Source organism: Myxine glutinosa, chromosome 10, assembly GCF_964187855.1.
Source record: "Myxine glutinosa chromosome 10, kmMyxGlut1.1, whole genome shotgun sequence".
Classification (NCBI taxonomy): Eukaryota; Metazoa; Chordata; class Myxini; order Myxiniformes; family Myxinidae; genus Myxine; species Myxine glutinosa.
In genome coordinates, this window is record NC_136270.1 from 33010727 (window position 1) to 33299084 (window position 288358).

Sequence of the window (288358 nt, forward strand, 5' to 3'; positions counted from 1 at the left end):
CATTGTGAGGCAGTTGCAGGAGAAGTACATGGAGAAGAGGAAGAAGTTGTTTCTTGGGTTTGTTGATCTGGAGAAAGCATTCGATAGGGTACCACGCAAAGTATTGACATGGGCATTGAGGAAGTTAGGAGTGGAGGAATGGTTGATCAGAGTAGTGATGGCAATGTACAAAAGAGCGCGCACAGCTGTAAGGACGAAGGACGGGAACAGTGGTGAGTTTGAGGTGAAGGTGGGAGTGCATCAGGGGTCGGTACTAAGTCCATTACTATTTGTAGCTGTGATGGAGGTGCTGGCTCAGAACGTAAAGGAGGGTTTACCGTGGGAGTTGTTGTATGCAGATGATCTGGTGTTGATTGCGGAAAGTATGGATGGACTGAAGGAAAAGATGACCACGTGGAAGGAATGTATGGAGACAAAAGGTCTGAAGGTGAATATCGGAAAGACGAAGGTGATGGCAAGTGGTAAAGCATGTGGTGAGGTGGAAAGAACTGGGAAGTGGCCCTGTGCTGTGTGTAGGAAGGGTGTCGGAGTGAACTCCATTCAATGTACAATGTGCGCTGAGTGGGTTCATCAAAAATGTAGTGGTCTGAGAGGGTCATTAACCAGTGTGGCAGCTACATTCAAATGTAAGGTGTGCACAGAGGGAGCTGCAGATGAAATGTTGAGTTGGATCTTGGAGATGGCGTGAAGCTGGAAGGTGTGAAAACATTTTGCTACCTCGGAGACATGCTGAATGGAGAAGGTGGATCAGACTCGGCAACGGTTGCTTGAGTGAGATGTGCATGGAAGAAGTTTCGGGAACTGGGTGGCGTGCTGATGATGAGGGGAGTGTCGTTGAAGCTGAAGGGAAAGGTGTATGCTGCATGTGTGAGAAGTGTTATGATTTATGGGAGCGAGACATGGGTAATAAACGTAGAGCAGCAACGAAGGTTGGAAAGGGTGGAAATGCGAATGGTTCGGTGGATGTGTGGAGTATCGTTGAGAGAGAGGAAGACAAATGATGAATTGCGAAAGATGATGGGAATAGAGCCTGTGATTGATGCTGTGAAGAGGAACAGGTTGAGATGGTTTGGTCATGTGTTGAGGAAGGATGAAAGTGACTGGTTGAGAAGAGTGATGGAAATGAATGTAGAAGGAAGCAGAGGACGGGGAAGACCGAAAAAGACTTGGCTAAAGATGGTGGAAGAAGAAATGCGGGCAAGGGGGTTAACAAGGAGAGATGCAGAAAATAGGGCAAAATGGAGAAGATTGTCATGGGGACCGCAAGGCTAACCCCCGCTCTAGCAGGGAAAATGGCCTTTAAAATGCATGTTGTTGTTGTTGTATCCAAAACCTTGATCTTTTCTACCCCCGCTAATTCACCCCAGATCCACCTTGTTTGAAATTCCAACTTCTTTCCTGGAAGTCCTGGCAGTGTCCATATGTTTTATACCTCTCCCACCGCCCCCTTCCCATGCCCCCCCCCCCCCCCAAAGCCCTCGTCCTCTCTCAGATCTCTCGATGTCTCCATGTCTCTCGGTCCCTGCTCTCAAATGTTGTGTTTGTGTCCTTCCCCCTCTCTCCCCATCTTGTCTACCGCTCCCGATGTTATATGTTTTATGTGTCGGTTTGTCTTTTTGTGTGATTAATGTTCGCTCTTTCACGAGCCTCGATCTTGTATACAAAAAAAAAAGAAAAAAAAGAGTGCCACAGGGCGATAGTCATTAAGGCAGGACACTGTTGACTTCTTTGGCACTGGTATGATGGTGGTGGCCTTAAAGCATGCTGGGACAACCGCCTGGCTCAGGGAAATGTTGAAGATCTCTGTGAGGACGTCTGCTTGCTGGTCTGCACATTCACTGAGCACATGACCAGGTATACTGTCAGGTCCAGCAGCCTTGCATAGGTTGACTCTAGCTAAATGGTTATTATTTAGGTTATTATTTAGTTATTATTAGACAGAGCCTGATCATCGGGAGGAGGGGTGGTCCTCCTCGGGGGCGTCGTTCAACGCTGCAAACCGTGCATAGAAATGGTTGACCTTTGGCCTATGTTGACCTTGTGACCTATATTGATCTCAAAAATAGCTTGTGGTTGAATTCACTTCGATGATATGTTAATTATATTCAAATTTCAAGTAAATCGGATGAAAATTGAGGATTTTAGAAATTTGAAAAAAAGTGGTTGACCTTTGGCCTATGTTGACCTTTTGACCTCAAAAATATATAGGATTTTGTCGGACCACAAACTCCACCAATTGGTGAAGATGGTTTAAAATTGTGACCTGGAAGCAAGCATAAGTGAGAGGACAGACAAACACACACACAAATAAACACACAAACCGGAGTGATCAACATACTTGTCAAAAAAGTTATTTTGCCAAATAACAAACGGACAGATGGGTGAAAACATAATCTCCATCCACGTTTGGTGGCGAAGGTAATTATAAATCCATTTTATTAGCATATTTTATTGAATTGGTAAATTATAAGCCCATTTTAAGGCTTCCCACCCTAAAATGAACCAAATGTTGCAGATTTCTTAAAGGTTCTTAACTTCAAGCCCATTCATGCACTCGACAAGAATCCAACACAGGGAATACAGTACAAACTAGAACGCCACTCAGTAGAGCGCATACTCCCGCCGTGGGTTTAGTTGGAATAATACGTTTTGTTTAACATCCCCTCTCCCCAAAACAATAAATGAAAAAGAAAGTAGGCCCTAACTGTCAGAGAATTTATTTTGATATATCTCGGAATTAGAGGAGAAAAACATCATTTAAGAATCAGAATAAAAGCTTTTATGCAGCAAAACAGAAAAAAATTCTCAAAAAAATTCCCCCAAAACATTCCTGGATCCGGAATAATATCCTGAGCTTCACCAAAAACTAATCAATTCTTCCTCATCCCAAGGGCAATCATCTCACCAACTTTCATCCAAATCCGTTCAGAACTTTTCCAGATATCTTGTTCACGAACACACACACACGGACGGACACGATCGAATGCATTACTCCCTGGCGGGAGTAACTAGAACAAGCATAAGTCGCACTCAGTAGAGAGCATACCTCTGCCTGAATCATTTCTTCCTTGTCACACACACAACCGGTCCAACAAGTTTCGGCAAAATCCATCCATAATTTTTTGAGTTATCCTGCTAAGTATCGTTTTTGACCCGAACTCTCAATGGTGAAGAATCACTTAAAAAATTAAAGAATTGTCATATCCGAATCCATATTCAGATCTTCACCAAAATCGAATCTATTCTTCATTGTCACACACACAATAGGTCCAACAGGTTTCGTCCAAATCCGTCGATAATTTTTTGAGTTATCCTGCTATGTATCGTTTTTGGCCCGAACTCTCAATGGTGAAGAATCACTTAAAAAATTAAAGAATTCTCATATCCGAATCCATATTCAGATCTTCACCAAAATCGAATCGATTCTTCCTGGTCTCACACACAACCAGTCCACAATGTTTCGTCCAAATCCATCCATTACGCTTTGAGATATCCTGCTAGGTATCGTTTTTGGCACTATCTCCCAATGGTGAAGAATCACTTAAAAATTCTACTAGCCGGATTCGAAACCGGATTTTCACCAAAATCTAATCATTGCGTGCTTCTCACATACGCTACCTCCCTGCCAAATTTCGGCAGAATCCGTCTACAACTTTTTGAGATATCTTGTTCACAAACAAACAAATGGACAGACAAACGGAAAGACAGGGGTGAAAACATAACCTGCATCCACCTGTGGTGGCGGAGGTAATTCAATTATTCCCTAAAGTTATTCCCAGGTCTTTAAAACAGCTGTTCATCACCATCTCTTATCTTCCCCCATCCAAAACCTTGATCTTTTCTACCCCCGCTAATTCACCCCAGATCAACTTTTTTGAAATTCCAATTTCTTTCCTGGAAGTCCTAGCAGTGTCCATGTGTTTTATACCTCTCCCACCTCCCCCCAAGCCTTCTCCCTCCCACAGTTCTCTCGATGTCCCTGCTCTCCAATGTTGTGTTTGTGTCCTTCCCCCTCTTTCCCCATGTTGTCTACCGCTCCCCTCATTTTGTGTTTTATGTGTCGGTTTGACTTTTTGTGTGAATAATGTTAGCTCTTTCATGAGCCTCGATCTTGTATACAAAAAAAATAAAAATAAAATAAAACATAAGCAAATATTCATTGGCTCTCTATATGAGTTTAATAAAAAATATTGGAGAAAATGGAGTGGTATGAGTGTTTTCGAATCAACAAATATTCATTGATTCTCTGTATGTATAGTCAGGTGAAAAAGTAAGTACACCCCATGTAAAGTTTTAACTTTTTCAACATATTTCAGCATACAGCTATTTGATCTTCATTTCAACAATATTGATAGATAAAGGTGATATTAAAGCGCGGCGTTACGCGCGCTGCTTGTGAGCAAGGAGGAAGCGGACAAGCGGTAACATATAAACGTCTTTATTGTAAGACTACACTGTAACACTGTACTGTCCCGGGCTGGGCGCCCGGTGTATATCATGAGGCCACGCCTACCCCTGGTGCGTGGCCACCGCCCACTTGGTGCGCGGAATGATGTCACCACGCCAGTGGGCTTTTGTGTCCGCCACACGCGCCCCCCCAGAATTCCCGCGCACCTGGAGGGCCAGTTTGCGGGGCAGACGAATGACCCGGCCGAAGCGCCCCCTGGCGATCGGCGGCGTCCGGGGTGCAGGGATGCCAGGTGGGATGCCCCTGGCTGCCCCTGGGATGGGTGCAGGTCCGGGGGGCGGCGTGGCGGCGGGGCTGGGCGGTGCCGGGGGTCCGCCCGCAGGAGGGCGGCCCCGACGTGGGGGTCGGGCCACTGGCGGTGGATGGTCCACATCGAGGTGGGCCGGCTTGAGGCGGTCTACCGAAACGTGGTCAGGAGTACCGCCGATGTCCAGGGTGAAGTGCTTCGCCCCGGTCTCCAGCACGCGGAAAGGCCCGTCGTACGGGGGCCGCAGTGGTGTCCGATGGGCATCGTGGCGGACGAAGACGTACTCCGCCGTGCGAAGCTCCGGGGCGACGTGCATCGGTGGGTGCCCGTGGCATGCCGTTGGCACCGGGGCGAACCTCTGGGCGGTCTCTTGCAGAGCGGAGCGCTGCTGTGCCGCGGACCATGGTGCCGTGGAGTCGGGGAGGAACTCGCCCGGCACCCGCAGCGGTTGCCCGAAGACCAATTCCGCCGCGGATGCGCGCAGGTCCTCCTTGGACGCCGTCCGGAGGCCCAGCAGGACCCAGGGGAGCCTGTCGACCCAGCCGCCGTCGCGGAGGGTGGCCCGGAGCGCGGCCTTCAATGAGCGGTGAAATCGCTCACACAGGCCGTTAGCCTGGGGGTGGTAGGCCGTGGTTCGGTGCAGCCGGACCCCGAGCCCCTGCGCAACCGCCCCCCAGAGCTCCGAGGTGAACTGGGGGCCGCGGTCGGATGAGATGTCTGAGGGGGCGCCGAACCGGGCGACCCAGGTGGCGATGAAAGCCTGCGCGACATCGGCCGCCGTTGTCGACGCCAAGGGCACGGCCTCCGGCCACCGGGTGGTGCGGTCCACCATGGTGAGGACGTAGGTGAAACCCCGCGAGGGGGGCAGAGGTCCCACCAGGTCCACGTGGACGTGGTCAAACCGGCGTTCCGGCACCGTGAACGGGGCCAACGGGGCCTGGGTGTGCCGGTGCACCTTGGCGCGCTGGCACGCGAGGCACGTCCTGGCCCAGCCGCGGACGGCCTTCCGGAGGCCATGCCAGACGAACTTGTCGGCGATCAGCCTTTGGGAGGCCCTCGCGCCCGGGTGGGACAGGCCGTGGATGGCGTCAAACACCTGGCGCTGCCAGCCCGCGGGCACGATGGGGCGAGGACGCCCGAGGGAGACGTCGCACAAGAGGGCCGCGCCCGCGCCGTCAAACGGCACCTCGGTGACGCGGAGGCCCGTGACGGCGGTCCGCAAGGCCTGGACGTCGGGGTCAGCGGCCTGGTCCGCTGCCATCCGGGCATAGTCGATGCCGAGGTGGACTGCGTGGGCGACGGCCCGGGAAAGGCAATCCGCCACCGGGTTGTCCTTCCCCGCGACGTGCTGGATGTCCGTCGTGTACTCGGACACGGCCGAGAGGTGACGCTGCTGCCGGGCCGACCACGGCTCGGTAACTTTGCCCATCGCAAAGATCAGCGGCTTGTGGTCGACGAAGGCAGTGAACGCCCGGCCCTCGAGCAGATGGCGGAAGTGCCTGACCGCCAAGTGAAGTCCGAGCAACTCGCGGTCGAAGGTACTGTAACGGCGTTCGGGCGGGCGAAGCTGCCGGCTAAAGAACGCCAGCGGTTGCCAAGCTCCACGCACCCATTGCTCATGCACTGCGCCCACCGCGTAGTCCGAGGCATCGGTGGTGAGGGCGATCGGTGCATCGGGCGCTGGGTGCGCGAGCATGGTGGCGTTAGCCAAGGCGAGCTTCGCACCCGTGAATGCCGTGTCCATCTGCTCGGTCCAGGTAACGTCGCCTTTGCCCGGCTTACCTCGGAGAGCTTCGTGCAGGGGGCGCAGGAGCTGGGCGATACGGGGCAGGAACCGATGGTAAAAGTTCACCATGCCCAGGAACTCCTGCAGCCCTCTGATCGTGCGGGGGCGCGGAAACCACTTCACCGCCTCCACCTTGGCCGGTAGGGGGACGGCTCCGTGCCTGGTGACACGGTGCCCCAGAAAATCGATTGTGGCGGCGCCGAACCGGCACTTTGCGGGGTTCACAATCAGGCCATGCTGGCCCAGGCGTTCGAAGAGCGTGCGGAGGTGGCGTAGGTGCTCTTCGCGGGACGCGCTGGCGACGAGGATATCGTCCAGGTAGACGTAGACAAAATCCAAGTCGCGCAGGACACTGTCCATCAGTCGCTGGAACGCCTGAGCCGCATTCTTCAGACCGAAGGGCATGCGCAAGAACTCGAAGAGTCCAAATGGCGTGATGACCGCCGTCTTCGGGACGTCCTCCGGCCTGACGGGGACCTGATGGTAGCCGCGTATGAGGTCCACCTTCGAGAAGAAGGACCTGCCCGCCAAACGGGCGGAAAAGTCCTGAATGTGGGGGACGGGGTAGCGGTCGGGAGTCGTGGCGTCATTGAGACGGCGATAGTCCCCGCACGGTCGCCATCCCCCGCCGGGCTTCGGCACGATGTGCAGCGGCGACGCCCAAGCGCTCTCTGAGCGCCGAACGATGCCGAGTCGCTCCAGGGTAGCGAACTCCGCTTTTGCCACCGCCAGCTTCGTCGGCTCGAGGCGGCGTGCCCGGGCGTAGACCGGTGGCCCGACAGTGGGGATGTGATGGGCCACCCCGTGCTTGACGGCCCCCGCCGAGAAGGTGGGCCGCGTGAGGGCCGGGAAGCCGGCGAGGAGGCGGGTGAATGCGTCCGCTGCCGGAAGCGTACAGACCAACGTGGCCGGAACCGAATCGTTCGGCAAGCCGCTTGGCAAGCCGCTCGTTGAGCTGGGCAACGCACAAGCGAGCGAGCTGAACGTCTCGGCCTGGACAAGCCGTCTGCGCTTGACGTCGACCAGGAGCCCATTAGCGCACAGGAAGTCCGCGCCAAGCAGTGCCATGGGCACGTCGGCGGTGACGAACGTCCATCGGAAAACCTGCCCTCCAAACCGCAGAGAGAGGCAGCGTTTTCCGTACGTACGGATGGGCGTCCCGTTCGCGGCAAGCAGCGCGGGGCCCCCACCCGCGGCGTGCTTGTCTGACGTGCCGGCGGGAATGACACTCACCTGCGCTCCCGTGTCGCACAGGTAACGGCGCCTGGAGAAGGTGTCCGTTATGAACAGCAGGCTGTTCGAATGGCCGGCGCTCATCGCCACCATTGAGCGCCGGCCCGGGCGTTTCCCGACCCGTTGAAGGAGCACGGCGGATGACACTGCCGAGCTTCGTGGCCGAACTTGGCGTGGAACCAGCACCAGGTGGTGGAGCTGGAGGAGCGTGGCTGGCTCCGCCAGGCCGGTGGAGTTGGCGGGTTTCCCCGCGGTGGCGGTTTTCGCCGCGGCGGTGGGCGGGGCGTGGCGGCGTTCACGAGGTGCGTATCAGCATGCTGCTGAACATCAGCATGCTGTAGAAGCTGATGCTGTGGAACATGCTGCTGAACATCAGCGTCGAGGGCCGTGACGGCCACGCCGACGCTCGCCCGCATGTCCGAAGCGGCGAAGTACCTGTCCGCCTCGGCCGCCAATGCTCGGGGTTCCGTTAGCTCGGTCCCGGCCAACGCGAGGCGGACCTGCGCTGGAAGTTGGCGCCGGAAAAGCGCCCGGAATAGCGAACCGGGGGCTTCGTCGCCCAACAGTGACAGCATATGGTCCATTCGGACCGACGGGCGCGTCTCACCGAGCTCGGGGAGATCCAGGAGGCGGTCGGCCCGTGCGTCGTCCGTAAGGCCGAACGTGGCTAGGAGTAGCCGCTTGAGTGCCTCGTACTTGTGGCCGTTCGGTGGGTGGCGAAGGACGGACACAACTCGAGCGGCCGTGCCGGGCCCGAGGGAGGCGACGACGTGGCAATAGCGCGTGTAATCGCCGGTGAGGCGCCGAAGCTGAAATTGGGCTTCGGCCTGGACGAACCAGACTTCGGCCTGAGCCTCCCAAAATTCCGGAAGTTTGACGAAGTCGGCCATGGCGATGGCGTCGCGTGTGGAAGGATCGCTCCAGCAGATCCAACGTCGAGGGTCACCAGTAAAGCGCGGCGTTACGCGCGCTGCTTGTGAGCAAGGAGGAAGCGGACAAGCGGTAACATATAAACGTCTTTATTGTAAGACTACACTGTAACACTGTACTGTCCCGGGCTGGGCGCCCGGTGTATATCATGAGGCCACGCCTACCCCTGGTGCGTGGCCACCGCCCACTTGGTGCGCGGAATGATGTCACCACGCCAGTGGGCTTTTGTGTCCGCCACAATATAATATAACAAATATCATGAAACATTTACATTTTGTAGTCCATTGTATAATTTAAATAAACATAAATACAAATTTCGCATGTGTAAAAAGTAAGTACACAAAGTCTAATAGGTGGTATTGCCCCCTTTGGCAGAAACAACCTCAAGTAGGCGTTTCTTATAACTGTCTACCAGTCTCTGACATCGACTGGGAGAAATTTTTGCCCACGCCTCCATGCAGAATTATTTGAGCTGTGCGATGTTTGAGGGGTTTCTTGCATGCACAGCTCGTTTCAAATCCCCCCCACAACATCTCGATGGGATTTAGATCCGGGCTTTGACTTGGCCATTCCAGAACCCTCCATTTCTTTCTTTTCAGCCATTCCTTGGTGGATTTACTGGTACTAGGGCATGCCCGTACTATATCTATATCTAAAATTATATCCCCCCCTCTATTTACATGAAATGGTTTGGTCCATGAAATGTTTTGGTCCATTCGCAACGCCAAAGCGAACGGCGAACGCTTTACATGAAATGGTTTGGTGCATGAAATGTTTTGGTCCATTCGCAACGCCAAAGCGAACGGCGAACGGCTTGCGAGTACAGTGACAATCCCCCCGGGGTTTTTATTAGTAGTTTAACATAGTTTAACGCCAACATAGCGCCAACATAGTTTGCAAACGTGAAATAAATGAATACGCTCTCAAATGTGCCATCCGAGGCAGAGTGTGTCCGCCACGTTCGGCACACGCGATAGCTCGCTGCTCTCTGATTGGTTGAATCGTTTTTTGGACATAGCTCGGTAAGTAATTGTCCGATTAATATGAAACCTTGAAAAGGCACATCCTCGGGTCCCCAGCAATATACCTGGCAAGTTTAAAGTATATCGGACCCGTGGTTGTCGAGAAACAGCGGTCACAGACAAACAAACGTACAAACAAACAAACACACAGAGATTACTGGAATTATAGATAGATGTTTAGGGTCATTGTCATGTTGCAAGGTCCACCTTCGGTTGAGCTTCAACTTTCCGCCAGATGGCCTCACATTATCCTCAAGCACCCTCTAGTACAATGAAGAATTCATAGTGGATTCTATGATGGTGAGCTGCCCAGGCCCTGATGCAGCAAAGCTGCCCCAAACCATAATATTTCCACCACCATGCTTTACAGTTGATATCAGGTTCTTGTGGTCAAATGCTGTCTTTGGTTTTCGCCAAACATGTCTTTTGGTACTGTGGCCAAAAAGCTCTACCTTTGACATCATAAGTGCTGGTCGTTGCCGAGGTGTTCATTGGCAAACTTTAGTCTTGCCCTGATGGTCTTTCTGGACAGCAACGGTTTCCTCCTGGCACACCTCCCATGTAGATCAAATTTGTGCCGCCTCTTTCTAATGGTAGACTCGTGCACTTTGACATCAACAGTGGCAAGAGCTACCTGTAGGTCCCGTGATGACATTCTGGGGTTTTTAGAGACTTCTTTCAGCATCTCGCGGTCTGCTCTCGGGCTGAACTTGCTGGGGCAGCCTGGCCTGAACAAGTTGGCAGTTATTTGGAATCTTCTCCACTTGTAGATGCTCTTCCGGAAAGTCGAATGATTGATTTCAAATTGTTTGGAGATCTTTTTAAATCCCTTCCCAGACTCATAGGCATCTATAACCTTCTTTCTGAAGGCCTCAGAGAGCTCTTTTGATCTCGGCATGGTGACGCCGCACACTTCAACAACAAAGAGCAAACCAAACTAAATGTCTGAGGTTTAAATAAGACAGGTTCCTCCAAGATCCTCTCTAACGATGTTCTAATCATTTGCACCTGAGCTGGTGCACCTGATTCTAATTTTAGGTATTTGAAGTCGTGATAAATGTAGGGGTGTACTTACTTTTTCCACATGCGAAATTTGTATTTATGTTTATTTAAATTATACAATGGACTACAAAATGTAAATGTTTCATGATATTTGTTATATTATATCACCTTTATCTATCAATATTGTTGAAATGAAGATCAAATAGCTGTATGTTGAAATATGTTGAAAAGGTCAAAACTTTACATGGAGTGTACTTACTTTTTCACGTGACGGTATATAAAATGATATGTGGTTTATAGTCCCTATGGATTGCGTAAAAAAAAGGGTTTTGGTTTAAAAAAAAAAGGGTTTAGATAAATGATTGGATAAAAATGGGAAAGTAGGGGGGCCGGTTCATAAGTTCCAATGCATTTTCCCCATTCACTTCAATGTAAAGGAAAGGGGAAGGGGGAAAGGAAGGGGGAAAGGAAAGGGGAGGGGGTAAGGGGGGGGAGTGGGAGGAGTAATGGGATGGGAAGAGGAGGGGGGGAGAGGAAAGGGGAGGAGGTTAAAGGGGAGGGGTAGGGGGGAAGGGGAGGGGGAAGGGGTGGGGAGAGGAGGGACCCCGAGTTGTCCGGCAATGCCGGGTAATGGTGGAACATAAAAATTAACTGAATTGCCATCAAACCTAACTTCACATTTAGTCGAGACGTGCCACACATGGCTTGAAGTAGCTAACATCAGATTTGTAGTTACAAGTAACACGACAAATTGCTGGCTTATTCAGTGATTATCTCACATGTGTCGGATATTTTTGAAAAAACCCGGTTTTGGTTTAAAAGGGGAGATGGAGGAGGAGGAGAGGGGAAGGCAGGGGGAGGGGAGGGGGAGGAGGAGGAGGAGTCAGGAGGAGGAGGAGGAGGAGGAGGAGGAGATGAAACGGGAGGAGGGAAGGGAGCGGGAAGAGGATGGGGGGAGAGGAAAGGGGAGGAGGGGAGAGGAAAGGGGAGGAGGGTAGAGGAAAGGGGAGGAGGGGAGAGGAAAGGGGAGAGGGGAGAGGAAAAGGGGGAAATGGGAGGAGGAGGGGGTGGGGAAGGGGCAGGGGAGGGGAAAGGGAGGGGGAGGGGAGAGGGAGGTGGGGGAGGGGAAGGGGAGGAGGGGGAGGGGAAGAGGAGGAGTAGGGGGAGGAGGAGGAGAAGGAGGAGGGGTTGAACTGGTGCACACAACGTCGGCATATCGGGTTGTTCTTGGCAATTCCTTGTTGTGTGTCGAAAGTGTCGCAAAACATTCGAGGTGCTGTTTATAGATCGAGTACGTGAAACAAGGGAAATGTTTTTTGGACAAAATGTTCAATTATGAAATTCGTGTTTTGTTTTTCAACAGTGAAGAAAAAAAAAAACTACCGAATTTATTACGTAATGTTGTATTATTATTACTTCCCCCAAATGAACGCATCACGCACTTTCAACTGGATTTCCTGTTTCCCCATTTTAGTAAGGGCATTTTATGAGATATTTCACAAATCTGTTAACTAAATTGTTACCAAAAAATTTCTTCACCAATATGTTTGTAAAGGTGTGTAATAACATGTGTTAAAATGTTGAAGTTCAACTCCCGTGGGAAACCCAGAAAAAAAGCTGTTGAATTCGGGTACCGAAAAATTATTTTCGAGAATTTTTATTTTTTTAAATCGGCCCTTAAGTAACTTATGAGGGGTCAAATAAGGGTTTTTCATGATTCTGAGTTGATTGTTAACATTTATATTTCACCACAGACACTCCTTTGTGGAAAAATAATTTCTAAATATATCTCATTTTCTACTTTGCAGGACATGGAGTCCAGCAATATGGATGAAGACGTTACTCCACCTGTGCTCAATTGCTTCATCTGTGCACGCTCGGATACACCAGCTGAAAGGCTCATACAGGCAACTCCAAAGGGATACTCAACTTTATTGAAACAAGCAGAAACTGTCGAAAATGTTACTGTTGTGGAACGTATGAAGGAGGCTCAAAAGGAAGGAAAACTGAGGTACCACCAGAAGTGTAAAAATGATCTGTACAACAACTTTGTTGCAACCACCAAGAAGTCAGCTCAAGCATCAAAGGCAGAGAAAGAGTCATCAAAGTTGAAGAGAAGACGCACTACTTGTGAGTTCAGTTCATCAACTGGCTGCAGTTCTAGAAGATCACAGTCAGTTGACCTCCTGTATAAGGATGTATGCATTGTTTGCAACCAACCAGCCCAGCTCTACAAAAATAATCCAGCACAAGCTAGAAAGAAATACAGAGTGCCAGATAATTTGACTGCAGATACACTGAAGGCAAGCTTGCTGAAGACAGCACGGAGTCGCGGGGATGACTGGGGCACTGAAGTCACTGGACGCCTGGAAGGGATCAACGACTTGGTAGCAGAAGAAACACTGTACCATTTGCGATGCAAACTTATGTTTGCGAGAGGTGACAGTTTGTCCAAGACTGATGAGGAAGGAAAAAGGAAGAGGGGACAGAGGAGTATTGATGAGGAGCGAGAGGCAGTTTTTATTGAATTCTGCGAATGGTTAGACTCAGAATTAGAGCATGGGGTAATGAACATGGACCAAGTCCATGAAAAGCTGCAGGAGTTTGATCAGTCACCAGAGAAGAGCCTTTCTTATTCAAAGCATTGGCTAAAGATAAAACTTCTAGAGAAATACGAAGACACCTTGTATTTCACAACACAGGAAAGAAGGGCAGATGTACTCTGTCTCAAAGATGGCACCGACAATATTCTGCGAGCGCATCATGCTAATCTTGACCATGGAGATGAGAAGACTCGGATCATAAAGACGGCACTCAAGTTCATATCCAATGATATTGCCTTGATTGATTTAGGTCCAAAGTCATACCCCACCACACACAGTATGACTGACATCGATAGTCAGCTGACACTTGTTCCTGCAAGCCTTCAGATGTTCTTGAGACCGATTGTCAAGACAGACGAAAGAGTTGCCGTTTGGGGGCAGAATTTTATTAAGGCCTGTCGACCTCGGTCTGGAGTATTGCCACACCAAATGGGGCTTGCCATACAACTTGATCATAGATTTGGGTCAAAATGGATGCTCAACAAGTTCCACCGGCTGGGATACACCGAGTCTTACACGGAGACACAAAACTACAAATACTGCTTCCTTAATAGTAGGAGTGGAGATGATGTTCCAGATACTTGTGGCACTCTTGACACCATTGTGGAGGAAACCGATGAACAGATCAATGATGAGGTTGCGGTTGATGCTGCGCTTGAGGATCAATCAGTGATGACAGCCAAAGCGCCAGCCAGTGAAAGTGAATTGTCAAGTTATGATCAGGTGGTCTTTATGGAGGTTGGGGAAACAAACAATGCAGTCACTCAGTTTGTTGGAGACAATATAGATTTAAACATTGTCTCTATTCACGGAAACACTCCCTTTCACTCAATGGGTTGGATCGAAGTCACCTCTCCGGCACCACCTTTGCCAGATCCACAGACAACAGCAGCTTTCCCCCGGGTGAAGTTGAAGGCACTCGACAAAGCTAAGATCCTGAGAGGATCTGAAGTAAAGATTATTCCATTTATGAACAGGAAACAGATAGGAACGAACGCGATCATGTTTCTCCCCCTCGCTGAGCTTTCCAACTCCCTGGCTCATGATCAGCCACTCCTCACTCCAGGTGACACACTCTGGGCAGCGGGGTGGGTGATCAAAGCCAACGATCCTGAGTTCCCACACTCCAACTGGAATGGCTGGATGAAGAGAATCCATGCTAATGATGCAAAGCAGAGCACACAGATCGAGTTCCTCCCAGTTATTGAAGGAATGAGAAATAACTCTTGAGTATTATATATGTATGTGAAATAAAAGCTACTTTGTGTGTAAATGTAAAAGTGAAAATATAAATGTTAACAATCAACTCAGAATCATGAAAAACCCTTATTTGACCCCTCATAAGTTACTTAAGGGCCGATTAAAAAAAATAAAAATTCTCGAAAATAATTTTTCGGTACCCGAATTCAACAGCATTTTTTCTGGGTTTCCCACGGGAGTTGAACTTCAACATTTTAACACACTAGGGCATGCCCGTACTATATCTATATCTAAAATTATATCCCCCCCCTCTATTTACATGCAATGGTTCGGTCCAAAGCGAACGGCTTCCGGAGTTTGGTAAAGAAAAGAAATCGCCATCGCGTGCACAAACGCGCAGGAAAGCGAATGAATCGCAAATTCGGTTTTATTAGTTTTAAAACATAGTTTAACGCCAACATAGTTTGCAAACGTGAAATAAATGAATACGCTCTCAAATGTGCCATCCGAGGCAGAGTGTGTCCGCCACGTTCGGCACACGCGATCGTTCGCTGCTCTCTGATTGGTTGAATCGTTTTTTGGACATAGCTCGGTAAGTAATTGTCCGATTAATATGAAACCTTGAAAAGGCACATCCTCGGGTCCCCAGCAATATACCTGGCAAGTTAAAAGTATATCGGACCCGTGGTTGTCGAGAAACAGCGGTCACAGACAAACAGACGTACAAACGTACAGACGTACAGAGATTACTGGAATTATAGATAGATGTTATTACACACCTTTACAAACATATTGGTGAAGAAATTTTTTGGTAACAATTTAGTTAACAGATTTTCATATGTTTCCCTTATAGTATGCAAGCTCTCAAATGGTATAATTGGCATCACACGGAATGACACGGCAAGAGACAGGTTCTGCACAACTTGGTCTGAAAGGTCGCAGATATCAGAGGACACCATGCGTCTATTCGGTCTTCGCAACGACGAATCGGACGAAGATTTCTCAACTCGTAAAGATGGTCTTCCATCCAAAATGACACGGGATTTGGATGCGGTGTCCAAGCTTGAGGCTCAGTTCCGACGATTCAAGGCGTTCACAATATCCGATCAAGACGACGCAACTCCCACTATTACACAGCTGAAATCACTGACTACCAACGACATTGCAACCGAAGAGATAGCTGCAGACCTCCTCACTGCCGACGAAAGGGGGAAAGATCTCGTGTTGAAGAATGTGAAGGAGAGATTAGTGGAGAAGTCTGTACCTTTCTTCGATCGACAGAAACGCCAGAAATCGAAGACGTTCGCAACCCTCTACGAGACACCGGTGCAGGATGGGAAGCAGAAGGTCACCAAGACAATCAAAGCGGACAGGTTGGAGGTTGGCAGGCAACTGACGGACGATTAGAAGTGGTGTGGATGAGGACACCATCTGTTCCAAGTAGCTGTTTGGAACTAGTTACTTGTGGATGTAAAAGCAAGTGTCGCACACAAGCTTGCCGTTGCCACAAGATTGGACAACCATGCATGCCTGCATGTGGCTGTGATGCTGAAGGATGCATGAACACGACAGGAACTGATACTTAAGAGAAGTGATTTGGCGACACCTCAAATCGATGGAAGATGATGTCTTGTTTCTTCAAATGTAGTTGCCTAATGCATCATTTACATATTACCAACAGGAACAATTGATTCTTAAAGTAAAATTTGACTTTCGACTTTGAAATTTCACCTTTAAACTGAATGCATTTTATTATGCGTATTCAAAGAGTAAAAAGCATTTACATTCATGAATCTATTCACATTTAGCTATTGTTACAGAAGTTTAACCCCTTATAACTCATTAAATATTCAATGGTTCATACCAGACTCGATGTTGTATGAAAGGACAAGACAAAATAAATTTTTTTGAAAATTTGACCTCTTTTGACCTTTGACCCCCCAAATTTGACCTTCAAGGTCAAATCTCATTTTGGCAACCGGGTGTTTCTGAAAGCCTGGACCATACTGATACTTTCTAGCCCGGTTGCCAGCTTTGAACAAAAAATGCCATCAAAAGTTTCTTTAAGGGTCTTGGCCTGCCGACTATTACTATTTTGAAATCATCCTGTTTGCAGAGTTGCTCTGCCACCTGGCGAGCAAAGGTGAAATAACGGAAGCCGTTGGGTACATTACCGTTAAATCACAACCTCTCGCGCCTAAATAAACCTCTATTGGAAGGTAATAGGTCATTAAAATATCTTTACGTAATATATTGGATCCACAGATCATTTTCCACTGCTTCGACCAAGACAGAATTTCGTGCCGCGTACGACGTGCGCGAAACGTCGGCACGCTGGAAAGTGCGGCCACGCCCTCTAATGAATATGTTAATGAGCTCGCATGACCCCGTGCTTCCACCACGTGGATACAGTGCGGCCACGCCCTCTAATGAATATGTTAATGAGCTCGCCTGACCCCGTGCTTCCACCACGCGGATACAGTGCGGCCACGCCCTCTAATGAATATGTTAATGAGCTCGCATGACCACGCGGATACAGTGCGGCCACGCCCTCTAATATGTTAATGAGCTCACATAACCCCGTGCTTCCACCACGCGGATACAGTGCGGCTGCGGCCACGCCCTCTAATTAATATGTTAATAAGCTCGCATAACCCCGCGCTTGCACCACGCGAGCTTCCAGGAAGTTCTTCGTACTGTTTGTTGTGCAACTTGCACAACGATTTGCTAATGATTGTGGCGCAGCTTGTTTCGCTGTACAGTACAATATCCTTCTTTTTTTTCTTTTGACGTTGAGTTTTACACGTTTTAAAAGTACAGTTGTAGGAAATGAATTAAAGCGTGTGGAGCAAGCCCGGCGTACTCGCCCTCGTCCGTCTCCTTCGCTTCGGGAAAGGCTGTCCGGAAGGTCCACGTGGATCTCCCTGGATCAAGGTGAGCATCCCCAGAGAGTAAATTCGGCCTTGTTTTGGAGATAAGCCGCGTGTAATTTACAATGTAACCCCCAAATGTATAACATCAACAATGGAGTATCGATGAAAAGCTCGAATCATAAAGTGCAGGTTTAAAACGAAAGTGTTGTTGGGGTCGTGGTTGTAAAGTGTTGTTGGGGTCGTGGTTGTAAAGTGTTGTTGGGGTCGTGGTTGTAAAGTGTTGTTGGGGTCGTGGTTGTAAAGTGTTGTTGGGGTCGTGGTTGTAAAGTGTTGTTGGGGTCGTGGTTGTAAAGTGTTGTTGGGGTCGTGGTTGTAAAGTGTTGTTGGGGTCGTGGTTGTAAAGTGTTGTTGGGGTCGTGGTTGTTAAGTACAACACCTTAAGGAACGACACGGAGGTCTCAGCTGTGTTTGGCTGCGATCGGCACTCGATTGCTCTTGTCTTGCCAGGGTCTCGCCACGTGGGATTGTTGTTCACTGATGGACTTGCTGATTAACGTGGTTTTCGTTCACTCGTGATTTGCCCAAAGGAAACGAGTTTCAGAATTATGTGCAGAAGTTTGTATCTCCGAACGAATTTTGATTGGGGGAGGGGAGGTTTGGCTTTTTAAACGATTATTTTAAAACGGGAAATGTTCGTGTTTCATTTGTGAATACGTAATATATTGGACTAGCGGGGTCACCCGTGGGAATCCCACAGGCATGGATGTGTGCGACATATTGAGTTAGATGCTGCACATTCATTTTTACAAAATGGTTACTGGCAAGTCATCAGATCCAGAAATGGTGTAATGAACACAATTTATTTATTTCACATAATATGTGACCCCTCACTCCTCTCCACCTGACTCTCCTGTCTCCACCTGACACTCTCCTCTCTCCACCTAGCACTCCTCTCTCCAATCCCTCACATTCCTCTCCTTTCCAATCCCTCACCTCTCCAATCCCTCACACTCCTCTCCTCTCCAATCCCTCACACTCCTCTTCTCTCCAATCCCTCACACGCCTCTCCAATCGTGCCTCACACTCCTCTCCAATCGTGCCTCACACTCATCTCCAATCGCGCCTCACACTCCTCTCCAATCGTGCCTCACTCCTCTCCAATCGGGCCTCACACTCCTCTCCAATCGCGCCTCACACTCCTCTCCAATCGCGCCTCACTCTCCTCTCCAATCGCTCCTCACTCTCCTCTCCAATCGCTCCTCACTCTCCTCTCCAATCGCTCCTCACTCTCCTCTCCAATCGCTCCTCACTCTCCTCTTCAATCGCTCCTCACTCGCCTCTCCAATCGCTCCTCACTCGCCTCTCCAATCGCTCCTCACTCGCCTCCAATCGGCTTTCCCCATCTCGTTTCTCTCGTTTTTCTCCCGTCTCGTTCTTTTTCTTGCTCCAAATCGGCCCGTCTCGCCCGTCGGCCCGTCGCAATCGGAAATCGGCCCGTCTTGCTTTCGTGCTTGCGCGTAAATAAATTGTGTTCATTACACCATTTCTGGATCTGATGACTTGCCAGTAGCCATTTTGTAAAAATGAATGTGCAGCATCTAACTCAATATGTCGAAATGTCACACACATCCATGCCCGTGGGATTCCCACGGGTGACCCCGCAAGTTTGCATTGACGTTCGTCGGACTCGTTCGCCTGTCTCATTCGTTTTCTTGCTACATCCTGTTGAAGTCTGCGTTCTTCATCGATCGTCTCATTCATTTTGGAAATAGAAGTTTCCACGCAGCGCATAAATTGTCACGATCCTCAAGAGGAATTTGTCTCGTAATCATCAAATGATAAATGGCAAGTAAATTATATTGTGGAAAATTAAAGATTTCAATTAAACCTATTTAAAGTGAATGCTCACATAACTAATTTTAAAAAACGAAGAAATATCTCTCGGTAATTTCCTGAAATATATTTTACTTCCGGATAATAATGTTGAATGAAATAAAAATGAAGAAATATATGTCGGCATCATTGTTGACGTTTTTGTGACGACTGTCATCAAACGAAAAAGTAATATATCTTAACGGAAAAGCAAAAGCGAATTTTAAATATATATCGACACGTTGCCGTCGGTGTCATGTTGGGCGGTGTATGATACATCATGACGCGATTTAAAAAAATATATCTGCATTTTCCCACGTGTGTGGAATGTTCTCAATTATTGCTGACACCGAGTCTAAAACCATCGATAAAAATGAAATCATATGGTGAGTTAGATTGGAGATAAAGGCGTGAGAGAGACTCAATGGCCTTGAAGTTACAGGCGTTTGAGAATTCATTTCGTTCTATAAAGGGCAACTTTCATCGGATTTTCTTCCCGTTTTTTTTCAACCGAGTCTAAAACTATGTTGGCGACTGAAAAATGAAATGATATATCGAATTTGATTTGAAATAAAACTGGGAGAGAGAGCAAGACACCACGGGCCTACAAAACAGGCCTCAAAGCTATGCGAGTTAATAAAATGGTGGATATTTGTTTATAATTATATGAAGCCTCCCAGAATGGGTGGAGCTACTCTGCAAACCGAGTAAGCCACACCCCGGACAGACACCCAACAGACAGACAGACAGAATCATCTACGGCTATTATAATATAGACTAGCGGGGTCACCCGTGGGAATCCCACGGGCATGGATGTGTGTGACATTTCGACATATTGAGTTATATGCTGCACATTCATTTTTACAAAATGGTTACTGGCAAGTCATCAGATCCAGAAATGGTGTGAATTTAGTTATTTCACATAATATGTGACCCCTCACTCCTCTCCACCTGACACTCTCCTGTCTCCACCTGACACTCTCCTGTCTCCACCTGACACTCTCCTCTCTCCACCTAGCACTCCTCTCCTCTCCAAACCCTCACATCCCTCTCCTTTCCAATCCCTCACCTCTCCAATCCCTCACACTCCTCTCCTCTGCAATCCTTCACACGCCTCTCCAATCGCGCCTCACACTCCTCTCCAATCGCGTCTCACACTCCTCTCCAATCGCGCCTCACACTCCTCTCCAATCGTGCCTCACACTCCCCTCCAATCACGCCTCACACTCCTCTCCAATCGTGCCTCACACTCCTCTCCAATCGCGCCTCACACTCCTCTCCAATCGCGCCTCACTCGCCTCTCCAATCGGCTTTCCCCGTCTCGTTTCTCTCCTTTTTCTCCCGTCTCGTTCTTTTTCTTGCTCCAAATCGGCCCGTCGGAATCGGAAATCGGCCCGTCTCGCCCGTCGTCCCGTCGGAATCGTAAATCGGCCCGTCTTGCTTTTGTGCTTGTGCGTAAATAAATTGTGTTCATGACACCATTTCTGGTGTTGGGCTAGCGGCTAGGGTGCCGGCTTAGGATCCTGGGTTCGAATCTCGGTCGATCGCCGAATTAATGCCAGGGGGGTTGACTCAGCCTGTCATCCTTCCGAGGTCGGCTAATTGAGTACCAGTTCACTGGTAATTCCCTGTTTGTCGTTGAAGGCGGCAAAAAGGGTTGGCGTCAGGAAGGGCATCCGGCCGTAAAACATTGCTTCAAAAAGGGGACAAAAAAACAACTACCACGGTCCCCGAAAAGGCCAACCCCCGCTTTGCGGGGAAAAATGGCCTCTAAACGGTGGTTTTTACACCATTTCTGGATCTGATGACTTGCCAGTAACCATTTTGTAAAAATGAATGTGCAGCATCTAACTCGATATGTCGAAATGTCACACACATCCATGCCCGTGGGATTCCCACGGGTGACCCCGCAAGTTTGCATTGACGTTCGTCGATGGACTCGTTCGCCCGTCTCATTCGTTTTCTTGCTGCATCCTGTTCAAGTCTGCGTTCTTCATCGATCGTCTCATTCATTTTGGAAATAGAAGTTTCCACGCAGCGCATGAATTGTCACGATCCTCAAGAGGAATTTGTTTCGTAATCATCAAATGATAAATGGCAAGTAAATTATATTGTGGAAAATTAAAGATTTCAAATAAACCTATTTAAAGTGTATTCGCACATAACTAATTTTAAAAAACGAAGAAATATCTCTCGGTAATTTCCTGAAACATATTTTACTTCCGGCTAATAATGTTGAATTAAATAAAAACGAAGAAATATATGTCGGCATCATTGTTGACGTTTTTGTGACGACTGTCATCAAACGAAAAAGTAATATATCTTAACGGAAAAGCAAAAGCGAATTTTTAATATATATCGACACGTTGCCGTCGGTGTCATGTTGGGCGGTGTATGATACACCATGACGCGATTTTTAAAAATATATCTCTGCATTTTCCCGCGTGTGTGGAATGTTCTCAATTATTGCTGACACCGACTCTAAAACCATCGATAAAAATGAAATCATATGGTGAGTTAGATTGGAGATAAAGGCGTGAGAGAGACTCAATGGCCTTGAAGTTGAAGTTACAGGCGTTTGAGAATTCATTTCGTTCTATAAACGGCAACTTTCATTGGATTTCCTTCCCGTTTTTTTTCAACCGAGTCGAAAACTATGTTAGCGACTGTGAAAAATGAAATGATATATCGAATTTTTAATATGTATCGACACGTTGCCGTCGGTGTCATGTTAGGCGGTGTATGATACACCATGACGCGATTTTAAAAAATATATCTGCATTTTCCCGCGTGTGTGGAATGTTCTCAATTATTGCTGACACCGACTCTAAAACCATCGATAAAAATGAAATCATATGGTGAGTTAGATTGGAGATAAAGGCGTGAGAGAGACTCAATGGCCTTGAAGTTACAGGCATTTGAGAATTCATTTCGTTCTATAAACGGCAACTTTCATCGGATTTTCTTCTCGTTTTTTTTCAACCGAGTCTAAAACTATGTTAGCGACTGTGAAAAATGAAATGATATATCGAATTTAAAATAGATATCGACACATTGCCGTCGGTGTCATGTTGGGCGGTGTATGATACACCATGACGCGATTTTAAAAAATATATCTCTGCATTTTCCCGCGTGTGTGGAATGTTTGTGGAAAATTAAAGATTTCAAATAAACCTATTTAAAGTGTATGCGCACATAACTAATAAAAAAAACGAAGAAATATCTCTCGGTAATTTCCTGAAACATATTTTACTTCCGGCTAATATGTTGAATGAAATAAAAACGAAGAAATATATGTCGGCATCATTGTTGACGTTTTTGTGACGACTATCATCAAACGAAATAGTAATATATCATAACGGAAAAGCAAAAGCGAATTTTTAATATATATCGACACATTGCCGGCGGTGTCATGTTGGGCGGTGTATGATACACCATGACGCGATTTTAAAAAATATATCTCTGCATTTTCCCGCGTGTGTGGATTGTTCTCAATTATTGCTGACACCGAGTCTAAAAGTAAAACCATCGATAAAAATGAAATCATATGGTGAGTTAGATTGGAGATAAAGGCGTGAGAGAGACTCAATGGCCTTGAAGTTACAGGCCTTTGAGAATTCATTTCGTTCTATAAACGGCAACTTTCATCGGATTTTCTTCCCGTTTTTTTTCAACCGAGTCTAAAACTATGTTAGCGACTGTGAAAAATGAAATGATTTATCGAATTTGATTTGAAATAAAACTGGGGGAGAGCAAGACACCACGGGCCTACAAAACAGGACTCAAAGCTATGCGAGTTAATAAAATGGTGGATATTTGTTTATAGCCACTCCCAGAATGGGTGGAGCTATGGGTGGAGCTACTCTGCAAACCGAGTAAGCCACACCCCGGACAGACACCCAACAGATAGACAGACAGACAGACAGAATCATCTACGGCTATTATAATATAGATATAGAACGGGACTCGGTGCAGCCCTCTTCCTCAAGAGGTGTTTCCCTCGAACAAACGCGAGGTTGACGTGTATAAATAGCTTATCATGTCGTTACGTGGAGCACCGCTTCCAAATTAAAAAAATATTATGAACCACAAACACGACATTATGACGAATGGGTGGCAAACTCGGTTTATTCCCTGCCCACTCCCCCCCCCCCCTCCGTCCCACCCCCAGATCTTCTGCCCCCCTCCCCCTTCTCAGTCCTCCTAACCCAAAGCAATGTAGGATACCCTGCTAGTTCTTTCAAAAGTGGGGAAGCCACAAGATTACCTATAGAAGTGGACAGCACAGCACAGAACAGAAGATAAGGAATCGACAGCTGTGATGTTACCACCCACCACAACCCTGCGATGTTTGTGGTGAGGATGAAGAAAAGGAGGGAGGATAAGAGCAGGTGTCTGAAGGTTATTAGGTTGGGGAAGTGTCCGGGCAACATTGTCGGAGTACAAGTAGACAATGAGGGCCAGGCATGAGCAACGTAACAAAGAAGCGGAAGGTTTGGAGAAGGAGTGGAAGAAGTTCGGAGAGGCATTTAGGGGAAATGCAGAAGTGTTGTGTGGAAAGACACCAGGAAAGAGTGTATTGTCGAGGGATAGAAACCAGGTATGGTGGACGGAGGAAGTAGTGAAGGCAGTTAATGAAAATAAGGAGGTTTAGAAGAGGATAGAGAAGATCAAGGATAGAGGGGGGCAGCTGGATATGGAAAAGGATGTCTGTGGGAAGGATATTCCAAAGAGCTGTTGAACTGGGATGGAAGCAACGGCGAGCTGGAGCTACCGAGTTATGCGGAGGGGAAAGTGAAGTTGGTGGGGATAACGGAAGAGGAAGTGCAGATGTATTGAAGAGGATGAAAAATGGAAGCCTGTGTGAAGCCTGTGTATTTGTCAAGCCTCGACTCTGATTCTGCAACTGGACCAGACGGCATCAGCCCACGGATCCTAAAATCCTGCTCTGCCGCTCTATCTCACCCTCTCTGTTCTTTTCACCCTCTCTTTTGCTCAAGGTTATCTGCCATCAGCTTGGAAATCAGCCAACATTACCGCTTTACACAAAAAGGTGCAAAAACAGATCCTTGCAACTACAGACCAATCAGCCTTCCAATTATCAGCAAAGTCATGGAATCCATCATTGCTTCGGATATCAAATCCTTCCTCTTCTCCGATGGCTTGATCTCGGATCATCAATTTGGATTCAGACCAGGTCATTCTACTCTGGACATGCTGCTTCTGCTGTCTCAACAATGGATGGAGGTCCTTAATGCCAAACAGGAAATCAGAGCTGTCTCCCTTGACATATCACGTGCCTTCGATACGGTCTGGCACCCCGCTCTGCTCACCAAACTCTCCTCTTATGGTATCCATGGAAATCTCCACGCATGGCTTGTGGACTTCCTCTCTGGTCGTAGTCAACGTGTGGCCCTGAATGGGTTTCTCTCATCTCCTCTTCCTGTTCAGGTTGGAGTTCCCCAAGGCAGTGTTCTGGGCCCTGTGCATTTTCTGGTCGTCATCAATGATCTCTCCAACTCTCTGGAAAGTCCTCTCTATCTCTTTGCTGATGACTCCACTCTCTGCCGCTCCATACCCCATCCCTCAGATCGGCAGTCTGCAGCTTCCTCACTCTCTGCATACCTGGACAAAATCAGACTGGTCAAACAAGTGGAACATGTCTTTCAATCCTGACAAATCTCACGCTCACTATTGCTCTCCGAAAAGACCGACTGGAAAACCCTCCAATCTACTTTCTCAACAATCTCCTTCAAGAGGTTCTGTCACTCAAGTTTTTGGGTCTCACTATTTGCCATGATCTTTCCTGGGAAAACCACATTTCCAAAAAAAGGGAAGCACATGAGGCATTGATGTGTGTACAGATTATAATTACAGTGGGAGAAGTCAGTCAGGTGAACGAAGAGTTTGTTGAATGTGTGTGACAGATGGGTCAATTCCAGAGGAGTGGAGGACAAGGTTAATTGTGCCGATCTGGAACGGAAAGGGGAAGGTTCAAGATGAGGGGAAATATAGGGGCATTACACTGCTTAGTCATGGCATTAAGGTGCTAGAGAGGGTTCTGGATGGGAGGATAAGTAAGAATGTGGAGAAGGAGATCGGGAAAGAGCAGCAGATGGGATGTTCATGCTGAGACAGCTGGTGGAGGAGAGGTTAGAGGTGCAAGATGAAATGACGCGAGATCTCGAAAATCTCTCGCGAGATCTCGGAGACGGTGGGAGGGATTTTCGAAGCTCCACACGGTCTCCACGTTTTTCGAAGTTAAGTCTGTTCACAATTGTATTTTGTCGAAACTGTATTTATCTTTCGGTGTGTGAAGTTATTGTGTGCAACTTTGGTTGTTTCTCGGTGTTTATCTTTCATAAATTGATCGTCTGTTTGCCGTGTCGTGTCTTGAGGCCTTGTACAGTGTGCACTGTACAACCTTGAGGCTTTGTTTTTCTCTCAGCGGTCCGTCGTTTGTGATCCAATAACTTTCGTTCTCTGTATTCCCAGGCTTTTCACCCATAGCCTACTTCCTTGTGTAAATCTCAACTCAAAAAAAAAACAAAAAAAAAAAAAAAAAAACCATTTCCTTCTCTGTTCTCATTCGTTTATTCATTCTTATTCGTTCGTTCGTTCTTCGACCACGTGTTTCTCCCCCATTTCCCCAGATAGTTTTCACTCATTAACCTTCAATGTTTACACTTTCCCCTCAAGTTATGTATTCCGTCATATTTTATAACACCTTTTTCTTCTTCTTCTTTAAAAGGCTGCTTTCGACTTGCTCACCAAATCAATTCATCCCCAAAAAAATATCCATCTCCTATAGTGCCTTTTTTCTACATTCCCTAAACTCTCCTGCACTCCATCCTCCATCCAGCGTCCTTAAACGTATTTTTAACTCGAAGGTCACAAGAAACTCATTTTGCAATAAATGTTCGTTTCCCATAAATCGTACACTTTCAAAAATCCAATCTCACCCCTCCCCTCCAAATCTTCCCCATAACCCCTCCCCTCCAAATCTTCCCCATCACCCCTCCCCTCCAAATCTTCCCCATCACCCATCCCTTTCAAATCTCCCCCCTTGCCCCCTCCCTCCTAAACTACCCCCTCGCCCCTCCCCTCCTAGACTCCTGCCTCACCCCTCCCCTCCAAATCTCCCCCATATCCCATCCCTTTCAAATCCCTCCCCTTGTCCCTTCCCTCCCAAACTCCCCCCTCACCCCTCCCCTTCAAATCTCCCCACCCTCATTGCTTCTCAATTTCCCCCCTCTCACTCCCCCTCCTCAAAGCGTCCTCCCCGCTTCTTCCCCCTTCAAACTCTCACCTCCATCTCCCCCAACCTTCTGCCTCGCTCTTCCCCCTCCTCAAATAACACCTCATTGTGGGTCACCCAATCACCATCAAACCTTTTGTCCGCCCCATCCTTCCCTTTCTCCGAGCTATTCTGAAATCTCTGACACACCTTCAACAGCTCTCCCTATCTCTTCCACCTCTTCCACATCTTACCCTACCCCTCCTCCCCCCTGTTCTGTATCTGATGCTCCCCCTTCCTCTTCATTAACGGTATGGACCTCAAACATCCGGGGCCTTCGTTCAAACTTAACTGATCTCTCCATACAGGTTGCTTCTGTCAAACCAGACGTGATCTGCTTAACAGAAACTTTCCTCCTTTATGATGTCTCTGATTCCATAGTATCTCTCCCGGGCTACTCCCTCTTCCGGTATGATAGACCTGAGCCTCGTCCTGGAGGCGGGGTTGCTATCTTTATCAAAAACTCTCCCTCACTCGCCCTGCACTGCACTCTCTCCACCTCACCCCCAGGAATACCTCTGGCTACGGCTTCCCCTTCGCTCCCACCTCTTGTTCATATGTGTGTTGTACCGTCCACCAAACAGTGATGACTCCATCTACATCTCGCTGTCTGATGATATGGACCAACTTCTATCTACTCATCCCAACTCTCTCTTCCTCATATGTGGTGATTTCAATTGTCACCATGCCAGTTGGCTGGGTGTGGGTACCTCTCACCAGCCATGGCTCTTCAGCAAAGGACTTCTGCGACTCACTGGGACTGACACAATCTGTCAATTTCCCGACCCGGATCTCAGTCAACGGAACATCTTCTCTTCTGGACTTGGTTATGACTAACTTCCCTGAAAATGTCTGCTGCTCTTCTTCTGCTCCGATCGGATCATCTGATCATGTCCTTGTTAAAGTGGACATCTCTCTGACCATCCTCAGGGAGCCTGCTCAGCGTCGACGAGTCTGGCATTTCACTCAGGCCAACTGGCACGGTCTTCAAGCAGCCATCAATCATCTGGACTGGTCTCCCATCTCTACCACCTCTGACATCAACTCATCCTGGGAATTCTTCCAAAGTAAATTGCTCTCTCTCTCATGCACAGATTTATCCCATCTCGTCTTCAGTTGTCATACCCTTCCTCCCGTCCATGGTACACGGAATCTTGTGGTGAGGCTGTTGCCCAGAAACAACTTGCCTTCGTCTCCTGGAAAGCAAATCCAACGGAAGGAAATCTCATTTCCTTTCACAAAGCCCGAAACAAGTGTGTGTCCACCCTCAGGAGAGCCAGGAAACAATATCTCTCCGTTCTCAAGACCGAACTCTCTTATCTGTCTCCCTCTTCCAAATCCTGGTGGCCTCTGGTCAAATCCGTTTCTGGTGTTTGTTCCCCCTCCATCCCCTCCCTTACCTCAAACGGCTACACAGCTGACTCCGCACGTGAAAAAGCTGAATGCCTCAACTCTGTGTTTGCCTCTAAATCTTGTGTCCCAAACCCATCCCTCTCTGTACCCACCATACCCAGTCGTACCCTGCTGCTCCTGGACTCCGTGTCCTTTCCTCCTGACAAGGTGGAAAAGTTTCTGTCAACCCTCGACTCTGATTCTGCAACTGGACCCGACGGCATCAGCCCACGGGTCCTAAAATCCTGCTCTGCCGCTCTATCTCACCCTCTCTCTGTTCTCTTCACCCTCTCTTTTGCTCAAGGTCAACTGCCATCTGCTTGGAAATCAGCCAACATCACCGCTTTGCACAAAAAAGGTGCAAAAACAGATCCTAGCAACTACAGACCAATCAGCCTTCTCCCAATTATCAGCAAAGTCATGGAATCCATCATTGCTTCGGATATGAAATCTTTCCTCTTCTCCAATGGCTTGATCTCTGATCATCAATTTGGTTTCAGACCAGGTCACTCTACTCTGGACATGCTGCTTCTGCTGTCTCAACAATGGATGGAGGTCCTCAATGCCAAACAGGAAATTAGAGCTGTCTCCCTCGACATATCACGTGCCTTCGACACGGTCTGGCACCCCGCTCTGCTCACCAAACTCTCCTCCTTTGGTATCCATGGAAATCTCCACGCATGGCTGGCGGACTTCCTCTCTAGTCGTCGTCAACGTGTGGCCCTGAATGGGTTTCTCTCATCTCCTCTTCCTGTTCAGGCTGGAGTTCCCCAAGGCAGTGTTCTGGGCCCCGTGCTTTTTCTGGTCTTCATCAATGATCTCTCTGACTCTCTCGAAAATCCTCTCTATCTCTTTGCTGATGACTCCACTCTCTGCCGCTCCATTCCTCTTCCCTCAGATCGGCAGTCTGCTGCCTCCTCACTCTCTGAAGACCTGGACAAAATCACAGACTGGTCAAACAAGTGGAACATGTCTTTCAATCCTGACAAATCTCACACTCTTACTATGTCTCTCCGAAAAGATCGACTGGACAACCCTCCCATCTACTTTCTCAACAATCCTCTCCAAGAAGTTCTGTCGCTCAAGATTTTGGGTCTCACTATCTGCCATGATCTTTCTTGGGAAAACCACATTTCCAAGCTGGCCTCCAAAGCCAGTCGCCGACTGGGCATCCTCCGTCGTGCGAAGTCCTTCCTCGGCACACCTGAGCTCCTCACCACATACAAGGCTTTCATCCGCAGCTCAATGGAATACTGTTCTCCCCTATGGGCCGGTGCTCCTGCCTCACACCTAGCTCGGCTTCACGCTGTTGAAACCAAAGCTTTCAGAATTATTGGAATCTCCCGCGATGAAGCTATCTCTGAGGGCCTTTCACTCACTCACTGCAGGCAGGTAGGTGGTCTTTCTGTCTTCTACCGACTCCTCTCCGGCCTTGCACCCCCAGCTCTCTCTGTGCTCTGTCACCCAAATATTCCTACAGGTCGCACAAGATCTGCCAGCAACCCTCTGATGGTTAAACTGCCGAAATCTCGGCTCTCTGCTCATCTTCACTCTTTCATTCCTCTTTTCTCCCGCCTCTGGAACAAACTCCCACACTCACTTCAATCCCACTCCTCCCTCCAGGTCTTCAAAACAGCTGTTCATCACCATCTCTTATCTTCCCCCATCCAAAACCTTGATCTTTTCTACCCCCACTAATTCACCCCAGATCCACCTTGTTTGAAATTCCAACTTCTTTCCTGGAAGTCTTGGCAGTGTCCATATGTTTTATACCTCTCCCACCCCCCCCCCCCTTCCCATGCCTCCCCCCAAAGCCCTCTCCCTCCCACAGTTCTCTCGATGTCTCCATGTCTCTCGGTCCCTGCTCTCAAATGTTGTGTTTGTGTCCTTCCCCCTCTCTCCCCATCTTGTCTACCGCTCCCGATGTTATTTGTTTTGTGTGTCTGTTTGTCTTTCTGTGTGATTAATGTTCGCTCTTTCACGAGCCTCGATCTTGTATACAAAAAAAAAAAAAAAAAAAATGGCATTGGGAGCCTCTCACGTCCAGCTTTCCATGTTCAGGAGAATCAGCTCTTGGCCATAGCAAAGCTTTCCGGCTTGCCTAAGCAAAGCGTTGGCAAACGCCATGCATGAGGTATCGGTGTACAGTAGTTTCTGAAAGAAAAGGAGACAAAAAGTCACTTTGCAGGTGACGTCAACCAGTCCCTGCCCACTTTCAGCAGTCGACAGGCTGAGAACGCCAGGCCGGAGCCAGTGCTTTCCATCTCGGAGTAAATTGACGAAAATGCTTTGAATTATTTTGGAATACCAAAAGGCAGTTGCAGCATGATAAACCTATGCCATGTCATTAATGCAGGCAAATTGTTAAATTGTTAATCACAATGGTTCTACCATGATAAAGTTGCATGAGCAGGCCTTTCCACTGATGGTCGCTGCTCGACTCTGAAAACGAATGAATCCCAGTTTTGTGAGATATAATTTTGAGTGTGCAGAAACATTCCTAGATAGTAAATGCCATCCAACGTTCATTTATCTGAACTAAGACGGTCATCCGTTGTCTGAACAAACTGCACAAATGTCATCTGCAAATAGGCAATAGCCTTGACAGGATCGGCCATCGGATGAGGAAAGAAACCACAAAGCTAATGATCTCCAAACCAAAACACCGTAAGACAGAGAAAAGGTACCGACGATCAATGGTGCCAAATGCTTTTTTGTCCCCCATCGTACCGCGGAGCGAAAAGGGACTATGGTTTTCCCCTCCCTCCGTCCGTGTGTCCGTGTGTCCGTGTGTGCGTGCGTGCGTGCACAAGCGAAGGACCGAATTCTAATTTTTTTTTTTTATTTGCAACCCACGTCAAAATCCAAGATGGCCGCCGCCATGTATGTCTGACGCCATGTATATCTGAACCTTGTGAGCGGAATATCTTGAAAAATAAGCGAAGTACCAACGTCTAATCTGGTGTGTGGGTGTATCTCGGCATACAGAAGAAAGCTATTGAAAATTGGGTCACCACGTCAAAATCCAAGATGGCCGCCTTGCGTCTTCCACTTTGTCAACTCGCATCACTTCACCAACGGGGGACCGAGGCGTAACGCTTGTCCTGATCTAAATAGCCCAAACCGACATTTCTCTGTTCGATGTCATAAATGTCGATCATGGCACAAACGATGATAATCCGATCGTGTACCATTCTTCCCGGGTCGTAATGGGACTGATGTGGATGTATTATTTCTCTGATGAATTGGCAAGAGCCTTGGAACAAAAACCGAGAACATTAGCTCATGGCTGGTTGAGTCAAAGCACACAAAGTACAATAACACTAGTTTTCTACTTCACCGATCGTGAATGGACGTTCCTTTGTCCTCCGCTTGTACAAGTACTCCAATATGGCCGTGAGGTTGTGTCCACGCACAAATTCCTGACGTCACTAAACACCCATTGCTCAAGTTGACCTAAATCCCGAAACACCCTAAATCCTGAAATAAATATTATATTGTCCTAAATCAGGTACCTGGAATTTATTGAGATGAGTAACTGATTAAATATAATTGGTCATTCCACACACAGGGGAATTTGTACACATCCAACCGCATAGCTATTAGAGTGTAACATTGCTCTCTCGCGTCAATGCTCTTCTTGTGTGTGTTACGTGGTCCTCCCGGTGACTACCTGGTCTCGGTGACCCCCGGACCGTGAGAGGAACTCCGCCAGAAAGATCTATTATTTATGCTCTTTCGTAACGCATAAATCTGAATTCCAACCAATAAGAAACCCCACACCAAGGATCCAGAATAATCGATGATATATTCCCCGAGCAATCAACAACCATCCACAATCAGCAATCAATAGTACAAAGATGTAAACTCATCTATAATAACTCTAAGATGGCCATCTTATACATTCCTCACGTGAGCCCCACTCCCGACTCCCTCCATGGTCAATGTCTCTCTCAATGTCTCCGTACTCCGGTAGTTCGATCTCCGCACGTGGGCGGTTGAACGGACCCTTCCTGACGTGCTTTCACCGGGCACGTCCCGTACCGGGAACAACGGCTGCAGCGCGCACCTCCTGGCCAAGCAAAGCGGGTACAGCAAAGCAGGCAAAGCAACACGCGGCTTGCCCAGCGCGCGCGGCCCAAGGTGCGACCCGTACGCGGCCTTGTAGACGGTGAGGCGAACCGTGCCGGCTGCTTGGATCCGTGCACGAACCCACGGTGACCTGACGTGTCAAAGGGTAGTTACACGTCCCGGTAACTCCTCTCGCCAGATGGGCTTTTAAACGCCGATTCTGTTACGTTGCTCAATAGCGATCCCGCTCGCGTCCGAGCTCGGCAAGGAAGAAGAAGAATCGTCGCGTCTCCAGGACCTCGTGTCTTTTCTTCTTCCGTTTCCGGTCTCCTTTTCCTCAGAAGGGCTCCTGACCCTTTAATCGCAACAACCTTTAATCGACTACACATTGATAAGCAAAGCCCTGAATAGTAATTCACATACATTCGTGTGTGTGTCTGTGTCTGTGTGTGTCAGTGTCAGTGTGTGTGTCAGTGTCAGTGTGTGTGTCAGTGTCAGTGTGTGTGTCAGTGTCAGTGTGTGTGTCAGTGTCAGTGTGTGTGTCAGTCATGTTTTTTGTGGAGTTCTACTGGAGCTTTCTGATGTGGACTGTGATGCACCAAAATGATACTCACGACCTCCTGAGTTGTTTCGGCTAATTATAAATAATCCAGAAGAATTCCCATGTTTTAAACACAGCCCATGTTAAGGTGTATAGAGCAGCTTAATCGGTCCTTCTGTGGCATGGCATTCTAATTACAAAATAAATAACAAAAACAATGATAACATTGTACCAAAGCAGACATTAACTAATACTAATAATATTAAAACCAATATTAATAATAACGAACGTACAATCTCCTTCTACTCCCACCAAAACCTAATCATATCCATTCCATAAGCCAAGCTCAAGCTCGTCTGGGTTCGGTAAAAGGTAAGCTATTACTCGAGCAGTACAGCAGGCAGGTATGCCACAAGGCTGTGAAGACCAATGGGCCCACGAGTGTCCATAAGGTTGTATAGATAGATGTTACCTTTGTTTTTAGTTTTTTTATACATACATGGTCTCGGCTCATATGAAAACTGGGACACATAACAGATCAGGATACAACATAAAGGGAACAGCAGGAGAAAGGGGAAACGCCAATAGCCTGGCAGAAGAAGGTATACAGAGAAACAAGGAAGAATTGAAAACATTTTGGGCAATTGAATTTTTTAGTTGTGTGCAATGCAGAAGTACATGTGATCATTTTTGTTCTATTTTATGGAATATTTATTTGCGTGTAAGAGGATAGCATTGGGGTATGCCCACTCGCCTTTGAGTTGTCTATCCTGAGTTTGAATCCCCCAGTTTAAACTGTCTACCTGGTGTTTCACCTTCAGGACGAGGCATCATTGTGAAGCACCTTCCATCGGAAGGACATTGAGCAGGAGGACCCATTTGCCAGAATTGGTCATTGGTGGATATTCTTCTCCTTCTGTTCCCTTTATAAGGGGTGAGGTCCAATAGTACCAAGCTTCTACCCTGCCTTGAACCCGACACTCCTCCCCTTTCCCTTGCCACTGCTTGGAGACCGTAAATGTAGACTGGCATCACACAAAACACCAAAACGTTCCTTTTCAATTCCCTTGACATTCTTCTGTCTGCCATTACTCCTTCCACCCTTTTCCACGCATTCGCACGCACCTGAATCCTCTTCCTCACCTCTGCCTCCGACTTACCATCCCAAGTCATTGTCGCCCCCCTCCCCCCAGATATTCAAACCTATTTCCTTGTCTGATCTCCTTCCCCTCTAACCTGATATTCATTTATTTTCTCTACTGCCTGGCCCACATCACCTCGGTCTTCTCCATACTCATCTTCAGCCCACGTTTCCCAAATGCTTTCTTCCACTCCTCCAATACTTCCGGTATCTCCTGTCTACTCTCCACCACAACAGCCATATCATCCACATACAACATCCTCCCCAGATTACCTTTCATATTTAACCTCCTGCTTATCATATTACATCACCCTGATAAACATGAGAGCTTCCCTGCTTCAAACTGATGCTCACATTGAGCTGCCCTGACATATTAAAGATGTTTATTTTGCGAAGAGTATGTGAGTTATCACTGGGACCCTGAACAAATTACGAATTCCTTCCACGTTCATTATAACGTCAGGCCTGGCTAGCTAGTCTAACAGATTTGAACCAAAAGCATTCCTTGGCCAACCCCACGATAAGTTTGTAATAATTGGGTTCGTAGTTGTAGTAGATTTTGTAGTAGTCAAAGTTGTATTAGTCGACATTTAGGTGCAAGACTAATGTCAAATATAGTAATATTTTTGCTGTGTAAAAGTCTGAATATTCCCAAGTATTGTTGAAACCCGCATGGACATTCCATTAAGCGAGACGACTTCGGTGTAACAATGACCTGCACATACCTTTCTTCTGGGATTCTGAATTTGGGGTGTTCAAAATCTTCTCGGAAGGAGATATACCAAGACGTGCAAATATATTTTATTTTTTTATTTTTTTATGTAGGGAAATGTGTTAAAAAAAAAAAACAATGTTTATATTCCTATTAATTACATTTAGTCAGGGCCCTTAAGGGGATATTTTGAGGCCGTTTGGTTAAAATTCTTCCAAAAGCACCAAATTTGGCCCAGATGTTGCCCATTTCATACTCTTTCGATTTTTGACGGGCGCCAAGAAGGGCCCCCCCCCCCCCCCCGGGGGCCCCATATTGGCGAAATACTAAATGGCCACCACCCGGATTAGAGGAAAATCGGTTAAATAGCCAAAAGGGTTGGAATCATGTATGATGCCACTTTTCAGGGGTTTTCGAGGTCGAGGAATCCAATTATGATGTTATTTTGATGATTCGAGGTCAAGGTCAACCCTCAAGGCCATCTTAAAGGTCATTTTTGAGTCAAACATGTCGGTTTTTGAGTTTTTTGTCAAGATTTATGCGAGGTTCACCATTTTATGTTTCTGGGTTGGGTAATCGAACTCTGACCTTATTTTTGACATTTAGAGGAAATATTTACATGTCTATTTCCTAATTTTCAGGCATATGCAGTTCATCAGTCTAATTACAAAGGTACGGATTTTGATGTTTTATGAACTGTATGCCATATCCTTGTGTTTAATTTTTGTGCGATCATGATCTGGGTTCATGTATACATGATTGTATACATGTCATAAATATGACGTCATAGGTCATGTGACCTGGCGGCCATATTGGATTTTATGAAAACCTTAAAAATGGATCCCTGCCTTCATTTTTCGATCGATTCATTTTGAACTTTGACCACTTATAGTACACCATGTGATTGGATGCATATCCTAATTATGCCGTCATAGGTCAGGTGACATGGCGGGATGGACCGGTATGGTCGCCGGATCATACCGCCCTTGGCGCCCGTCAAAAATCGAAAGAGTATGGCATGGGCAACATCTGCGCCAAATTTGATGCTTTTGGAAGAATTTGAACCAAAATATCCCTAAGGGCCCTGACTAATCTGTATTCGTATTCTGGTGTTCCCCCTCGACCGAGAGGCAGGTACAGTACTGCCATGCAGTTTATTGGCAATGGTTATGCTGGCTTATTTGCTGTGCCTTCTCAGACTAATTATCCATGCTCATAAATTGAAAATGCTTACATATGTGCAAAAAATAGAATGGCATTCTTCGACTTCAGTGTCGACCAATCTGCCTCTTCCCACGTTATCGTCATCATCATACATGCATGTACCAAGTTTGATTTAAATCTCTTGTATCGCATTTGTTCAACTCAAGTATCGCATTTTTACCTGATATGACCTCTGACAGAAATCTAATCAGTTTCTCTTTGCATCATAATACAGTACGAGTCAATGGAATGTGACGGTTTTTAAAGTGTTATTGTGGAGAACAGGGTTGCATAAAAAGCAAAAGGGCAATTCCACGAGAAACGGTCCGCAGAGGTCAAATTTTAAGTTTGACTGAAAAAGTTAGTTATGTACCAAATGAAAGCTGAAAAAATGTACTTTCAGATAATGTCAAGATCACTGAGTTAGCTTGCTCTGTTGGCTTACATCAATCGTTGCAAATAATGAAGTAATTCTACTGAAAAGCGCAGTAAAATTGGCCCTCGATAATGCAAATAACTATTAATTCATTAGTCTCTCAATTCATTGGTATGAAGTCAACAAATGCTATCCATCAGAAGATACCTGTATGAAGATTATTTCAAAACCAATTGAAAAAAAATATGAGTTGGCCTTCTATGCTTAATTAACACTCAAATTAGGAGTCAGATGTCACTCCGTGACGTGTCACTCCATAACGAAAATTTGACATTTGTTTACTTTTCTCTTCAACTGGTGGATGAAAAACCAAATAAATCCAGGGTCATTAAGAACTTATACCACCCAATCACTGTACAGTATAATTATATATATTTTAAAAATCTACAAAAAATAAATTAAAAAGAAAACTTGTTACTCCGTAACGTTACGGAGTGACTCATTCTGTCAAACAATTGATAACTCAGCCTGAAAAAAGGTGGCGACAGAGTAGCTGTCCCAGAATTCATTGCGTGCCAGATTTTACTTCCGTATGACAAGTTTCAAGTTTACGCGTGGTCATCTTGAGCGGTTTTGAAATCGGTTTACATCCAGCAATCGGTGAGTACAAACTACACCTCTGTTGTCACCTGCGGATACGCATCTTAGGAGGAAAACTAGACAAATCACCGCGCCACCGCGGACCACCAACTTTGCAGTGGACAAGCTGAGTGAAGCCGCTTACAACCTCTACTGTCAGTTTTTGTGGCCTAAAACATTTCATGATCTTTTAGATGATTCGTAGAAGGGTACGGTGCAATTCAAATGGATAATTTGTCGATGCATTCATATTACAGAAAGGATGCCATTGACTGCTGCCGAGCGACAAAAGCGTTTTCGAGACTCACGGAAAAATGCAGGGAGCTGGATGCGAAACGCAAGAGAGGCGCGTGCTGCTAATGTTGCGAAGACAAGGGAAAGTGAACGTGCACGTCAGCGGAGATGTCGGGCGAAGGGCAAAAACACTGAGTCCCGATATTTCATGGATGTCGCCAGGGAAGAAAGACTTTGTGGTCATTAAGACTGGGAAACGAAAGGACAAGGTTCAAAAGAGTTTCCTAATGATGACAATACGAGAGGCATACAGTTTGTTTTGTGAGAAATATGCAAACATCAAGATTGGCTACTCCAAATTCGCAGCACTTCATCCAGCCAATGTATGCCTCAATTCAAAGTTTCCGCACAATGTCTGCCTCTGCAGATATCATGAAAACATGCGCCTCTTATTGGAGGCCTTGTCATCATGTACCTGGACTTTCGACCAACTTTCGTGAATTCCTTGGAAGCATTGTATGTGATCAGGATTCGGACAACTGCATGACAGGAAAATGTCAGGAATGCCATACCAAGTTTGCCACAGTGTATTCTGTCGACGACGAAACGGCTAACCTGCCGCTGAAGTGGTTTCAGTGGGAGACAATTGAGCAGCGGGCCACAAAAGCAAATAAAGATGGGACTGTTCAGGATGCCCTGCATGAGGTATTGCAAACAACTTCCATGCTTCAGCTTGCACTCATTCATCAAGAGGAAGCAGAGCTACTTCTTTGAAGATAGAAGGAAGGCAGTTGATGGTGATCGCATTGTCGTCCAGGTCGATTTTGCGGAGAACTATGCTGCGATAGAACAGAATGAAATCCAGAGTGCTCATTGGAGCCACGTCCAAGTCACTCTATTCACAGTGTGCGCCTGGATTGATAATGTTACCGAGTCTTTCGTTATTGTTAGCGATGACCTCCAGCATGGCAAATATGCTGTCCATACCTTCCTGTCCAATATCATCACCACACTGATATCACGTCACCCCAGGATTAGGGCGATTGACTTTTTTCAGATGGGGCAGCCAGTCAATTTAAACAGAAATTCTTGTTTTCCAATCTAACATTCCTTCAAGAATTGTTCATGATTCAATTATCCTGGAATTTCTTTGCCACATCTCACGGTAAGGGCGCTGTTGATGGGATAGGAGGTGAGGTAAAGAGGAGAGTTTGGTTGGCAAATCTGGCTGGGGATCCTGTATCTGATGCACAATCCTTCTTCCACGTAGCAGTGGCACAGTGCAAAAAGATCGAAGTTTTATTCATCGCAGCAGGAGACATTCAGAAGTGCCAGTCGCAATTGGACGAGCGCTGGCAGTTAGTGAAGTCGCTTCTGAATACACACCAAACACACACCAAACACACTGTGTGAAACCTGTGAGGAAATATGTTGTGAGCGCCTCTATGCACTCAACAGCGGAAGAATTTGAATTGGTGAGTCTTCACCCCGAGTGCCATGTATCATCCTTGGAATGTCAAAATACTGCTAGTCCAGCACCTGCTGAGCGCCCCAGGTCAGACAGTCAACCCCAAGTGCACCCTGGTGACTTTGTGACTGTGCAGTATGTCACAAAATAATCTAAGAAGTTGTTTGGTGGCCAGGTGACTCAGATAGTAGATGATGGTTGTTTGGAAGTATCATTTTTGCGAAAAGCGGGCCTATCTGACTTGGCATATACATTCCCAGAGGTGGAAGATAAATCCTGGATGGATTCCAACCAAGTCGTCAGATTCCTTCTTCAGCCATCCCTCGACCATCGCAATCATTATGTATTTGCTGAATGTGTTTTTGGGAAAGGGAACCTTTTGCAGGGCAGTCATGTGAAATTTTGTGATGTGGCCAACTGATTAATTCCAAACTTTGTTTTGTTTCTGGTCATCCACTCGTAAATTGTTCTCAATTTCTTGTCTATTTCTTGACTTTTGTTTATGTTTATTGTATATTTTCTCAGTTCAGATTTTTATTTTTATTATTTTCTAAATTGTTAGATGAAACGCCAGCACAAGTCAGCTGGGTTCAGAATGAAAGTCTGGCGTAATCTAGAAATGATTTGTTGCTTTGGGAGAAATCTCAAAATTGACTCGTCACTCCGTAACGGGATTTTTCGTCACTCCGTAACGGGACTATTGTAATTATTTCAGAGTAATTAGGTCATGTCTGGAATTTTGAAACCCCTGTACTGAAGGTACAATGATTAGTGCATCTTCCCAGTATTTCATTACAATTTTATAACTATTGTGAGAGCAGAGTTTTCAATAAATGTTGTTATTGTTTAATAAATGACAAAAGACAGTGTCACTCCGTAACACCGTTTTTGAATGTTAATTACTTGACAATGGTCCATCTTACAGGAACTCCATTAATATCTCTGTAAAGTGCAATTCTTCATTTACAATATGATATATAGAGAGTAGGTAGTAGTGGCTTTATCGCTGTGCTCGAGCAATCAAAGTTCACAAAAATGACGCAGTGTCACTCTAACGTCGTGGAATTGCCCAAAACGCATTCAGTTGAGAAACAGCAGTACAATGCAATTTATTAATCTACAAAAAAAAAAAAAAAACTTTTAAGTGGCCTCCACAAAACGGATACATTCATGTAATCTAGACCTGAAATCGTCCAGAACCCGTTGCAATAAACCTTTGTCAATTGCTCAAATTTCTTCAGTGATGCGTTGTTTCAATGCCATGATGGTGTGAGGTTTGGTGGCATTAACTTTTGACTTCAAGTATCTCCATAGGAAGTAGTCAGGAGCTGTTATATCAGGGGACCAAAGTGGCCAGTCGATATCTCCAAACCGGGAGATGATGCCTGGGAAACATGTATCGCAAAACTTCCACCGATGCCCGAGATGTGTGCGCCGTGGCGCGCGCCATCCTGCTGGAACCAGATCTCACGTCCTAGTCACCAGGAAACGCTAACATTGCCAGCTTTTGTTGACTAGCATTGCCAGATAAGTACGGTCTGATAATCCCAAAGGCAGAAACGTCACACCAAACTGTGACTTTCGCACTGTGCAATGGTCTTTGAAACATCTGCGCAGGGTGTTCGTCACTCCAATAACGGCAGTTCTGTTTGTTGATGAACCCGAAGAGGTGGACTTGTGCTCTCGTCCGATATTAATTTGGGCAACAGCTGGATTTTCATTCAAAATGTCCATGAACTGCTTACAAAATTCCAGTTGAGTGATTATCGATTTCTTTCAGACTCTGCACAGTTTGAATGTTATAGGGATGAAATTGGAGGTCATTGTGCAGAATACAGCGAACACTCGCGACCGATATGTTCAACACAGCCGATTGACGCCTGGCAGAGCGAGTTGGACTATGCAACCAACACCGCTTCTCTAACTCTCCAATGTTCTCCGGTGTGCGGACCCGTTCAGGCACTGCCAACAGAACATCACAAACACTGCCCGGTGTTATTGAATTTTTCCACCCACTTCAAATTATTTTATGAGGGAATCACACTGTCCTGTGCAACACCAAACTCGTGTCTAAATCTTCTCTGCACCTACACTACCGATTTGCATTCAAAAAATGCCCTTACCGTGAACATGCGTTGTGGCACCGACCAGTTCTCCATACTGTCTCTCGCTGCACTGACAGGAGAAAACCGCGTAACTTTCAGACCACGTGACACACAAGGTTTCCCCACCAGCAGCGTGCCTTCAGCTGCAGCTGATTTCTGAAACCGTCAGATTCCATTGACGCACCCTGTATATACTTGCACCAAGTTTGGTAAAAATCCCATCACAAGTTAGTGCTGTAACAATTTTTACCCAACGAGGCCTCTGACCTTTGACCTGTTGACCCCATATTCTAAAAAGCTTCTCTTTACATCACTATACATACCTGAATAAAGTTTCACTTGGATCCCTTCAGCCATTCTTAAGTTATCGTGTTAACGAAAACTGACCACGGACGGACAGCCGGACAACCCAAAAGCATAATGTCTCCGACGACTGTCAGCGAAAGTATTAACTTTTGACACATATTGTGATAATTGTATCTTCTTTGTACATAACTCTAAATTGTGATTCTCATCTTTTGTGTAACGTTTTTTTCAAGCTATTTCATCATCCATTGGTTAGTGGGGAAAAAAAAAATTACCTTGGATTTTAAGTCTCAGAAAAAATGAAAATGAATAACCCTTAATGTCCTGGCGTCACGAGCCCAATCTTGAATATGTTCAAACATGTGGCAAGCAATACTTCACAAATGAAAGTATCAGCGTGATCGTTGAAATTCCTTCTTCTTGATTAGGTTAGAGTTGTGAGGCCTTGCCACATCGAGATCACATCACACAGGTCATTAGTAAGATCCAATATATTTAATGCCTTGGTTTGAATGTTGACCATTGTAGAAAAGCCGACCTCACAGTGATGTGTAGTGGCAATTGGGATGAGGACTTTGAGAGCTCTGTCAGAGATAATTGGCTACTCACCACCAGCTTTTTGCCAGAAGGATGCCAGGTTAGAATCCTGAAAGTCTACCTTCAGTGTATTATCTTCCCGCAGACCAAGGCACTCTATTTTATTTGTGACATCATCATCTTTGATGAGTCTTTCCTTACCCCTCTTCCCCCACCCCAAAAACGAATGCCAACTTACCCCCCTGATGGGGTAATTGCCTCCAGGTTGAATACCTGTGCTCTATGCAGAGCATCGGATTTTTTGCCGAAGCAGTTTCTTGGCTACTATTACAATACTAGATGTATCGCAACTCCGCCACAGGAAGTCAGGGCAGGAATTTGGAATGTTTGGAGTGCCATGGATAGCTCACCTACTCCTCACTAAGGGCACCATGGGATATTTGACGTCCATCACCTAATGCTGCCCGACGGGACACCCAGATTAATGGCCATCTGAGGGATGGCACACATTGATGAATCACACAGGGATGAGTTTATAGCTGGGCTGAGATTCAAATTCAGACGAGACGGAGTTGCCTGCCTCTAATCCTGCCAACTTCCCAAAACGATGAAATAGGACACCATTATAACTAGTCCCAGATTATTGTATTAAATCTAAGGCTTGGCAAAGAAAAATTGCTTTAACAATAAAATTATCAGAATTTTTTCTAATATCATTTTAAAATTCAATGGGATGCTCAGCGGGAAATAATTCATTGAGGGCCGTACCAAAATACAGTGGATTCAGCATAATTATGCTGAATATAGTAGAACACGAGTTATTCGTGACATCTGTCCATCTAGCATCTGATCTAGCCACTCCGATAAAAATGCAGGCTCGCATGCACACCACTGGTGTTCCCACAATCCATTGCGACAAAATGGCTGTTACCAACATATCGTTTCGTCAATGTGTAGTGATTGAATTCCTTGTGAAGGTGAACACCTCAGCTGTAGATATCTGTGGCTGATTGAGTCAGTTGTACGAAGATTCCTCCATGGGCGCGAGCAGTGCCAGAAGGTGGGTGTGAAACACCAAGGACGGAAAATGGACAATGCCGATCAGCCACACTGTGGTCGGACGAGAAGCGCCACGACTGAACGCAACCAGTAGAAAGTTGATGCGCTCATCAGTGAGTACCGAAGCGTTATGGTTAGTGAGATTGCAGCGCAGCTTGGCATACGACACCATACCATACAGGAGAATATAGAGACCTTGGGATATCAGAAGGTGTTATGGATTCGTCACTTCCGTTGTGATGGTTTGCATCCACTGTAAATATTTGATTCCATGTACTATTATTGTGTTCAAAAGGTTTATTGTTCATGAACTGTTTTCAAAAGGTAAAAAAGTTAATGTTAAAAGAAACAGGAAACCAGATCGGGAACCAGACAACGAAGAGGGAGAAGAGAGAAAAAAGGGCGGAGCGAGGGAGTCGGACAAGAAAGCCGAGTTGCTCCGAGTTCGGAATCGAACGTTGGCGAGCAAGTGTCGCTAGCGAACTTTCGGGTTTCCGGGAAAGGAATTCCTGCGACAGAGTTGTCATCGCTGTGACCGATCAACCTGCATGTCAGGTTTTTGGCGGTGGATTCCGAGGAGAATTATCGCCGGGCCGTTACGTCTCAAGCGTGGGTCGTCGGCCATTTTGACTCACGGAGGACTTGTGCTTCGCTTGCGGTTTCGTCTCTTTTCGACCATTTTCACTGCATTCAGACGTCGATCTGGGGCGTGTGTGACATGGCTTTTTGAAGGTTACTTCGTCCATACCCGAGGGTGTGATCTCTCAGTCGCCTGTAGGGCGCCTTTGGATTTCCCAGTCGCCTTGAGGGCGCCTTTGTACAGGTTCGGCTGTGTGACTCTTCTTGCCATCCGCACGGGATTCTGGTCTCGATTGGACATCGTTCTGGCGATCGCTGGAGCGAATCAACTTCGTCTTGAAGCCGGGAATAAGAGACATTGGGGAATGTTCTTGTTTCACTCACTTGGAGCACAGTGAGTTATATATTACAAAACTGATGGTACCATCATAGGACATATTGATTGTACTTTTGAATACTATTGTTGTTGTACTGTTATTATTGTGTGATCTTAATACAATATTTGTTTGTCAGTAACAATTGGGGTGGCTTCTCCGTTGATCTTTGACACAGAATAACACATTTTTTCTGCCGTGACTCCTCTCGGGGCTCGGAGGTACACTGACCAGGGGTCGGGGAGGAGCACGTAACAAAGGCTTGTTCCTGTTTTCATATTTGGTTACGTATGAACACAAATGTCCAGATAGCCAGATCGCTCTCTGCTCACCTTCACTCCTTCATTCCTCTTTTCTCCTGCCTCTGGAACAAACTCCCTCACTCTCTTCAATCCCAATCCACCCTCCAGGTCTTAAACAGCTGTTCACCACCATCTTATCTTCCCCCATCCAAAACCTTGATCTTTCCTAGCCCTGCTAATTTCACCCCAAATCCACTTTTTTGAAATACCAACTTCTGTCCTGGAAGTCCTTGGTGTCCTTGTGTTTTATACTTCTCCTCCCCCCCCCCCCCCCTTCCCACACCTCCTTCCCGCAAGCCCTCTGCCTCCCACACATCTCCCTGCTCTCAATTGTTGTGTTTTTGTGCTTCCTCTTCTCTCCCCATCTTGTCTTCCGCTCCCTCTTTTTATATATTTTGTTTGTCTGGTTGATTTGTTTGTGAAATAAATGTTAGCTTTCACGAGCCTCGATTCTGTATCCAAAAAAATAATAATAATAACATGGATCTGTCATCAGTTTCTTCAAGGATATGCTGCCGCGGTCGATGACTTCCTGTCCGTATCTTGGCTGGTGATGCAAGCTGGTGCCATCATTACGACCCAGAAACCAAGCAGCAAAGCATGGAATGGCATTGCACCACATCTCCAAAAAAAGAAGGCCAAAAGAGTACCCTCGGTTGGCAAAGTTATGGGAACCTTTGGGATGCTGAGGGATGCACACTGGTTAATTTCCTGCCTAAACAGGAAACCATCAACATGGCTCGCTACGTTCAGACGATCAAGAAATTGAAACGTGTACTCTGGAAAGCACCTGATGAAAAAAGCTGTCATCTTTCAACATTACAACTGTAGACTTCACACTGCGTTTGACTTGGGAAGAAATCTCAAATAATGGCTGGGAACTACTCCCACACCCTCCGCACAACCTGACTTGGCCCCCTCGGACCACAATCTGTTCGGGCCCTTGAAAGGTCAAATCAGAGGCCAGCACTATGAAAAATGATGCGGCAGTCCAGATAGCCATACGCAGCTGGTTACAAAGTGTTGGGCCGGACTTTTACCGCAGCAGTATTTTTAAGCTCGTGAAGCGCTGGCAGAAGTGTGTGGATCATTCTGGAGATTTTGTAGAAAAGTAATGTGGTAAAGCTAGTGACTATTGACAATATCAGTTTTCTTACTTGTAACCTTTGGTTTACTGAAAAGGGCCAAATAACCAGAATTAAATTACAGAAAAAGAGGAGTGGAAAGGCAGTTATGTTCAAGTAAGAGGGATGGGTGAGGGATGGTTCGTAGGGATTTAAAATAGCATGGGTTGGGGGAAGGGGTAACATGATATGGTGATCATCACTTGCTGGAAGCCATGCAGGGAAGCATATAATTGAACTGACTCCGGAAGGCAATTCCACAAACTGGAGAAGTGCGAGTCGTAACGAGAGTGGAAGTGGACAGTAAGCTTAGATTTCATAAGTTGAACCTCAAGTTATTGTTTGGAAGGGTGAGTTGTTACCAGGTTGTTGGAGTTTGGTGTTGCTTGACACACTGGTGGGGGTTTCGTATGAAGCTTGCGGTTGCTTGGCTGTATTAATTTTTGGGGGTGTGGCTGCACCGCTGATGCAATGCCCCTTGTTTATCAGTAAGCTGGTACTCTTTTTTCCCAATCGCGATAGGATGACAGCTCGAGTCAACCCACCTGGTGTTAATTCAACAGAGCAACAAGGGCTTGAACTCAGGACCCGAAAATCTAAAGCCAGCCACCTTAACTGTTAAGCCAACACCAGGCTGTTTGACACACTGATTCCTCAGGTGCTTAACTCTGTGCAAAAACAAATGTTAATAAAAACGATTGAGTGAAATTTTTTTACTGTTGCAATGTATAATCGAGGTGGGCAGATCATAGAAAAAGTCTCCTTTTTGTGGGAATTGGGATACTGAATGTACTGAACGAGGATACCCAATAAACCCAGCTGTGATACAGAATACACCAAAGTGGGATACCCAATAAACAGCTGGGATACCGAATACACTGGACTGGGATACCCAATAATGCCAGCTGAGATACCAAATGCACCAAACGGGGATACCCAATAAACCCAGCTGGAATACTGAATACACCAAAGTGGGATACCCAATAAACCCAGCGAAACTGGAATACCCAATAAACACAGCTGTGATACAGAATACCCTTTTTTTTTTTCTTTTTTTTTTGTATACAAGATCGAGGCTCGTGAAGAAGCGAACATTTATCACACAAAGACAAACCGACAAACCGACACATAACCGACAAACCGACACATAACCGACAAACCGACACATAAAACAAAAAGCATCGGGAGCGGTAGACAAGATGGGGAAAGAGGGGGAAGGACACAAACACAACATTTGAGAGCAGGAACCGAGAGACATGGAGAACCGAGAGACCCTAAAGTGGAATACCCAATAAACACAGCTGGGATACCCAATAAACAGCTGGGATACCGAATACACCGGACTGGGATACCCAATAAACCCAGCTGGAATACTGAATACACCGAACTGGGACACCAAATACACTGAACTGGGATACCCAATAAACACAGCTGGGATACTGAACACACCTAATTGGGATACCCAATAAACCCAGCTGTGATACAGAATACACCAAAGTGGGACACCCAAGAAACCCAGCGAAACTGGAATACCCAATAAACACAGCTGGGATACCCAATAAACAGCTGGGATACCCAATAAACAGCTGGGATACCGAATACACCAGACTGGGATACCCAATAATGCCTGCTGAGATACCAAATGCACCAAACTGGGATACCCAATAAACCCAGCTGGAATACTAAATACACCGAACTGGGATACCAAATACACTGAACTGGGATACCCAATAAACACAGCTGGCATACTGAACACACCAAAATGGTATAGCCAATATGCCCAGTTGGGATACTAAATACACCAAACTGGAACACACAATAAACCCAGCTGGGACGCCCAATAAACCCAACTCGGATGCCCAATAAACCCAACTCTGATGCCCAATAAACCCAACCCGGATGCCCAATAAACCCACCTCTGGTGCCCAATAAACCCAACCCGGATGCCCAATCAACCCAACTCTGATGCCCAATAAACCCAACTCTGGTGCCCAATAAACCCAGGTGGGATGCCCAATAAACCCAACTCGGATGCCCAATAAACCCAACTCGGATGCCCAATAAACCCAACTCGGATGCCCAATAAACCCAACTCTGGTGCCCAATAAACCTAGGTGGGATGCCCAATAAACCCAACTCGGATGCCCAATAAACGCAACTCGGATGCCCAATAAACGCAACTCGGATGCCCAATAAACGCAACTCGGATGCCCAATAAACCCAACTCGGATGCCCAATAAACCCAACTCGGATGCCCGATAAACCCAACTCGGATGCCCGATAAACCCAACTCGGATGCCCGATAAACCCAACTCGGATGCCCGATAAACCCAACTCGGATGCCCGATAAACCCAACTCGGATGCCCGATAAACCCAACTCGGATGCCCGATAAACCCAACTCGGATGCCCGATAAACCCAACTCGGATGCCCGATAAACCCAACTCGGATGCCCGATAAACGCAACTCGGATGCCCGATAAACGCAACTCGGATGCCCGATAAACGCAACTCGGATGCCCGATAAACGCAACTCGGATGCCCGATAAACCCAACTCGGATGCCCGATAAACCCAACTCGGATGCCCGATAAACCCAACTCGGATGCCCGATAAACCCAACTCGGATGCCCGATAAACCCAACTCGGATGCCCGATAAACCCAACTCGGATGCCCGATAAACCCAACTCGGATGCCCGATAAACCCAACTCGGATGCCCGATAAACCCAACTCGGATGCCCGATAAACCCAACTCGGATGCCCGATAAACCCAACTCGGATGCCCGATAAACCCAACTCGGATGCCCGATAAACCCAACTCGGATGCCCGATAAACCCAACTCGGATGCCCGATAAACCCAACTCGGATGCCCGATAAACCCAACTCGGATGCCCGATAAACCCAACTCGGATGCCCGATAAACCCAACTCGGATGCCCGATAAACCCAACTCGGATGCCCGATAAACCCAACTCGGATGCCCGATAAACCCAACTCGGATGCCCGATAAACCCAACTCGGATGCCCGATAAACCCAACTCGGATGCCCGATAAACCCAACTCGGATGCCCGATAAACCCAACTCGGATGCCCGATAAACCCAACTCGGATGCCCGATAAACCCAACTCGGATGCCCGATAAACCCAACTCGGATGCCCATCAAACCCAACTCGGATGCCCATCAAACCCAACTCGGATGCCCATCAAACCCAACTCGGATGCCCATCAAACCCAACTCGGATGCCCATCAAACCCAACTCGGATGCCCATCAAACCCAACTCGGATGCCCATCAAACCCAACTCGGATGCCCATCAAACCCAACTCGGATGCCCATCAAACCCAACTCGGATGCCCATCAAACCCAACTCGGATGCCCAATAAACCCAACTCGGATGCCCAATAAACCCAACTCGGTTGCCCATCAAACCCAACTCGGATGCCCATCAAACCCAACTCGGATGCCCATCAAACCCAACTCGGATGCCCATCAAACCCAACTCGGATGCCCATCAAACCCAACTCGGATGCCCATCAAACCCAACTCGGATGCCCATCAAACCCAACTCGGATGCCCAATAAACCCAACTCGGATGCCCAATAAACCCAACTCGGATGCCCAATAAACCCAACTCGGATGCCCAATAAACCCAACTCGGATGCCAAATAAACCCAACTCGGATGCCCAATAAACCCAACAATACTAGCAGTTTGATTGAAATGGAAGAAGCCGACATTACACACCTTCTGAAATCGCACGTTGAAGAGCTAACCAATAAAGATCTGAAGCAACTAGAGATGATGAGAAAAAAGCAACTGGAGATGATGATATTCAATTGTTCGTTTAAAATTATTTAAAACTTCTTCTTGATATGAAAATAATGTCTTTTGTCTGACGACAAAAAAATTCCCTGGAACATAACCCCGACCCCCCGCCCCTCCTTCCCTCCCCCATATGTACATTAATTATTATGGGGAAATTGGATTCGCTTGAAGTCATTTCAGTTAAAGTCGCACTTTTCAAGAACGTAACGACAACCTTAAGCGAGGACTTGCTGTATGTGTAAATATTATTTCCAGGCATATCAGTTTATATAACTAGGGCATGCCCGTACTATATCTATATCTAAAATTATATCCCCCCCCTCTATTTACATGAAATGGTTTGGTCCAAAGCGAACGGCTTGCGAGTACGGTGACAATCCCCCCCCTCTATTTACATGAAATGGTTTGGTCCAAAGCGAACGGCTTGCGAGTACGGTGACAACCCCCCCCCCCCCCCCTCTATTTACATGAAATGGTTTGGTCCAAAGCGAACGGCTTGCGGAGTTTGGTAAAGAAATCGCCATAGCGTGCACGTAATTAGTTTTAAAACATAGTTTAACGCCAACATAGTTTACCAACGTGAAATAAATGAATACGCTCTCAAATGTGCCGTCCGAGGCAGAGTCTGTTCGGCACGTTCGGCACACGTGATAGCTCGCTGCTCTCTGATTGGTTGAATCGTTTTTTGGACATAGCTCGGTAACTACTTGTCCGATTAATATGAAACCTTGAAAAGGCACATCCTCGGGTCCCCAGCAATATACCTGGCAAGTTTAAAGTATATCGGACCCGTGGTTGTCGAGAAACAGCGGTCACAGACATACATACATACATACATACATACATACATACATACATACATACATACATACATACATACACACAGAGATTACTGGAATTATAGATAGATTATCTCGAGGTGTGTAAATTGAAAAACCAAAAGATTTATGAACTGTTATGGGGTTTTTGCAGGAATGTAATGATGAGTATGTATTACATCATGTAGTCTCAGAGGAGTTTTTTTTCAGCACCCGAAAGGCCAGAAAATACAGAGAAATTATTCTCTGCTTTGTCCTGGAAGTTAATGACATAGCTTTTTCGTAACCACCTGCGTCGGTGTGGCGCCCCGTCCAGGGTTGTACCTCTTAAACCCCCCTCACACCTGCCTTACGGGGTCGTCACGACGTTTACGGCGGCGTTGCGGTGAAAAAATCGTGCACAACCGGGAGCATTCCTTGTGGCACCTGGGACATCCTCAACGCTTCCTGGAGCATTCGTATGGATCCTTAAGCGTCCGGGAGGGGTCGTAATTTCTTATGAGAGTTTTGGTCCAGACCAAAACTCTCATAAGACAATTACGGCAGTGCTACGGAAATCTAGACCGCAACGCTTCCTCAACGCCTCCTCAACGCTTCCGCAACTGCCGTAACACCACCGTAAGACTCCGTAAGGCCATCTTAAGCATCCGCAAGGATTCTCCCTCTCCTTGGACTCTGGGCAGTGGGTGCTCCATCCATGGCTCTCCTGGATAGGTCTTGCCCCCTTGGAAGTCAGCAGCAGAATGAGGGGAGAGCGGGGGGGGGCCCCCGTTTTTATATTCTGGGCCGGGAACCGTAAGGAACGCAAGCAAACGTAGAGGCACCGTATCTCCGCCGTGTATATCCGCAACGAAGCCGTAGCAGTCCGTACTAAACCGTAATAAACCGCTGTGAATCGGTCACGGTCAAGCAAAATCCTCTCCCGGGTGTTCACGATTTTGCTCAAAAAATCGCAACGCTGCCGTAGAAAGAACATCCGTGGACGTCTGTAAAAACAGCTTTTTTTGGTGTGAGGTACCCTTTACTCAAGGATAAAGCACCTCAATAGCCCTATGCGTCTGAAGATGCAAAAAGGAGTGCTTCTTCTCCTTTTTCCTCCTCTTCTTCTTCTTCTTCTTCTTCTTCTTTTACCTGTTGATATTGTCAGTAACAACTCCGCCGTTCAACCTTTGGGTGCCAAGCTCACACTGTTACCATAATATTGCGATGGAATAAAAAAACAAACAAACGAACAAAAAAAGATTAATTTTGAATTCTTCTTCAGGACTGTAGACAGGACTCTATCAATTTTGGCACCTGGAAGGATTTTCTCTTGAAGGATCACAAAACGACATTTTCTGAAAATTGTTGAATTATTTTCAAGAATTTTCAGAAAATGTTTTCTGTCGAAAAAAAGTCGAAAAATTCTTTCTGAAAAATTGGACGGAGGAGACCGTAGTAAACACTCACGACAACTGGTGCACCTGGATGGTACTAATATCCATCCCACTGTGATACTATTGCAAGAACAACTCAGCGGTTAGACCCATGTGGGTATGACAACTACACACGGACATCAATGAGACCGGAGAAACACTGACGGGTAAATTGTATACTGCACGCTGCAGCGCATACTGTACAGCATGATGATACCGTGAAATGGGGGGAATAGGGACAGCAAGGTGAATAGGGACAAACTGAAAAAAAGTTCGGAAACTTTTTTCGCTGAAAATTGATAACCATACTGATTTGTTGATATTTCAGTTGAAAGTGTTCTCTTGTTTTTTTAAAAAGCAACTTATAGTCCATATTAACCCCATATATGGGTTAAATAGGAATAAATAGGATTTTTATGGCTGTCCCTATTCACCCCGTTTTACGGGTGAATAGGGACAGTCACTAATACAAAAATAATAATAATCAAGAAACAATCCTGAGTTTCCAACTTATTGCTAAACTGATAGCTCAGATGGATGCACATAATATGCACCCATAATATAAACCACGGTGCCAATGAAAAAAATATGGAATAAAAAGTTTCTCCAAACTGTCCCTATTTCTTGATTATTATTTTTTTGTATTAGTGACTGTCTCTATTCACCCGTAAAACGGGGTGAATAGGGACAGCCATAAAAATCCTATTTATTCCTATTTAACCCATATATGGGGTTAATAGGGACTATAAGTTGCTTTTTAAAAAACAAGAGAACACTTTCAACCCAAATATCAACAAATCAGTATGGTTATCAATTTTCAGCGAAAAAAGTTTCGAACTTTTTTTTAGTTTGTGTCCCTATTCACCTTACTGTCTCTATTCACCCCATTTCACGGTACTTTTATTGTTATCCACAGAGATGGGAATTATACATAGCTTGTACGTTTGCTTACGCGGAGCAGTATTTGCTTCTTTTTTTTATCCTATTCAAATATACAACATACTGTGCAAATAAAAAAAACTGCGTTTGATTATTCATGGCACATACTCTACATCTCTTATTACTAGAAACAAGGAAAGATACCCCACCTCACGGTTTTGTCGTTACGTCCCTCGAGGAAAGGTGTTCAGGCAGGGAGGGACCTGTCATGCATGACCTTGTTGTGCTGATTTTGCATTTTCCATAAGTACCCCCACCACCACCACCTCTCCCCATCATTGTTTGGGTTGGCATTTACCTACACCTCTGTTGTAGCCAGATCCTAATTAGGGTTCGGGTTGTTAGGGTTAGGGTAGGGTAGAGTCGGGTTAGGGTTAGGGTTAGGGTTCTTTCTCTGGCAGAAATAACTGCTGCACTCGTTTACAGTGAAATTCTCACACTTAATGTTTTGTACCGTCAAATGGGGGGAATATGGACAGCAAGGTGAATAGGGACACAAACTGAAAAAAAGTTCGGAAACCTTTTTCGCTGAAAATTGATAACCATACTGATTTGTTGATATTTGGGTTGAAAGTGTTCTCTTGTTTAAAAAAAAAAAAGCAACTTATAGTCCCTATTAACCCCATATATGGGTTAAATAGGAATAAATAGGATTTTTATGGCTGTCCCTATTCACCCTGTTTTATGGGTGAATAGGGACAGTCACTAATACAAAAAAATAATAATCAAGAAACAATCCTGAGTTTCCAACTTATTGCTAAATTGATAGCTCGGATGGATGCACATCATATGCACCCATAATATAAACCACGGTGCGAATGAAAAAAAAAATGGGATAAAAAGTTTCTCCAAACTGTCCCGATTTCTTGATTATTATTTTTTTTGTATTAGTGACTGTCCCTATTCACCCATAAAATGGGGTGAATAGGGACAGCCATAAAAATCCTATTTATTCCTATTTAACCCATATATGGGGTTAATAGGGACGATAAGTTGCTTTTTAAAAAACAAGAGAACACTTTCAACCCAAATATCAACAAATCAGTATGGTTATCAATTTTCAGTGAAAAAAGTTTCTGAACTTTTTTTCAGTTTGTGTCCCTATTCACCCCATTTTTACGGTATCCAAGTGTTTCTCTTTGCAGGATCCTTTGGGAAGAAAAATAACCAAATCCGTTATCCCTTCTCCCTCTGGTGTTTTACCCATAACTAGCAGAAAATACCACTTGGCCACTAAATTCTCCACTAAATGAATTTTGGTTCTCACGATCCGTCACTAACTGACAATGTCCCCACAATTCCTCACCCTAGAGGTGCAGAGGTAGCTTTTGAGCAGTCTCATCTGGGTTCGGATTCTGAGCCAACTATTATCCTTAACACCTGTGTGTGCTTGTTTATGTGTGTGACTGTGTGTGTAAATCAAGTACCGTATAGTCGTCGAAGAAAGTTGCAAAGCAAAAAGTTTTGTTTGATTTCCTTGCGTCTCATTCCGGGCGATGATGATGAGAAACGCCAGCAATGTCCAAGTTTCATCAAGGAACTTTTACATAGATTAAATTAAGGATGAGGACGACACAACACATCGTTGAAAACATTAATTTGGCCTTTGATTACCTTTGATTACATTTGGTCTTTGACCACCATTTGATTACATATGGTGGCCAATGCAGTGCAGTGCTTCGACAAAGGGTAAGGCCCGAAACGCCGGCACCTTTTCATCTTTCACAGCAGATAAATCAAAAAAAATATTTTCTTCTTGTCTATGAAAACATGGCTTCACCATCAGCCTGATGTCATGTTGCTTTGATGATTACTGTTTCATAATTATAACACTGTGTATGGAATAGATTTAAATGGAAGATGACTGCCCCGGACAGAGACGCCATCAACAGCTGGTATTCCATGATGCATTGTTGATGAGCTCACCAGCCAAGCCAAGAGCACGAATCCTTTGCTGATGGTAAGAAACTTCCATGGTCTGCAAAATCTCTTCCTTTATTACCCTTGCCAGAGGAGAGTGTATTGCATTTGAGTATGTTTATTGGTCTCCCTGTACTTCTAGTAAGGGCATTTTATGAGATATTTCACAAATCTGTTAACTAAATTGTTACCAAAAAATTTCTTCACCAATATGTTTGTAAAGGTGTGTAATAACATGTGTTAAAATGTTGAAGTTCAACTCCCGTGGGAAACCCAGAAAAAAAGCTGTTGAATTCGGGTACCGAAAAATTATTTTCGAGAATTTTTATTTTTTATAATCGGCCCTTAAGTAACTTATGAGGGGTCAAATAAGGGTTTTTCATGATTCTGAGTTGATTGTTAACATTTATATTTTCACTTTTACATTTACACACAAAGTAGCTTTTATTTCACATACATATATAATACTCAAGAGTTATTTCTCATTCCTTCAATAACTGGGAGGAACTCGATCTGTGTGCTCTGCTTTGCATCATTAGCATGGATTCTCTTCATCCAGCCATTCCAGTTGGAGTGTGGGAACTCAGGATCGTTGGCTTTGATCACCCACCCCGCTGCCCAGAGTGTGTCACCTGGAGTGAGGAGTGGCTGATCATGAGCCAGGGAGGAGGAAAGCTCAGCGAGGGGGAGAAACATGATCGCGTTCGTTCCTATCTGTTTCCTGTTCGTAAATGGAATAATCTTTACTTGAGTTCCTCTCAGGATCTTAGCTTTGTCGAGTGCCTTCAACTTCACCCGGGGGAAAGCTGCTGTTGTCTGTGGATCTGGCAAAGGTGGTGCCGGAGAGGTGACTTCGATCCAACCCATTGAGTGAAAGGGAGTGTTTCCGTGAATAGAGACAATGTTTAAATCTATATTGTCTCCAACAAACTGAGTGACTGCATTGTTTGTTTCCCCAACCTCCATAAAGACCACCTGATCATTACTTGACAATTCACTTTCACTGGCTGGCACTTTGGCTGTCATCACTGATTGATCCTCAAGCGCAGCATCAACCGCAACCTCATCATTGATCTGTTCATCGGTTTCCTCCACAATGGTGTCAAGAGTGCCAGAAGTATCTGGAACATCATCTCCACTCCTACTATTAAGGAAGCAGTATTTGTAGTTTTGTGTCTCCGTGTAAGACTCGGTGTATCCCAGCCGGTGGAACTTGTTGAGCATCCATTTTGACCCAAATCTATGATCAAGTTGTATGGCAAGCCCCATTTGGTGTGGCAATACTCCAGACCGAGGTCGACAGGCCTTAATAAAATTCTGCCCCCAAACGGCAACTCTTTCGTCTGTCTTGACAATCGGTCTCAAGAACATCTGAAGGCTTGCAGGAACAAGTGTCAGCTGACTATCGATGTCAGTCATACTGTGTGTGGTGGGGTATGACTTTGGACCTAAATCAATCAAGGCAATATCATTGGATATGAACTTGAGTGCTGTCTTTATGATCTGAATCTTCTCATCTCCATGGTCAAGATTAGCATGATGCGCTCGCAGAATATTGTCGGTGCCATCTTTGAGACAGAGTACATCTGCCCTTCTTTCCTGTGTTGTGAAATACAAACAAAGTGTCTTCGTATTTCTCTAGAAGTTTTATCTTTAGCCAATGCTTTGAATAAGAAAGGCTCTTCTCTGGTGACTGATCAAACTCCTGCAGCTTTTCATGGACTTGGTCCATGTTCATTACCCCATGCTCTAATTCTGAGTCTAACCATTCGCAGAATTCAATAAAAACTGCCTCTCGCTCCTCATCAATACTCCTCTGTCCTCTCTTCCTTTTTCCTTCCTCATCAGTCTTGGACAAACTGTCACCTCTCGCAAACACAAGTTTGCATCGCAAATGGTACAGTGTTTCTTCTGCTACCAAGTCGTTGATCCCTTCCAGGCGTCCAGTGACTTCAGTGCCCCAGTCATCCCCGCGACTCCGTGTTGTCTTCAGCAAGCTTGCCTTCAGTGTATCTGCAGTCAAATTATCTGGCACTCTGTATTTCTTTCTAGCTTGTGCTGGATTATTTTTGTAGAGCTGGGCTGGTTGGTTGCAAAGAATGCATACATCCTTATACAGGAGGTCAACTGACTGTGATCTTCTAGAACTGCAGCCAGTTGATGAACTGAACTCACAAGTAGTGTGTCTTCTCTTCAACTTTGATTACTCTTTCTCTGCCTTTGATGCTTGAGCTGACTTCTTGGTGGTTGCAACAAAGTTGTTGTACAGATCATTTTTACACTTCTGGTGGTACCTCAGTTTTCCTTCCTTTTGAGCCTCCTTCATACGTTCCACAACAGTAACATTTTCGACAGTTTCTGCTTGTTTCAATAAAGTTGAGTATCCCTTTGGAGTTGCCTGTATGAGCCTTTCAGCTGGTGTATCCGAGCGTGCACAGATGAAGCAATTGAGCACAGGTGGAGTAACGTCTTCATCCATATTGCTAGAATCCATGTCCTGCAAAGTAGAAAATGAGATATATTTAGAAATTATTTTTCCACAAAGGAGTGTCTGTGGTGAAATATAAATGTTAACAATCAACTCAGAATCATGAAAAACCCTTATTTGACCCCTCATAAGTTACTTAAGGGCCGATTTAAAAAAATATAAATTCTCGAAAATAATTTTTCGGTACCCGAATTCAACAGCATTTTTTCTGGGTTTCCCACGGGAGTTGACCTTCAACATTTTAACACATGTTATTACACACCTTTACAAACATATTGGTGAAGAAATTTTTTGGTAACAATTTAGTTAACAGATTTTCATATGTTTCCCTTACTATTCTTTCTCTTTATAGATTTATATTGGAAGCCTAACATTTGTGCATCTCCTCATTTTCCATCTTCACTCTCCGACACTTATCATGCTATTTTAGTTTGCCTCCAGGACTCCATGGGTTAAGTACAGCAGCGCTGGGCTTGAAAGCTCAATCAGTTGAGAAATGACCACCAAGGAGAATGAAGAAACAACGTCACCTTCCCCTGGTATGGCGAGCTGAGCGTTACAGAAGCATAAAACCAGGTTACTGAAGCCTTAAGGCTTATTATTTGAAATGAGTGCAGCAAAAAGAGCAATCAAATGGAAAATAAATTATGAGAAAAGGAGTAGTGTTGTTGCTCATTTGGCAATGGAACTTAATGGAACAAGGTTATTGTATTGATTTTTCAGGTCTTGAAGCCACCACAAACGGACCCATTGTAGTTTCCACAATCTGCGTTTTAGTCCACATCCAAAAGAGGCCATTGTGGTTTATTGCACAGTTTTTATGTGTAATAAACAAAAACAATTTTGTTGTGTTTTATTACTCTTGTGTAATAAAATACAATACATTTATAGAATGGGACTCTGTGGAGCACATACCTCTGCCAGGCTGAACAGTTTATGTTTTGTGGCCCACTGATAGGCCGAATCTGCATCCGGACCTTAACTGAAATCTAATCGGCTTGTTCTTGTCATCCACCCAGCTCATCCACCGAGTTTTGTCAAAACCCATCCACAACCTTTTGAAATATCGTTTTTGATCCCATTTCTCAATGGTGAAAAACCACGTGAAAAATTATAGTGTCTCGTATCCGGGTTTTTGTGAAGAACCGGAATGTGGATCCGGAATGTTCACCAACATCTAATCAATTCTTCCTTGTCACACACCCAACCTGTCCATCAAGTTTCATCTCAATCATTCCATAAATTTTGAGATATTGTGCTCAAAAGCAATCAAACGGACAAACAGGTGACTACATAACCTCTATCCACCTTCGGTGGTGGAGCAAACAAAATATTTCTTCTTCTTTGTTTTTAATGGAAACTCAAGCATCATATGGAGGAGCAAAATGTTGAATCATCATCGTTAAAGGTTTTCCATAATTATAGCAAAAAACAACTTGTGCCAAGAAAAGTAAACTTTGCTATATTGTTTGTTACCTCCACCAATGAAGGTGGACGGAGGTTATGTGTTCACTCCTGTCTGTCTGTCTCTGTCTGCTTGTTTGTGACCAGGATATCAAAAAATGTTGTGGACTAATTCGGACAAAACTTGGTGGACAGGTTGGGTGTGTGACAACGAAGAATTGATTTGATGTTGATGAAGATCCGGATCTGGATGCTAGAGTTATTTAAGTGATTCTTCACCATTGAGGGATGGGGACAAAAACGGTATTTAGCACAATATCTCAAAAGGTTGTGCACTCATTTGGATGAAACTTGGTCGACAGGTTGGGTTTGTGACAAGGATGAATTGATTCGATGATCGTGAAGATCCGAATCCAGATACGAAATTTTTAATTACTGACTGATTCTTCACCATTAAGAAATGGGGGCCAAAAACGATATATAGCATGGTATTTCAAAACGTTGTGGACGAGCTATGTCAAAACTAGGTGGGTGAGTTGATTAGGTGACAAGAACAAGCCAATCAGATTTTGGTTCAGGTCCGGATCCAAATCAAGCCCGTCAGTGGGATATAAAACGTAAACTGTTCAGCCTGGCAGAAGTATACGTTGTGCCGAGTGCCGTTCTAGTTTACTTTGTTTTCTGTGCAACCCAAGCAACGTTCCATTGCGATCGATAAGCTTTACAAAGTTCCTTTTATTCAATGACCCATTGCCTTTTTGTTTATTTCTTTCATTTATTGCCATTTTCTAATCTCGCTGACCCTCCCAACAGAGTCAAGTCCACCTGGAGATGAACTCAGCAGTCCATCACTGTCACCCACGATTGAGCAATGTGGTTTGCTGGAGTCGAGCTTCAGTGCTTTTCCGTCCTCCCAAGAGGCAGGGAAAATTTGGGGGGAGGCCCAGACTTCCAGAAAGCACCTCAACATCCCCCCACCGCCACCCGAAGACATTCAGGATGAGGACAGTTCCATGTCATACTTGAGCCCCGATAGTGGGGGTGGCTCGAGTATGCTGTGGCACGATGAGTCTTCGTCCAACTTCAGCATGATCAGCACTGATGGAGGCAGAAAAGACGAGGCACAGATGCCACTCAAGGCACGCAAGGTGTCTCGACGCCAGAATCCAAGGACAGTGAGGCACAATAGAACTGAGGTCGATGTTTTTGATGCAAATGCACCTCATTATGTGCTTTTAAAGCTGGGAAATGATGGATGCAAATCTGGGTGAGCCTGCTCAATCGAATTTTGTGTTATCAACTTGGTAAAGTAGTTAGTTATCTTGAGTTTTGTTTTGATATTTGTTACTAATTAGCCCATCCACGTGTGTGTGTGTGTGTGTGTGTGTGTGTGTGTGTGTGTGTGTGTGTGTGTGTGTGTGTGTGTGTGTGTGTGTGTGTGTGTGTGTGTGTGTGTGTGTGTGTGCGCGCGCGTGTGTCCCTGTGTCCCTGTGTCCCTGTCCCTCTGGGATGTAACGTTTTTACCATTTGAGGTATTGTCATCAAATTTTCACCAAACCTTTATTAGGATAATATGGAAAAGGTAAATTAATAATTTTGTCAAAAGGTCAAAGGTCAGCATCACATAAAATCATCAATTTTCATTCAATTGACCTGAAATTTAAATTTACCGTTTGAGTTTTGTCAAATTTTCAACAAAGCTTTATTATGATAACATGGAGAAGGCAAATCAATAATTTGGTCAAAGGTCAGCGTCAAAATCGTCAATTTTCATCCGAATGACCTGACATTTTAAGATTTTGCATACTGGGTCACTCAATTGGTTCACCAATCAAAAGCTACAAGAGAATTGTTTTTTGTTTTTTTAGATCAGAAGGTCAACGGTCAAGGTTGCGTAAAATCACCAATTTTCAACCAATTCACCTGAAATTTCAAGAATTTGCATATTGGGTCACTGAATTGGTTCACTAATCAAAAGGTAGGAGTCGATTGTTTGTTTTTTTAGGATCAAAAGGTCAAAGGTCAAGGCTGCATAAAATCATCAATTTTAATTTTGGATATATTTTTAACTCAACTGGACTATGTCCAGCTGAGTTTTTGTCGACACCCAGTGTCCGTCGTCTGTAAACAATTCGACGTCTATGCTCTAAAAGTCACAAATATTGATGAAATTTGATGAAACTTGTTATGCAGCATCTTTAAGACAAACTAGTTTGGGATTGCATTTGGGCGTTGCACGCCCAAAAATGGGCGCGGCAGGGTGGTCATATTAAAAAATCAATTTTTGTCAATCTGATACTTCCTAATGTAGCTGGAAGGCTGAAACTTGGTGTGTAGACAGTATGTAACAAACCTCAACACATATATTACAGGTTTTGACGATGTCCGAAAAATGACCTCGTCATGACCTATGACATGACTTGACCCATAAACATCAGTTTGGACGACGTCCAAGCTCTGAAAGTCACAAATACTGATCAAATTTGATCAAACCTTCAACGTTACTGTACCTCTTTAGCACATATAAACGATATAGTTTGTGGTTCTATTATGCATATTCTAACCATATTGATATAGACCAGTTGAGTTCAGGTTCCCTGGAACCTCTCGTTTTAAACTGTCTTCCTCATTTTGAGCATGCGGAAGAAGAAGAAGACGTCTGAATACAAACGAACACCGATGGGCTTTGCATTTTCAGATGATTTCTAATTAGTTTTGCTTTGGAATATGTTGTAGTTGTACATTTTCCTGGTTTAGGGACGAGGCCTTGTTCGAGACAAACTTGGGTTGACCTGTTTGCGGTTCCTATCTAAACATGTAGCTCATTATCTGGGTCGAATCCTAAATTCATATCCCATGGACTTTGTTGTTTTGTCCATTCATTGTCTACAAATATCCTTGTAAATCTGCCAAAATCCATATCCTGCATGTACCATATATTTAAACTCCTCCACAAATCTTAGCCACTGTTTATTCAAATAACAAAACAACTCCACCTGACTTGGCATGGTTGTTGTTTGTGCGGCTGGTGCACAGAGGGACTGAAGGTGGTACGAAGGCTGTGGGCCATGCACTTGTCCCAATCAGAAAACAGTTTCTAAGCAAGGCTGAGGGGAAGGAGCTCCAGATATTGGTGCAGCCAGAGCGACAGCACCGTGCCCGCTACCTCACCGAGGGCAGTCGGGGCTCTGTCAAGGATGTTAGCCAGCATGGCTTCCCAACTGTAAAGGTTTGTTATTCTCACCTGTTTTGCTGTTGTGCTATTCTGCAGCAGGTATTTGCCAGGTAGAATGATTGAATACCAGAGGCAGCAGTGCATAATAATACAATATGTTGTAGGAATAAGGTTAAATACCATCACCAAAGCACAACTATGAGAGTTGTGGATGAAAAAAATAAAATAATAAAGCATCCTTGTGGCAAAATAAATTGCTAACTTCATTTCCTTGCATATTTATTGGGTAAATTTGCACAGCCGAACCTGAAAGCCTTTATCCTTTCTGGTCATACAGCGAGCGTGTCACTCAGATGACTTGGTTATTTAATTTGAAGTGTGTTTTATGCATTTGAGGGTTCCAAATGAACCTGCTGGAATTTGATGTGGAACTGGAACTGTTGATTGAATTTGAAGTTTAATTAGCCGGCTCCCACACGCAGTGGGAGATGGGGTTTTGCAATCATGTCTGTCTATCTGTCTGTCCCATAATATCTTATTTCTTTTTTTTACCCATTTGAGCTTTTGTTATCAAATTTTCAAAAAATACCTTTATTATGAGAATATGGAGAACACAGATTTATAAAATTGTATTTTTTTTTTACCTCTGCCACCAAAGGTCGATGGAGGTTATGTTTTCACCCCTGTCTGTCTGTATGTTTGTTTGTCTGTCTGTTTGTTTGTCCGTGAACAAAATATCTCAAAAAGTTGTGCACGGATTCGGATGAAATTTGGCAGAGATGTAGCGTATGTGACAAGGACGAAATGATTAGATTTTGTTGAAGATCCGGATTCGGATCCGGCTAGTAGAATTTTTTAAGTGATTCTTCACCATTGGGAGACAGGGCCAACAACGATGTATAGCAGGATATCTCAAAGTTGTGGACGGATTTGGAGGCAACTTGGTGGACAGGTTGAGTGTCTGACAAGGACAAATAGATTCGATTTTGGTGAAGATCTGAATATGGATTCAGATAAGAGAATTATTTAATTTATAAGTGATTCTTCACCATTGAGAGATCAGGTGAAAAGCGAAATATAACATGATATTTAAAAAAGTTATGGACGAGTTATGACTAAACTTGGTGGACAGGTTTGTTCGGTGACAAGAACAAGCCGATTCGATTTTGGTTCAGGTCCGAATCCAGATCTGGCCTATCATTGGGATACAAAACATAAAATGTTCAGCCTGGCGGAGGTATGCGCTTTTCCGAGTGCCGTTCTAGTTTAAACTGTGTGCGTCAAGTTTAGAGTACAAAGCAGACGCAGACAGTCTTTGTATTTTGAGATGCTTTATAGTTCATTATGAGATCCATGCCCGTCTCCAGGGGGCTGAGGGCGAATAGGGTTGGGTGCGAATGCGCCTACTCTGCTGGTGAAAAACAAATTTCAATTCTGAAACATGCATACCCTATGCTAAAATTCCTTTTACTGAAGAATATTTTTGAAACAAAAAAAATTCGATGAAAAATTTGACTTTTTCGAAGTAATTAAACCCAAACAATCCTCCAAAGTATGGGAAATGAAGTCTAGGATTAGCTTCTCCTGAGGAGAGGGGGGGGTGCCCCTGGACCCCCTTTAGCATGGGGTGCCTTTAGCATGTGGGCCAGGGATAATAAACAGTTTACACTTTTAGATTTGCACCCCACACCCCCCACCCTCTTTGAAAATCCCAGCGACGGCACTGAGATCCAAACTGTTCCTAAAATTAATTGAAAATGTCTACCAGCTTATTCAAGCATTTCTTAACATGTATTAGTTTGCGGTATGTGTAATTTTTATTATTATTATTATTATTGTATTCAAATGATGTAATTGGGTATGCATGTGAACAAGCTTACTACAACGACACAATATATATGTGTGAAATACCTGCGGATGACGTACTACTATGTGAATTTCTCTTCTCACCTATCGCACAGCTATTGGGCTATTGCGAACGTACAGCACTGCAGATCTTTGTGAGTACAGATACTGGGCAGGTGCGCCCACACGGTTTTTACCAGGTGTGCCCCGTGCTTGGCCGCAACACGACACAGTGCCACGAGCTAAAGGTGGATGGGGTTTCCGTGATCGAGATGATGCTTGAACCTGAGCAGAACATGACTCTACCGTGAGTGCACTTCTTTCGAGGCTTATTGGTACTTGTCGATTATAAAAATCATTGGTCCAATAACCTCCAAACATAAAACATCTGCTAAATCTTCCTGCTCTGCTCTCGTTGTGAGGAATTTTTCATGCTTAATGTGGATAAAGAAAATGAGAAGAGGAAGGGGGTAGGGGGGAGGTAATCTGAACAGACATTTGAAGTTGCCACCTCTCGCATTGTTGGCATGTTCCAGACAGGTGTTGAGTGGAGATTGAGACGTCTATATTGAGTGTGGAAAACCTGAGTCAAAACCAAGCTGGTAGCTTAGCCAGGGCCTTCGAGCAGCAATAAAGGCCATACAAAGGAATGGTTTCAAAAATCTCTAATTGCCACATAGTAGATGTTCTTTTGTAATACAAGGAAAATATTTTTTGTGGCCTAGAACACAAAAAAGCTTTCTTTGGCATTTGTAATTGAGTGGCATTGTCTCCATGTCATTGCTCTGTGCAGCGTGGACTGCATTGGAATCCTTAAGCTCAGAAATGCAGATGTCGAGGCTCGGTTTGGCTCGTCTCGCTGCAAGAAGAGAAGTACTCGAGTAAGGCTGGCTTTTCGTGTTATCCTCAATCGAGCTGATGGCTCCACATTAACCCTACAAGTGGCCTCCACACCAATCCTTTGCAGTGAGTTGCTGAGTGGGATTTTTAAGGTGCTTTACATTTCAGTGTGTACGACGTCCCTGCATCCTGACACAACACTCACTCGATTTGAACCATGCTGCTTCGTAAATTAATTAATTGTGCTTTGGTGGGCCGTGCATTCTGCTGGTGACTTTTTTATATATTTATTTATTTTGAAGCGGATTTACCTTCATTAAAAAAAATGGTCTCTTGTGAAGTTGAACTTGTTTTGTGTTTGCAATTTCAGCCCAGCCCACTGGAACGCCCGAGATCCTAAAGAAAAGCTTGCACCGCGGATCAGCCGGTGGTGGAGAGGAACTTTTTCTGATTGGGAAGAATTTCCTGAAGGACATGAAGATAATATTTAAGGAATGCGAGTCAGGTGAGTACTTCAAAATTGTTTGTTTGTGTTTGTGCATTTGTGCTTGTGTTATGAGGGAGTCAACGTTAGCTTTTTAGTCCAGAAAATTAAAAGGTACAGTGAGTTTGATGAAACTTCCCCTATATCTCAGGGTATGCCCCGGCTTCACACGACATACTACACATGTAGCGCCACGATGCTATCTGTCAATATTAATTTTTACCTCACCTGGAACGAAGTTCAGGGGAGCTTATGCGATGGCGCATCGTCTGTCCGTCAGTCCGTCAGTCAGTCAGTCAGTCAGTTTGTGAACACTTGCAACTTCTTCTCTGAAACCGCTGATGGGATTGTGGCCAAATTTGGCACAAATTATATTTGTTGTGTTGTGACTAAATTTTGTTCACGGCATTAAAAAAAATCTGGGTCTGAGGGGGTTTACCGGGGGTCAAAGTGGATCCAGGTTTGAACCCCCAAAATTGGAATTTGCTTTTTCCTCTGAAACTACAAACATTATTTCACAATGAAACTTGACCACAACCTTCAGCTCCCATGATGTACCAAATTTTGTTCACGGCATTTAAAAAAAAAAAATCGCGTCCTGAGGAGTCTACTGGGGGATTGCCCCCCAAAATAGGTATTTTTTTGTTTGTTTGTTTAAAGGCTTATGATTATGTTAGTGTGATTCTACATGCTGCCCTGTCTTCAAGCAATCATTGAAATTGGTTTAGAATACCTTTTGTCTGTGTAGTATACTGTTTATTCGACCAGGTGAGTGCCAGGAGTACTGCCCCTATGTTTTGGTATAGGTATGCAGCCATTTCGAGATGTGCTTTAACATCTGCATCATTTATAAATGATGGTGAATGGAATTCACAGTGACAACTCTGGACTGTATGAGCAATGATTTACAACCTCGAAACCCAAGATGCTTGAGTGGTGGTGGTCATATTTCCGTGTGAAGGTGAGCGTTATCATCCGGGAAAGTCATGCCCAGGGGTAGCATACCTGATGTGGGTGGATCGAGTGCAGCCACCCGGCTGCTGGTTGCATCATTTTCAGTGGGCGCGTCTGCCGCTGATGCAATGCCTCTCTATAACCAGTGATCTGGTACTCATTTGCCGAACTCGGAAGGATGACAGGCTGAGTCAACCCCACCTGGCGTTAATTCAACGGGATTCGAACTCAGGACCTTATGATCCCAAGTCCGCCGCCCTAACCATTAGGCCAACACCAGGTAGCATACCTGATGCTGTCTGTGTATTGCTTGCCTCACGTCATTTAGTAACAAGTCAATATTGAGGTGTGCATTAACAGTTTTTGCACATCCTAGAAATCTATATTATAAAAGGAGCCGTGTCTGTCTGTCTGGTTGTTCGTTTGTCGTGTTATAACTTGAGAACGGATTAACGGATTTCAATAAATCCAACTGCGGTGGATTCGGGTAACTCCCGGGAATATTTGTGATCCCAATTTTTTTTTTTGTGGGTATATGGACATGCGTGTTAAAACTGCAAATGCCAACACATGACGTTGGTTATCCGTGCACGGAGAGGAGGATCTCCAAGGAATACTTCTTTGTTAACTTGAGATCAGATTTCAATGAAACCACTCTCAGTCGTGTCAACGTGTGGCCCTGAATGGGTTTCTCTCATCTCCTCTTCCTGTTCAGGCTGGAGTTCCCCAAGGTAGTGTTCTGGGCCCTGTGCTTTTTCTGGTCTTCACCAATGATCTCTCTGACTCTCTTGAAAATCCTCTCTATCTCTTTGCTGATGACTCTACTCTGTCACTCCATTCCTCATCCCTCAGATCGGCAGTCTGCAGCCTCCTCACTCTCTGCAGACCTGGACAAAATCACAGACTGGGCAAACAAATGGAACATGTCTTTCAATCCTGATAAATCTCACACTCTTACGATGTCTCTCCGAAAAGACCGACTGGAAAACCCTCCCATCCACTTTCTGAATAATCCTCTCCAAGAAGTTCTGTCACTCAAGCTTTTGGGTCTCACTATCTGCCATGATCTTTCCTGGGAAAACCACATTTCAAATCTGGCCTCCAAAGCCAGTCGCCGACTGGGCATCCTCCGTCGTGCGAAGTCCTTCCTTGGCACACCTGAGCTCCTCACCACATACAAGGCTTTCATCCGCAGCTCTATGGAATACTGCTCTCCCCTCTGGTCTGGTGCTCCTGCCTCACACCTAGCTCGTCTTCACACTGTTGAAACCAAAGCGTTCAGAATCATTGGAATCTCCCGCGATGAAGCTAACTCCAAGGGCCTTTCACTCACTCACCGCAGGCAGGTTGGTGGTCTTTCCATCTTCTACCGACTCCTCTCTGGCCTTGCCCCCCCAGCTCTCTCTGGGCTCTGTCCCCCAAATATTCCTACAGGTCGCACAAGATCTGCCTGCAACCCTCTTATGGTTAAACTGCCAAAATCAAGACTTTCTGCTCACCTTCACTCCTTCATTCCTCTTTTCTCCTGCCTCTGGAACAAACTCCCTCACTCTCTTCAATCCCACTCCACCCTCCAGGTCTTTAAAACAGCTGTTCACCACCATCTCTTATCCTCCCCCATCCAAAACCTTGATCTTTTCTACCCCCGCTAATTTCGGTCCCCTTGTGTTTTATACCTCTCCCCCCCCCCCCCCCCCCCCTCCCTCCCCTTCCCACGCCTCCTGCCCCCAAGCCCTCTCCCTCCCACACTTCTCCCTGCTCTCAAATGTTGTGGTTGTGTGCTTCCCCTTCTCTCCCCATCTTGTCTTCCGCTCCCTCTTTTTGTATATTTTGTTTGTCTGGTTGATTTGTTTGTGAAGTAAATGTTAGCTCTTTCACGAAGCTCGATTCAGTATACAAAAAAAAAAAAAAAAAAAAATCATACTCATTTACATTAAAACCAAAAAAAAAAACTCTTCCTCCTTCATCATCTTCTTCACATATAATAATGCCGAGCCTCATTCAATCCCGTTTCTCATATCGATTAGATTCAGCAAACGCTTGCTATATTCAATAGTTTTTCTTTCAACATTTCCATTTTAATATCGCCTTATCAAACACCATTTCCGAATATGCACCGCCTATTAGAGCATCACAAAGCAGGTCGCTCTACAGTCCACTTGTAACACAGGTGAGAAAAAGATAATAACAAGTACACATACATTCAAAGTACACCGCCCCATGCCAAATAATTAAATATGCTGCAGCGCGGCATTGCTGGGGCGCCTCCGGCGCCCGGCAATACCGCAGTGCAGCTCATTGAGGCTGCATTGGGAGGGAGAGGTGTACACTAATTGATTGATTAATTGTATAATTAAAATCAATAAAAGATTATCACAAAATATTTTCATAATCAATTGGCTAATCGCATAACTAAACCACTAGTGCTTCATCCGAAGATGTATCTTTTAGAAATTTAATTAAATAAGTCATTTATAAAAAAGTTAAATAATTAATTGATTACTCAATAAATAATTAATCGATCAATCAATAAATAATTAATAGATGAAATGATTAATCAATAAATCAAAAATATCCTTGATAGCCACATCACTTGGTCACTGTCATGTCCAAATATTAGCTTCCCAGCTCAAAAGGTGCCTGAGATATTGGCCAAATGAGAAAGAAAATAAATAAATGATTAATAATGAAAATAAATAAATAATAATCATAAAAAATTAAATTTTTAATCAATTTGGTCAGAGAACACATAAACTACCACTATTTCATCAGAATCTGTAACTTTAAAAAAAAAATCCTGAGTTAATGGTCAGAAGAGAAAGGAAATTTGATTAATTAAATAAGTACTTAATTAATCGCTAATAATTAAATAACTCCTCAATTTATTGATTAATCCAAAAAAAAAAATACCGTTTTTGACAAAGGACTTGCCCACTATTGTGCCGAAATTTCAGCTTCCTAGCTCAAAGGATGGCTGAGATATCGTCCGGACAAACAAACAAGAAAGAAAACAAACAAGAAACCAGAGTGAAAACTGAGTACTCTCTTTCAGCGTGCGTCACTGCCGAGCCCCCTTTGGTGCCCGGCAATGACGATTTGCAATGCCTGGAGATGGCATAGGAAAGGAGCGGTGTACAACAATAAAGCAGCTGATATCTCCACGAATGTAAATCATACAAATCGTACTCATTTACGTACTCGCTGAGAATTGGGAGGAGTGCTCGAGATACGAGGAACGAGAGAGCACACGGAGACAAGGGGACATCAGAGATGGTTTCCTGGCTTGGCACGTGCCTAATACGTACCCGAGCCAATTTAATCAAAATAAAGAAGAGAGGGGAGGGAGAGGGTGAGAATTCCTTTCATTTTGATCTTCCTCTTCGTGTGTTGTATATTATTTGCAATTCAGCATCTAAAAAGGCTTTGATGAATATTCCTTTTTCCACTCTCCTGATACACATACTAAATTTTTTTTCCCCCATTTCTTTCATTTAATGTCTTTTTTAACACCAAACAACAACCTTTTTCTTTTTTTTTCAATTACGCAAAGATTGGTGTTCCCGTCAGCGAAGCGATGGGTCTTATATGCTAGTTCCCTATGAATTGATTCATTAAGATCCCGAGACGCTGTTTCCATAACCTCTCCAGCTGAAGGCTGAACCTTGATTTTCTTGGCAACATAGACCGAGGTCCAAGAATATCTCCACTCCATGCTGCCTTGCTTTGACGTGTTAAATGATGGACCCATGTCTCATCACTTGTCAGAATCTCATTCAAGAAGTAATGTCCTCTCTGGTAATGTTCCGGAGTTGCGTCACAATGGCCACACCTTTTGGTCAAACCTGAGTTATTTTGGTGTATACACCTTTCACTAATCTTGTTGAATTTTAAATGATCACTTAATGATAGTTTTCACACTTCCAGTACTGACATACAGTTCTGCAATTTTACGTATAATAATCGAGATATTTTCCAAAATTATCTGTTCAACACATTTGGTGTTTGTGAGAATGACAGCAATCAGTTGCATGTGGAAATAGTCAAGATCAATGACCAATTGCTCACTCCGCCATTTAAACACATCTACGAGAAAGACGTCTGTCACCAAGTTGACCAGACTCTCCGCTGTGACTTATCAGCTGGTTTGATATTCTCCTTCACAAGTAACTTAATGATGCGCCATTCTTCGCTAGCACATGTGATTACGCCGCTAGCCTGCTATCTTTGTTTTACCCAAAAAGTCTTGACTAGCATTGATATTGTTACTGATCGCGGTTTAGATGTTATGATGGGCCGAGCGGATGGTCCAACCGCGACCGTTACAGGATCCCCGACTCACCCGATTCCACCCAAACGTTGGCCGGATCGCACCGCAGCTATTCAATAGGGAAAAGACAAAGGCGACACGGATGTGAAGAAGAAGAAGAAGAAGACAAAAAGGTTGGAAATACTACTAAATTTATTCCTACTATTTACATGCTCAAAGTAACCAAGGAGAAGGAAAGATAATAAAATAATATACAGAAGAATCAGAGACACAGTGCAATTATTAGCTTATACAGACTTAATTAACCCAGGGACAGAACAAACAAAACAAACTCACGTACACAAGAAGGGTGGAAAGGCAGGAGGTGGATGGCTGGAGGGAGAGGAAGGTCCAAGGGGGTCCTGCAGCACAACCGGCGCGTTTAGCAGCCGCCGTTCCTTCACGGCCCTGCTCCAAACCGCCGTTCAGGCCCCCAAGCTGCTGTTGTGGCTGCTGTGGACGTCGCGTGCGTTGCCAGGCCTTGTCCGACTCGTCTGGTCCAAACCCTCAACTCTTTCTTGGTCCGCTCACTCTTTACCACCGACTCCTCACCGCAACCAACGCAACCAACTGACCACCACCACCGACTCCTCACCGCAACCAACGCAACCAACTGACCACCGACTCCACTGACTGACTCCTCACGACCCTCTCTTTTGCTTCTTGCGTGCGCGCCTTTTATAGCGCCTCCAGCGATCAAGCCGCCGGCCTTCCTGACATGCCCATCGGTGTGCTCACCTCGGCCCTGGTTGGTCACGCGACCCTCTCGCTCCGCCCTTGATGACGACGGGCGGGCACGCCCCTCTTCCCTTCTATGACGAGGTGGAGACACGCCTTTCTTCTCCGACCCTGCCTCGTGGTCAATGGCGGTTATTGGAGGGGAGGTAATTGGCAATCGAGGGTTGGCAATCACCAGAGGGGATGTAAAAGGGAATGGAGATTTTGGGGATGGGAATGAAAGGGGATCTATTCTCTTTCACTGGTGCAATGGAGTACTTCAATTAATGGGAGACACAGCCTTACTCTAAAACACAGAATAAGAGATAACTATCAAACAGGGGTATTCTATTATTTGGCTGATGTGTATGCTTGTGGACTAATTATGGGATGCCCTTTCACCTTTACACAGCTCCGGAGGTAGGGGGGCGCAGAGTAAACAATAATAATAATAATACAGCACACAATCAAAAAATATACAGTCCTCATCTCCGCAACAATATCATTTCCTGTGTTACTGACTTGGGGTAGACAATGTCATTTTGGACAAAATGTTAGCATCGAACTATTAACTCGAGATGCTACAAGAATAAAAAGTACACATCGACGTTGAACTACCTTTGTTGAAGTTTTATGTTCATTTTTTAAAATTCATTGCAGAACATGTAGGAATCAATTTATAATTACCATCATTATCTCAATTATACAAATGTGTGAGCATTTTGTGTATATATAAAGCTGAGTTTGTGTCTGTGGGTCATAAGCTCCTCCTTTTTCAGGCAAGCCATGGGATGGAGGGTAAGGGGTGGGATAGGAGTCTGGAGGGAGGGAGTGGGATGGGCGTCTGGAGGGAAGGAGAAGGGTTGGGGTGGGAGCCCAGAGGGAGGGGTGGGTTGGGAGGAGGCAGGGGAATGGGTGGGAGGAGGGACCTGGTGCTGTCCGGCAATGCCGGGTAATGGTGCAACATAAAAATAAACTAAATTGCCATCAAACCTAACTTCACATTTTAGTCGAGACGTGCCACACATGGCTTGAAGTAGCTAACATCAGATTTGTAGTTACAAGTAACACGACAAATTGCTGGCTTATTCCGTGATTATCTCGCATGTGTCGGATATTTTTAATATCCTTATTTCCTCCCTCGTCGCCGGAGCCATTATGTTTTCAGGTTGGCCGTCCGTCCGTCCATCCGTTATAGGTTTTCGTTACCACGATAACTTGAAAACTGCTGAAGGGATCTTAGTCAAACTTGGTGCAGGTATGTATAATGAGGTAAAGATTAATTGATTAGATTTGGGGGTCACGAGATCAAAGGTCAGAGGTCATGTTAGGTGCAAATCCTGTTACCATGATAACTTGTGAACCAGTGATGGGATTCTGACCAAATTTGGTACACTTATGTAGAATGATGTAAAGATGAACTGATTAGATTTTGGGGTCAAGAGATCAAAGGTCAAAGTCTATAATATGTCTATAACTTGAGAATGGCTTTAGTCATTTTGCTGTACGGAGTTTAAGGCCGCCAGTCGGTCATCTTTGGTTGGATTATAAAACAAATTTTTCTGCATATGTATACTCATGTATTGTCTTTGTGCCAAGTTTGAACAAAATCGGTTCATACATGTCGAGAAATGGTTGGGGGACACGTTTAAGTAACAAAATTGCCGCCAGTCGGCCATCTTGGATCTGATCTCGAAAACAAATGACTTTCATATGTAAGCCATTATTCATTATCGTGTGCCAAGTTTGAACAACATCGGTAAATGCATGTCCGAGAAATGGTTGAGGACATTTTCAATATCGGGTTTTTTATTTACAATTAAAATAGCCGCTAGTCTACCAGTTGGCCATCTTTGATCAGATTGCAAAATAAAGTAAGCCGCACGTGTATGCCATCATGTACTGTGCTTGTGCGAAGTTTGAACAAAATCGAACCATGCATGTTCAAGAAATGATTGACGTGTTCAACATCAGGATTTTTACAACTAAAATGGCCACTAGTCGGCCATCTTTGATGGCATCACAAAATAAAAAGATGTGCATATGTATACCATTATGTCTTGTCTTTGTGCCAAGTATGAACAGAACCGGTCCATAAATCTCTGAGATTTGTTTGCGAATGCACGGAGAGACGAATGGAGAGACCCAATCCATAAGCCCCCGTTTCGGACTAAGTCCAATGGGGGCGAATTAACAGATGTATAACTGTTCTCATACATGGCAGTTTTGTTTACATATGTGCATGTAAATTAAATTTACCTTCTCCACTCTTCCATACACATTCCTCTCTTAACCTTTCTTTTCTCCTTTCCTTTCTTTTTAATTTTTCCCTCTCCACCCCAACTCTGTGTATTTCTTATTGTTCCTTTTTTAAATTCCTCTTCTCCCTGAAGCCCCTTCCCTCATCCAGAACTGTTTTATGAAGTTTTATCAATATCAGCAAATTTTACTTTAATGCCTTTTTTCCTGAACTGAATGTCTTCATCTTTTCATACGTTTATATCCCTTGTTCATCTCCACAGGTGGTACAGTTTCCTGGGAAGCAGCTGCTGAAATAGACATAGACTTTTTCCACCAGGTATTACGTGCAGCAATGCAAACATGCTAAACCGATAGAGAGGGTTCTGTACTAGTACCCGACTGCAAAGCCGCAATGAGCCGGTGAAGCCAAAGCCTCTTGCCACTATTTTACCCATCACTATGGCATCAGTAGGTTAGGTAGTTGGTAGTAGGTAGGTGAAGTAGGTACCGTACCTAGTTCAAAATGACACCATTTGCATTCTGGATGAGATTAAAATTTATATAATTTCCTTCTTGATTAATTTGGTGAATTCCGTCTCAACTTCGGATATTTCCGGCCGTGAAAAGCTATCCCCTACGGCCGCGACATTTCTAAAAAATAATTCGTCAATTTTAGAATATTTGACGCCGTTTTCAGCGTCCGAAATGTGGTAAAAAGCTTTTTTGAAATATTTTTTCAAATGCTGGAATCTCATTGGTTCCGGTAATTGGTGACGATTTTCGTTGAAGATAACCAGGGCCCATGTGGGCCCAGGGAACGAGGTTGGTCTTAAAGTATTTTAATTACAAATTAGAGGTGCATAAGATTGTGAATCAAACAAAGACGGGTGAAACAAACTCCCATTGAACTTTTTCGCAATTTTTTTATGCATACTTCCGCATCCGGAAGATGGCGGCCTCCATTGAGTGATTTGGTTTATGAAATATTTTTTCAAATGCTCGAATCTCATTGGTTCCGGTGTTTGGTGACGATTTTCGTTGAAGATAACCAGGGCCGGTGCGGGCCCAGGGAACGAGGTTGGTCTTAAAGTATTTTAATTACAAATTAGAGGTGCATAAGATTGTGAATCAAAAACAGACGGGTGAAACAAACTCCTATTGAACTTTTTCTCAAATTTTTATGCATTCTTCCGCATCCGCAATATGGCGGCCTCCATTGAATGATTTGGTGCGTCAGAGCTTGGAATTCTCAAAGGATCCAGCATAATCTGGTTTTTCAACATAATACGTACGCGTTCATTCACAACACCGGCTTCGCCGGCTATTATGTAAATAAGCTTGGATCCTGCTGGTAGGTCCTGTGTTGCATAAGATTAAACTTTTCCTAAAATTTCCACTATTCCTGTCTGCAACAATGACACCTTTTCGGTTGTGCAATGTGAGAACACCTTTTATCATTTTTAAAACTTCTGCACAAGTGAAGTTGAAATGGTGAATCTCTAGTTTCAAAGCAAAAAAAGGAAATTGACTGACTGAATGAACAGCAGATTGTTTTGTTTATGAAGACACCTGCATATTCTAAAAAATAAACTAAATTAAATCCAACATTGCTTCCTGTCCAGGATTAAAGTTCACCTTTGTTGTCCAAATATGACATTGCAATGATGGGAGAGGAATTAAAGGAAACTTATCATTTGCAGACACAACTAGAACGGCACACAGTACAGTGCATACCTCCACCAGGCTGGACAGTTTACATTTTATATCCCACTGATAGGCCGGATCTGGATCAGGATCTCAATCGTCCTTGTCACACACCCAACCTGTCCACCAAGTTTCGTCCGAATCTGTCCATAACTTTTTGAGAAATCCTGCTCACAGACAAGCAGATAGACAGGGATGAAAACATAACCTCCATCCACCTTCAGTGGCAGAGGTAATAAACTTTGATTTAACACATTTAATAATTTTTCCATGTGGAGGTTTTTCGATAACTATTCGTAGATACTTGCATTTATTACCTCCGCCACCAAAGGTGGATGGAGGTTATGTTTTCACCCCTGTCTGTTTGTCTGTTTGTCCGTGGGTCCATTTGTGAACAAAATATCTCAAAAGGTTGTGGACGGATTCGGAGGAAATCTGGCAGAGATGTAGCGTATGTGACAAGGACGAAATGATTAGATTTTGGTGAAGATCCGGATCCAGAGCCAGCTCGTAGAATTTGTGATTCTTCACCATTGAGTGATATGGCCAACCAGGTGGAGGTTTGCTCTCCACTGAGTGCCGTTCTACTTATTATTTTGAAGGATCTCAATGCCACTTTGTGTGTAACCATTCTTGTTCCTTCAGAATCACCTTATTGTGAAGGTGCCACCGTATTGTGACCAAGGGATAACCAGTCCAGTGTGTGTACAAATATCTGTAAGCACTTCTGCAGGGATTAGCATGGAGCCTCATTTCTACACTTACCTTCCCAATGCAGGTCGGTGGCTCCCAGCACCCCCCTGTGGGGCAAAACGTCTGTAACTGGTGTGATTATCCCACTGCTTTTTTCACGAAACATGTAGAGATTTGAAATTGTGCAATCGTTTTTCTGCATAGTTCCATCCATTACATATATTGCAAAATTGGTCATTTTGGGAGGAGGGTGGGATGATTTTTTTTGCTATTTTCAGCTGCATTAACAGTGGAACACTCCACCGCCGGGCTGTTAGACGGTACTAATGCTCCGCTGGAGGCCCTGTCGTTGAAACCTGAGAAAACAGGGCTGGACGCAGAACCCACAGCCCAGAGCCAGCAGGTGAAATGTTTGTGATTTTAATGGGAGAGTTAACAGTTGTGCGAGTTTGCCATAGGGCCAGATCTGTTTCCATCTGATGTCGTATTCCTCTTTTGTTGTATGAATATCATTGGTTTTGGTGACATTTAACATGTACGTGGGCTGTAAAGTTTCGATTTTAAGCTTTTAATACTAGTACACCTGTTCACTATGGGAGCGGCAGGGGGAGTCATGTTATTAGGGGACCATAGGTACCCTTTTGAAATCGCTCGGATTATTATTAGGGGACCGTAGTTACCCTTTTGACATCGCTCGGATTATTAGGGGACCATAGGTACCCTTTTGAAATCGCTCGGATTATTATTAGGGGACCATAGGTACCCTTTTGAAATCGCTCGGATTATTAGGGGACCATAGGTACCCTTTTGAAATCTCTCGGATTATTATTAGGGGACCGTAGGTACCCTTTTGAAATCGCTCGGATTATTATTATTCTGATTCCATGAAATTTGTTGGCGACCTACAGGTCACACCTTTCATCGTAGGAATTTGAAACTTTGACCACGTATGGGATACCATATGACTTGATGCATATCCTAAGTATGACGTCATAGGTCACATTATGTGGCGGCCATATTGGATTTAGTGAAAATCTTAAAAATCTATCTCCTCCTTCATTTTTCGACCTATTGAGTTGAAACTTGGCACACATATAGTACACCCCAAGGTGAAGAACGCTCTTTCTCCGATTTTTTATTTTTTTTGCTTAATTAGTCTACGGCGCGCCAATTAAAAAAGTGCTGACTCTGCATTTTTTTAATTTAATTAATATTGTGATACCATGAACTTTGTATCGACCTACAGGCCAAACCGTTGGTCAGATGAACTTGATACCTTGACCAATTATAGTATGTCACTTGATTGGATGCACATCCTAATAATGACGTCACAGGTCACGTGACATGACGGCCATATTGGATTTAATGCAAACCTTTAAAATGCATCCTTGCCTTCATTTTTCGATCGATTGAGTTGAAACTTTGACCACTTATAGTGTGGCACTTGATTGGATGCGTATCGTAACTATGATGTCATAGGTCATGTGACACGGCGGCCATGTTAGATTTCTTGAAAACCTTCAAAATGCATTTCTGTCTATTTTTCGATCGATTGAGATGAAACTTTGACCACTTAGTGTGGCACTTGATTGGATGTATATCATAACTATGACGTCATAGGTCATGTGACACGGTGGCCATGTTGGATTTAATGCTAACTTTTAAAATGCATCCCTGCCTTCATTTTTCGATCGATTGAGTTGAAACTTTCACCACTTATGGTATGGCACGTGATTGTATACATATCATAAATATGACGTCATAGGTCACGTGACATGGCGGCCATTTTGGATTTAATGCAAACCTTTAAAATGCATCCCTGCCTTTATTTTTCGATCGATTGGGTTGAAACTTTGAACAATCGGATCCGGGCTGCCGTTGTCAACGACTCTGGCGCGCACCCGTCCAATCAGGATGGAGCGGCATGGTCCCCGGATCATCACTGCCTGCAGTTTTAATTATTACTAGCTGAGGTACCCGGCTTCGCCCGGGTTGAATAAGAATAAGACAAATATATGATGAAAAGAACATGTATATTTTAGAGCAATATCACAGTACATTTCCTACATGACGTTTTGTCAATTGTCAATTTCTCAAAACCTCTTGGTACACAACATTTCTGGTTTTCTTACTTGGTGCCAAGACATAAAGATTGCTTGGTTTTCCAACCCTCGAGCAGCCGAGCAGCCCACGTACAGCTGGCCATGGGAAGTACCCGGCATTGCCGGGCGGGGGAAGGGAAGGGAAGGGAGGGGAGGGGAAGGGGAGGGGAGGGGAGGGAGTAGGGGTAGGGGAGGGGGTAGGGGAGGGGAGGGGGTAGGGGAGGGGAGGGGAATGGGGTGGGGAGGGGAGGAGAGGGTGGGGAGGGGAGAAGAGGGTGGGGAGGGGAGAAGAGGGTGGGGAGGGGAGAAGAGGGTGGGGAGGGGAGAAGAGGGTGGGGAGGGGAGAAGAGCGGGGAGGGGAGAAGAGGGGGGAGGGGGAGGAGGAGAGGAGAGAAGAGAGGGGTGGATGGGGATGGGGAGGGGGAGGGGAGAAGGAGAGGGGGTAGGGTGGAGGGGAGGAGGTAGGGGGGAAAGGGAGGGGCATGGGGGGAGGGAGAAGGTGGGAGGGGGAGGGGGGGAGGTGGGGAGGAGGGGAGGGGGGAGGGTCGAGGGGGGAGGGGGGATGGAGAAATGGGGAGGGGGAGGGAGAAAGGGGGAGGGGGGATGGAGAAATGACGTTTTGCGTCATTGTATATGTGATTGTATATATATCGTGATTGTATATATATCGTAAATATGACGTCATAGGTCACGTGACATGGCGGCTATATTGGATTTCTTGAAAACCTTGAAAATGCATCTCCTCCTTCATTTTTCGATCGATTGAGTTGAAACTTTGAACAATCGGATCCGGGCTGCCGTTGTCAACGACTCTGGCACGCACTCGTCCAATCAGGATGGAGCGGCATGGTCCCCGGATCATCACTGCCCGCAGTTTTAATTATCCTTATTATTACTGCCAATTATTATTACTATTACTTCTGTTAGATCAGGTAATTGAACGGATCAGAACATGCATGATATTATAACATGTTAGATCTGGTTGTTGAAAGGATGAGACCATACATGACATTATAACATGTTAGATCAGAACATGCTTGATATAACATGTTAGATCAGGTCATTGAAAGGATCAGGCCATGCAAGACATTATAACATTTTAGATTGAAAGGATCAGAATGTGTATGATATAATATGTGAGATCAGAACATGCATGATATTATAACAAGTTAGATCAGGTCATTGAAAGGACGGGGAAGACCGAGAAAGACTTGGCTAAAGATGGTGGAAGAAGAAATGCGGGCAAGGGGGTTAACAAGGGGAGATACAGAAAATAGGGCAAAATGGAGAAGATTGTCATGGGGACCGCAAGGCTAACCCCCGCTCTAGCAGGGAAAATGGCCTTAAAATGCATGTTGTTTGTTGTTCAGGTCATTGAAAGGATCAGAACATGCATGGACACACTCTTTATTGTGAAGCAGTTGCAGGAGAAGTACATGGAGAAGAGGAAGAAGTTGTTTCTTGGGTTTGTTGATCTGGAGAAAGCATTCGATAGGGTTCCACACGAAGTATTGACATGGGCATTGAGGAAGTTAGGAGTGGAGGAATGGTTGATCAGAGTAGTGATGGCAATGTACAAAAGAGCGTGCACAGCTGTAAGGACGAAGGACGGGAACAGTGGTGAGTTTGAGGTGAAGGTGGGAGTGCATCAGGGGTCGGTACTAAGTCCACTACTATTTGTAGCTGTGATGGATGTGCTGGCTCAGAAGGTAAAGGAGGGTTTACCGTGGGAGTTGTTGTATGCAGATGATCTGGTGTTGATTGCGGAAAGTATGGATGGACTGAAGGAAAAGATGAACAAGTGGAAGGAATGTATGGAGACAAAAGGTCTGAAGGTGAATATCGGAAAGACGAAGGTGATGGCAAGTGGTAAAGCATGTGGTGAGGTGGAAATAACTGGGAAGTGGCCATGTGCTGTGTGCAGGAAGGGTGTCGGAGTGAACTCCATTCAATGTACAATGTGCGCTGAGTGGGTTTATCAAAAATGTAGTGGTCTGAGAGGGTCATTAACCAGTGTGGCAGCTACATTCAAATGTAAGGTGTGCATAGAGGGCGCTGCAGATGGAGGAAATGTAGAGTTGGATCTTGGAGATGGCGTGAAGCTGGAAGGTGTGAAAACATTTTGCTACCTCGGAGACATGCTGAATGGAGAAGGTGGATCAGACTCGGCAACGGTTGCTGGAGTGAGATGTGCATGGAAGAAGTTTTGGGAACTGAGTGGCGTGCTGATGAGGAGGGGAGTGTCATTGAAGCTGAAGGGAAAGGTGTATGCTGCATGTGTGAGAAGTGTTATGATTTATGGGAGCGAGACATGGGTAATGAACGTAGAGCAGCAACGAAGGCTGGAAAGGGTGGAAATGTGAATGGTTCGGTGGATGTGCGGAGTATCGTTGAGAATGAATGAATGAATGATCGTTTTAAGGCCATTTTTCCCCACTAGAGCGGGGGTTAGCCTTGCGGGCCCCATGACAATCATGGTTCCCTGATTGAGGAAATGTTGAGAGAGGAAGACAAATGATGAATAGCGAAAGATGATGGGAATAGAGCCTATGTTTGATGCAGTGAAGAGGAACAGGTTGAGATGGTTTGGTCATGTGTTGAGGAAGGATGAAAGTGACTGGTTGAGAAGAGTGATGGAAATGAATGTAGAAGGAAGTAGAGGACGCGGAAGACCGAGAAAGACTTGGCTGAAGATGGTGGAAGAAGAAATGCGGGCAAGGGGGTTAACAAGGAGAGATGCAGACAATTGGGCAAAATGGAGAAGATTGTCATGGGGACCGCAAGGCGAACCCCCGCTCTAGCAGGGAAAATGGCCTCAAAATGCATGTTGTTGTTGTTGTTGTTGCAATAACAATATTATGCTATTATCGTCAGTTTTGTTATTAGAAGCGGCCTTGGGAAAACGCCATGAAAAAGCTATTTTAACATGGATATATACCTCAACACACAACCCCATTTACGGCAATGGTGGGGGATACCCCCTTTGCTGAGAAAACCCCCTTGGGGAGGAGGCAAATGAATGCACTACAACCTTCATTGTGTGACCCTTAGTCATCCTATTAAGTTTAGTTGAGATTGGATAAGCAACAATCAAATGTATTGTGGTGAAAAATCGTGAGACAGACACCAACTTGCATATTTTAGTATGATAATAATAGCCTCATTATACAAGTATTTTCGTTGTAGTGAAAATATTTTTGTAGCCCAATGAAAATTTCACCTAATTTGTTTGTTGTTGACGTGAGCGTATGTCCACTTGCAAGTGGGAATGTTAATCACAATTTTATTTATTAATTTCTTGCAGTTCATGGATTCTGTAATGTTCAACACTTTCCCACAATCTGACTTGACTGCAAATGTTCAAGCCAGTAACCCAGTTCTGTTGGAGCCCAGTGCACATGGACAGGCTTTGTTGCAGACATATGGAGAAAAGCCAAGCCTTTCGACCTTCAATGCAACAGAAGAACTACCCAGTGAGAAATGTGCCATGGAACCCACCCTTGCTTCCCTTTCTCCATTACTCGATCATGTCCAGTATATACCACAAGATAAAGTGGGACTTCCATTAGAAATTTTGACCAAACAAATGCCAGAGCAGCTCTCAGATCTTGTGGTCCCTTCATTCAGTTCATTTGGGAATGATAGCACATCCCAAGGAGGTCAAGCATCCCTACCTCCTCACCAAGGTTTATTGCCGGAGGTGGCCAGTGTTGGAAAACGTCAGGCAGTTTCATCGTTGAGTTCGCATGAAATGGAGGTTTTTGAAAACTACAGCATGATGGTGGAATCTCAGATTATGAAGCAAAAGCAGGAGATAAAAAAAGAGACTGACCAGGTTATGGAAACTACACAAGAACCAAAGGACATTCCAACTCCCATGATGACCAACTGCGGCATTGTGACCGAGACTCAATCTCTAGCAGCCTTAATGCAATTCTCCACCAAAGACATCCTTAAAGTTGAGTTTAATTCAGCTTCATTTCCTCAAGCAGATGGAACAACGGGTCCGGAATTGCATACCAAAGTCACAACAAATAACCAGATGAAAATGGTCTTTCTTGAGCCAACCACATGCATGGAGACTGCTTCAGATCCTCCAGTGGAATTGCAGATGACATATCTCAATCAACATGAACAGGATCAAGGGGCATTTGATATCTTGCCACTGCCTATGCAGCTGGACAGGCCCTTTGATACACTATCAGGCATTATCGGCGTTCCGGATCTGGAAACGGCTTTGCAACTGGAAAGTGGCCAGAATGTTTTTCAGCAGAGTGGAGGGAAGCTTCCCTCGATTGTACCTTTCATCAATGGTAAGGCCACTTTTTTGTTGTTTGCTTTTTCTCTTTCGAAGTTGATTCATCTTTTTTATTGGTATAAAATGCATTGACATTTCTGATAGTAAAATGCAGGTTTGTTTTTTACGGCACAAATGCAGCAAGTCGATTCCTCCGGGCCTTCGATCAGATTTTCCAACATCCCCTTAATTAAAAACATACCACCAATATTATTTTCATCAGTTGTGGTTCTGTATTGACCACCAAATATGTATTAACCAAATTAATCTGTTTTCTGCCAGATTCTACATCTAAGGATCTTTGCTCTACATCTTCCCACAAATTTGAATTGTGACAATTGGATTTCCAAAGGATTCGTTCTGGACATTTTTTATTTTTTTATTTTTTACAGTATCCAAGGCTTCTTGTGGAGCTGCTACACACACATTGACATAGACGAATACTTCAGACAAACACAGCGAATGAGCTTTGGGAAAGTGGTGTTGGTCACTTCCTGGGGTACCTGGGTACCAGCGATGCCACAACAATGGCGTCGCCTTTCTCACCACACTCAGCGGGGCATTTTCGAAGGAGGAATTTCATCCTCCAAATGGCTGCCAAACTATGGGAATTGTCTGTGCTCTTATCCTTTCAAACGCTGAACGTGAAGCAAGGAAGCAGCATGCACCATTTAAAAAGTATTTAGTATGACTCGACCAGGGTTTGAACTACCAACTTCCCAGATTCGGAGAGGATTGCCAGAGTTAAACACCACTGATTTGATGAAAAACTCTTGGCAAATTGCCAAATTTAGTGGCCTTTTATCAAGTTTTTTTTTTAGCCCTCTGTACAGAGTGTATCCACAAATTTCTCAGTATCAGATCTTTGGATAATTTATCTGAGAGATCAGGCTTTTTTAACTGTACAAGGTAAACAAAGACCTGTAAAATAAAAAAAGATAAAATGCACTTTTACCGGTGATTATGAACTCTTAATGTAAATTTTTACATTTGTCATTCTCAGTATAATGACCAACAAGCGTTGTGCCTAGGCCCCCCCGTCGTTGAAATGATGTGAGTTGACAAAGTGGAAGACGCAAGGTGGCCATCTTGGATTTTGACGTGGCGATCCAATTTTCAATAGTGTTCTTCCTTATGCATAGATACACCCACACACCAGATTAGAAGTTAGTAGTTCGTTTATTTTTCAAGATATTTCGCTCAAGGTTCAAGACATGTATATGGTGGCGGCCATCTTGGATTTTGACGTGGCGATCCAATTTTCAATAGCGTTCTTCCTTATGCCTAGATACACCCACACACCAGATTAGAAGTTGGTACTTCGTTTATTTTTCAAGATATTCTGCTCGCAAGGTTGACATACATGGCATCAGACATACATGGCGGCGGCCATCTTGGATTTTGACGTGGGTTGCACCTGCACACCAAATTCGAATGCGGTCCTTGGCTCACGCACGCACGCATGCATGCATGGACACACGGACGGAGGGGAAAACCATAGTCCCCCTTTCGCTCTGCGGTGCGACGGGGGACAATTAACAGCCTACTTGGAGCAGCAAATGTTTGTTTTTTTTCAAACCATTATCCATCAAGTCGACATACCTGGTAGGATGGCCTAGAGGTAAACACGGTCATCTCTAAGGTGTCGAACCTGGGTTTGAATCTTGGCCTAGCTATAAACCGTCATCCCATTGTTGCACAGGAAGGGCGATTTATCATTATCTGTGCGGTCTTCAGGTGGATCTAAAGTGGAGGTTCAGTCTGCCAGCATTAGTTAGTGCACCTTAATGATCACGTGGGGTCATTATTGAAGAGTAGGTGAGCTATCACCAGCATCAACAAATTCCTGTCCGAACCAGCAAGTGGAATTGCATCAGCAGCACGATCGTGCACTCAACCAATGATGCTGCACTGCAGCCTTGTGCTGTATAAGAAAGAAGAATACAAACATCAAGGGTTCTGCATCCAGCCGTTTTCTCACGTCGACACAAAAACCAAATTGTTCCGCATCATCCGAGTTCTTTGAAATAATCTTCTGCAGCCAGAGAAGCAAGACAGCTCAATGGCCCAAATTTTTCACCTCCACATGCATGCATAATGAGTGAATCAAAATATTAATTGCTACCCAAGATGCCCTTGAAGGTCTAATATTGTAATGATTGGTATATTTTTGTAGTGGTGGGAGAGGGGGGATTACATTATTCGAGGAAATTGCTGGCATATTGAAAAAGACCGATTGGGGGAATGATGTTTACATTTTCTTCCAGCAAATTCGAAACAGTTGGATGAGCAAGGCCCACCATCGCCCTTGATGAGTCTGAACACTGTTGAGCCATCACTCCAAGACCCCTGTGCAATCGTCTCCCCCACGCACAGCGATGCTTTTTTGATGGATGCGACGCCAAACCTGCAGAAGCTCGAGGAAATGCTATTCAACCTCCAGGCAGACGAGGGTAATGCAAACTCAGGTTACCCTGGCTAATCCCTGAACATTATTTGCCGTCAACCATGGCACAAGTCTCATACAATTCTTCTTCTTTTAACTGTCATTTTTGTTTATTTAAAGCAGGACCATACATTTCTATGAAAGTTGTGCTCCAAATAATTTGTTTTCTTTTAAAGAACACAGAAAAGGCATGCTTTAAAATGTTGACATTAGTTTGCTTAGGGCCATTACATTTTCTTTTCTTTTGGGAATTAGTTAAACGCTGTGCGTTGCTCTCCTACATTTGCACTTCAGATGGAGAAACCTCAGTTTACCACATAACAAAATGACAAATACCGCATTCCTTCGCGTTCTGAAGTAACTCGCACTACCTCCACAAAACTGCTATATTAGAATGTATAATAGTTTCCTTCAGTATCACTGTCTGGAGTGACATGCAGAACAATAGTAGGAAATGCCAAATGTTAATGCCTTTTGCTTCCCCTTTCTGCAGACTTGTGCCTGCATCGACAAGCTGTACGTTTGTGTGCAACTTGCCATTTCTCTTTGAGAAATAATAATACTTCTCTTATAGAGTCAGAGGAACATAACTTATATGTAAGTTACCAAGCAGTGTCGCGGGTAGGATAAAACGTGAACCAATAATCAGTGCTGAGAACTACTGCAGGGACTGATAGACAGTAAGGCACAAAAGTAGGCCAAACTGTGCAAGTCTTAAGCAGAGAGATCTTTGTGCCAAGAAGATGGAAAAAATAAAAAATAAATGAAGGACTTGTCAGGTTGAGATTTCATCTGAACTAGGGTATTTTTTAAAAGGTGCAACAACCGAACTACGGATGTATTTTTATGCCTTTTTGTAATCCAGTTATGGGTTCGTTTCATTACACAACTACAATAAAAAATAAATGCAATGTCTGTTGGAAAAGTAAAGTTTAATGTCAGATGCACCCAAAAGTGCATCGGTTACGAATGTCCAAGTCCACACTCAAGTTGTTCAAGGCAAGGTTTAAGCATGGTAAAAGGCTTGTTGTGATTTAAAAGTACACCTGATTGATACTCTTTCCATTTGCCCAATTTAAAATAACAAACCATAATTTCCGGTTCACTGAGCCAGACAACGCACATTGTGCAGTGCAACAGCCCATCCCCTGATTATGGTGGTAAAAAAAGAAGAAGAATGCCTCCGGCCTTTTGCTGTGGAGGCACGAATATGACAAAATGAAGATAAAATGGTAGAGGGGGGAGGGTGGGGCTCACTTTTTACCCCTTTTTTCAGATGCAACATTGAGTGCCTATAATCCAGACAGACAGCTACATTTGAAATAAATATGTATTGACATTTCCACATGTACATCACCCATAGATTATCCAAGAAAAATATGTACACTCAATTGGACTTCAATAAAGCCTCAAGTTATCGCTACTCAAATCTCAACAAAAAATGAGACCCAGAACTGCCTTGCTTGGTATACGTAACCATGCCCGTGCAGCTAAACGGACAAAGTAGTGTTGCAAACCGATCGATGTTTTGGGTACATCACATCGATCCTTTTGAAATGCACCCCGGAATGCACTTTTGAAATGAAATGCAAACATTCCAGGTTTATACAATTTGCACAAGTCCAAAATGAACTGCCTTTCAAACATGATCATTGTTTCAGGCTTTCACGTAAATATTTCGTCATTCGACAGGTCACTCTGAGGCAATTATGGCTTAATGACTCGTAAAAGCCAAATAAGTGTAAAATTAAGTCAGGTAGATCGGCGACAACGGTAGACCAAAACTGCTACTGCTACAAGAGCGAGTCCAGCTGGCACGATGACGTAGAGTGCAGATCTGAAAAAGAGAACGACAACAGAACTTGCATCAGCTCGGTTTTGTATATGGTTATTGTCAGTGTGATACTTTCCCTGGTTCCTTACACCTCGTGACATTAAACATTCATGGAAGATCAACATGCTGTGCTTTTCTCCATAGCAAGTGAACTACAAGGAGAACGCCAAATTAGTCACGCTGCTTTTACTTTTTTTTTAACGTTATGGTGTAAACTGTAAATGATCACAAAGTCAAATGTATATTTTCTAATTTGGACTCTATGTAGCACTTCTCCGCACTGTGTGTGGTCGCAATGAGGATCGTCATCCTTTCTGGGATGTAAAACGGATGAGCATACCAGACCGTGCGTCAGCAGGCTGTCCACTCACCACTGGCGCTGTTATGAACAAGCCTTTTCAAAATGGGCGTATCACAATTCTATAACTTGCAACAGTCAGCAATAACCAGGTTGACAGTGCATCCCTGTCACTGAATGTCTTGATGGAGGGGAGTAAGGGGGGTATTTCTTCCTCCATGACAATGTTGTACCACTTGCAAAATGCAATGTTCGTGTACTGTTTGTTAGTCATGAGAGTGGGAAGTTTTAACTCGCCTGTCATCTTCAGGGATGAGAAGAATAGCCTAGATCTACGCGCACTCGCCTCTGAGCTTCCAGCCTGGGGTTAAAATCCCAGACCCAGCTACAAACTGTCATCCTGGCATTTCGCAGGTGGGGTGAGGGTGGCATCAATGTGTGCCATCCCCGGGATTGCTGTTAAGCTGGATGCCCTCCCTATCTGCGAGCGCGAGTTGGTTGATGAACATCGCACGGTGTCCTTCATGAGTAGGCGAGCTATTGCCGGCATCCTGGCTAATTTCCAAATTCCTGCACCCTCAGTCGAATATCATGCAATAGAGTGGAGACCATCGAGGATAGATGTAGCATTAAGTTTATCATGGTTTTCTCCCAACCTATTGACGTTATTTAGATTTTACAAATTAATTTTTTAATTGAGGAAGGAAAATAGTGGTTTAGGCTCTTTATGAAGACACTAATGAAGCTGTTGCCTAAACTTATTTAAAGTCTCCTGAAAGCAAAGCTGGCCTCAAAAGCCAGGCACAGGTGTCCTGTTGATAAAAGCTTTCGTTGGGCAATTTGAGTTTGTTTATAGCTCAATGGAGTGCTACTCTCACCTTTGGGCACGCACCCCGACATCACATCTGTCTCCTGCATTGTGCAGAATCTGAAACTCAGTTATTGGAACCGCCCATGTCATACTTTTACGGCTTTATTTTAAAGGATAGATAGTTTGCTACTGTGTGATTAAATCAACTTTTCCTTTGACTTTCCTTTCATACTAAAAAATAATAATTGGCTGGAATAGATGAGCAAGAATGTATCGATTGGTTACCTGCCACACAGATTTTTGAACCAGGATCCTTCGTTTTGACCAGTTTCCTGAAAAGCAATGGTTAACTTTTTTAGTAATGTGGCCTATTCAACATCTACCTTTTCAAATGAGGTTAATGCAGTGTGGAATTTGAATTATGAAAATTGATTATTGGCAACAGTACGCTTTCAAGGTGGAAATTGCATGCAATGGCAAGTGCTGATGGAGCCAAATTTAAACGTCATTTTATTCCACACATTCTCTCGTTGTGGATTTATCAATTCCACAAAGAAAACATTTTTTGAGCACAATTGCTTCCATCCCCAAAATGATCCTCATAATGTCCAACTTTATCAATGATGGCATCTGATGGATAAGTGAATGAGGGAGGGCTCTGGAAGATAAATGATTGTTTTTGCACAAGAATCACGAAATGTATGGAAATAATACAAACTTATAACAAGACATTACCTCATCTTGTAGTCCTGCCAAGTCATCCTGGTAAAGATAAACAGAAGAGATTAATTTAATAACTCTATCTCTGCCCACACCCTCCCAATCATAAATAAATTATAGTGATGTCAGCATCATTGTGCCCAAAAAAAATAATTGGGCACAGAGACCTCTTCAGTTTTGTGTATTTGCCGAAGTGATCATACTTGGCGCATAAGCCCATTTACTGATTATGGGCCCACGGAAGGGGGGAGAGAGGATAAATTAGGAAAACTGAGGATGGGAGGAACAATACAAGTAATGGGATTAAAGGGCAATGCAAGGAACAAATGGTAAAGAGATAATGCCCAAGGGGAGGGGAAGGGATGGGATACCCGGCGCTGCCCATTTGGTGAGCTTTGCCCGGCGATGGTTTTGGGACAGGTTGGACATTGAAAAGCTATGGAGTTATTGGCCTCATGGTCGTTACCTTTTGCCTGGGGGCTGGCGGCAGCAAGGCCTCACCCCATATCCCAATATACACTTTATGGCAACCTTTGGTGGCCTTAAACAGATGTCAAGGCCAACATGTGGTACCTAGCTTAAAACCTTGCACAAGTTCTGAAATACCGACACAGAAATTGGGGCCTCCAGCTGCTGCGGTCCAGCCATGAAAGAGTAATGTACAAACGCACAAACATGTGAAAATATTTACAAGATTCCAATGCGTAAAATGTGCAGGAACCCCTACGAATTTTTTTTTTCCTATGCAGCGCTGGGTACCCCATCCAAGATGGATCAACCGATCAAGATGAGGTTATTTGGACTTTAGTAAACCATCAAGAAGAGGTTTAAAGCTGTAGCAAAAATGAACCCAAGAGTGCACCATGGCAATGATGGGCTGAATGGCCTGATTTCCTTGTTTGGGATCAGTTTCTTGATTTTTGGACATAAACACAGAAAATTAATTCCCTTGAGGCGGGAAAGGGGGTGGAGAGGGGTGTACCCATAACCTGATCATGGGTACCGCCAGCATGAATGCAAAATCTGGTGGAGATTGGTTGGCCCAGTGGGGTTTTTTTTCCTACGATTTTTGGATGTATAAACGTGGATAATTGCCCTCTGGGGAGGAGGGGGGGGAGGGATTCTTTCTTTTATTTGTACTCATGACGTTGACCCTGGGTACCATCAGCACATGTGCAAAATTTGTTATTGATTGGCCCAGCAGTATAGGTGGAAATCACAAGTGGGCTTCCCACCCTCACAGGGGGGGATTAATTTTTTTGTCCATGACCTGACACTGGGTACACCCAGCACCTTTGCAAAATCTGATGGTGATTGGCCCAGCCATTTTATGCCTCTGTCGACGAAGTTGCCAGAGGAATTATGTTTTCAGGTTGTCCGTTCGCCTGTCCGTCCATGACAGGTTCTGATTACCGCAATAACTTGAGAAAGGCTGAAGGGATCCAATTTAAACTTGGTACAGGTATGTATAATGATGTAAACATGAACTGATTAAATTTTGGGGTCAGGTCAGAGGTCAGAAGTCATGTTAAGTAAAATTGTTGCCATGCCAACTTGGGAACAAGTGAAGGGATTTTGAACAAACTTGGTACAAGTTTATATGATGCAAAGATGAACTGATTGGATTATGGCATCAATAGGTCAGAGGTCATGCCAGGTAAAATGTGATAATTAAGAGCTGAATGGATTTAAATCAAACTCAGTCTAAGTTTGTATAATTATGTAATAGTGTGGGCGGCGGCAAATCTGTCCACGTCACTGTCGTGAAGTAAGATGGTTCGATCCGAGGGATGCCCTCCGTTTCCGAAACGTTACTCATGATGCTATTCCGACGGCGACCGCGTGGGGAGGATTTATACACCAGCTATGAGTAAGGATGGGTCATTCCGCTCGTGTCTTCGAGTTGGTAAGATTGTTGGGTCATTCCATGTCAAATCATCAAAGAATCTGCCGTCATCTCTCAGATTTTTGTAAAACTTTGGGAACCAATTGGGACCCATGAAAAACAGCTAGAACTCAAATATTTTTGCTAACAGCCTCTTAATTAGTGAGATACAGGTTAACGAACTTTGGACTAATTAGCGCAATGTCGCGAATTCAAATGGCCATATCTCTAAAAGTATAACACCTAGAGAGCTGGTTTTGGTGTCATTTTAAAGGTATTTTCATGCCCTATAAATTTGTCTGGGCAACATTTTCCTACCTCCAATCACAAAAAAGTTATCACAAAATATAAACTTCAATCGTGAATCCAAAAAAAATGTATCCTTCAAATTTCCTCAAATTCATCCCAGATGTACCTTATGTCAAGAAGCTTCCACATAAGTTTTGTGATGGGCACTCCAATAGTTTCTGAGATATGAGCAATAATGTACATGTACGTATGGCATATAGGTTCGAAAATCAGCATTTGTAATGTATTATACAATCATTCTAACCTAGCCATGACAGGGAACACAGGGAACAACCATCAATTGCTTTGAAGTATCATATACAGTACTTTCATTTTCAACTGGGCCTGAGGGGAATTCTCATCTGGGGAATTCCAACTGGGATTTCCCATGTGGGTAATTCGAGGTGATGCAACTTTCACAGTCTAAGATCCCCAGGGAAAGTCCAAGTTGGCTTAGTGTAATGCTTAGGCCTGCCACCAACAGAAATTGGCAGTTCACTTCTGAAGGAGCTGCAGAAAAATGACGACTGCCAAGGAAAAGTTCATCTTGAAGCAGAAATCCTGCTGCAATCCCTTTGGAGCTCATGAAAAACCAAAGTCGTCTGGCTTGAGAGCTGTTAGCCAAAAAGCCATAGCCGCTCATCCAAACCTCAAACTGCAAAGTGCACAGAAAATCTGTACCCAGTGTCGTAAGAAACTGGCAAAAAGACAACCAGGTGTGGTAGAGACTCAGAGTGAAATACCATTACCAGTGACCAGCAGCGCTATTAGCAGTAGTGAGGACAATGATGGTGGAGGTGAATCACCAATACCAGGCAGTTCAGGGGTTTGAATTTCATTCTCCTGAAATGGAACTGAATACACTGAATGAGTCTTTGGGATTGATTGGAGAATCACCTATTCCAAAAAAGAGACTTGCTGCAGATAAATATGTGAAATCCAAAACCAAGAAAATCGGTGACACTGTGAAGAAAAAATTGGAAATCGCGACAGGATTGCCATCTAACAAACTCCAGGATGCAGGACAGGAGATGATAGAACAACTCAAGCACAAGTTTGAATCAACGACCAAGAAAAGTGAACAAGTGCAGGTGCTGACTGTTCTGCCAAAAAGCTGGACAATTGCTGAGATCACAGAGGAGTTTGATGTGTCAAGCTACATGGCTAGGAAAGCAAAGGCATTGGTCAGAGAACAAGGAATTCTCACCATTCTCAGAGTTGCATGTGTCATGGAACATACCCCAGAGAGGCATGAGGTGGATGTTAAGTTCCTCCATCCACATGGACCATCCCCATCATATACATTTCCGGAACCAGCAGACCCTCTCACTATTGACTACCAGGATGTGCTTACTACTGTTGAACCAACCACTGCAACTGGAAGGACATATTGTATTTCCAAGAAAGAAACAAGTGCTGCTGTTGCTGCATTGAAGAGGAAATTGAAAGCCTAAGTCAGGTTAGTGAACACTGTGTACTTGAACTCACTTATTGATTGTATAATACATTACAAATGCTGATTTTCGAACGTATGTGCCATACGTACATGTACATTATTGCTCATATCTCAGAAACTATTGGAGTGCCCATCACAAAATTTATGTGGAAGCTTCTTGACATCATAAGGTACCTCTGGGATGAATTTGAGGAAATTTGAAGGATACATTTTTTGGGGATTCACAATTGAAGTTTATATTTTGTGATAACTTTTTTGTGGTTGGAGGTAGGAAAATGTTGCCCAGACAAATTCATAGGGCATGAAAATACCTTTAAAATGACACCAAAACCAGCTCTCTAGGTGTTATACTTTTAGAGATATCGCCATTTGAATTCGCGACGTCGCGCTAATTAGTCCAAAGTTCGTTAGTCTGTATCTCACTAATTAAGAGGCTGTTAGCAAAAATATTTGAGTTCTTGCCGTTTTTCATGGGTCCCAATTGGTTCCCAAAGTTTTACAAAAATCAGAGATGATGGCAGATTCTTTGATGATTTGACATGGAATGACCCTGTTGCAAGATCTGTTTTACATTTGCTGACATCTCTGCAATGGCGTAATGGTAATGAAAGTGGCCAGAGATGCTTGCTTGATAGCTTTTATGTTTTCTTTGTAGATCAGTCGCATTCAAGTGAATAAAAGCTCACAGCTTGGAGTTTTGGTGAACCGCCTCGTTTCGTTTCACCACATTTTTATTCACTTGAATTCTACGGTTGGAGCCATGCAGAAGCTGCTCCGCCTGGAGGTATTCTCGGGTGACCCTCAGGCTACGAACGCCGCAGACCAATGGGAATATTGGCACAACTCTTCTGCACTACACCGCAGCGGTTCCGGATCTCACCGAGGCACAGCGGCTATCAGTTTTGACCTGTCACATCAGCCTCCCGGTCAACGGGTACATATCCCATTGTACCACCTACGATGCGGCAGTGGCGATGCTGCGTGGTATATATGTCCGCCTCGTTTCGTTTCACCACAGCTCCCTATTAGAACTGCTGAATGGAGAAGGTGGATCAGACTCCAACGGTTGCGAGAGTGAGATGTGCATGGAAGAAGTTTCGGGAACTGAGTGGCGTGCTGATGTGGAGGGGAATGTCATTGAAGCTGAAGGGAAAGGTGTATGCTGCATGTGTGAGAAGTGTTATGATTTATGGGAGCGAGACATGGGCCATGAACGTAGAGCAGCAACGAAGGCTGGAAAGGGTGGAAATGTGAATGGTTCGGTGGATGTGTGGAATATCCACACATCCACTCGTTTCGACGTCGGAGTGTCATTCTAGTTATTTCTATGATTTTCAGACAAACAAACATCGGGACAGAGAACTTCCTTGTGGAGGGAGGGGGAAGGGCAAGAATTTTGAATGTGCATGGATGGAGGGGAGGTGGCGGCAGTGTTCAAGCATCAAACCCTGCCCACATTCTGAAGGACCTACACCTGAAACCCAGGCCATCTAAGTCATTGTTTGGTCGTGAAAGAATAATGTGTACACACACACACACACACACACACACACACACACACACACACACACACACACACACACACACACACACACACACACACACACACACACACACACACACACACACACACACACACACACACACACACACACACACACACACACACACACACACACACACACACACACACACACACAATGTAGATGGTACAACATTTTAAAGAAGACTTTCTGCATTTGTATCACCACAGGAACAAAGAGCAAAAACTGTCCAATAGAAATGAAGTAGTTAATTATTTTTTTTCAGAAATAGTATGAAATTGAGGAAAATAACAATCTTGTAAATCGAGCTTTGGCCCGACTGCAAGTCATGCCATCAATACGATTAACTGACAAAAACAAAAGCTTGCAACTCACAGGATGAATGTTCGCCATGTAGAACTGGCAGAGCATCCCGCGAGCATCATTAGAGTGGCCAATATCTTCGAAAACCTCTGTGGAATCTCGCCCAGACTGCCCCTTCAAAACGTCTATACCTCCTGGATGCTGCAGATAAAACAATGCATTTGAAACCCGAGGGCACAAGTGCTAACACATAACAAAAAGCATGAGAAATGCAGAATGGTTTGGATATTTAGTTGAAAATTATTGAAGTTGCCCAGCTGGCATCACAGAGTTGAGTGCCTGGTTTTAACAGCATGCATTTTAACGCCATTTTCCCTGCTAGAGTAGGGGTGAGCCTTGCAGGCCCCATGACAATCTTCTCCATTTTGCCCTATTGTCTGCATCTCCCCTTGTTAACCCCCTTGCCCACATTTCTTCTTCCACCACCTTTGGCCAAGTGCTTCTCGGTCTTCCCCGTCCTTTACTTCCTTAAACATTCATGTCCATCACGCTTCTCAACCAGTCACTTTCATCCTTCCTCAACACGTGACCAAGCCATCTCAACCTGTTTCTCTTTACAGCATCCATCACAGGCTCTATTCCCATCAGCTTCCGCAATTCATCATTTGTCTTCCTCTCTCTCAACGATACTCCACACATCCACTGAACCATTCGCATTTCCACCCTTTCCAGCCTTCGTTGCTGCTCTACGTTCATGACCCATGTCTCGCTCCCATAAATCATAACTTCTCACACATGCAGCATACACCTTTCCCTTCAAAGACACTCCCCTCCTCGTCAGCACGCCACTCAGTTCCCGAAACTTCTTCCATGCACATCTCACTCTCGCAACCGTTGGAGTCTGATCCACCTTCTCCATTCAGCAGGTCTCATCGGTACCAAAATGTTTTCACACCTTCCAGCTTCACGCAGTCTCCAAGATCCAACTCAACATTTCCTCCATCTGCAGCTCCCTCTGTGCACACCTTACACTTGAATGTAGCTGCCACACTGGTTAATGACCCTCAGACCACTACATTTTTGATGAACCCACTCAGCGCACATTGTACATTGAATGGAGTTCACGCCGACACCCTTCCTGCACACAGCACATGCCCACTTCCCAGTTCTTTCCACCTCACCACTTGCCATCACCTTCGTTTTTCCAATATTCACCTTCAGACCTTTTGTCTCCATACATTCCATCCACTTGTTCATATTCTCCTTCAGTCCATCCATACTTTCTGCAATCAACACCAGATCATCTGCATACAACAAGTCCCATGGTAAACTCTCCTTTATGTTCCGAGCCAGCACCTCCATCACAGCTACAAATAGTAGTGGACTTAGTACCGACCCCTGATGCACTCCCACCTTCACCTCAAACTCACCACTGTTCCCATCCTTCGTCCTTATCGTTGTGCGCGCTCTCTCGTACATTGCCATCACTACTCTGATGAACCATTCCTCCGCTCCGAACTTCCTCAATGCCCATGTCATGACTTCGCGTGGAAGCCTATCGAATGCTTTCTCCAGATCAACAAACCCAAGAAACAACTTTTTCCTCTTCTCCATGTACTTCTGCAACTGCCTTACAATAAAAAGCGTGTCTGTCGTTCCTCTTCCTGGCATAAATCCAAACTGCATTTCGTCGATCTTCACTTTCTTCCTTATCCTCTTCTCCAACACCCTTTCCAATACCTTCATTCCATGCTCCAATAACTTTAACGCTCTTATGAGCCACAGTCCAGAGGGTCACCTTTCCCCTTGTATAGAGGGACGAGGGTACTCAGTTCCCAATCCACTGGAATGCGGCCTTCTTTCACCACCAGATTACAGATCTCTGTCATTCTCTTCACACCCCAAGTTTCAAGCCTGGTTTTAACAAGGAGAATAGCTTTGTAGTACATACATGTCCCCTATTGGTCCCAATGAATGCTCTTGTTCCAAGCACTCAGCAATTGAGTCATATACAGCAGGACAAATAATAGCACAGGTAGTGTGAAAAGTACCATAAAAGCTTTTGCCCATGACAGATTTATTCAGAGATTTATAGCGAGAGGGACTGTGACAAGAGTGACAAGAGCATTTAAATTATCTGTGTCCTTGGTCCAGGACATGGAATCTCAGATTCAATGCTGAGAGGTGTCGTCTTGTACATCCATACACGTGTCCATTTTGTCTACTCCATTGGTGGAGTTTCTCAAGGAGGTCAAAAGCAGAAAGACTTGGGTACAACTTTTAATGCTGAACAACTCAACATGGTCGTGTTGCAACTATTGTTTTAAAAAAAAACTATATATAGAACAGCACTTTGCATAGTGCATACCTCAGCCAGGCTCAACAGTTTACATTTTGGATCCCACTGATGGGCCAAATCTGGATCCGGACTTGAACCAAAATAGAGTCGGATTGTTCCCGTCACCTACCCAACTCGTCCATCAATTATCAGAATCCAACCATAGCATTTTTAAATATCGTGCTGTATATCGTTTTTGGCCTATTTCTAAATTGTGTAGAAAAAAAAGAACCACCTTTGGAGGCCATTTTACCTCGCAGAGCAGGGGTTGGCCTTTTTTTGGCACCGTGGTCCCCTTTTTGAAGCAATGTTTTACAGCCGGATGCTCTTCCTGCCATAAACCATGTTAGTTGCCTCTTGCAACACACGGAGTTACCAGTGAACTGGTACTCGATTTGCCAACCTCAGAAGGATGACAGGCTGAGTCAACCCCCTGGCATCAATTCAGCGATTGCCCGGGATTCGAACCCAGGATCCTAGGATCCCAGGTCGGCACCCTAACCGCTAGGCCAACACCAGGCTCTAAATTGTGTAGAATCTATTTTTAAAAACCAAAAAGGAACCGAGTAGCCAGATCTGAATCTTCACCAAAATCTCATCAACTGGTCCTTGTCACACACTCAACCTGTCCACAAAGTTTCATCCAAATCCGTGTACAACCTTTTGAGATATCCTGCTCACAGACAAACCTGTGAAAACATAACCTGCGTCCACCTTCAGTGGCTGAAGTAATAAATAAAAAGGAATGATAAAAAGATGCTTCACACTTTTACAGGATTGACCAAAGAAAGAAGCCGAAACTTTGTACAAGTCTATAGTTCATCCAGGTGTATAGTTTGCCAGTCCCACCTGAAGCCCATGGTTTAAAAAGACAATTATTATTGTTCAGAGATCATCGTGTTGGATGGAAATTGTTGAAGGAGAGCAAATACCGATCTGACCGAAATGTACAAATATCTTCATTATGGCTACAACCGATATCCGAGTGACCTTTCCTTGACGGTTCCAGTTAGATTGAGAGGGCACTCAATGAAGCAGACTCGTAACACTTGTACAACCATTGAAGAACTATTACTTCCACGGATCGTGCCATGCAACCGTGGAATAGCCTCTTGGATCACGCAGTGACTGCATCTGTGGGATCCTTCAAGAGACGGACAGCAGCTCCATGGAGGACAAGCTGCTCATTGACGAAGTATAGCAAGTACAACCCCAATTTATACAAGCACAGGTACCCAATGTTGCCGGGCAACACCAGGTCCCTTCTCCCACCCGCTTTGCCTCCTCCCACCCCACCCCCTCTGCCTCTGCCTCCTCCTACCCCACCCCCTCTGCCTCATCCTACCCCACCCCCTCTGCCTCCTCCCACCCCACCACCTCTGCCTCTGCCTCCTCCCACCCCACCCCCTTGCCCCCTCCCACCCCGCCCCCTCCTCCTCCTACCCCGCCCCCTCCTCCTCCTACCCCGCCCCTCTGCCTCCTCCCACCCCGCCCCCTCTGCCTCCTCCCACCCCGCCCCCTCTGCCTCCTCCCACCCCACCCCCTCTGTCTCTGCCTCCTCCCACCCCACCCCCTCTGCCTCCTCCCACCCCGCCCCTCTACCTCCTCCCACCCCGCCCCTCTACCTCCTCCCACCCCGCCCCTCTACCTCCTCCCACCCCGCCCCTCTACCTCTTCCCACCCCGCCCCTCTACCTCTTCCCACCCCGCCCCTCTACCTCTGCCTCCTCCCACCCCTCCCTCTGCCTCCTCCCACCCCACCCCGCCCCTCTGCCTGTGAATTAACACTATACCGTATAGTATTAGTAGTACAGGTGACTGAACGCACGAACGCACACAAAGATTTATTTTACTGCTCAGTCTGATGTGTGTGTATATATAGCCTATGTACATATATACAGTATATGTATATTCATATTCATATATATATATATATATATATATATATACGTATAGGCCTATGTATATATAGATACTTGGCTTACTCTGACGATAAGTTAATGCTCGAAACGTGTCACACTACCTTTGCCATGGTGGTGAACATACTCGATCAACTCGAAGTGAAGATCCACAGTTTATGCGAAGACCATAAACATTTGTGACAGCTTTTGTTGAACCTTAAACCCTGTTGAAATTAAATAATAAAACAACGTGTGAGGCGCTGAACCTCTAAGGATTACAGGGGAGAGACAACAAGGCGATAATCCTTCCTGCTAAGGTGCAAACACAAGTCAAATAAAGAAAATATAAGAGAACACCGAACAGAACGCTGAAGAAAAAATACTTATTCATCGGCAATCAGCTTGCGGCGAACTAGCAACGAATTAATTAAACGACTCACGGAATGAAACGTTGTCACGTCGTACACTTTCCCGTGGATGATAACACATATCCTATCTTTTCCACAAATCTTTTTCACGTCCGCTAAGCGCAAAACCCGCTCAGACCCGGAATCAAGCACGTCGCCACAGGCCGACGCCATGAAGCAAATCTTGATTCATGACAAAAAAAACAACAAATACTTCAAGGTACGGTTTGTCTTACGTGAATTTTTAATTAACCGACTTACAAAGCTGTTTTGCTATAGATAAATTATATATCATGCGCTTTAAATTATTAACTTGGCAGTGAATGCTGACAAACATGCAATGAAGCAAACTTTGTAAATACACCGCTTAAATGCTGCTTCTGATATCTGATTTGCTCAAAAAGGATTTTGTGTCAGTTGTTGTCATGGAGTTATAACCGTGGTTGTTGTATCTATGCATGCCCAATAATTACACATATGAGCGTTCACATTGGATTACACAACACGAATGGAGAGTACGCCAATGACGACATTTATTGTATATATTTCGTCTTCGTGTATGCAAATGTAATATATTGAGATACTTTTTTTTAAAGTGAGAAGAAAGTAATAAATCTGAATGGGTTCACGGTTTCAACAACAATGTAACAATAAAAAATAATAATGGAGAGGGATGGTAGGGAGGGAGTAATTTGTGGGCGCATTTGAAAGGGGTGAATGATTGAAAAGCAATAAATAAATAAGTGGTGGGCGGGGTAATTTGAAATTCGTTTATATTCTCTGTGTGGAATTTGCGTAATAATAATAATAAAAAAATTGGTCTGCTTATTAACTCATGCTTTTGGGGATCGTGTCCGGCGACGCATTAACCGTGTGTTCAACTCAAGTATAATTAGGTAGGTGTCGTGAGTAGAATTTTGCAAACATATGTTACCGTCAAGCGTGTGAATTTCGCCGTTTCGCGCCTTTTCTTCTCAGTTGGACATGTCATGTTATAATTTATATTGGCATTCGCCACAGGGTAAATTAGTACAGTATTCATTTAACATTACTTCATAAATCATTCCGTGTTATATTTTGTCATCGATATACGATTTGGAACTTTAGTCGCTTGTTTTGCTCTTGGTATAATTGCATGTAATATTCATGAATTGTTTTATGAATATTTCTTCAGGAATGTATATATATATATATATCAATATGTCTGTCTTGTCACTGAACGACTACCTCGAACTTTTCTGAAATCGTACCAAACCTCTGGTATGTATGTACCTATCTCTCCCATGTGTATGTCCAAAGGGTATTTTTGTTTTTTTGAAATTTATTTTGAAGAAATTTATTTATTTTTTTTTACTTAAATCTTCAACTTCAATTGTTTATAAAATGTAATATCACGTATATTTATACAAATACATTTGTGCAAAATAATTGATTGTATTGTTGCGAATATGGAATTTGGCCTCCATATCCACTTGTAAATATTCCCCTATTTTCTCCAATACTCCCCAACTTTCCCCAATCCCCCATTCCCTAGTCCCATTGCATGTAAATAACAATCAGTAGAGCCGACCTTCCCCTTATTCCCCCATTAAATGTCGTGCCCAGGTCCACCGCACCACACGTAGACAACTTTCGGACATCTTCCTAGCTATTCTTATTCTATGTCAGTTAAGGCCTCGTCTCCATTAATTATGACTCTTCGTTGCACCAGAATGTGATTATATGGCATCAGTAGTGAGTTTAGGACCTTTCCCATACCTCCTCCCATCTTCTTCCCCAAACAACAACTACAACAACAATTACAACTACAACTACGACTACAACAACAGAGGGGCGGGGAGTGTGCGTCCTCACACCGGCTCGGTTACCCGCCATGACCATGCGCTCCACGGCGTTACCCCGAAGGGGCTGGCTGTCAGCTCCTCGTCAGGGGCGGAGCCAGTAACCCCCCCACGCACCCAATGAGAAGCAACGTGCCGATTCCATCTGGGGCGGAGCTAACGAGCCGAGGGCGTGTCACTCCCCGCCGGATATACGCGGCCCCGCGCCGGATGTGACGTCAGATGCGCCTCAGCTTGGAGAGAGAAGCCACCGCCACCCCCAGCGCGACGATACCTCCCCGCATCTTTGGACCGGACCGGACCGTACTGTACCCTGCCCCGAGCCCAGGAGGACCTGGAGCCATCGATACCCGCTTTCCTGTCATCAACCCCCGTGTGAGTCAGCCGTTGTCCCGTTTGTCTGTCGTCTGTCCGGGGTTAATATAAGAGTGTGTCTAAGTGCCTGTCTTTCTGTGATTATACCTCTAGCCCCTGTAATCTGACCTTTCCGTACGAATATAATCTCCTCCGGAGGTCTTGAGAATTGAAACATTGGTGTCGTATTGTGTTATTGTAATCCAGCCGGGTGTCTTCTTTTTCTTATTGAGCCAGCATCGCGCGACTAGTCAACGTTCGGGCACAATCGGGTAACTTGTGCAGACGTGGTCATACCATAAAACCGCTCGGTAAATAACATCCAAGCCACGTCTGTAACAATTGGTGTCTGGGAGTGAGATTCGAGGCCCGACCAAATTTTTTAAAAAAAACGAATAGAGGAAAAAAAAAAAAAATTTGGTCAAAATTTGGAGCGGCCGAAATTTGGATTTGTTTTACGAAACTCGAATTTTGCAAGTCGCGCTATGGCGGATCAAGACGGCTGGGGTCCGGTAGGGGAGAGTGAAGCAGGGTCGGTCCAGGACCAAAGTGAGACACGTGAGGAGAGCGAAACAGCGGGGGTAGCAGACGCGCGAAATGGCGCCTCGCTGGTCACCGCGCCGGCGACCGTGACAGCGCCCCTGGTGGATTTGGACTTGTTTTTTTTGCAAATGAAGGCCCTTATGGCCCAGAATAATGAAGAAATGGCAAACAGAATGGGGAACCGGATGGATGCTCAGGGTGAGCAATTGGGAGACCAAATTAGAGGTTTGAAAAGCAGTATGGGACAAATGGGAAACGAAATGGGGGTAATGAGGGACGAAGCGAGGGGTACCAGTGAGGGATTAGACAATAATTTTAAGGGATTAGACATGAAATTTGGGAAATTAGACGATAGATTAGGGGAAATACAGGAGGGGTTAACGGGGGTAGAAAACAGAATGGCCGCTCAAGAGAATCAAATGGAAGGGATGCAAAAAGGGTTAGAGGGGTTAGAAAACACCATGGAAGGCAAATTGAGGGACATGAGGGACCAAGCGGAAAGGGAAGTTAACCAAATGGGGCAGCAGATAGAGGGGGTCAGAATGGGGGTAGAAACCAAACTGGATGCTCACAGGGAGGAAATGGAGCAGATGAGGGTGGCATCTGGGCAGGAGATGCAAGTGATGGGAGAGGAGATCAGAAGAGGAGTGAGTGAGGAGGTCGGAGGAGTGTGCGAGGAGGTGAGGCACTGTAAGGAGCGCATGGAGAAAGAGGTGAGAAAGGGGACTGTAAAATTGCAAGGTGGTATAGAGGAGTTGACGCTGGGAGTAGAACAACTGACAGTGGGACAAAAGGAGTTGGGGGACCAGGTAAAGAAGAACACAGCGGTAATAGAGGGTTTAAAATCGACACAGAAGGAGATGAAAAAGGACGTAGGGGTAATTAAAAAAGAGTGTCAGACGGTACATGAGGACCTGACGAGGAAAATGGACAAGGTGGTAGAGGTAATGGAGGTTAAAGAGCGGGAGGTGCGGGAGCACATAGAAAAAAATAAAGTGGAGTTAGAGGAAGAACTTAAAGGGGCGCACGAAGAGATGAAGGAGATGAAGCAAAAATTAGAAGAAGTGGAAGAAGGGGTGAGCGAAATTAAAAAGCGACGGAGAGAGGATAAGAAAGAGATAAAAGAGGAGGTAAAAGAATTGGTCCAGAGTCTGTGTTCGGATCGTGATGATGTGCTCATTAACCGGATGAGGGATTCGCAGGTGATGGAGGAGAAGCGAAGAGAAAGAGGACCCGGTGTAAGTGGTGACCAATATGGTCGTGCGTATGATGCGCCAGGGGATTTAAGAAGCTTGGGGGTCGAGATAGACCCGGGTGTTCGTGAGAGGCCGTTGGTGAAGTGTGCGACAGGTCTGGTGTGCGAAAAAGGAGGTGTGCGAGAAAGTCCGACTCTGGGGTGTGTGAGGAAAAAGTGCGTGCCAAGGAGTAGTGAGGGCGCTGGCGAGAGTGAGTCGGTCGTAGCGCGTGTGCGAGGGAGCACATGGAAGCGCGGTGTGGTGAGTGTTACAGAGGGTGTAACGGGAGAGTGTGCGCGAGAAAGGTGTGTGACGGACAGGTGCATGGGGAAAGAGTGCGCTGTCAAAGGCAAGGAAGAATGCACACCTGTGGTGAGTGTTACAGAGGGTGTAACGGGAGAGTGTGCGCGAGAAAGGTGTGTGACGGACAGGTGCATGGGGAAAGAGTGTGCTGTCAAGAGTAAGGGTGAGTGCGTTGTCACGAGTGGAGGTGAAAGTAGTGAGAGTGACATGGAGCGTGAGTTAGTTGTGACAGGTGAGCGAGGATGTACACCTGGGATGGAAGGATGCACACCTGGAATGGTAGAGCGTGAGTGGGAATGCACGCTGGAGTTGGTGGTGAGGCACGTGGTTGGGTGTGCGAATGAGAGCACACCTGTGATTGTCACAGAGGAGGTGACTGAGGAGGGGGCGCGAAGAGGTGTATTGGTGAGGTGTGCGAGCAACGAATGTGTGCCAAAGTGTTCGGTGGTCAGGTGTGTGACCAAGGCTGTGAGTGGAATGGGTGTACCTGGGTGTGTAAGGAAAGGTACGAGGAGCATGGGCACGGCTGGATGTGTGAGCAAGGAACGGGCTGCGGGGTGTAAGCGTCCAGGTGAAGCATCGACGTTACACGGGTTAGAGGTTAGAGCGACTTTTAGCCGAAGCAGGCCCTCGGTGCGTGCCGGGCCTCGCTTTGAACGGCCGCGTCCAGGCTCCACTAGGCGGAGCTGGCAGCCCGATAGAAAGGGTCGTCATGGCGACCACTTTTTGGTGAGACGTGCCGGCAGGTCGAGATCGGGGCATTGGATGGCTCCGTGCCGAGATGGTGCGTGGGATCTCGGCCCGGGTAAACCTCCTTCCCTGCACCGAATGCGGGACGCACCCAGCCGCTGGCACAGAACAACCAGCATTCATGGCTTGGCTTTACGAAGCCGGGCTTTGGACAGGAATTGGCGCACCGAGAGGTATTAGTGAGTCGACTGGGTGATGAGGTTAGTGTTTTGGACCCAAAATTAGAGAAAAACAAAATTTGATGATTGGCAAGGGATTGGCAGTAGTGATTGGCAGATGATGGGTAGTGATTGGCAAATTTTTGATTTGTTGAAATTTGATGTGCAAAATTGGTAGTGAGAGACCCCCGATGTGGTGGGATGGCATCCCTGCCACCCTTCCCATGGTGGGGGCAAAGGAGCAATAGCTTATGGGGTGTATGGCAGTGAAAACTAGCCCGGGTGGGTTAGGATATTGTGTGTAGGGATCTAGAAGAGATTGACATTAGGTAACGTTAAGTTTAGTTAGTGACTGATACCTGTAGTGGGGACGCAGGTAGATTAGTGTGGATGATAATGACGTGGGAGCGCAATAGTTTAAAGGGACGACTGGGAAGCGCAAGTTTCAGAGGGGAGTAGTTAGATGAGATGATGCTGTGTGAGAATTGAACAGGTGTGATTGCACAGGTGTGCAACGGGACAGGTGTGTGGAGCAGTGTGGAGCAGTTTGTGGAGTAGTGAGTGTTGTGGATCAGCGCGAATGCGCTTGGGGAGAGAAGGGTGCAGGTGGCACCAGGTGTGAGAGCACAGGTGTGCAAGTACAGGTGTGTGGAGAGAGTTGGAGTAAGTGGTACGGAGTGGTGTGCATGGTGCGAAGGTGTGGATGGGGGAAGAGTGGACCCCCTTTCACGAGTACCCGGGGCGGGTAGTGTAAGTGTTAGGTAGAGGGTGCAGGTAAATTGTGGTTGGATATTGGCATTTGTGGTGCGGTTGCAGAATGGTGTTGTGAATGGGTGCATTAGTGTTGTGGAAATGGCTGGGCGTGTAGCCTGTTAGTGTGTGTAGTTGGTTGGGCACTCCACCACTGTGAGGATGTCGGCCAGGTGAGGCCGCAGGTGGGCTCTGGGAGCCGGTAGAGTTGTGGATGGGGCCCGAGGATCCGGAGGACGGACCCGGGTAGCCCAGTGCCAGAGAGGGCACCGAGTGGGGAGAGAGCCAGAGGGCCTTCCCCAGGTAGTTAGGTTAGGGCAAGGAGCAGGTAAGCTCGGAGGCAACTGCAGTGGTGGAGGTGTGCAGGTGGGTAGACCCACTGGGAGAGGTACACGTCGCAGCCCAGAAATTGTACGAGGGCACCGGGAGATGAATCGGGGGAGTGAGACCCCAAATTGAAGAGCACCACAGTTTGGCCAATGGGAATTGGTTTTTAGAACCCATAGTGTAAGAGGGCCAATGGTTTGGCCGGAGAAAGACCCCGGGTAGTGTAAAGTTGTTAAAGCCATTTAGGAAATAGTTAGGATTAATGAACCGGTCGCACCATACGCAGCCACTTACCTGTGGTGATGATGATGACTCCACACCTGTGTTTTCTTTGTTTTGTTGCAGGAGATGAATCGCTGTGTGGATTTGTGAGACGCATCACGACGTGGATGAGACATTGGAGTGATTCCATCTCTCCCTCCCTAGGAGGGACTGATGATGAATTGGTGATGGCAAATTATGATGTTGAGTTGGAGATGGCAAATTTTGATGAGAGTTGAAAATGGCAAATTTGATTGGTTAGGAGGGAGAGAAGACGAATTTGGTTTATGGGAGGAACGGGGAAGACAGTAGGGATGTTTGTTGATGTGTAAAGTAGATGTTTATGGGTAGTGTTGTGTTTTGTGGATACAGTAAGGGGTAAGGGAGGGGCCATGTAGGTTACCTGGTGGGGGGGGGGGGGGGCGTACGATAGGAACGTACCTGTCTCACCTGGTTCCCATGTGCCCCCAGTGTGCATCACCTTACATTGCGTGCACTTTTGCGCCCTTACCACCTTACTCACTTGTCTGCTTCTTTTGTCTCCCACCTCCGAGGATCTGGCTTTGGGGTAGAGAGAGAGGAGAGAGAGGTGCTGGCTGCGCAGTTGTGGGCCTGCACTTTCGCTGTTTGCTGCCGGGATCGATACACCATATGGACCGCAATGTTTGTGGCCACCCACAATGGACCGCAGTTCGTTTGCGGCCAAGCACCACCCGGGGATGGACCTATGGGTCAACGTGGCACCTATGCCATACAGGTGAACCACTTTTAGTTGACACCAAGTGCACCACAAGAAGAGCAAGAGACACCTGCAGGGTTAGGGGTTGTCGAATTTATTTTTATTCCAATGAACAATGGTGACTGCACCGATTGGTGGTGGGGTGGTGCTTGATGCTTGGAAGGGGTGCTCTGCACGTTATTAAAGGCCGTCGGCCACAGAGCACTCGTGGGTTGGTGTGTCGATGCTGGCAAGCGCGCTCTCTCTATGCATAACATCTGCATGTGTTCCTCCAAAAAAACAGGTCCTGGATCGTAGTGTAAATAGCAGCGTAGTCGTGTAAATAATGCTCCCTACCGGCTGTATGTGTAGTTTGCGAATTCTTTCCGGATTCGGTTATCCTGTGGGTGTGTTTCTGTGAGGAGAAGGGTGCAACGTCGCAGGGGGACATATTTACTCATTTGTGAATATCTGTAAAACTGTCGCACTCAGGGTAGAGTTAATAGTAGAGGGAACTACATTGCGTGCCACACTAAAGTAGGTAAAAATTTATCGGGTCGGGACGCCCCGAGGGTAGAGAAGGGTGCAATGTTGCGAATATGGAATTTGGCCTCCATATCCACTTGTAAATATTCCCCTATTTTCTCCAATACTCCCCAACTTTCCCCAATCCCCCATTCCCTAGTCCCATTGCATGTAAATAACAATCAGTAGAGCCGACCTTCCCCTTATTCCCCCATTAAATGTCGTGCCCAGGTCCACCGCACCACACGTAGACAACTTTCGGACATCTTCCTAGCTATTCTTATTCTATGTCAGTTAAGGCCTCGTCTCCATTAATTATGACTCTTCGTTGCACCAGAATGTGATTATATGGCATCAGTAGTGAGTTTAGGACCTTTCCCATACCTCCTCCCATCTTCTTCCCCAAACAACAACTACAACAACAATTACAACTACAACTACGACTACAACAACAGAGGGGCGGGGAGTGTGCGTCCTCACACCGGCTCGGTTACCCGCCATGACCATGCGCTCCACGGCGTTACCCCGAAGGGGCTGGCTGTCAGCTCCTCGTCAGGGGCGGAGCCAGTAACCCCCCCACGCACCCAATGAGAAGCAACGTGCCGATTCCATCTGGGGCGGAGCTAACGAGCCGAGGGCGTGTCACTCCCCGCCGGATATACGCGGCCCCGCGCCGGATGTGACGTCAGATGCGCCTCAGCTTGGAGAGAGAAGCCACCGCCACCCCCAGCGCGACGATACCTCCCCGCATCTTTGGACCGGACCGTACTGTACCCTGCCCCGAGCCCAGGAGGACCTGGAGCCATCGATACCCGCTTTCCTGTCATCAACCCCCGTGTGAGTCAGCCGTTGTCCCGTTTGTCTGTCGTCTGTCCGGGGTTAATATAAGAGTGTGTCTAAGTGCCTGTCTTTCTGTGATTATACCTCTAGCCCCTGTAATCTGACCTTTCCGTACGAATATAATCTCCTCCGGAGGTCTTGAGAATTGAAACATTGGTGTCGTATTGTGTTATTGTAATCCAGCCGGGTGTCTTCTTTTTCTTATTGAGCCAGCATCGCGCGACTAGTCAACGTTCGGGCACAATCGGGTAACTTGTGCAGACGTGGTCATACCATAAAACCGCTCGGTAAATAACATCCAAGCCACGTCTGTAACAGTATTATGATTGGTGTATTGTAAACCATGACAAAACAGCAACTCAGGTACAATCATCTATCTATGTATCGACACCTGGGCAGTGTCTGTATTGTCACTGAACTACTCCCTCAAACTTTTGTTTCCGTGGGGGTGAAGTGTTTTGAATTACGTGGTGGTGAGGTGTTTTGAATTGCGTGGTGGTGAGGTGTTTTGAATTGCGTGGTGGTGAGGTGTTTTGAATTGCGTGGTGGTGAGGTGTTTTGAATTACATAGTGCTGAGGTGTTTTGAATTACGTGGTGGTGAGGTGTTTTGAATTACGTGGTGGTGAGGTGTTTTGAATTACGTGGTGGTGAGGTGTTTTGAATTACGTGGTGGTGAGGTGTTTTGAATTACATGGTAGTGAGGTGTTTTGAATTGTGTGGTGGTGAGGTGTTTTGAATTACGTGGTGGTGAGGATTTTGAATTACGTGGTGGTGAGGTGTTTTGAATTGCGTGGTGGTGAGGTGTTTTGAATTACATAGTGCTGAGGTGTTTTGAATTACGTGGTGGTGAGGTGTTTTGAATTACGTGGTGGTGAGGTGTTTTGAATTACGTGGTGGTGAGGTGTTTTGAATTACGTGGTGGTGAGGTGTTTTGAATTACATGGTAGTGAGGTGTTTTGAATTGCGTGGTGGTGAGGTGTTTTGAATTACGTGGTGGTGAGGATTTTGAATTACGTGGTGGTGAGGTGTTTTGAATTGCGTGGTGGTGAGGTGTTTTGAATTACGTGGTGGTGAGGATTTTGAATTACGTGGTGGTGAGGTGTTTTGAATATCGTGGTGGTGGGGTGTTTTGAATATCGTGGTGCTGAGGTGTTTTAAATTTTGTGGTGGTGAGGCGTTTTGAATTGCGCGGTGGTGAGATGTTTTTAATTACGTGGTGGTGAGGTGTTTTCAATTACGTGGTGGTGAGGTGTAATAGTCCCAAACTTCCAGAGTGCACCTACCCCTCCCGTATGTATATGCTGAGGGTTTTTTTCTTCTTCTTTTTTTTCCAACCAAAATTGCTCATAAAAATTTAATATCACAAACTCTACAAATAAATCTGTGCAAAGTAATTGTTTGTATTATGATTGGTGTAAATCATGACAACACAGCATCTCAGGTACGGTCATTATCCTCAGCTAAAACAAGGCCGTTCCTCCAACGACGCGTGGTGAGGCGAGCGTAGCGAGCCGAGCCAAGCTCATCTATATTATATTATCGGTCGGTGATTCTGTCTGTGAGTCTGCCCAGGGGTGTGGCCTTCCCTGTTGAGGGAGTAGCTCCACCCATTCTGGAAGAGGCTTCAAAAACAAATCGCCAACATTTTCTTTCCTCGGATAGCTTTGAGGCCTCTTTTATTAGGCCTGCAGTGGCTTGCTCTCTCTCTCTCTCTCTGTTTTTATTTAAACTCTAATTCGATATCTCATTTCATTTTTCACAGTCGCTAACATGGTTTTAGACTCGGTTGCAAAAAAACGGGAATAAAATTCGATTAAAGTTACCGTTTATATAACAAAATGCATTTTCAAAGGCCTGTAACATGAAGGCCATTCATTGTCTTCCTCACGGCTTTATTTCGACTCTAATTCACCATCAGAGTTGCTGGGATGGTTCAAGTCTCAGTTTCAGTTAAAGTTGAGAAAATCGGCGACATGTATTCCAACAGCCATATTGAATGTGTCGAATGGTTGGATGAGATGTGGGGACGGGGAAGGAGAGAGGAGAAGGAGAGGAGATAACCTTCCTAGGACTTCGTAATTTATATTAATACTTCGTAATAGTACAGTGACTGATTACTGAAGTTCGGGATCGAACCGAAGTCTAGTTATATATTTACATATTCCTGGGGTGTATATACAGAGTTTGCTTAAGGCGAGTCGACTCTTTTCCAACCATGGAATTAAACAATACAGTACTTCAAAAATGTACATAATAATGTAAACTAACTATGGAATACAATATTTATTAATAACGTTTGGTTTTAATCTATATTTACTTTGTAAAGCGAAAAGTTTGATACATTCAAGTTTTAAAATGAAGAAGAGTCATGGCTCCATCAGCCTCTGACAGGCCTCTGATGTGCATTTTAAGACTGAATCAACACGTCTTCGATCATAAATTACTTTTTGAAGAAACAAAGGTACATTTTGATTCCAACTCAAGCAAAGGAAACCAGGCAATGCCTGTTTCGTTCGGAGCAATTACACACCGCCCAAAGATGTTTCTTAGCTACAGGAAATAAAATCATGAAATCTTTAATAAAATATTTTTGCTTCTTTAGCTCAAGGTTACATAATGTGGGTGGTAATTCCTGCTTTTTTATGTCAGCGCTGTCTCAATGAGTTGCAGGAGGATCATTTGTAACTGCCATTTTCAAAATGAATAAAAGAATGAGGGAACAGAACGAGACCACCAATGAATGTCGTGATCCTCTCCCCACTCCCCCGTGGGTGATCCACACTCCCACTCCCCCATGGGTGATCCACTCCCACTCCCCCATGGGTGATCCACTCCCACTCCCCCATGGGTGATTCAATCCCACTCCCCCGTGGGTGATCCACTCTCACTCCCCCATGGGTGATCCACTCCCACTCCCCCGTGTGTGACCCACTCCCCCGTGTGTGACCCACTCCCCCGTGTGTGACCCACTCCCCCGTGTGTGACCCACTCCCCCGTGTGTGACCCACTCCCCCGTGTGTGACCCACTCCCCCGTGTGTGTGACCCACTCCCATGTGTGTGACCCACTCCCATGTGTGTGACCCACTCCCATGTGTGTGACCCACTCCCATGTGTGTGACCCACTCCCATGTGTGTGACCCACTCCCATGTGTGTGACCCACTCCCATGTGGGTGACCCAGTCCTATGTGTGTGACCCACATCTCCCATGCTGAAACCGAGTCTATGGACTTATCACTTCACCATCGCGTACAGGTCGGTGGGCTCTGTCTTCAACCGCTTCCTTTCTGATCTTGCATCCTCTACTCTTTCTGAGCTTTGTCCCCCCTCCCTCTCCGCCTTGCCCACCCCCTCTTGGTTTCTACAGGGCTCACACGGTACAACTACCTAAATGCAAGATCACTGCTTACCTCCACTCATTTGTTCCTCCTTTGCCTCACCTGTGAAATCAACTTCCATATCCTCTTCAATCTCATACTTCCCTCCAAGTCTTTAAGACAGTTGTTCTCCACCATCTAAGATCGTCCCCAATCAAAAACCATTATCTTTTCCACCCTTATTAACCTCCACTCCCACCACCCCAATCCCTCATTCCAAATTTCCAGTTTCCCTCCTGAGAGTTCTCTTCTGTATCCATCTTGTCCACCCCCATGCGTCCCCACACCAATTGTTTTTTGTTTTTTTTCCATCGAATCAGTTAATCCCCAAAATCTAATCAGTTAATCTTTACATCATTATACATACCTGTACCAAGTTTGGTCAGAATCCCATCACTGGTTCACAAGTTATCGTGGTGTTACGGTTTGGGACCTTTTTCTTCTTCCTTCCCCCACACCCCTCTGTGAGTTAGACCAAGTGGTTTGGTCCATGGGTATAAAGCCTATGATTGGCTGTGGGGCAGGGGAGGACAGATTCGGGGCTTGCGTTTGGATGGGGAGGTGTTGAGGGTGTGGCGATCGGGTTGCGTGATCCTCGTTTCGTTTTTGTTGCGGTCTCGTGGCGGTCTCGTTGCGGTCTCGTCGCTCGCACTTCCGGGCTTGATTATCGGTCCAGATTAAATTCCCGCTAGTAGGAATAAATGGAGAGTCTCTCGGGAGAGGATGGGGAGGGGTCTTTTAAATCTGTTAGCAAACCTCGGAAGAGAGAGAGGGGAGGCCAGGTGTCCTCTGATGAGGTGTCCTCAGTTGGGAAGCCCAAGCACAGGGCTTCCCTCTCCCAGGCCTCTGGCAACCCCGTTGATTCGCTCGATAAGTTTGTGGTCATTGTGGCGGCCGTTGAGAGGCCTAAACGTGTGGGCCCGTCCAACCCTATAAAGTGAGCAGAGCTCATAAAGAAAGAGTTCGGGGAAGTAGTGTCTGCGAAAGTGCTTCGGTCGGGCGACCTGCTCCTTGAGTGCAAGTCAGCTGGGCAAAAGGACAAGGTGTTGAAAGCAACCCATTTCGGTGAGGTCTGTGTTTCGTGTCAAATCCCGAAGTACATGAGAGAATGTCGTGGTGTCATCTATGGGGTGGATTCATCCATAGAAATCGAAGAGATTAAGAGTTACTTGGCCTCCAGTAGTGTGACTGAGGCTCGCCGTCTTACCACATTCAGGGATGGAGAGAAGGTGAACACCTTATCAGTCTTGTTGTCCTTCAGTGGTCCTTGCCTTCCATCAAAGGTAGTGCTCGGCTACTTGGCCTTCACGGGAAGAGATTACATCCCGGCTCCTCTTAGATGCTACAAGTGTCAGAGGTTTGGGCATACGGCCCCAGCTTGTCGGGGCAAGGTTCACTGCAGCAGATGCAATGGCGAGCATGAGCGTAGCGCTTGCCCGAGTGAGCAAATGCATTGTGGGAATTGTGGTGGGGCGCACAGCTCTGCTTTCCGAGGCTGCCCAGTTTTTCAAAAAGCAGCGCTAATTCAGCAGGTAAAGGTAAAGGAAAAATTAACTTACGCTGAAGCCGCTTCGAAAGTTTCTGGGACTAAACCTGCCTCGTATGCAGGTTTGCGTAACTCTAATCCCATTGGCTCGGTGAAGGTCACTACCAAAACAGTAGGAGTCCAGACTGAAACTGAGCGAGTCGAGTGTCGATCAGAGAGAGCCAAATCTGATTCAGATTTAAATATTTCTAAAGACGCGTTTATTGCGTTTATTTCCGAATCTATCAACTGCTCTGCAGTAGCGTCTAGTCGAACGGACAAAATCCGTGCTGTGTCGGTCGCCGCGGCTAAGCATCTGGGTTGGGAGGAATTTTCCATTGGTCAGATCCACGCTCTGTTGGGGCACAAAAGGAGCGGGTCGAAGTCCAGGCCTCAGAAAGACCCCCCCTTTCTTGAGGACTGAGGCTCCTTCAATGGAATGCGAAAAGTTTACCTGCTCACGGTTCAGAGTTTATTAAATTTTTAAGTGATCTCATAGTAAAACCAGATATAATATGTATCCAAGAAACTTGGTTAAAGAGCCACATTTCATATAGGATTCCAAATTATTTGTTAATTCGCAGGGATAGAGCTAGGGGCAGTGGGGGGGGGGGGGGGGGGGATGTGGGATTTTTGTGAGGTCAGGAGTTCCTCATAGGGTTATAGATTGTCATGTGGAGTTGGAATGTATTGCGGTTTTATTTCCTAGCCCTAGTGAGACCTTCTCAATGGTTAACTTTTATAATCCGTGTCTCTCTTTGAATGTTCTTGCGCTTAAAGAGGTTTTATGCAAGTGCGAAGGGTCAATCTTTTGGTGCGGTGACTTCAACAGCCACAACACTCTATGGGGCTCTAAGCTCACGGACAGTAATGGTTCTTGTGTGGAGAAGGTGATGGACGACCTTGACTTGGTAATACTGAATGATGGTAGTGGAACTTTCATAAATCCTGGCTCTGGTCGGTCTTCCCCTCTTGACCTCACGATAGTCTCTGCCTCGCTTGCAGCAAGGTGTGAATGGAGGGTTCTTCCAGAAAGTCTGGGTAGTGACCACCTTCCGGTGTCCTCTCACCTCAAATTGGAGAGGGATCTGGAGGGGTTGGATAGGCCTCCCTCTTGGAGTCTCTCCAGGGCTAATTGGGGTAAGTTTTCCAGCTGTTGCTCCGAGGTGGTCAAGCCTGAATTATTTAACGAGAATCCTGATATCTTCAGTAATAGTTCAGTCAAAGGAGTTTATCGCAGTGCTCTCAAGTCTATCCCCACTTGTAAAGGTCAGATCGGTCAGAGAATTAAAGTTCCCCGGTGGAATGAGGAATGCGCGAGGGCCATTAAGGCCAGAAAGTCTTCCTTCAAAAAAGTTAGGAAATCCTTGCTGCTTCAAGATGCCATCGAGTTCAAGAGAAGAAGAGCTCAAGCTCAGCGGGTAATTAAACGCGCCAAGTCAGAGTCTTGGCGAGCATTTTGTGCGTCTATTAATCCGGACACCTCCATTAGTTCTGTTTGGTGTAGGGTTAGAAGTATGTATGGCAGGAATGGTGGAGGGTGGTCGATAGCTTGGTTGGTCAGCAATAACGCCCTTGTTTATTCAAGCCAGGAGAAGGCCTCTGCTTTAGCGGCCTTCTTTTCAGATCAGTCAGGTGATGATCCTGTCGATTTGGAGTCAGGTGAGGCCAAGCGTCAGTTTGTCTCCCAGCACAAAGACATTCTCTGTGATGTGAGCCCGGACAACTCTCCGCTTAACATGGATTTCTCTCTGAATGAATTAAAGCAGGTCATTTCCAAGTCCAAGAATAGTGCTCCTGGCTCTGATTCGCTCACTCACTCCATGTTCAAGCACATGGATGATAGTGTCTTGGAAGTGTTTCAGGTGTTGATCAATAAGGTCTGGGCTTCAGGTAGGCTCCCTGGTGTGTGGAAGCACTCCATAATCATTCCTGTTCTAAAGCCTGGTAAGGATCCTACAGACCCATCCTCTTATCGCCCTATAGCTCTTATTTCTGTTGTTAGCAAACTTATGGAGAAGATGGTCAATGAACGCCTGATATTTTACTTAGAAAAGAATAATCTGCTTAATAGATGTCAGAGTGGATTCAGGAGGGGTCGGTCCTCTTCAGATCAAATAGTCTCTCTGGCGAATGACATTAGGAAGGCTTTCATCGGCCGCGAGTCGGTGATGGGGGTTTTCCTTGATATTCAGAAGGCCTATGATTCTGTCTGGAGGGACCGTCTTCTGGTTAAGATTCACCAGTTAGGCATCAGGGGCAGACTTTTCTGGTGGGTCCGTGATTTCCTGTCTGGCAGATCTTTTCAAGTGCGTGTTGGTGCTGCTCTGTCCTCCGTGTTTCTCACTAAAAAGGGTATTCCTCAGGGTAGTTGTATTAGTCCCACCCTTTTCAACATAATGATAAATGATGTTGCCTCTCTTCCAGGGGTGCGGGGCAATTTGTCTTTGTTTGCCGATGATATAGCTATCTGGGTCCGGGGCAGGAACTGTGCGTTCATCTCCAAGCGCCTTCAGGCTGATGTTGTTAGTATTGATCAGTGGGCTGCAAAATGGGGTTTTGCCATCTCTGGGCCTAAGTCTAAGCTTGGAATCTTTACTCTCAAGAGAAAGGTTGAGGACGTCAGAATAACAGTCAATGGCACAGCCCTAAAAGTCTCTCCGGTGGTCCCCGTTTTTGGGGGTGATCTTTGATAAGGGGCCAATAAAGTGTCCCTCTGGCCGCCTTGGACCCTCGTGGTTCCAAGAATTCACTTGGATTTACAGAGTATGACAGACAGGGACAATCCCGTTGCGACAAGTAACATGGCTGTGGAATTCATTCACAAGTTCTGGAGTCAATCTCTCCATGCTTATACAGATGGCTCCAAAGATCCGGGTCTTGGCCGTACTGCAGCTGCCTTCTGCATCCCTGATGTGAAGGTGACCAAGGCTTTCAGGCTTTCAGACCACCTGTCGGTATTTTCGGCAGAACTTTATGCAATTGTTTTGGCTCTTGAATGGATTATAGCTCTTGAATGCTCTTGAATGGTGTCACAAGGTGCATCCATCGATCGCGTCCTTGGGGTCGTCTCCCCGGCTCCCTCGCAGGGAGCAGTCTATCTTATCTCGCCTTAGAATTGGACATCGTTTTCTCAATTTTTATCTTCACAGGATCGGGTGCCATCCCTCGGGGTGGTGCGATCGGTGTAAGGTTCCCGAAGATCTGGACCATGTTTTTTCCTTTTGTCCGCGTTATAATAACGCTAGATCTCGTCTTCAGCTTTCTGTCCGCGGAATGGGGATCACATTGTCATCATGCCAGTTGGCTGGGTGTGGGTACCTCTCTCACCAGCCATGGCTCCTCAGCAAAGGACTTCTGCGACTCACTGGGACTGACACAATCTGTCAATTTCCCGATCCGGATCTCAGTCAACGGAACATCTTCTCTTCTGGACTTGGTTATGACTAACTTCCCTGAAAATGTCTGCTGCTCTTCTTCTGCTCCGATCGGATCATCTGATCATGTCCTTGTTAAAGTGGACATCTCTCTGACCATCCTCAGGGAGCCTGCTCAGCGTCGACGAGTCTGGCATTTCACTCAGGCCAACTGGCACGGTCTTCAAGCAGCCATCAATCATCTGGACTGGTCTCCCATCTCTACCACCTCTGACATCAACTCATCCTGGGAATTCTTCCAAAGTAAATTGCTCTCTCTCATGCACAGATTTATCCCATCTCGTCCTCAGTTGTCATACCCTTCCTCCCGTCCATGGTACACGGAATCTTGTGGTGAGGCTGTTGCCCAGAAACAACTTGCCTTCGTCTCCTGGAAAGCAAATCCAACGGAAGGAAATCTCATTTCCTTTCACAAAGCCCGAAACAAGTGTGTGTCCACCCTCAGGAGAGCCAGGAAACAATATCTCTCCGTTCTCAAGACCGAACTCTCTTATCTGTCTCCCTCTTCCAAATCCTGGTGGCGTCTGGTCAAATCCGTTTCTGGTGTTTGTTCCTCCTCCATCCCCTCCCTTACCTCAAACAGCTACACAGCTGACTCCGCACGTGAAAAAGCTGAATGCCTCAACTCTGTGTTTGCCTCTAAATCTTGTGTCCCAAACCCATCCCTCTCTGTACCCACCATACCCAGTCGTACCCTGCTGCTCCTGGACTCCGTGTCCTTTCCTCCTGACAAGGTGGAAAAGTTTCTGTCAACCCTCGACTCTGATTCTGCAACTGGACCCGACGGCATCAGCCCACGGGTCCTAAAATCCTGCTCTGCTGCTCTATCTCACCCTCTCTCTGTTCTCTTCACCCTCTCTTTTGCTCAAGGTCAACTGCCATCTGCTTGGAAATCAGCCAACATCACCGCTTTGCACAAAAAAGGTGCAAAAACAGATCCTAGCAACTACAGACCAATCAGCCTTCTCCCAATTATCAGCAAAGTCATGGAATCCATCATTGCTTCGGATATGAAATCTTTCCTCTTCTCCAATGGCTTGATCTCTGATCATCAATTTGGTTTCAGACCAGGTCACTCTACTCTGGACATGCTGCTTCTGCTGTCTCAACAATGGATGGAGGTCCTCAATGCCAAACAGGAAATTAGAGCTGTCTCCCTCGACATATCACGTGCCTTCGACACGGTCTGGCACCCCGCTCTGCTCACCAAACTCTCCTCCTTTGGTATCCATGGAAATCTCCACGCATGGCTGGCGGACTTCCTCTCTAGTCGTCGTCAACGTGTGGCCCTGAATGGGTTTCTCTCATCTCCTCTTCCTGTTCAGGCTGGAGTTCCCCAAGGCAGTGTTCTGGGCCCCGTGCTTTTTCTGGTCTTCATCAATGATCTCTCTGACTCTCTCGAAAATCCTCTCTATCTCTTTGCTGATGACTCCACTCTCTGCCGCTCCATTCCTCTTCCCTCAGATCGGCAGTCTGCTGCCTCCTCACTCTCTGAAGACCTGGACAAAATCACAGACTGGTCAAACAAGTGGAACATGTCTTTCAATCCTGACAAATCTCACACTCTTACTATGTCTCTCCGAAAAGATCGACTGGACAACCCTCCCAACTACTTTCTCAACAATCCTCTCCAAGAAGTTCTGTCGCTCAAGATTTTGGGTCTCACTATCTGCCATGATCTTTCTTGGGAAAACCACATTTCCAAGCTGGCCTCCAAAGCCAGTCGCCGACTGGGCATCCTCCGTCGTGCGAAGTCCTTCCTCGGCACACCTGAGCTCCTCACCACATACAAGGCTTTCATCCGCAGCTCAATGGAATACTGTTCTCCCCTATGGGCCGGTGCTCCTGCCTCACACCTAGCTCGGCTTCACGCTGTTGAAACCAAAGCTTTCAGAATTATTGGAATCTCCTGCGATGAAGCTATCTCTGAGGGCCTTTCACTCACTCACCGCAGGCAGGTAGGTGGTCTTTCTGTCTTCTACCGACTCCTCTCCTGCCTTGCACCCCCAGCTCTCTCTGTGCTCTGTCCCCCAAATATTCCTACAGGTCGCACAAGATCTGCCAGCAACCCTCTGATGGTTAAACTGCCGAAATCTCGGCTCTCTGCTCACCTTCACTCTTTCATTCCTCTTTTCTCCCGCCTCTGGAACAAACTCCCTCACTCCCTTCAATCCCACTCCTCCCTCCAGGTCTTTAAAACAGCTGTTCACCACCATCTCTTATCTTCCCCCATCCAAAACCTTGATCTTTTCTACCCCCGCTAATTCACCCCAGATCCACCTTGTTTGAAATTCCAACTTCTTTCCTGGAAGTCCTGGCAGTGTCCATATGTTTTATACCTCTCCCACCGCCCCCTTCCCATGCCCCCCCCCCCCAAAGCCCTCGCCCTCTCTCAGATCTCTCGATGTCTCCATGTCTCTCGGTCCCTGCTCTCAAATGTTGTGTTTGTGTCCTTCCCCCTCTCTCCCCATCTTGTCTACCGCTCCCGATGTTATATGTTTTATGTGTCGGTTTGTCTTTGTGTGTGATTAATGTTCGCTCTTTCACGAGCCTCGATCTTGTATACAAAAAAAATAAAAATAAAAAATAATAATAATAATAATAGATTTTTATCCCTTCAGCGCGGTCATATTTTCCGACTCTCTCTCGGCTCTGATAGCGCTTAGGTCGTTCCAGCCTGGCAGTAGGAACGAATTGGTTCTGGAGGTAATTCATCTCGTAAGTTTGGCCCATTGGAGGGGCACGGTCGTCGATCTATGCTGGGTCCCGGCCCATGTGGGCATTGCAGGCAACGAAGTGTGTGACCAGGCGGCCAAACGCGCCCTCAATCTGGATTTCGAAACCCCGGTTCCGCTCGGCCAGGCAGACCTCTCTAATTTAATTAAACAGAAAATTAATGTTATATGGCAAAGTCAGTGGGACTCCTCCCCTAAGGGGAGGTGGTGTCACAAGGTGCATCTATCGATCGCGTCCTTGGGGTCGTCTCCCCGGCTCCCTCGCAGGGAGCAGTCTATCTTATCTCGCCTTAGAATTGGACATCGTTTTCTCAATTTTTATCTTCACAGGATCGGGTGCCATCCCTCGGGGTGGTGCGATCGGTGTAAGGTTCCCGAAGATCTGGACCATGTTTTTTCCTTTTGTCCGCGTTATAATAACGCTAGATCTCGTCTTCAGCTTTCTGTCCGCGGAATGGGGATCACGTGGTCAGGTCTGCCGGAAGCCTTTTGCTGGCTGGATCTGAAACATCCTGGGTTTTGTAGAACAGTTTTAAAGTTTATCAAAGAGACGGGGTTAGCAGTGTGAGGCTCTAGTTTTTCTCGTGTTAACCTCCTGGTTGGTTTGTTTGGATGTTAGGGTGCGTGGCGTATATAGAGCCTCGCGGCTCTGAAAGCGCCATTAAACCTCAAAAAAGAAGAAGAAGGGGCAGGGGAGTGGCCAGGAAGGTGATTCAGAGGGGTGAGTGGCCATTTTGGGCGAGGGCTTATGGCAGAGTGCTTTTCGGGGGTTGTAGAGTGTCCAGCTGCAATCTCTCTACCAGAAGGGTGACGTTGATCAAACTCTTGTTGCCTACTCTACCCTCTCGTGCTGGGCCTACCACTAGGCCCGCCTTGGGGCCTACTCGTGGACTTGCCTAGTCCTACCCTCTCGTGCTGGGCCTGCACTGGGACCTACCCCCTAGGCCCGCCTTGGGGCCTACTCGTGGACTTGCCTACTCCTACCCTCTCGTGCTGGGCCTGCACTGGGGCCTACCACTGGGCCTGTCCTGGGGCCTACTGTTGGGCCTGCCTTGGGGCCTACTACGGGGCCTGCCCCGGGGCCTACTGTTGTGCCTACTCTTGGACCGGCCTGCTCTTGGACCGGCCTACTCTTGGACCGGCCTACTCTTGGACCTGCCTACTCTTGGACCTGCCTACTCTTGGACCTGCCTACTCTTGGACCTGCCTACTCTTGGACCTGCCTACTCTTGGACCTGCCTACTCTTGGACCTGCCTACTCTTGGACCTGCCTACTCTTGGACCTGCCTACTCTTGACTGGCCTATTCGGGTTTTTCCCACTCTTCTCCCTTCTTTGTTTTATGTGTAGGAAGAGATTTTTTCGTGTGATAATCTATAAATAAAGACAGTGTGATTGAAGGCTTGGTTTGGTGTGCTTCAGGCCGTAACAGTGGTAACAGGATTTTTACCTAACATGACCTCTGACCTTTGGCCTTTGACCCCGTGAGCCTAAAATCGAATCAGTTAATCTTTACCTCATTATACATACCTGCACCACGTTTGATGAAGATCCCTTCAGCCGTTCTCAAGTTATCGTGGTAACCTGTCACAGACGGACGGACGGACAACCTGAAAACATAATGCCTCTGTCGATGATTAAAAAATAGATCCAAGTTCATCAGTGCATTTTGGCTCAGCAATAGCCGCAAGACACCACTCCTGCATACATATTGGAATATCAGAAACAAACTAGCAATAAAAACGATGTTATCGTTCATGGCAGTCACCTAGTACCCAGAGTGAGAGCATCCTCAACCTAGCTCACGAGAGCCATCTAGTTATCATGCAAAACAAAGCAGTTGCTCCTACAGAAAGTATATTAGCCTTATATTGATAATAATGTGGAAAATATAACATGTGCCTGCCAAGCTTGTTGGTGGGTCAACCCACCTGTTCAACCAGCGAAGTTACAAATGACCAAGATGATGCCCACCAATCCATGGGCATTGTCGGCAAATGTTCCCGATGCCTAGAAGCAATTATTTTGTCATCCACCACTACCCAGTCAATTATTATGGGCCTTACAACTACTTTCCACCCATGACTTACCACATGAAATTGTATCGGACATTGAACCCTAATTCATCCGTTTTGAGTTCAGTTTTGCAGCATTCATGGAATCGTACATCATGAAATTACACCTCTATTGGCCTCAAGCCAACTCGGAGGTAGAATGGTGTTTTTTTTTTTTTTCACGCACTGGGTAAAGCTCTTCACACAGCATGCATAGACCACAAGAGCTATTCCTTTTCTGCTGAATTATTATGAATTGGTGCTCTCAGCCCACTCCTGTTTATCATAGTGATGGAACTGGGAAGCAGGAAGGTAAAGATATTTTGGAGAGGATATTGTCTGAAAAGATATTCTGGGGAGGATATTGTCTGCGGACGATCTGGCTGTTGTGGTAGAGAGTGGGTGGGAGATGCAGGAAGTACTGGGGGAGTGGAAGGAGGCATTTGAGAAACATGGGCTGAAAATGAGCATGGAGAAGACAGAGGTGATGTGGGTTGGGCAGCAAGGAAAATAAACGAATATGAAGTTAGAGGGGAGAGAGATCAGACAAGGAAATAGGTTTGAGTATCTGGGTACAACAGTGATGGTAAGGTAGAGGTGTGGAGGAGGATTCAGGTGGTGTGAATGCATGGAGAGAGTGGAAGATCACACCACATACACAGGTTTCTGATGAGATCCGATATTCGCCCAAATTTTAATAAGAATTCAACCTTGCCCCATTATTTTGGGTGTGACGCCGGAATGTTGAATGCCAATCAATTTTCAACAAGGTGCATGTTAGAAGGCTCAAGTAAGAGAGAGATATATATATATATATTGTTACAGATCGCGGTTTTAGATGTTATGATGGGCCGAGCGGATGGTCCAACCGCGACCGTTACAGGATCCCCAATTGGCCCGATTCCACCCGACGTTGACCAGATCGCACCACAGATATTCAATCGGGAAACCTCTAAAGCGACCGAAAGAGAATGAAAAGAGAAGAAGACAGAGTACGGAGGAAGAACAGATTTATTATACACACACAAGCAAAAAGAAAGAGCGACCAAAATTATTTACAGCAATGGATGGAAGAAGCAGTCACACAGTGCATCGTTAGCTTATCCTATTCAATTTACTTAACCCCAGGACAACGAGTAGGACAGACGACGTTCACACTTACACGGGGGATATTGCAGGCAGGTAGGGCTTGAGGTGGATTGCTGGAGAGGGAGGCAGGGTCGGAGGCAGCAGCTCTCAATTCCTCGCGTTTTTGGCGGGAAAACCCTCCGTCGCGTATCCGCTGCCGATGCTGTAGACGTCACGCGCTGGCTCGGTCACACCTGCTCCTCTCCTTCTGGTGGAGCCGTCTCCCTCCTTTCAGCGCGTCTCTCCAAAGCTGGTTTCCTCTCCGAGTACCTCTCCTCTTTGGCTTGGAGCGTCTCGCATCTCACCGCTCACCGCTCCTCTCGTATGTCACCTCTTCGCTCATCTCCCAGGTCATCTGGTGAAGCAGTCCCTTCCAGTCGCTTTTATCACTCGGGGCGGAATCAAGCCGCCGGCTGCGAGGGCACGCCTACTGGGTCGCTAACCGCGGTGCTGGTTGGTCATGCGACCTTCTGGCTCACTCCTCCCCTCTATGACGCGGTGGAGACACGCCTTTCTTCTCCGAGATGAGCACATGGGCAATGGCGGTTTGCGGGATTGAACACCACTCGCACCGCTTTTGAAAGGAACTTTGGAGAGCGGAGATGATTGGGGAAATTGGAAGGGCATACGCTTATTTCGTTTGATACAATGCAGAGTCAATCTAGTGGGAAACACATATTTAGCCTACATAGAATAAGGAAATACACTATTTAAAAAGATATATCGTGGCCTGCGTGTAAGTTTCATGGAATTACCTAGGAGGACGGCTGCGACCATTATTTACATTACGAGGGTGTTACACATAACAAAACCACACTTTTTACATTCGTTACACTTCCTCCAAAATTGTTACACCTCTCAAAAACCGTTACACTTCTCAAATTCGTTACACTTCTCAAATTCGTTACACTTCTCAAAACCGTTACACTGCACCCTCCTTTCTTCAGGCCCGTCTCGGGCCTACAAAACTTTAACTTAGTGTGACACGTAGGTGTAGTTCCCTCTACTTTTAACCTGACCCTGAGTGTGACAATCTTAAAACACAAATAAATGTCAGTAGTGTAATAATGTTGCTTCTGGGACACCTCCGTTTAACATGGGAAATCCCTATCTAATGTCATTTACCCCCTTGTCTTTTTCAAAAATCATAAACACCTCTATTTCTCCCACCCTCATCTTTATGAACCTTTTGTCTGTAGTACCTATCCTTAATGTTGTTCATTAGACCACTCAAACACTACAAATATTTGTTTTCTCTTATAGACCTATCATCCTTCTTCTACATATCATCTGGCAGATTAATCTTTGACCCACTCAAACATTGACCCATTCACTTCCATATTAATTCTTTCCCTCCCTCATTGCCCCTAAAGACCTCTATTTCCCTCACCCTGTTCTTTACGAACCTTCTAACCTTTTGACATGTTATCCTTATTCATTAGACCACTTAAACACCTGTGATCCTTCTGACCTTATGAACCTTTTAACCTTTTACTCTTAATATCATCTGGTGAATATAACCCACTCAAATATCGACCCGACAAATATTTGTTTATGCGTGGGAAATAATTTAATTCTCCTACAACTCTCTTCACCATCTAATATATTAACAAAAAATATGTTTGAGTTTGGTTCTTTATTAAGATATTTTAACTGAGCTAAGATAAAATGGTAAACCTCCCTCAATGTTCTTATTTGAGCGCCTCCAGTGCCACATACCATTTTTAAATTAAAGTATATATTTTCCTGACAACCATCAAAGTTTTCCGTCCACTCAAAAATATTTCCATCTTTTTTACCCAATTCACCGGTATTTAAATTAATTCTCTTATTTGTTTTGTGAACTTTTTTACCAGTTGCCTTTTCAATTATACCTATTTGATATTTTTCACATTCATTATGTTTTCCATTTATATACCAAGGTTGATTACACCTCCACTCTTTAGTCTGGTTGATACTTGGTTCTATCATTTATATAATAGTAAAAAAGGCGGCGGTAGCCCGTTAAAATCCCCAACCCCCCCCCCCCCCCCTTTTTAACTTATCACTTATATATATCTTATCACTTATATATATCTTATCACTTATGTATATCTTATCACTTATATATATCTTATCACTTATATATATATCTTATCACTTATATACTTATATAACCATAAGGGAGACTATCAATTCCATTTTCTAAAATAAACCTCTTATCATCAAAAGCCCCCAATGCTTTCTTATTTATCTCTTCTGAATATAATTGATGTTTATAACTTCTTATTCCATTAATCTTTCTAAACTCTTCTTTCTTTGTTGTTAAACAGTTATAATAATCCTTAAAGTTTATTGTTTCTTTAATAACATTTTTCTTTACACCTTTTAACTTCTTATCAGTCTTTTCAACGTTATTCACAATGTATTTATAAGCATAAGCCTTTGACCTCAATCCCACAAATTCACTCATAACATTTCCTCCTAATTCATCCTTGAACTTTCCAATCACCTTTTTATTTTTAGAAGAGAACAACTCACTCTCTGGACTGTAATTACTCGTGTCATAGATATTAATGTCTCTTTTCATGTCTGAATAAACATCGTTGGTATTAATTTTCAAAATAAAACTATCTGTATCCATATAAAGTAGATTAACATCATTTTGATATTTCTTCCTCAAGTTATTATAAAAGTAATCATACATTAATGACTTTGATAAATCAAGAATTGTTGTTCCAATATAAATAGGTTTGTTCATTTCAATACTCTCTTTAATCAAATGGATCGCACAAAAGTTCTCAGTAAAGACCTCAGCTCGAGTAAAACTCGGTCTATTAATTAATTTTGATGCTTGTTCCCAAGATGTTGATAGTCTGATATTTTGTCTTTTCCTCACATTCTCCATAGTCTTACCAAAGACCGCATTATTCATTAATTTATAAAAGTCTTTCTCAAAATCTGTTTTTGACTCTGTTCTTCTTTGTGTATTAAAATCAATGTACCCCTTTAACCAATGACTTTGATTGAACTTTAGAACCCTATGGATCTTCTCTACTCTTAGACCTTTTGATAAATATTGTCGCAAATTTCTTTGGTGTAGAACATAATTTTTCTTGTTATATAATGTAGTAAGTAATTTTTCTGTTGATTCACCTATATCAAACGATCGTTGATAATCACTCAACCATTCTTTCTTTGGACTTTCTTTCTCACAAGCAAATGGGAGATCTTTGTGTAGGTTATGGAGTTCCTCTGGATATTTTAAATCAATTTCAAAATAATAACCAACTTTTTCTTCATCCAATTCTTTTTGTGTAGAGATACATACATCTTGTAAAACGTTTTTGTAGTCTTTTTCCTTTACCCATCTAAGTTTTCCATAAGGAAGAGCCTGAGACATTGCCCAGCCATACAGGTTGTTCGCGTCATAGTACATCAAGTAAGAACTCTCTTTCGTTGGATCATAATTTGGAAGATATTTGTTATTTGCTTTTGCGTATCTACTCGAGCAGACTTGTGAAATTCCACCTCTTTTTGCCTTTTCAATCATCAAAAGCATATCAACATCGGTTATCAAATCCAAATCTTGTTTTGTCATTTTCAACATCGCACTCCAGGCCAATCCAGGTGCTGTGTAGTAGTGAGCAGGATCCAATCCATATCCAGTGCGACAAACAGATCTAAAGGCTTCAAATACATCGGCCAATAAAAGCACATCAGTTTTGAGATACAAATCGTGATACTCGCCAAGATTCTTGATGTTATATTTTTCCCAAACATTTTGTGCGTGTACATAATCTTTATCAGATATATGACTATTATTTAATTTGTTATAGAAATTTTCTTTTGAAGGAAGTTGTGTTTCATTGAATCTCTCAAATGAGTCCATATAGTCATAGGGGTAAATTCCCTTTTGTGTTAGAAAATCTTTATCTAAAAAATACTCTGAAAGACATGGAAACTCTTTTAGATTTTGAACCAAGTTAACCAATGGACTTGCCATGAATTTAAATGTATCAAGAAATCTGATATGAGTAATAGGAGATGTGTGAATTGTTTTTGTGAATGAAATGTATTTCTGATCCGTGTTTGGAATTGCTGAGATACTTCCAGAAGTCTTTGAGAGTTCCTTGATAAATAGATGTGTATCATAATGAGCGTTGTTATGAAGAAAGACAGGAATGAAAGAGGGGAGTTGATAATTAATATTACAACTTTGATGAGCCGGACCTCTATATTTACCAGTGAGATGACAATGGTCTCTAACCTTTAGACCTTTACCAATTTTCTCCTCACAAATATGACAGACATTGTTTTTTATAAATTCCCTTTTTTCTTTACTTGTTAAGGACATTGGTTTATTGGTTTCTCTCATTATCTTGGTTAATCGAACACAGTCTTTTTCTAGTCGTTTCACAAACTCCTCTGGGGTATTTGAGCCTCTATACATCTCTAACTTGTTATATTTATCACCAACGGATGATTTGATATAATAACAAAAACCACAAGGAGTATGTTTTTGATATTTATTTGTGTATGATTCTTTTGGATCTTGAGAAGCAGTATCAATTTTTTCTAAAATACTTTCAAAATCAGCATATATAACAAATGGATGTTTGATCTTTTTATTTTCATCTTTGAATGTGATCTTTGAGCCTTCTTTAGGCATATTGATTACCGTTGATTTATGTTCGCCACAATAATTTGAATGTTTATCTAATCTTTCTTGTGAATTGAAGAAGTTAAGACAACGCAAACAAATATATATTTTATTTGTTCTCTTACAGACTTGTGGTTTTATTAATTTAGCAATATCTTTGATGTATGTATAATGTGAATTTTCGTCTGAATTAAAATATAGAAGATTAATATGAGTTTGTTTACAATTGTCAGAAAGCTTTAAAACCTGAATGTTGTTTGTTTCTGTTAGACCATAAACATTAACTGATAAATTATTCATCTTTTCAAATTTAGGAATATCATTTAAAGTCATCGGAAACTTTAGATCTTTCGTATTTAATGTATTCTCATATTTTTTATAATGAGATACTCTTTCATCATGAAAATGTGGAGGATGTAAGTGTGCTAAAATAGACCAGAGAAAACATTTATTGTCTTTATTTTTGATATTGATAACTGCTTTTCTATTTTTGATAACACTGGGTAAATCAATGTAAGAAGAAGCTTTTAGAGGATCTGATTTAAGAATATGAATGTCTATGTAAATAATTTTTCCTATATTGAATCCACTTCCTACGATTGAATTATCCACATCTTGCTCTTGTTTAATAAGTTCATCATAGACTCCTGATGTTTTAAAATCTTGATATGAAGATATAAAGTGTGGCTCAGTTCTCATGTATGGTGCATCTATAACTCCTTCATCCTTTGTCATTTCTAATTTTACTCCCATATAAAATTTAAGTGGTTTCATTTCCTTTAGTGTTTTTTCAATCAACGTTTGAACAGCAGGTTTAACTATTTCTACAGCATCAACTATAGACTCTGGTTCAGGAGGTTTGAAGTTAAAGACTCTTATTTTAATATGTCCTTTGAATGCTCCATCAGAGTTTTTAGTTGTGATAAAATTTGATAAATGTAGATTTGTTTTAAGATGTATTTTGAAGCCTTTCTTGAGGATATTTTTATTACATGTAGAACAGTGTTTTGTTTCAGGTGGAAGAGGGGAAAGTTTGTTTAAAATGTTGTATGTATGTTTTGCGGTGAGAATATGTTGTTTATAATATTTTACTTCCTTCTCGCAAGTATCACAATAAACCATATTTATAGCGTGAGAAAACGTGGTGTTTTATATATATCACTGTGCTTAAAATAAAACACTTTTGAGCTTTACAGCTCCGTTTTATATATATCACTGTGCTTAAACTAAAACACTTTTTCACTCAGAATCATCTAAGTCATAACTATCACATGAATACTCAGAATCATACTCAGAGTCATCAATAAAGCTACTCTCATAACTATCATTTGAGCACAAACTATTAGTATCATAACTATCATCTGTGTTCAATGAAATACTATCATCACCATCATCCAAGTTCAATGAAATACTATCATCACTATCGTCCGAGTTCAATGAAATAGTAAAATCTTCACTGCTGTATTGACTCATATTTAATTAGCAAGAAAAATATTCCCATCAATATCTATATACTTTCTTTCATTAACAGATTCAATCTCTACAATTTTTATATCAAAAGTTATCTTTAAATAATCTCTAACTATCATAGAACGAAATGACATTTCACCAGAAATATTAACATCATTCATTTTACTTAGATCTACACCCTTTGGATTATTAAAGAAAATACAAATGTCTCCTCTAGAATTATTAATGGTCTTATCATTCTTTTTCAAAGTATCGTGGTCAATCACTTTTTCAAGCTTTGAATAAATTGCCAGGAGTAGAGGAGAAACTTTTGTTAGATTTACTTTAATGGATGTCTTTCCAGGTATAGTTAGAGCTCTTCCTTTAAATGAAATAGAGGGGCTCATGTTATTTTCCATAACTGGTTTTACCCAAAAATTTCCATATTTATCTTTGTTCAATTTAACATCTTTGACATATTTTTCTATATCTTCCACCGAAGTAGAGATTGATTGAAATTTGTCTTTTGTGCTTTGAAACATTGTATTTATTAATGAATAAACTTGCGTTTAGTTTAAGTAAAAATTTACCACATAAATATGATAAGTTCTGAAGGATATTTAGAATTTCCAGACTCTCCATATGATAAATTAGAGAATTGTCCGGCTTGTGATAGAGTGGGGCTTAATGATGAGGATTCATATAAACAATGTTTATTCTGTGATTATATTCTAATTAATGATAATAAGAAATATAAAAAAACATATAACTCTTTTAAATTAGAACCAAAAATGAATTACTTTACAAGATTAATAAGAGAGATGAATGTTAAGCATTATGGTGATAATACACCATTTCTTACAAGGAAAGAGACTCTTTGTATTGAGGAAATGTATAAGGGTTTAATGATATTTATTATTCAAAATAATTTTAATGGAAATGTTAATACAAGATACTACATAAATAAAATAATGAATTATTTTGAAATTAAACCAGAACTCAGGATAAAATATAGAGTTTCTAAAATAGCTCAAAAAAAGTTGGATGACTTGTTTTCCAAATATATAAATGAATGATTTTTTACCCGTTTGGGAAAATAAGATAAAATTTAATAACCATAAAAACATTCCAAATTCATTGAGATGTCTAATAGTTGGTTCAAGCGGATGTGGGAAAACCTGTTTACTTTTAAAGATGCTCCTTGGTCCTAATTTTTTAGATTATGATAATTTAATAATTTTTACAAAGTCAAGTTTTCAACCCGAGTATCAACTACTCTCACAGGGTTTTAATGCAGGTCTTAAAAAGGAAGACATTATCGGTTTATTTAAACTTCAAAACAAACTGAATGATTATAATATTGAAGATATAATACAATTATTTTGTGATACACAGAAATCAAAATCGAAACCCATAACTTGTATTCTCAGTGATAATACGGATGATATACCTTCACCTCAAGATTTAGATAAATCAAAAAAGAACCTCGTCATCTTTGATGATTGTGTTAATGAGAGAAACCAAACATTAATGGATAGCTACTATACAAGAGGGAGACATTCTTCTTGTAATTGTATATATCTTAGTCAATCATATTTTCAACTCCCTCGACGCTCAATAAGAAACAATGCCAATACTTTTATTTTATTTAAGTTAAATTCAATAGATGTAAATAATTTTTGGAGAGATAATTGCTCTACGTTATGTAGTAAAAAAGAATTTGAAAATTATATGAAACACACGATTGGAAAATATAAATATATTGTTGTGAAACAAGATGAGATACTAAATGATATTTTTCAATAAATAAATACAGAAAATGAATACCGAAGAAAGAGAAAGAAAGTTTAAGGAACATCAACAATTAGTTTCAAAAGTTGTTAAACAACAGGAAGAGATAAAGAAGAAACGGAGACAGAAACTAACTGGTGAAGAAGCCTTTGAAAGAAAACAAGAGAAATTCTTTAAACCACTTTTGAAAACTCAACACTCACCTACAGTTCCCACGGTAGAATTTACTCCGAAAAAACTTCAAATGCTCAAAGATTTTAGTCAGATAACAAAACAAGAACTTGGTGAATTAGAATATGATGACGAGGGATTATTTCGGAAACTTGAGGAGGTAAATCAACCCCCTAATTATGTTGTGGAAGCTCTTCAAAACAATGAATATTCGGCGGGTTCAAAAACCAGAGCAGGTCTCATTCCAACAGAAGAACCAGCAGTGTTTCATCTTGTGGAAGAAAAGGTATTGATATTTAATGATGAATTGATGTTCTTGAGTTCTACTCAACCAAATGTTAAATTAACTCCAAGATTAATGTTTCTTCTAACAAACCCCGGATTCAGCGGTTCAAAATATTTTGAGGAACCACTTGATATGGAAAGAGAGGAAGATAGGGTATATATTGAGTTGCTAAATGCACTTGATTATGGAGTTTCTGTTGCTGGTAAAAGTAAGAAGAATGAGAAGGAGAAACATATTATTGATGCTTTAAGTAAGCTTGGTTCGGGTGTTAGTTTTCTTCCAAATGACCCATCACAATTAGTTAATAGGCTATTATTGTTGTTAGGTAGTAAGAAGGCTGGAAACAACAATTGTTTTAATGAATCCTCAGCCATTTTAGATCAGTTGATGAACATGAAAATAATTAATAAATGTCAATACAAAGATATTTTATTAGATATTAAATAAGATGAGAAGCACAATTCTTAGTTTTAATTTCACAACGAGCGATTACACAGCTTCATTCCCTTACCCACTACAACTTGACCCCCTTACCTCATATGAGGCATCTTTGTTGTCAATGGAAACTTACAATACCCTTTTTAATATCACAGAGAAAAACAACAAGTTTAGTTATAATCCAGGAAGTGGATATAAAACTATAACCGTTTCACCTGGAGCTTACGAGATTTCTCAAATATCTTCAGAAGTCTCTCGCCTTATGAAAGAAAAAGGTGATGAACCAAAAAATATTGTAATAGATATTCAAAAACACACTTCAAAATCAACTATTAAACTTAAAAATAATTATAAAGTTGATTTCACGATTGAAAATTCGTTTAGAGAGCTATTGGGTTTCTCTTCAAAAAAGATTGAAAATAACGGGACGTTTTACAGTGATAATGTTATCCAAATATCCTCCGGTATAAATTCAGTATTAATTCATTGTGATTTGATTGATGGTGCTTATAACGATGGAATAAGAACAAATACAATATTTTCATTCAGTGCATACTCAACCCCGATTGGTTATAAATTTAATATGGAACCAAAAAATCTTGTCTATTTACCTGTGTCAGGAAAAACCATATACAGAGTAAGTTTTAGGATAACCGACCAAGATAATCGTATGATATCCTTTAATGATGAAATTATATCCATCAGAATTCACCTACGTGAAGTTTTTCAATAAATAAATAATGGTTATTGTGAGAAAACACGAGTTGGGAAAATATAAAATAATTACAGGGGAGGGCATGTTCCTTTCACCAGACTATACAAGGTATGTGGGTAGAGGATACTATAAACCTAAGAGACAACGAGGTGTAGGTCATCAATTTCGAAATAAAGGAGATGGGATAATTGATACTCTAATGGGTATTGGTTCAACCATCCTTAAACATAAAGACCTAATTGATTCAACTGCTTCTGCCGTGGGCTCCGTTGCGGGTGCTATAAAGAGTATAAAAGATGCTCAAAAGGAGTCTCATAAATTACAAGCAATCAAAGAAATAAAAAAAGGTAAAACTCAACTATCTTCACAAGAACGACAAAAAATCATTAAAATACTTGGGTCAGGGTTTCAACAATTTTAATGCTATATAAATACAAGTATGGAAGCGATTGATAGTATCTATGATTTGGATGATACGATTATCATTTCAAACTCCACTAAAAAGGAAGACTATTTTAAGGTAAATGCTATAACAGGAACAGACTGGAATTCAAACGGAACAAAAAGTTTTGAAATAAATAATCAACAAACTTACTTGAATATAGCTGATAGTTTCTTGCTGTGTAAATTTAAATTCACTAAGGCTGCGAATAATACTAATGCTACACTCGTAAATGATTTCTTCTGGAAAATGTTTGACAGTGTCCGCCTGTATATTGGAACACAAGAGGTTGAAGCGGTTGATTATGTCTCTGCTACATCTGAAATGATGAAATTTACACTATATTCGTTTAGTGATAGAATGGGTAAGGGAGCTGTTGAAGGTTTTATTCCTGATATGTCAACGGGTACAAACGCAGACCCTGGTTATAGTCAAAGGAAGTCAATGTATAATGATGAAACAAAAGCAGTGAATAGTTTTACCGTAGCAGTACCTCTTAAAGGTATATTTGGATTTTGCGATTATGATAAAGTTTTGTATGGTCTTAAAATTAGATTTCAACTACAAAGGAATGATAATGTAAATAGGTTGCTTTTTGGGGATGAAAATGCTTTTGGAGACAACAATAAATTTGTTATTAATGATTTGTGTTGGTATATCAGTGAATATACTCCTAATCTTAAAACGGAAGAGATGTTAAATAGAAGACTTAACTCAAAGAAACCGCTAAATGTATCATACCTTAAAAGAAGATGTCAACACGTTAAACTGGAACACACTACCTACACTTGGAATTTGGGTGTTCTTCAAGGAAAGCCACGATACCTCTGGCTCATTTTTAAAAAACCAGATGGAGAGGACGGTACTAATAAGAATAATGCGCTGAGTGATAATGCTAAGGTGAAACAACTTCGGGTTTCTCTTGATGGCACATTTTATCCGCGAGATAGATTGGAAATTGATTGGGAAAAAAATGATTATGCGGAAGCCTACAAGTCCTACCAAAAGGTGTGTGAAAGTAATGGTAATAATGATCCTATTTTGGATATGGTTGCGTTTCAAAAACTTTATACAATCTACGCAATTGACCTGAGTTCTCAAAAGGAAACTATAAAGTCTAATCGAGTGGATACTTCTCTATACATTGAAAGAGGGGAGAGTGAAGAGGTTAATGCATATTGTTTGCTTTTGGAGGAAACAGAATTACAGATTAATACAGATAATGGTGTTATGATTAATATCACATAGGTTTTTTCTCATAAATAAATGGTTGGGGTATATGTTAATCAAATCAATCTTAATAAATTAACATCTTGTATTCAAAATCAAAAGCCTTGTATTATTAATGTTAATACAATTCAAAGAAAAGGAGCTGTAAGAATTGATGTTTTACTCACACACACACAAGTAAAAACACTAAATGATGTTGGATCACTTAAAATTAAAATGACGAAACCTATGTTAAAGAAATATTCAATAGACGAGTCAAGAGGAGGATTTCTCCCGTTTCTAATTCCTTTATTTGCTGGTTTAAGTGCGGCGGGAGCATTGACTGGTGGTATTTCAGCAGCGGTAAAAACTGCTAACGAAAGGAAGGCACAACTAAAAGCTCAAAAAGAATTGGAAAGACATAACAAGGAGTTGGAGAAACAAATTAGTGGAAGTGGTGTAATTGTAGATTTTGCTCAAAAACTTGAAAGTCTACCTGATAAAGCTAGATTGTTGGTTGGAGATATGCTTTCCTCTATCGCTCAAGCGGGTGTTAAACTAACTAAACGGGGTAATGGATTGTATCTTTCTCATAAATAAATGGATAAATGGTTTAAACAATTTGGAAAGAATACAACGTCAAATATAGAACTAGCTAAGTATTGTAAAACACTAAAAATTGATAATGTGGTTATTTGTATGAGAGATGAATTAATACATATAAATAAGAATACAAAGAATATTATTATGAATTTAGACACACAGAATGGTTCTCATTGGGTTTGTATTCATAATAGTCAGGATAAATATTATTTTGATAGTTATGGTATGCCACCACCTGTTGAAGTAATACAATTCTTACAGAATGGTGTTTATCAAACATTTCAAGTTCAAGAAATTAATTCAAAATGTTGTGGTCAATTATGTTTATATGTATTATTTCAACTCAACAATAATGAAAATTTTTATGATATCATTTTTTATCTAATATAAATGACCTATGTTGGAAAAGATGGTTCTATCTTTGGAAAATCCTCTCAGGATATTGATTTATCAAATTATTATACAAAGGCACAGGCTGAACGACAAAAATATAGTGTAAGTAAAAATATTAATATGAAGAATACTTATAAATTAATCAATTATCCAAACCCTACAGATGCGAATGACTTGATTAGATTCAGTGATTTATCACAATATATATCTTTAAAGAAAACAGCACGTTTTGTGAAACAAGTAAAATTTACAACCACAACACCTGGTTATACTGACCATACACCTTTCCTCATTGAATTTAACTACCTGCTTACAATTAAATTTTATAAAGAAGGACATTTAGTTAATATGCGAATTAATAAATGGGGGTATGATATGCCTGATTTAGGGTATAATTGGTCTTTTTCAATAAACATAGAAGACCTACATGATTTAAATCAGTCTCGTAAAGAAGAATATTATCCACTTGGTGAAGATAAGGATTTATGTGGAAGTACAATTAGTAAACAACAAATACGTGATTTTAAGAAAATAAAAATATATGATAGTATAGCGATGGTTCGCATGACAAAGAAGGAAGGTAATGAGATAAGGATAGAAAGCCGAGGAATACAAACCGATTTGGTAGTGGGAAGATGGGGTGGTATTACCTGTCATAATATTAATCTCACATATATTTCTGATACATAAATGGCAGGAAGAAGACTACAAGAGAATTATAATTTTTGTATTCAAGGATACCTACAAGAAAAGGGTGCTCGGTATTACATACCTTATGATTTGGAGCATATACATGGGAATTTTGTCATTAAAAACTGGCCTTATACTGATATTGTTAAACCCACAAATAGAGACTTGTTTAAAATATTAAATAAAAATGAACTTCTCAAAGTTATGAAATATAAAACTCTTTTAGAAATCGTCAACAAATCTTATTGGTATCCTATTATGAGAAAAATAATTATAGATACAAGAATATCTCAAAATCCAGATGAGTATATGTATAATATTCTTTGGGGTTCAAACTCAAGGGTAGCAAGGGATGAGGAAGGAGTTGAAGAAGAGAAGGAGGAAAGAGAGAAAAAGGAGAAGGAGGAAAGGGAGAGGGAGGAGAAGGAGGAGAGGGAGAAAAAGGAGGAGGAGAGGGAGAAAAAGGAGAAGGAGGAAGGAGAGAAAAGGGAGAAGGAGGAAAGAGAGAAAAAGAAGAAGGAGGAGAGGGAGAAAAAGGAGAAGGAGGAGAGGGAGGAAAGGGAGCAAAGAGAGAGGGAGGAAAAATATAAAAAGATGGAAATCAGTGAGATTCGTAAAAGATTGAGTGTATTACAGCAAATAAATCAATCTCAACGCACCAAAGAGGAAATTAAAGAATTAACAACTCTTATGAAGATAATGGTTTCAAAAATAACAACGTTAATGTCTTCAATTTCAGGGAGGAGATTTAAACGAGAAAGTGGTGAAGAAGAAGAAGAAGAAGAAGGAAAAGATTATGTGATTGATGATGTTGGTGTCATTGACTTTAGTTAGTTTTTATTTGTAAATAAATGGAGGAGAGAGTGAAGGCATTCCTTAGGATTCTTTATGTTTTAAAAATAAAGATTGAAATGTATATGTTGAAAACCAAAAAGGTTTTGATACTCTGTCGGAATTTTTCTGATAAATAAATATGAGTTATTGTCTCAAATGTAAAAAGAAAACTAAATCTAAAAATATCTCTTATGTTAAAGCTAAAAATAATAGAGTTTATCAAAAAGGAATATGTCAAGTATGTGGCTCTAAAAAGTGCCAATTCATCTCTCCTAAAAGAGGAGGAGACATACAAAAGTTTCTGTCAGGAAGTAAATTTACAACAACTGGAATTCCAGGGGAATTACACCTTCCAGGGTATTCTTTCTGTGGTCCAGGAACAAACTTGGATAAAAGATTAGATGAGGCTGACAATCCTAAACCTTGGTCTAAACCTACAAATAGGGTTGACGAAGTGTGTATGAAGCATGATATTGCTTATGGAAATACCACTACGTTGACTGAAAAACATAAAGCCGACAGCGAAATGTTGTATAATTTGTCTTTGATACAAAATCCAACGTTGAGAGAGAAAGTTGATAGGTTTATTGTGAGAAATTTGATAAATGCTAAATTGAAACTTGGTCTTGGTTATTCCTCAAAAAACTATTAGGCTCTAATGATGTCATCAAGACTGAGGAGCTTTTGGCTGAAGAATTACACAAACCTATAATCACAAAGTTTAAAAGAAGGAAGGTTTATTCTAAATACACCGACCACATATGGTCCGCTGATTTAATTGAATTGAATAATGACAGGGGATACAGGTATGCTTTAACCGTTATTGATTTGAGGAGTAGATTTGCCTGGGTTGTCCCTTTAAAAAATAAAAGGGGTGATACTTTAATGTTAGCCTTTAAGCTAATATTTGATCGGGATAAAAGGAAACCAAAGAAGTTATGGACTGATGAGGGAACAGAGTTCTATAACAAAATATTCATGAAATTTCTTAAGGGGAAGGGTATTAAATTATACAGCACCTTTAATGAAGGAAAGGCAGTTGTTATTGAGCGTTTTAATCGTACTTTAAAAGAGAAATTATATAAAAAATTCACAGAACTCGGTTCTCAAAAATGGGTGTATTTAATTCAGGATATTGTAGATAATTACAATAATACAGTTCATTCATCAACAAAATCAAAACCATCAGAAACATTTACAAAATTAGAATATGCAAAGGAGATTAATTTGAGAAAGCCCAAGTTTAAAGTTGGTGATATTGTAAGAATATACAAATGGAAAAGTCATTTTGAGAAAGGTTATACACAAAAATGGACTCGTGAATTATTTAAAATCATTGATGTAATGGATACAGTCCCTTGGACCTACAAATTATATGATTTAAATGGAGAAGAAATCTTGGGTTCATTTTACTCGCAAGAATTACAAAAAACACAAGTAAGCAGATAATACCCTTGAAAATAATAAATAAATAAATAAAATGTAATGGGGATACGTTTTTAAATCTGTGAACCCCAAACACAGAATCCCACAACTTTTTAGTTGGGGCTTAACTTTTGTGTGTGTATAATGGGGATACGTTTTTAAATCTGTGAACCCCAAACACAGAATCCCACAACTTTTTAGTTGGGGCTTAACTTTTGTGTGTGTATAATGGGGATACGTTTTTAAATCTGTGAACCCCAAACACAGAATCCCACAACTTTTTAGTTGGGGCTTAACTTTTGTGTATGTGTGAGTGAGTCATAATAATATACAAACCCTAACCCAACCCCAACCCTAACCCAACCCCATCCCTAACCCAAACCCATCCCTAACCCAACCCCATCCCTAACCCAACCCCATCCCTAACCCAACCCCATCCCTAACCCAACCCCATCCCTAACCCAACCCCATCCCTAACCCAACCCCATCCCTAACCCAACCCCAACCCTAACCCTCACATTCAAAATCCCAACCCTAACCCAACCCCATCCCTAACCCAACCCCATCCCTAACCCAACCCATCCCTAACCCTCACATTCAAAATCCCAACCCTAACCCAATCCCATCCCTAACCCAACCCCAACCCTAACCCTCACATTCAAAATCCCAACCCTAACCCAACCCATCCCTAACCCAACCCCATCCCTAACCCAACCCCATCCCTAACCCAACCCCAACCCTAACCCTCACATTCAAAATCCCAACCCTAACCCAACCCCATCCCTAACCCTCACATTCAAAATCCCACCCAAACCCTAACATAATCTTTTTTTTCTTCTTTTTTAAAAATATGTATTTCTTTTTCTTCTTTTTTTCCTCTTCTCCCAATTCTGTCTTTCAAGGCTTTCAAGTTTGAAGAAGTAGAAATGGGAAGAAAGAATTTTCCAGCATTTTCTTCCTCGAACTTTCTTGATATTGCTTAAATCAAGCGTCATTAAACAAAGAACATTGTTCATTGCTTTAGAATCCAAAGAGTCTCCAAGATGGACCCCACAGGTAGAGTCTCCAAAATAAAACCAACTTTCCAAGTTCCCAAGGTATAACCACATTCCTGTTGAGCCTCCAAGATAGGTATCACATTCCGCGTCATCAAAACAAAACCCCCATTCCGAGTCTCCAAAAATATAACCATCTTTCCAAGTCCCCAAGGTAGAACCACAATTTTCAGAAATATTGGGGGTTTCCGTGATAAGTCTCACATAGTATAACTGCGGACCATCAGGGAAAACTTCCCTTTCCCAATTTTTTAGGGTTTCTATGATGTGTCTCACATAGTATAACTGCGGACCATCAGGGAGAACTCTCCTTGCCCAATTTTTTAGGGTTTCTATGATGTGTCTCACATAGTATAACTGCGGACCATCAGGGAGAATTCCCGTTTCCAAATTTTTTAGGGTTTCTATGATGTGTCTCACATAGTATAACTGCGGACCATCAGGGAGAACTCCCGTTTCCAAATTTTTTAGGGTTTCTATGATGTGTCTCACATAGTATAACTGCGGACCATCAGGGAGAACTCCCCTTTCCCAATTTTCAGAAATTTGTGGGTCTCCAATGTATGACTTGTATTCTGGCTCATCAAGGTAGAACTTGTTCAGTGGGTTTTGTTTTGATAACTCACAACAAGTATCATCATGGTAAAACTCTTTTTCAGGATTTTGTGGATCTCCAAGGTATAACTCTTTGGCTGGGTCATCAAGGTAGAACTCGTTCTGGGGGTCTTGGTTGTTCAAAATGTCTTCAAACAAAAAAATAACTTCATCCCAAGTTGTGTTAAAAGCAGAATTTTCATTTCGTATCTCAGATACAATTTCCTGTGAAAGAAAATAACAATGTATTAATTTAATACAATATTTTTATTTGTATAAATCAAGCTCTATGAATATTAAAATAAACTTTGTTAACTCTTACATGAGTCTCATCTAAAAAAAAAAAAAAAAATTAAATAAATAAATAAATAAATAAACAAACTTACCTCCATTGATAAGAGGTTCGAGTCCAGTTCATCAATCTGAAGGTTGAGTTCTACACAGGTAGTAGGACTCCAAGGAATAGCAAAGTTATCCCATTCCATTTCGGCATAGTAGTCCATTCTCAAGTGAAGCAGAAAGCGTGTTTGAAAAAGCCTGTGTGGTCGGTGCCTTTTATAAGAAGGGCTGGGTGTGTGTCATTTCCTGTGGAAATTCCCTGGGCGTGTCTTAACTGGAAATGATGTGATGGAAATTCCCTGAAAATGATGTAATGTATTACCTGGAAATGATACAATGCTGAAGAGTTTATAAAGTGGGTGGGACTTAGCAAAAGTGGGCGGAGCTTAGCAAAAGTGGACGGGGCATAGCAAAAAGTGGGCGTGGCATAACAAAAAAGTGGGCGGGGCTTAGTAAAAAGTGGGCGTGGCTTACCAAAAAGTGGGCGGGTTTTACCAAAAAGTGGACGGAGCTTAACAAGGTGGGCAGAGCCTACCAAAAAGTGTGTGGCACTGGAGGCGCTCAAATAAGAACATTGAGGGAGGTTTACCATTTTATCTTAGCTCAGTTAAAATATCTTAATAAAGAACCAAACTCAAACATATTTTTTGTTAATGTATTAGACGGTGAGGAGAGTTGTAGGAGAATTAAATTATTTCCCACGCATAAACAAATATTTGTAGGGTCGTTGTTTGAGTGGGTTATATTCACCAGATGATATTAAGAGTAAAAGGTTAAAAGGTTCATAAGGTCAGAAGGATCACAGGTGTTTAAGTGGTCTAATGAATAAGGATAACATGTCAAAAGGTTAGAAGGTTCGTAAAGAACAGGGTGAGAGAAATAGAGGTCTTTAGGGGCAATGAGGGAGGGAAAGAATTAATATGGAAGTGAATGGGTCAATGTTTGAGTGGGTCAAAGATTAATCTGCCAGATGATATGTAGAAGAAGGATGATAGGTCTATAAGAGAAAACAAATATTTGTAGTGTTTGAGTGGTCTAATGAACAACATTAAGGATAGGTACTACAGACAAAAGGTTCATAAAGATGAGGGTGGGAGAAATAGAGGTGTTTATGATTTTTGAAAAAGACAAGGGGGTAAATGACATTAGATAGGGATTTCCCATGTTAAACGGAGGTGTCCCAGAAGCAACATTATTACACTACTAATGTCCCCCTGCTGCATTGCACCCTGTCTAACAGATTTGCGCCCACAGGATAACCGAATTACTGAATTGGTCTCAAACTATACATTTACGGTGGGGAGCATTATTTACAGTAACGTTATTTCTTATTTACAATGCAACCCAGGACCTGTGGTTTTTTTTTTTTCTTTTTAGGGAACAAGAAAAAGAAATTCCTGTTGGGAGGGAGGAGACAGCACGCATTGCATCGATGCACCAGTACCAATACCACCAAAGCACCCAAAAGCACCAAAAGCACCAAAAAGCACCACAAAGCACCACTCGGTGCACAGTCACCACGGTTCATAATAAACCCAACAAAACAACTGGTGGTGGTCTTCTCTTTCTCTGCTGGGCCGATGTTCTTCCCGACGTCTTCTGGCTTCATGCGGCCTACTTGGAAATATAAAAAGCACAACTTGTGTTCGTTTTTTTATTTAGGGCCTCAGGGGCCAACTAAGGGTGGTCCACCTGTTTGGCATAGGTGCCACCTTACCGAGGTCCGCAAGCAAGATTCCCTGGCCACTATGGCCGGTCTCCAACAGAGGTGCCCTGCCCCAGAACCTGGGGTCCATCAAGTGGTACTTGGCCGCAGAACAGCGGTCCATAAAGTGGTACATCAACGCAATGCATGCTGGTTCTGGGAATCTCGTGCACACAATGGCCACCTCACGCACGCTCCCCTCGGCACCCAATGGCGCACAGGTCATGTGGGAGACAAAAGAGACAATTGAGCGAGGGGTAAGGTCACAAGGGTACACATCAATAAGGCAATGCAAGGCGAAATGCGTACGGAGGGCGAAGTGAGAAAGCTCGTCCCTACCGTACGTCACCCCCCTGTCACCTACACTACCCTTGCCCTTACCCCATATTTACAAAATCTACCCATTTATAAATTCGTCACTACTGTCACGTCTTCCCCATATTTCTCCTATACCAAATTCGTCTCCACAATCCCTCGACTTCAAAATTTGCCATCACCAAATTCATCATCAATCCTCATAAGGAGGCAGAGATGGAATTACGCACAATGTCACACCCACGTCATGATGCGTCTCACAATCCAAAACATTTGCATTAATGAAAAATAATAAAACATGGCATGGTGTGGAGTACCTGTCACCTCAGGTGAGTGGATGCAGATGGTGCGAGGAGACTTCATCCTAACTACTTTCTAAATGACATTAACACACTTTACACTACCCGGGGTCTCTCCCTGCCAATCCATTGGCCACCTTACACTATGGGTTCTAAAAACCAATTCCCATTGACCAAACTGTGGTGCTTCTCAATTTGGGGTCTCACTCCCCCCGATTCATCTCCCGGTGCCCTCGCACAATTTCTGGGCTGCGACGTGTAGCTCTCCCAGCAGGTCTACCCACCTGCACACCTCCACCACTGCAGTTGCCACCCGAGCTTACCTAGCTCCTCACCCTAACCTAACTAACTGGGGAAGGCCCTCTCCTGGCTCTGTCACCCCACTCGGTGCCCTCTGGCACTGGGCTACCCGGGTCCGTCCTCCGGATCCTCGGGCCCCATCCACAACAACTACTACCGGCTCCCAGAGCCCACCTGCGGCCTCACCTGGCCGACATCCTCACAGTGGTGGAGCGCCCAACCAACTACACACACTAACAGGCTACACGCCCAGCCATTTCCACAACACTAATGCACCCATCCAAAGACCATTCTTTCACCCGCACCACAGATGCCAATATCCAACCACAATTTACCTGTACCCTCTACCTAACACTTACACTACCCGCCCCGGGTATTCGTGATGGGGGTCCATCCTTCCCCCATTCACACCTTCGCACCATCCACTCCACTCCACAATTTCCACCATACTCACTCCACGACCATCCATTCCAATACTCCATTTATTCCACACTACCATTTATTCCACACAGCCACATACACCTGTTGTCGCACACCTGTGCAATCACCTGGTGCCACCTGCACCCTCCTCCTCTTCCTGGACCATTTGGTCAACACAACACGCAATCACCACTACTCCCTCATACACTGCTCCACACACCTGTTCAGTTGCACACCTGTGCAATCACACCTGTTCAATCACACCTGTTCAATCCTCACACACGGCATCATCTCAGCTAACTACTCCCCTCTGAAACTTGCGCTTCCCAGTCGTCCCTTTAAACTATTGCGCTCCCACGTCATTATCATCCACGCTAATCTACCTGCGTCCCCACTACAGGTATCAGTCACTAACTAATCTTAACGTTACCTAATGTCATCTCCGCTAGATCCCTACACACGATATATCCTAACCCACCCGGGCTAGTTTTCACTGCCATCAACCCCATAAACTATAGCGCATTTGCCCCACTGTCTGTGAGGGATGGTGGATTTGCCATCCCACCACATCGGGGAGGTCCTACTATCAATTTTGCACATCCAAATTCCACAAATCAAAAATTTTCCATTTACTGCCAATTCTACCCACTATTATAAATTTCGTATCAAATCACTATCACTATCACTATCACCATCATCACAGTCCACTATATCCTAGCCTCGGTGCGTCATGACATCATTAAACTCGGTTCGTAAAGCCGAGCAATGAATTCGGGTGGTTTGGTCACCTGCAGGTTGAATCCGTCCGGCTTTCGGTTCAAGGGAGGTGGTTTGGTTGGGCCGAGATTCCACGCACCATCTCGGCGCGGCACCTTGCGGTCCTGGGCTCGATGGCTCAATCTCCCCCGGTCGGAACCCCGTACCCACGAGGGGGCACCGTCCGCTTCCTCCCACTCGCCCTTGAACCGGACCGGTCGCCTCGCCCGACAAAGCCCGGACTCGACCGTGCGGGGCGGGGCCAAGCCCGAATCGGCAACGACGCTTCGAAGAGAAGCGACGCAGCATCGACCCGCGCCGGGCCTCGCACCCAACAAAGCACCCCTCGCACCGAGTGCTCGCATCGGCTATCCGTCGCCCTAACCGCTAACCCGGTTACCGTCGATGCTTCACTTGCATGCTTACAAGCATACGCTACCCCTTTCACCCTCACAAAACCCGGCGTTCCAACGCCGTCCGTACATTCCACCAACGCTCTCCCTGTTACACACCACACCTCTCGCGCACACTCTTGCGCACACCTCTCCTCCGTTACGTCCTCCGTAACACTCACCATGGGCGTGCACTCTTGCATCCACCCACTAACGCGCTCACATGGGCTCTCCCACACCCGCGCTACCACCAATTCAGGTGTGCTTTCTCGCACACGTTCCACCACCACCTTACTCTCCGTGTCACACTCCGTACACCCCGACGTGCATTCTCGCTCGCACTCGGTTTCACACTCGCGCTCCGATGTGCCCTCTCGCACCTGCGCCATCACCAACTCACTATTCGTGTCACACTCCGTACACCCCGACGTGCATTCTCGCTCGCACTCGGTTTCACACTCGCGCTCCGATGTGCCCTCTCGCTCCTGCGCCATCACCAACTCACTATTCGTTTCACACTCCGTACACCCCGACGTGCATTCTCACTCGCACTCGGTATCACTCCCACACTTTATAACACACCCACTCGCCGACGCACACTTTTTTTCCACACGCGTGCCATTTCCACTCACACGGGACCCTTCACCAACGCCCGGATGCCTCCTCGATCCCAAGCGCGCGAAAATTATTTTGTCGCCAAACATCCTCTTACAAAATCTCCCCGCACAATACACAACAGCACGACTCACCTGGGGGATCCTTTTCTCCACGCGAACCTGCAAACTTCCATTCGGGTTAAGCACAGCATCGTGATGTGAGCAGGGACTTTGTACATAATCCATTTCTCCCTGCAATTCCCGGGCTACCTCCGTCATCTCTTCAATTTTAATTCCCAGCACTGCTTTTTCTTTATTAACCTCGGCGACCGCTGGCTTTAATAAAACACCCTCCTCTACCTCAGCGGTCGCCGGCTTTTCCAAATCCCGTGTCGCGATTTCTACCCCCGTCATTGTACCCGTGCTTTCCTCCGCTTCGCTCAACCGGCGCTTCTCGACCCGCGTTACTTCCTCGTGCACCCCTGGGACCCTTTCGCCCAACTTGCGGTCTCTGTCCCTCTGCTCCCTTGCCTCTCTATCGGCCCTCATTCCGTTCGTTGTTGCTTCAATTTTGTTTAACAATCGCTCACTGTTAGCCCTCCTTTCGTCCCTCATTGCCCCCAACATTCTGCTTTCCATTCGTTCCATAATGTCGTTTTCTCTCTGCATTTCCACCATGAATTGGGCCATGAAGGCTTGCATTTGGGCCACCGTTGGTAGTACCAAGGGTGTGGCCGCAGCTGCCCCAACCTCGTGCGCAAGAGCGCCATTTTGTGCGCCTGATACCCCCGCAACCACATTGCCATTTTTCTCCTCCTCCCTTTCTTCCCCGAAGTCCTGGGTTACCCCTAACCCGTCTATCTCCCCCACCGACATCCGATCGCCTTGATTGTCCATGGCGCGATCTCAAAATTCGGGTTTTATAAAACAACAAAATTTCGGCAGCTCGTAATTTTGACCAAATTTTTTTTTCTACACCTTTTAGAAATTTGGTTCGGGCTTCGAATCCCACACCCAGACACCAATTGTTACTGTACTAACACAATTGGTGTCCAAAATTTGGGCCTAACAAATTTAGTCCCAGGTCCGAATCCCAACTCCTGACAACCAATTGTTACAGATCGCGGTTTTAGATGTTATGATGGGCCGAGCGGATGGTCCAACCGCGACCGTTACAGGATCCCCAATTGGCCCGATTCCACCCGACGTTGACCAGATCGCACCACAGATATTCAATCGGGAAACCTCTAAAGCGACCGAAAGAGAATGAAAAGAGAAGAAGACAGAGTACGGAGGAAGAACAGATTTATTATACACACACAAGCAAAAAGAAAGAGCGACCAAAATTATTTACAGCAATGGATGGAAGAGGCAGTCACACAGTGCATCGTTAGCTTATCCTATTCAATTTACTTAACCCCAGGACAACGAGTAGGACAGACGACGTTCACACTTACACGGGGGATATTGCAGGCAGGTAGGGCTTGAGGTGGATTGCTGGAGAGGGAGGCAGGGTCGGAGGCAGCAGCTCTCAATTCCTCGCGTTTTTGGCGGGAAAACCCTCCGTCGCGTATCCGCTGCCGATGCTGTAGACGTCACGCGCTGGCTCGGTCACACCTGCTCCTCTCCTTCTGGTGGAGCCGTCTCCCTCCTTTCAGCGCGTCTCTCCAAAGCTGGTTTCCTCTCCGAGTACCTCTCCTCTTTGGCTTGGAGCGTCTCGCATCTCACCGCTCACCGCTCCTCTCGTATGTCACCTCTTCGCTCATCTCCCAGGTCATCTGGTGAAGCAGTCCCTTCCAGTCGCTTTTATCACTCGGGGCGGAATCAAGCCGCCGGCTGCGAGGGCACGCCTATCGGGTCGCTAACCGCGGTGCTGGTTGGTCATGCGACCTTCTGGCTCACTCCTCCCCTCTATGACGAGGTGGAGACACGCCTTTCTTCTCCGAGATGAGCACATGGGCAATGGCGGTTTGCGGGATTGAACACCACTCGCACCGCTTTTGAAAGGAACTTTGGAGAGCGGAGATGATTGGGGAAATTGGAAGGGCCTACGCTTATTTCGTTTGATACAATGCAGAGTCAATCTAGTGGGAAACACATATTTAGCCTACATAGAATAAGGAAATACACTATTTAAAAAGATATATCGTGGCCTGCGTGTACGTTTCATGGAATTAACTAGGAGGACGGCTGCGACCATTATTTACATTACGAGGGTGTTACACATAACAAAACCACACTTTTTACATTCGTTACACTTCCTCCAAAATTGTTACACCTCTCAAAAACCGTTACACTTCTCAAATTCGTTACACTTCTCAAAACCGTTACAATATATATATATATATATATATATATATATATATATACTGTATATATATATATATATATATTGCTTTTTTCTCATTATGTTTCATTTCTCATCTCATCTCATTAAGCCTGGTGTTGGCTTAGCGGTTGGGGTGCTGGCTTGGGATCCTAGGATCCTCGGTTTGAATTCCGGTCGATCGCTGAATTAACGCCAGGGGGGGTTGACTCAGCCTGTACTCCTTCCGAGGTCGGCAAATTGAGGACCAGTTCACTGGTAATTCCCTGTATGTTGCAAGAGGCGACTGACAGGGTTGGCGGCAGGAAGGGCATCCGGCTGTAAAACATTGCTTCAAAAAAGGGGACAACGGTGCCCCAAAAAAAAAAGGCCAACCCCTGCTCTGTGGGGAAAAATGGCCTCCAAAGGTGGTTCTATGTGCATGAAAAATATATTGTTCAGTCATATTGTGTGATATATTCAATCATCAATGTCGCTGTCCTCTGAACAATCAGTTTAAGCAAGCGTTTCAAGATTCAGTGTTCGTTCACATTTGCCCTTCTTTTCTTCGCATTTGCCAGACACAGCATGGCACTTGATATTTCTGGCAAGAGCAGTTGCGAGTGCAATTGTCACATTTGTAGCTTGTGAGAGATTGTGTGAGCTCTGGAAATGACGGCAATATCATAGGTACTGGCAGCAAATATTCTCCCATCTCCCATCTTCCAAATGAATGACGTGGCTGGAGGCAAGATTGGAATGGCAATCTGTGCTATTTTCTGAACCAGCATAGCAAAGGGACATCTCAACAGATGCTGCTTGAATGCAAACATCTAAAGTCCTTCGAGTTTCCACCAGCGATGAACAGATGTGCATGAAGTGTTGTTAACGAAGAGGACATTTTTTTTCCACCATATAATGTCATGAACAGATTTCTAGCTGCTCTTGTGATTTCATCTGTCATCTCTAAGTTCTCGCTTTCTCCACATCCTGCAAGAACTTCACAATCTATTTTGTGACGAAACTGCAGGACCTTTTCACGACAATGCCATAAATTAAGTTTGTGTCATCTTTTCCAGAGAAGGCAAAAATGAAAGGCTGGAGGTTGCAGTCGCTCAGGCCCAGAAGTTTTGCCAGCTCATGAACAGGCACCCACTGATCAAGAGACATTTTTACCGCAACTCGACATCATTTAGCAGTGTCGTTGAATAGTACACCAGTATTACTTGGTGTACTATTCAACCTTGTACTCTTCAACTTGTCAGTGTCATTGCTGTAAACCACAACACATTTAGCACCTAATTCAGTGGTTCCAAAACCCATGGTCGTGACACAAATGAGGTTCGCGAGGGTGTTCTTGAGGGTCGCGGGACGGTCTCAAAAAATATATATTTGTGTTATAAGGGGATTACTTCACTGGCACAATATGAAGGATTATTGAAATAGTAACTAAAGTAGAATAGTTGTGGATAATATAGCATCTGTTACGTTTTGAATTCACATGTTATAATTCACATGAAACTACCTCTGCCACCAAAGGTGGATGGAGGTTATGTTTTCACCCCTGTCTGTTTGTCAATTTGTTTGTGAACAAGATATCTCAAAAAGTTGTGAACGGATTCGAACGAAATTTGGCAGAGATGTACCGGAAGTGACAAGCACGAAATGATTCGATTTTGGTGAAGATCCGGATTCGTATCTGGCTGGTAGAATTTTTAAGTGATTCTTCACCATTGTGATGGGGCCAAAAACTATACATAGCAGGATATCTCAAAAAGTTGTGGACGTATTTGGACGAAAGTTGGTGGAGAGGTTGTGTGTGTAGCTAGGAAGATTTTGGTGAATATCTGAATATTGATTTGGATATGAGAATTATTTAATTTTTAAGTGATTCTTCACCATTGAGTGATGGGGCTAAAACCAACATAAAGCAGGATATTTCAAAAACTTACAAATGGATTTGGATGAAACTTGGTGGACAGGTTGGGTGTAGGACAAGGACGAATGTATTCTGTTTTCGTGAAGATCTGGATCCGGATACGAGAATTTTTAAAAAGTGATTCTTCACCATTGAGAGATGGGGCCAAAACGATACACAGTATAGCTCAATATTTGAAAATGTTGATGACTGGTTGTCACAAAACTTGGTAGATGAGTTCGGTGAGGCGACAAGGACAAGCCATTTGGATTTTGGTTAAGGTCGGAACCCAGATTTGGCCTATCAGTGGTATACAAGACGTAAACTGTTCAGCCTGGCGGAGGTATACGCTCTACCGAGTGCCATTCTAGTATTGATTGCAGTTGGACTTGAGCTCCCATCGTGCTTTAGATGAGCACCATCGTCATCTTCAAGGTTTTCTTAAATAAAAGTGCCACAAAGACTTCCACTGCTATGCGCATTGAGCTTGCAGTCTTTTAGGTCCTGTTTTAACCATACTGTATATGCATCCTGATGGTTAATATTCTAAACAAAACTATTTGGGTACAAGTATCGAGGCTCATGCAAGTGAATGACAGTGAAGGAGCTGTGCTCCTACGCGAGTTAAAAGGATTGACGCGACAAAAGACGGGAATTCATCCGAGTTTCTTTATTCAGTAAAACCAAACTCGGGTACTCTGAAAAGCCCGTTTATCGGGCAGCAATATAGATATGCAATCAAACGCGGCGAGAGTGGGCGTGCCCGGGCGGCCCGGGCGAGCCCGGGAAAGGCAAGTCTGGACATGCCCGGGAAAGGCGAGACTGAGCATCTCCGGGCGGTCTGGGCGAGCCCGGGAAAGGCGAGTCCGGACATGCCCGGGAAAGGCGAGACTGAGCGTCTCCGGGCGGTCTGGGTGAGCCCGGCACAGCGATCGCTCCCTGGTTGCGTCCTCGGCAGGTGTAAGGCGATTGTGTATGTTCAGCGGCAACCGCTACATGCGCCCCCCCAGAATGGACTTGCACCGGCAGGGTCAATTTAAGGGGGGTCTTGATGACCCGGCCGAAGCGACCCTTGGAAGGTCGTGGGGGGGGGGGGCGGGGGTCCGGTGTGGTGGTGGGTGGTCGAGCGGGGGGAACCGTGGACGGGGGGCGGCCTCGCCGCGGAGGAAGGGCCAACCGTGGTGGTTGGTCGACGTCCACGTGCGCCGGCTTGAGGCGGTCCACCGAAATCCGGTCCGACCTGCCGCCGACGTCGATGACAAAAGACTTGTCATCCCGTCGCAGGACCCGGAAGGGTCCGTTGTACGGCGGCCGGAGTGGCCCCCGGTGTGCGTCATGACGCACAAAAACGTACTCCGCTGTGCGAAGCGCTGGGGGGATGTAGGACTGGGGGCCACCGTGGTGGGACGTTGGCACGGGGGCAAACCGTAGGGCGGCCTCCTGGAGGTCCGAGCGCTGGCGAGCTGCGGACCAGGGACTGGTAGCGTCGGGCACGAACTCGCCCGGGACGCGTAAAGGCTGGCCGTAGACGAGCTCGGCGGTGGACGCCTGGAGGTCCTCCTTGGGGGCCGTGCGGAGGCCCAAAAGGACCCAAGGCAGCAGGTCGGCCCAACCGCCGTCCTGAAGGCCGGCCATGAGCGCGGCCTTCATGGAGCGGTGAAAACGCTCGCACAACCCATTGGCTTGGGGGTGGTAGGCCATGGTACGGTGGAGCTTGATCCCCAGGTTGCGGGCGACCGCGTCCCACAGCTCGGAGGTGAACTGCGGACCGCGGTCCGAAGAGATGTGCGCCGAAGCGGGCGACCCAGGTGGCGATGAAAGCCTGCGCCACGTCGGCGGTGGTGGTGGAAACGAGGGGAACGGCCTCCGGCCACCTGGTGGTCCTGTCCACCATGGTGAGCAGGTGTGTGAAACCTCGTGATGGGGGAAGGGGGCCCACCAGGTCCACGTTGACGTGGTCGAAACGCCGTTCGGGCACGGTGAAAGGTGCCAGCGGGGCCTGGGTGTGGCGGTGGACCATGGCCCGCTGGCAGGCCGTGCAGGCGTTGGCCCAATCGCGGACGTCCCGTCGAAGTCCGTGCCAGACGAAACGCGCCGACACCAGCTTCTGGGAAGCTTTCCGGCCCGGGTGGGAAAGGCCGTGGAGGGAGGCGAAAACGCGGCGCTGCCAGGTAACGGGCACGAAGGGGTGAGGCTGGCCTTGGGAGACGTCGCAGAGCAGGACAGTGTCCGCGAAGGGGACGTCGGCCAGGCGTAGGCCCGTGTCTGCCGCCCGGAGGGCTTGCACCATGGTGTCGGTGGTCTGGTCGGCCGCCATAAGCGCGAAGTCCACGCCGAGGTGGACCGCGTTCGCGCTGGCCCGAGAAAGACAGTTGGCCACGGCGTTGTCTTTTCCGGCGACGTGTCGGATGTCCGTGGTAAATTCCGACACGGCGGAGAGGTGGCGCTGCTGGCGGGCCGACCACGGCTCCGTGACTTTGGCCATCGCGTAAACCAACAGCTTGTGGTCGACGAAAGCCGTGAACGGGCGGCCCTCCAGGAGGTGGCGGAACTGGCGAACGGCCAGGTATAGACCGAGGAGCTCGCGGTCGAATGTGCTATATTTTAGCTCGTTCGGCCGGAGTTGCCGGCTAAAAAAAGCGAGTGGCTGCCAAACCCCGTTCACCCATTGTTCGTGTACGGCACCCACCGCGTAGTCGGAGGCGTCCGTAGTGAGGGCGATTGGAGCGTCGAGCACCGGGTGAGCCAGCAGCGTTGCGTTGGTGAGGGCCAGCTTTGCGCCTGTGAATGCCGCGTCCATGGCTGCGGACCAGACGACGTCATGCTTGGCCGGCTTGCCCCAGAGGGCTTCGTAAAGGGGCCGCATGAGCTGAGCGGCGCGGGGCACGAAAAGGTGGTAGAAATTCACCATGCCGAGGAACTCCTGCAGGGCCTTGATGGAGCGGGGACGCGGGAACTCGGTGATGGCCTCGACCTTGGTTGGCAGCGGCACGGCCCCGTTTCTGGTGATGTGGTGGCCCAAAAAGTCAACGGCCGTCGTGCCGAAGTGGCATTTGGCCAGGTTGACAATTAAGCCATGCTCGCTGAGGTGCCCGAACAGTGTTCGGAGGTGGAGGAGGTGCTCGGCCTGGGACGTGCTGGCGACGAGGATGTCGTCCAGATAGATGAAGAGGAACGGCAGGTCGCGCAGCACGCCGTCCAAGCGTTGGAATGCCTGGGCCGCGTTCTTGAGGCCAAACGGCATTCTCAGGAATTCGAACAGGCCGAACGGCATGATGACGGCCGTTTTTGGGACGTCGGCCGGCCTGACAGGTACCTGGTGGTATCCCCGTTTTAGGTCAAGTTTCAAGAAAATGACCCGCCCCGCCAAACGGGCGGAAAAGTCCTGGATGTGCGGGACCGGATACCTGTCGGGGGTGGTAACGTCGTTGAGGCGGCAGTAGTCACCACATGGGCGCCAGCCGCCCCCCGGCTTCGGCACGATGTGCAGCGGCGAGGCCCACGCGCTATCGGAGCGCCGCACGATGCCGAGGTGCTCCAATGCGTCGAACTCAGCTTTTGCCACGGCGAGCTTGGCCGGGTCGAGGCGGCGGGCTCTGGCGTAGACCGACGGGACCGTAGTTGGTATGTGGTGCTCGATACCATGTCTCACTGCGACGGCCGAAAACGTCGGCCGCGTGAGGGCCGGGAACTCTGCGAGCAGGCGAGCGAACTCGTTTGCCGCCGGGAGGGCGCATGCTAGTTCGGTCGGCGCGGAGCTGCTCATCGTGCATGCCATGGAGCTGAAAGTCTCGGCGTTGACAAGGCGACGCCGTTTGACGTCGACCAGCAGCCCGTGTGCGCAGAGGAAGTTCGCACCCAGCAAAGCCATGGGCACGCTCGCCGTCACAAAGGTCCAGTTAAAGCGCTGGTTGCCAAAGCAGAGGGTGACGTTGCGCGGGCCGAAGGTGCGGATGGCCGATCCGTTAGCAGCGACCAAGGAGGGGCCGCAAACGGCGGTCTGCCTGTCCTGCTCGGAGGCGGGTATGACGCTCAGTTGGGCGCCGGTGTCACAAAGGAAGCGCCGCCCGGACGCTTTGTCCTTGATAAAAAGCAAGTTGCCCGAGTGGCCGGCGCTCATGGCTGGTAATGAACGCCGGCCCGGCCGTTTCCCGACTTGCCGAAAGTGCACGGGGGTCGGCATGTCCGAGCCTTGTGTCCGAACCTGGCGTGGTAATAACACCATGCCTGGTCAGCTGGAGGCCCCGGCCGTCGTGTTGGGAGCAGTCGGTGCGGCGTGGCGGCCGCCAGTTGCACCGGCAGTTCGGCCTCCAACCGCACCGGCGCTCGGGCGCCATGGGCGTCGCCTCGGACAGCGGCGGGCTCCAGGTAGCCGCCCCGATGTGCTGGCCTGCCGAAGAGATCTTGTCGGCTTCCCTGGCGAGGGCGCGGGGATCCGTGATCTGCGTGCCTGCCAGGGCGAGGCGTACCTGGCTAGGCAGCTGGCGGAGGAACAGCTCTCGGAAAAGAAAATCCTGGGAGTGCTCACCGAGCAGCGATAGCATGCAGTCCATTCGCTGGGACGGGCACGTGTCGCCGAGCTCGGGCAGGTCGAGCAGGCGTCGTGCACGTTCTGCCGGTGAGAGGGCGAACGCGTCGAGGAGGAGCGTCTTGATCGCGCCATACTTGTCAGCAGCTGGCGGGTGCTGGAGGAGGCCCAGGGCGCGGGCCGCGGTGGCGGAGCCGAGTGCCGCTACCACATGGTGGAAGCGGGTGTCGTCGACGGTAATGCCTCGCAGGGCAAACTGGGAGTCCGCCTGGGCAAACCAAACCGCCGCGTGAGCCTCCCAGAAGGTAGGCAGTTTAAGGGCAACTGCCGTGTCCATGTCGGGGGTCACCAATGAAGGAGCTGTGCTCCTACGCGAGTTAAAAGGATTGACGCGACAAAAGACGGGAATTCATCCGAGTTTCTTTATTCAGTAAAAACAAACTCGGGTACTCTGAAAAGCCCGTTTATCGGGCAGCAATATATATATGCAATCAAACGCGGCGAGAGTGGGCGTGCCCGGGCGGCCCGGGCGAGCCCGGGAAAGGCTAGTCTGGACATGCCCGGGAAAGGCGAGACTGAGCGTCTCCGGGCGGTCTGGGCGAGCCCGGGAAAGGCGAGTCTGGACATGCCCGGGAAAGGCGAGACTGAGCGTCTCCGGGCGGTCTGGGCGAGCCCGGCACAGCGATCGCTCCCTGGTTGCGTCCTCGGCAGGTGTAAGGCGATTGTGTATGTTCAGTGGCAACCGCTACAACAGGATCAATGGATCAACAAGCAAAATTGGGGCAAAGGGAAACCAATTAAACAACAATGAACATGCACCACAGACCAAGGAAAGGAATTGCTGGAGATGTGTGAGGACGATGTGTCTCAGCGAATGTAGTAAAGCTCATTCGTGGAAATGGGAGAGACCAGGAGGGGGCGGTGGGCACCAGACTTGAAATCCTGTTAAGGAACAATTTGAGACGACACTCGGGAAGACATTTCCACACAAAGCAAACTGCAGCATGAATGCTATGTGGTGTTATGTGGGAGGTTTTTAATGTTTTCCATGACTTAATTTTTGCAGAATCACTTTTGATGGGGCAGAAGTGGAAGTACTGTACCACACGTTTTATTTAATTGTTTTAAACCATTTTCTAATGTCCAATTTTCACTAGTTGGTTAAACAAGAAATAAACGGTCTTGATGTTTTTTCTCTTCACAAACCAGGAGCTGTATCCGTCCTTGAAATGCAGATTATAAAGTGTCACTAACCGCAACAAAAGAGACCCTACAAAGGGGGTTCCAAACCTAGTCCTTCCAGAACTAATTGCTTTGCAACCTGAGAACGTGTGCAGAAGTAACCGGATGCACCTTTTCTGCTTTACTTTAATTTGGTTTCACCAGTGATTTGGTGTGGATTTTTTATACATCAATTTAGAAATAAACTGGTTTGGTGCTTTTTTTTTATTTACAGGAGTGAGGCTCATGGTAGAGCAGGGTAGATCTGACAGTGGGACAAAAAAAAAAAAAAAACCTTTAGAGGCCATTTTTCCCCGCAAGCGGGGGTTGGCCTTTTTCGGGGACCGTGGTTGTTGTTTTTTGGTTCCCTTTTTGAAGCAATGTTTTACGGCAGGATGCCCTTCCTGCCGCCTTTTTACGACAAACAGGGAATTACCAGTGAAGTGGTACTCAATTTGCCGACCTCGGAAGGATGACAGGCTAAGTCAACCCCCCTTGCGTTAATTCAGCGATCGGATGAAGTCACACAATTCCTAGAGGTACTGACAGATGAAGAAGATGAGACTAAGAAGAATTGCATAAAATAGAAAAGAAAAGGGTGGCAACAACAAATTAGTGACAAACTGACAAAAAATTAGTAATTAGAATTAGTTATTATTTACAGGAGTGAGGCTCATGGTAGAGCAGGGTAGATCTGACAGTGGGACAAACATCAAGGCAAATTAATTAAAGAGAAAAGAGAGGAGGGGAGGAATCGCTAGCAAGTACGATGGTTGGAGAGTGTGGTCCTTGGTGGTAGTGATAGGATAGAAGAAGAGAAACAGCGAGAAGGAACGCCACCTGCGTGATCTAGGGATAGATTGGTCAAGAAAAAATAATAATTTGATGCCATCATCGGTCACGTGGTTGGCAGCCATATTTTTATGCCGTCCGGAACAGCGATTGTCTGTCCGTCCGGTGTATGTATGTATGTCCCTCACAAACGTCCACCAATCAGAGCTGAGGATCTGGTCACGTGACGGGGAGACAGCAGATCCTCCACTCAGCAGATCCAAGCCTGGCTACGCCATTATTAGACTACCGCTCTTGTTTTGAAGCATTTTAAATGAAACTGTAATGATATGTAACACGTTGTGGCGGACACAAAAGCCCACTGGCGTGGTGACATCATTCCGCGCACCAAGTGGGCGGTGGCCACGCCCGAGGGGTAGGCGTGGCCTCATGATATACACCGGGCGCGCAGCCCGGAGCGCGCCAGTGTTACAGTGAGCTCCTGAAATAAAGACGCTTATAAGTTACCGCTTGTCCGCTTCCTCCTTGCTCGCAAGCAGCGCGCGTAACGCCGCGCTTTACTGGTGACCCCCTTGACGTTGGATCTGCCGGAGCGATCCTTCCACACGCGACGCCATTGCCATGGCCAACTTCATCAAACTTCCCGAATTTTGGGAGGCTCAGGCCGAAGTCTGGTTCGTCCAGGCCGAAGCCCAATTTCAGCTTCGGTGCCTCACCGGCGATGACACGCGCTATTGCCACGTCGTCGCCTCCCTCGGGCCCGGCACGGCCGCTCGAGTTGTGTCCGTCCTTCGCCACCCACCGGACGGCCACAAGTACGAGGCACTCAAGCGGCTACTCCTAGCCACGTTCGGCCTCACGGACGACGCACGGGCCGACCGCCTCCTGGATCTCCCCGAGCTCGGTGACACACGCCCGTCGGTCCGAATGGACCATATGCTGTCACTGTTGGGCGACGAAGCCCCCGGTTCTCTATTCCAGGCGCTTTTCCGTCGCCAACTTCCAGCGCAGGTTCGCCTCGCGTTGGCCGGGACCGGGCTAACGGAACCCCGAGCATTGGCAGCCGAGGCGGACAAGTACTTCGCCGCTTCGGACACGCGGGCGAGAGTCGGCGTGGCCGTCACGGCCCTCGTGGCTGATGCTGCTGATGCTGCTGCTGATGCTGCTGATCCACAGCATCAGCTTATACAGCATACGCAGCATGCTAATACGCACCTCGTGACCGCCGCCACGCCCCGCCCACCGCCGCGGCGAAAACCGCCACCGCGGGGAAACCCGCCAACTCCACCGGCCTGGCTGAGCCAGCCGCGCTCCTCCAGCTCCACCACCTGGTGCTGGTTCCACGCCAAGTTCGGCCACGAAGCTCGGCAGTGTCATCCGCCATGCTCCTTCAACAGGTCGGGAAACGCCTGGGCCGGCGCTCAATAGTGGCGATGAGCGCCGGCCGTTCGAGCAGCCTGCTGTTCATAACGGACACCTTCTCCGGGCGCCGTTACCTGTGCGACACGGGAGCGCAGGTGAGTGTCGTTCCCGCCGGCACGTCAGACAAGCACGCCGCGGGTGGGGGCCCCGCGCTGCTTGCCGCGAACGGGACGCCCATCCGTACGTACGGAAAACGCTGCCTCTCTCTGCGGTTCGGAGGGCAGGTTTTCCGATGGACGTTCGTCACCGCCGACGTGCCCATGGCACTGCTTGGCACGGACTTCCTGTGCGCTAATGGGCTCCTGGTCGACGTCAAGCGCAGACGTCTTGTCCAGGCCGAGACGTTCAGCTCGCTCGCTTGTGCGTTGCCCAGCTCAACGAGCGGCTTGCCAAGCGGCTTGCCGAACGGTTCGGTTCCGGCCACGTTGGTCTGTACGCTTCCGGCAGCGGACGCATTCACCTGCCTCCCCGCCGGCTTCCCGGCCCTCATGCGGCCCACCTTCTCGGAGGGGGCCGTCAAGCACGGGGTGGCCCATCACATCCCCACCGTCGGGCCACCGGTCTACGCCCGGGCACGCCGCCTCGAGCCGACGAAGCTGGCGGTGGCAAAAGCGGCGTTCGCTACCCTGGAGCGACTCGGCATCGTTCGGCGCTCAGAGAGCGCTTGGGCGTCGCCGCTGCACATCGTGCCGAAGCATCGCCGTCTCAATGACGCCACGACTCCCGACCGCTACCCCGTCCCCCACATTCAGGACATTTCCGCCCGTTTGGCGGGCATGTCCTTCTTCTCGAAGGTGGACCTCATACGCGGCTACCATCAGGTCCCCGTCAGGCCGGAGGACGTCCCGAAGACGGCGGTCATCACGCCATTCGGACTCTTCGAGTTCCTGCGCATGCCCTTCGGTCTGAAGAATGCGGCTCAGGCGTTCCAGCGACTGATGGACAGCGTCCTGCGTGACTTGGATTTTGTCTACGTCTACCTGGACGATATCCTCGTCGCCAGCGCGTCCCGCGAAGAGCACCTACGCCACCTCCGCACGCTCTTCGAACGCCTGGGCCAGCATGGCCTGATTGTGAACCCCGCAAAGTGCCGGTTTGGCGCCACCATAATCGATTTTCTGGGGCACCGTGTCACCAGGCACGGAGCCGTCCCCCTGCCGGCCAAGGTGGAGGCGGTGAAGGGGTTTCCGCGCCCCCGCACGAAAAGAGGGCTGCAGGAGTTCCTGGGCATGGTGAACTTTTACCATCGGTTCCTGCCCCGTATCGCCCAGCTCCTGCGCCCCCTGCACGAAGCTCTCCGAGGTAAGCCGGGCAAAGGCGACGTTACCTGGACCGAGCAGATGGACACGGCGTTCACGGGCGCGAAGCTCGCCTTGGCTAACGCCACCATGCTCGCGCGCCCGATGCACCGATCGCCCTCACCACCGATGCCTCGGACTACGCGGTGGGCGTGGTGCACGAGCAATGGGTGCGTGGAGCTTGGCAACCGCTGGCGTTCTTTAGCCGGCAGCTTCGCCCACGCGAACGCCGTTACAGTACCTTCGACCGCGAGTTGCTCGGGCTTCACTTGGCGGTCAGGCACTTCCGCCATCTGCTCGAGGGCCGTGCGTTCACTGCCTTCGTCGACCACAAGCCGCTGATCTTCGCGATGGGCAAGGTCACCGAGCCGTGGTCGGCCCGGCAGCAGCGTCACCTCTCGGCCGTGTCCGAGTACATGACGGACATCCAGCACGTCGCGGGGAAGGACAACCCGGTGGCGGATTGCCTTTCCCGGGCCGTCGCCCACGCAGTCCACCTCGGCATCGACTATGCGCGGATGGCAGCGGACCAGGCCGCTGACCCCGACGTCCAGGCCTTGCGGACCGCCGTCACGGGCCTCCGCGTCACCGAGGTGGCGTTCGACGGCGCGGGCGCGGCCCTCTTGTGCGACGTCTCCCTCGGGCGTCCTCGCCCCATTGTGCCCGCGGGCTGGCAGCGCCAGGTGTTTGACGCCATCCACGGCCTGTCCCACCCGGGCGCGAGGGCCTCCCAAAGGCTGATCGCCGACAAGTTCGTCTGGCATGGCCTCCGGAAGGCCGTCCGCGGCTGGGCCAGGACGTGCCTCGCGTGCCAGCGCGCCAAGGTGCACCGGCACACCCAGGCCCCGTTGGCCCCGTTCACGGTGCCGGAACGCCGGTTTGACCACGTCCACGTGGACCTGGTGGGACCTCTGCCCCCTCGCGGGGTTTCACCTACGTCCTCACCATGGTGGACCGCACCACCCGGTGGCCGGAGGCCGTGCCCTTGGCGTCGACAACGGCGGCCGATGTCGCGTAGGCTTTCATCGCCAACTGGGTCGCCCGGTTCGGCGCCCCCTCAGACATCTCGTCCGACCGCGGCCCCCAGTTCACCTCGGAGCTCTGGGGGGCGGTCGCGCAGGGGCTCGGGGTCCGGCTGCACCGAACCACGGCCTACCACCCCCAGGCTAACGGCCTGTGTGAGCGATTTCACCGCTCATTGAAGGCCGCGCTCCGGGCCACCCTCCGCGACGGCGGCTGGGTCGACAGGCTCCCCTGGGTCCTGCTGGGCCTCCGGACGGCGCCCAAGGAGGACCTGCGCGCATCCGCGGCGGAGTTGGTCTTCGGGCAACCGCTGCGCGTGCCGGGCGAGTTCCTCCCCGACTCCACGGCACCATGGTCCGCGGCACAGCAGCGCTCCGCTCTGCAAGAGACCGCCCAGAGGTTCGCCCCGGTGCCAACGGCATGCCACGGGCACCCACCGACGCACGTCGCCCCGGAGCTTCGCACGGCGGAGTACGTCTTCGTCCGCCACGATGCCCACCGGACACCACTGCGGCCCCCGTACGACGGGCCTTTCCGCGTGCTGGAGACCGGGGCGAAGCACTTCACCCTGGACATCGGCGGTACTCCTGACCGCGTTTCGGTAGACCGCCTCAAGCCGGCCCACCTCAACGTGGACCATCCACCGCCAGTGGCCCGACCCCCACGTCGGGGCCGCCCCCCTGCGGGCGGACCCCCGGCACCGCCCAGCCCCGCCGCCACGCCGCCCCCCGGTCCTGCACCCATCCCAGGGGCAGCCAGGGGCATCCCACCTGGCATCCCTGCACCCCGGACGCCGCCGATCGCCAGGGGGCGCTTCGGCCGGGTCATTCGTCTGCCCCGCAAACTGGCCCTCCAGGTGCGCGGGAATTCTGGGGGGGCGCGTGTGGCAGACACAAAAGCCCACTGGCGTGGTGACATCATTCCGCGCACCAAGTGGGCGGTGGCCACGCCCGAGGGGTAGGCGTGGCCTCATGATATACACCGGGCGCGCAGCCCGGAGTGCGCCAGTGTTACAGTGAGCTCCTGAAATAAAGACGCTTATAAGTTATCGCTTGTCCGCTTCCTCCTTGCTCGCAAGCAGCGCGCGTAACGCCGCGCTTTAACGTAAACATTTTCAATTGCTTGTGTGTTTGTACGTTATTTTTCCACGGCCAAACTGTAGCACGTAGAGCCCCCAACTTTCGAGTATAGGTACTTCAGAGTCTGAGCAAGGTTTTAAGCTTCCATACATTGTCTTTAACGTTTTGAGTTTTTTGAACTACCACGTTTTGAGGCCACTATAAAGTGTATATCGGGATGTGGGGTCAGGCAATGCTTTGTCCAGGACTCATCATTTGCAGTCCTTTTGTCCATTTTAATCTTCGAAGTGCGGTTCCAGAAATACTATTTACATCATGTTCTTTGTAATACCTTTGTGTTATAGATGAATAAGCACACCTGGTGTTGATATTCAGAGTTCCATGGTTAATTGACTGGAGACAAACATGGGATTGATATTTCAATCTCAATAAATTTTCCAGAATTGTTGTTACAATCTACAACAGCACAAGTCTTGGCCGCGCTTCCTGTTTTCCAAAAATCTGTGGTTAAATGCTCCAGCTTTCTGTCTTATCAAAGGGTACACAAATGGCTACGTGGCAAACAATGAGTGAGATGCTGGCATCCCCTTAAAATTAAATACTCGTGATGGAAAGGTCTATATCATCTGAGATAAGTATGATAATTTACCATTGTTTTGTGTTTGATCTTCCAAAATTGACATGGAATTCTGCTTTGCTTTGTTTGCAGCATAAAAATGATGGCAGGATGCCAGTCACTCCATTTTGTAACCCTCCCTGACCCGGATAAATTGTGTGCCAGCCGGCTTAGTGTGCTGTCTCTGGAAAACGACACCAAGCAACAGCAGGTACTGCAATGCCGGTGAGTTGTGGTCTATCTGATCTTCATTAGTCGAGCATTGTAACTGCACAGGTAACCACATTGTGGATTTATTTGTTTGTCATGTTGTCTGTTTCAGAAAATTACTTTTCACAAATGTTGAGGTTTTGGCATCTCCTGCACCAGACACAAGTGATGAGATTTTCATTGTTACATCGGTAAGTTTAACAATATGTTTCCCGGGTATGCTTTTTTTCTGCAGAAGTTGAGACGCACAGAAGAGTTAATCGAGAGATGGCAGGTTAACATAGTGCCAGTACTAGAGGGGAACAGGTGGACAAAAACTCACACTACAGCATGAGTAGAAGAACTCGGGAATAGGTGTGGGAGAAATCATAAGGCAGCAAAATGCAGCAGCAATCTTGAGGGGTGGTAGGGAAGAGCATGATACAACAGACAAGGGGATTCAGTTCCACAGATGTGACTGTAAAGCTTAGAGATGAGTATCAAACTTACACCAGTGGAGGGTAACTCGGTTTGTTTGCTTGTTTTTCAAAATAACTCAGGCTCATTGGAGGGGCTGGGGATGGGCAGTAGGAAGAGGGTATAGGTCGAGAAAAAAAACTGAAGAAAGGCAACTGGAGATCCAACAACCTGCTTGCGGTGTGCAAGAGGAAGAAGAACCTGCAAGAAGTTAAGTCCTGGCACTCAACCTGCTGAGAGATACCAATAACTGAAAGAGCCTTGGATTCAACCACTTCATTTGGAGAGAGGTGGAAAGCAGATGTCCATCCTTGAGTTGGGAGCTTATACTCCATGGCACAAACCTCTCGATTTTTGAAAAGCCTACTTCACCATAATGAGCTTTGGAGAGCCCACAATGGACATGACTGAGAAATAGCAAGTTTAGAAGCCAGCTTGGAAATATGGTCTAACCAAGTCATGTTATGCCTGATAGGCTTGTGCAAAGAAGCTTCTGAGACTGAACCTCTCCCAGTGTTTAACCACAATTGGATTGGGGAATTAATCAGCCATTCCTTAATAAAAGGATAAATATAGTGTGAATATGGAATTTTCCTTTGTTAAACGCATGTTCCAAGTCATTGACCAGTGATTATTTATTTATTTATTTATTTTCTACATCTGCAGTCAGGGATGCTACAGCAGCATGCATTTTCCTTTGTTAAACGCATGTTCCAAGTCATTGACCAGTGATTATTTATTTATTTATTTATTTTCTACATCTGCAGTCAGGGATGCTACAGCAGCATGCATTTTCCTTTGTTAAACGCATGTTCCAAATCATTGACCAGTGATTATTTATTTATTTATTTATTTTCTACATCTGCAGTCAGGGATGCCACAGCAGCATGCATTTTCCTTTGTTAAACGCATGTTCCAAATCATTGACCAGTGATTATTTATTTATTTATTTATTTCCTACATCTGCAGTCAGGGATGCCACAGCAGCATGCATTTTCCTTTGTTAAACGCATGTTCCAAATCATTGACCAGTGATTATTTATTTATTTATTTATTTTCTACATCTGCAGTCAGGGATGCTACAGCAGCATGCATTTTCCTTTGTTAAACGCATGTTCCAAATCATTGACCAGTGATTATTTATTAATTTATTTATTTTCTACATCTGCAGTCATGGATGCCACAGCAGCATGCATTTTCCTTTGTTAAACGCATGTTCCAAATCATTGACCAGTGATTATTTATTAATTTATTTATTTTCTACATCTGCAGTCAGGGATGCTACAGCAGCATGCATTTTCCTTTGTTAAACGCATGTTCCAAATCATTGACCAGTGATTATTTATTTATTTATTTATTTTCTACATCTGCAGTCAGGGATGCTACAGCAGCATGCATTTTCCTTTGTTGAAAGGCATGTTCCAAGTCATTGACCAGTGATTATTTATTAATTTATTTATTTTCTACATCTGCAGTCAGGGATGCTACAGCAGCATGCATTTTCCTTTGTTAAACGCATGTTCCAAATCATTGACCAGTGATTATTTATTTATTTATTTATTTTCTACATCTGCAGTCAGGGATGCTACAGCAGCATGCATTTTCCTTTGTTGAAAGGCATGTTCCAAGTCATTGACCAGTGATTATTTATTTATTTATTTATTTATTTTCTACATCTGCAGTCAGGGATGCCACAGCAGCATGCATTTTCCTTTGTTAAACGCATGTTCCAAGTCATTGACCAGTGATTATTTATTTATTTATTTATTTATTTTCTACATCTGCAGTCAGGGATGCCACAGCAGCATGCATTTTCCTTTGTTGAACGCATGTTCCAAGTCATTGACCAGTGATTATTTATTAATTTATTTATTTTCTACATCTGCAGTCAGGGATGCTACAGCAGCATGCATTTTCCTTTGTTAAACGCATGTTCCAAATCATTGACCAGTGATTATTTATTTATTTATTTATTTTCTACATCTGCAGTCAGGGATGCTACAGCAGCATGCATTTTCCTTTGTTGAAAGGCATGTTCCAAATCATTGACCAGTGATTATTTATTTATTTATTTATTTATTTTCTACATCTGCAGTCAGGGATGCTACAGCAGCATGCATTTTCCTTTGTGAAAGGCATGTTCCAAGTCATTGACCAGTGATTATTTATTAATTTATTTATTTTCTACATCTGCAGTCAGGGATGCTACAGCAGCATGCATTTTCCTTTGTGAAAGGCATGTTCCAAGTCATTGACCAGTGATTATTTATTAATTTATTTATTTTCTACATCTGCAGTCAGGGATGCTACAGCAGCATGCATTTTCCTTTGTTAAACGCATGTTCCAAATCATTGACCAGTGATTATTTATTTATATATTTATTTATTTTCTACATCTGCAGTCAGGGATGCCACAGCAGCATGCATTTTCCTTTGTTAAACGCATGTTCCAAATCATTGACCAGTGATTATTTATTTATTTATTTATTTATTTTCTACATCTGCAGACAGGGATGCTACAGCAGCATGCCTGTCAAACTAAGCATGTAGAATGTAGGTAGAATCATCAGCAAAGTGGTACAGATAATTTTCAAAAGAAGCAAAAAAGCTATTGATGTAAATCAAAAATAATAATGGTTCCAGTATGCTGTCTTGCAGTACACTAGTTTCAACAGAGCACAAGATAATATACCATCTTTAGCAACCCATTTGTGCTCATGAAGAGGATTGTATAGCCATTTGCGGAGATGACCCTGAATGCCATTGCCTGACATCTTTAGTTATAACAAGAAGAACAACAAGAACAGCAGAGGGCACTCTATTAGCAGCGTCTGCGACGCGGCTAAAAACAAGGCTTACAGTTCACAAAGGCAGAAGACATTCACCTGACCTTATGTTTGAGAGAGTCAGAGGATCCATTCATTGTTTAGTTAGAAGATGGAACTTCTCAACAATGGAATATCCAAAGCAGCAATTTAACTTATGATTAGACATAGGAAAATTTCAGAAGAATCAAGACTCAAGATTATACGAAATTATACGATCGAGCAATTATACGAACATTATATCACTTTGCTTTTGATTCAGAGAAGTCTGATTGGTTGGTTCATAGTTTAGAAGATCAATCTCTTTTGGTTATCGAAGGATTTTAATTTGAGCAAAAAAAAAGATGCAGCATTGCACAGGTTTTGAGGATTATAGAACAATCAGATCCAGTCGCTTCGGAGGTTTTAAGATTGACCAGGAACTTTTTAACCTTCATGGGAGAAAACACCACATGCTATCGGAAGTAGGAGATGATAATAGAGACGTAAGGGATTGAGATCCTTGTTCTTTTCTGTCAAAACAGTATTTAGACAGCGTTTTCATTAGCAGAGTCCAGCAGGACTCCATCCAAGAGTGAAGGGACAGAAGAGGAGTATGTAATGTACCAGTGACAGACCTGAAGAGTTGCCACCATATATTTATGGATGGTGAGAGGCTTGAGAAGTGTGTCAGGTGAGCTTGATGTTGGGTTCTGGCACATCTAACGACAGACACGTAGACTGGTTGTATGCTATGCGTGAGAACCATCGGTTCCTGTCTGTCGGATTTTCATTTCAGGTGAGGAGTTTCAAGCTGCCTTTGAGCAATTATTTCCCCATACACATCGGAGTTTGTTGAGGAAGGAGTTGTGTGAACTTTCAATGTCTAGAGCCAATGACATGATGGGTTAATCTGAAAAACAGATTGCAGGATAGACTTTCAGAAACGGTGCCACCTTGGTGGCTCTCACAAGACGACCAGGGAAACACTTTCAAGAGGACATACTCTGAGGAGGGCCATGAAACACAGAGGACGAGTAACAGGTTCGAGTGGAAATTTGACATAAAACACAACAAATAATGAGGCTATTTATAGAGATATGATTTGGAAATGCAGCAGATTGAGCGAGGCCTACAGTTTCACAAAAGGCCTTAACTGCACCACTCTGGGCAGTCATTTGAAGACTGATTCCTAGTCAATGGGTAGGGTTGCCATTTAAGTCTCAACAGATTAGGAGGAGAGAGCTGGAATGAGATGACGGGGAAAAAAATCTATCTTTCAGTCATGAGCTTTTTCGCTGACCATGTAGCAAAGCAAACCTTCAAAGCCAGAAACAGACTGGGCATCTGTCCCCTGTCATTCCAAGTTATTCTTTAAATAATGAGAAACCACTGAAGTGAAATATCTCAACATCATTACTTACAGTCCTCAAGTGTGGAAGTTACCAAAATGATATTCATTAATGCTCTTCCTAAATCCAAATAACATTATTTTAGTGACTTACTGACACCCTTTCCACACCCTATACACAGATGTACAATGATGAGGCACACCATGAATTAAAATGCACAGCTTTTCATTGTGTCTTGTGCTTGGTTGTTTCACAAAGACGGCCAGAGTATCTACTACTGCTGGGATTAAATCCAAAAATACAGAAAAGGCATTGTGACATTCCCCCAATCTTGTATGACAACACTTCAGTATGGACCTTGAAGTATCATCATCAAAACGTGTCTTAAGTTCTCTTCCTGAACATGCTGTTTCTCGGCCAGAAAACTCAAAACATCTTGCAATGTGATCAGCAATGTTCATGTTTCTCACAGCAGAAATAGTTGATGCTTGGGTAATGCTTTCAATTGATGTGCAGAACGCAAAAACAAGAGTACGTTTAGGAACAGCTTTTAAATCTTGTGCCCACAATATTTTCCTTTCCAGCCATGTTTCCTGCACTATCACAGCACTGGCTTCTCATCTTTACTCGATCCAGGCCAACTCACTGTATAAAATACAATAACTCCTGAGCTAATTTGTCTCCTTTTGTACTTTTGCTGTCATCTTTGAAATAAATAATCTCCTCTCTAATCTAGATGCCCACATCGGCAAAGCGAATAGTTTCTGCCGGCTGTTTTTTTTATTATAGCACAATCTCCCACCTCATCAGCTGATAGGGAAAACCACCCACTAGATCTCAAACAGTCTGACACTATCTTTCTCTGTCTATTTTATCCCATGAGGTTGTTCAGCTTATTCTGTATTGTTTTGGATAAGTAGGTACCAAAGTGCATTTTTAGTGCATTCTTGAGATGTTCCTCTGGAGTACTATCCCCACCATTCACTCTGGAGCAGAATATTGCCCCAAATATGGGCAATTCCATGCCCTGTAGTAGAGCTCTAGAGTTTCTTGTGCCCACAAAATTGGGTAAGTCTGTCTTCCACACATAAGTACAGTCTCAATAATGGTCTCAAAGTCCTTCAGATTTTTAATCTTCCTATCGTTTTACAGAAGTCATACTTATGTTTACCTGTTGTTGCTGATTCTTCATACACAGCTGAAAGTTCTGCCATCTGGTCACTTACTCCAGAGTTGGATTTTACTTTGTGAAAGTGTTCATATCTTACAGTGTCTTTCTTCCACTTTCTAAATGGTCCTGACACAAGCTGACCATGGTTTTTCTTTCCAAAATCCTCCCCAAAAAAGGAACGCAGTGTTTGCAAAATGGTCCATCACATGATGGTAAATAACCAGACCAGAACGCTTGGTTAGCCAAAACCTCTATAATCTCTTTTTTTTACGAGCCATCCTTGATTTTTGGAAACACATACTTTGTCTAGTTGACAACCATTTCTTAGTTCATATTTCTCATCAGCGGACAGTCTCTCCTCCAGATTTTCCCAAATCAAACTTTTAATTTAGAGCTTCTCTTCATTTGGTAGTCCGCTGATATCTCTATCTGTCTTTGGTTACGAGTGCAGTCTTTGTCAAAGGGTCTGCAATTAAAAAAAAAAAAAAACTAAACCGAACTTGCCATCTGTGAAACTTATTGCATGTCAGAATCATCTGTACAGGAAGGATCTTTTATTCAGTAAATTGTAACTTCTACGCAAAGTTTTGTATGTTCACATTATTTTTGAGAAGAAAAAAAACTTTTCGCATTCACTGAAGAGTTCTCAAGCTTTGAAGCCGAATAACCTTTCTGAACCGCAGTCCCACAGTCTGTTGTGTCCAAAGGCAGCACAGTGTAACTTTATAACCGTTTTATGCTTGTTGGTCATTCTATGCTTCTATCAGGAAAGTCACTAGTTTCGTGGTTGAGGGGAAAAGACCAAGAGGTAGACCCAAAACGACCTGGAAAGATGCTATCAATGGAGGCTTGCAGTTGTTCGGGTTAATAGAGGAGGATGCCTTTGGCAGGACTAAGTGGAGAGGGCATTCAGCCAACCAACCCCGTAATATGGTAAAACGGTCATTGTAGTAGTAGTAGTAGTAGTAGTAGTAGTAGTAGTAGTAGTAGTAGTAGTAGTAGTAGTCATTCCATGCTTGTTGATCATATGCAGTATGTGTTTATAATATTCACCCTAATATGCCCTTGCATATACCCCACCAGCTTGTCTTTTGAGCACATTTCCCACCACCTCCCACCAATCTTGCTTACACATTCTCTCATCCTTACCCCTTCCAACACATTCTCCTTTTAATACAGATGCTTAGGCTCATGGAAGAGCTGTAATAGGGTAAATATTTCCCTTGCTTTATCTGCTCACATGTAAAAAAACAAAAAAAAATCTCCGATTCCCTCTGATCTTTTATCAATCCCTCATACTTTTCTGAAACCGATCCAAAAGTACACATCTCTTTACATGGAGACCAAAAGTGATTTCAAATTGCTGCCCAAAAATAATACTTTTTTTTTGTAAATGTTGATTTTGGTGATGTTGTGGAATAAACCATTTCTTGACTCTACACCTGATTGCCAACAAAGTATCACATTTATGCAATATACGTAGTGTGTTCAAAAAGTATCCGACCTTTATTTTTCGTGCGTAAAAAAAAAGAAGCTAGGGAGGCGTTGATTGGTGCACGTATGTAGACGATCCTAATGCGCACGCGTGAATTTTTTCCCACCTGCAGAAGCTGTCTTTCGACGGCAGACCGCCGATGAGTGAGGACATGTAAGTGAGCGCCGTCGGATTTTCGTTTTTGACAAAATGACGGAAAAACTTGAACAACGCTACTGCATCAAATTTTGTGTTTTTTGGCCTCGGGGATGTTGGATGCTTCCATTGTGATGACTGCAACTTGGTTTCTGGGTCGTACCCATAAACCCAGGACTTATTGCCAGTGATCACTGTGTTGAGGAAGCTGGGATCGCTGTTCACAGTCTCCAGCATGTCCTGTGCGATCTCCAAACGGAGTTGCTTCTGCTCAATCGTTAGCAGCTTTGGTACGAACTTCGCTGAGATTCTCCTGAAGCCCAAATCCTCCTTCATAATGGAATGAACGGTGTTGAATCTTGCGGATCGTTTCCACTTTGGAATCGCCAAGCTTTACACAAAATTTGATGCAGTAGCGTTGTTCAAGTTTTTTCCGTCATTTTGTCAAAAACGAAAATCCGACGGCGCTCACTTACATGTCCTCACTCATCGGCGGTCTGCCGTCGAATGACAGCTTCTGCAGGTGGGAAAAAATTCACGCGTGCGCATTAGGATCGCCTACATACGTGCACCAATCAACGCCTCCCTAGCTTCTTTTTTTTTACGCACGAAAAATAAAGGTCGGATACTTTTTATCCTATATAACTATATAATTATGTGGGCATGCCAATCGAGGGGATTGTGAAAACTTGATGGATTGACATTGAGGTATAGGAATAAAACAATTGTGATTGTTCATTTTCAAAGTTGAAATGCCCCAACTCTCATCTATCTATAATTCCAGTAATCTCTGTACGTTTGTACGTTTGTCTGTGACCGCTGTTTCTCGACAACCACGGGTCCGATATACTTTTAACTTGCCAGGTATATTGCTGGGGACCCGAGGATGTGCCTTTTCAAGGTTTGAAATTAATCGGACAAGTACTTACCGAGCTATGTCCAAAAAACGCTTCAACCAATCAGAGAGCAGCGAGCTATCACGTGTGCCGAACGTGGCGATCAGACTCTACCTCGGACGGCACATTTGACAGCGTATTCATTTATTTCACGTTGGAAAACTATGTTGCCGTTAAACTATGTTTTAAAACGAATTCAAACTGCGATTAAATTAAAACGATTCATCGTAACTGCGACGATTTGCGAACTTCCGGCAGCCAATCACAGAACGCTTTGTTGCGTAGGCGTGGCCGATGTGAGACGAGCGGAGCTGAGCGCGTTACGAGCTGACCGCCATTACGGTACGTAATTCGATTTCTTATGCGCATTATTTCTCCCAATTCAGTCAGAGCGAAGGGCGGAAGCGAAGAGCGTTGTTTTTTTTGTTTACGGGCGTACGGGCGGGGTAGAGCGTACGGGTAGCGTTTTTTTTTTTTTTGGCAAGGAACGGGCACCCACGTACGGGCAATGCCCTAGTTTGTATAAAATCGAGTTGGTGACTTTTTTTTGGCCGGAAACCTTTCACAACTCTTTCATACATGGCATATATTTGTCAAGTGTTTAGTTATCTCGACCTCGATGAAAGTAACTTTGTAACCTTTAAATGACTGCTGTGTTAGTGCTCTGCCACAACATTTCAGACTAGCTGTAATTCTGAATAAGGTACCTTTACCCTCCCCACTACCTTCCTCTGTACATTAATTACATTGCATTGTTAAATATTGTACCAATGTGTATTTTTCATTTTGATGGAACAGAGAAATTTCCTGAATTCACGGAGAATTCAAGAATTTGCTAAAAGGATCGGTGCCAAGGTAATACAAGTTATAATACACGGCACTCGCAGTTCACATATTTATAGTAGTGACAATATCTGAGGTTCAGTTGTACCACTTTTTAAAATATACTCCTGCAGGTATGCACCCTGAGCTCTGCTCCCTTGCTGTCATCATTCCTAAGATTTTTTTTGTTGAATTGCCAGTGGAAGTCAAATGTCTATGCTTTATATTTTATAACATGGACAAACAATTATGTAGAATCTTGAATATAGTGTTCATAACCTTTTATAACCAGAGCGAATATTCATGTTCCATTTGGTAGAATTAGTTATTCTGCTGCAACAAGTTAACTATGAAACATCAAGGTGAGTATGAATATTACAATGTGATACAAAGCAAAAGCTTTGATTCCAAAACAAACCAGAGTGAAATCAATAGCATGCCATCGCAAATCCCCATGCTTCCCACCTTAAACTAAGTTGAAAGATGGCAAAACGTTTCATCAGGAATTGACCCAATATCAAATTTTGAGTAAAAGAATTTTTTCCATTTTGACTCCTGTGACCCATAAGTCCATAAGTCCCCACTCCTTGGGACATGGTGAGGACAAATCCAAATTTTTTTTTACATGTCTCCCAATGTTGATGACGTATACAAAGTTTCATTTAAATGTGCCCATAATTAAATTTTGGGTATCACATTTTGACCCCTCCCCTATGACACTGCTCTCACACCTTCTTGCTATGTGATGATAATGATTACCAATTTTGGTAAATTTCTACACTGTTTAGGATGAGATAGCATGATGGACGATGGGACACACACACAGACAGACGGAGCCGATTACAATATCCCCCAATTTTTATTAAAAAGAGTGGGGTCAAGACAAGTACAGATACGCCTCCGGTGCCTGGCAATACCGCAGTGCAGCTCATAGAGACTGCATTGGGAGGGAGAGGTGTACAATAATTGATTGATTAATTGTATAATTAAAATCAATAAAAGATTATCACAAAATATTTTCTTAATCAATTGGCTAATAGCATAACTAAACCACTAGTGCTTCATCCGAAGATGTATCTTTTAGAAATTTAATTAAATAAGGCATTAATAAAAAATTAAATAATTAATTGATTAATCAATAAATAATTAATCGATTAAATGATTAATCAATAAATCAAAAATATCCTTGATAGCCACATCACTTGGTCACTGTCATGTCCAAATATTAGCTTCCTAGCTCAAAAGGTGCCTGAGATATTGGCCAAATGAGAAACAAAATAAATAAATGATTAATAATGAAAATAAATAAATAATAATCATTAAATAATTAAATTATTAATCAATTCGGTCATAGAACACATAAACCACCACCATTTCATCAGAATCTGTAACTTCAAAAAATTTTTGTCATTAATCGAATAATTAAATAATTCATCGATTAATTGATTAATTAATAAATCAAAATTAGCCTTTGCAGCCAAATCACCTGGTCATGGGCATGTCCAAATATCAGCTTCCCAACTCAAAAGGTGCCTGAGTTAATGGTCAGAAAAGAAAGGAAATTTAATTAATTAAATAAGTACTTCATTAATTGCTAATAATTAAATAACTACTCAATTAATTGATTAATCAAAAAACAAAAAATACTGTTTTTGACATAGGACTTCGTCACTATTGTGCCGAAACTTCAGCTTCCTAGCTCAAAGGATGGCTGAGATATCGCCCGGACAAACAAACAAACAAGAAACTAGTACAGATACATTCAAAGTACACCGCCCCCATGCCAAATAATTAAATATCCTCCAGAGCGGCATTGCTGGGGTGCATCCGGCAATACCACCGTGCAGCTCATAGAGACTGTATTTGGAAGGAGAGGTGCACAATATTTGATTGATTAATTGCATAATTGAAATCAATAAAATATTTTCTTAATCAATTGGCTAATAGCATAACTAAAACACTCGTGCTTCATCCGAAGATGTAACGTTTAGAAATTTAATTAAAGAAGTCATTAATAAAAAGTTAAATAAATTAATTGATTAATCAATAAATAATTAATCGATTAAATGATTAATCAATAAATCAAAAATATCCTTTATAGTCACATTACTTGCACCGTCATGTCCAAATATTAGCTTCCTTGCTCAAAAGATGCCTGAGATATTGCCCAGATGAGAAAGAAAATAAATGAATGATTAATAATGAAAATAAATAAATAATAATCATAAAAAAATTAAATAGTTAATCAATTGGTTAATAGAATACATAAGCCACCACCATTTCATCCGAATCTGTAATTTAAAAAAAAGTAATTAATTAAGTCATTCATCGAATAATAAAAAAATTAATCGATCAATTAATTAATCAATAAATGAAAAATACCCTTTACAGCCAAATCACTTGGTCATTGTCATATCCAAATATCAGCTCCCTAGCTCAAAAGGTGCCTGAGATATTGCCCAGATGAGAAATAAAATAAAGAAACAACTAATAATGAAAATAAATAAATAATAATCATAAAAAATGAAATAATTATTCACTTCGCTAATAAAACACGTAAACCACTACCATTTCATTTCAAGTACTTAATTAATCGCTAATAATTAAATAAATCATCAATTAATTGATTAATCAAAAAACAAAAAATAATGTTTTTGACAAAGTACTTGCTCACTATTGTGCCGAAATTTCAGCTTCCTAGCTCAAAGGATGGCTGAGATATCGCCCGGACAAACAAGAAAGAAAACAAACAAACAAACAAACAACCAGAGTGTAAACTGAGTACTCCCTTTCAGCGTACGTCATTGCCGAGCCCTCTTTGGTGCCCGGCAATGACGATATGCAGCGCCTGGAGATGGCATAGAAAAGGAGCGGTGTACAACAAATACAGATACATTCAAAGTACACCGCCCCCATGCCAAATAATTGAATATCCTACAGCGCAGCATTGCCGGGGCGCCGAATACCGCAGTGCAGCTCATAGAGACCATTGGGAGGGAGAGGTGTACAATAAATTGATTAATTGTATAATTAAAATCAATAAAAGATTATCACAAAATATTTTCTTAATCAATTGGCTAATAGCATAACTAAACCACTCGTGCTTCATCCGAAGATGTATCTTTTAGAAATTTAATTAAATAAGTCATTAATAAAAAATTAAATAATTAATTTATTAATCAATAAATAATTAATTGATTAATTGATTAATCAATAAATCAAAAATATCCTTGATAGCCACATCACTTGGTCACTGTCATGTCCAAATATTAGCTTCCCAGCTCAAAAGGTGCCTGAGTTATTGGCCAAATAAAAAAGAAAATAAATAAATGAATAATAATGAAAATAAATAAATAATAATCATTAAAAAATTAAATTATTAATCAATTCGGTCATAGAATACATAAACCACCACCATTTCTTCAGAATGTTTAACTTTAAATAAAAATAAAAATAGTCATTAATCGAATAATTAAATAATTAATCGATTAATTGATTAATTGTTTAATTAATAAATCAAAAATAGCCTTTGCAGCCAAATCACCTGGTCATTGGCATGTCCAAATATCAGCTTCCTAACTCAAAAGGTGCCTGAGTTAATGGTCAGAAGAGAAAGGAAATTTAATTAATTAAATAAGTACTTAATTAATCGCTAATAATTAAATAACTCCTCAATTAATTGATTAATCAAAAAACAAAAAATACTGTTTTTGACATAGGACCTGCTCACTATTGTGCCGAAATTTCAGCTTTCTAGCTCAAAGGATGGCTGAGATATCACCCGGACAAACTAACAAACAAACAAGAAAACAAGAAGGAAAGCAAGAAAACAACCAGAGTGAAAACTGAATACTCCCTTTCAGCATGTGTCATTACCGAGCCCCCTTCGGTGCCCGGAAATGACGTTATGCAGCACCTGGGGATGGCATAGGAAAGGTGCGGTGCACAACAAGAAAACAAACAATCGGAGTGAAAACTGAGTACTCCCTTTCAGCTTGCGTCATTGCCGAGCCCACTTCGGTGCCCGGAAATGACGTTATGCAGCACCTGGGGATGGCATAGGAAAGGTGCGGTGTACAATACTTAAATAAAAATACATGAGCTAACCACAATCAGTGGTGTAATGGTTAGTCTGCTCTGAATCCCGGGTTCAAGCCCTGACCGAGTCATACCAAAGACTTTAAAAATGGTAAGTGCTGCTTCCTTGCCTAATTTAAGGATAGAGTACAAACAAACAACCATATGTTGGCAACTATAGCACAAGGTCTCTGATGAGCCGAATCGCTTCCTGTGTTGAAGTTCCTTGTAAGGTAAATCATTATCCACATGCTAAGCCTGGTGTTGGCTTGTTGATTAATTAAATTGCTTGTTGATTGCTGGCTTAAGATTTTATGAAGGGTATTGAGTTTGATCCCCTTCCGTGCCATTGAAATAACATCAGGTGGGTTGACTCAGCCTGTCATCCTTCCTAGGTAGCCAAATGAGTACCAGCTTACTGGTAACAGGGGCACTGCATCAGGGGCATGGCCATACTTCCAGAAAATGATGCAACCAGCAGCCACAGGCTGCATACGAAACAACAACAACATCCTCACGCTTTTTCAAATAGAACGTGGCTGATATTGTAATATCTAGACTGATATCGGCTCTGTCCGTCACACTATCTATTCCTAAACAGTTGGAAAGAAATTCACAAAACTGTAGTTTTGATCACCACATGGCACAAAGGTGAAAGGGCTGTCTTGGGTATGTCTGTTTCAGCTTTACACATTTGGATTTGGGAAGTTCCTCCCATTCTTCCTTACAGATATGCTCAAGCTCTATCAAGTTGGATGGGGAGTGTCGGTGAACAGCAGTCTTCAAGTCTTTCCACAGATTCTCAATGGGATTCATGTCTGGGTTTTGGCTGGGCCACTCAAAGGATTTTCACGTTCTTGTTCTGAAGCCATTCCAGTGTTGCTTTGGCTGCATGCTTGTGGTCATTATCTTGTTGGAACGTAAATCTTCGCCACAGTCGAAGGTCTTTTGCACTTTGAAGCAGGTTCTCCTCAAGGATTTGCCTGCATTTGTCTCCATACATTGTTCCCTCTATCCTTACAAGTCTCCTAATTCATGTTGCTGAAAAGCATCCCCATAACATGATGCTGACACCAGAATACTGCATGGTAGAGATGGTGTTATGTGGGTGATGAGCTGTGCTTGGTTTCCGACAGACATGTAACACTTTGCATTCGGGCCAGAGTTTAATTTTCGTCTCGTCAGACCACATAATCTTTTTAGTGGGGGGGCCAATGTAGCAGATTGAAATGCCCGGTGAAATTGCTTGTTAATTTTTGGACACTGGTTGGGCTGTCTTTAGGGATGATATAAGTTCTAGAAAAAATATGTCTCCAATTGTTTCAAGTTCTTTATGGCGGCCATTTTGGATTTTCAAAATGGCGGATGTCGAAAACGTAAAATTCCATTATCTTGGCTTCTAAATGACCTAGAGTTTCGATTCTGGTGTCCAGTTGTACATTTTTGGGGATAGAGAATTGAATGAAACCTTCTTTAATAACCTACAAGGGATAAAAATAGGTTTTTATGGCACAGCCGAACCAGTGTCCAAAATCTAACTTAATGCACATCTATCTTAATTGTTATTTGTTATTTGTATGTTCCAGATTCGTGACCCTGAGCTATGATGGAGCCAAAAAGCAAGAAAACCAAGAAAGAAACTGATTTCACACTTTGCATTCAGTGCCAGGATCCCCAAGGTGCACTAGTGACTGAGCCAGCACTGGGCTCATATGCAAAGTTTCTCCAGTTCATCCAGGAGAGGGCACGATATGGTGATGCCGACTTCAAACAGATCAGCGAACGATTAAGCTGTTTCACTGCCACTGACTTGAGGAACAATAAAGCAAAGTGGCACCGGGCATGTTATGGATCTACATGCAACACTGCTCACCTGGAGTGTGCTAGAGTTCGCCACCAGAAAGCCTGCGAACATGGCGACACCCAGCATCTTCATAAGAGGTGTGGACGTCCTTCTTCTGCACCTGCCGCTGCAAGTACCTCAGGTTCTACGCAAGACGAGACTCTTCGCTTCACACGTTCATCATCAACTCCATTCAACAGACACCTTTGTTTCTTCTGTCAAGAGGTCACTAAGGAAAATGTACATGTTGTATGCACGTTCAACGCAGGTAAACAGCTGAAGAAAGCTGTTGAAGAAGGCAGCAACCACAAGTGGAAAGTTCAGCTGAGTGCTGCCATCAGTGCACATGATGCTCATGCGATCGACGTCAAGTATCATCTCCCATGCTGGGTGCAGAATGTCCAACGTGCTCCCAAGAGTGGGACATCAAGTGATGACAAAGAACACATACTGCAAGAAACTAATGTTATCAAAATAGCCGCAGACATTGAGTTTGTCAGCCTTGTTCGCTCTCTACTCCAAGCTGGTGAAATTCTCAACATGTCTGACCTGAAGTCGGTTTACTCCAGGATTCTTGACAATAATGGTGTGCACAATGTCCCATCACCTACTACCCAAGGCATGAAGGAGAAAATCAACTCTCACATTGATGACGTTCACTTCATGAAACCAAAACGTCGAAACGAGTCAGACTGTGTATTCTCCACTGCCGTGCGTGATGCAGCTGTCGAAGATGCAATGACGAAGACAAATGAAAAAAACATCGAACAACTGTTTGAGAGTGCCTCTGTTCTCCGCAGTGCCATTGCTTGTCAGAACAAGCACCCATGGCAATTTGAAGGAGAAATGAACACTGATGATGCTGAAAAGCATGTACCCAAAGTACTCTATGCTTTCCTCCGCTGGCTACTGGAAGGACCAGCCACGAGCATTGAGCCAGAGACTATGCGCTCAGCCACTATTCATCGAGATGTTATAACCATCAGTCAGAACATCATGTACGGCTACAAGTCAAAACGCCAAGTCACGTACAAGCCCAAAGAGCCAGATGCACCATTCCGCCATCGCTTAGAATGGCCACAGCAGCTTGCCGTTGCCATTGTAGTCCATCAGTCCACCAGAAACAAGAAGCTTCTGGATTTCCTGCATGGGTTCGGTCTGTCTGTTGATTATAGTCGGATCTTGCGGTTGGAGACACAGCTGGCCAACTCAGTCATAGAGTCTACGACAGAACAGGGTGTATACTTTCCAAGAACCATGTGCATAGGGACGTTTGTCTTCTTTGCAGTGGACAACAGTGACTTCAATGAAGACACACCTGATGGGAAGCGGACACTCCATGCTACAGCCTGGGCACTCTACCAACGACGGGAACATGCACCCTCCACAGATGAACATAGAACACTGACACTACATGACCGAAAGGCCAGACACCGCTCACTCAAGGTTCTGACTGCTCCAGACTTTGTTCCTTGCCAAGCACCAAACAAACAATCTGCCACAGGTACCACGTATAGCTTCAAGACACGGTCAAACCCAGATGTCACCAAGCCGTACTCTGCGACGGACACAGTGTGGCTACTTTCACGCACAATCATGCGAACAGCTGAAGCTGAGGACGTACAAGACGACATCATCCCACCAGATGACCAGCTGCAAGCTGCAGAACCCCAGCATGCTGACCCTGTTGGGTCACTCGTCCACGATCCAAAACAACCACCTGGCAGTAGGATCAAGCATCACGATATCCCAACTTGGACAGCCTACAACTCACTGCTCTCCTCTTCGAAGCCTCTGACAGAGGTCAACGCCCTGCCATTGGTAGCAGCACCAGCCCATGAATGGCAAACACTGATAACAGTCTTGAAACAGACACAGCAAATCAACTGCATGGTCATGGGTCCCGATAGGAAGACAGTGATCACCTTAGACATGGCCCTGTATGAGCGAGCCAAACAGCTGGCGATGACCAGAGATGACTGCAAAGGCAAGTGGGTACTGCGACTAGGGGAGATGCACACTGTGATGGCTGCACTGAGGGCTGCTGGGAATGCCATAGAGGACAGTGGTCTTGACGAGGCTTGGTCTGAGGCTGATATCTATGGCCCAACAACGACCAGACAAATACTGGAAGCCAAGCACATGAAGAGGGCTTTGGAGGCCCACATCACCACTGTCCAAGCCCTCTTCGACTTCTATGTGGACGAATTCTTCCAAGAGCATCCCCATCTGAGGGGCCCATGTACCCAGTCAGCACAACAGGTTGCCCAGAGCTGTCATCTACACAACCGAGAGGAGATGACAAGCGCGCAGAACAACATGCTAGCTGTCCTCGAGTCAAACGAAGTCCTGGAGGCCATGGCAAAGTTTGATGAGAGGAAAGAAGCCAAGAGTCCACTGTTCAAGTTTGTGCGACGCTACATGCGGATGATAATGCTGATATACACATTCATCCGTGCCACCCGTGATGGACAATTTGAGCTTCACCTGTCTTCACTGGATGAGATGTGCATATACTTCTTTGCACATGACAAACAGAAATATGCCAGGCTGACTCCCCGGTACCTTGCAGAGATGAAGGCCCTGAAGATGACAGATCCAGGGATCTACCAAGAGTTCATGGATGGGAACTTCAGTGTCCATAAGAATGAAATCCCCTTCTGTGCTGTAGGTGTGGACCATGCACTGGAGCACATCAACAGGATCATGAAGGTGACAGGGGGTATTGTGGGCATTGCCCAGAATGCCAGTGCCCGCGAAAGGTTCTTTCTGACAGCACCAGAGCTGAGTAGGCTTGCTGAAGAAGCCCGTCAGATGGCTGGCTCACAATCAGCTACACGCAAGGAGCACCACGACCTATCAACCACAGTCTGGGCTCGGCAGGAAGACAACATTCGTCGACTGAAGAATGTGATCAGAGAGTCCATGAATCCCATGACGCATGAGGGTGAAGACCTGACGACTATCATCACCAAGGTGGTGATGCCAGCTGAAGTACAGAAGGATGTCTGCAACCAAGATGAGATTGGTCAGAAAGCGTATAACACGTTTGTTGCAGAGCGCATCAACACAAATGAAATCAACCTTTGGGCCAGAATGGGAAAGGTCAAACTGAAGATGTGGAAGAGTGCCAGGAAAGCTGTGAAGCACAAACTGGCAGACAAGGTTGTAGAGCTGAAAGACGACAGGTCACTGTTTGCGCGCATGCTGATCGTGGCCCGCTCACGACCAGAGATCAACTTGAAGGATGCCATAGGTCAATATGAATTCACCGCGCTTCCACGAACCCTCTTTGCAATGGCTGGGACACTACTACCATGCACAGACAAAAGCAAGCTCATGGGCATCCTAGAAGATCTACCCAAGAAGTCAACTGGCACTGGTCAGCAGCCAGACGACGACAATCCTGAACATACTCCACCCCCTCCCAAGAAGGTGACTGTCATAGACGGCATGGCATTAGTGCAAGCAATGGGTAAGCCACAATGGGTCAAAACATGTGCCCAGTGGGCTGGCCATTTCAATGCAACACTGGACTGCAAGACCAACGGGTATGATGAAGTCCACCTCGTGTTTGACCGATATGATCTGCCAAATTCACTGAAAGAGGCCACACGGGAGAGGCGCCAAGGTGGCAAGCCGCCCACTGCTTACCACGTTCAAGACAGCACCCCGATTGGGAAACTGACAGCAAAACAGTTCCTGTCGCACACCAACACCAAAGATGAGCTAACTGTCTATCTGGCAAAGAAAGCTCTGTGTCACTTTGAGGGGACTACCAAGGTCTTCATCGTCACTTCAAGGCAGGATGTCTTCTCCAACTGCATGGATGTACAGCATCTCCGTAGCTCCCAGGAGGAGGCTGATACGAGGATCTTTCTTCACAGTCTAGATGCGTCCGAAGAGGTGCAACACAGCTGTACATTCAGTCACCTGATACTGATGTATTCATCCTAGCACTCCACCGGTACCATGAACTATGCAAAGACACATACTTCATCACGGGTGTGGGGAACAAGAAGAGGCAAATCTCACTGGAACCAATAGTACATGAACTTGGTGTCAGGAAGGCTGCAGCCCTACCAGGATTCCATGCATTCACGGGAGCAGACCAGACTGGTCGGTTTGCCGGCAAGGGAAAGCTCACATGTTGGCAAGCCCTCAATAGGTGCTCTGTTGAGGTGGTATCTGCGTTTCATGACCTTGGGGCCTCTGAGGAGCTGAGAGCTGACACAGAAAGTGACATTGAGGCATTTGTATGCCAGCTGTATGAGCCTCGTACTACAGTTGTGGATGTGGGCAAGCTGAGGTGGAGACTGTTTACCAAGAAACAGCTAGAGGCACAGAAGCTGCCACCAACACGGGGAGCTTTACATGAAGCCATTGCTCGTGCACATTTCCAGGCCATGGTGTGGCATCAGGCTGATGTACCGGACCCCCAGCTTCCACAACCAACAGAACATGGATGGAGAGCAGAAGGAGATCAGCTGGTGCCCATCACAACCAAGGACCCTCCAGCCCCAGCTGCCATCACACATCTAATCAAATGTAACTGCAAGAAGACCCAATGCATGTCTCACTGCTCATGCAGGTCTCAGCATCTCAACTGTTCTGAGATGTGTATGTGTGGGGCAGATGAAGAGGTGTGTGGTAACACGGGTCAGGAGCGCCCCATGGGAATCGATAACACTGATGATGAGGAGGATGGAGATCCTTCAATGTAACAATGAACACTGCCAACTAAAAATATTGCACAAAGACATTATAAGTGTACATTTGAACACTAAAGTCCAGCCTTTATGTGATTTAGAAGTGAAAATGATGGAAAAAAATATATATGTGTTGGCATAAGTGCGTGAAAATCCAAGATGGCTGCCATAAGAACCCTTTTGATCATATGTAGGTGTATAAATGTGTGTTTATTGGATTAAGTATCCGCAAATATGTACATTTGGACACCAAAATTAACACTCTAGGTCATTTAGAAGCCAAGATAATGACAATTTCGGTTTTCAACAAACGCCATTTTGATAATCCAAAACGGCCGCTATAAAGAACTTGAAAAAAATGGAGACATATTTTTTCTACAACTTCTATCATCCCTAAAGACAACCCAACCAGTGTCCACAAATTAACATTTGAATTCAACGGGAAAACATTGGCCCCCCCACTATTTGTCTCATCTCTCAGTCTTTCACATGCCTTTTTGCAAATTCCAAGCATGCTGTCATGTCCCTTTTTCTCGAGTGTGTTCCATTTGGCCACTCTCCCATCAAGCCTAGATTTGTGAAGTGCTGCAAAGGCTGTTGTCCTTCCAGCAGGTTTTCCCATCTCAGCCAAGGAACTATGTAGTTCTGCCAGAGTGGTCATTGGGTTATTGGTCACCTCCCTCACCAAGGTCCTTTTTGCTCAGTTGCTCAGTTTTGTTAGATGGCTAGCTCTAGGAAAAGTCTGGGTCGTTCCATGTTTTTTACATTTCCGAATGATGGAGATCACTGTGCTGTTGGGAACTTTCAACACTGTACAAGTTGTTTTATACCCTTCACCAGAGCTATGCCTCTTCACAATTCTATCTCGGAGTTCCACGGACAGTTCCTTAGACGTCATGGTAGAGTTTCCACTCTGACTGCTGTGGGACCTTGTATGGAAAGGTGTGATTCTTTCTAAATAATTTCTAATCAATTGAATTGGCCACAGGTGGACCCCATTCAAGTTGTAGAGACATCTCAAGGATGATCAAAGGAAATTGGATGTACCTGAGCTCGATTTGGAGTGTCTTAGCAAAGGGGTTGAATACTTATTGACTCAAGACATTTAAGTTTTTCATTTATAGTTATTTTGATATAGTTATTATAGTTATTATTACTAAAATATAGTTATTTTTTAACCCTGGTGTTGGGCTAGCGGCTAGGGTGCCAGCTTAGGATCCTAGGATCCTGGGTTCGAATCCCGGTCGATCGCTGAATTAACGCCAGGGGGGTTGACTCAGCCTGTCATCCTTCCGAGGTCGGCAAATTGAGTACCAGTTCACTGGTAATTCCCTGTTTGTCGTAAAAAGGCGACAAAAAGGGTTGGCGGCAGGAAGGGCATCCGGCCGTAAAACATTGCTTCAAAAAGGGGACCAAAAAAAACAACAACAACCACGGTCCCCGAAAAAGGCCAACCCCCGCTTGCGGGGAAAAATGGCCTCTAAAGGTGGTTTTTTTTTTTGTTTGTTTTTTACAGTTATTTTGTAAAAATTAAAAATAAATCCACTTTGACATTAAATGTGGTATTGTGTGTTGATCGGTGACCAAAAAAAATCTCAATTTAATCCATTGTAAATTGAGGCTGTAACACAATAAAATGTGAAAAAGTCAAGGGTTGTGAATACTTTTTGAAGGCACTTTATATACCTTTATAGTTGTATACTTGTGACATAAGAATCTGCTTGCTTTGCTCTTGGATCATTCATGCTTAGAAATTGAGGGTTATTTGAGAATAATTCAAGACTTCACTGAATGGCAGAATGCATATGGGATGGTATAAATATACAATGTTAATTGTGGCTTTGTTTGGACTTGGATTTAACATACATGAAAAGCTGGATATGTAGTAGAATGAAGAAAATATTATTTGTCGTCAAATCTCTTGAGCTTATAATGTAAACATTCAATGTTGTTTGCTTCTCAGTTTGATGTTTTTAGCAAAGCTAGTTTCTAAACTTGTGCCATTTTCTTTGGAATGTTAATCCACAAGGATCTGTTTGAAGGAATTAGCTCTGCCATGGTAAAAAAAAAAATGCACTGGAATTACAAGCAACCTCAAATTTACAGATGGAGGAGATTAAGCCTGTGACTTGTGCAGTACTTCAGTGTTGCCTGAGTTACACGATAATTGCAAAGTTGGCACCGAAATGGAACAGGGCTGGAAATCTTCTCATCCAAGGTAAGCCTCATGAAAGATGGCAATTTGCTGCAGCATCTATACTTACACTTTATCTCTATCCTTAATGCAGTACAAATCTCACATGATGGTGCAGAGGTAGCGTTGAACTGTTTAATTGTTTAGATTATTGTCATGATTATTAATTTTCAGCTTGGTGCTTTGCAGGCAGGGCGTTGCATCAATTACTGTGTCATCCCTCAGATGGATATTTGGTTGAGGGCCCGATTGTTCATTAGCTGTTGGGCATCAACGATCTCCCGTTGTATTTTGCAACGACTAGGTGATTGTTGCTGGCACCCAGATCAAATTCCAAATACCTGGCATTGAGCGACACAGCCGCATCTCAGTAATAATGCAACGAGCGAGCCAAATATCCTAATTGAATCCCCGTCCAATATGCATTGGCTAGCAACGATGATTTTGGGTACGCAACTGACCTTTGTTTTTCACAGGACAAGATTTTCTACTAAATCCTGGCAAAGAGAATGCTGTTAGTAAGTCGAGCATTTTTCTGTCCACCTTATTTTGTGCAAAAACTGTTGTTGTTTGTGGCATAGTTTGGACAATTAATATGAGAGGAAAGATTAGAAAAGAGGGGTTGGGAAGTTAGTAGGGAAAACAAAAAGGGAAAGAGGTTTGAATCGGAGTAATGCGACAGAATAACGAAAGGGATAAGGAACACAAGTAGAGAAAGGTGTGGTCAAAAAAACATTTGCATATGTATTATGTATATTGACATTTTTGCCTGCTTGTGATGTGCTGAATACCCTTTTCACAAGCACCTTGGTATGCACTCAAATTCAGCCATCATCTTCCATCAGCTCTCACGATTCGTTTTGGTCGGCAGCTATAAAAGCGTGTTGAATTGTCACATCCTTTCACAAACAACATGTAAGAACCTCGTCTCCAAAATGTCATACCACATTGCTCGACCACCCTCTACAATTATTAACGTTTAGGCCAAACATCAAGTGCAATGTGCCTATGAGGTTATCTCCTGCATTCCATTCATTATAACTTCAAAACTGTGAGGATTACGGTAGCAAAATTAAGTACACAAACATGGGGGATAATTGGAAATGCTTTCAAGGATTTTGCAGCCAGGTGAAGCAACCTACACTGTGTTGTTGCTGACATTTTCCCCTCTGCAAGTTTACAAAGACACCAGTTTACCTGCAGAAGTTACTTTTATAATTGATATGGCTGTTTTGTTGTGATGTCATATGGCATAAGTTATGCCTAAGCTGGCTTCCATAGCCAGCCACCACCTTGGGATTACCTGTAGGATCAGCTTTTTACAGGGAATGAGGCCTTCATCTGAAATGCAATGGAATATGCATTTCCACTGTGAGCTGGTGCTGCTGCTGCCCATGTTGCTCACCTTTATGGTGTGGAGTTTCAGGCCCCCCGAGTCATTGACATCTCATGACAGAATAGTCTTTGGTCGGATTACAAAACAAAATCTGCATATGTATACTCTCATGTATTGTCCTTGTGCCAAGTTTGAACAAAATCGGTCCATGCATGTTGAAAAATGGTTGGGGACACGTTTAAGTAACAAAATGGCCACCAGTCCACCAGTCGGTCATCTTGGATCTGATCTCAAAAGGAAATGACATGCATATGTAAGCCATCATTCGTTATCTGTGTGCAAAGCTTGTATAAGATTGGTAAATGCATGCCCGAGAAATGGTTGGACGTGTTCAATATCAGTTTTTGTTTTTTTTTACAACTAAAATGGCAGCCTGTCTACCAATCGGCCATCTTTGATCAGATCGCAAAATAAAGTGAGTTGCATGTGCATGCTGTCATGTACTGTGCTTGTGCCAGGTTTGAACAAAATTAGACCATGCATGTTTAAGAAATGGTTGGGGACACGTTTAAGTAACAAAATGGCTGCCAGTCGGCCATTTTGGATCTGATCGTCAAAGAAAATGACTTGCTTATGTAAGCCATCATTCTTTATCTGTGTACCAAGTTTGAACAACATTGGTAAATGCATGTCTGAGAAATTGGTGAGGACGTGTTCAACATCGGGTTTTTTTTTACAACTAAAATGGCCACCAGTCAGCCATCTTTGATCGCATGGCGAAACAAAATGACGTGCATATGTATACCGTCATATATTGTCTTTGTACCAAGTAACAATGAAATCAGTCCATACTTCTCCGATATATGGTTGCAGATGCACGCACACATGGACGGACGAGACCCAATCCTTAAGCCTCCGTTTTGGACTAAGTCCAACAGGGGCTAATAGGCTCAGCCTTAATTCCTAAGTTGGGCATTGGAATCCTTCCTCTTCTCTCTTTCTGCTATTCCCTGGTCTGCCATCCACTTTTTCTTTATTCTACCAAATACAGCAACAGTATTAAGTATAAACCACCGTTTAGAGGCCATTTTTCCCCGCAAAGCAGGGGTTGGCCTTTTCGGGGACCGTGGTAGTTGTTGTTTTTTTGGTCCCCTTTTTGAAGCAATGTTTTACGGCCGGATGCCCTTCCTGACGCCAACCCTTTTTGCCGCCTTCAACGACAAACAGGGAATTACCAGTGAACTGGTACTCAATTAGCCGACCTCGGAAGGATGACAGGCTGAGTCAACCCCCCTGGCATTAATTCGGCGATCGACCGGGATTCGAACCCAGGATCCTAGGATCCTAAGCCGGCACCCTAGCCACTAGCCCAACACCAGGGATAAACAGTATTAAGTATAATGAAAAATATTTGTTTACAATGAAGTTAAATGCCATTATTTCACATAACTATTTCATTGTTAATTGTTTACAGGTTTTGAAGTGACTGTTCAAGACGAGCAGATTTGCATTGCTTTGGAAGCTTATACAGTCAGATTACCTCCATCACAGGTTGGACAAAGCTGATTTTCTTGATGGATAACTCACATTTCTATTGCTTATTTATGTTGACATTATACCAAGTACAGAGATTACAGTGACAATATTTAAACGATTGCTTTAGGGATGATCCCCGTGTGTAGCAAGAGTGTCCAACCATTTTAGCACTCTACTGGTTTTCTTGAGGCCATTAAAATGAAGACCTATCAGAGTTGAACTGTGCAGCTTTGGTTTTCCATGACATTGTAGTGATTTAAATAAATGTATTTCAAGAAAGAACCCCCCCCCCCCTCCCCATTAAACCACTAAACAAGTAGATATCATCCCCGTGACGTTTTTTTCATGTATAATGAAAAGTACCAAACATTTCGGAGCTCTTCCGAAACATCCTCGCAGAGCGACGAGGCTTCTTCACAACTGCGAAAGCTAAACATATCCTTCCGGTAGCGTAGTTGTGTACCTTTTCCAGTCATTATTCACCCTCTTTTCGAAGTCTTTAGTTAAAAGCAAAACAAAACAAAACAATATCAATATCACCGTGTTACAGACACGACTTTGATGTTAGGGTGGGCCGAGCGGAATGGCCGCCGTGTCCGCACAAGTTACCCGATTATACTCGAACGTTGACTAAATCGCGCTATGCTAAATCAATGATGGAAAAGACACAACGGCTGGATTAAAATGACACGACACCAAGGGTTCAGTTCTCAAGACCTCCGGAGGAGGTTATATTAGGGCGGAAGGTCAGATTACAACTACAAGAGGGACAGCATAGAAAGACAGGCACTTAGACACACTCTTATAATAGCCCCGACAGACGACAGATAAACAGGACAAAAACTGACTCACACGGGGATTGATGGCAAGGAAAGCGGGTATCGATGGCTCAAGGTGCACCGTTCTTGGAGGGGGTGCACCGTTCTCGGAGGTACTGCAATACCGGGTCGATGCGTGGAGCTCGCTCAGCGCTTGGAGGTCGCGACTTGTCTTCTTCAGTCGGGGGCGCATCTCCCGTCACATCCGGTGAGTCGCTGCGTATATCCGGCGGGGAGTGACACGCCCTCGGCTCGTTAGCTCCGCCCCAGTTGGAATCGGCCCGTTGCTTCTCATTGGGTGCGTGCGGGGGGGGGTTACCTGCTCCGCCCTTGACGAGGAGCTGACAGGGAGCCCCTTCGTGGTAACCCCGTCGGAGCGCACATGGGTAATGGCGGCTAACCGAGCCGGAGTGAGGACGCACACTCCCCGCGCGCGCCGTTGTTGTAGTTGTTGTAGTTGCTGTTGTTGTTGTAGTTGTTGTTTGGGGAAGAAGATGGGAGGAGGTATGGGAAGGTCCTAAACTCACTACTGGTGCCATATAATCACATTCTGGTGCAACGAAGAGTCAGAATTAATGGAAACGACTCCTTAACTGACATAGACTAAGAATAACTAGCAAGATGTCCGAAAGTTGTCTACGTGAGATGCGGTGGACCTGGGCACGACATTTAATGGGGGAAAAAGGGGAAGGTCGGTTCTACAGAGTGTTATTTACAGGCAATGGGACTAGGGAATGGGGGATTGGGGATAGTTGGGGAGTATTGGGGAAATAGGGGAGTATTTACAAGCGGATATTGAGGCCAAGTCCCATATCCGCAACATTGCACCCTTCTCTACCCTCGGGGCGTCCCGACCCGATAAATTTTTACCTATTTTAGTGTGGCACTCAGATGTAGTTCCCTCTACTATTAACTCTACCCTGAGTGCGACAGTTTTACAGATATTCACAAATGAGTAAATATGTCCCCCTGCGACGTTGCACCCTTCTCCTCACAGAAACACACCCACAGGATAACCGAATCCGGAAAGAATTCGCAAACTAAACATACAGCCGGTAGGGAGCATTATTTACAAGACTACGCTGATATTTACACTACGATCCAGGACCTGTTTTTGGAGGAACACATGCAGATGTTATGCATAGAGAGAGCACGCATGCCAGCATCGATACACCAACCCACGAGTGCTCTGTGGCCTTACGGCCTTTAATAACGTGCAGAGCACCCCTTCCCAGCACCAAAAGCACCACCCCATCACACAGTCAGCACCATCCGGTGCAGTCACCATTGTTCAATGAATAAAAATAAATTCAACAACCCCTAACCCTGCAGGTGTCTCTTGCTCTTCGTGTGGTGCACGTGGCCTTCTGGCTTCTTTCAAAAAATAAAGAAAGGCGCCAACCGCGTCCATTTCCTTATTGTGGCCGTCAGGGTGCCAACTATTAGTGGTTCACCTGTTTGGCATAGGTGCCACGTTGACCCATAGGTCCTTCCACGGGTGGTGCTTGGCCGCAAAAGAACTGCGGTCCATTGTGGGTGGCCACCAAAATTGCGGTCCATATGGTGTATCGATCCAGGCAGCAAGCAGCGAAAGTGCAGGCCCACAACTGCGTAGCCAGCACCTCTCTCTCCTCTCTGCCCCAAAGCCAGATCCTCGGAGGTGTGAGACAAAAGAAGCAGACAAGTGAGTAAGGTGGTAAGGGCGCAAAAGTGCACGCAATGCAAGGTAATGCACCCTGGGGGCACATGGGAACCAGGTGAGACAGGTACGTTCCTACCGTACGCCCCCCCCCCCCCACCAGGTAACCTACATGGCCCCTCCCTTACCCCTTACTGCATCCACAAAACACAACACTACCCATAAACATCTACTTTACAAATCAACAAACGTCCCTACTGTCTTCCCCGTTCCTCCCATAAACCAAATTCGTCTTCTCTCCCTCCTAACCAATCAAATTTGCCATTTCCAACTCTCATCACAATTTGCCATCTCCAACTCAACATCATAATTTGCCATCACCAATTCATCATCAGTCCCTCCTAGGGAGGGAGAGATGGAATCACCCCAATGTCTCATCCACGTCGTGATGCGTCTCACCAATCCTCACAGCAATTCTCATTTCTGCAACACAAACAAAGAAAACACAGGTGTGGAGTCATCATCATCACCACAGGTAAGTGGCTGCGTATGGTGCGACAGGTTCATCAATCCTAACTATTTCCTAAATGACTTTACAACTTTACACTACCCGGGTTCTTTCTCCGGCCAAACCATTGGCCCTCTTACACTATGGGTTCTAAAAACCAATTCCCATTGGCCAACTGTGGTGCTTTTCAATTTGGGGTCTCACTCCCCCGATTCATCTCCCGGTGCCCTCGCACAATTTCTGGGCTGTGGCGTGTACCTCTCCCAGCGGGTCTACCCACCTGCACACCTCCACCACTGCAGTTGCCTCCGAGCTTACCTGCTCCTTACCCTAACCTAACTACCTGGGGAAGGCCCTCTGGCGCTCTCCCCACTCGGTGCCCTCTCTGGCACTGGGCTGCCCGATCCACACCCGGGATCCTCAGGCACCCACTCACAACTACCGGCTCCCAGAGCCCACCTGCGGCCTCACCTGGCCGACATCCTCACAGTGGTGGAGTGCCCAACCAACTACACGCACTAACAGGCTACACGCCCAGCCATTTCCACAACACTAATGCACCCATCCACAATACCATTCTGCAACCGCACCACAAATGCCAATATCCAACCACAATTTACCTATACCCTCTACCTAACACTTACACTACCCGCCCCGGGTACTCGTGAAAGGGGTCCACTCTTCCCCCATCCACACCTTCGCACCATGCACACCACTCCGTACCACTTACTCCAACTCTCTCCACACATCTGTACCTGCACACCTGTGCTCTCACACCTGGTGCCACCTGCACCCTTCTCTCCCCAAGCGCATTCGCGCTGATCCACAACACTCATTACTCACACACTGTTCCACACACCTGTCCAGTTGCACACCTGTGCAATCACACCTGTTCCATTCTCACACACACGGCATCATCTCAGCTAACTACTCCCTTCTGAAACTTGCGCTTCCCAGTCGTCCCTTTAAACTATTGCGCTCCCTCGTCATTATCATCCACACTAAACTACCTGCGTCCCCACTACAGGTATCAGTCACTAACTAAACTTAACGTTACCTAATGTCATCTTCTAGGGCCCTATCAATATAACCTAACCCACCCGGGCTAGTTTTCACTGCCACACACCCCATAAGCTATTGCTCCTTTGCCCCCACCTGTGAGGGATGGTGGATTTGCCATCCCACCACATCGGGGGTCTCTCACTATCAATTTTGCACATCAAATTTCAACAAATCAAAAATTTGCCAATCACTGCCCATCATCTGCCAATCACTACTGCCAATCCCTTGCCAATCATCAAATTTTGTTTTTCTCTAATTTTGGGTCCAAAACACTAACCTCATCACCCAGTCTACTCACTAATGCCTCTCGGTGCGCCAATTCCTGTCCAAAGCCCGGCTTCGTAAAGCCAAGCCATGAATGCGGGTTGTTCTGTGCCAGCGGCTGGATGCGTCCGGCATTCGGTGCAGGGACGGGGGCTTACCCGGGCCGAGATCCCACGCACCATCTCGGCGTGGAGCCATCCAATGTCCCGATCTCGACCTGCCGGACTGCCTCAACAAAAAGTGGTCGCCATGACGACCCTTTCTATCGGGCTGCCCGCTCCGCCTAGTGGAGCACGGACGCGGCCGTTCAAAGCGAGGCCCAGCACGCACCGAGGGCCCGATTCGGCTAAAAGTCGACCTAACCTCTAACCCGTGTAACGTCGATGCTTCACCTGCATGCTTACACCCCGCAGCCCGTTCCTTGCTCACACATCCAGCCGTTTCCATGCTCCTCGTACCTTTCCTTACACACCCAGGTACTCTCATTCCACTCACAGCCTTGGTCACACACCTGACCACCGAACACTTTGGCACACATTCGTTGGTCGCACACCTCACCAACACACCTCTTCGCGCCCCCTCCTCGGTCACCTCCTCTGTGACAATCACAGGTGTGCTCTCACTCGCACACCCAACCACGTGCCTTACTACCAATTCCAGCGTGCATTCCCACTCACGCTCTACCATTCCAGGTGTGCATCCTTCCATTCCAGGTGTACATCCTCGCTCACCGGTCACAACCAACTCACTCTCCTTGTCACTCTCACTACTCTCACCTCCATTCTTGACAGCGCACTCACCCTTACTCTTGACAGCGCACTCTTTCCTCATGCACCTGTCCGTCACACACCTTTCTCGCGCACACTCTCCCGTTACACCCTCTGTAACACTCACCACAGGTGTGCATTCTTCCTTGCCTTTGACAGCGCACTCTTTCCCCATGCACCTGTCCGTCACACACCTTTCTCGCGCACACTCTCCCGTCACACCCTCTGTAACACTTACCACACCGCGCTTCCATGTGCCCCCTCGCACACGCGCTACGACCGACTCACTCTCGCCAGCACCCTCACTCCTTGGCACGCACTTTTTCCTCACACACCCCAGAGTCGGACTTTTCCCAACACCTCCTTTTTCGCACACCAGACCTGTCGCACACTTCACCAACGGCCTCTCACGAACACCCGGGTCCATTTCGACCCCCAAGCTTCTTAAATCCCCTGGCGCATCATACGCACGACCATATTGGTCACCACTTACACCGGGTCCTCTTCCTCTTCGCTTCTCCTCCATCACCTGCGAATCCCTCATCCGGTTAATGAGCACATCATCACGATCCAAACACAGACTTCGGACCAATTCTTTTATCTCCTCTTTTATCTCTTTCTTATCCCTTCTCCGTCGCTTCTTAATTTCGCTCATCCCTTCTTCCACTTCTTCTAATTTGTGCTTCACCTCTTTTATTCCCCGGTACGTCTCCTCAAGCTCATCCTCTAAGGCTACCTTGACCGTTTCCATGTGCGTCCTCACCTGCCGGTCCGTCGTCTCCATTACCTCTATCACCTCGTCCAGCCTCGTTGTCAGTCCCTCACGTACCATCTGACATTCCCTCTTCGTCGCTACCAAGTCATTTTTTTAGGTCATTTTGTGTCGCTTTTAACCCTCCTATTACCGCTGTGTTCTTCTTTACCTGGTCCGTTAGTTCTTTTTGTCCCTCCGTCAGCTGTTCCACCTCCTGCGTCAGGACCTCTATGCCCCCTTGTAACTTTACAGTCCCCTTTCTCACCTCCTTCTCCATGTGCTCCTCACAGTGCCTCACCTCCTCGCGCACTCCTCCGATCTCCTCACTCACTCCTCCTCTGATCTCCTCTCCCATCACTTGCATCTCCTGCCCAGATGCCACCCTCATCTGCTCCATTTCCTCCCTGTGAGCATCCAGTTTGGTTTCTACCCCCATTCTGACCCCCTCTATCTGCTGCCCCATTTGGTTAACTTCCCTTTCCGCTTGGTCCCTCATGTCCCTCAATTTGCCTTCCATACTGTTTTCTAACCCCTCTAACCCTTTTTGCATCCCTTCCATTTGATTCTCTTGAGCGGCCATTCTGTTTTCTACCCCCATTAACCCCTCCTGTATTTCCCCTAATCTATTGTCTAATCCCTCTATTCTACTCCCTAACCCATGTTTCACCCCTTCTATCCCATTGTCTAACCCCTCTAATTTCTTGTCTAATCCCTCACCGGTACCCCTCGCTTCGTCCCTCATTACCCCCATTTGCTCACTCTGAGCCTCTATCCGGTTCCCCATTACCCCCATTTGGTTTCCCATTACCCCCATTTTTGCTTCTAGCCTCTCCATAAGGGCCCCCATTTGCAGGAGGAAAAGGTTCGAATCCACCAGGGGCGCTGCCACGGTCGCGGGCGTGGGCGCCGTGGCCATGTGCGAGGCGCCATTTCGCGCGCCCGCCATGTCGGGCGCAACGACGCTAATTTGTGCGTCTGCTACCCTCGCTGCTTCGCTCTCCTCGCGTCCCTCTATTTGGTCCTGGACCGACCCTGCCTCACTCTCCTCTACCGGAACCCAGCTGTCTTGATCCGCCATAGCGCGACCTTCAAAATTCGGGTTTTTATTTTCGTAAAACAAATTCAAATTTCGCCTTTATAATTTCGAGCGCGTAAACGCGCTCCGGGTCCAATCTCACTCCTCGACACCAATTGTTACAGACACGACTTTGATGTTAGGGTGGGCCGAGCGGAATGGCCGCCGTGTCCGCACAAGTTACCCGATTATACTCGAACGTTGACTAAATCGCGCTATGCTAAATCAATGATGGAAAAGACACAACGGCTGGATTAAAATGACACGACACCAAGGGTTCAGTTCTCAAGACCTCCGGAGGAGGTTATATTAGGGCGGAAGGTCAGATTACAACTACAAGAGGGACAGCATAGAAAGACAGGCACTTAGACACACTCTTATAATAGCCCCGACAGACGACAGATAAACAGGACAAAAACTGACTCACACGGGGATTGATGGCAAGGAAAGCGGGTATCGATGGCTCAAGGTGCACCGTTCTCGGAGGGGGTGCACCGTTCTCGGAGGTACTGCAATACCGGGTCGATGCGTGGAGCTCGCTCAGCGCTTGGAGGTCGCGACTTGTCTTCTTCAGTCGGGGGCGCATCTCCCGTCACATCCGGTGAGTCGCTGCGTATATCCGGCGGGGAGTGACACGCCCTCGGCTCGTTAGCTCCGCCCCAGTTGGAATCGGCCCGTTGCTTCTCATTGGGTGCGTGCGGGGGGGGGTTACCTGCTCCGCCCTTGACGAGGAGCTGACAGGGAGCCCCTTCGTGGTAACCCCGTCGGAGCGCACATGGGTAATGGCGGCTAACCGAGCCGGAGTGAGGACGCACACTCCCCGCGCGCGCCGTTGTTGTAGTTGTTGTAGTTGCTGTTGTTGTTGTAGTTGTTGTTTGGGGAAGAAGATGGGAGGAGGTATGGGAAGGTCCTAAACTCACTACTGGTGCCATATAATCACATTCTGGTGCAACGAAGAGTCAGAATTAATGGAAACGAGTCCTTAACTGACATAGACTAAGAATAACTAGCAAGATGTCCGAAAGTTGTCTACGTGAGATGCGGTGGACCTGGGCACGACATTTAATGGGGGAAAAAGGGGAAGGTCGGTTCTACAGAGTGTTATTTACAGGCAATGGGACTAGGGAATGGGGGATTAGGGATAGTTGGGGAGTATTGGGGAAATAGGGGAGTATTTACAAGCGGATATTGAGGCCAAGTCCCATATCCGCAACAATATCCTTCCGGTAGCGTAGTTGTGTACCTTTTCTAGTCATTATTCACCCTCTTTTCGAAGTCTTTAGTTAAAAGCAAAACAATATCAAAACCTATGACCAGTTCCTTACTTTCCCACTTGAACTCTCATGAGGTCTGCTTCCACGCACCTTACATTATCAGAACAAGGGCAGATAGTTCCAGTGAAGCTCAGCATAATCCTTCAAATTTCCTAACGCCGTCGGTTCCATCCTCACCAATGGTAGCTGCCTGCGTTTATTTGGAATAATGCTGGCTGTCCGAGCAAGAATCAGCCCATTCTCTAACTGGATTTACGATTCACAACTTACTGTGCTGGCTTGGTTGAAGTGAAGTATTTAAGCCTCCCACTATAACAAAGGTGAAGGATTATTGCTGTTGTAGGGTTTGTTTCTACAATTAGCACCCCCAATTTTTATGGTACCAGAGTTTATTTGACCCCCAGCAGTACTGTCTAAATCACCATTTCGAAAATTTATTTATTTATCTTACTGCACTCTCAATGCTGCAAATTTCCGAACTGTATCAATTTCTGAGCTATCTCAGGGCCGGCAGGGACTTTTGGAGTGCAATTTTGCATCAATAATGCGAATATAAAGTATGCGGGGTTGACATGTTTTTTTTAATCTTGACCTAATTTTAAGGTCATGACCTAATTGGAGACATTTTAACATTTTCCACCATAACTCGACTATGGTTTGCCTGATCAGAATGAAATTGCCCTCTCTAGATAGCCTAGAGTAAAGTGCATTTACGCTTCATTTACATTATACCCCTCTGGGTTAAAGGTCAAGGTCAGAAGGCGGTCTGAAAAATGTGTTTTTGTCTTCGCTCAATTTTGCCAATGCGGAATCTCAAACACCGCTTGGCCTTCCAAGATGTTCTTGCATCATAATAGTGCATCTGCACTGAAGCTGTGCACCTTATATTTGTTTAATGTCCTTGACCTATTTTCAGATTGTGAACTAATTAACAAAAAATACCTTTTCCATCATAACTTGAATAATTATCCTCCAATTTTCATGACGTTGACTTTTATGTTGAGCTTGTTAATGGGAACATATTTTCTTTATTTGCACTCTACCACTAAACCTCCCCTCCTATGGTATCCATGGAAACCTCCACACATGGCTTGCGGACTTCCTCTCCGGTCACAGTCAACGTGTGGCCCTGAATGGAATGCTCTCATCTCCCCTTCCTGTCCTGGCTGGAGTTCCTCAGGGCAGTGTTCTGAGCCCTGTGCTTTTTTTGGTCTTCATCAATGATCTCTCCAACTCTCTGGAAAATCCTCTCTATCTCTTTGTTGATGACTCTACTCTCTGCCGCTCCATATCTCAACCCTCATATCGGCAGGTAGCAGCCTCTTCACTCTCTGCAGACCTGGATAAAATCACAAACTGGTCAAACAAGTGGAAGATGTCTTTCAATCCTGACAAATCTCACACTCTCACTATGTCTCTCCAAAAAGACCATCTGAAAAACCCTCCCATTTACTTTCTCAGCAATCCTCTCGAAGAAATTCTGTCATTCAAGCTTTTGGGTCTCACTATCAGCCATGATCTTTCCTGGGAAAACCACATTTCCAAGCTGGCCTCCAAAGCCAGTCGCCAACTGGGCATCCTCCGTCGTGCGAAGTCCTTTCTGGGCACTTCTGAGCTCCTCACCACATACAAAGCTTTCATCCGCAGCTCAATGGAATACTGCTCGCCCCTCTGGGCTGGTGCTCCTGCCTCACACCTAGCCCGGCTTCACGCGGTTGAAACCAAAGCAGTACCAAACATTAAGTGTTTGCAGGAAATAAACTCAACGAAAACAGAATTAAAGTGTACAAAAATAACAGATTTATCAAACGGAACCCAAGAACAATGAAACGCGCTGGTAAATAAAACACCTTAATGAGCGCTCCTACACACAGACGTTTAACACACAGATGAAGGAATAATTAGGAAAATAACCGTTGTGTGTGTACTTAGCTTTGACTCGCTCTGTGCGTCGTCTGCAGTCGTCCAGGCCCCAAGCGTGCAAGCCCGACGCGGTACCGGTGTTGGCGGTAAGAAAGGCCGCCGTCCACCCGTTCGTGCTCCACTAGGCCCCACCGAGCCACTCGCCTGCCCCGGCCTGGTCTGCTGGCGTGCCACAGGCTTTCCACGTGACTCGAACGGGACACGTGCCGTTCGCTCCTCCGGCCGTGCCTGGCTCCGTCCACGCAGAATCGCTCGCTTGGCGTCCAGAACGGGAAGGGCAGGAGCGAAGAGATCAGAGGACAAGATCACAAGAGGACAAGAAAAAGGCAAGAGAATTTCGAGGAACGCAAGGGAAGTCCAGGGCAAGCAGAAGGTCTAGCGCAAGAGGGCAGTCGAAAAACGGAGAGAGCAAAATGCCAGCTAGTAGTGAGTCCTTTTATCGCGCGTCTCGTGACGTCACCGGCGCTTTTCCTCCAATCAGCGTGTCGCTTCTTGCTCGCCCCTCACGTCCTCCAATCCGTGGGAAGCTTCTTGCCCCTCCCCTGACCAATCACCAGTCCTTTCTTGCTTGCCAATCGGCGGCCTTCGTCCTGCCTCGTGTCTTCCTTCCACCAATCAGTGGCCAGCCTCTTGCCCTGACCCTGGCCAATCACGAGCTTCATCCTGCTTCGTCTCCCTATTGGTGGTGTCTTCTCCAATGGGGTGATCTCCCCATCAAACCCTTCGACCAATCCTTTGCGGTGGGCGTGGCCGCAGCCCGCCCGAGCAATGTGTGTCTGCCAAGTCGGGGTTGTCAGCCCGAGTGCGTCATCTGGTTTCCGGTTAGTTTTATTGTCATTGTGGGGGGTGGGGGGATTTAAGTAGTGTGTGTGGTGTAACTAATGGGCCTAACTAATGTCTATGGTGCGTTGCCATTCGGGACACAGGGATGATAACAGGTCTCACGAACAGGAGAATTAGCATAATCCCTACTCTATTTAACACAAGGCCATCCTTGTATGACCACAAATATACACTTCATCCGACATCCGGGCTAGACAGGTCCCTGCTTATGTACATCGAGATGGTTCTTCTTCTTCTCAACAGTCGGAGCATGATACCTACACAGATCTACCTGATCTATATACCACTCTACCCCAAAATTCATAACAACATGTATATATATATATATATATATATTGTAGCGGTTCCCGCTGAATGTACACAATTGCCTTGCACCTGCCAGGACGCGGCCAGGGCGCGATCGCCATGCCGGGCTCATCCGGACGGGCCCAGACGCGCCTCTCCTGGGCATGCCCGGACTCGCTGTTCCCAGGCACGCCCGAACCTCCCGGGCACGCCCGGTCTCGTCTTTCCCGGGCATGCCTGCTCTCGCCTTTCCAGGGCTCACCCAGAGCGCCAGGGCACGCCCAGCCTCGACTTGCCAGGCCGCGTCCAGGACACCCGGGCATGTCCAGACTCGCCTTTCCAGGGCTCGCCCAGAGCGTCCGGGCATGCCCGCTCTCGCCTTTCCAGGGCTCGCCCAGAGCGCTCGGGCACGCCCAGCCTCGACTTGCCAGGCCGCGTTCAGGACGCCCGGGCATGTCCAGACTCGCCTTTCCAGGACTCGCCTTTGACACCCGGGCATGCCCGGTCTCGGTTTTCCCGGGCAAACGCCCCGGCATAAATGTGTATATATATTGCTGCCCGATAAACTGGCTTGTCAGAATACCTGAGCTGTTTTGTTTCAATAAAGCAACTCGGACGAATTCCGTCTTTGTTCGCGTCAATTCTTTCGACTCGCGTTGGAGCACAGCTCCTTCACTGGTGACCTACCGACATGGACACGGCAGTGACACTTAAACTGCCGACCTTCTGGGAGGCTCATGCGCCTGTTTGGTTCGCCCAGGCGGACTCCCAGTTCGCCCTGCGAGGCATCACCGCGGACGACACCCGCTTCCACCACGTCATGGCAGCGCTCGGTTCCGCCACCGCGGCCCGCGCCCTGAGCCTCCTCGAGCACCCGCCGGATGCTGACAAGTATGACGCGCTGAAGACGCTCCTCCTCGACGCTTTCGCCCTCTCACCGGCGGCACGCGCACGGCGCCTGCTCGACCTGCCCGAGCTCGGCGACACGCGCCCGTCCAAGCGCATGGACTATATGCTCTCGTTGCTCGGTGAGCACTCTCCGGATTTTCTGTTCCGCGAGCTGTTCCTTCGCCAGCTGCCTCACCCGGTATGCCTCGCCCTGGCTGGCACGTCGATCACCGATCCCCGCGCCCTCGCCAGGGAAGCCGATAAGATCTCCTCGGTGGGCCAACACATCGGCGCGGCTACCTGGAGCCTGCCGCCGTCCGAGGCGACGCCCACGATGCCCGAGCGCCCTGCGCGGTTGGAGGCCGAACTGCCGGTGCAACTGGCGGCCGCCACGCCGCGCCGACCGCTTCCGACACGACGGCCGGGGCCTCCACTTGACCAGGCGTGGTGTTATTACCACGCCAGGTTCCGACACAAGGCTCGGACGTGCCGACCCCCGTGCACTTTCGGCAAGTCGGGAAACGGCGGGGCCGGCGTTCATTCCCAGCCATGAGCGCCGGCCACTCGGGCAACTTGCTTTTTATTCGGGACAAAGCGTCCGGGCGGCGTTTCCTTTGTGACACCAGCGCCCAACTGAGCGTCATACCCGCCTCCGAGCAGGACAGGCGGGACGCCGTTTGCGGCCCCTCTTTGGTCGCTGCTAATGGCTCGGCCATACGCACTTTCGGCCCGCGCGACGTCACCCTCTGCTTCGGCAGCCAGCGCTTTCAGTGGACCTTTGTGACCGCCTGCGTCCCCATGGCTTTGCTGGGCGCCGACTTCCTCTGCGCGCACGGGCTGCTGGTCGACGTCAAACGACGTCGCCTTGTCCACGCCGAGACCTTCAGCTCCCTGGCGTGCACGATGAGCAGCTCCGCGCCGACCGAACTGGCGTGCGCCCTCCCGACGGCGAACGAGTTCGCTCGCCTGCTCGCGGAATTCCCGGCCCTCACGCGGCCGACGTTTTCGGCCAGTGCGGCATGGGATCGAGCACCACATACCCACTACGGACCCGCCGGTCTACGCCAGGGCCCGCCGCCTCGACCCGGCCAAGCTCGCCGTGGCAAAGGCCAAGTTCGACGCGTTGGAGCACCTCGGCATCGTGCGGCGCTCCAATAGCGCGTGGGCCTCACCACTGCACATCGTGCCAAAGCCGGGGGGCGGATGGCGCCCGTGTGGCGACTACCGCCGCCTCAACGACGCTACCACCCCCGACAGGTACCCGATCCCGCACATCCAGGACTTTTCCACCCGTTTGGTGGGACGGGTCATATTTTCCAAAATTGACCTGATACGGTGATACCACCAGGTACCTGTCCGGGCGGCCGACGTCCCGAAGACGGCCGTCATCACGCCGTTCGGCCTGTTCGAATTTTTGAGGATGCCGTTTGGCCTCAAGAACGCGGCCCAGGCGTTCCAGCGCTTAATGGACAGCGTGCTGCGCGACCTGCCATTTCTTTTCGTCTATCTGGACGACATCCTCGTCGCCAGCACGTCCCGTGCCGAGCACCTCCTCCACCTCCGAACACTGTTCGGTCGCCTCAGCGAGCACGGCTTAATTGTCAACCTGGCCAAATGCCACTTCGGCACGACGACCGTTGACTTTTTGGGCCACCGCATCACCAAGACCGGGGCCGTGCCGCTGCCGACCAAGGTCGAGGCCATCACCACATTCCCGCGTCCCCGTTCCATCAAGGCCCTACAAGAGTTCCTCGGCATGGTGAATGTTTATCACCGATTCGTGCCCCGCGCTGCTCAGCTCATGCGGCCCCTTTACGAGGCCCTCCGGGGCAAGCCAGCCAAGCATGACATCGTTTGGTCCGCGGCCATGGACGCGGCCTTCGCGAGCGCAAAACGGGCCCTCGCCGACGCAACGCTGCTGGCTCACCCGGTGCTCAACGCGCCCATCGTCCTCACTACGGACGCCTCCAACTACGCAGTGGGCGCCGTCCATGAACAATGGGTGGACGGGGTTTGGCAACCACTCGCTTTTTTCAGCCGGCAACTCCGGCTGAACGAGTTAAAATACAGCACGTTCGACCGCAAGCTGCTCGGTCTATTCCTGGCCGTTCGCCATTTCCGACACCTCCTGGAGGGCCGCCCGTTCACGGCTTTCGTCGACCACAAGCCGTTGGTCTACGGCTACGCAATGGCCAAAGTCACGGAGCCGTGGTCGGCCCACCAGCAGCGCCACCTCTCCGCCGTGTCGGAATTCACCACGGACATCCGGCACGTCGCCGGCAAAGACAACGCCGTGGCCGACTGTCTTTCTCGGGCCAGCGCGAACGCGGTCCACCTCGGCGTGGACTTCGCGCTCATGGCGGCCGACCAGACACCGACACCTCGGTGCAGGCCCTCCGGGCGGCGGACACGGGCCTCCGCCTGGCCGACATCCCCTTCATGGGCACCGTCCTGCTCTGCGACGTCTCCCAGGGCCAGCCTCGCCCCATCGTGCCCGTTTCCTGGCAGCGCCGCATCTTCGCCTCCATCCACGGCCTTTCTCACCCGGGCCGGAAAGCTTCTCAGAAGCTGGTGTCGGCGCGTTTCGTCTGGCACGGCCATTGACGGAATGTCCGCGACTGGGCCAACGCCTGCACGGCCTGCCAGCGGGCCAAGGTCCACCGCCACACCCAGGCCCCGCTAGCACCTTTCACCGTGCCTGCACGGCGTTTTGACCACGTCCACGTGGACCTGGTGGGTCACCTGCCCCCATCGCGGGGGTTCACCCACCTGCTCACCATGGTGGACAGGACCACCAGGTGGCCGGAGGCCGTGCCCCTCACCTCCACCACCACCACCGACGTGGCGCAGGCGTTCATCGCCACCTGGGTCGCACGCTTCGGCGCACCGGCGGACATCTCGTCCGACCGTGGCCCACAGTTCACGTCCGAACTTTGGGGCGCGGTCGCCCGCTCGTTGGGGGTCATGCTGCACCGCACCACGGCCTACCACCCCCAAGCCAACGGATTGTGCGAGCGGTTTCACCGCTCCATGAAGGCCGCACTCATGGCCGGCCTTCAGGACGACGGTTGGACCGACCGGCTACCGTGGGTCCTTTTGGGCCTCCGCACGGCCCCCAAGGAGGACCTCCGGGCATCCGCCGCCGAGCTCGTCTACGGCCAGCCGCTCCGCGTCCCGGGCGAGTTCGTGCCCGACGCTACCAGTCCCTGGTCCGCCGCACACCAGCGCACGGACCTCCAGGAGGCCGCCCGACGATTTGCCCCCGTGCCAACGTCCCGCCACGGTGGCCCCCAGTCCTACGTCCCCCCGGCGCTTCGCACAGCGGAGTACGTCTTTGTGCGTCATGACGCGCACCGGGGGCCACTCCGGCCGCCGTATGACGGGCCCTTCCGGGTCCTGCGACGGGGCGACAAGTCCGTCGTCGTCGACGTCGGCGGCCGGTCGGACCAGATCTCTGTGGACCGCCTCAAACCGGCGCACGTGGACGTCGACCAACCACCACGGTTGGCCCTTCCTCCGTGGCGAGGCCGCCCCCCGTCCACAGTTCCCCCCGCTCGACCACCCACCATCAGATCGCCCCCCCCCCACGACCCTCCAGGGGTCGCTTCGGCCGGGTCATCCGGACCCCCCTTAAATTGACCCTGCCGGTGCAGGTCGATTCTTGAGGGGCGTGTGTAGCGGTTCCCGCTGAATGTACACAATCGCCTTGCACCTGCCAGGACGCGGCCAGGGTGCGATTGCCATGCTGGGCTCGTCCGGACGGGCCCAGACGCGCCTCTCCTGGGCATGCCCGGACTCGCTGTTCCCGGGCACGCCCGAACCTCCCGGGCACGCCCGGTCTCGTCTTTCCCGGGCATGCCCGCTCTCGTCTTTCCGGGGCTCACCCAGAGCGCCAGGACACACCCAGCCTCGACTTGCCAGGCCGCGTCCAGGACGCCCGGGCATGTCCAAACTCGCCTTTCCAGGGCTCGCCCAGAGCGTCCGGGCATGCCCGCTCTCGCCTTTCCAGGGCTCGCCCTTGACACCCGGGCATGCCCGGTCTCGGTTTTCCCGGGCAAACGCCCCGGCATAAATGTGTATATATATTGCTGCCCAATAAACGGGCTTGTCAGAATACCTGAGCTGTTTTGTTTCAATAAAGCAACTCGGACGAATTCCGTCTTTGGTCGCGTCAATTCGTTCGACTCGTGTTGGAGCGCAGCTCCTTCAATATATATATATATATGTATGTATATATAATATATATATATATATATATATATATATATATATATATATATATATATATATATATATATGTTGAAGGTGTTGAAGGTCCAGTTCATATGGTGGTCTGAAAATTTTTTTGGCCATCATTAGATCATCGGCCAAGTGTAAGTCACGGGCAATCCCCAAGGGTAAGCCTCCCCCTGTGGGGGGAGACTTCCCCTTGGCGATCGCTTTGTGATCGTAGATATTGGTTCACGAGTTATCAAACAGAGTGACCACTATATTCATCATGGGTGTGTGTCTGTGTGTCTGTCTGTCCGCAGCATAACTACCCGATGATATCATCCGATCTTGATGAAACTTGGGTGGGAGGTTGATATCATGATCTAGTTGTCCTGCCTGGAGTGGGCGTATTGCGCCCATTGTGGGCGGAGCCATGCCCGAAAAAGATGTCTTTTCAGGGGGTAATCGAGTCCAAGCTACATATTCTCCGAGGAAGTTGGTGGAATCTGACAGGAGTTTTGGTATTTGGTTAGGCCAATGTCATGTGTCTCGCCCCACGGAGCTCGATTTTGCATTGTTCACTTTCTGATAGGGTGAAATGTCGTACATGATCTTATATTATCACATACATCATGAAATACAAGTTTTCCAACAAATTTCAGAATCTTCGACCTTTGACCTTTGAAGGTCGCAAAGGTCAAATTTTCAAAGTTGTCGGAATCGAACTGAATTTTCGGTATTGTGTAGCTAACTAACCTCATAACTGATTATACATTATTTTCTATCTCATTTAAAGGTCAGTAACCTTCGTTTTGACATTTCCAGGCCAGCTCCACACACAATTACGTACAGCTGGCGCTTAAAGGCCTGCGCACGCAGCGCATTGAGGCCCTTTGTAAATAGGCATGTACACCGCATGTCGGGGGCTGACACCTGACACGTGGGCCCCCGACCCCCCAGTCCGGGCCTGTTTCGGTTATAGTCCGTCCTTTGTCATTGAATACCGCTCGCTCGTGAACCATCGTCGTCTCCTGACTTGTCTCGTTTATTTTGTGCTCGCTTTGCATCTTGGAATCATCAATTTTTGCGTGTGCCTACCTCTTTCCACTTCGGAAGAAAGATCTCATTACATGGAAGTTTGTTCTGCCCCAACGAAGCAGAAAACTAGAGGAAGAAAAACTCTTGTAGCTCGGCCTCCTTGCTTTTGCTGATCATTGTCAGAAGAAGTCAGAAGAACTTGTCAGAAGAAGAAGATCTTTGCTCATCAGAAGAAGAAGATCCAGATGTGCATGGACATTCTCACTGCCTCATTGGCGTAAAAATAATTTATCTCCCTGCTGCTTTGACATGACAGGGTTTTAAAATATTATTTTGCTCTTCATTGTATCGAGATGTTAATTGGTTGTTAAGATGCTGTTGCCACCAAATTTATTGTTTAGTATGTTCATTGTATTTGGACTCCACTGTATCATATTTGTTATGGAAAGATGAATGACTGATTAACCCAGGTTAACTGCTTTTCACTGGCGGTGTTCTCAACAGCTGGAGGAGTTTGGAATTTCTTCCACGGTATTGCAAAGCTTTAAGCACTCACAGGATGCAAGCATCCCTTATCATGCCATAGCCAGTCGCTGGAATTACATCCTTCCCAGGTAGGCACTTCACTTACACCTGGAGATGCCCACATACAATGTGCAACATAATGGCAGTCCCTGCAAGAAAGCCTTTTTCCCACCACAAAATCAAAAAATTTGATTTAATTGATGAGTATCTTATTTCACTGTCGTGAAAGTAACAAACTTCACAAGTTATGAAACTGGCACAACATTTGGACCGTTCCTGAATGTCTGTAGTTGCACTCGTTGTACATATTGTATGATTCAATCTACTATTTGTGTGTCTAACACTTTTACTTCATTTTTGTTGTCTTTTAAATGTCAGTGGGTTCATTTGATCAATCACTCCCTAAGATGCCTAATAACTGCACTTCCAAGGGTTCTTCCTCTCAGAATTATAACTTGTGACTAGGGGCTCAAACTCAGGACCCGAAGATCTCAAGCCAGCCACCTTAACCATTAAGCAAGCCAACACCTGGCTTACGGCACAGGGTTGTTTGTGCTACATTGACTTTGAATTAACTTAACATCTTTGTCGTGACTAGGGCATGCCCGTACTATATATATATCTAAAATTATATCCCCCCCCTCTATTTACATGAAATGGTTTGGTCCAAAGCGAACGGCTTGCGAGTGGTGACAATCCCCCCCCTCTATTTACATGAAATGGTTCGGTCCAAAGCGAACGGCTTCCGGAGTTTGGTAAAGAAATCGCCATCGCGTACACAAACGCGCAGGAAAGCGAATGAATCGCAAATTCGTTTTTATTAGTTGTAAAACATAGTTTAACGCCAACATAGTTTGCAAACGTGAAATAAATGAATACGCTCTCAAATGTGCCATCCGAGGCAGAGTGTGCCCGCCACGTTCGGCACACGCGATCGTTCGCTGCTCTCTGATTGGTTGAATCGTTTTTTGGACATAGCTCGGTAAGTAATTGTCCGATTAATATGAAACCTTGAAAAGGCACATCCTCGGGTCCCCAGCAATATACCTGGCAAGTTTCAAGTATATCGGACCCGTGGTTGTCGAGAAACAGCGGTCACAGACAAACAAACAAACGTACAGACAGACAGACAGAGATTACTGGAATTATAGATAGATATCAGTGTCACGCATTGTTGCATTATATTGCCATTTTCTATGAACCATTTCATCCAGGGTTTACGTATATGACCAGCATATGTACAGTAATTCCCAGGTTGAGCATTTCACTGTTTGTTTGTTTTTCATCATAAACCTCCTGTGCGGGATAGTTTGCAGCGGCCACCCATCCTTTGTCGACACTCTTGCCAATCATCCTATATTTCTTGTTATGCAATATCTTTATCATCGTTCCTGGACTTTTGTGTTGTAATTTCTGTTATAAATGTGCAGTTCCTTCAGAAAGTATTCACACCCATTGACTTTTTTCACATTTTGTTGTGTTACAGCCTGAATATTAAAATAGATTAAAGCAAGATTTTCTTGTTATTGATCGACACATAATACCCCATAATGATAAAGTGGATTTTTTATTATTATTTTTTGTAGAAAAAACTGAAATACAGAAATATCTAATTTACTCGTGTTCAACCCCCTGAGTCAATACTTTATAGAAGCACCTTTGGCAGCGATTACAGCTTTGAGTCTTGGGTATATCTGTATCAGCTTTGCGCATCTGGATATCGGGAGTTTCTCCCATTCTTCCTTGCACATTTGCTCAAACTCTGTCAAGTTGGATGGGGAGCGTCAGTGAACAGCAATCTTCAAGATTCTCAATGGGATTCAAGTCTGGGCTTTGGCTTGGCCACTCAAGGACTTTCATGTTCTTGTTCTGAAGCCATTCCAGTGTTGCTTTGGCTGTATGCTTGGGATCATTGTCCTGTTGGAACGTAAATCTTCATCGCAGTCTCAGGTCTTTTACACTCTGAAGCAGGTTCTCCTCAATAGTTTGCCTGTATTTTGGCTCTATTCATTGTTCCCCCTATCCTTACAAGTCTCCCAGTCTCTGCCGCTGAAAAGCATCCACATAGTATGACGCTGCCACCACAATGCTTCATGGTAGGGATGGTATTAAGAGGGTGATGAGCTGTGCTCGGTTTCTGTCAGACGTAGCACTTTGCATTCATGCCAAACAGTTCCATTTTCGTCTCATCAGACCACAAAATATTTTGCCTCATCCTCAGAGTCTTTCACATGCCTGTTTGCAAACTCAAGGCATGCTGTCATACGCCTTTTTCTCATGAGTGGCTTCCATCTGGCCACTCTCCCATAAAGCCTAGATTTGTGAAGTGCTGCAGAGACTGTTGTCCTTCCAGAAGGTTCTCCAATCTCAGCCAAGGAACTCTGTAGTTCTGTCAGAGTGGTCATTGGGTTATTGGTCGCCTCACTGACCAAGGTTCCTCTTGCTCAATTTGGTCAGACGGTCAGCTTTAGGAAGAGTATTATATGGGTAGTTCCATATTCTGTCCATTTCATAATGGTGGAATTCACTGTGCTCTTGGAAACTTTCAACACTCTAGAAATTGTTTTATACCCCTCCCCAGATCTATGCCTCCTCACAACTCCATATCGGAGTTCTACGGACGGTTCCTTGGACTTAATGTTAGTTTTTGTGCCATGCACTGTCAACTGTGGGATCTTCTATATAAAGGTGTGTTTCTTTCTAAATCAAGTCCAATCAATTGAATTAGCCACACGTGGACTCTATTCAAGGTTTAGAGACATCCCAAGAATGATAAAAGGAAATTGGATGCACCTGAGCCCAATTCGAAGTGTCATAGCAAAGGGGTTGAATACTTATTGACTCAAGACATTTCAGCTTTTCATTTTTCATTATTTTGTAAAAAAAAAAAAAAGAAATCTAAAAACAAAATTCCACTTTGACATTATGGGGTATTATGTGTAGATCAGTGATAAAAAAAAATCCCAACTTGAATCAATTTTAAATTCAGGCTATTAAAAAAAAAAAACACCTTTAGAGGCCATTTTTTCCCCGCAAAGCGGGGGTTAGCCTTTTTCAGGGACCGTGGTTGTTGTTTTTCGGTCCCCTTTTTGAAGCAATTCGGCCGGATGCCCTTCCTGACGCCAACCCTTTTTTGTCGCCTTTTACGACAAACAGGGAATTACCAGTGAACTGGTACTCAATTAGCCGACCTCGGAAGGATGACAGGCTGAGTCAACCCCCCTGGCGTTAATTCAGCGATCGACCGGGATTCGAACCCAGGATCCTAGGATCCTAAGCCGGCACCCTAGCCGCTAGCCCAACACCAGGGTTATAACACAACAAAATGTGAAAAAAGCCGAGGGGTGTGAATACTTTCTGAAGGCACAGTGTGTTCTTGTGCATTTTCTGTTTTCCTCTGATTTGCCACCATTTACTTTCTTAACCATCTGATTTGTGTCCCTCATTTTAATATTCCTCTATATTCCTCTATTAGAAATTATAATTTCACTGATAACTTACCAAGTCAACAATGCTTCCATAAGCTCTATGTGCACGAAACTCCACACTGTACACATGGTTTGTCTTGTTTTTCTTGTTCGTTTCCTTTATTTCTATTTCTCTTACCCAATTTGTGTTTTAAATAAAAATAAAACAAATGAAAAAGGTATTGTGAAAACTATATACAGCTGACTTGGCTTTGTACTTTTTCTCATAGCATGAAGAAGGGAGAGATTGTTTCAGTGACGCACAAACTTCCAGCAGACAGTGACCTACACTCCTACTTAGACATTAAGAAGTACTGGAGAAATTTGGTGAGATTTCTGAAGCTGCTTATGCGATAAATTGTATTAAGACATTGTAGTTGTCATCAGTTTTTACATTATATAATTTGGCACTTACTGAGGTTCGGATATAAACTAGGCTATGTCCATAATTGATGCAATTCTGTTCTTCATAAAGGATTAGCATCAGTCTGTGATGGCGGATATGTTAAACTTGATTCTATCCACTGAAGATCAATAAAAGTATGTTGACCACCCTGGAAAGTTAGGTGTTAACCATTACTCTGTACCTACTCTTTACTTTTTCAGTATGGCTACATCCTACCAGACCTGCCCGAACAACACATCATCTACTGTAACATATATTTCAAGATGATTGGAGAAAGGTTGTTCAGGTAAATACTTACAGCATCGTATTATGTAGGAATGGAAATACTGAGATATGTATGGGACCGGTTCTATAGTGAAGGCTACACTTTTTGTTTAAATACCATGATAGACTTGGGCAGATTATTGGATTATCCGGTTAGAATCGTCTTCCTCAATGGGTGAGATTTCTGAATTTTTAGATTTTTTTATTTCTGATTTTTCGGAACCAGGAATCTAATCCCAAATTCTACATAGTTGATTACCTACCTGTAGCGATTCCAATTGCTCTGGAGTCGATTCATACTATGTCGTATCTCATTTCGTCCATCGAGAATTGGTTCATTGGTTCAGCGTATTGTATCAAAAGCCTCTCCTATCATATTGTTTACAAAACAGACAAAGACAAGTCCGTTTTTGATACAAGCCACTTTCCAGGATGAAGGAAACACCGACGCAGAGAAGCACAGGTTGTACAGCTTGGCAAGAATCGATGACAGTTCAGGACAACACATCCTCAATACAATCATAGGGATTCCATCAGGACCAGTCACTTTTGAGGAATCTAGGGTACAAATAATTCTGGCAACCTTCTTCGGAATGATAAATGTAACAAATATCAGTCTGTACGAGATGGAAAATCAGGAAGAGGGTATCCCTGATCATTGAGGGTAGAATTAGAAACAAAGCGATTTGAAAAGAGGTTGGCCTTATCCAGAGGTGAAGTAACAACCTCAGGCCCATGAAAGAGAGGAGGTATAGAAGATTTATTGTGGTTAAGTACTGTACACCGTTGGCAATCCGACAAAGGTCCCGAGAGCCGAGCCGCTGAGTTGCAATGGCATCGGCCACAGAAGCAGCATATTGCTGCTTGGCATCCTCAAGAACTCTTATAGAGGTTACTTACTTTGTAGAACAGACATTTGGACTCCAGAGATCCTTGCACATGGTATTGCCTGAAATAGTGGTTGCGATGAGCAATTGCTAATGCACAAGCCGGAGTGAACCATGGATGTGAATGAACCTTCACTTGATAGGTATGTGAGGGAATATACAGGGTGTTTCAAAAAGAGTGCTACAACTTTAAACGTTTATTTACAAAGAAACAGAAACCTCAGGAACGTGAACCAAACATTTCTTGAAAGCTTATGACATGGTATTTTCTATTACTGATTGCTATTGCAGTAAGTCACTGCTAGAGTTAGTGAGAGCCCAAGGTCTGAAATTGGCATTTACGCAAAATCCTTGTAATTGACGTTATCGATGTGTGCCCCTCAGCCAGGCATTCTGTGATGCCTCAGATGTGTGTTCAGACAGGCATTGATCCGACTCCAAAGTTCTGTCCAACTTTCCTGCAAGTTTCAGGTGGTTCTGCCCCCCAGAAAATGTTGTGGTTGTTGATGGCACCGTTCAAGTGGAAATGGGCTTTATCACTGAACCACATCACGTTGATCCAGTTTGGGTACCGCTCCATCCTGTCACTGAGCCAATTGCACATATCAGGTCTCCTTCTCATGTCATCTTGACTCAGTTTATGCCAAATAGAGATGATGTATGGGAAAAGCTTCAGTTCCTTAGTGAGGATACGCCAGACTGATGTTGGTGTGATGCCCAGATCCTGGGAGCACCAGCGGTGGGACTCTTGGGACTGTCCACTGCAGAATCCCGCACGGCATCAATGTTGGCTTAGCTCTTGGTTACTGATGCTGGCCTGCCACTGTTGCCCTTGCTCTGGTTGTGCACTGTACACTTGTGCTCAAAATGTTTCATAATATGTTGAATGGCACGATGTGTGGGTCCATCACGTGTTCTGAGGTCGTATTCCCGGCAGAACCTCCGGCGGTGTCTACATATGATTTAGTCTCATACCACAGAGCCACCACTTTTTTCTTCTGCTCCACTGTCAATGGCATAGTTGAGCTACGGAGCTAGAAATCCCAGGGAACAAATACCATGATAACACCACCAAACCCTGAAAAGGAAAACGTTATAGGTCAAAAAACAAGAAATGGCAGGAAGTCAAAGTTGTATAATTCTTTTTTAAACGCCCTGTAAATGTCCATACCAGTGCCAATCAATTGGGATATTTCATCGGCAACCGTATCAGGACCAAGTCTAAAAGCTGAGGTCCATGGCACATTAGCAAGAAATGAACAAAATCCATCTCAATCAGCTTTCCTAAACTGAAACAGTGCAATGAAAAGGATGCACTGGAGTTGAGAATGAGGAGTAAGAGACACAAACAGAAACAGTGAAATGATCTGAGTTACCATTTGGAAGCAGAACATTGGCAACACAGTCATCAGGATTAGAACACAAAAATAGATCAAGCAAGTATCTTCCATCAGAAGGCCCAGTCAGGGATATGATTGGGAGATGAAACAATTTGGGTGAGATTTTGAGAGATTGATAAATTATAGGTATATATACCAGGAAAGTCAGTATTGCAAGAGTGTACCAGCCACTCCTTGTGGTAAATGTTGAAGTCACCAAATACCATGATGTGTGCAGAAGGGTGGAGTAAAATAGCCCAGTCACGATGTGTTGCAGTCAATGCTGTCAGAGATCGCATCGAGCACAGCACAAGAGGGAAAGGAAGGCGAGCAATACAGAAATAAGAGATATGTTGTTGAATGCAGGAGAGCAAGGCAGAAACACATAAACTCATGAGAGCCACTTTCAAGATAATTTTCACGAGCTAAGGGTAGAGAGTCCTTAACATAGATACCAAGACCATGAGAAGGAGGGGGATCAAGTCAGTGAAAAATGTAACCGGGTAACTTAAAGGAAACGGAGGAGATGCCACTGTCTAACCGACACTCAGATAGAGCCAGCAGGTCAGGTGAGTTAAGCCGAACAAAAGATTGCACAGAAGAAAAGGTGGAGTGAAAGCCCCTGACATTGGGGAAACAAATATTAAAAGGATTCGAGCGTCGCTGTGCATGGGCTGATGGATTGGCACGTGCAGGTAGAAATCTCTTATTCTTAGATTGTAGAACCATATTCATGGTGATAAAAATACATAAAACATTGAAAGGTAGTGGACAGGCCAGACAGGGAAGAAGAAAAAGAAGAAGAAGACATCTGTCAAAGTTTCCTAAACAAACTTACAAACCAGTCTGCGACACTCAATAGGGTCCCACAAACTCATGTGAACATATTGTCGGAACAATGCTGCTCTGATGGCCTCAGGAATGCAACCGAAAATGGCTGCACAGACAAATTTACTGAAAATATCTGACAAAACATGCTGCACGGCTCTATAGAATTTCAGGTTTGATTCCCAGTTCCTATGAAGGGAGTCAATTTTAACTGGGTAATTGATTCTTTTTCCCAGGCCTAATATACACCGGCAACTGGGGAAACGATAAAAGAGCAGGAAGGTGCAGTCGTGGCCAAAAATATTGGCACCCTTGCACTTTTTTCAAATAACTCACAATTTTCCCGAAAAATAAGTTGAAATTCACAAAAGTATTTGGTCTCCACAATTCTTTATTTCACTGTTAATATTACAGAACCTTTGTTTTTGATTCAGAATGTAATATATCCTTTAAAATCAGAAAATAAATAGAAATTCCATTGACAAAATTATTGACACCCTCGCCTTAATATTTAGTATCACAGCCTATGGACAAAATAACTGCAGTCAAGCACTTCCTATAGCCATGAATGAGCTTTCTACACCTCTCTACTGGCAGTTTGGCCCACTCTTCTTGTGCAAACTGCTCCAGTTCTCCCAGATTTGAAGGGTGCCTTCTCCCAACTGCTGTTTTCAGATCTCCCCACAGGTGTTCAATGGGATTTACATCTGGACTCATTGCTGGCCATTTCAGAACACTCCAGTGTTTTGTCTTGAAACATTCCTGGGTGCTTTTTGAAGTGTTTTTGGGGTCATTGTCCTGCTTGCTGCAAGACCCATGACCTTTGACGGAGACCCAGATTTCTGACACTGGGTTAAACATTGTGCTCCAAAATGCCTTGGTAATCTCCTGATTTAATGATGCCATGCACACATTCAAGGCATGAGGCAGCACAGCAACCCCAAAACATCACTGACCCTGCTCCATCTTTGACTGTAGATAAGGTGTTCTTTTCTTTGAAGGCTTCATTTTGTTTTCTGCACAAAAAAAATAGAGATGAAGTGCTTTGCATTAAAGCTCTAAATTGGTCTCATCTGTCCACAGGACATTCTCCCAGAAGGATTTTGGCTTGTTCAGGTGTGTTTTGGCAAACTCCCGTCAGGCTTTCTTATGTCTCTCTCTCAGCAGCAGTGGGGTCCTCCTGGGTCTCCTTTCATTGAGGTGGTGACGGATGGTGCGAGTTGAAACGATCGTACTAAAGCGCGGCGTTACGCGCGCTGCTTGCGAGCAAGGAGGAAGTGGAAAAGCGGTAACTTATAAGCGTCTTTATTTCAGGAGCTCACTGTAACACTAGCCCGCTCCGGGCAGCGCGCCCGTGTATATCCTCAGGCCACGCCTACCCCTCGGGTGTGGCCGCCGCCCACTTGGTGCGCGGAATGATGTCACCACGCCAGTGGGCTTTCGTGTCTGCCACACGCGCCCCCCCAGAATTCCCGCGCACCTGGAGGGCCAGTTTGCGGGGCAGACGGATGACCCGGCCGAAGCGCCCCCTGGCGATCGGCGGCGTCCGGGGTGCAGGGATGCCAGGTGGGATGCCCCTGGCTGCCCCTGCGATGGGTGCAGCACCGGGGGGCGGCGGGGCTGGGCGGTGCCGGGGGTCCGCCCGCAGGGGGGCGGCCCCGACGCGGGGGTCGGGCCACTGGCGGTGGATGGTCCACGTCGAAGTGGGCCAGCTTGAGGCGGTCTACAGAAACGCGGTCAGGAGTACCGCCGATGTCCAGGGTGAAGTGCTTCGCCCCGGTCTCCAGCACGCGGAAAGGCCCATCGTACGGGGGCCGCAGTGGTGTCCGGTGGGCATCGTGGCGGACGAAGACGTACTCCGCCGTGCGAAGCTCCGGGGCGACGTGCGTCGGTGGGTGCCCATGGCATGCCGTTGGCACCGGGGCGAACCTCTGGGCGGTCTCTTGCAGAGCGGAGCGCTGCTGTGCCGCGGACCATGGTGCCGTGGAGTCGGGGAGGAACTCGCCCGGCACCCGCAGCGGTTGCCCGAAGACCAACTCCGCCGTGGATGCACGCAGGTCCTCCTTGGGCGCCGTCCGGAGGCCTAGCAGGACCCAGGGGAGCCTGTCGACTCAGCCGCCGTCGCGGAGGGTGGCCCAGAGTGCGGCCTTCAATGAGCGGTGAAATCGCTCACACAGGCCGTTAGCCTGGGGGTGGTAGGCCGTGGTTCGGTGCAGCCGGACCCCGAGCCCCTGCGCGACTGCCCCCCAGAGCTCCGAGGTGAACTGGGGGCCGCGGTCGGACGAGATGTCTGAGGGGGCGCCGAACCGGGCGACCCAGGTGGCGATGAAAGCCTGCGCGACGTCCACCGCCGTCGTCGACGCCAAGGGCACGGCCTCCGGCCACCGGGTGGTGCGGTCCACCATGGTGAGGACGTGGGTGAAACCCCGCGAGGGGGGCAGAGGTCCCACCAGGTCCACGTGGACGTGGTCAAACCGGCGTTCCGGCACCGTGAACGGGGCCAACTGGGCCTGGGTGTGCCGGTGCACCTTGGCGCGCTGGCACGCGAGGCACGTCCTGGCCCAGCCGCGGACGGCCTTGGTCCGGAGGCCATGCCAGACGAACTTGTCGGCGATCAACCTTTGGGAGGCCCTCGCGCCCGGGTGGGACAGGCCGTGGATGGCGTCAAACACCTGGCGCTGCCAGCCCGCGGGCACGATGGGGCGAGGCCGCCCGAGGGAGACGTCGCACAAGAGGGCCGCGCCCGCGCCGTCGAACGGCACCTCGGTGACGCGGAGGCCCGTGACGGCGGTCCGCAAGGCCTGGACGTCGGGGTCAGCGGCCTGGTCCGCTGCCATCCGGGCATAGTCGATGCCGAGGTGGACTGCGTGGGCGACGGCCCGGGAAAGGCAATCCGCCACCGGGTTGTCCTTCCCCGCGACGTGCCGGATGTCCGTCGTGTACTCGGACACGGCCGAGAGGTGACGCTGCTGCCGGGCCGACCACGGCTCAGTGACCTTGCCCATCGCGAAGATCAGCGGCTTGTCGTCGACGAAGGCCGTGAACGCACGGCCCTCGAGCAGATGGCGGAAGTGTCTGACCGCCAAGTGAAGCCTGAGCAACTCGCGGTCGAAGGTACTGTAACGGCGTTCGGGCGGGCGAAGCTGCCGGCTAAAGAACGCCAGCGGTTGCCAAGCTCCACGCACCCATTGCTCGTGCACCGCGCCCACCGCGTAGTCCGAGGCATCGGTGGTGAGGGCGATCGGTGCATCGGGTGCCGGGTGCGCGAGCATGGTGGCGTTAGCCAAGGCGAGCTTCGCGCCCGTGAACGCCGCGTCCATCTGCTCGGTCCAGGTAACGTCGCCTTTGCCCGGCTTACCTCGGAGAGCTTCGTGCAGGGGGCGCAGGAGCTGGGCGATACGGGGCAGGAACCGATGGTAAAAGTTCACCATGCCCAGGAACTCCTGCAGCCCTCTGATCGTGCGGGGGCGCGGAAACCCCTTCACCGCCTCCACCGCCTCCACCTTGGCCGGCAGGGGGACGGCTCCGTGCCTGGTGACACGGTGCCCCAGAAAATCGATTACGGCGACGCCAAACCAGCACTTTGCGGGGTTCACAATCAGGCCATGCTGGCCCAGGCGTTCGAAGAGTGTGCGGAGGTGGCATAGGTGCTCTTCGCGGGACGGGCTGGCGACGAGGATATCGTCCAGGTAGACGTAGACAAAATCCAAGTCGCGCAGGATGCTGTCCATCAGTCGCTGGAACGCCTGAGCCGCATTCTTCAGACCGAAGGGCATCCGCAGGAACTCGAAGAGTCCGAATGGCGTGATGACCGCCGTCTTCGGGACGTCCTCCGGCCTGACGGGGACCTGATGGTAGCCGCGTATGAGGTCCACCTTTGAGAAGAAGGACATGCCCGCCAAAAGGGCGGAAAAGTCCTGAATGTGGGGGACGGGGTAGCAGTCGGGAGTGGTGGCGTCATTGAGACGGCGATAGTCCCCGCACGGTCGCCATCCCCCGCCGGGCTTCGGCACGATGTGCAGCGGCGACGCCCAAGCACTCTCTGAGCGCCGAACGATGCCGAGTCGCTCCAGGGTAGCGAACGCCGCTTTTGCCACCGCCAGCTTCGTCGGCTCGAGGCGGCGTGCCCGGGCGTAGACCGGTGGCCCGACGGTGGGGATGTGATGGGCCACCCCGTGCTTGACGGCCCCCGCCGAGAAGGTGGGCCGCGTGAGGGCCGGGAAGCCGGCGAGGAGGCGGGTGAATGCGTCCGCTGCCGGAAGCATACAGATCAACGTGGCCGGAACCGAACCGTTCGGCAAGCCGCTTGGCAAGCCGCTCGGCGAGCTTCTCGTTGAGCTGCTCGACGAGCTGGGCAGCGCACAAGCGAGCGAGCTGAACGTCTCGGCCTGGACAAGACGTCTGCGCTTTACGTCGACCAGGACCCCATTAGCGCACAGGAAGTCCGCGCCAAGCAGTGCCATGGGCACGTCGGCGGTGACGAACGTCCATCGGAAAACCTGCCCTCCGAACCGCAGAGAGAGGCAGCGTTTTCCGTACGTACGGATGGGCGTCCCGTTCGCGGCAAGCAGCGCAGGGCCCCCGCCCGCGGCGTGCTTGTCTGACGTACCGGCGGGAACGACACTCACCTGCGCTCCCGTGTCGCACAGGTAACGGCGCCCGGATAAGGTGTCCGTTATGAACAGCAGGCTGCTCGAACGGCCGGCGCTCATCGCCACTATTGAGCGCCGGCCCGGGCGTTTCCCGACCTGTTGAAGGAGCATGGCGGATGAAACTGCCGAGCCTCGTGGCCGAACTTGGCGTGGAACCAGCACCCGGTGGTGGAGCTGGAGGAGCGCGGCTGGCTCCGCCAGGCCGGTGGAGTTGGCGGGTTTCCCCGCGGTGGCGGTTTTCGCCGCGGCGGTGGGCGGGGCGTGGCGGCGGTCACGAGGTGCGTATCAGCATGCTGCGTATGCTGTGTAAGCTGATGCTGTGGATCAGCATCATCAGCAGCATCAGCAGCAGCATCAGCCTCGAGGTCCGTGACGGCCGCAAAGTACCTGTCCGCCTCGGCTGCCAATGCTCGGGGTTCCGTTAGCACGGTCCCGGCCAATGCGAGGCGAACCTGCGGTGGAAGTTGGCGACGGAAAAGCGCCCGGAATAGACAACCGGGGGCTTCGTCGCCCAACAGTGACAGCATATGGTCCATTCGGACCGACGGGCGCGTGTCGCTGAGCTCGGGGAGATCCAGGAGGCGGGCGGCCCGTGCGTCGTCCGTGAGGCCGAACGTGGCTAGGAGTAGCCGCTTGAGTGCCTCGTACTTGTGGCCGTCCGGTGGGTGGCGAAGGACGGACACAACTCGAGCGGCCGTGCCGGGCCCGAGGGAAGCGACGACGTGGCAGTAGCGCGTGTCATCGCCGGTGAGGCGCCGAAGCTGAAATTGGGCTTTGGCTTGGACGAACCAGACTTCGGCCTGGGCCTCCCAAAATTCGGGAAGTTTGATGAAGTTGGCCATGGCAATGGCGTCGTGTGTGGAAGGATCGCTCCGGCAGATCCAACGTCGAGGGTCACCAGTAAAGCGCGGCGTTACGCGCGCTGCTTGCGAGCAAGGAGGAAGCGGACAAGCGGTAACTTATAAACGTCTTTATTTCAGGAGCTCACTGTAACACTAGCCCGCTCCGGGCTGCGCGCCCCGTGTATATCCTCAGGCCACGCCTACCCCTCTGGCGTGGCCGCCGCCCACTTGGTGCGCGGAATGATGTCACCACGCCAGTGGGCTTTCGTGTCCGCCACAGTACCTTGTATCTGAAGGTCAGCTTGAATCTGTTTGGCAGTTGATCGAAGTGCTTTCTCCACCATTCAAACAATCCTTCGCTGCCATCTACGATCAAGTTTTCTCTTGCAGCCACGTCCAGGGAGGTTGGCTACAGTGCCATGTGCCTTAAACTTCCTGATAACATTGTGTACGGTGGACACAGGAACATCAAGGTCTCTGGAGATGGACTTGGAGCCTTGATATTGTCCATGCTTGGCTACAATCTTGTGTCTGACCTCCTCAGACAATTCTTTGATTTTCTTTCTTTTCTCCATGCTCATTTCGGCACACACAGTGAATAGAGAAAAGGAGTCATTCTGCTGTTTTGTGTCAAACTGGTTGAATGATTGATTTTTATATTGCAGGCTTCTAACAACTTCTAAAAGGTACCAATAATATTGGCCGGGCCATTTTAGGATTTCTGTGTGGAATAAGCTAAGATGTAGTAATTTTTTCAGCTTTTTTGTTTGGCTCCACTGCAAACTAAAGAAATGCATATTATGTGGATACCAAAAGCTTTTTTAATTTCAACAATGTTCTGGAAGAAATGGTGAATTATTTGAAAAAAGTGCAATGGTGCCAATATACAGACTTGGCATTTAATATGGAATATTTTTTTTTCCTTGACTTGGGTTTACTTTCTGAACTCAGTATATCAATCTGTTGAGTTTATTTTACCCTTCGGTGATGTCTTTGTTGAAAGAACCATGTCACTGATTGTCTTTCGCAGCAATAAGTCAATAACAGGATGATATCACAGGTGGCGTGACAAAATGTAAGGACAGGTACATTTGACGATTGGCTTCACAATCGGGTATGTAAGGGTTGTTGCATTCTGTATTCGTGGAAAACAACTGCTGCACGTCTACAAAAGTTATTGCCGCTTCCTCTGGAGATGGTCCGTCAACTTGACAATGCTGTTTGTCATGGCGTGGTGGCTTTACGAAATTACGGCATGAAACAGCGTGCTATTGCTCGGCAGTATGGCATCACTCAAGGTCAGGTGTCAAAGATCCTGAAACGAAATGCTCAGAGGGGTGTCCCTACTCCAATACCGAGGCAAGGCCGTCCACGCAGAACCACAAGGAGAGATTATCGCCAGCTGCACCGGTTAGTCTGCAATGGCCGTACCAAGTCAGCTAATCGGCTTTGGGCTGAGTGGCAGCAACTGACAAACGTGCCTGTATCCAGAAGGCTAGTCAACCAACGACTGGTTCAAGCAGGCTATCGTGCCAGGCGTCCCCTGAGAAAGCCACGCCTGACCAGACAACACAGCCAGCGCCAATTGCAGTGGGCCAGAGAGCACCGTCAATGGCAGCCAGGACACTGGAATCACGTGACCTTCAGTGACGAGTCTAGATTTCTGGTCTATTGTCAAGATGGCCGCGTCCGAGTGCGCAGACAAGTGCATGAAGCCCACAACGAAGATTGTATAGTGCCAAGAGTCCAAGCTGGAGGTGGTGGGGTGACCGTTTGGGCTGCTTTTCATGCAGGGGGCAAAACTGACCTGGTTGTTCTGAATGGAAACCTGAACCAGTTCAAGTACAGGGTCATTCTGGAAGAAACATTGCTTCCATTTGCTCGTGCAGCCTTTCGAGGAAACTTTGTCTTCCAAGATGACAATGCACGGCCTCATCGTGCTCGCATGATCCAACACTTTCTTGCTGACCGTGGTGTAAAGCATATGGAGTGGCCTGCCATGTCCCCGGATATGAATCCGATAGAGAACTCGTGGGCAGAATTAACGCATCAAATCGACAACTTGGACCAGCAGCCTACCTCTGTGCGTGAATTGCAGCAGACTATTGTCACTGCAAGGCAAGCGATTCCTGTCCAAACCTTGGCAAATCTCGTGAACAGCATGCCTCGACGTGTACGTGCTCTCCTGAATGCTCGTGGGGGTTACACGAAGTACTGAACTGTAATTTTACTGTCCGTAATCCCAGTCATAATTTAGCTTTTGTTTTTGTTGAATTTTTTTTTGGCTAATGTGCAAAATAAAGAGATACTTCTGGAAAACGTACAGAAGTTTAACACAGTACTGTCCATGAATTGAGTTCTATATCAGTTTACATCACTTTCCAGGATCAATTTATTTGCTTCGAAATGTCAAATGTGGTTTTTGTTTCTTTTAAAGGTCACATTAACAAAATCTAGAATAATTTCAACATAATTCCAATGAATTTTTGGTTCTAAGTCATCTTGAAAAGTAAGTTCACCCCCACAAAAAAAATATTCCATATTAAATGCCAAGTCTGTATTTGGCCACGACTGTATTAAAAAAAAAGAAGAGATGCACAGATTGGGCATGGACGAAGAAGGCTCATTGGAATGGCTAAGAGGTCAGTTCAACTGGGATGGAGAACAAATCATAAATGCCCAAGCACACTATACCAATGGCTTTAAGAAGATGGAAGGACTGAATCAATCGGACAGGTGTAGGTTTTGCAAGGTAGAAACAAAGTACGACTCGCCTCCAATTAGGATGTAAAACAAGTACAAAAAGTTTTAATTAAAACAAAAGCCGCGTCGATGTTACACAATGCCTAGATGCAGCTGTGACTATAACGTCAATGTTATAGGCACAGGACATTCCTATTGATTCGATTACTTGATGTTATTTTTGTGCAAAGTGAAAATATATCTCGGCAATTTCCCGTGTGTGGCGACGAATTTTTAATATATCTCGGCATTTTCCCATCTGTTATTTCAGGCGGTGTATGACTGACCATGCCGCGATTTAAAAAAAAAAAAATCTCGGCAATTTCCCGTGTGTGGCGACACGTGAACGAAGCTATGCTCCTCTCTCCACATTATTGTGACGACGTATAAATTAAATATTTCATCATGACGATTGTCATCAAATGGACGAATTTTTAATATATCTCGGCATTTTCCCGTCTGTTATTTTGGGCGGTGTATGACTGACCATGCCGTGATTTAAACAAAATATATATATCTCGGCATTTTCCCGTCTCTTATTTCGGGCGTTGTATGACTGACCATGCCCTGATTTAAAAAATATATATCTCAATGGACTTGAAGTTACAAGCCTTTGAGAATTCATTTCGTTCTATAAAGGGCAACTTTCATCGGATTTTCTTCCCGTTTTTTTTCAACCGAGACTAAAACTATGTTAGCGACTGTGAAAAATGAAATGATATATCGAATTTGATTTGAAATAAAACTGTGTGAGAGAGGAAGACACCACGGGCCTACAAAACAGGCCTCAAAGCTATGCGAGTTAATAAAATGGTGGATATTTGTTTATATGAAGGCTCTCCCAGAATGGGTGGAGCTATGGTTCCCAAAATGGGTGGAGCTTTGAGGTTTTGTCTTCTCTGCAAGAACAAGAAGAAGAACAAGAACAAGAAGAACAACAACAACAACAGCAGAGGGCACTCTATGAGCAGCGTCTGTGACGCGGCTAAAAAAAGCTTGTCAGAAAAGCTGTACTGTTTATACAAAGGCACAACAAAGTGGGTGGGTGGTTTGTGTGCAGCCACCCAGCTGCTGGTTGCATCATTTATGTGGCCGCGTCTGCCGCTGATGCAATGCCTCTATATAACCAGTTATCTGGTACTCATTTTGCCGACCTCAGAAGGATGACAGGCTGAGTCAACCCCACCTGGTGTTAATTCAACGGAATTCTAACTCAGGACCTTAGGATCCCAAGCCTGCTGCCCTAACCATAAGGCCAACACCAGGTACACTACTCACAATAAGTTAGGGATATTGTGGGAGTGAGTTTATTTTTTTTTATAGGGGTTAGGATTATGGTATTGAAATCAAGAATGCTGTGTTTTTTCACACTCATTAATAACCATAGAATTAGGACGAACAACTTTTTTCAACATAATTAATACACAAAATCAGCCACACCGAAGAACCTGCCAATGTCCCTAACTTATTGTGAGTAGTGTATATATGTGGAGTAATCCGCTGGCACATCTGCACAAAATTAAATATTCCAGTTCCAGACAACTCATGGAAACATGAACCAAAAGGAATCACTGAAAACAAGGAAATAACGCTTACGTGCGACCTAATGATCCCATCGAGCGTGAACAGAAAACAAAGCATTACGACCAGATATACAGTCACGTGAAAACGTAAGTACACCCCATGTAAAGTTTTGACTTTTTCAACATATTTCAACATACAGCTATTTGATCTTCATTTCAACAATATTGATAGATAAAGGTGATTATAATACAACAAATATCATGAAACATTTACATTTTGTAGTCCATTGTTTAATTTAAATAAACATAAATGCAAATTTCGCATGTGGAAAAAGTAAGTACAACCCTACATTTATCACTACTTCAAATACATAAAATTAGAATGAGGTGCAACAGCTCAGGTGCAAATGATTAGAACACCGTCAGAGAGGATCTTGGAGGAACCTGTCTTATTTAAATCTCAGACATTTAGTTTGGTTTGCTCTTTGTTGTTGAAGTGTGGCGTCACCATGCCGAGATCAAAAGAGCTCTCTGAGGCCTTCAGAAAGAAGGTTATCGATGCCTATGAGTCTGGGAAGGGATTTAAAAAGATCTCCAAACAATTTGAAATCAATCATTCGACTGTCCGGAAGATCATCTACAAGTGGAGAAGATTCCAAACAACTGCCAACTTGTTCAGGCCAGGCCGCCCCAGCATGTTCAGCCCGAGAGCAGACCACAAGATGCTGAAAGAAGTCTCTAAGAACCCCAGAATGTCATCACGGGACCTACAGGTAGCTCTTGCCACTGTTGATGTCAAATTGCATGGGTCTACCATTAGAAAGAGGATGCACAAATTTGATCTACATGGGAGGTGTGCGAGGAGGAAATCTTTGCTGTCCAGAAAGAACATCAGGGCAAGACTAAAGTTTGCCAATGAACACCTCGGCAAAGACCAGCACTTCTGGAACAATGTGCTATGGACAGATGAGTCAAAGGTAGAGCTATTTGGCCACAGTACCAGAAGACATGTTTGGCGAAAACCAAAGACACGAAAACCAAAGCATTTGACCATAAGAACCTGATACCAACTGTAAAGCATGGTGGTGGAAATATTATGGTTTGGGGCAGCTTTGCTGCATCAGGGCCTGGGCAGCTCACCATCATAGAATCCACTATGAATTCTTCATTGTACCAGAGGGTGCTTGAGGATAGTGTGAGGCCATCTGTCGGAAAGTTGAAGCTCAACCGAAGGTGGACCTTGCAACATGACAATGACCCTAAAAATTCCAGTAAATCCATCAAGGAATGGCTGAAAAGAAAGCAATGGAGGGTTCTGGAATGGCCAAGTCAAAGCCCGGATCTAAATTCCATCGAGATTTTGTGGGGGGATTTGAAACGAGCTGTGCATGCAAGAAACCCCTCAAACATCGCACAGCTGAAAGAATTCTGCCTGGAGGAGTGGGCAAAAATTTCTCCCAGTCAATGTCAGAGACTGGTAGACAGTTATAAGAAACGCCTACTTGAGGTTGTTTCTGCCAAAGGGGGCAATCCCACCTATTAGAGCCAAGGGTGTACTTACTTTTTCCACATGCGAAATTTGCATTTATGTTTATTTAAATTATACAATGGACTACAAAATGTAAATGTTTCATCATATTTGTTATATTATATCACCTTTATCTATCAATATTGTTGAAATGAAGATCAAATAGCTGTATGTTGAAATATGTTGAAAAAGTCAAAACTTTCCATGGGGTGTACTTACTTTTTCATGTGACTGTACATATGCCAAATTTTAGTATGATGCACACGTTTCATGTGCATAATCGGTATTTAACAAGCATTGTGATTTATCATTCCATTAAAAAGAGAGATTAATAGCTTGTTCTGCCCTCATTCAGGTTTACATTCCAACAATGCATGGAATACTTTTCAAGTGTGGGCCTGTGTATGCACTGCACAATTTGATTGCCTGCAGAGCATCATGTAACCACCTCTTCAAACATATTTGTGGTGCTTAATTTGCTCTCTAGATCAATTTGCTTCCAGGCACTGCATACACATTTCTCAATCAAGCCATGACTTTAGCTGTGTGTTCCCTGTTTTCATTTAATTGAGCTAAAGTTTTCTGAGCATGTGGCAATGCGTCCAATCCTCGAAGATAACGACACAAATTTGGACTTCAGCCAAAGTACCTGTCATATCCAAAGGCCTGCTCTTTCAAAAACTATACATGCGATGTTTACATCAATCTACAAGTGAATGTTAGTAAATGGGTAAGATAGTCTAATGCCCCCTCAAACATGTCTTGCAATGTCTTGCTGAATTGTTGGTCAATGATTGGCTGTGAAATGCATACTTTTATGTCGTATGCATTTGCGGCTTAATGTTGCATCAACCTTTTTCAGATAAAGATGCAAAGTGGAAAAAAAAATGCTAAGGATCAGATCTAGCAATTGTCCAGATGCCAAAATTTAAGTTTGGTTTCTATTTATCATGCATGTTGTCATCATTAGCTGTGTGAGTGTCTCTACAGTGAGTTATAATACTGAACTCTCAAACATTTGGTTGCAGTTATCCGATGTGCTGTGTGCGGAGCCAACCAGTGCAGCTTTTACCACGGACAGACAGAGTCGAGGTACTCCAAGCCTTTATGGGGGATCTTCGGGTGCATCTTTCGCAGCTCTGTGGTTTTCATGTCCGCAGCACTTCTGAGCCATTGTACTCCAACCCAGAGCTTGTTTCACTTCTGCATCAGGTCTGCTTGGGTAGAAAGTTATTTTTGTATTGTCTTCACATCGACACACCTAAGGAAAGTTTACGTCACTGCACTTGCCTTTCATTTCAGTGACGTGTTTCAGAGATGGCCAGGATAAACTATCAATGTTAGTGCTGTTCTCAGACTTGAGTGGCACTGCTTTTATACTCTGGTTTTGTGCTAAAATTGTGTGTTTAATCGTAATGTGTTTGTCCTTAATGAGTTTTTAAAGTTTTTTTTGTACAAGCTCCTTCATGAGTTAAAGCCATTTTGATGTCTGATGCTTACTCGCAATCAGGTGAGGACAGGCAATCATTATCATACTCTAATGGAGCTATGATGTATTTTTATTTATTTATTATTATTATTTTTTGTATACAGAATCGAGGCTCGTGAAAGAGCTTACATTTATCACAAAAAAAAAAATCAAACAGACAAACAAAATATATAAAAAGAGGGAGCGGTAGACAAGATGGGGAGAGAAGGGGAAGCACACAAACACAACATTTGAGAGCAGCGACATCGGGAGATGCGTGGGAGGGAGAGGGCTTGGGGGGAGGAGGCGTGGGAAGGGGGAAGGGGGTGGGAGAAGTATAAAACACAAGGACACCAAGGAATGTATGTATGTATGTATGTATGTATGTATGTATGTATGTATGTCTGCATGTACAGTATCTGAAACTCCAGGGATTGCATTTTTCAAACATTAACCAAGATATAATTCATCCTATTTTTCATAAATTAACTAAGATATAATTCAATTGTAAAGATATATTTGCACACAAAATAATTTATTTTGAAACTAATTAAATAATGCAACTATCACAGAACATGGTTACATGAGCTGTTTGAGAAGAACAGTACTTAAGTGTTTTTACTGCCCGTCTTAGACAGGCACTTCAGATAGTATGATCAATGGCAGAAAGACATGATGCAATGATTCATATCGGAGACTAAAATTATCCACTGAGATTCCAGATGAAGGTGATGCGGAATACCACTTGAGATCTGTAGATAAGCCATCTTTTGTCACCATAATAACTTATCATTTACATCGGTGTTCAATAAACCACTCATGTACAGGCAAAAGATAGATTATCGTGGAGAAAATTGTTAACCTCCCTTCATCTAATGTCAGTCTGGCATTGGCTTAAAGGTTAAGGGAGCTGGCTTGAGATCTCAACGTCCTGAATTCACGCCCCTGTCAACTCCGTTGAATTAACACCAGGTGGGTTGGTTGACTCAGCTTGTCATCATTCCGAGGTCGGCAAAATGAGTACCAGCTTACTGGGAAGAATGAGCCATTCGAGTATCCCGCTTTGGAGTGGCGACCCGTTCAGGATTTTGCCCAATAGCCTCGGAAACTGCTTCGGCAGCCCTATGCATCTCAAGATGCAAAAACCAGTGGTCTCTCTCATCTAATCACAAACGTGTTTGGGGGAAATTAATGTCAACCAACAGATTATGTACCACATATCAGGAGACAATGGAGACAGAGTGAGGCAGTTTTGTGGTATTTTAAATGGATTATTTTGGGGGGGTCAGGGGGGGTGGTTATGAATCCCTATCATCAGTAGTCATTTCAACATTCGTGTTAATTTTTACCTGTAACATGTCGCAGGTTTACAAGAGCTTCACGTTGCTGTTGTTGGGATTCTTGTTGGGGTCGACTTTTGAAATGTACACTCAATGGTCGGACAGCTGCCGAACCACACCCACATCCTTTGCTTGACTCCACCCACCATAGCACGAGACAAAATTATATGGCCGCCATCTTGCTTTTCTGGTGGGCCTAACACATTAGGCCTGTAGGCCTCTGCTGATAATACACTGTCTGGGTTTGTTGTGTCAGATTTCCATTGGTTTTGTTTGGATTGAGTGTTATTGACGATGAGGGACCCCAAAAAATCGAATCGTCTGTCGAATAATAGTAAGGTCATAATTCGTCATAATTCTTGTTGAAACCCTTAAAGCCATGAACAAATTGAGGGCAAAGTTTCCCCCATACACCATTCATACAGGAACAGACGACTTCCCTCCAACACGCCTCAACATTACATCGAACATCCCTTATTGTAAAGGCCTTCCAGAATTCCTTTACAGTCATCCGATCATTATCGGTTGATTTCACCTGCAAATCATTAAATCTTTATCAGGAGCCTCGACTTAGAATACCAAAAAAAATTATATATCTGTGTATTAACCGCACCCCTAACTTTTAACTTTTTTGCCGATAAAGTGCGGTTAATACACCAGAAAATACGGTAATCAAGCTTGCATTATGTTACATAATCAAGTATTACGTTACGCAAATTACTAAGACCATTGGCTTTGTTCCATTTGATCTACACATACAGGGTGTCCCTTGAATAGATACAGCATCCATTTTACCCTGTGCATTTGAAGCGAAAAGTGGGGTCAAGCAATCAGTTCATGTCTGTCCGTCTGTCTGTCTGCCTTATCAGTTTACTAGCATAGCCTACCTGTCGCTTTGCTGATGGACTAATTAGTCATCCTGTTTGGCAAAATTAATTTACTCGTGTGAAGAGTGCTTTAACCTGTGTTGCACAGGTAAAAAAAAAAAGGGAATTGTAACATTCTCCGCCAACACCACCAGGTGGCGCTACACGGTACACATTTACATAGATAATTCCCCCTCAATCTCCCCACCCTCTCAGCCCCTCCCCCCTCCCTCCACTCATCACATCCCCACGTGTGGCAGTGGCCACATAGCCTATGGTACACTCCCCCACCCCCTCAACTCATGTGGAACATGTTAGATAGGGTGATGTAATAAACACTGGGTAAAATGAATGAATGAATGATCGTTTTAAGACCATTTTCCCCCGCTGGAGCGGAGGGTAAAAGCCGGAATTAATTAATTAATATGCCTTTAAACCTCTTTGAAAACCTTTATTGAAATTGAATTATATTCTTGAACACTGTAGAACACAAATCGCCTTCATTACACTTCCAAGAAACATGCAATATATTGATATATAGCATGAGAGGGCGTGGCATGTAGGTGGGTATCAATAAAGCCTCCATCTCCTAAACTGTAACTCAACATCGTCTTATTACAGTATAAGGGTGATGTATCAGACTGCTTCAGTATAGCTAAACTTCTGAACTTGTTAACAATGTTTAAAATCATCATTTTAGTAAAACTGAAGTATACACTTGAGCAATGTGTGGGGTATCGTGTTCTATGAACTATCTTGTTACTTCCGCCACCAAAGGTGGATGGAGGTTAGGTTTTCACACCTGTCTGCCTGTTTGTCTGTTTGTTTGTGATGTCTCAAAAAGTTGTGGATGGATTCGGATGAAATTTGGCAGAGAGGTAGTGTATGTGACAAGGACGACATTATTCTATTTTGGTGAGGATTCGGATCCAGCTACTAGAATTTTTAAAGTGATTCTTCACCATTGGGAGATAGGACCAAAAACGATACGTAGCAGGATATCTCAAAAAGTTGTGGACGGATTATTTTGATTAAATGTGATTCTGTATTGTGATTTTCTGGTCTACTCTGGGATACAAAACGTAAACTGTTCACCTGGCGGAGGTATACTCTCTACTGAGTGTCTTTCTAGTTATTTATTGAATACAACAAACATCCACAACTTTATTTATTGAATACACCAAGCTTCCACAATTTTCCAGTTATAGTTAGATTAATGTTTGAAGTTTTGTTTCGTGCTCAATATGTGTACTTTGTCTTTCAACACACATCTGGAGACATTGAATGGAATTGTCCATATAATTCGCAAAATAATTTGGTACGGGATATGACCGGAACAGGATTAGTGATGCAATCTCATGGCTCATCCGAGGACTGTGGGCATGTGGCATCAACTGTCGTTTATGAACTCCCTAAAAAAAACAAAAAAAACAGAGGGTCAAGTCCAGGTATCTTGGGACCAAGCAATAGGTCCACCTTGGCCGATTCATTTGTTGGGGAACAAATTGAGTCAAGAAATTCATGAACAGCTTGGTCATGAAAAAAGTAAACTAACATTAATTGAAAGAGAAAGGTGGACATGTTGAGTACTAAACAAAACTTCAAACCTTCCATGCAAGTTTCAACTAGAATGTTGCGTATGCTTATTGTATATGATAAATAAAAAGGGGTACCTATTTAAGGGACACCCTGTGTTGTTATTGACTCCTTCATACCAAGATGATGATGATGTAAGCTTTAGGTTAGCAGCTGGTTATCTATGAGGTCATATTAACTGAGAAATATGCATTCCAAACTAGAACGCCACTCAGTAGAGCGCATACTCCCGCCGTGGGTCAAGTTGGAATAGTACGATTTCACAAAAGTTTGAGGGAGTAGTTCAGTGACAACACAAGACAAGACAAGACAACACAAGACAGACACTGCACAGATATATATTTAGAATACATAGAAGACAATGTTAAAATAAACAAGGCAATTCCACTTACATTTTCGGATTCAGCGTTCCATTCTATATAAGTGAGTGTATTTTGAGGCATGTGTGACTTCAAATAAAATTGTAAGCCAGGAAAACGTTCGTTTCATTCCTTAGGGATACAACATGTAAAAGTGGCCCAAACGTCAAAACAAAACTCGCTCATTTTAAGTGGTGCAAGCTAATGCGACCACTCATTCTTCTGGGAAGAATCCCGTGCACATGCTGGTCACACTTATAACTCACCTAAGTCTTTATAAGTTCATCAAATACTGACACCGCGATTGACATTCGCTGAGGTAAATGTTGATATCTCTTCTGAGGTAAAAAAAAACAACAAAAAAAAAACAGTTTTAAAGCATTATACGTATCAAACGATACATTTTATGAAACGGGGAAACCGAATACACAATTTGGTGTTTTTAAAATGACAGAATGTCTTTATTAGAAAAAAAATAAAATAACCTTGAAGACGACGCTGCTAACAAAATACACCGCTCTAACGCATAACCACGAGTTTAAACTACATTTACAACAAATATGAAAAATATTTTCATATCACAATGTTAAATATAGAATATATAGAAGATAATGTAAAAAAAAAAATGAGCCCTATCTTCCAATGGTAAACAATCTTTCAAAAAAATCCTGGATCCAGAATAATATCCTGAGCTTCACCAAAAACTAATCAATTCTTCCTTATCCCAAGGGCAATCATCCCACCAACTTTCATCCAAATCCGTTCAGAACTTTTCCAGATATCTTGTTCACAAACACACGCACACACACACACACACGCACACACGGACACGATCGAATGCATTACTCCCTGGCGGGAGTAACTAACATGTTGAAAACATAATTCATTATACCAACACTACAAATTCCCTTGCATTATTATAGTATGCTATGTTATTATATATTATTATAGTATACAAGGTGGGACAAAAGTTTTCATGAACTTTGCTTTGTAGTTTCCAACTCTCACTTCAATGTCACTAAGGAATGGGCACTAAACATGTTCAAGAATAGGACTGGCAGATTTTCCAGCTCAAACTTGGACTTTGTCCTTTTAGCTCAGCTGTACTTACACTCTGCTATCCAGTTACTTTGGTAAGATTTTTAAAAAATAGAACTTGACTCATGGAGGATATTCATTGGTAATTATAGTGATGCTAGAGGCAGAGAAGTGAACAACAGTACATTAGCAGTTATCATGTGCAAGCACAAAGTTTTTGATCAACCTACAATATCATATGAACTTCTTTTTGTGGCACCAAGGATTTCATGCTGATGAAACTTGTACAGATTTAATTTATAGAGAAGGGATGAGCTTATCTATGCAGGTGGTCAAGAGGAATACTTGAAACACAGTGAAAGGTAAGGTGTGTCAAACTCGTGCTTTTTGAGTGGTTTTGTACTTTTGTGTACTGTATTATTTTATGGTCAAATATCAGAAGCTATGTTTTCATTATATCTCCTCCCATTCCTTCATCCTTACCCATTTGCCTCTCTCCTAACTTATATTCACCTCTCCTCCCTCCACATTGTGACAGGACCAGCATACCCATCTGACAAACCTGACATCAACTCAACCATTCCAAAGACCGCCTGGACCCCCGACCCCAATATACTCCCGATCATCCACTTCGCAAACCAATGCGTCAACTGCTCCCTCCATCCATCATAGCCAATTTGGAGCACTTCCCTCCTGCCATTCTTGTACTGTTCTTCCATGTTTTATTCAACCTGGGACCTCCATCAGTCGTCAATTTCCCACGCTGTCTATGAAACGAACTCCATCACCTTCTGATTCGGTAGCAGTGACCCAGCCCACACTGTGTGTCATTCCTGAGACACAGGAACCAGATGAATGGCAACAAATCACCTCTCCTTCGACTTTTGGGAATCGGCAATCCTCATTGGACAACCTGGAATGGAAAATTGCATCCACCGACAACAAGTCATCATCTTTCCTGAGACCAACTCCTCAAGGGAATATTGTTCCAACCACCCAAATCTTCAGTTCTCAGAGCTCCCAGGGACAAATACTTCCCCTCTTTAAAAGTAGCATTCAGAAGCTCACCAGTCTTTTTCCTCCAAAATCTCTCTCCAGTAACCACAAGGTGAACAGCTTTGCGCAGCACGTACTGGCAGGTGGACGTCTTGGTACTGATTATCACAGTTGCAGTCCTGAAGGTATGATTTTGCTGCTTTCACGTTTGTGTTACACAGTTCTGTAGGCCTTGTCTTGTTAAGCTTGGGGTAATCTCACACAGTTAATTTTCCAATTATCCTTCTTGTATTGCTTTATACACTCAGCAAAATTTTCTGAGGGTCTTGATAATTAAATGTTAAATTAAATAGAGAAAGGTGCAGCAGGTGAAGCCAAGCAAATCCATGGTAATGGGTGTACATTTTGGACACATTTTCAAACTGTGAACCCACCATTTATCATGTTCCAGAGGAGAGTGTGTGTTTTGCTTTTTTATTTCCAAAAATGAATGATGATCGCTGTCATGAGGGTGGGCATTTATTTTAGGACGATGTCAACAACTCTCGACATCCCCAAATTAACTATGAGCAAAATCGTCAAGAATTGGTAGATTATTACAGGCAACACTAACCCTGAATGTCAATCAACTTGATCAAATTTTGTCAAAATTGTCAAATTTTTTAATTTCAACATCATTTCATAATAGAATGTCAACAGGCCATTGGAAATAATCCCAAAAGGGAATACACCTAGACCGATACTGTATTTTGCAGCATACAAGTCAATACTTTTTCCCCGAAAGTCTAAGCCTCAACGCTTACTCAGAATTGACCTATCTATTATTATTTTTTTTTTTTGAATACTGAATCGAGGCTCGTGAAAGAGCTAACATTTACTTCACAAACAAATCAACCAGACAAACAAAATATATAAAAAGAGGGAGCGGAAGACAAGATGGGGAGAGAAGGGGAAGCACACAAACACAACATTTGAGAGCAGGGAGATGTGTGGGAGGGAGAGGGCTTGGGGGGAGACATGGACATGGATGATGGCATGGTTTAAGACATGAAATTGCATAAATGAATTTTTTTTTGCAAAGTGTGATATTTTCTGAAATAAATTGTATAATTGTTCATTTAAAACGCACAACAGAAAGTTTCCACAATGTCGTGGATGCGTTCTTGGTGCAGCATTAAGCAAAATGACATTAAGCACACAAGATATTTCCATTCACGTAATGTTTTAATGGCAGGGATGTGTTCCCAGGGCACATTTTGTATAATTTAACATAGCTTTAACCTCACTTAACTACATTATAGAGACAAATATTCAACAAATCAATAATGAACACAAATGGACAATTAAATGACAGTTGCAGTGGTACTCACCAAAATGTAGGGCTGAGATTTCTTGTCAGGATAGGAGAGTTGGTGGTGTGGAGTGGAGGGGTGACAGGGAGGATCTCGTCTCAAACTTGTCTCATTTCTTGACGTCTCAGGCGTGTGTTTGTGTCTTGGACGAACTGTACGAATAATTTGTGGACTGGGAAGGCAAAGAGGAAGTAAGCCAGGAGCAATGCGGTCTTTCGGTCTCGCAATGATCCATAGGCTTAGTTTGGCTTCTCTATTTGGGGGGTGGTGGGGAGGGAGGGCTTAATATTAATAATGGGTAGGTAGGTCTGACTTCCAAAATTACCGTTTGTTAGTGTAGTTACAGTGTACTTGAAATCACATATACAGTTTACGTTAATTATTGTTACTCACCTTAAATACGGACGGGATGTTTTTATCTTAATTGTAAACTACTGAAAAAAATTAAGGTGGGGTCATTCCCCCCCCCCCCCCCCCACCCCTCCCCGAACTCCACCGGTGCCATGATCAGTCTTTCGGGTGAGTCGCACGGTGAATCTGTAATTGAGGAAGCTATGGAACAGGCCACATGGCGAATCTGTAATTGAGGAAGCTATGGAACAGGCCACATGGCGAATCTGTAATTGAGGAAGCTATGGAAAAGGGAACATGGCGAATCTGTAATTGAGGAAGCTATGGAACAGGCCACATGGCGAATCTGTAATTGAGGAAGCTATGGAAAAGGGAACATGGCGAATCTGTAATTGAGGAAGCTATGGAACAGGCCACATGGCGAATCTGTAATTGAGGAAGCTATGGAACAGGCCACATGGCGAATCTGTAATTGAGGAAGCTATGGAACAGGCCACATGGCGAATCTGTAATTGAGGAAGCTATGGAACAGGCCACATGGCGAATCTGTAATTGAGGAAGCTATGGAACAGGCCACATGGCGAATCTGTAATTGAGGAAGCTATGGAACAGGCCACATGGCGAATCTGTAATTGAGAAATCTACAATCGAGGTATCAAATGGGCCGCGCGTTGAATCTGTAGTGGAGAAGTCGTCACCAAGGTGTGATGAGGTGCGATCAATAATATATCAATGGTAATACATCAACGAGTTAGTGTGAAATCAAAATATGGTAAGAAATAGAGATGGTGCGATCAAAACACTGGGAAAATACGAATATTTGTATGAAGATTAATCTTGTGTCAAGAAGAAAAGAGTACCGTAAAATGGGGGGGATTAGGGACACAAACTGAAAAAAAGTTCGGAAACTTTTTTTGCTGAAAATTGATAACCATACTGATTTGTTGATATTTGGGTTGAAAGTGTTCTCTTGTTTTTTTAAAAAGCAACTTATAGTCCCTATTAACCCCATATATGGGTCAAATAGGAATAAATAGGATTTTTATGGCTGTCCCTATTCACCCCGTTTTACGGGTGAATAGAGACAGTCACTAATACAAAAATAATAATAATCAAGAAACAATCCTGAGTTTCCAACTTATTGCTAAATTGATAGCTCCGATGGATGCACATGATATGCACCCATAATATAAACCACGGTGCCAATGAAAAAAAATATGGGATAAAAAGTTTCTCCAAACTGTCCCGATTTCTTGATTATTATTTTTTTGTATTAGTGACTGTCCCTGTTCACCCGTAAAACGGGGTGAATAGGGACAGCCATAAAAATCCTATTTATTCCTATTTAACCCATATATGGGGTTAATAGGGACGATAAGTTGCTTTTTAAAAAAACAAGAGGACACTTTCAACCCAAATATCAACAAATCAGTATGGTTATCAATTTTCAGCGAAAAAAACTTTCCGAACTTTTTTTCAGTTTGTGTTCCTATTCACCCCATTTTACGGTACTGAAAATTTTCAACTTGAAATTAAGAGTACTGCACTTGAAAATTTCAACTCCACTGTACTATAAAGAAATCGTTGTCCAGAACATTTGCCGAATGGGTGAGCAATGTCTTTGGGACTTGTTTAAAGCGAAGTATATGTTACAGACTCAAGAAAATCAAGAAAGCTAATCACGCCTGCAAAGCTATGTGGACAAACATTGAGTGCTCTTGTATTACAATAAGTGTCAGTCAGATGTTAATGTTTATTAAGGAGTAGTGAACTGTGACAAAAGGTAATGTGATATGAGCCAATGCTCATAATTATTTTGCAACTTGTTTTAAATAATAAATACATTTGCTTGTTTCAATTAGTACCATCGGCAGCTATGTGTTCGTGTCAGGAAGGAATTAAAACCTCTATTGTCCTAACTACCATAGTTGATGTAGCTTCATCTTGTACTCCAAATCGACTTGTCTATGAAGATGGAAGGAAAAATGGGGAAATTGGTAATTCGACTTGTACTGCGCATCGACTTTTTTCTTTTTTGTATACAAGATCGAGGCTCGTGTAAGAGCTGGCACATTAAACACAAAAAACATAAACGGACACATAAAACATCTAATAAAGAGAGTGGGAGACAAGATGAGGGGAGAGAGGGAAGCACACAAGCACAACAGTAGAGAACAGGGACATCAGGAGATCTGTGGAAGTGTGAGGGCTGGGGGGTAGGGGGAGGGCTAAACGATAAAAAACAAATTGACACTACCAGGAATTTCAGGAATTAATTTCAGGAAATAGTGTCAATTTGTTAGAATGAAAGAGGTGGATTTGGGGTGTATTAACGGGGGGAAGAAAAGATCAAGGTTTCGGAAGGGGGAGATAAGAGATGGTGGTGGACAGCTGTTTTAAATACCTGGAGGGAGGAGAGGGATTGAAGGGAATGTGGGAGTTTGTTCCAGAGGCAGGGGAAAAGTGGCATGAAAGAGTGAAGGTGAGCAGAAAGTCTTGATTTCGGCAGTTTAACCATAAGAGGGTTGCAGGCAGATCTTGTGTGACCTGTAGGAATATTTTGGGGACAGAGCACAGAGAGAGCTGGAGGAGCTAGGCCGGATAGGAGTCGGTAGAAGACAAAGACCACCAACCTGCCTGCGGTGAGTGAGTGGAAGGCCCTTGGAGCTAGCTTCATCGCGAGAGATTCCAACGCTGCTGAAAGCTTTGGTTTATACAGCGTGAAGCCGAGCTAGGTGTGAGGCAAGAGCACCAGCCCAGAGGGGAGAGCAGTACTCCATCAAGCTGCGGATGGAAGCTTTGTATATGGTGAGGAGCTCAGAGGTGCCAAGAAAGGACTTCGCACGACGGAGGATGCCCAGTCGGCGACTGGCTTTGGAGGCCAGCTTGGAAATGTGGTTTTCACAGGAAAGATCAAGATCATGGCTGATAGTGAGACCCAAGAGTTTGAGTGACATAACTTCTTCGAGAGGGTTGTTGAGAAAGTAGATGGGAGGGTTATAGGCCGAAAAATACGGTATTTGTCTTTTGTCACATTGCACTTCCATAGTGTGACAAAATAACTTGCAAATTCATTGGGATGTCAGGAAGACATAGAGTAGCTGCACATTAGCCTATCATCTGTGTGGCTAATGCAGAGTGCAGCATAGAGGGGCAACAAGCGAGTACCCTTGCACTGCTCTATGGGGAAGCGGGTTTTGTGCAGCAGTAAACCCACATACACTTTGTTCAAGTCTTATGGAAGGATTTGTGGGATGAGCAAGGACTGATGAAAATCCTACTCACCTATCAAAAACTGGTACCAGGTGTTAAAGGTCCAAAGCTGTATGTGATGAGGTCACAGGGAAGCCATACAAAATATCCAATGACCACACAAGGCTTGTTCTGTATTGTCAATATCGAACAAGTCTTGACATTTTGCATGATAGCTTGTCTAATCCCACTAAAGAATGGTTACAATTTACTCCCATGAAATCATTATTTTTCAATGTGGGAATGAGGATGTTGGTAATCAGTCATAGTCTGTTGTTTACCAGGTTCCTTCCAGGAAGTGAAACCACTTTTTGTGCCGCGTTTCAAACCAGTTATGGTGCATACAAAACAGGTAAGAGGGACTTCTTCTTAAAACAACTGTTTGCCTTGCACATAATCTGAGATGTATATATAATTGATACTCCATTGAAATGCTCATGGATAACTTTATTTTATATAAGCCTATCTTCACAGGAGACTGTGATGAATCTGAGATTGTATTGCTGAGTTATTTCTGCAATGTTATTCTTAACAATAGTGTTTTTTTTTTTTGTTTGTTTTTTTTAAATACTGAATCGAGGCTCGTGAAAGAGTGTTCCTGTGTTTATGGGGGTGGGGGGGGGGGTGGGGGGGGAGAGGTCAGTAGTTTGAATTTAAGGCCTGAGCACCATATGTGTTCTGCCTAATAATAGGGCATTTGAACCTGTATTAAGGACGTGTGATAGGGATAAGTGTCTGGCATTGGAGCTTGCCATAGAAACTGGCCTGGTCTATTTTCAGCATAAATGATGCCAATGATGCCAATGATGCTACCCCGCAACCTTGTGCTGCATATGAAAGAAGAAGAAGTAATATTAATGTTTCCATGGTCAATATCACTAATTATCTTGCATAGCAAATGAGATAAACAAGTGCAGTGATATCACAGGAACAATAGTTCATTGGAAACTCTCCCACAGTTTGTATCTACATAGTGTATTTATTTGTTTTGTTAATTAAAAAGATTTCCATCACTCTCAAGGTTGTTCGGAATAAAGAAGGGGAGAATGCGAAGGAAAAGGAATACAAGACACAAAGCGGTAGCAGAACAGGGAATCCATTTGAGAGTTCCAGCAGTACCTCAACTGCACGTTCTAGTTTTTTCCCTGAAAATTTCAAGCGAAAACATGAGGTAAGTAAAGCAACTCTGACCCTGAACTTCAATGCACAAACTTTGATGTCGAAATCGGCACGCATGACGCATTTGAGAGCAACGTGGATCTCGTCTAACTCGTAACTACCACCCCCACAGGAGGACACCGTCATTGTGAGAAAGAAAAGAATTTGCTCCAAACCGGCTATTCAGGATGTGAACATTGAAAAGTTTGCTGTTAATGTCCAGGTTGTGCATTTTGTCTCTCTATTTTTGATTTCCATTTTCTGATAAACAGTACCTGATTATAATATCCTGTCATCACTGTTTCAGTATAAGGTTTGCATCATTAGAATGCCATGCCATCTGCTAACTCACTTCAAATTGCTTTATTGTTCTACAGTTGGGAAAAGTTACTTCTGCCACTTTGATCTCTTGGTTGAAGACCAAAGGTATTCCTGTTCGTTCAAGGGAGAAAAAGGAGATTTTGATGAAAAAGGTTCAAGACTACATTGCCACTCAGAAACCTGAAATGTGATCAATACGTGTGAGCTTGTGTTTGTTAGGTGCAGTTGGATTATTGGTGTTCTCAGTCATTAAATTAGTGTTACAACAACTTGAAGCAATAGCTAACACTAACTTCATTGTGCAATGTTGCCTTTATGTGGAATACACCTGTATTACCCAAAGTTGGAATTAAGCTTTCGCACTTGGACTGCGTATTTTCACACAACGTACAAAGTATATGTTTTATAAAGGTGTGCAGCACCAACTGAAACCCAGTTGTAATCAAGATGGCATGAGGCAATGAGCGGACTGAACATCAACATGGAATAGCTTTTGAATAACAGAGTTCCATGGTATTTACAACACACTAAGCCATCTGAAATCAACTGTGAGCAGAATGGAAGTATGGGTTAAACAACAACAGTTGAGTATAAGTGAAATCAAGGGGAGGGGGAATAGAACACATGTGGTCATGCAGTACACGAACTGAATAAAACAGCAAGAATGGGAAAGCGGGATGAAACAGAAAAGGAACAAACCAAATACAGATACATTCAAAGTATGCCGCCCCCATGCCAAATAAATAAATATCCTCCAGCGCGGCATTGCTGGGGCGCCTCTGGCACCCAGCAATACTGCAGTGCAGCTCAGAGACTGTATTGGGAGGGAGAGGTGTACAATAATTGATTGATTAATTGCATAATTAAAATCAATAAAAGACTATCATAAAATATTTTCTTAATCAATTGGCTAATAGCATAACTAAACCACTGGACTCTAGAGCAGTAGTTCTTAACCTTTTTAAAGGCGCCGAAACCCACCGAACACTCGCGGAACCCCTCAAATTTGACGCAAAAATTAAGAAGAATTGCATCTTAATGCATTTTCTGTTCTTCTTTTCGGGAGGCGATCTGGGAAATGCGTGGTTTTGTTTTGGCAAGGGCCACCCTCAAATCATTTTCGCATGCAAGCCTGCTCCTTTTCTTTGTTTTAAAGTCCACCAGTTTCGAAAACGCATGCTCGCAGAGATACGTTGTAACGAACGACGTGGGGATCTCAAGGGCAATTTTAGCGATGTGAGGATACGCTTCCATTTGGCGGCACCAAAACGTTGAGAGCGTTGTTGTGCCGAAGAGTTGTTGTTGAGTCTGGCTCTGCTGAAGTTCGATGAGGTCGTCGAGGTATTGGTCGTTGACATCTGCCGTTGCAACGTCAAAAGTAAACGGCTGCCGCACCCATGCTGGGTATTGCTCTTGGTCGGGGAAGTCGCCATCGAATGACTTTCCCAGCTCATCCAAGTGCGTGGCAATCGCTTGCTTCAGCTCCCCCGGCCCAGCAGTGCCTCCAACTTCAGACTCATCTTCGATCCTGCTCACACACTCGTCCAGTAGCGAAAAGTTCGCGAAGTTGTCGTTCTCTGTTCGCCGCCTCCACAACGGTAACTTCTTTCGGAAAGTGCTCAGCTTTTCTTCAGATTTGATGACATTCACTCCACCGCCCTGCATCTGGCAATTGAGATGATTGAGTGCGTCGAAGATGTCAGCGAAATACGCCAAGGCGAGGATGAACTCTGACTCTTGGAAGTGCGTTGCATGGCAATGCTGGTGTTCTCGCAAAAACAGGGCTAATTCTACACGCAAGGCAAAAACACGGCTCACTACCTTCCCTCGTGATAACCATCGAACGTTAGAGTGGTAGAGAAGGACTTCGAATTCAGAGCCGATTTCATTGCACAGCTCTTTGAAGATGCAATGATTCAGAGCACGGCTTCGCACATAATTCGCAGTATCAACGACGATTTTCAGAACATTGGCCAGTTTTGGAGGCAGGGTTTTTGATGCCAGCGCGTGTCTGTGCAGGACGCAGTGCGTGACGATGATGTGTGGTGCATCGGCCTTCACCAGCGCTCCAAAACCGGAGTTGCATCCCAGCATGGCTGGAGCTCTGTCCGAGCAAACTGCAGACACCATGTTCCACGAGAGGCCGTTGCTTCTGAAGAAGTCGTCCACAAGATTCTTCACGTCAGCTGCCTTCGTCGTTGTTGTGAGGCTTGCAGAACAGAAAGTCTTCCTTGATCTCGTCTCCTTTGACATAACGCACAAATAAGTTGAGCTGGCTCAAATTCGAAACGTCGGTGGTCTCGTCGAGTTGAAGGCTGAATTTCGTCGGGCTCGGACTAGATCTGCAACTGCCTGGGTGAGGATGTCGTCGCTCATGTCGTCGATTCTGCATCTGATGGTGTCATTTGAGAGTGGAACGAGAGACAACGTGTTTTCAGCAGCTTTTCCCAGCATGATGTTGGCCATCTTCCACGCGGCCGGTTTGATGAGTGTCTCGCCAATGATGTGCGGTTTGCCCTGAATTGCGATCAGGAACGCAACTTCATACGACGCGGTGAGGATCGGTTTGTCAATTGGAACGAAGCCGAGAGTGGGCAAGGTAGCACTTGCGTCGAATCGGACTCTCTTCAATTTGAATTCATCCAGCGTTGCGTCTTTGTACCGCCCCTCGCCGTGCAGTTTTTTGAAGTGTTCCCGTAGTTTTGCTGGTGCTAGGCTGGAGTTGCTCAACTTGCCATTGCAAAGCATGCATTGAGGAAGCTGACTTCCGTCCCATTCCGTCAAACACGTGAACCCGTACCGCACGTAATCCTCCGACCACCTCCTTTTTTTGCTCGACATACTGGAAAAAAAATAAAATAACAAACTGATCTTAATTGAGTTCGGGCAAATAATTATATGACAAAAATTAAAAAAGGAACATGCTTAAATATAATCAGTACCCCTCTGAAAACTGAGAAATTTTAACGAAGAAAACATAACTTATAGTTACGATGACGGGATTTATTATCTACTCAACTCTATGTCACCTCAAATCCCATTATAATATTACATAGAAAACTGCGAATTGTTAGTTTTGATTGGCGACCAAAGGAGTTATATCACCTCCACCTAATTTTCTGAGTAATTCAATCATATTTTATAATCACCATCCACTTTTGACTTTAATATAACTCTGATCCCGCCCTGCATATCCACAAACATTTCCAACTTACTTTTCAATTAATCAGTAACTCCAAAGTAAGGCGCGACAAATGACGCACAGCACACGGCAAGCTAATCGAGGCTATTCACTGGAATTTCCGTCCACCTGCAAAGTCCAAAATCCAGTAAGTAAGTAAGCAAGTAAGCACCATCAACAGAATAATTAGCAAGTTGCTCATTGATTCAACTTACTACAGTCAGTGTGAAACAACTTATCTTAAACACAGACCAGAGAAACCATGAATGGGATGGGAATACAATTACAAATAACATTTCCATTCGTTCGTAACATACATAGCAAAATAATAATAATATTAATAATAAGCGTAATTACACATAGATTCAAAATTGATACAAAACTAAAAAAAACAAATTGCAATGCGTTTCGGAGGACCTCCGCCGAACCACTGAGACTGGCTCACTGAACCCCCGGGGTTCGGTCGAACCCAGGTAAAGATCCACGGCTCTAGAGCTTCATCCAAAGATGTAACTTTTCTGAATGTAATTAAATAAGTCATTAATAATAATAAAAAATAAGTAATTTATCAATAAATAAATAATTAATCGATTAATTGATTAATCAATAAATCAAAAATATCCTTTATAGCCACATCACTTGGTCACTATTGTTCTGAAATTTCAGCTTCCTAGCTCAAAGGATGGCTGAGATATCGCCCGGACAAACAAACAAACAAGAAAACAAGTACAGATACATTCAAACAAAGTACACCGCCCCCATGCCAAATAATTAAATATCCTCCAGCGCGGCATTGCCAGGGTGCCTTTGGCGCCCAGCAATACCGGCGTGCAGCTCATCGAGACTGTATTGGGAGGGAGAGGTGTACAATAATTGATTGATTAATTGCATAATTAAAATCAATAAAAGATTATCATGAAATATTTTCTCAATCAATTGGCTAATTGCATAACTAAACCACTAGTGCTTCATCCGAAGACATCACTTTTGGAAATGTAATTAAATAAGTCATTAATAAAAGAAATTAAATAATTAATTTATTAATCAATAAATAATTAATCGATTAATTGATTAATCAATAAATAAAAAATATCCTTTATGGCCACATCACTTGGTCACTATCACTATCGTGTCCAAATATCAGCTTCCTAGCTCAAAAGGTGCCTGAGATATTGCCCAGAGGAGAAAAAAAATCAATAAATGATTAATAATGGAAATAAATAAATTATAATCATAAAATAATTAAATAATTAATCAATTATTGGCTAATAGAATACCTAAACCATCACCGTTTCATCCAAATCTGTAACTTTTTAAAATTAAATTAACTAAATCATTAATCGAATAAATTAATCGATGAATTGATTAATCAATAAATCAAAAATAGCCTTTACAGCTAAATCACTTGGTCACTTTTGTGTCCAAATATCAGCTTCCTAGCTCAAAAGGTGCCTTAGATAATACTGCCCAGAAGAGAAAGGAAATAAATAAGTGAATTAATCGATAATAATTAAGTAACGAATCAATTAATTGATTGAACAAAAAACACAAATTTTGAAAAAGTACTTGCTCACTATTGTGCCAAAATGTCAGCTTCCTAGCTCAAAGGATGGCTGAGATATCGCCCAGACAAACAAACAAACAAGAAAACAAACAAACAACCGGAGTGAAAACTGAGTACTCCCTTTCAGCGCGTGTCATCTCCAGGCCCCCTTCGGTGCCCGGCAATGACGTTATGCAGTGCCTGGAAATGGCATAGGAAAGGAGTGGTGTACAACAAACACGAAAGCAAGAAATCAAACAAACAACCGGAGTGAAATCTGAGTACTCCCTTTCAGCGTGCGTCATCGCCGGGCCCCCTACGGTGCCCCTCAATGATGTTATGCAGCGCCTGGAGATGGCATAGGAAAGGAGCGGTGTACAACAAGGGAAAGTAGAAGACAGGAAAATAGGAAAAAATAAAATAAGCATTCGTGTCCAGCAGAATGAAAACAAGTGGAAACATAAAAGGAATCCAACATACATATTTAAATAATGACAGTGATATGTCATTTCCCTTTGGTGCCCAGCAATCTCTTGTACCCCAAGATATGCACCCCTTCGGTCCTGGCAATGAGGTTATGCAGCGCCTGGAGATGGCATAGGAAATGGGCGGTGCACAACAAGAAAACAAACAACCGGAGTGAAAACTGAGTACTCCCTTTCAGCTTGCGTCATTGCCCCCTTCGGTTTCCGGCAATGACGTTATGCAGCACCTGGGGATGGCATTGGAAAGGAGCAGTGTACAACAAGTAACAACAAGGGAAAAGAGGTGAGAGGAGAAAAATCACAATAACCTGAAAATGGTAGTGTTTGTGAATGAGGTAACTTGGGGTACAAGATATAAATAAGTAAGGATGGCGGTGTGCAGAGTTAGTGGTGAACAGCTGTCTTGAAGTCCTGTAGGGAGAATGGAACTGAACAAACAGGAGAAGGTGGTTCCTCAGGTGAGAGGAACAAATGAGTGAAGGTGAGCAGTGAGCCTGGATTTGGTGAGTTTAACAAGAGGGTCACTGGCAAACCATCTGTGCCCTGCAGAAACCTGGGTAACAGAGCCAAGAGAGAGCAGAGTGTGCAAGACCAAAATGGAGGTAGTAGAATACAGTGAGACTGTGATGGGAAAGTAACAGTTCTAGACCCTCAGCTTCGTTGTGATACATCCCAATGATCTTGAGGGCCTTATTATCCACGCCATTAAGGACAGAAGGGAAAGACGCGAGGGCAAGGGCACCAGCCCAAATAGGAAGACAGTACTCCATCAAGCTGCGAATTAAGGCTTTGTTTGGAAATGAAGGCCTTCAGAGCGAAGGGTTAACAATGAAATATTAACACCCGGAACGTCAGCTCATGGCTCCCACAGCAAGTAGCATACTTCGATCAACGTTCTCTTGACTCTTTCCAATGCTGAAAATAGGACGTGCAGACCCAAATGATTGACAGGTTCCACCAGAAAAACCTTAAAACTTTAAATGGCACAATATTATGCCTGATATTTTCCATGGTTTGATTTAAAATATTAGTGACATGTTGAAAGTCCAAGCTGTGATTTGTTGCCAAAGATGGACAAGCAACATGTTAAGATGTCAAGAACCCTGTGAATTAATCCTGTGTAATTGTCTTACTGTCAGATCTCTGCAACCAATATCTCTTCCTGATGTACTTCCTGCAAGCCTGGTGTTTGTTTAACGGTTAAGGTGGCTGGCTTAAGATCTTAGGGTCTTAAGTTAAAGCCCCTGTCTTGCCGTTGAATTAACACAAGGTGGGTTGACCAGCCTATTCATCCTTCCATGGTCAGCAAAATGAGTACCAGCTCACTGGTAATGGGGCACTGTATCATCAGCAGCAGCTGCACCCCCAGAAAATGATGCAGCCACAAGCTGCAGACAAAACGCCACCACTACCAGAAAGATTAGTTCTTTATTCTATTGTGTAGATTTTTTTTTAATGCCGTGAATAGACGTTGGTACATCACTGGTGATGAACGGAATGTTGTTGTCAAGTTTCATCAGAATTTTGGGGGGGTCAAACCTGTGGAGACCTTGATTTGGCACGTGTTAGTTTGGCGAATGTGTTGCTTTGGCAAATGTGTTGGTTTGGCACATGTGTTAGTTTGGCGAATGTGTTGGTTTGGCACATGTGTTGGTTTGGCAAATGTGTTAGTTTGGCACATGTGTTAGTTTGGCGAATGTGTTGCTTTGGCAAATGTGTTGGTTTGGCACATGTGTTAGTTTGGCGAATGTGTTGGTTTGGCGCATGTGTTAGTTTGGCGAATGTGTTAGTTTGGCAAATGTGTTGGTTTGGCACATGTGTTGGTTTGGCAAATGTGTTGGTTTGGCGAATGTGTTAGTTTGGCAAATGTGTTGGTTTGGCACATGTGTTGGTTTGGCAAATGTGTTGGTTTGGCGCATGTGTTAGTTTGGCAAATGTGTTGGTTTGGCACATGTGTTGGTTTGGCAAATGTGTTAGTTTGGCGAATGTGTTAGTTTGGCGAATGTGTTAGTTTGGCGAATGTGTTGGTTTGGCACATGTGTTGGTTTGGCAAATGTGTTAGTTTGGCACATGTGTTAGTTTGGCGAATGTGTTGGTTTGGCACATGTGTTGGTTTGGCAAATGTGTTAGTTTGGCACATGTGTTAGTTTGGCGAATGTGTTGGTTTGGCACATGTGTTGGTTTGGCAAATGTGTTAGTTTGGCACATGTGTTAGTTTGGCGAATGTGTTGCTTTGGCAAATGTGTTGGTTTGGCACATGTGTTAGTTTGGCGAATGTGTTAGTTTGGCGAATGTGTTAGTTTGGCGAATGTGTTGCTTTGGCAAATGTGTTGGTTTGGCACATGTGTTAGTTTGGCGAATGTGTTAGTTTGGCGAATGTGTTGCTTTGGCAAATGTGTTGGTTTGGCACGTGTTAGTTTGGCGAATGTGTTAGTTTGGCGAATGTGTTAGTTTGGCGAATGTGTTGGTTTGGCACATGTGTTGGTTTGGCAAATGTGTTAGTTTGGCACATGTGTTAGTTTGGCGAATGTGTTGGTTTGGCACATGTGTTGGTTTGGCAAATGTGTTAGTTTGGCACATGTGTTAGTTTGGCGAATGTGTTGGTTTGGCACATGTGTTGGTTTGGCAAATGTGTTAGTTTGGCACATGTGTTAGTTTGGCGAATGTGTTGCTTTGGCAAATGTGTTGGTTTGGCACATGTGTTAGTTTGGCGAATGTGTTGGTTTGGCACATGTGTTAGTTTGGCGAATGTGTTGGTTTGGCAAATGTGTTGGTTTGGCACATGTGTTAGTTTGGCGAATGTGTTGGTTTGGCACATGTGTTGGTTTGGCAAATGTGTTAGTTTGGCGAATGTGTTGGTTTGGCACATGTGTTAGTTTGGCGAATGTGTTGGTTTGGCACATGTGTTGGTTTGGCGAATGTGTTAGTTTGGCGAATGTGTTGGTTTGGCACATGTGTTGGTTTGGCAAATGTGTTAGTTTGGCAAATGTGTTGGTTTGGCACATGTGTTAGTTTGGCGAATGTGTTGGTTTGGCACATGTGTTGGTTTGGCGAATCTGTTAGTTTGGCGAATGTGTTGGTTTGGCACATGTGTTGGTTTGGCAAATGTGTTAGTTTGGCGAATGTGTTGGTTTGGCACATGTGTTAGTTTGGCGAATGTGTTGGTTTGGCACATGTGTTGGTTTGGCGAATGTGTTAGTTTGGCGAATGTGTTGGTTTGGCACATGTGTTGGTTTGGCAAATGTGTTAGTTTGGCGAATGTGTTGGTTTGGCACATGTGTTAGTTTGGCGAATGTGTTGGTTTGGCACATGTGTTGGTTTGGCGAATGTGTTAGTTTGGCGAATGTTTTGGTTTGGCGCTTGTGTTAGTTTGGCGAATGTGTTGGTTTGGCACATGTGTTAGTTTGGCGAATGTGTTGCTTTGGCAAATGTGTTGGTTTGGCACATGTGTTAGTTTGGCGAATGTGTTGGTTTGGCAAATGTGTTGGTTTGGCACATGTGTTAGTTTGGCGAATGTGTTGGTTTGGCACATGTGTTGGTTTGGCACATGTGTTGGTTTGGCAAATGTGTTGGTTTGGCAAATGTGTTGGTTTGGCAAATGTGTTGGTTTGGCGCATGTGTTGGTTTGGCAAATGTGTTGGTTTGGCACATGTGTTGGTTTGGCAAATGTGTTGGTTTGGCAAATGTGTTGGTTTGGCAAATGTGTTGGTTTGGCGCATGTGTTAGTTTGGCGCATGTGTTAGTTTGGCACATGTGTTGGTTTGGCAAATGTGTTGGTTTGGCAAATGTGTTGGTTTGGCAAATGTGTTGGTTTGGCAAATGTGTTAGTTTGGCGAATGTGTTAGTTTGGCGAATGTGTTGGTTTGGCACTTGTGTTGGTTTGGCAAATGTGTTAGTTTGGCGAATGTATTGGTTTGGCACATGTGTTGGTTTGGCGCATGTGTTAGTTTGGCAAATGTGTTAGTTTGGCGAATGTATTGGTTTGGCACATGTGTTGGTTTGGCGAATGTGTTGGTTTGGCGAATGTGTTGGTTTGGCGCATGTGTTAGTTTGGCGAATGTGTTGCTTTGGCAAATGTGTTGGTTTGGCACATGTGTTGGTTTGGCAAATGTGTTAGTTTGGCGAATGTGTTGGTTTGGCACATGTGTTGGTTTGGCAAATGTGTTAGTTTGGCGAATGTATTGGTTTGGCACATGTGTTGGTTTGGCGCATGTGTTAGTTTGGCGAAGGTGTTAGTTTGGCACATGTGTTAGTTTGGCGAATGTGTTGGTTTGGCACATGTGTTGGTTTGGCGAATGTGTTAGTTTGGCAAATGTGTTAGTTTGGCAAATGTGTTGGTTTGGCGCATGTGTTGGTTTGGCGAATGTATTGGTTTGGCACATGTGTTGGTTTGGCATATGTGTTAGTTTGGCGAATGTGTTGGTTTGGCGCATGTGTTAGTTTGGCCAATGTGTTGGTTTGGCACATGTGTTAGTTTGGCGAATGTGTTGGTTTGGCGCATGTGTTAGTTTGGCAAATGGGTTAGTTTGGCAAATGTGTTTTGGTTTGGCGCATGTGTTTTGGCAAATGTGTTAGTTTGGCAAATGTGTTAGTTTGGCGCATGTGTTGGTTTGGTGAATGTATTGGTTTGGCACATGTGTTGGTTTGGCGCATGTGTTAGTTTGGCAAATGGGTTAGTTTGGCAAATGTGTTGGTTTGGCGCATGTGTTAGTTTGGCAAATGTGTTAGTTTGGCGCATGTGTTGGTTTGGCGCATGTGTTGGTTTGGCACATGTTTTAGTTTGGCGAATGTGTTAGTTTGGCAAATGTGTTGGTTTGGCGCATGTGTTAGTTTGGCAAATGTGTTAGTTTGGCGAATGTATTGGTTTGGCAAATGTGTTGGCAAAATCTTGGATTTTGCAAGTAAAAAGACTTGCACCACCCAAAGTCGACGTCACCCGACATCGTGAATCGCCATGTGAGGTAGTGAATCACCACTTGAAGCCAAGGATCGCCAGCCGTTGTGATTGCCACCAGGCGTATAAAGTTCGCCACGCGAGGTAGTTATTCGCCACAACATCGCAAATCACCACATAGTGAATCACCACCCGAGGTAGTGAATCACAAGCCAACATCGCAAATTGCATTGTGAGGTAGTGAATCGCCATCAGAGGTAGTAAATTTCCTCCTGAGATAACCCACATAGTTAATCGCCACCCAAGGCAATTAATTTCCACCCGACATTGCGAATCGCCACCAGGGTGGTGAATTTCCACCCGAGGCAGTGAATCTCCTGAGGTTGCCAATCGCCACCCAAGGCAATGAATTGTCACCCATGACGAATCGACACCCAAGGCAATGAATTGCCACCCACGGTGAATCGCCACCCAAGGCAATGAATTGCCACCCATGACGAATCGACACCCAAGGCAATGAATTGCCACCCATGGTGAATCGCCACCCAAGGCAATGAATTGCCATCTGACATGGTGAATCGCCACCAAAGCATTGAATTGCCATCCGACATGGTGAATCGCCACCAAGGCATTGAATTGCCATCCCACATGGTGAATCGCCACCCAAGGCATTGAATTGCCATCTGACATGGTGAATCGCCACCAAGGCATTGAATTGCCATCTCACATCGTGAATCGCCACCCAAGGCATTGAATTGCCATCCGACATGGTGAATCGCCACCCAAGGCAATGAATTGCCACCCATGGTGAATCGCCACCAAGGCAATGAATTGCCACCCATGACGAATCGCCACCCAAGGCAATGAATTGCCACCCATGACGAATCGCCACCCAAGGTAATGAATTGCCACCCATGACGAATCGCCACCCAAGGCAATGAATTGCCACCCAAGGTGAATCGCCACCCGAGGCAATGAATTGCCACCCATGACGAATCGCCACTCAAGGCAATGAATTGCCACCCATGACGAATCGCCACCCAAGGCAATGAATTGCCACCCATGACGAATCGCCACCCAAGGCAATGAATTGCCACCCATGACGAATCGCCACCCAAGGCAATGAATCACCACACATGGTGAATTGCCACCCATGACGAATCGCCACCCAAGGCAATGAATTGCCACCCATGACGAATCGCCACCCAAGGCAATGAATTGCCACCCATGACGAATCGCCACCCAAGGCAATGAATTCCCACCCATGGTGAATCACCTCCCGAGGTAGCAAATTGCCACCCATGGTGAATCGCCACCCGAGGTAGCAAATTGCCACCCATGGTGAATCGCCACCCAAGGCAATGAATTTCCACCCATGGTGAATCGCCTCCCGAGGTAGCAAATTGGCGAGAGCGCTGCACAGCAATTATCATGTGTTATCAATATGCTTCATGAGAAGTCGAATCTATCATTTTGATCAACAAGCCGTTGCATCACGGCCGCCGCATGAGAACACGTCCACCTTGTGCTGTTTTTAACCGTTGACACGACCTGCTTTAAATAAATACAACTTCGTTGCCATGAGATAACTTCGAATAACCAGGAGGTCCAACTTTTCGTTCTACCACCGAGGCCTACCTGGAGTTCCCAAATTGTACCATCAACAGGGGGACGTGAAGGTTCAAAAGAACGAATGAATTATAATTTTCATCATAAAGTCAACTTCCAGAACATTCTACAGACTGGGGGAGACGGTTATCGATGCAGTTCGCTCACGGGGTTTAATGGTTAAAGTTAACAGTCGCTGGATTCAGCATCCTCATGTCGCAGGTGTGCACAGGTAATTTTCAGGTCATCGGCAGGTAGGCGGTGATGTTGCTCGTTTGCAGAGCGGTTTGTACGTGACAGAAAGCGAGCCCGATGATCAGTGCTATTTCAGGAGGCAAATCGTGTTACGGGGTCGTTATTTGCTCCCAAACGCCCCGCGAATCCCCCCCCCATCCCCTCCCCTTACTTGCAGCGATTCCACGCGAAGCGATCCTCGCTTTCCCCCCACGACTGGGACGACGATCGGACACGACCATGGGAAATGGCATGACCAAGGTAACGGCATCGAGGTTACTTGCTCTGCGGTTACCATGTTGTAAAAGAACAAAGCAGCTTGTATCGCTTTGTCGCTTGCGCCCTTCCCTGGACCGTCCTTGGTTCCCCGTCGAGTGACGTGCGCTTGTGTCGCATTTAAACCGTTGTCCGTCGGGTTCAAAGTTCCGTCCGATCGGGTCCGTTGTATTTTAAGTGAATGCCCGTGCTATATCCGATTTAATGCGCCACCTAAACCTGCTGCGCCCGTTCGACGTTGCACTCAATCTGTGGTCGTTTCGGGACCGATCCGTGTTTACGTGCGCCGTGACGTCACCGGTTGCTATGGCAGCGCCGATGTCCGAGCGACGGTCCGTTTCTCGCCGGAGTGTGTCTGTCGCCCCCTCCCTTATACCTTGTCCCTGCACACTCCCACCTTCAACAGGCAGGTCCGGACACATTTGTGATGACAATGACATCAGCATTTCAACAGTTTCATTAGCTAGGCCACGCCGTGAGCGCGTTTAGACTTGTATCGGTGTATGTTATTACCTGTCTCGAGTTAAATCTATTACTAATAACACGAGAAAATCAATAATTGTTTTTTGTCCCCCGTCGCACCGCGGAGCGAAAGGGGGACTATGGGTTTCCCCTTCGTCCGTGCGTGCGTGCGTGCGTCCCTGCGTGCTTGCATAAGCCAAGGACCGAATTCTAATTTGGTGTGCGGGTGCAACCCACGTCAAAATCCAAGATGGCCGCCGCCATGTATGTCTGACGCCATGTATGTCTGAACCTTGTGAGCGGAATATCTTGAAAAATAAGCGAAGTACCAACTTCTAATCTGGTGTGTGGGTGTATCTAGGCATAAGGAAGAGCGCTATTGAAAATTGGGTCGCCACGTCAAAATCCAAGATGGCCGCCACCATATATATGTCTGAACCTTGTGAGCGAAATATCATGAAAAATAAGCGAAGTACCAACTTCTAATCCGGTGTGTGGGTGTACCTAGGCATAAGGAAGAACGCTATTGAAAATTGGGTCGCCACGTCAAAATCAAAGATGGCCGCCACCATATATATGTCTGAACCTTGTGAGCGAAATATCTTGAAAAATAAACGAACTACTAACTTCTAATCTGGTATGTGGGTGTATCTACGCATAAGGAAGAACGCTATTGAAAATTGGGTCGCCACGTCAAAATCCAAAATGGCCGCCTTGCGTCTTCCACTTTGTCAACTCACATCACTTCACCGACGGGGGACCTAGGCGTAACGCTTGTTTCTTTTAACTCTGCTACATTTATACCGTATAAAAAAAACAAAAAAAAACAGCTTGGCTTGTAATTCCTCTAACCAGGACGAAGACTCTGCTCGACCCTCGGGCCTAGTCAAACCTAGCTCTCTCAGCTCGTGGTTGCCAAGCGCGGATTCAATGACGACACTCGTGCGTCATACCGTGGGAATTGAAGCGTCTCCACGTAGTGACGAAGGCAACATTTCGGTGTTAATGTGAAAGCGTGTTTTAATTATTAACTGCTGTGTTACAATTCGCAACGTAGTGTGACGTATGAAATGCTTTCTCACTTTTATGGTACATTTCTCGAACGTGATCTGAAGTTATATGTGGAGTTATATCTGAAATTATATCTGAAGTTATAGTTATATGTACATCTTCTTCTTCAGGTGATAATTTGGTGCAGTCGTGGCAAACTTGCCCTTTGACCTGTCGAGTCTGGTTTCGATTTCCCACCTAACTTTAAACTGTCGGATTTTTCGCAGGTAGAGTGTTGTTGCATTACACGGCTGGACGTTAAGCTGGGTGTCCAATCTGCTAGTTTTAGTTGGTGAGATTAAATATCCACAAAGATGCAAGTTAAGTTATCGTCGGAATCCTGAACGAATTCCAAATTCCTGCACCTTTTGTGAGACGTCAGTCCTGGCAAGTCGATTCGTGAAAGGCTTGGGCACAAACCTTCCCTTGCCAAACCACAAAAAGGTGGGAATAATTGGAATAGTCGTTGGTAGTTGTAGTTGTTGTCAACTAAGACTGGTGTTAGCTTAACGGTTAAGGTGGCTGAGATCTTGGAGTCCTGAGTTTGAGCCCCTGTCATGCCGTTAAATTAACAACAGGTGGGTTAACACAACCTGTCATCCTTCCAAGTTCCAAGGTTGCCAAAATGATCACCGGTAATCAGCGGCACAGCTGCATCCCCAGAAAATGATGCAACCAGAAACCACAGGTCTGCACACGAACCACCACAAGTAGGTCAATCGTTTTATAGTGAGGTGGCATTAGGGCTAAACCTTGAAGTAAGATACATACAATGTCTTTTTAGCCGCGTCACAGACGCTGGTCATAGAGTGCCCTCTGCTGTTGTTGTTGTTCTTCTTCTTGTTCTTCTTCTTCTTCTTGCAGAGAAGACAAAACCTCAAAGCTCCACCCATTCTGGGAGAGCCTTCATATAAACAATTATCCACCATTTTATTAACTCGCATAGCTTTGAGGCCTGTTTTGTAGGCCCGTGGTGTCTTCCTCTCTCACACAGTTTTATTTCAAATCAAATTCGATATATCATTTCATTTTTCACAGTCGCTAACATAGTTTTAGACTCGGTTGAAAAAAAACGGGAAGAAAATGCGATGAAAGTTGCCCTTTATAGAACGAAATGAATTCTCAAAGGCCTGTAACTTCAAGTCCATTGAGATTTTTTTTTTTAAATCGCGGCATGGTCAGTCATACACCGCCCGAAATAAGAGACGGGAAAATGCCGAGATATATATATTTTGTTTAAATCGCGGCATGGTCAGTCATACACCGCCCGAAATAACAGACGGGAAAATGCCGAGATATATTAAAAATTCGTCGCCACACACGGGAAATTGCCGAGATATATTTTCACTTTGCACAAAAATAATATCAAGTAATCGAATCAATAGGAATGTCCTGTGCCTATAACATCGACGTTATAGGCACAGCTGCATCTAGGCATTGTGTAACATCGACGTGGCTTTTGTTTTAATTAAAACTTTTTGTACTTGTTTTTGGTCATGCCTGCTCATTGAGGGACTCCTGAATTAGAAACTGCAGGACACCACTGTCATCATTTGAGAAAATATTTTTTACATCCATCTTAAAAATACCATGTTTGAGTCCGAAGACAGCCTCATTTTTAGGGGAAGGGGAACTAAAGTTCGGCACCATCCCACTACTTATTTTCCTATATTCACAATTATGGTGTCGCATGAATTGTATTACCGTGAAGTATAAGTGCAAGATAATAATTTTGCGTAAATTAAATATCTGGGTCGTAAGAGGTCAGAAGGTCATCCGACTTTTCTTTTTTTTCTTTTTTACTTTGAAGGCTCCAGTCACAGACAATATAGTCCTCATCGAGGCCTTAAATACATAACTGCATTGACAAATGTGAGGAAAGAGAAATAAAAGAGAGAGAATGTAAAGGTGTGGAGTGAAAATGAGTAAGAAAAGTGTATGATGTTTGTTTGCAAGAAAGAGAGATTGAAGCTAGACCGGTAGCTGTAGCACAGCGGATAAGCTCTCATATTTTAACAAATTGTGCTTTTTTTGAGAAAAGCATGAAATTTCTAGCATAGTTAGTATATACCATAAGGTTTATTTTCAGATGTGGAGGGAAGTCAGATTTGACCTCTGAGGACCGTGAGAGGTCAAATCCAAAATGGCCGCCGGTCCACCAGGTCTAATGTTCAAACGCGCTTATAGGTGTCATTTCCAACTAAATTGGGGATGCCCATTCATTTGGTGATACTTTTGAGATCGCCAGAACTCAGGGACATGCATTTAGGTCACGGTCAAGGTCAAATTACATTAAATATCTATTTTTATGATACTGCAGTTGGAACTGCTATTGGAAAAAGTTCATTTGAACTTTTAAAACTTTATTATTTTCAGGTACAGGGATAGGTACAGAACACCCAAAGACCAGAAATGCTGAAAAAAAAGTGTTTACACTGCAAGGAATGATGCAATAACCTCTGAAAAAATAACTGTAGTTAACCAAGTATGTCCACTTGGTGTTGGCTTAGCGGTTATGGTGCCGGCTTGGGATCCTAGGATCCTGGGTTCGAATCCCGGTCGATCGCTGAATTAACGCCAGGGGGGTTGACTCAGCCTGTCATCCTTCCGAGGTCGGCAAATTGAGTACCAGCTTGCTGGGATGAATGATCCCGGTGTGTACCCCGATTTAGAATAGGTACACCGTATCCCTGCGTGTCGTAAGAGGCGACTGAGGGTTGGCGTCAGGAAGGGCATCCGGCCATAAAAAAACATTGCCTCAAACAGGAAACCATGATTGTCATGGGGCCCGCAAGGCTAACCCCCGCTCCAGCGGGGAAAATGGCCTTAAAACGATCATTCATTCATTCATTCAACCAGTATGTCCACCAAAGCTTACATTAAATCAAGTGCAATGATGAAAATTGGTAATGATCTAAATCTAACAGTCTCCAGAACAGAAGCACAGTGCAGTGCCCTTGAATGCAGCTTTGGCACACTTGCAGCGTCCAGTGCACCCTTTCTTGCAGCCACAGTCGATCAATTCATGGCACGATTTTGATGCTTCAGGAAGAGTGGTCCAAAGAGGCTGCCACCCAGTTGTCTCCTTTGTCCAGCCCCAGTCAGGTGGGTCTGGCATCTCTGGATCCATGACCAATGCTTGGTTACAACAGTTGGCCTGGTAGCAAGTGCGCTTGATGTGCTGCTTGAGTGTTGCCTGGGTTGGAGGAATGTTCTCTAGAGTTCTACACTTCTGTGTGAAGAGCTGTTTCCTGGCATCATTCACTTCCGTGCTCTCACTGGTTCTATCGTACATCAGCACCACAAATCGCTCTGGCAGTAACATTGAGCCTTCACTGACCTCACTTGGCATGCCTAGGAGTTCATTGAAAGCATCATTCACCTCTGGGCATCCCCAATTTAGTTGGAAATGACACCTATAATGTTTATCTACACTATTTGGTTCCAAAATTAAGCGCGTTTGAACATTAGACTCGGTGGACTGGCGGCCATTTTGGATTTGACCTCTCACGGTTCTCAGAGGTCAAATCTGACTTCCCTCCACATCTGAAAATAAACCTTATGATATGCACTAACTATGTTAAAAATTTCATGCTTTTCTCATAAAATGCAAAATTTTTGTGTTTATCTGCTGCACTACTGTAGTTTGAGCGAGACAGAAAGTAAAACCAGCAATCCTGACACGGAGAGTGTAAGATGGTTCCGGGCACCACTTTCAATCAATCAAAAATGGTTTATTAAAAGCATGTCTGGCAGTCAATGGCTGAATTACACATGCATACATATTCATAATTTACAATCAACAATTGCTTACAAGATAAAAAAATATATAAATCACAAGTTTATATGCAGGCATGTGTAACATGATAAATAAGGATCCATACAATAATATGAGATTACAATAATATATATAAGATGCAGCAAAATGTAAATTATGAAATGCATAGACCAATATAAGGTTATGTCAACAGAAAAAAAGCAAAACAAAATATGAAAGGCAATATAAAGAAAGTATTGCAATTAAAACAAGAAAGAGCAATCAGAGATTGCAAACCCTCGCCAGGATGTATTTTCAGTGGTTTTTAAGGCTTTTGTGTTAAAACAAATATGGCGGCCGAACCTCGTGACCTATGACGTCATCTTTTTTTTTCTCCACCAATTTATGCCAACATGACGCTCAATAAATTTCGTCTTGATCAGATGACGTTTTGTACTCGTCCAATTATGACGTCATAATGGAGGCACCTATGACATCATCATTAACATATTTTATTCCCCATGGAGAGTTCTTTACAATGAGCCATGTCTCAATTTTGTCTATGCAGTGCTTTCGGAGATATAGAGGTGCACATTTTTTCGCTTTTTCCAAGATGGCGGCCAAACCACGTGACCGATGACGTCATCATTATGATTTTTTTTCTCCACCAATTTATCCCTAGATGACACTGAATAAATTTCATCTTGATCGGATGAAGTTTTGTACTTGTCGAATTATGACATCATAATGGAGGCACCTATGACATCATTAACATCTGTTATTCCACATGGAGAGTTCTTTGCAATGTGCCATGTCTCAATTTTTCTATGCAGTGCTTTTGGAGATATAGAGGTGCAAAGTTTTTCGGTTTTTCCAAGATGGCGGCCATACCACGTGACATATGACATCATAATTATCATTAAAAGAGTCTACAGGTGGAGTTGCACCTATGGTGAAAATTTCCTGTCAATCGGACAAACGATTGCAGAGAAAATCATATTTATCCTCTGCAGACAAACAATCAGACAAACAAACAGACTCAAATGCAATACCCTCTCCTCAGGCGAGGGTAACAAGAAAGAGCAATTAGAGATTGCAGACCCTCGCCAGGATGCGCTTTTGGTGGTTTTTAAGGCTTTTGTGTTAAAACAAATATGGCGGCCGAACCACGTGACCGATGACGTTATCATTAAAAAAAAATTCTCCACCAATTTATCCATAGATGACACTGAAGAAATTTCATCTTCATCAGATGTAGTTTTGTACTTGTTGAATTATGACATCTTAATGGAGGCACCTATGACATCATTAACATATTGTCATGTGACCACCCTGTGTGGTGAACACCACAGGGTGACACAGATGACCAAACGAGCTTTACACTCCGAGGCGTTTAATGCAATGGCGGACCTTCGTTGCACTCGAGGGAAAGGAGGATGACGAACCTACCTGGACGGCTCCGCCCCACGTCCTCGAACCTGCAATAAATCAACTCAAACCGACACGGAATTAAAATGTACAAAAATAAACAGGTTTAATGAAATAAATGCCGGTAACAAGGAAAGCATGATAAAACTAAATTCCTAACTGGAGAGCCCCCAGACAGACTCAATTACAACACAAAGGATAAAAGAACTGTAAAATAATTACATGTAGTTTGTGGCACTTAGCTCAAATCGGCTAAGTTTCGGCTAATCGGCTAAGATTGATGCCTCGTCATAGATCGTCTGAGGCCTTGGTGGGAAAATGCACTCGTTGGCGTGAACTAGGCCTCGCTGCGTGTCCGCTCACTCCTGGCTTCGTCGAGGGCGCAGCGAGCAGGCAGCGTCTTTCCACTCGTCGTTCTTGCTTGGGAAACCGCAGTTCTCGGTCCGCAGTTACTCCTCCTCACGATCACTATCAAGATATCGGAACACGACTGCTCGTGATGAATCTCACTTGTGCAAGAAGACAAAATGCGACCGTTTGCTATGGGACCCAGAACGAGAAGGGGCGTGAAAAGAAAATGTCCACCGCTCCACCTATTTTGAACTTGAGGCTCTGACATCATCCCATGACGTCTCTGTCTCCGCCCCTATCAGCGAGTCTCATCTTAGCAGTCCTTGTGCCAATAAAATCCCGGTCCAATCACTGCTCTTCGGGGCGTGGCTCATGGCCCTGCCTGTGCGCTCACCAAGTCGGTGTTATCAGCGATAGTGATTGATGCCTGGTTCGGTTAGTTGTTAATTAGTGTGGTTAATGGCCGATTTCTTACTCGGTGTCTGTAGTGCGGTGTCATAAGGAACACAGGGAAAGATTACAGAGGCAATTACATACAGGGGATTATCCCTTATCCCTCGCTAATTAAGAAACACCACCCCTCTCACGGTCATGGGTTTTCACACACCACCCCTCTCATCAAAATTATACAGCAGGAGGTGCACCTATGGTGAAAATTTCCTGTCAATCAAAGACGTCAGTCTCCGGTCGAGGAGCATTCAATTGAATGTTATATTTTTAACACTGTAGAACATGAATCGGAACATAAACCTGCAGTTTAGCAGTATTTTGGCTTTGAAATTGGTAAATTGTATGGAATGTTGTCCTGAGCACGCATGCACACAGACAAAGGTCTTTTTTTCTTTTATTTTCGTCTTTTTTAATTAAGTCTGTTTAGCAGTCAAACAAAATTGAAAATCATTCCAAACAGGAACCTTCTTGTTTTTACATATGTCATAAAGGACTCGAGCAACGCAACAGGCACGAATAGTTAATGTAACGTGTTAAATAAGGTGGTATAAAAGTCGGTGCATCAACAGCGGTAAATTTACGGGAAAAAAGTTTTGCTTTCTTTCTACAGTCTTTTAAACCTTTATTATATTTAAATTGAATTATATGGTCGAATATTGATTGTGGAACACAAATCGCCTTGTTGGCACTTTGAAAAACCTTCTGCTTAGCAGTACTTGTAACAATATTTGCGCAACCTCATGCCCTGAGGGCAGAAGTGAGATTCAACATTGAAACAAATATGGTGTTGCCGAGGGCTGTTTGGTTGGTCCAAAACGCAAAGCAACAGCTGAAAAGACCCTTCCAATGTCCTTTTTCTCAAGTTTGCGTGGGGTAAGGTGTTCTATGAACTCTCTAGTTGATATTTATGCTGTATATTACCAGTTCCGAGAGAACAGCACCAGCAATGCGAATATATCGGTGTCATAAGGCACTACCTGGATGTGCGTATGTCCCTGGATGACGAGGAACTTCCCGTAGCTTATATCGTTGCAGTCAGCTCGTGCTTGTACACAGTGTTCCCTTTCCTCTGCCATAATCCTCAATTTGGGAATCGGTTTAAGCACAGAACACTTTTATCAGCTCTTTCTTGTTGTGGGCACTCCAGGACTTCGACATTTCTTTACTGCTCTGCTTGTATGCTGCTTGGAAATGTAGGCAGTTGCACAGTCTCTGTGGCATTGCAAAGTCCGCTCTGGATTTCCATCAAGTTCTCTTTTAGGGTAACATTAATGTTGTCTCCCCTTGCCCTACTGGCATCTGTCATGCGTTTTACTCTCTCTGGGCCTGCAGTGGTCAGGGCTTTGGTCAGTTTGCATTTTGGAAATATACACACAGGTTCGGACACGGCAGCAGGTCACACCTACAACAAAGAAAGAAAACTGTTTACAATTTGACCAAACAATTTGGATGTCCAATCTTAGATTAAAGCACTTTCAGCTTGGAATGGTGGGGGAAAGACCCATTGCATTTAAATATTTCATTGACAAGACCCATTGCATCTAAAAATTATTACTTGGAGTCACCTTAAATAACATAAGTTGATCGACTTTGTGTTATAAATGTTAGACGTATATTTGTTCAAAGAAGAAAAATCAAAATACACTTATGGTACCTGTAGTAAAAAAAATACTTATCGAACAGCAACTTGACCATGATTCCGTTATTTTCAATGTGGCTTACTTAGGAGGTTTCCCCATGTGTCCGAATGAAGCATTCGTGGAAATCCCTTCTTCGGGGGTTCCCAGAAAAGTGGGTGTCCCAGTGTACCATTTGGTACCCAAGAGGAGAGGGAGTATTATTATTTCCAAAACAAAACCGAAGCCATAATTTTCCCAAAACAAAAACACTTACTCAACCCAATTTTGGCCTTCTGCTAATTTGAATGATCTTTTGATCTCTGAAGACCCATAAATTAAAGTAATTGAAAAACACTTATATTGTACTTCTACTTTATGTTAATACTACAACTTATTTGACACCAGCATTGTGAATATGAGAACATTGTTGTTGCTGTTGAAACCAAAGCTTTCAGAATCATTGGAATCTCCTGCGATGAAGCTAACTCCAAGGGCCTTTCACTCACTCACTGCAGGCAGGTTGGTGGTCTTTCTGTCTTCTACCGACTCCTCTCCGGCCTTGCTCCCCCAGCTCTCTCTGGGCTCTGTCCCCCAAATATTCCTACATGTCGCACAAGAACTGCCAGCAACCCTCTTATGGTGAAACTGCCAAAATCAAGACTCTCTATTCACCTTCACTTCTTCATTCCTCTTTTCTCCCGCCTCTGGAACAAACTCCCACACTCTCTTCAATCCCACTCCTCCCTCCAGGTCTTTAAAACAGCTGTTCACCACCATCTCTTATCTTCCCCCATCCAAAACCTTGATCTTTTCTACCTCCGCTAATTCACCCCAGATACACTTCTTTGAAATACTGACTTCTTTCCTGGAAGTTTTTACCTCTCCCACACCCCCGCCCCCCTCCCACCCTTCCCGTGTCTCCTCCCCCAAAGCCCTCTCCCTCCCACAGATCTCCCGATGTCCCTGCTCTCCATCTTGTTCTCCTGCTCCCTTTATCATATTGTTGCGAATATGGAATTTGGCCTCCATATCCGCTTGTAAATATTCCCCTATTTTCTCCGATACTCCCCAACTCTCCCTTACCCCATTCCCTAGTCCCATTGTCTGTAAACAACACCCATTAGAGCCGATCTTCCCCTTCATCCCCCCATTAAATGTCGTGCCCAGGTCCCCCGCACCACACGTAGACAATTATAGGACATCTTGCTAGTTATTCTTAATCTATGTCAGTTAAGGACTTGTTTCCATTAATTATGACTCTTCGTTGCACCAGAATGTGATTATATGGCACCTGTTAGGAAGTTTAGGACCTCCCCATACCTCTCCGCATCTCTTCCCCATGAAGAAGCGCCAACTACAACAACAACAACAAAAGAGGGGGGCGGCGCGGTGACGGCATGGGGAGTGGGCGTCCTCCTTCCGGCTCGGTTAGCCACCATTGACCACGCGCTCCACGGGGTTACCACGAAGGGGCTCCCTGTCGGCCCCTCGTCAAGGGCGGAGCCGGTAACCCCCGCACCCAATGAGAAGCCATGGGCCGATGCCATCTGGGGCGGCGCTAACGAGCCGAGGGCGTGTCACTCCCCGCCGGATATACGCGGCCCCGCGCCGGATGTGACGGGAGATGCGCCCCGAGCTTGGAAGGAAAAGACGCCACCCTCCCGAGCGCTGAGCGACCTCCCCAGCTTGAGACCAAAGTCGCGACCCACAAGCGCTGTGATACCTTCACGCATCTCTGGACACCACCGTACGTGATTCTGTCCCTGAGCCAGGTGCACCTGAGCCATCGCGACCTGCCTCCCCTTTTCATCAACCCCCGTGTGAGTCAGCATTTTGTCCCGTGTGTCTGTCGTCTGTCCGGGGATAATATAAGAGTGTGTCTAAGTGCCTGTCTTCCTGTAATATACCTCTAGCCCCTGTAATCTAACCTTTTTCCGTACGAATATACTTGAGAATCGAAACCCTGGTGTCGTATTGTGTCATTATAACCCAGCCGGGTGTCTTCTCTTTCCTATTGAGCCAGCATAGCGCGGCTTCGTCGACGTTCGAGTACAATCGGGTAACTTGTACGGATACGGCGGCCATCCCGCTCGGCCCACCATACCATCAAAGTCGTATCTGTAACAATTGGTGTCAGGAGTGGGATTCGAGGCCCGACCAAATTTTGAAGAAAAAAGAAAAAAACGAATAGAGGAAAAAAAAAATTTGGTCAAAATTTGGAGCGGCCGAAATTTGTTTTGTTTTACGAAACTCGAATTTTGCAAGTCGCGCTATGGCGGATCAAGACGGCTGGGGTCCGGTAGGGGAGAGTGAGGTAGGGTCGATCCAGGACCAAAATGAGGGACAGGAGGAGAGCGAAGCAGTGAGGGCGGCAGGTTCGCAAAATAGCGCCGTCACGCACGAAGAAGCGGGCGCGCAAAATGGCGCCTCGCTGATCACCGCGCCAGCGACCGTGGCAGCGCCCCCGGTGGATTGGAATTTGTTTTTTATACAAATGACGGCCCTTATGGAAAAGAATAGTGAGCGATTGGAGGGCCAAATGGGGTCCAATAGCGAGAAATTGAGGGAGGACATGGGGGCGCAGATCGGGGGGTTAGGGAGTAGAATAGAGGGATTAGACAAGAAATTAGAGGGGTTAGACAATGGGATAGAAGGGGTGAAACATGGGTTAATGGGGGTAGAAAACAGAATGGCCGCTCAAGAGAATCAAATGGAAGGGATGCAAAAAGGGTTAGAGGGGTTAGAAAACAGTATGGAAGGCAAATTGAGGGACATGAGGGACCAAGCGGAAAGGGAAGTTAAACAAATGGAGCAGCAGATAGAGGGGGTCAGAATGGGGGTAGAAACCAAACTGGATGCTCACAGGGAGGAAATGGAGCAGATGAGGGTGGCATCTGGGCAGGAGATGCAAGTGATGGGAGAGGAGATCAGAAGAGGAGTGAGTGAGGAGGTCGGAGGAGTGCGCGAGGAGGTGAGGCACTGTAAGGAGCGCATGGAGAAAGAGGTGAGAAAGGGGACTGTAAAATTGCAAGGTGGTATAGAGGAGTTGACGCTGGGAGTAGAACAACTGACAGTGGGACAAAAGGAGCTGGGGGACCAGGTAAAGAAGAACACAGCGGTAATAGAGGGTTTAAAATCGACACAGAAGGAGATGAAAAAGGACGTAGGGGTAATTAAAAAAGAGTGTCAGACGGTACATGAGGACCTGACGAGGAAAATGGACAAGGTGGTAGAGGTAATGGAGGTTAAAGAGCGGGAGGTGCGGGAGCACATAGAAAAAAATAAAGTGGAGTTAGAGGAAGAACTTAAAGGGGCGCACGAAGAGATGAAGGAGATGAAGCAAAAATTAGAAGAAGTGGAAGAAGGGGTGAGCGAAATTAAAAAGCGACGGAGAGAGGATAAGAAAGAGATAAAAGAGGAGGTAAAAGAATTGGTCCAGAGTCTGTGTTTGGATCGTGATGATGTGCTCATTAACCGGATGAGGGATTCGCAGGTGATGGAGGAGAAGCGAAGAGGAAGAGGACCCGGTGTAAGTGGTGACCAATATGGTCGTGCGTATGATGCGCCAGGGGATTTAAGAAGCTTGGGGGTCGAGATAGACCCGGGTGTTCGTGAAAGGCCGTTGGTGAGGTGTGTGACAGGTCTGGTGTGCGAAAGAGGAGGTGTGCGAGAAAGTCTGACTCTGGGGTGTGTGAGGAAAAAGTGTGTGCCAAGGAGTGAGGGTGTTGGCGAGAGTGAGTCGGTCGTAGCGTGTGTGCGAGGGAGCACATGGAAGCGCAGTGTGGTGAGTGTTACAGAGGGTGTGACGGGAGAGTGTGCGCGAGAAAGGTGTGTGACGGACAGGTGCATGAGGAAAGAGTGCGCTGTCAGAAGTAAGGAAGAGTGTCCACCTGTGGTGAGTGTTACAGAGGGTGTAACGGGAGAGTGTGCGCGAGAAAGGTGTGTGACGGACAGGTGCATGAGGAAAGAGTGCGCTGTCAGAAGTAAGGAAGAGTGTCCACCTGTGGTGAGTGTTACAGAGGGTGTAACGGGAGAGTGTGCGCGAGAAAGGTGTGTGACGGACAGGTGCATGAGGAAAGAGTGCGCTGTCAGAAGTAAGGAAGAGTGTCCACCTGTGGTGAGTGTTACAGAGGGTGTAACGGGAGAGTGTGCGCGAGAAAGGTGTGTAACGGACAGGTGCATGGGGAAAGAGTGCGCTGTCAAGAGGAAGGGTGAGTTCGCTGTCAGGAATGGAGGTGAAAGTAGTGAGAGTGACATGGAGCGTGAGTTAGTTGTGACAGGTGAGCGAGGATGTACACCTGGGATGGAAGGATGCACACCTGGAATGGTAGAGCGTGAGTGGGAATGCACGCTGGAGTTGGTGGTGAGGCACATGGTTGGGTGTGCGAATGAGGGCACACCTGTGATTGTCACAGAGGAGGTGACCGAGGAGGGGGTGCGAAGCGGTGTGTTGGTGAGGTGTGCGAGCGACGAGTGTGTGCCAAAGTGTTCGGTGGTCAGGTGTGTGACCAAGGCTGTGAGTGGAATGAGGGTACCTGGGTGTGTAAGGAAGGGTACGAGGAGCATGGGCACGGCTGGATGTGTGAGCAAGGAACGGGCTGCGGGGTGTAAGCATGCAGGTGAAGCATCGACATTAAACGGGTTAGAGGTTAGGTCGACTTTTAGCCGAATCGGGCCCTCGGTGCGTGCTGGGCCTCGCTTTGAACGGCCGCGTCCTTGCTCCACTAGGCGGAGCGGGCGGCCCGATAGAAAGGGTCGTCATGGCGACCACTTTTTGGTGAGACGTGCCGGCAGGTCTAGATCGGGGCATTGGATGGCTCCACGCCGAGGTGGTGTGTGGGATCTCGGCACGGGTAAGCCCCCGTCCCTGTCCCGAATGCCGGACGCATCCAGCCGCAGGCACAAAACAACCAGCATTCATTGTTTGGCTTTACGAAGCCGGGCTTTGGACGGGAATTGGCGCACCGAGAGGTATTAGTGAGTAGACTGGGTGATGAGGTTAGTGTTTTGGCCCCAAAATTGGAGAAAAACAAAATTTGATGATTGGCAAGGGATTGGCAGTAGTGATTGGCAGATGATGGGTAGTGATTGGCAAATTTTTAATTTGTTGAAATTTGATGTGCAAAATTGGTAGTGAGAGACCCCCGATGTGGTGGGATGGCAAATCCACCATCCTTCACAGGTGGGGGGCAAAGGAGCAATAGATTATGGGGTGTATGGCAGTGAAAACTAGCCCGGGTGGGTTAGGATATGGTGTGTAGGGATCTAGCGAAGATTGACATTAGGTAACGTTAAGATTAGTTAGTGACTGATACCTGTAGTGGGGACGCAGGTAGATTAGTGTGGATTATAATGACGAGGGAGCGCAATAGTTTAAAGGGACGACTGGGAAGCGCAAGTTTCAGAAGGGAGTAGTTAGCTGAGATGATGCCGTGTTTGTGAGAATTGAACAGGTGTGATTGCACAGGGGTGCAACTGGACAGGTGTGTGGAGCAGTGTATGAGTAGTGAGTGTGTGGATCAGCGCGAATGCGCTTGGGGAGAGAAGGGTGCAGGTGGCACCAGGTGTGAGAGCACAGGTGTGCAGGTACAGGTGTGTGGAGAGAGTTGGAGTGAGTGGTACGGAGTGGTGTGCATGGTGCGAAGGTGTGGATGGGGGAAGAGTGGACCCCTTTCACGAGCACCCGGGGCGGGTAGTGTAAGTGTTAGGTAGAGGGTGCAGGTAAATTGTGGTTGAATATTGGCATTTGTGGTGCGGTTGCAGAATGGTGTTGTGAATGGGTGCATTAGTGTTGTGGAAATGGCTGGGCGTGTAGCCTGTTAGTGTGTGTAGTTGGTTGGGCACTCCACCACTGTGAGGATGTCGGCCAGGTGAGGCCGCAGGTGGGCTCTGGGAGCCGGTAGAGTTGTGGATGGGGCCCGAGGATCCGGAGGATGGACCCGGGTAGCCCGGTGCCAGAGAGGGCACCGAGTGGGGAGAGAGCCAGAGGGCCTTCCCCTGGTAGTTAGGTTAGGGTAAGGAGCAGGTAAGCTCGGAGGCAACTGCAGTGGTGGAGGTGTGCAGGTGGGTAGACCCACTGGGAGAGGTACACGTCGCAGCCCAGAAATTGTACGAGGGCACCGGGAGATGAATCGGGGGAGTGAGACCCCAAATTGAAGAGCACCACAGTTTGGCCAATGGGAATTGGTTTTTAGAACCCATAGTGTAAGAGGGCCAATGGTTTGGCCGGAGAAAGCCCCCGGGTAGTGTAAAGTTGTTAAAGTCATTTAGGAAATAGTTAGGATTGATGAACCTGTCGCACCATACGCAGCCACTTGCCTGTGGTGATGATGATGACTCCACACCTGTGTTTTCTTTGTTTGTTGCAGGAAATGAGATTGCTGTGAGGATTTGTGAGACGCATCACGACGTGGATGAGACATTGGGGTGATTCCATCTCTCCCTCCCTAGGAGGGACTGATGATGAATTGGTGATGGCAAATTTTGATGTTCAGTTGGAGATGGCAAATTTTGATGAGAGTTGAAAATGGCAAATTTGATTGGTTAGGAGGGAGAGAAGACGAATTTGGTATATGGGAGGAACGGGGAAGACAGTAGGGATGTTTGTTGATTTGTAAAGTAGATGTTTATGAGTAGTGTTGTGTTGTGTGGATGCAGTAAGGGGTAAGGGAGGGGCCATGTAGGTTACCTGGTGGGGGGGGGGCGTACGATAGGAACGTACCTGTCTCACCTGGTTCCCATGTGCCCCCAGTGTGCATTACCTTACATTGCGTGCACTTTTGCGCCCTTACCACCTTACTCACTTGTCTGCTTCTTTTGTCTCCCACCTCCGAGGATCTGGCTTTGGGGTAGAGAGAGAGGAGAGAGAGGTGCTGGCTACGCAGTTGTGGGCCTGCACTTTCGCTGTTCGCTGCCTGGATCGGTACACCATATGGACCGCAATGTTTGTGGCCACCCACAATGGACCGCAGTTCGTTTGCGGCCAAGCACCACCCGGGGATGGACCTATGGATCAACGTGGCACCTATGCCATACAGGTGAACCACTAATAGTTAACACCACCAAGTGCACCACAAGAAGAGCAAGAGACACCTGCAGGGTTAGGGGTTGTCGAATTTATTTTTATTCCAATGAACAATGGTGACTGCACCGATTGGTGGTGGGGTGGTGCTGTTGATGCTCGGGAAGGGTGCTCTGCACGTTATTAAAGGCCGTCGGCCACAGAGCACTCGTGGGTTGGTGTATCGATGTTGGCAAGCGCGCTCTCTCTATGCATAACATCTGCATGTGTTCCTCCAAAAACAGGTCCTGGATCGTAGTGTAAATAGCAGCGTAGTCTTGTAAATAATGCTCCCTACCGGCTGTATGTTTAGTTTGAGAATTCTTTCCGGATTCGGTTATCCTGTGGGTGTGTTTCTGTGAGGAGAAGGGTGCAACGTCGCAGGGGGACATATTTACTCATTTGTGAATATCTGTAAAACTGTCGCACTCAGGGTAGAGTTAATAGTAGAGGGAACTACATTGCGTGCCACACTAAAGTAGGTAAAAATTTATCGGGTCGGGACGCCCCGAGGGTAGAGAAGGGTGCAATGTTGCGAATATGGAATTTGGCCTCCATATCCGCTTGTAAATATTCCCCTATTTTCTCCGATACTCCCCAACTCTCCCTTACCCCATTCCCTAGTCCCATTGTCTGTAAACAACACCCATTAGAGCCGATCTTCCCCTTCATCCCCCCATTAAATGTCGTGCCCAGGTCCCCCGCACCACACGTAGACAATTATAGGACATCTTGCTAGTTATTCTTAATCTATGTCAGTTAAGGACTTGTTTCCATTAATTATGACTCTTCGTTGCACCAGAATGTGATTATATGGCACCTGTTAGGAAGTTTAGGACCTCCCCATACCTCTCCGCATCTCTTCCCCATGAAGAAGCGCCAACTACAACAACAACAACAAAAGAGGGGGGCGGCGCGGTGACGGCATGGGGAGTGGGCGTCCTCCTTCCGGCTCGGTTAGCCACCATTGACCACGCGCTCCACGGGGTTACCACGAAGGGGCTCCCTGTCGGCCCCTCGTCAAGGGCGGAGCCGGTAACCCCCGCACCCAATGAGAAGCCATGGGCCGATGCCATCTGGGGCGGCGCTAACGAGCCGAGGGCGTGTCACTCCCCGCCGGATATACGCGGCCCCGCGCCGGATGTGACGGGAGATGCGCCCCGAGCTTGGAAGGAAAAGACGCCACCCTCCCGAGCGCTGAGCGACCTCCCCAGCTTGAGACCAAAGTCGCGACCCACAAGCGCTGTGATACCTTCACGCATCTCTGGACACCACCGTACGTGATTCTGTCCCTGAGCCAGGTGCACCTGAGCCATCGCGACCTGCCTCCCCTTTTCATCAACCCCCGTGTGAGTCAGCATTTTGTCCCGTGTGTCTGTCGTCTGTCCGGGGATAATATAAGAGTGTGTCTAAGTGCCTGTCTTCCTGTAATATACCTCTAGCCCCTGTAATCTAACCTTTTTCCGTACGAATATACTTGAGAATCGAAACCCTGGTGTCGTATTGTGTCATTATAACCCAGCCGGGTGTCTTCTCTTTCCTATTGAGCCAGCATAGCGCGGCTTCGTCGACGTTCGAGTACAATCGGGTAACTTGTACGGATACGGCGGCCATCCCGCTCGGCCCACCATACCATCAAAGTCGTATCTGTAACAATATGTTTTATGTTTTATGTGTCGGTTGTCTTTTTGTGATCAATGTTTTGTATACAAAAAAATAATAATAACAAGTACAAAAAGTTTTAATTAAAACAAAAGCCGCGTTGATGTTACACAATGCCTAGATGCAGCTGTGCTTATAACGTCGATGTTATAGGCACAGGACATTCCTATTGATTCGATTACTTGATGTTATTTTTGTGCAAAGTAAAAATATATCTCGGCATTTTCCCGTCTGTTATTTCAGGCGGTGTATGACTGATCATGCCGCGATTTAAAAAAATATATATCTCGGCAATTTCCCGTGTGTGGCGACACGTGAACGAAGCTATGCTCCTCTCTCCACATTATTGTGACGACGTATAAATTAAATATTTCATCGTGACGATTGTCATCAAATGGACGAATTTTTAATATATCTCGGCATTTTCCCGTCTGTTATTTCAGGCGGTGTATGACTGACCATGCCGTGATTGTAAAAAAATATATCTCGGCAATTTCCCGTGTGTGGCGACACGTGAACGAAGCTATGCTCCTCTCTCCACATTATTGTGACGACGTATAAATTAAATATTTCATCGTGACGATTGTCATCAAATGGACGAATTTTTAATATATCTCGGCATTTTCCCGTCTGTTATTTCAGGCGGTGTATGCCTGCCCATGCCGCGATTTAAACAAAATATATCAATGGACTTGAAGTTACAGGCCTTTGAGAATTCATTTCGTTCTATAAAGGGCAACTTTCATCGGATTTTCTTCCCGTTTTTTTTCAACCGAGTCTAAAACTATGTTAGCGACTGTGAAAAATGAAATGATATATCGAATTTGATTTGAAATAAAACTGTGTGAGAGAGGAAGACACCACGGGCCTACAAAACAGGCCTCAAAGCTATGCGAGTTAATAAAATGGTGGATATTTGTTTATATGAAGGCTCTCCCAGAATGGGTGGAGCTATGGTTCCCAGAATGGGTGGAGCTTTGAGGTTTTGTCTTCTCTGCAAGAACAAGAAGAAGAAGAAGAAGAACAAGGAGAACAACAACAACAGCAGAGGGCACTCTATGAGCAGCGTCTGCGACGTGGCTAAAAATAAGTAGTGGATTTATCTTAACCTAATTTTCTTACCCTTTAACTCTAACTGCACTGGGAGCTTAGGGATGGATGAGAGGGAGGGGGGAGAGCACGATATGCCCCCCTTGACATTTTTCGCGGTTTTGTTTCGCAACCATTGGGGATTTTTGATTCTGCTTTCATGATTTTTCCCTTAGGCCTAGAGTCTTGCGCATGTTTTGATACCAAACTCACATAATTTCTATACTTTGTAATTGAAGTACGAGCACAACGGAAATACTGAAAAGTTGCATAAAATTTGCTATGCTTCTCATTACCAACGCCACGGAAGGTACACGGAGGTTACGTTTTCACTCCCGTCTGTCTGTCTGTCTGTTTGTCTGTGAGCAGGAAATATCAAAACGTTGTGGACGGATTTGGCCTAAACTTGGTGGACAGGTTGCTTGTGTGATATGGATGAATTGATTCGATTTTGGTGAAGATCCGGATCCGGATCTGTATACGAGAATTTTTTTACATTTTGTTAAAGTGATTCTTCACCATTGTGATTGTGCCAAAAGTTATATACTGTATATCTTGATGTTTCAAAAAGTTGTGGGGAAGTTATGACAAAACCAGGTGGATGATTTGGTTAAGCGACAAGAACAAGCCGCTTCGCTTTTGGTTCAGGTCCGAATCCAGATCGGGCCTATCAATGGAATACAAGCCTGGTGGAGGTATGCTCTGTACCAAGTGTCGTTCTTGTTGATAATGATTCTCATGTAATGAACAATGTTCTTTAGGGTCAACACAAACAGACGGTTAACTATGTCCGGTTGTTTCAATTTTTTATATTTCCTACACATTCAGAAATTTCTATTGATTCATGAAATTTTTCAAGAACATATTCATGAAAATTCAAGAATATGTAAATGATATGAAAGTCATTTACATATTCATATAATTTATACAAATATGAAACATGTTCCACCCAAAATAATCATTGAACATCAAGATTTCCATCTTGAGAAACATTAATATTTTTATATCATTCACTTTTCATATAATCTCATGTATGCAAAGACCAGAATTGTATATTTCTTTGAGAACTCCATAAAATTAGCATAATGCACAATTAGGTAATAATTCGAAAAATTAACATGTTATGATCAAATTAATTACACCACTGTGTTCATGACATGATGATATATGTGCATGCAATCTTTCAGATTTTCAATAACAGAGTGGCATCATGTCGTTTCTGATTCAGGAGGCCCTAGATGACCAGGAGCTATTTTTAAAATAACATTTGCATGTACCCTATTTCCAATATTGTCGTAGCCCATTCCGGGTACCCATTATTTTTTTTCGCGGGTCATGTCAAAACGACCACAACCACCAGCTAAGTCCGGAGCAAGTGCCTGGACCTGTTTGTCACGCTATAATACTCGTTGAGACCGTGTAATTAACCGAGTGATGCCATGTCGCTGCCAACCACTGGCCACTGGCCACTGCCACTGCCACTGGCTGTGATGCCATCCACTCATGCCAGCCTTGCCATGCATCTGCTGTGTTCATTCATCTGTGTTGTTCACTCACCTGCTATGTCAATTGGTGTGAAGACCATGAAGACCTGTGTGGGTGGGCCATAAATGCCAGAAGATCATCTGTTTGTTTTGGGCCAAGAAGACTCCCACATGGAGAGGCCACGTGGTCGCACTTGTATGTTGAAGGCCAATGAGCCATTTGTTCTTTGCGAGCCACATGGGCTGGAGGCTCACCATCAACGAGCGGCCATGTTGGCCCCTTTGTTCAATTGTTGTTGGATCTCCGGGCTGGAATAACTCGTTTTTGAAAAGGCTCTGTGGTCACCTTGATGCACCTGCGATACCTGGATCCAGTGCGCTGATTATAATCAATAGTAGGGGAAGGGGTTTGAGAAACCAGGCATTATATTAGGAACAAGCTACCAAAGACTTTTTTGCAACACACGAAGAGGTAGAAGATGGCTTTGGACTTGGGAACCGGCTCGAGGTTAACGGTACGAAAGGCGATTATGGTCTTTAAAGACTTGTTGTCCTTCTGGAGTTATCCACGGGCAACGACCATAACAATATGTTCCCTTACAAGGAACTTCAATGCATGAGGCGCATCCAACCAACAATGCAGGCCTCGTCAGCACTGGCGTCACTAGGGGGGTGCAGGGGGTGCGGACCGCACCGGGTGACACTATCACAGGGGGTGACACCAAATTTTTGCAGTGTTTCAGCAGAAATTTATTAATTTTTATTAAAATATCCCTGTAGTTAGTTATAACAACAAAAACATTTTCTGTAAGCCCAGCTTACATGTATCAATATACCTACAAGGCTAAAACTCTATGCTAATTTACTTTTTGAACCTTCTAATGCGCTCCGGTCAGAGCGGTCATTATTACCCAATTACAATGACGCTTCGAATCACGTGGTTTCGTCTGCACGCGCTACAAGCACGCGCTGTTTTCGTTGCCGCTTGTGTTTTTATAGTCTCTGCTTTTGTCAAATTTTCTGGTGTTTTAGCTACAATATTGTGGTAATTAGTATTTGTGAACCTATATCAATAACTTTTTTGAGAATGAAGTAGTAATTAAAGGAAAAGAAGGAGAAAATAAGAAAAAGGCTTCCACTCATTAACTAATAATGTAACTAAATAATGTAGTAATCCAATGTAGAAAGATTTTACCAAACAATTTTGTTGTTAGTATTCATATAATCAAATAAATATTACTGTAATGACTGCCAACCAGATGAGTTTTCATAACCAAGCAAACCTTTCATTTCGGTTTTGCCATGCTAACGGTTATGGCGGTGTAGCAGCTGTGGGAATGAGGTTTTAACGGTGGTTCACACCTTGTTTTTCTTAACAGCACTTTGCATATTGATTTTTGTGACGTACACCGGCAACATTAGGCCCCATAGCTATTTCTATCTTTTAATTAGTGAAGTCTTTATAAGTTTCACGATTTGGAGCGCGATCATGTGGTGACGCGATTTGTAGCGGCCATGTTTGGTCTACGAACCGGAGAACATCATGCTGACAGTGAACACTGAAGTCTTGCGAGAGATTAATTAAGGATCCATAGTTGGTATGTAATCAGTAATCTCATTCGTTTCCTTGATACATAAAACGTTTATCACATTGGTCGTTTATAGGACATTTGTTTCTTTATTATGTCACTAGCTAGTTGTTTGTCACTACATTCAGTGATATACGGGAATTACGATTTACGAGTAACATTAGTACAAAAAACATTACTAAGGATTCTGTTTGGTCTGGTACAGGAGGAGGTCCATTGGGGGTGGGGGTGGGGTTGGGGGTGGGGGTGGAGGTGGGGTTGGGGGTGGGGGGGGGGTGAGGGTGGGGGGAGGGAAGGGGTGTGGGTGTCACCATGAGTTACCGCACTGGGTGACACCATCCCTAGTGACGCCACTGACTGTCGTCAGAAAGGTCTCTTTCTGGCTAGGCCTCTATTCCCAGGGTGTGGGCTCATTGTGGTCTCACTGGAATTTGAGAAATTTGAAAATTTGAGAAAAATTTGAGAAATTTGAAATGATTGTGGTCTCACTGTGGTGTGGTCTCACTGAAACCTGGCAACAACCTCTGGACTACTTCTCACTCAACCTCACTACACCCAATGGATATTCATACATCAATAAACCACGCTTGGAGAGCCGAGGTGGTGGAATTGCCGTAATACACCGACAGGACATCAAGACCAGCCTCATCTCCATCTCATCTGCTCCATCATTTGAACACCTGGCTTTTAAACTCTCTGGTCACACGCAGTCAGTCATGGCTGTCGTCTACCGCCCTCCCAAACCACACCCATCATTCCTGTCTGACTTCTCCTACTTTCTGACCCAGCTCTGTTCCCTCTCCCCCTCAATCCTCCTCCTCGGTGATTTCAATATCCACATGGACTCCACTGACTCCACAATAACCACTGACTTCACTGATTTACTTACCTGCTTTAACCTCACTCAACATGTCAACTTTCCTACCCATAACCGTGGGCACATTCTGGACCTTGTCTGCTCTACTGGATTAATTTTGCACCATCTCTCTGGCTCCGACCTCACCCTCTCTGACCACTTAGCCATCACTATGACCATCAACATCCCCGCCCTAACACCAAGGCATTATCGCACTATCAACTTCCGTAAGCTAAACGCTCTTTCACCTACCTCATTCTCATCCACCCTCTCTGAAAAAATGTCCACTTCTCCCTTCGTTGACCTCCACACCCCTTCTGACCTCACTGACTACTACAACCACACTCTCTCCTCCTGCCTTGACCAGCTTGCGCCTATAAAAACCAAAACAGTTTCTTTCACCCATTCTGCTCCCTGGTTTACCCCTGAACTCCGCCTGATGAAAACTCGTGCTCGCCAACTTGAAAGACTCCGCAATAAAACAGGTCTCACAATTCACTCCCAAGCCTACAAGGACCATCTACAGCACTACAAAGATGCCCTCTCCCATTCTACAAATTCTACAAATATTCTACAAAGATGCCCATTCTACAAAGAAATAATATTTCGGGTGATAACACAGAGATGGCCGAGAGTTATACACTGCTATCACTTTTTTTTTCATATCTAAGGACATATATCTTGCTAAAAATCACAATGAGCCTTACTCCATCTGTATGGTACCGACCAACCCCCTTGGCTCATAGCCTAGCAGGTTCGTGAAGGACGTGCACAAAAAATGTACCCAGTCTGAATGTTGCGATATCCAGTCAGTGGCGAAACTGCAAATGGGGAATCCGCGAATGTCACGGATGGAAACCCTTACGTCATTTCCTCATTCTGCTTTAAACTCAATTTGAGTCTACTCAATCTCAGTCTAATCAATTTGATCTACATTTTCATTCCAATCAACATCATTCATCATTCCAATCACAAATTAATACTATTACTATGGCATTGATATATCAAAATATAATGTTTAAATCACAATTGCATTGAGATATTATCAAATTGGCAAACCGTCATCATCTGTTCACTTCCAGATTCTGTAATGTCATTCCAGCTTATGTGGATTGTCTGTGTCAATCACATTTCAAAAGAGAGTTTGTTCGATTCAAACCAGGATGAAACCTTGATGAGCTCACGATTGAGAGTATTGATCAAAGAGTCACGACTATGATTGGAAGAGATTATAGCAGTATCATTGGCAAAGAGATAAAAAATATAATAATGGACAGCAAGCATGTATGGTCGTTGACTTACAATAAGAAAAGAAGAGGGCAAAGTATAAATCCCTTGAGGAGCTCCATGGCTAATAGCCTTCCATGAAGAATTCGAGCTTTGAACGATTGTGAATTGTTGTCTGTTGATAAGATGGTATTTAAACCATTCAAGATCACAATCTCTCACACCATCAAAATCAAATTTGGAGGGAAGAATATCCTCGTGTTCCTGGGGTTAACACACCTGGGGACGGATAGCCGAACGAGCTTTACACTCCGAGGCGCTCAGTCAACGATGGCGGACCTTCTTTATATGCACTGGGGAGGGCAGCGGGGGGGGGGGGGGGGGGTAGCGAAGCTCTTATCTTCACGGACCCCACTGTACGTCTTCGACCCTGCGATAATTAATTCAACCGACACGGAATTCTAATGTAAAAATACCGGATTTATTGAAAGAAATGCCTGTAACAAAAGAATACATGCTAAACTAAAATTCCGAATCAAGTGACTCTCTCTACGGACTCGTATACAATACAAGGGGAAAATAACTGGAAAATAATGCGTGTTTTGTGTACTTAGCTCTGAGCGGCTCTTGAACCCTGTCAGTCCGCAAATGGGTCCCGGAGGTCCATGCGCGGAAAACGCACGCCCTGGCATGAAGTCCGTGCATGGTAAGCAGGCCTGAGCGTGCCCTTAGCTCGCCGTTTCACACAGCACTGACGTCTCTCAGCGCACCGAAGACGACGCACAACCAGCACCAACGGGCCAAGGAAAGGAAAATGCGGTCGCTCGAATAGATGAAACCCACTGACCACAAAGACAAAATGCGTGACTGCGTCCGCCTTTCACGAACACCAGGTAGCGAGAGGGGGTGGAGTGCGAATGTCACCATCAAGAGCGAGCCCAAACTCCAACCACACACAACGAGGACCCAACGCAATAGAGCATCGTATATGTGACTTCACTTGCAATGTCCCTGGCGCAAGAGGTCAAAATGTCGGGTCTCAAGGCTTTGATGTCATCCGACGATCACCGTGCGTGCTCCTATCAGAGGGTCCCTCTCATCACTGGACAATACCGGACCAATCACTGCTCTTCAGGGCGTGGCCTCACGGACCTGCCTACTTGATGTTTCGATGTGGCAGGTGGCGGCGCCAGCGTTATTGTTCAATGTCCTGTTCCGGTTGGTTTTTATTTACTGTTTTAATGCACGATAGCTTGGCTTGGCTATGTGTGTGTGCTGCAGTGTCATAAGGAACACAGGAAAATATTACAGAGGCACTTGCATACAGGGGATTAATTACCCTTAATCCCTAACTAATTAACATAACCCCACCCCTCATCATGGGGACAATTATACACTTACGCGACATCCGGTCTAACGGATTCCCCACTGTGGTACATGGGGGTTCTTCTTCTTCATCGCAACATACGGAGCATGGTAATCTATACACTTCCACCTCGACTACGGTATTTCATTGCCTATCCCCCATAAACGTAACAATATGATATCAAAGATGTTAAACAAGTCAATGAAAACACAAGCGGTGCACAGTTTGTCAAAGTGGGAATTAGAAAGTAAATCTGTCAAAAGAATAAGAGCCACATATGTAAAGTGCTTACTTGTGAAACCAAAATGATCAAATAGAATGTTAAAGTCAGAAAAAATTTAAACAGACGATTATAAATCAGCATCTCCAACTTCTTAGAAAACACGCAAGAACAAATATGGGTGTGTAACGAAAATGGCATGACAATATCTTCATATAATTTAAACAAGCTCATAGATTATTTGTTTTTACCAGGAATACCTTTCGCAATGTAAAGGGTGTCCTGTCATTGATTGTTTGGTATATTAGTAGGTTTATTTCGCTGTTGGAAACATATTTGACAGTTTCCGTCCACAGGACCGGATGATGATTGATGATGAAAATAATGACATTGAGAAAACAAAGGTGTGGGAATATTTTAATCTTCAATGGTGCATACCTGACTGATTATGTCAGGACCTGTCTTTTTACCTCTACCACCGGAGGTGGATGAAGGTTGTGTTTTCACCCCTGTCTGTCTGTCTGTCTGCCTATCTGTCTCTGTCTGTCTGTTTGTTACTTGGCAAAAAGACAAAAACATTTTGCAAGTATGTTGATCACTCCGGTTTGTGTGTTTGTCCACTCACTTATACAGGGTGAGCCAGAAATATGGTCATTTTCGAAATTCCTGTGAAGGAAATAAAAAATTGTATTGGTTCACGAGTTATCAAGTGACCACTATATTCGTCATGTGTGTACGTCTGTCTGTGTGTGTGTGTGTGTGTGTGTGTGTGTGTGTGTGTGTGTGTTTGTGTTTGTGTCTGTGTCTGTCTGTCCGCAGCATAACTACCCGATGATATCATCCGATCTTGATGAAACTTGGGTGGGAGGTTGATATCATGATCTAGTTGTACCCTGCCGAGAGTGGGCGAATTGCACCCATTGTGGGCGGAGCCATGGCCAAAAAAGATGTCTTTTTCGGGGGTAATCAAGTTCAAGCTACATCTTCTCTGAGGGGTTTGGTGGAATCTGACAGGGGTTTCGATATTTGGTTAGGCCAATGTCATGTGTCTAGCCCCACGGAGCTCGATGTTTCATATTTTTAATTTTTTAATTTTTTTTTCATTTCATTTTTCACCGAATTTTCGGTATTGTGTAGCTAACTAACCTCATAACTGATTATACATTCTTTTCTATCTCATTTCAAGGTCAGTAACCTACGTTTTGACATTTCCGGGCCTGGCCTGTCCGGGCCTGTTTCGGTTATAGTCCGTCCTTTGTCATTGAATACCGCTCGCTTGTGAACCATCGTCGTCTCCTGACTTGTTTTCAAAATAAATTCAGTCTTGATATTGAAGTACATAACATGCATTTTTTTTATTTTTTTTTATTTTACTGATTTCGTTTTATTTTTTTGCAGGCAAAACACTTGAGTAACCATGTGGAACTGGTCGGGTGAAGAACGCGCTTTCGCTATCAAAGCTTTTTACAAGAATAATGATAGTGCTTTTCGGCCGAGAATGAACATCGAAGCACAATGTTCAACGTCATGGAAATGTGCTGTCTGTTTGTGCTATCAAGTTATGGGTTCAGAAGTTTGAGAGGACCGGTTCAACTTTAAAAGAAAAACTGCCGGGAGCACCCAAATCAGTAAGAACGGCACAAAACATTGAGCTTGTAAGGGAGTCAGTTTTGAGAAGTCCGCATCTCTCCAGCCAAAAGCATGCATCAGCCTTAAGAATTTCTCACACGTCACTATGCCACATATTGCATAAGGATTTAAACTTTTATCCCAATAAAATTCAAACTGTCCAGGAATTAAGCCAACATTATGAGATTGCCCACAATAATTTTTTTGAGGGAATGCTTTCATTTATGGACGGAAATGAAAACCCAAACATTGCTAAAAATTTGTTCATGTCTGATGAAGCACATTTTCATCTGTGTAGCCATGTCAACAAGAAAAATACTCGTTTTTGGGCAGCCGAAAACCCAAGAGACAACAACAACAACAACAGGTATTTTAAGGCCATTTTCCCTTCAAGAGTGGGGGTTAGCCTTGCGGTCCCCATGACAATCTTCTCCATTTTGCCCTATTTTCTGCATCTCCCCTTGTTAACCCCCTTGCCCGCATTTCATCTTCGACCATCTTTAGCCAAGTCTTTCTCGGTCTTCCCCGTCCTCTACTTCCTTCCACATTCATTTCCATCACTCTTCTCAACCAGTCACTTTCATCCTTCCTCAACACATGACCAAACCATCTCAAACTGTTTCTCTTCACAGCATCCATCACAGGCTCTATTCCCATCATCTTTCGCAATCATCATTTGTATTCCTCTCTCTCAATGATACTCCACACATCCACCGAACCATTCGCATTTCCACCCTTTCCAGCCTTCGTTGCTGCTCTACGTTCATTACCCATGTCTCGCTCCCATAAATCATAACACTTCTCACACATGCAGCATACACCTTTCCCTTCAGCTTCAACGACACTCCCCTCCTCGTCAGCACGCCACTCAGTTCCCGAAACTTCTTCCATGCACATCTCACTCTAGCAACCGTTGCCGAGTCTGATCCACCTTCTCCATTCAGCATGTCTCCTAGGTAACAAATTGTTTTCACACCTTCCAGCTTCACACCATCTCCAAGATCCAACTCAACATTTCCTCCATCTGCAGCTCCCTCTGTGCACACCTTACACTTGAATGTAGCTGCCATACTGGTTAATGACCCTCTCAAACCACTACATTTTTGATGAACCCACTCAGCACACATTGTACATTGAATGGAATTCACTCCGACACCCTTCCTGCACACAGCACACGGCCACTTCCCAGTTCTTTCCACCTCACCACATGCTTTACCACTTGCCATCACCTTCGTTTTTTCCGATATTCACCTTCAGACGTTTTGTCTCCATACATTCGTTCCACTTGTTCATCTTCTCCTTCAGTCCATCCATACTTTCTGCAATCAACACCAGATCATCTGCATACAACAACTCCCACGGTAAACCCTCCTTTACGTTCCGAGCCAGCACCTCCATCACAGCTACAAATAGTAGTGGACTTAGTACCGACCCCTGATGCACTCCCACCTTCACCTCAAACTCACCACTGTTCCCGTCCTTCGTCCTTACAGCTGTGCGCGCTCTTTTGTACATTGCCATCACTACTCTGATCAACCATTCCTCCACTCCGAACTTCCTCAATGCCCATGTCACTACTTCACGTGGAACCCTATCGAATGCTTTCTCCAGATCAACAAACCCAAGAAACAACTTCTTCCTCTTCTCCATGTACTTCTCCTGCAACTGCCTCACAATAAAAGCGCGTCTGTCGTTCCTCTTCCTGGCATAAATCGAAACTGCATTTCGTCAATCTTCACTTTCTTCCTTATCCTCCTTTCCAACACCCTTTCCAATACCTTCATCCCAGGCTCCAATAACTTTATCGCTCGATACGAGCCACAGTCCAGAGGGTCACCTTTCCCCTTGTATAGAGGGACGAGGGTACTCAGTTCCCAATCCACTGGAATGCGGCCTTCTTTCACCACCAGATTGCAGAACTCTGTCATTCTCTTCACACCCCAACTTCCTGCTGCCTTCAACATATCTCCCACAACTCCCGTCGGCCCTCCCACTTTTCTACTCTTCATTGCTTTTATCCCTTGTGTTTAGCTAGCGGCTAGGGTGCCGGCTTAGGATCCTAGGATCCTGGGTTCGAATCTCGGTCGATCGCCGAATTAATGCCAGGGGGGTTGACTCAGCCTGTCATCCTTCCGAGGTCGGCTAATTGAGTACCAGTTCACTGGTAATTCCCTGTTTGTCGTTGAAGGCGGCAAAAAGGGTTGGCGTCAGGAAGGGCATCCGGCCGTAAAACATTGCTTCAAAAAGGGGACCGAAAAACAACAACTACCACGGTCCCCGAAAAGGCCAACCCCCGCTTTGCGGGGAAAAATGGCCTCTAAACGGTGGTTTATTGCTTTTATCGCTTCCTCAACTTCCTTCTCGGTTAGCTTCTCTGCCGGTCCTAAAACTGGGTTACTCTCTATGTTGCCATCCCATTCATTCTCTGCATTCAAGAGTATTTCCATATATCTCTTCCATCTTCCTTTAATTCCATCTGGGTCCACAACGATTTGTCCCACTTCATCCTTCAAGCAACTCACCCCCATCACATCACACCTCTCTTTCGCTATCTGCTTTGCAATCCTGAATACCGCTCTCTGACCCTCTTCCAAATCCAAGCATTCTCCGAACATTTTCCTACATGCCTCCTGCGCCTTTGCTACCTCTTTCTTTGCAGCCTTCTTGGCTGCCTTATAACTTTCATGCTCTGCCTTTTCTGCCCCCATACCCTTCGCCTTCTGCCACTCCTTGAACTTCTTCATCTTCTCGTCAATTTTCTTTCCAACTTAATCATCCCACCACCATGTTTCCGAGTGCCTCGGTGGTCCTTTTGTCCATTCACATACCTTACCAACGGCTCCCAACAGACTATCTTTCATTGACATCCAACCACTTTCAAGCTCAACCACATCATCCTCTACCATACTCAACCTCTCTTTTCATGCCTCCCTCACTGTCACCTCTTTCAACCTCCACACCTTCATTCTCGGTTGGTACTTCACCTGCCGAGCTCTCCTCGCACCTTTCACCCTTATGTCGCAGACAACCAAAGTGGTGCTGTGAAACAGCCTCCTCCCGCGGGATCACCTTTGTGTCCCGGAGGTGCCCCCTATCTCGCCTAAGCACCAGCATGTAGTCAACAGTTGTCGTCGACCCACCTGACGTGTATGTAACAAGCTTATTATCCTCTTTCTGGAACTGAGTATTACAAATCAACAAATCAGCTCCATCAGCAAACTCCAAAATCCTTTCACCTGCTCCATTTCTCACACCATATCCGTAACCCCCATGAGCTCCCACAAAACCGTCCATACTCCTTCCCACATGTCCATTTAGGTCTCCTCCTACCACAACAACTTCCTCATCTTTCACGTTTTCTATCAGCTTCTCTATTGCAGACCAGAACTTGTCCTTCTCTTCATCGCTCCGACCAACCTGCGGAGCATATCCCGAGATGATGTTCACCAAGAGCTTTCCAATCATCATTTTCACCATCATCAACCTTTCACTCACTCGAGTCACACTCACCACACTGTCTACAAACTCCTCAGAAAACAGGACACCAACACCATTCATGCCTTCTGGGCACCCTTGCCACACAAACTTGTATTTCTGTCCCTGCCTACCCTTCACCATTCTCACACCACTTCCCTTCCATCTCGTCTCCTGCACACAACATATGTCCACTCTTCTTCTGACCAATACTTCCACCACTTCTCCTGATCTCCCTGTCATTGTCCCTACATTCCATGTCCCAAACCTCAGAAACCGATCTCCACGTCGGGCATCAGACGTTTCGTCGTCATAAATGGAGTGATTTCCAGTCTTGCTTCGATCGGGTTCCCCACCTTGAGTTTTGACGAGAGGGAGTGGGGTCCCCCACGGGGTACTTCGGGCTGCACCCTGCCCATATGTAGTTGTAATTGTCATGGTTCTCTTTTTGAGGCAATGTTTTTATGGCCGGATGCCCTTCCTGACGCCAACCCTTTTAGTCGCCTCTTACGATGCGCAGGGATACGGTGTACCTATTCTAAACCGGGGTACTCACTGGGTCGAAAAAGAGAAATGCACACAAAACCGTTACACAGTCCCAAAGTCACAGTGTGGTGTGCACTTTCGTTGTTCGGCATCATAGGGCCTTACTTCTTTAAGAACGATAACGGAAATGCCGTCACTGTTACTGCAGCTCGATATTCATGGTTTCTGGTTTCTAACCTTCCTCTCCAGAGAATTAAACAGATTAGCAGAAGTGAGCCCAATGACGTGGTTGCAGCAAGATGGTGCAACCTCCCACACCGCCAGAATGTCCATGACTACTGTAAGGGCGCTCTTTCCAAAGCATGTCATTTCCAGAGACAGCGATATTCCACGGCCAGCTAGGTCACCCGATTTGATTGCATGTGATTATTTCTTGTGGTCATATCTAAAGGACAGAGTGTATGTTAACCGTCCTCAAACTCTTCATGAACTTAAGGAAAATATCAGACGCGAAATTAATGATATTGTCGTGGCCATGTTGCAGAACGTCATGAATAATAATTGGCGTCCAAGATTGGAGGAATCACACCTCTCTTTTTAATAATAATAATAATTCATTTATTTTGTATAGCGCTTTTCCAGAAGCCCAAAGGCGCTTTGACAGAGTGGCAAACATAATGCATAACAATACATGAAAACAACAATTGCAAAAAGACAAGAATCAATAGGGAAATATTTAAAGCAAAAGGAGGGAGAAGGAGAAGAGATAGTCAGGGGTTAAATGCTGTGGGTTGAATGTTGAATGCAGTGTTGAACAGGTGGGTCTTTAGTGATGTTTTGAATGTGGTGAGTGAGGAGGTGTCTCTGATGGTGTGAGGTAGTGAGTTCCAGAGGGTGGGAGCAGCGATGGAGAAGGCCCTGTCCCCCCAGGATCTGAATTTGGTCCGGATGGAGGGGGTCAGGAGGTTGGTACCAGCAGAGCGGAGGTTGCGGGTGGGAGTGTGTCTGGAGAGGAGGTCAGCCAGGTAGGATGGGGCCAGGTTATGGAGGGCTTTGTATGTCAAGAGGAGGATTTTGTACTGGATTCTCTGGGGGATGGGGAGCCAGTGAAGCTTGTAAAGGACGGGGGTGATGTGGTCACGGGTCCGGGAATGGGTGAGTAGACGGGCAGCGGAGTTCTGAATGTATTGGAGTTTATTGGTGATTTTTGAGGGTGAACCATAGAGGAGGCTATTGCAGTAGTCCAGACGGGAGGTGATGAAGGCGTGGATGAGGGTTTCTGCAGCCGTGGAGGAGAGGGATGAGCGGAGACGGGCAATGTTTTTCAGGTGAAAGAAGGCTGACTTTGTGATCTGTTTAGTGTATTTGTCGAAGGAAAGGGTTTGGTCAAAGATGACGCCAAGATTCCGGATGTGAGGGGAGGTGGATACTGGGATACCGTCGATGTTGAGGGCAAAGTTATGGGTGGATTTTGTGAGCGTTTTTGGGCCAATGATGATTATTTCAGATTTATCACAGTTAAGCTTGAGGAAGTTGATTTGAAGCCAGGATTTTATTTCAGTGATGCAGTTTGTCAGGATAGAGTGGGTGTCGGTGGAGACGGACTTGGTGGAGATGAAAAGCTGGATGTCATCGGCGAAGCAGTGGAATTGGAGACCATGACGGCGGATTAAGTGACCGAGCGGGGACAGGTAAAGGATGAAGAGGAGGGGGCCAAGAACTGAACCTTGGGGGACACCTTGGGGGAGGGGAGCAGTGGGGGATTTGCAGTTATTGATGGAGATGAACTGGCATCTGTCAGAGAGGTATGATTTAATCCAAGAGAGGGCAGTGCCGGTAACGTTAAAGGTGGATTCAAGTCGGGTGAGGAGGATAGTGTGATCGATGGTGTCAAAGGCAGCGCTGAGGTCGAGGAGGACGAGAATGTTGAGGTTGCCAGCGTCAGAGGAGAGGAGAAGGTCGTTGGTGATTTTGAGGAGAGCAGTTTCAGTACTGTGGTTGGACCGGAATCCGGATTGGAATGTTTCATACAGGTTATTGGAAACAGGTTATTATATATACAGGTTATTATATATACAGGTTATTGGTTATCATACAGGTTATTTTTGACAAATATTTTTGAGACAAAATGGTGCGCATCTCCTAGATGTTCTTTTCTACAAATAAATGGCATGTTATGTACTTCACTTTCTTGTAAAAATTTGTTTTGAAATACAACTTTTTATTACCTTCACATGAGTGTTAAAAATAACCATATTTCTGGCTCACCCTGTACTTGCCTACAGCTCACAATTTTAAACTGATCTTCACGAAACCTCACCAAATGGTGGCGTTTATGGTCCGACAAAATCCTATATATTTTTGAGGTCAAAAGGTCAAAAGGTCAACATAGGCCAAAGTTCAACCCCCTTTTTTCCAAATTTCTAAAATCCTAAATTTTCATCCGATTGACTTGAAATTTGAATAGGATTTTCATATCAGCGAACTGAATACAACCACCAACTATTTTGGAGATCAGTATAGGCCAAAAGGTCAACATAGGCCAATGGTCAACAACAATTTCAAATTTCTAAAATCCTCAATTTTCATCCGATTCACTTGAAATTTGATTGGGATTTCCATATCAGTTAACTGAATTCAATCAACAAATATTTTTGAGATCAACATAGGCCAAAGGTCAACCACTTTTTTCAAATCTCTAAAATCCTCAATTTTCATCCGATTGACTTGAAATTTGAAAAGGATTTTCATATCAGCTTACTGAAACCAACCACCAACTATTTTTGAGGTCCACTTAGGCCAAAAGGTCAACATAGGCCAAATTTCTAAAATTGACAATTTTCATCTGATTAACCTAAACTTTGAAGACTATTTGCATATCGGGTCACTGAATTCAACCACTAATTATTTTTGAGGTCAAAAGGATGCTCTTCTGAGTGCCATTCTACTTTGTTCTGTTTTGCCAAGTGTCACTTTATGAGTGATTTTTCATTTGTCTGTTTGTGAACAGGATATCTCAAAACGTTGTGGACAGATTCGGACAAAATTTAGTGGACAGTTAGGAATGTGACAAGGACAAAATGATTAGATTTTGGTGATGATCCAGATCTGGTTTCAATAAATTTTAAAGTCTTCACCATTGATAGATGGGGCTAAAATCGATATATATCAGGATATGTCAAACATTTGGACGAAACGTGGTGGGTTGGGTGTGGGACAAGGATGAATCTATTCGATTATGGTGAATTTCCGAATCCGGATACGACATTTCTTTTTAATTTTTCAAGTGAATCTTCACCACCCTTTCCTCCACTTCCTCTCACCACCACCCTTTCTCTCCCCTTTCCCACCTCCATGCTTTCACTCCCTTTTCTCACCCAGCCCTCCCGTCTCCCACCTCTATGCTTTCCCTCCCTATTCCCACCCAATCCCCCTCCTTCCAGACTCTCACCCCTTCCCTTCCCTCCTGCCACCTACATGCTTTCCCTCCCTTTTCCCACCCCATCCCCCCTCTCTCCAACTTCCTCCCCACCCCGTCCCTCCTGCCACCTCCATCCTTTCCCTGCCTCCTCACCACATCCACATCCCACTGGACTCCCACCCTTCCCCTCTCTCTGGACTCCCAACTCACCCCTTCCCCTCCCTCCTGCCACCTCCACCCATTCCCTCCCCCTTCCTACACCACCCCTCCCTTACCCCACTTACATCCTTTCCCTCCCTCTTTCCACCCTATCACCCCACCCTCCAGACTCCCACCCCTTTTCCTCCCTCCAGACTCCCACCCCACCCATTCCCTCCCCCTTCCTACACCACCCTCCCTTACCCCACTTACACCCTTTCCCTCCCTCTTTCCACCCTATCACCCCACCCTCCTGACTCCCACCCCTTTTCCTCCCTCCAGACTCCCACCCCACCCATTCCCCTCCCTCCTCCCATCTCCACCCTGTCCCTCCGTCCTCCAACATCCACACTTCCCCTCACTCCTCCCATCCCTTCCCCTGCCTTCCTCCGGGCTCCTACCCCACCAATTCCCCTCTCTTCCTCCAACCTACACCCTTTCCCTCCCTCCTCCCACAAAGGTACCTGGCATTGCCCAGGATATAACGTACATCTATTGGACTACCACAAGCACATATTTGGAGACAAACATTTTATTTATCAAGCTGAAAAATATTGAACAGAAATATCAAATAATTTAACATATTATTGCAATGCTTTGGGGTAGACAATATTGAATGTTTTTCCATCAAGGGCCAAAACATACAAATTGCTTGGTGTTCCAACTCTAAAGCAGCCCACATATAGTTAGTTGACCACGTGAAAAAGATATTCAAAATCTGTGTTGTTGTCAGACAATCAGAACACATTCTCACAACTATATAATTATACGGATCAAAACGCTTGTTTTAAAGTTTTTGCATGTTGTGTACTGTATTTCGACTTGTTAGCCTAGGCCCTAGGCAGTAACCCTTTTATTAGGTGGTAACAAACTCTTCTTTCACCCTTGAGAGTTATGTCGTTAGATGAGCAGTAAAACTACCTTTTAAGCGATGTATAAGTTGTGTTTGTACTACTTTGATTAGCGCATTTAAGAGGTCACTTGACTCCTTCGCCGATCTTACTGATCGTTGGAACAGTTATTTTTCAACATCTGATACAATATTTGATGATCGGAGCTCACCTTCTCAGCAATTGTATAGGTATCCAGGCTGAAATCCAAAACAATTTGGGTTTTTATTGCTGAATATGGAGAAGGTCGATGTATAGACTTTCTTAAATAAATACGCTTATACGTTCAGTTATACGAATCGGTAATTTCTTAAAATTTCCCGATTTCACACCAATTTTGAATTATTTAGTCCACCAGCTCCGATCCTCAAATCAGAAGACAGACTTCGATTATATGCTTTAATTAGTCCGTGAGAGGCCATCGTGGAAAATAGCATCATATGCCAGTAATGCGTAAAATTACTCCAAACTCCTAATTTTATAGCGATAGCAGCTACAAAAGCAGTGCATACAGCAATTCATAGGAATGAAGATCAGGCATTCGATGGTGTGAGTAAGGAAGGTTAAAAAGAAAAATTGAGCAATTATTAATGCAGAAACCATTGCGGCCTGTTCCAAGGCAAGGTGTTTTTGAACAGGCTAAAACAAAAGCTTAAGATCCCTGCAAGGGATAGCGGGCTGACCAAGGATAAATCTTATTTTTGTTTAAATTTAATAAGCCCGTTAATTTATCTTCAAAAGGTGTGTTTAAATTTACCCAAATGCTGTACCCTGTTTTCATTCATACACTCCTTTGGAGTTCCCTTTGTATGCATGCAAAGTTTCGGACTGCTAGGTTTCATGTTTTTGGAGTTATGGATTTTATTTGACACACACAACTAACTGACTGACACACATTCTCTTTTATTATTATTTTTATAATGAGATGTATTACTTGTTTTGCAGATTATAGATGGACTCTACCTTGGAAATTATCATGGTAAGAAGAATTTTGCATGTCATATCTGCTGCATCACCTTTGCATGATGTTGGCCGACTGCTAGGACTATGAAAATTAGAGCAATTAATGCATTTTTAAAAATCCACTCGAGCTGTGCTCATCATTCCAATCCTTCTTCCATGCATCCTCTTTCTTTCCTCATAGTTTGAAATTTGTAACTCCCTTTCCCACAATTCCTGGAAACCTTTACATCTTCATGCTAAAGTGAGACATTGTTCAATCTAGAGATCTCACCTGGGATATTCATTGTGTTCAGTTTTGGTAACTATATCTGTGGAAGGACATCGATGTTTTTGCCATAGAGTACAATGTGGAGTTACTAAAATGATTCCAGGCCTAAGCTAGACTAAGCTATGAGCAGCGGCCAAAGGAGACAGAACTTTATAGATTTGAAAGGAGGTGATTGTGAAGGGATCTGATAGAGATATTTAAGATGATGAAGAGTGTTGACAAGATAGGTGCCATGGAATTTTTCAGCAGAGTGGAAAGTGTCAAGACCAGGGGCCACAGCCTGAGGGTAAAAATATTGTTACGTTTGTGGGGGTAGATGATGGAATACCATAGTGGAGGCAGGATTGTATAGTAATAGCATTGACCGTGGACGTGTAGGAGACATCTCGATGTATTAAGTAGGGAAAGTTGAGCTTAAGGTTGTTTACATGTCTTCACACGAGGGGTGAAGCTATGGTAATTAGATAGGGGTTAAGATTAGTTTTCCACCCCAGTATGTGATTGCCCTCGGTGGTTTTTCCTTATGTTTTTTTACAATTACAACAAGGCCGGCCATGCAAAACTTTCATTAACCAACATTAAACCACCGGAACCGCCAACAACGCATGGACATTGCCGATCGGTAAGTAAGCCACGCCTTAATGACGCTCACACCAAGCAAACAGGCTCCCAAACTAAACCCCACCTCCACAAGATCGTAACCGGCAGGCCACACCCCCAAAATTCAGGATTGGTCAGGGTGACGTGAGAGTGAGAAGGTTCGAGCAGGAGAAGGAGGAAGAAGAACCTCTCTCTCGGTCGCTTTTGTCTCTGGCTTTTGGCTACGGCTGGCTCGTGTGCGCTTGTGAGGAGACTTTTCGGAGCTTGTGGACCTTTGCAACGTTAGAGGAGGGGGTGCTATTGGTCAGTGGTGCTCTTCAGGGGAGCTGAGGGCCACGTTGCGCTTGGCAGTGAAAGTGAGGAGGGGCCGTTTTGACTGCTTGCTCACGCCTGGGCATTTTCGACACGCTGTGCTGGCGCCATTGTTGGAGCGTTTCCCGCACAAGTGGCTACAACAGCTGCAGCGACCATCAAGCCCATAAACATATTTTGGACCAGAGTTGAGTGCCGGCCGGCTAAAGGGATTTTATTTTTTATTAACTTTCCCCCGTGTGTTGTATTTGTGACTGAGTGGAGATGTCTCACATTAGGAATTATAGGTTTTATCTTAACATTTATTTAGATCTTTTCATTTCTTGATTTATTTTCATTCAACCTTATTTGTTGAATTTCTTGGTCGTGTTTCTTTGTTCATTGGTTCAGGAATAAACCCGTGTGGCTTCTATTCAGGTAAGCCCATCACTGCCTTCTGTCTTGCGCACGCCAAAAAGTACCACCAATTTTCGGGCTGCTGCCTCAGGAGTAAAAGCGATCAGTCATTCGTCACCCAGTGGTCTTAATCACTGGGCGACGCGACAATATGATACTTTGGACCGTATTAAGGCAGGAGTCTTTCAGTCAGAGGGTAGTTAATGCATAGAATGGTCTTTCTAGAAAGGGATAGTTGGGTTTAAATTGGAATTTGATTTGTATGTGCCTTGGAGATAGGGGGGCATGTGGATATTGGCAAGACTTGTACAGTAGATAGCTTATGTGCAGATGGCTGATGGTTTGGTGGTTGATGTAGCACAGGCATGATGGGCCGAATGGCCGCCTCTTGTGCCAAAATTCATTGTGCGTGCATGTTCGATTTTAGACTCCAAAGACAGAGAACAACTGAGCAGAAACAACATCACCCACATCGTGTCGATCCACGACTACCCAAAGCCTGAATTGGCGGTAAGGAAGACACTGGCACAGTCGGTATTATCTCAACCTTTTGCACGGAAAATTACTCTGAGTCTTTGTGTGGCAGAGAGGTGTGGTCTAATTATTAACAATCACTTGTAAAGAAACAATAGCTGAGTTAATGTCAGCATAGAGATAAATTCCCAATCCCATCTGAAACAAGAAAGAGCAATCAGAGATTGCAAACCCTCGGCAGGATGTATTTTCTGTGGTTTTTAAGGCTTTTGTGTTAAAACAAATATGGCTGCCGAACCACGTGACCGATGACGTCATCATTATTTCTTTTCTCCCCTAATTTATTCCTAGATTATGCTCAATAAATTTCACCTTGATCGGATGAAGTTTTGTACTTGTCGAATTTGACGTCATAATGGAGTGACATAATGGAGCTATGACATCATCAGTAACATATTTTATTCCCCATGGAGAGTTCTTTACAATGAGCCATGTCTCAATTTTTTCTATTCAGCACTTTGAGATATAGAGGTGCAAATGTTTTCGGTTTTTCCAAGATGGCGGCCGAACCACGTGACAGATGACGTCATCATTTTTTTTCTACACCAATTTATGCCTACATGACGCTCAAGAAATTTCATCCTGATAGGATGAAGTTTTGTACTTGTCGAATTATGACGTCATAATGGAGGCACCAATGACATCATCATTAACATATTTTATTCCCCATGGAGAGTTCTTTACAATGAGCCACGTCTCAAATTTTTCTATTCAGCGCTTTCGGAGATATAGAGGTGCAACGTTTTTTTGTTTTTTTCCAAGATGGCGGCCGAACCTCGTGACCTATAACATCATAATTAATCATTACAAAATTATGCAGGTGGAGTTGCACCTATGGTGAAAATTTCCTGTCAATCGGACGAACGGTTGTAGAGAAAATCATATTTATTCTGTGCGGACAAACAGATAGACAGACAAACAAACGGACTCAAATGCAATACCCTCTCCTCTGGTGAGGGTAATTAGATATGAGTATCACAAATACACTCCATATTTATTTATTTTTCATCACATGGTTAGACACCATTACAATTTCATTAATCTCCATTTGTTTTGAGCATTGCAGCCCATCATTGACTATGCTAAAATGTTTAGGCATAACTTCTTCGACTTCTTTAACGGCCGCCATTACACACCTTTCTTGTGGGGTCGGCCAGGGGAAGCTTGGCTCGAGTCTGTATCCTAAAATCCTGCCAGTCCTAAAATGGTGAGGCCTGTAAATATGTTTTGTGTAGCAGGAAGGATAGGGGATGAAATGCATAGTAAGTGAATTGGTTAGAAGAAGGGAGGGAAAATAAGGTTGAGAGAGGACAAGGATAATTGGAAGAGAGGGAAAGGGGATGTGAATGCTATACATATATAAATATATTGCTCTACAATGTATTTGTATTTGTATGTATATGCATGCATGTATGTATGTATGTTTATATATATACTAGCTTGACTCGACGCGCTCCGCGTGCCTCACCACACGTCGCTTCAGAGGGGTAGGCATCTTTGACCATTTCGGTGTCTTTTGGGTCTTCATGGTGTTTTGGGTCTTCAGGGTCATTTGGGTCTCCAGGGTCTTTTGGATCCTCTGGGCATTTAAGGGTATTTTGGGTCTTTGAGGTGTTTTGGGTCTTTGGTGTCTTCAGAGTCTTTTTGGGTCTTAAGGGTCTTTTGTTTCCTCTGGGTCTTTAAGAGTATTTGGGGTGTTTTGGTTATTAGGGGTATTTAAGGGTCTTTTGGGTTTTCGGGGTGTTTTGGGTTTTCGGGGTGCTTTGGGTCTTCGGGGTGCTTTGGGTCTTCGGGGTGTTTTGGGTCTTCGGGGTGTTTTGGGTCTTCGGGGTGTTTTGGGTCTTCGGGGTGTTTTGGGTCTTCGGGGTGTTTTGGGTCTTCGGGGTGTTTTGGGTCTTTGGTGTGTTTTGGTTGTTAGGGGTATTTAAGGGTCTAAAGGGTCTTTTGGGTCTTCGGGGTGTTACACATAATACACCACAATGTCAAAGTGGAATTATCTTTTGTTGTGCAGAGTTTTGTTGTGCTAGCCTGGTGTTGGCTTTGCGGTTAGGGTGCCGGCTTGGGATCCTAGGATCCTGGGTTCGAATCCCGATCGATCGCTGAATTAACGCCAGGGGGGTTGACTCAGCCTGTCATCCTTCCCCTTCCGAGGTCGGCAAATTGAGGACCAGCTTGCTGGGATGAATGATCACGGTGTGTACCCCGATTTAGAATAGGTACACCGTATCCCTGCGCATCGTAAGAGGCGACCAAGGGTTGGCGTCAGGAAGGGCATCCGGCCATAAAAAAAACAACATTGCCTCAAACAGGGAACCATGATTGTCATGGGACCCGCAAGGCTAACCCCTGCTCTAGGGTTAAATGGCCTTAAAACCTTAAACTTAAACTTTAAAAACTTTAAACTTAAAATGGCCTTTCTAGGTGAAAATGGCCTTAAAACGATCTTTCATTCATATTGTACAGAGGGAAACCTCTTTCTCACAGGTACTTTTCCAAACTTTTTCAGCTTCGTTTAGAAGCTTTATGAGCCATTCCATAGAAGAATCCTTGTCTCGCACACACAATTCACATTAATATGCCTGAATAAGCATTGTTGCTATTAAGGGGTTCTGCGCATGCACGCCGAGCATTCTGGTGCAGGTTGCAAGTCATTTTGAAAGTCCCATATTTATGTGAAAACTACACCAATGGCTACTAATGTTTGTCATACAGGTACAAGCTCCTCCATTTGCTTTAAAATCTCAAATCACTGTGAATAATAATTCATAAACAGCACCCAGGAAATATTTAAGGAATATATTTTTTATTGTGGTAATGTGCCCTTTAAATGGTGAAGAGAGTACCAATGTCCAATGACCAATGTACAAATCTACAAACAAGATGCTCACTTACCATTGTCTCCCCTAATGAGTATCTTGTCTTGTTTATTACAATGGCTTGACCTGTTGGTGTTCCCATTTGAACCCATGGCCCATGATGCCGGTTCCACTAAGTCCACATCCGATATACAATATGTGTTTGTCCATCATCTACTCGTGTCGTTGTCATTTATGTTCAAATACACTGATATAATTTTTATTCATTCAATTTATAATTTAACATCTATACCAATGTATTTGTCTCCAGCATGTGATAAATATATGTTACACCACGAGTATCCAATCACTGTCAAAGAAAATCATTTAAAATACATATATGTAATTAGTAAGAAAATATTTCTCTTCCCAATCATACATGCTTGTACTAAATTTAAAAATGGAAGAAAAAAAACTGAAATGCTCCTTTTTTTTTTTGGAATGCTCCTCAAAGAAATGAGACATATTTTGGGGAAAAATGACTTTTAAAGGCCGTAGCTTTGCAAAGAACAGCTTTAAGTGAATCAACACTAAGTCCACTTCCCCCCCCCCCCCACCCCCTCCCCTTCCCACGCCTCCTGCCCCCAAGCCCTCTCCCTCCCACACTTCTCCATGCTCTCAAATGTTGTGGTTGTGTGCTTCCCCTTCTCTCCCCATCTTGTCTTCCGCTCCCTCTTTTTGTATATTTTGTTTGTCTGGTTGATTTGTTTGTGAAATAAATGTTAGCTCTTTCACGAGCCTCGATTCAGTATACAAAAAAACAATGGAGCTAGATTTAATAGTTTGGAGACAGTTGATGCAGCTCATAGTCTTGGGATTGATTTTCTGATAATTTGAAATAATTTGAAATCTTGGGATTGATTTTCTGAGATAATTTGATAATTTGATAATTTGAAAATAA

General features: G+C 45.3%; 4 protein-coding genes across 6 annotated transcripts in view; 3 read left to right on the forward strand and 1 right to left on the reverse strand.

Annotated features, from left to right (window-relative positions):
* Positions 1-17157: 17157 nt before the first annotated feature.
* LOC137434440 (uncharacterized) lies at positions 17158-85265 on the forward strand. 2 transcript variants are annotated; one of them, XM_068127428.2, is made up of 14 exons: positions 17158-17425; positions 33359-33471; positions 53541-53653; positions 56532-56640; positions 58319-58772; positions 60542-60734; positions 62642-62832; positions 63319-63491; positions 63736-63870; positions 72349-72404; positions 74417-74549; positions 74743-74867; positions 79871-80879; positions 83131-85265. In XM_068127428.2, exons 4-14 carry the CDS (start codon positions 56598-56600, stop codon positions 83343-83345), a joined length of 2727 nt encoding a protein of 908 aa, XP_067983529.2. In that variant the 5' UTR covers positions 17158-17425; positions 33359-33471; positions 53541-53653; positions 56532-56597; the 3' UTR covers positions 83346-85265. The 2 variants fall into 2 exon arrangements, with proteins under 2 accessions (XP_067983529.2, XP_067983530.2); XM_068127429.2 differs by having other exon boundaries at positions 53571-53653.
* On the reverse strand, positions 84223-97317 carry LOC137434441 (cytochrome b5-like). 2 transcript variants are annotated; one of them, XM_068127433.2, is made up of 6 exons: positions 97127-97317; positions 96809-96910; positions 92521-92649; positions 86988-87014; positions 86538-86584; positions 84223-85146 (listed from the first exon to the last, which is right to left on the reverse strand). In XM_068127433.2, exons 2-6 carry the CDS (start codon positions 96827-96829, stop codon positions 85062-85064), a joined length of 309 nt encoding a protein of 102 aa, XP_067983534.1. In that variant the 5' UTR covers positions 96830-96910; positions 97127-97317; the 3' UTR covers positions 84223-85061. The 2 variants fall into 2 exon arrangements, with proteins under 2 accessions (XP_067983534.1, XP_067983532.1); XM_068127431.2 differs by lacking the exon at positions 96809-96910 and having other exon boundaries at positions 97127-97305.
* A 614-nt stretch (positions 97318-97931) lies between these two features.
* Positions 97932-233893, forward strand: C10H18orf63 (chromosome 10 C18orf63 homolog). Its single transcript, XM_068127436.2, has 16 exons — positions 97932-97989; positions 158108-158239; positions 158337-158415; positions 167332-167388; positions 180091-180202; positions 180655-180696; positions 182989-183065; positions 200905-201014; positions 204623-204719; positions 204999-205084; positions 220472-220655; positions 226649-227291; positions 232346-232413; positions 233083-233232; positions 233353-233442; positions 233597-233893. The coding sequence occupies exons 2-16, from the start codon at positions 158115-158117 to the stop codon at positions 233729-233731; spliced, it is 2055 nt and encodes a 684-aa protein (XP_067983537.2). The 5' UTR covers positions 97932-97989; positions 158108-158114; the 3' UTR covers positions 233732-233893.
* A 5076-nt stretch (positions 233894-238969) lies between these two features.
* LOC137434447 (dual specificity protein phosphatase 22-A) overlaps positions 238970-288358 on the forward strand; it is a 75482-nt gene continuing 26093 nt past the window's right edge. Inside the window, exons 1-3 of the mRNA XM_078785539.1 lie at positions 238970-239032; positions 282475-282508; positions 284496-284578. The gene's annotated coding sequence lies outside the window, so the exon portion shown is untranslated. The remainder of the gene's footprint in view (positions 239033-282474; positions 282509-284495; positions 284579-288358) is intronic.

What these genes read in the sequence shown, in the direction of transcription:
- LOC137434440 (XM_068127428.2), top strand. Translation starts at nt 56,598, where the DNA reads ATGACCACCAAGGAGAATGAAGAAACAACGTCACCTTCCCCTG. An exon ending in CTCCACACCAATCCTTTGCA is followed by an intron (nt 63,492 to 63,735) that starts GTGAGTTGCTGA and finishes TTGCAATTTCAG; the next exon opens with CCCAGCCCACTGGAACGCCC. An exon ending in GATTGTACCTTTCATCAATG is followed by an intron (nt 80,880 to 83,130) that starts GTAAGGCCACTT and finishes ATTTTCTTCCAG; the next exon opens with CAAATTCGAAACAGTTGGAT.
- LOC137434441 (XM_068127431.2), bottom strand. Translation starts at nt 97,267, where the DNA reads ATGGCGTCGGCCTGTGGCGACGTGCTTGATTCCGGGTCTGAGCGGGTT. An exon ending in ACGTGACAACGTTTCATTCC is followed by an intron (nt 92,650 to 97,126) that starts GTGAGTCGTTTA and finishes TTTTATCTGCAG; the next exon opens with CATCCAGGAGGTATAGACGT. An exon ending in TGGCAGGACTACAAGATGAG is followed by an intron (nt 86,585 to 86,987) that starts GTAATGTCTTGT and finishes ATTGCTTTTCAG; the next exon opens with GAAACTGGTCAAAACGAAGG.
- C10H18orf63 (XM_068127436.2), top strand. Translation starts at nt 158,115, where the DNA reads ATGATGGCAGGATGCCAGTCACTCCATTTTGTAACCCTCCCTGACCCG. An exon ending in ATTGGAGAAAGGTTGTTCAG is followed by an intron (nt 205,085 to 220,471) that starts GTAAATACTTAC and finishes ATTTGGTTGCAG; the next exon opens with TTATCCGATGTGCTGTGTGC. An exon ending in ATTTCAAGCGAAAACATGAG is followed by an intron (nt 233,233 to 233,352) that starts GTAAGTAAAGCA and finishes CCACCCCCACAG; the next exon opens with GAGGACACCGTCATTGTGAG.